A 288,358-nucleotide genomic window follows, 5' to 3' on the forward strand; every position below is an offset into this window, starting at 1 on the left:
CACGGTATCCACCCCTATTGCTTTTGTTATAGGTGGTTTGTGTTCCCCTTTGTTGTATTGGGCTTGCTGTGATGCTTGACCTCTAGAAGCTCCCCTGTTACCGGAGCGACGAAAGGAACCGCCCCTGAACTGACTGCAGAGCTCCCATGGATTTGGCTGTCTCAGTGTCTTTCTTAATTTTTTCTAGGGTCGTGTCTACATCGGGACCAAATAGAAAGTCAGGGTTAACCGGCTGATTCAGTAAAGTTGTTTGGATCTCTGGCTTGAATCCAGAGATACGGAGCCAGGCGTGCCTTCTGAGCATCACACTCGTGTTGATGGCCCTAGCTGCTGTGTCTGCAGCATCTAGCGCACATTTAATGGAAGCATTTGAAATTAGCTTCCCTTCCTGTATCAGCATTTCTGCTCCCTCCTTATAAGCATCAGGCAGGTGTTGTAGTAGCTGCTCTAACGTGTCGTAATGATCCCTATCATATCTGGCTAATAGGGCCTGTGTATTTGAGATTCCCCAAATATTTGCCGCTTGAGCCGCTAGTCGTTTGCCAGAAGCCTCCAAGATTTTGGATTCTTTGTCCGGGGGAGGAGCATCACCACTTGTTTGAGAGTTCGCTCTCTTGCGAGCGTTAGCCACTACCAAGGAGTCCAATGGGAGCTGACCTTTGATATACGTAGGGTCTACAGGCGCAGGCCGGTATTTCCGTTAAATTCTGGGGTTCACAACCCGTGCCCTTGTGGTTTCTTTGAAAATGTCACCAGCGTGTTTAAGGACACCCTTTAGCATAGGCAACGTTTTAACTGATCTTTCTGAAGTCGAGAAAGTATCAAACAAAAAGTCTTCTTCTACCGGGTCAGCGTGCATTTCTACATCATGGTTAATGGCTGCCCTTTCAATTAATGCATTAAACGCAGCTGTATCTTCAGTAGGCGAGGTTTTGACCGTATAGGACTGAGTGTCAGGCGTGGTGTGTGGCTCACCAGGGTCAACAGGGTCAGTCCAGGGTTGAGACTCCTCTTGATCTGTGTCAATAGGATAATTAAATTCTTCCTCATTGTATCCTTCCCCTACATCCTCAGTGGTATGTGTGGGAGAATAGGTATATTCCTGTCCATAGGACTCTATAGGTTCAAAAAGAGTAGGTGAGGTGGCAGAGTCCCTCTTCTTTTTGAGTGGGATTTTGTATGACTCCATAGGATTTTCTGGAATGATCTTTCTTTTATAAATAGGGAGTCTTCCAGAATCGGAGTCGATGAATAGCTTCGACTGATTATCATAGGATGGCGCTTGGAACACAACGTCCTCTTCAATGGGCTGAGTTCTTGAGGCTACCGACAACTTCTTTGTTGTGTCGGTGCTCTTTTGTAGCTGAAACGCCTTAGGGCGCGCGGTCGGGGGCAGTCCGTACTTTATTGGTGGCGTAAGCATTGGAGACGGACTGACCTGCTTCGAGGGTGGCGCCGCCTTCGATTCGACCAACTTCGTTTTATCAGTATGTTGTTTGTGGCCATGCGTCGACTCGAGATCTTGGTGCGCAGTAGGCACTCTCTTTTGCTTCGACTTGATATGCTCTTTCGGGTCGAGTTTGGTTTTTGACTCGAAGGCCTTGACCATCAGCAGCTTGGAGACCGGAAGCTTTGGATCGAGAGTCTTCTGAGCCTTGAGTCCTTTGTCAGTGTCGCCATCTTTGGACTTGGACGTCCACGGCGTCAGTGTGACGTGCTTGACGTTAGATACAGGCTTTGGCGCTCCGATCTTCGGGCCGACACCCCCTTGTGACCCCGAGGGGTCGACGACACTCTTCAATTTGATTGGATCCGAAGTCGTCGATCCGATGACTGTGTTTAACAGTTTCGGTTTCGATTTAGCGTCTGTTGGTTTCGGTTTCGATTTCACCGCTGATTGTGGTTGATCGACCGACGGCTCCTTAGAAATATTCTTAGCCGGGCCTTGAAGCGGGGGCTATAGAATGTGGATGAAGATCTTGGCTAAGGCCTTCCGGCGATGCCTCGACATGAGCCTTGGAAGGTACAGTGTCATTACCAGGCCCCGCGACTGCGGTTGGGCCTTGCTCATCGCTTGAGTCGTCATCGACGGCTCCAATGGCTTGTGCGTCGTCTCCTACCTCGACGACGTCTTCATCATGGACGTAGTTCTTCTTCCTCATACTTCTTCTTCGTCCTCATCATAGTTTGAGTTTTGCTCTGACGCGGGATCCGACTGTCGATCAGGATCCTCTTCTTGTAGGCCTTCGTCATCTTCAGCCACGAAGATGTTCTCTGGGTCGGGCGCTGTCTTCTGCGCCGACTGTCTCGTGGCGCGTCTAAGCCGAGGTGTTTTCTTTGACCTGAATCGAGAACAGGCCATGCAGCTGGCCTCGTCGTGGTCCGGTGATAGGCATTTATTGCACACCGGGTGCACATCGATGTGAGGGTATTTTGAGTTGCAAACGGGGCATCGTTTGAACGGGCTCCGTTCCATCGTCGATCGTTGATGGGGCCTTTGGTGTCGAAAAAGGCAAGCGGCCTTCGACGTCCGGCTCGAAGAACTGGAACAAGTACGTGGCACCGAACGAAAGACAATACCGACGCCCGAAGGCCTTTTGGCCTTGTGAAAAAGTTTTTTATATCGATTCCGAACGTGAGTTAAGAAAGTACATCCGAACCCAATGGCGGAAAAAAACAATCTGAGGATGGAGAGGATGCCCATGCGCACTGTAGTCCAGGGGAGGAGCCACCTATCTCGTGATACTTCGAAGACTCTTCCAGGACAACAATGTGCAATCATCCGGACCCAACACTAGGCGGCGATCTATGCACAGATATGAATTCAGCAGCCCACATGCCTCGAACCCCTTTTTTTAACTTCTTCACCGTCTTATTTTGATGAACTGGATTCTCTCGTAGCAGCAAGGGTGTTATCGTGCATTTCTTCCTTCTGACAGGATGCCTGAGGCTGGTGGAGGCCACCAACCTGCTGTGCCAGCCCAGACTGACCCGTTGTCATTCTGTCTGTGTCAGTCAGCCGCAGACAGACTGACAAGGGGCGGGGTGGGGCTGCTCTTGTGCTCCGTGGAGGAGTGTGAGGCGGCCCTGTCAGGGAGTTGAGGCTTCTGGCAGGGGAACACTGCTGTTTGCTAGAGGTCAAAATGACGGACAAAAGGCGTCTGTAAAAGGGATCATCACGGACAATAGACGTGAGTTCCCAATTACGTACGGTCCGTGAAATTTACAGATGGTTGGTCACCCTAGCCTGCGCGGAGAACAGGGAAGGTGTGCGTGCTTGGCCGGCCAAGCAGTCATGCGCACTTAGGAGTGGGCAAACCACTCCTCCCCTGCCCTGCTCCGAGAGCAGAGCAGCCCCGCCCGCCTGCAAAGCAGCACGGAAATATAAAAGAATAACTCAAAGTTATTATCATTTTATGTTTCCTTTATTTGCACTGCGTAAAAGCAGTGGGGAGACGTTCCTCCGCCATAGTGGAGGAGCCACCACTGTCTCCCTCTGTGCACCTCACCTGCACAGACCGACCTGGAGGTCGGACTACACGTCCAAGGGCTGGCGCAGCGAGGCGTCATCGCTAAGAGAGGCCCCGGCAAGAGATTCAAGAAGCCAGCAACACAGATGCTGGGCCCGCGCCAGTGGGAAGGCCTTCAGGCAAAGTGGGAAGGCCTTGAGGCAAAGTGGGAAGGCCTCGAGGCGCCAGTGGGAAGGCCTGGAGGCACCAGTGGGAAGCCTCGAGGCACCAGGGGGAGGCCTCGAAGCGCCGGGGGAAGGCCTCGAGGCGCCAGTGGGAGGCCTGGAGGCGCCAGTGGGAAGGTGTGGAGGCGCCAGGGGGAGGCCTCGAAGCGCTGGGGGAAGGCCTCGAGGCGCCAGTGGGAGGCCTCGAGGCGCCAGAGGGAGGCCTGGAGGCGCCAGTCGAAGGTCTCGAGGCGCTTGACGCGCGGCACCTCTGGGAAGCAAACCTAACCAGGATGCCTCGCACTGTGCCCAGCATGACGAGCTGAAGGCAGAACCTCTTACCAACATCTGGACTGCCTCCGGACCAGGACACGCCCTCGTGTGTGCGTGAAAAGGCCCGAGCCCGGGTGATGGTCTTACAGCCCGGCTATCCGCGCTCACCTGCCTCACTTTCCATCACTCGGCACTTCACCCGATGGCCGCACCATCACCAGATGACGCTGCCACAGCCCTATGGCACCGGCGCCGCTACTCTCTTAAAAGAAAACCTACCAACAGTCCATCTATTCTGCTCATCCTGCCCGGAGGGCGGCCACGCGTCAACAGATAACTGCCCCCTCTTCCTGCCTCCAAATCTCCCTCCTGCCTCTTTTGGAACATTCGCGCGCGTGGCCCGGACGTCTGTTCGACAGTGAACTGCTTTCCTTCCGCCCACCTGCCCATGCACTTTCTTGGCCCCTTAACTTTGCACTGTGCCGGTCTGACCCCGGGTGTTTGCAGCTCATCCCTCCCTCGTGTCACCAGTCACCGTGAGGTTCACTGTGCAAAGCGTCTTCACAAGCTCCCTCTGCACAGCGCATTGAAACCAGGTGCAGTGCAAACCGCGCTTTATGATACAAGAATAACAGCGTGGGATGCCTTAGTATGGACACCCCAAGTATCTGTGACCTCTTCAGATCTGAGCACGAGACACTCTCAGACTCGCTGGAGCCAGCCTCAGACCCACAGCACCCCCACAAGACCCCCCACAAGGCCCCCTCTCTGGGCCGGCATCGCGCCCATCGTTAGACAGATGAAACGAGGGGTCATTTAGAATCTGAATGAAGACCCCCCCAGTGAGCCTGCAGCCTGCAGCCAGACCGGCGCCGCGGAGGGGGGACTGGCCCCTGTGTGTCTGTTCAGGTGTGAATGGCCCGGAGGTGTGGTAAATAAATAAATAATACCCTATTTTTGACTAGACTTATAGCATAACAGATAGCTCAATAAATAAGAGTCAAGATTCGAGGTAGTAGGAGTTTCTGCAGGTTTATTACAGCATAAGGACAGGATCAGGACAACCTGCATAGGAACAGAATGACAGGGCCCAGCAGGACAACTGGGGCCCAGCAGGGGAAAAGAGGCCCAGCAGCTGCTGGGGCTAGGTCTGGGATGAGCGCGCTAACATTTAATAACAAAACATTGACTTATATACATAGCGCAAACACATAGCATTACATTGCAGTAGGCGTAACAGTAGGTGGAGTAGAAGGCGTGACGCGTAGCAGTCGCGAGAGATAAGAGAAATAAGAGGTGTAACTGGGAGTTTACTTAGACATGTGATGCAAAACGTAACAGAATATGTCATAAATGGGCGGAAACATTGGAGGGGGCTACCTAAGGAGCCGGGACCTCTAACCTAATGGTGCGCGAAAACTAGCAATGACGTATTACTAGGAGAAGCTGGGGGCTACGAACTCTGTGCTAGGAGCAGAGACTGGAGTCTGGAGGGTCGGAGCGACATGTACCTAAACCCTATCTGGTATCTAATGTTTAGGGAACATGTTGATATAAACTAGAAGTCATGAGGGGAAAAGCTAACTTGATTCTAAGACTGGACCATGCATTATTCTACATGTAGTGCGTGAAGAATATTAAATGACCATTAAATACAGTATTTCTCTAACATGGAGACGAGAAGGCTAGACAATGACGGAAACTATTGATGCAGTTCAGTAGCTTAGGAATGCAGAGGAGGAGGACTGAACTGATAACTGGAACTATAACATACTTTTGGCAGACTCAGAGGCAGAGCCGGGGTGCACCGGGCACTGCAAGGCAGGAAGTAAGTGAAGGGTCGAGGATACAGGTGGGGGCTGTATCGCTCCTTAGCGAGGCTTTCAGGAGACAGGAGCTGAATCTGTGGTCCGGGCCCTTTTTGAGGCCTGGAAACGGGGACTTTATAATTGAATAACGTGCACACTGAGAAACGTGGCAACATTACTTACATAGGCCTGATATTCGTAGTATTCACGAGGACTGGAAACTAACATACTAGAGGTGGACACAACTGTAATTGCGTCTTTAATCAGAAATGGGGAATAACATATGCATATTGATCATGCACACATAACATATGATGGATGAGGCGTAGGGACACAGAACATGGCAAAATTTACTTTTCCACATTCCCTCCTTGTCACTACGTTTTCATCAGGAAACATCAATATTCATGATACCGTCTATCATTTCATACAGTACCATTTGCTCGTCTCGAATTGTCTTGGAACGGGATTTAGAACGGGGCTTGGGACTGGGAATACAAGAGGTAGCACACATGCTGCAAATCGCAGGGCCACATTGTATACAGAGGCAGCAGCTAAATATGATCGCTACTGCAATACCTAGAAAAGACAGGACTTTCCATCCCCATGCGGAAATTATATTCCAGAACCAACCGGACCATGTCCAGGTGCCTGGGTCTTGGTGTAACAGATGGGCAATTTTATGGAGTCTGGTTATAGCTGAATAAACAGACGGCGCGTTATTAGGAATGAAAATACAACAACTGGATCCGAGAATTCTACAGGCCCCGCCCCTATCGGCCAGTATGACGTCAAGGACGAGACGATTCTGTAAAACGACAATTCTCATAAAGGATTGCTCTTCAGTTAAGTTACCTAGAGCGGAGGCAGTCTCATCTACTACTGCTTCAAGGGTTCTTGTTAACCTACGGATAAGCTTACTATTTACAACTGTGCCTAAATAAGGAAAAACACCTTTATCTATATCAATGAATTGCTCTGCGGCAGTTTCAGTATAATCGACAATCGGGAGATTTCTCTTGTGTCTAGTGTGTACTAAGAAAGAATTCCTATGATAGTCAGGTGGGGCTAGAAAAACAGGTGGCAGTAGGAAAGCAATGTAACAGGTTCCCTCCCAATCGAGGGGCAGACGGACATATGCAGTTTGACCACAAATAAAATAAGAATGACGTGAAGCTTTGAAAATAGATTTCCCACTGTCACTATACTGGATAACAGTAGTACATTCACTATGACCTATATGTACAGAACCATAACTACGGACACATAATTCGCCTTTGACTGGTAGTACTGAAATAGCGGGTGAGTCTGGAGTAGTATCAGACTGAACATTCAGAACCATGAAATTCGACGAATAATTTCCTAAATTATATACTTCATTTTCTAAATCTAAACCTGTTCTGTGGGGGAGACCTTGCTTGTCTGGGAAACATGTACTGTTAAGAAAAGACATATCTGTTGAGGATGACGTTAACGTGGACCATGCTCCACACGAACCATTGTGTGAGAATGGATAAGGAAAGAGTGGCAGAACTCCCTTCGGTGTCTGGAAAGGGGGGAGTCGACCACACACCCAACAATTTGTGGCATTGCTGGTCTGGTGTGAATAATGTAACATACGGATAAATGTGTTATTACGCATAGCGAGGCGGTATGAATATTCGTGAGGAGGCAGATCACTAAACGTGTGCTCTACTGTAGCATGAGCAGACATATTTACATGAGGAACTGAAAAACACAGATAGAAAGCATAGCTGGTGCAGGAAATCATTATGCTGATGAATAATACGAAACTCAGAAAAACGATACATTTGATTGAGCTTTGACTGACTCTCTCACTATGGGGGTCTATTTTATACATGTCAGAAACAGTCTAACCGTTTCACCTAGGGGAGGACTTATACAATCAAACTGGCTGACTTATTAGACCTGAGCTTTAACTTATACTCCTGTTGCGGAGTTTTCTCTAACAAGGGAGGGGTTGTAATAATGTCTTGTGCGGGACAGTCCTTTAAAACAATGTTCTGGCAATCCTTCGAATCCTGGGAAACGTTCTTGGAAATGTTTTTGAAGACTGGTTTCGATCCTTTGAAAAGTTTTACATGAGAAAGGTGGACCCACCCCTTCCTGCCTTCCAACTTGACGGCAGTTCGGGTGGTCAAGAGGACCTGACGTGGCTCCTTCCAACGTGGTTCCAGCGGACTTGATCTGTCAAAATTTCTGATCATCACAAGGGAGCCTGGAACGATCTCGTGCGGTGCCACCTCGGTATTGTCTGGAAATGCGGCGGCAACCTGTGAACGACATGAGTTGAGGGCAGACATCAAGGAAGCTAGGTAATCTGTCAGCATATTACATGAAACATCGGTAATACTTCGGGGTCTAGGAGTACCCCACATATTAGGGGGGCGGCCGAATACGACCTCATACGGGGACAGACCTGATCTGGAATGTGCGACCATACGCATGTAAAACAGAGCGACTGGCAAAGCTACTAACCAGTCCACACCCTTGTCTTTACATACTTTTGCTATACGGATTTTCAGAGTCTGATTATGCCTTTCGACTAGTCCAGCTGCTTCTGGATGGCGTACACAATGGAACTTCCACTGGTACCCTAACAAAAGGGAAACGTGTTTCATGAGTTCAGATGAGAATGGCTGGCCGTTATCAGAATATACGACTCTAGGGAGTCCATATCTAGGGAAGAATTCACGAACCAACTGCTTGGCAGTGGTCGCGGCTGTGTAATCTGGGACTGGATATGCTTCTGTCCACCTGGACAAAGCGCATACAACTACAAGGACATACTTGAAACCTCGACATCGCTCCATTTGAATATAATCCATCTGGAGGACCTCAAAAGGGTGGTCAGGGGGCTGGAAACCACCTTGTTCCACCGGAACACTTTTACCTGGATTAAACTGACAACATATCATACAGGTACGGACTTTCTGCTTGGCTGCAGCTCGTAAATGCTTGTTGAACCAAATGGTCTGGATACTGTCTAACATAGCTTTTTCTCCTAAATGTGCTGGACTATGTGCGGTATTGATAATGACTTGAACCATAGAATCGGGGAGAAACCATGTGGCTCTACCCTTCGTTACCCATCCCTGATCTGTCTGGACCCCTCCTTGTACAGACCATTTCTTGATTTCATCGGGAGTAGCATGTGACTGGATATCTATGACATCTTGAGTAGGGTCCTTAACTGTCATGCATGTAATCGGATCTGGAGTATGTGTCATATTAACTGGAATGTCTGGAGTCTGTGCTGTAAGCTTGGCTGTGCGGTCTGCTAAATCATTACCTTGGGAAATAATGTCAGTGACTTTCGTATGTGCTTTGCACTTCATGATAGCAATAGATGTCGGTAAATGTATGGCATCTAACAGGGCTTGAATAAGGAGACCATGCTGAATCTTGGTTCCATGAGAAGTCATAAAACCTCTCTCCTGCCAGAGCACTCCGAAGTCGTGTACAACTCCGAATGCGTAACGTGAATCTGTGTAAACATTAACCTTCAGGTTCTTGGCATGTATACAGGCTTGTGTCAGAGCGACTAGCTCTGCTGCTTGAGCGGACAGGGTATCAATACGGTGTGTTTCAATAACTTCAGTGTCAGTAGTCACTGCATACGCGGCGACTAGTTCTCCTGTACTAGTTCTCATACATGAACCATCCACATAAAGTGTCAGGTCAGGATCTGGTAACGGAATGTCTGTCAGGTCTTGTCTTGGCTTTGTCGTAATGTTAACTACTTCCACACAATCATGTGTGTCTGGATTTGAACTAACTGATGGTAACAGTGTAGCAGGATTCAGGACGTTGCAGCGTCTAATTTCTATGTGTGGCTGGAACAGTGTCAATTCATAACCTGTTAAACGTGCAATTGTCAAGTGCTGAGTTTGTGTTCGGTTTAAAAGAACTTCTACTGAATGTGGAACTTGTACTGTCAGGGAATGTCCTAAAACTATAGAATCACTTTGTCTGATAGCTAGTGCTGTGGCTGCAACTGACTTGAGGCACGCAGGCAACGCCTGGGCGACTGGATCTAATGTGCTCGAAAAATAAGCACAGGGCTTGTATTGACCTGCTTGATCTTGTGTGAGAACAGACAATGCTGTACCTTCGCGTTCAGTAACGAAAAGTGTAAAAGGCTTACTGTAGTTCGGTGTAGCTAGAACTGGAGCTTGACATAGGGCTTTCTTTAACTCGTTGAAACTAAGTGTATGGTCAGATGTCCAAGGGAGGACAGTCGATACGGCTGCCTCCTGTGTCGTTAACTGTATCAGTGGCTTGGCTAGGAATGCATACTGGGGAATCCATTGTCTACAATAAGAAGTAAGGCCGATAAAAGCACGTACCTCCTTCTGGGTTCTGGGCTGGGGAAGACTCGCTATTAACTGGATACGGTCGGGTGTCAACTGCCTACCCCTCTTGGACAGCAAGTGTCCTAAGTATACCACTTGCTGGACACAGAATTGAAGCTTCGAAGGTGACACCTTGTGCCCCATCTCGGCTAGAAAATACAGAACTGTAAGGGATGCTCGCTCGCAGTCACGTTCAGAACGGGCCGTGATCAGTAGATCATCGACATACTGGAGTAGGGCAGTGTCAGTTGGCATGTGAATGTTGTCTAGTTGTCTCTTGAGTGCTTGACTGTAAATACTAGGGCTTTCTGTGAAACCTTGAGGAGCGCGTGTAAACATATAGCTCCTTCCATTTAAACAGAATCCGAAAAGAAACTGGCTATCTGGATGAATTGGAACACTAAAAAATGCATTCTTGAGGTCAATAACAGTGAAAAACATGGCTTCGGAATCAATGGCTGTTAACAGGGAAGAAATATCTGGAACAACTGGGTACTGAGGAATAATACATTTATTAAGCTCTCGTAAATCAATCACTAATCGATATACTGGGGGTGCATTTGGATCAGTACGTTTCATGACTGGAATGATCGGAGAATTACACACGTTGGAGTCAGTTTCTACAACTACTCCTTGAGCCATGAGCTCGTCAATAATTTTGGATAAGGCTGCTACAGCCTCAGGTGGCAATCTGTACTGCCTGATTCGTGGTAACACTACACCTGGTTTGAGAGTCACACGATAGGGTGTGATTTGCATGTAACCTACATCAGTTGGACCTTGCGCCCATAAATGCTGCGGAACATTAGACAATCTTGAATCAAAATCTCGTAATACATAGTGACCCTTAAAGTCACGTAGGAACAGACGTATTCCCTCTGGGGAACAGCAAATAACTGCACCTAATTCTTTCAGTGTCTTAATACCTAATAGATTTTCTGGACATGACTTAGTAAGTAACAGATCAGTAGTACGGGACAATGGACCTACTTCTAGAGTAACTGGCTTAGATATTTCATTAACTATGGGTTTTCCTGAAAATCCAAGGGAAACATTTCTTGAGCCTGAGAGCGGAGCCCCTGGAACTTCGGCGTGACTAATTGTGGTCCTACTTGCCCCTGTATCGATCAAAAACTTTCTGTCTTTCCCTAATACTTGACTATGAACATAGGGACCTTCTTGGTCTACAGGTATCTCGATGAGAGGCAAGCCTACCTCCCTCTCTAGGCTGTTTCATGAATATGACTGGTACTCTGGATACTCGGACTGTGCATACTGGTACATCTGCGATGTAACGTGCTGTGTTGCAGCAATAGGCTGCGGTACTGTAACTGTCTGTAGTGCATTCTGTGACTGAGGAGTCTGTGAAACTTGTTCTTGTCTCGGCGGACGTGGTCTTTCTTTAGTCTTACCAGTAGCTATGTTGTGTTTCAGAACTGCACACTCGTTTATAAAATGACCTGGCTGTTTACAATAATTGCAGTTCCCTTTAACGGGAGCTGCAGGATGACTGGCTTGATTCGGACCTCTCTTCTGACTGTCTTGAGGAATAGACTGTGCAACTAGCACTTTCATTTTCGTGTCTTTCATACGTTTTCTTTCGTGTTCTTGCTCTTCTCTAATTCTATTCTGGTGATACTGAAGCATCTGGAGCATCTGGGACGGAGTATTTGCTTGCCAGGTGCTTTCGACTTTCAAAACTCGGTTTTTAATTTGTGGACTTGAATTCTCGACTAATTTGGTAACGAAAAGATGAGGGTATGACTCACTACTTGTCTTGAGACCACTGTTAATACTGAAACATTTCTCAAATCTAGAATAAAAATCACTAATGTCTTCATCTTGTTTCTGTTTACAGGCTGAGATTGCATCCCAGTCTTCTTTCCTAGTTGTCAATAATCTGGGTAAAACTTGAATCAATAATTCTGGTAATTCTTTACATTTATCTCCAAGACCGGTACCTGGTACTCGTGCCTTGTCTTCAGCTTCTAGAGCTGCCCAATCGATCTTTTTCTCTCCCACCTCCCATTCTTTTTCCTTTAACTTTTCATACACCCCTGCGGGTAGCAGGACCTTTAACATTTTAATGATATCTGGGTAAGTGTATTCTCCCATACGGAGCATGTCTTTTAATTCTCTATGGAATCCCGCTGGATCTTTGTCATGACTGGGAATTAATTTCTTCATTTCAAGAAGTTCCATCTTTGATATCGGAGTGTATACAAACACTCGTTGCATTACGCCACCCGCCCCTTGGACTGGGTGGACTTCTCGTAGCGGATTCTGTCTGTCTATGTAGAATGGTTTACTTTCTGGGGGTGAGACATGAACAAAATGCGGGTTCAGGAACGTTCTATACTTGTGGCGCTGTTCTAGAATGACACTAATTAAATCGGTACCTAGACCTCTCCATCTGTACTGGAGTAACTCGTTCAGGATATCGTGCAACGGGCCTGGATCAGAATGTTGACCCTCATACAGGGTAATGAGGTGCTGGATCATATACATACCCACCAGTCGTTGCTCGGCTGGGGGCAATTTCAGAAACATTTGTGCCACTATTTCGTCTGGAAAAGTGGTAGAATCAGTAATCCATCGGACTGCTGATCGGGCTAGTTCTTGTTCATGCATAGTACTTAGTTCACTGTAACCGACTCGTGATTTCAGAATGTGATCGGTAGCTTGAAATACTTGTTCTAGGGAACCTTGTTCTGGTGCTAGATGTTGAAAAATGGACTTGGGTTCTAGACGTAAATGGCGATCTGGAAATCTGGATTTTCCTACATACGCTATTCTGGCGGGATTCTCGTTCTCTTCCTCTTCAGGATCAGAGATACTTTCTTTCTCGCTTACTTGTGCTGCTTTACGCTGTTCGTGTAACCTTATTATTTCTTTACGAATTTTCTTGTACATACTTTCCATGGCACTAATGGTCTTGTGCTTACCCTCGGCTATATTATCACTCCACCTTGTTAAGATTCTCATTTCGGCGGGATCTTTAGACGGATAATCTTGTTCTCTTATTAGACAATTGATCAGGAACTTTAATATCATGAGCTGAATCTCGGCTTTCCTTTGAGACATAATCTCGCCAATACTTTCTGGATCATCCCCTGTACGGATGAAACGATATATTCTGTCTAGATCTTCTTTCATATTTGGTAAGGTGACTAGATACTCGGTCACCCTTCTTACGCGTACGGAATATAAAACCATATTATACTCGCCTGGGACTGTGTCATAGACACATTCGTTAAGGGCTTGCCTGATTTCTGTAACAGACTTATTACTTTTAGGAGTACGCTGTGATGCTTGAACATGTAATTCGAGTGCTGATAAACGCTTGTGTGGCGGCGGGGTTTGAGGAGGACCTCCTCCTGCGGCCCCTATACTAGAATCGTCGACTGACATTCTTCGTGCTTGCAGGGTCGGTAATTGTAACGTGGGCTGAACTTGTATGGCAGGCTGACCCGGGGGTACCGTAACAGGTACTCCGGTGTCTGGAGGAACGGGAAGTGCCTGATTTACAGGGACAGGTGGAGCGCGAACTGGATTTGCATATTCTGGAACTGTGTCGTCCAAATAGGACGAAATAAAAATATCAGCTGCGGTCGGTTTGTGACGTAGCTTGGTCGGAACTAATGGTGGCGGGAAATTACTGGGTGCCTCTGGGGTCGCCTTTGGCAAACCTTCGGCAAGGAGAGGATACATACCCTTAATAAGGGCATGCCTCTGTCTGTCTGACTGTTCGACTTTGACTTGTTCACCTATCTCGATTAATTCTCTTTCTTGGGCTCGTTCTTGGGATTCTCTACTTAACTCTGACTTTCTGACTTCCTTTTCCGTTCTTCTATGCGCTTCCTTACGCCATAACTCGATGGCATCTTTCTGTGACTGTCTGGCTTTCTTTTTCCATAATACTTCTTCTACTCGCATGATACATTCGGCATCCCATGTACCCGATACGGGCCATCTATACTTTTCTTCTAACTGTTTGGTATACTCTACCCATAAATCTAGATACAATATGGCGCTTATGCCATGTTTCTGATACATAAAGTGACCTGGACTGTCCCTAGGCGGAACAGGAACTGCTGCTTCCAGCAGACCCTTTCTAGTTTTTAACTGACGTAGCTTGGAAAAGAGCGGCATTCTAAACTTGAATCGGAACACAATACAATACACGAAAAACAATAACAATTGGGAAAACAATTCAGGCATACCACGACATTGGAAATACATTAAACAACATTATAAATAACAGTTCGAACAGAATACTACCTGAAAATACTGAAAACAGAAACAGAACAGAATTCTCGAGAACGGAACAGACTAGAGTTACTGGATGCACTGCTGTAACAGTACGGAACATACCGGTCCCATAAAGGAACGCATCAAGACCCGTATCCACCTAGGTGAACACTTCGTTTGTGGGCTTGGGTACCACCAACCCACGGACCAGGAGTCAATTTAGACTGACCCTGTCTAGACACTACCCCAGCAATGGTACTCACCGGGCAGCACGGAACGGAAAGCCTCGGACGGGACTGGACTACGACGGACTTCGGACTTCGGACTTCAGTTACGGGTGGGCCTCCGGATACCTCGGACCTTGGACTCTCGGCTTGGGCTCTGGTTGGGACTCGCCGCGTTCCTCCACCGTCTCGTTCGGATGCTGGACCGCCTCCTCCGTCTCCTCCGTGGGCCTGAGGGATACTTGAAGCAGAAATATCTGCACTTGGCCAGTATGGTTCCGTCACGACTGCAGAGGGTCAGGGGGTCGGCGTGGCTTCACCGACGCGTGGGGAAAGGGCAAGTCCCTGTTCGGGCGCCATTATGTGGTAAATAAATAAATAATACCCTATTTTTGACTAGACTTATAGCATAACAGATAGCTCAATAAATAAGAGTCAAGATTCGAGGTAGTAGGAGTTTCTGCAGGTTTATTACAGCATAAGGACAGGATCAGGACAACCTGCATAGGAACAGAATGACAGGGCCCAGCAGGACAACTGGGGCCCAGCAGGGGAAAAGAGGCCCAGCAGCTGCTGGGGCTAGATCTGGGATGAGCGCGCTAACATTTAATAACAAAACATTGACTTATATACATAGCGCAAACACATAGCATTACATTGCAGTAGGCGTAACAGTAGGTGGAGTAGAAGGCGTGACGCGTAGCAGTCGCGAGAGATAAGAGAAATAAGAGGTGTAACTGGGAGTTTACTTAGACATGTGATGCAAAACGTAACAGAATATGTCATGAATGGGCGGAAACATTGGAGGGGGCTACCTAAGGAGCCGGGACCTCTAACCTAATGGTGCGCGAAAACTAGCAATGACGTATTACTAGGAGAAGCTGGGGGCTACGAACTCTGTGCTAGGAGCAGAGACTGGAGTCTGGAGGGTCGGAGCGACATGTACCTAAACCCTATCTGGTATCTAATGTTTAGGGAACATGTTGATATAAACTAGAAGTCATGAGGGGAAAAGCTAACTTGATTCTAAGACTGGACCATGCATTATTCTACATGTAGTGCGTGAAGAATATTAAATGACCATTAAATACAGTATTTCTCTAACATGGAGACGAGAAGGCTAGACAATGACGGAAACTATTGATGCAGTTCAGTAGCTTAGGAATGCAGAGGAGGAGGACTGAACTGATAACTGGAACTATAACATACTTTTGGCAGACTCAGAGGCAGAGCCGGGGTGCACCGGGCACTGCAAGGCAGGAAGTAAGTGAAGGGTCGAGGATACAGGTGGGGGCTGTATCGCTCCTTAGCGAGGCTTTCAGGAGACAGGAGCTGAATCTGTGGTCCGGGCCCTTTTTGAGGCCTGGAAACGGGGACTTTATAATTGAATAACGTGCACACTGAGAAACGTGGCAACATTACTTACATAGGCCTGATATTCGTAGTATTCACGAGGACTGGAAACTAACATACTAGAGGTGGACACAACTGTAATTGCGTCTTTAATCAGAAATGGGGAATAACATATGCATATTGATCATGCACACATAACATATGATGGATGAGGCGTAGGGACACAGAACATGGCAAAATTTACTTTTCCACAGAGGGGTGCGTGAACCCTGGGGGGTGAATGGTGCAGGGGGTGAATGAGCCTGGAGTCCGCGTGGGGGAGGGGAGGCGCTATGCCATTCCTGCTGCTGCTGGAATCAACTCCACACATTGCCGACAACATTGAAGGGTGAAAGAAGACATTAAAACATGCAGCTACCTTCCCCGTCACACCCCACGGCAGGAAAGACATGCCCCCATCCACTGGTACCCCCCCCCCAGGTACCCCTTACTTCGTCTGTCCTTCCCTGGCACACACCCCTCTTCAAGCCCCCTTGCTCCTCTGTCCTTCCCTGGTACCCTCTTCAGGGCTCTCTTACTCCTTCTGCCCTCCCCTGGCACCCCCTTTTCAGGGCTCCCTTGTCCTTCTATGACACCCCCTTTCAGGGCTCCCTTACTCCCTCTTTCCTTCCCTGGCACCCCCCCTATTCAGACCTCCCTTGCTTCTCTGTCCTGCCCTGGCACCCCCTCTTCAAGGACCCCTTTTTAGGTCTCGGCCTGACCCAGCGCATGCGCTAGTTTGGCCGAGACATTTAGTAGCTGCTTTGAAAAGTGCTACTTTCCTGGCGACCAGCTTACTATCACGAGCACAAGCACGCGCGTGATGTGCACAGCTACCATTGTGCACAGCTGCCATTTGGGTTCTTTTATTGCGCGTGTGTGAAGGCCCTCCCTTACCACGCGCACTTAGGCGACCAGCTTACTATCAAGCGCGCGTGTGATGTGCACAGCTGCCATCATGCACAGCTGCCTTTTGGCTTCTTTTATTGCGCGTGTGAAGGCCCTCCCTTACCAGGGCATGCCTCGCTTCAATGCCCGCGTGTTGCCAAACCTCTTTGTTGAACTCCTAAGGACTCACGGGCTGCCTTTACGACACATAAATGATAGCTGCCTAATGAATCAACATTACAGATCTGTAAAAATCCATAGCGCCCAAGTGAGCTTCGTCGAAGTTTTTATGCCGTGTTTTCACAGAATACGTTCTATTGGCATTGGTTACACCCAGTTGATCCTTTCCCTCACCAAAGACCCCAACACCGCCAAAACCAATCTTCACGAAGGCATGAAAGAAGTAGCCGTATGGATGAAAAACAGCCGCCTAAAACTTAACTCAGACAAAACGGAAGTGCTCATCCTTGGATCATCCCCCTCTGCCTGGGACGACTCATGGTGGCCTTCGGACCTGGGCTCAGCACCTACGCCCACAGACCACGCACGTAACCTTGGCTTCATCCTAGACTCCTCACTCTCGATGACCAAACAAGTCAACGCCGTCTCATCCTCCTGCTTCAACGTTCTTCGTATGCTCAAAAAAATCTTCCACTGGATCCCCGCCGAGACTAGAAAGACTGTCACTCACGCACTGGTTACGAGTCGACTAGACTACGGAAACACCCTTTACGCCGGAATTACAGCCAAATTACAGAAAAACCTCCAACGCATCCAAAACGCATCAGCAAGACTCATTTTGGACATCCCTCGCCAAGATCACATTACCAGCCACCTGAAAGACCTCCACTGGCTTCCCGTCAACAAGAGAATAACATTCCGTCTCCTCACCCACGCACACAAGGCCCTCTACAAACTAGGGCCCGAATGCCTCAACACTCGACTATCCTTCTACACACCCACCCGCCAACTAAGATCCTCCAATCAAGGCCTCGCCGCAGTTCAGCGTATCCAAAGATCCACCATGGGAGGCAGATCCTTCTCCTACTTGGCGGCCAAGACCTGGAACTCCCTCCCCACTCACCTCCGCCTTACACAAAAACACATCTCCTTCAGAAAAGAACTTAAAACCTGGCTATTCGATAAATAATGAACCCCCTCCCCAAGCGCCTTGAGACCCTCTGGGTGAGTAGTGCGCTATATAAACTCCTGAACTTGAACTTGAAATTGTTACGTTAATGCTAACCAGAGTACTGCTCAGGCATGAACACTGTCAATTAAACAAACGTGGTGTTCACAGTTTCACTTTTGCCCGACGCACCCATTCTAGTGTTTCCTGCCATCAGCAAGTTTAAAAGCTCGACACAGAGGCAGGTTATAGACTCCCCATTGCAATGCATTTGAACTAAGCAATGGATTTGAAGGTACGGGCATTTCAAAAATACATTGTTAAAGGCCAAATTCAGTCCCTCAAACTTGTGATTGCAGTGAAGTTTTTTTTCACAGACCGCATTCTCGGTCTTTCCCTCCTGCTACATGACAAGCACAATCCGAGGGTTCCTGATTGTTCTTAGTAGCAGTCGCATCACACCCGAGAAATGTTTTCTTGAGTTATTTTAAAGGTTTTTTGGGTTTCTGCGCGGATAAAGAGTTGTTGATGATCGGCTTCTGATCTCTCTACTGCTGACCCTGCTTTCGGGGAGCTGCAGGAGGCCCCCTTGGCACCATCAGCCACCAGCCTGAAGTCAAGGGGTCGGCGGCCGAGTCCATGATTTGTGTCCACGCCTGCCTTCGCCACACTAACTCTACCTGCTGTGAGGTGGGTGCGAACTGGAGGGCCGGATAGAAGGTAGTTCTACTTCAGAAGAAGAAAAAAGTAGGGATACCTTGTTGTAAATGTTACTGTTTGTTACCATTTTCGTAACCTTGCTGCTTGATGCAGTGAGCCACATACAAAGGCAATGTATACAAATAAAAAAAAGTAGGATCCATCTGGGGCCAGCCGGAGCCACCTGTAACTGGTTAGCTGACATTTTACCAGTACACTGGTTTGCGCCAGAATGTTTGCTAAAGCTGACCTGATCTGACCTTGCCCTCTGACCTTCTGGGGGGTGGCACTGAAATCCCTGCATGCCTGCATATTGGCAGAATTATTTGTGCCCGCTCTGCGCGCTCGTAAACCGGCGAGTATTGCTCGTCCATTAAACCCGTTTGCTGCTTCGAACATTCCGCGCCAGTGCAGAACGTTCTATTGAGTGCACGGGGCCGCGTCGGCCAATGGTCGTGCACAGCACTATCGAGGTAGTGCTTGCGACGGCCATTGGCCTCGTTCGGGGGGGGGGGGGGCGAGTGTGTGCCCGTGTGTGTCAGCGCGGCTGCTTGCTCAGCACAGCGGATGCCTGGACTAGGCCACTGCCCTGTTAATGTTTTAGTGAGTGTTGTGATGCTCACTGAGGAGGGCCGCGGCCTGACTGACCTTCAGTAAGCATGCTATCGGATTTAAAAGAATGGAGGTGCGCATTCGTTCTTGAGGATCAGTTCTGCCAGACAGAGGCAGGGCGCAGAGAACTGCTTTGTCATCGTCCATCGCGGTCTGGGACGCACCTTTCGGTTGGATACAGGACAGTGAAACGGATGGCAATAGAGTAGGTGTGCTGCTGGGGGTAAACATCCTTTACAACAAAACTTTTACCCCGCAGTACCTTTACAACACAGGAATTACAACGCAAGTTGTTACAACGACTTGCGATGGAGGGCGCTGTAGGATAGGGAATAGTTTAATTTACTATCCAAAACCTTCCCTACTATCCACGGTGTTGGACAGGCCACGTGTAAGGCTTGCTCCCTCCCCGCACGACCAGGCCCGAGCCCCGCTCCTCAGGCGTTACACGCAACAACAACCCGTTTCCCGTCTCCTATAGGGCCCCTGCCCCTGAACATCTCCACATAGTGGGCCCGATTCCCTACCGGCCCTCTCGCCCGGCCTGGGCGCCATCTTGGACACGGCACCACGAGGCCGCGTGGCCTCCGATCAACCCTAACCCTGGGCCTGGCCAGGCCCCGACATCCCGGCACCACCATCCACCCAGGAGGTGAGCGGACTACTTGGCAGGTCAATGAGAGAAAGAGGTGTCGATGGCTCTCCCCCGCCAGGTGCCGATCGCCCCCAGCTCCCCCAGGCGCTGGCTCCACCCCACTGCTGGGTGTCTGGACTCCCTCATCCCGGACCTCCCGACCTCCCAGTGCGAGGGTCCGGACATCAAAGGGCGCCAGACCTATAACTGGCGCAGCTCCAGAGCAGGAAGGCAGTTGTATCCTGGAGTCGAGAGACGCAGTGAAGAACTCATCCTTGACGGACTGCTGGCGCTGCCGTAGCCCTGCCTTGCGAACTACCGATCTGCCTGCTGGCGCTGCCGCGGCTCTCTGCACCCATCTTCATCGGGACCTGCTGGCTCCGCCGCGGACCGTCACTACCTTCAACCATCCCGGGACCTGCTGGCTCCGCCGCGGCCCGATCATCTAGAACGCCGAGCTCGAGGATTGTGAGCTAATTCATCTACCACCACATCCCCCAGAGTGGTAACGAGACTGTCCCGCTACCCCCCTTACCCAACCAAGAGACTAGAATAGAGGGGACCCCGGAGTCCAGACCTCCTTGTACCACCTCACCGTACTTAAAGAATTGCTTATAAAGTAACGTTGAACCTTATCCTTGTGTGGTGTACGTCAGTGGGGGGGAAGTTATTTGTCTGTACGATTACTGGAGACGGATCTCCCCGGAGACCTCTCCCCTTATCCTCGGCCGACCCTCCCGGTCCGTCTAACATTGGTGGCCAGCGACGGGATCCGAATCAACGCGTAATCGTACAGAGAGTAGCTCACCCCACGACAAAACCACAATGTCAACCAAAGAAAGCGGATCCACCGAAAAATTCCAGATGGAGAAATTGGAAGAATACAGCCATCGTGAGTTGAAACAATTCTGCATTGAACTAGGTATCACTACCACCGGTCTGAATACTAAAGACGATTTCAAGCACGCCATTGAGTCATGGGCAGAAACCGGGGCCGTCAGACCCCCGGACCAAAATCTCGCAACAGCAGAGAAAGACACCACGGCTCCCGAGGAGCGAAGAACGGGTCTCTCGCAAGAGGAGATCCAAGAACGAGAAAGAAACCGACTACATGAGCTAGAGATGGCCCGGCTCAAAATGGATGGCGAACTCAAATTAGCCGAACAAAAACTAAATCTGGAACATCTGCGGCTCCGAGAAGAACGGGAAGAGAAACAGAGACAAAGAGAGCTTGAAGAGAAGAGACTGGCGTACGAACACGAACGCAAACTAGCTGAGATAGACTTACGCAAGCAGAACAAAGAATTAGGAGTGCCCGAGCAACCGCGCCCCCCGGGGGTGACAGAAAGGAAGGTACACATCCCCAAGGATGTCGTTCGAGAATATTTCAGAGAGGACGACATACAGCAATGGTTCAAGGCCTACGAGATCGCTATGACCTCCCACCGGATCGATCGAAGCGACTGGGGAGCCGGTCTATGGGGGAGGTTCGTCAATGAGGGCCGCGATGCCCTGCTACAGCTCCCAGACCATCTGATGACCTCCTATGACCACATGAAAGCTACCCTCCTCACCCGCTATGGGCTCACACCCGAAATGTACCGCCAGAGGTTCCGAAACTGCACTCGGATCCCGGGCACAACTTGGGTGGAATACGTGAACTATTTCAGCCGGGCCTTCGAGGGGTGGATCAAGGGAAGCAACGTAACGACTTACGAGCAACTCTTCAATCTCATGGTATGGGAGCATCTATCGAACAACTGCTTCGTCGAGCTCAGGCAGCACCTCCTCGACAGTAAATTAACTGATCCACGACAGCTTGCCGCCGAGGCTGACCGGTGGGAAATTACCCGAGTGGGCCGAACTGGGCCCCATGAACAGAACCGGAACAACCACGGTCAGCACCGTCCCCGAGGAGGAGGAGGGGGCCAGGGACGAGGGAGAGACAACGCCCCGGCCGCTCCCGCTACCAGCACCCCACCCCCGGCCAACCGGGCAACACCCCGGCGCGGCCGGGATACAGAGCCAATGTCACGTGTCACCGATGCCAGCGAGTCGGCCACTACGCCAACGACCCGAATTGTCCACAGAGCCAGACTCCGAGACCCCGCCAGATGGCTGCCGCCGCCCTGGGGGAAGAACAAATCTACGAAGAACATGAGGAATGTGAGCAAGAACGCCAGGAATGGGAACCAGCCGCCATGGTTCTAGCGTGCCTAGGGGGAAGAGACATGGTCCCGCGGGTCCCCCTACCCGCCAACACCCGGAAGTACAGTCAATGGGTGAACATTAATGGACGCCGGGCCGAAGCCCTACGTGACACCGGGGCCAGTGTAACGGCCGTCCGATGTCACCTGGTGACCCCAGAACAGATTCTGCCGAACGTCCTCTGCCCTGTCCGTTCAGCCGACAATTCGGAGAGTCTATGTCGGATGGCTTGCGTCCCCTTCGAGTGGGGAGGAGTCTCCGGCATGTTGGAAGTGACGGTCCGAGATGATGCCCCCGTAGACTGTCTCCTGGGAAATGATCTTGAGAGTTCCCCGTGGGCCGCCGTAGAGAGGAGAGAGCACCTAGGGATGTTGGGCATCCCGGATTGGGCGTGCGTAACCACCCGGTCCATGGCTGCCCGTGCCATCCCCCGACCCGAAGAACCTGAATGGCCGGCACCTCCTCCCCCGGTCGCTCCAGACACCGACCGTGCCGTCACCCCAGAACAAACTCCCGAGGGGCTCGTTCAGCCTCAGGACCTTCCCGGCCTGGATCAGTGGCGTCAGGAGGGGGGGCCCACCCAAGAACAGTTTCGCCACGAGCAGAAGACCTGTCCCTCCCTCGAGGGACTCCGCCAACAAGCCCTCGCCCAGAGTGCAGGGGATACCTCCGGAACCCATTGGGTCTATTGGGACAATGACCTGTTGTACAGCGAACAGAGAATCGCAGAGTTAGGGGCCAGTCGAGTACTAGTGGTGCCCCTCCGCTTTAGAGACTTCTTGCTAAACCTGGCCCACGATGTCCCCCTGGCTGGCCACCTGGGTCAGGATAAAACCTACAGTCGCCTGGTGACCCACTTTTTCTGGCCCAAGATGAGGAACGACGTACTCCAACACTGCCGATCTTGCCCCACGTGCCAGGCCAGCGGGAAGAGCGGCCGCAAGCTTAAAGCACCTCTGCAACCTTTTCCAGTGGTCACCACTCCGTTCGAGAGGGTGGGGATAGACATTGTGGGACCCCTGGACCCCCGTACAGCACAAGGACATCGGTTCATCCTAGTACTGGTGGACCACGCCACCCGCTACCCCGAGGCTGTTCCCCTGCGAACTGTGACAGCCCCGGTAGTCGGCCGGGCCTTGATGGGGATCTTCTCCCGGGTGGGCTTCCCCCGAGAAGTCGTCAGCGACCGGGGCACAAACTTTATTTCAAAATACATGAAGTCCCTCTGGCAACAGTATGGGGTCACCTACCGATTCACGACCCCCTATCACCCTCAAGGAAACGGACTGGTTGAGCGGTTCAACCGCACGCTCAAAGGGATGATTGGGGGGTTGGAAGAGCCCCTCCGTCGCCAGTGGGATGTGCTACTACCGTGCCTTCTCTTTGCCTACCGAGAAGTCCCCCAAAAGTCCCTCGGCTTCAGCCCGTTCGAACTCTTGTATGGGCACCCGGTGCGGGGGCCGCTCAGCCTAGTCAAAGAGGGCTGGGAAATGCCCCCTCTAAAGAACCCTCCAGATGTTTTCAAGTACCTCCTAACCCTCCGCAACCAGACCAGACGGTTCAGAGAGATGGCAAAAGCAAACCTGGAGGCCAGTCAGGAGGACATGAAAAGGTGGTACGATCAGAATGCATCCTCCATCGAATTTGAACCCGGCCAACAAGTGTGGGTAATGTCTCCCACCGAACCATGCGCCCTGCAAGACAAATGGACGGGGCCCTTCAAAGTAATCGAGCGCAAGAGCCCTGTCACCTATCTCATCGATATGGAATCTTCACGAAACCCTCTCCGGGTCCTCCACGCTAATAGACTTAAACCCCACTTTGTACGCTCAGAGCTCAGCCTCTTGATGGCAACCGACAATGGAACCGAGGAGGACTCCGAACCCCTCCCTGACCTCCTACGGTCTCGGGAGAAGGACGGCTCCGTGGACGGGGTCCGACTCTCGGAGGCCCTCACCCTGGAACAGCGCCAAGGCTGCCGAGACCTCCTGCTGCAGTTCGCCACCCTGTTCTCCCTCACCCCAGGGGTCACCCCCTGGTGCTTACACGACGTGGACACTGGAGACAGTCCCCCTGTCCGCCATCGGGCCTACCGCGTACCAGATCGGGTATGGGCCTGCATCCAAGAGGAGGTGGCCAAGATGCTCACGCTCGGGGTCATCGAGCCCTCAGACAGCCCCTGGGCCAGCCCAGTGGTACTGGTCCCCAAAGCGGCCGCCCCCGGCGCCACGCCGGAGCTTCGGTTCTGCGTCGACTACCGGGGCTTGAATGCGGTCACCAGAACAGACGCACACCCCATCCCCCGAGCAGATGAACTAATCGACCGCATGGGAGCTGCCCGCTACCTCAGCATCTTCGACCTGACAGCGGGCTACTGGCAGATCGGTCTCACACCCCGGGCCCAAGAACGATCTGCATTCTCCACCCCTGATGGCCACTATCACTTCAAGGTCATGCCATTCGGCATGAAGAATGCCCCAGCAACATTTCAGCGGCTAGTGAACCAGGTCCTGGCAGGACTCGAAGAATTCAGCGCCGCCTACCTGGACGATATCGCTGTGTACAGCCGCCACTGGTCCGACCACCTCCACCACCTCCGAGAGGTGCTACAGGCCCTCCAACGAGCTGGCCTCACGATCAAGGCCAGCAAATGCCAAATTGGCCAGGGGTCCGTGACCTATCTCGGGCACCAGGTGGGAAGCGGTCTGGTGGCCCCTTTGCAACTCAAGATCGCTGCCATCCAGTCGTGGCAGCCCCCCATTACCCAGACCGAGGTCCGCGCCTTCTTGGGACTCACAGGCTACTACCAGCGGTTCGTGAGGGACTATGGCAGCATTGTAGGGCCCCTCACGGAACTCACATCCAAAAACCAACCCAAGAAGGTCAACTGGACCCCAGACTGTCAAGCGGCCTTCGAGAAGCTGAAGGCCGCCATGTGCTCCGCCCCGGTGCTCCAGGCCCCCGACTACAGTCGGGAATTTATCGTCCAAACAGATGCCTCCGACCATGGCGTTGGGGCAGTCCTTTCCCAGCTGAACCCCGAAGGACTTGACCAGCCAGTGGCTTTCATCAGCAGACGACTCCTGGCCCGAGAACAACGCTGGAGCACCATCGAGAGGGAGGCCTTCGCCGTGGTGTGGGCCCTCAAAAAGCTCCGGCCTTATCTCTTCGGCACCCACTTCCGGGTCCAGACCGATCATCGACCCCTGCAATGGCTAATGCAGATGCGGGGGGAAAACCCGAAACTACTACGTTGGTCCATCTCCCTGCAGGGGATGGACTTCACTGTGGAACATCGACCCGGGCAAGACCACGCCAACGCAGATGGCCTGTCACGCTTTTTCCGCCTCGACGAGGAGAGTCCCCAAGAGGATGGGTGACTCTCCCCGCCTTCAGCTGGGGGGGACGCATGTTGGACAGGCCACGTGTAAGGCTTGCTCCCTCCCCGCACGACCAGGCCCGAGCCCCGCTCCTCAGGCGTTACACGCAACAACAACCCGTTTCCCGTCTCCTATAGGGCCCCTGCCCCTGAACATCTCCACATCGTGGGCCAGATTCCCTACCGGCCCTCTCGCCCGGCCTGGGCGCCATCTTGGACACGGCACCACGAGGCCGCGTGGCCTCCGATCAACCCTAACCCTGGGCCTGGCCAGGCCCCGACATCCCGGCACCACCATCCACCCAGGAGGTGAGCGGACTACTTGGCAGGTCAATGAGAGAAAGAGGTGTCGATGGCTCTCCCCCGCCAGGTGCCGATCGCCCCCAGCTCCCCCAGGCGCTGGCTCCACCCCCCTGCTGGGTGTCTGGACTCCCTCATCCCGGACCTCGCGACCTCCCAGTGCGAGGGTCCGGACATCAAAGGGCGCCAGACCTATAACTGGCGCAGCTCCAGAGCAGGAAGGCAGTTGTATCCTGGAGTCGAGAGACGCAGTGAAGAACTCATCCTTGACGGACTGCTGGCGCTGCCGTAGCCCTGCCTTGCGAACTACCGATCTGCCTGCTGGCGCTGCCGCGGCTCTCTGCACCCATCTTCATCGGGACCTGCTGGCTCCGCCGCGGACCGTCACTACCTTCAACCATCCCGGGACCTGCTGGCTCCGCCGCGGCCCGATCATCTAGAACGCCGAGCTCGAGGATTGTGAGCTAATTCATCTACCACCACATCCCCCAGAGTGGTAACGAGACTGTCCCGCTACCCCCCTTACCCAACCAAGAGACTAGAATAGAGGGGACCCCGGAGTCCAGACCTCCTTGTACCACCTCACCGTACTTAAAGAATTGCTTATAAAGTAACGTTGAACCTTATCCTTGTGTGGTGTACGTCAGTGGGGGGGAAGTTATTTGTCTGTACGATTACTGGAGACGGATCTCCCCGGAGACCTCTCCCCTTATCCTCGGCCGACCCTCCCGGTCCGTCTAACACACGGGGACTGGAGTTGGAATAGTAAATTAAACTATTCAATCTCCAGCGCCCCCCAACTCAAGTCATTGTAACGACTTGCGTTGTAAAACCTGCGTTGTAAAGGCATGCGTGGACATACATCCGCTGCTGGGACTGCAATCACGAAGGACATATTTATTGATAGTGTATAGGTGCATCGGTAGAAAAAAATACAGCATACACCAACATGATAATTTTTTTGTGGTGAATACAGATACATTTAAGGAAATACCCTACATTGTAAACAATTGTTCATCTAGCAGATATGTATAGTCTTCTTCCTCTGGAAATGTGACAAAGATAATCAGCCACAAGCAAAGAAACACTATCCTTAAATTAGTCCGGGATTTGTCTGTTTTTCAAATTTTCTAAATTATGCTGTAAGAAATTGCTTTTGTTTCTGTTTGTCACCAACTTTTGACTTTCTAAGATGCTAAAATAATTCACTGGGGTAATGTACCTGCTACTGAAATTCTTGTGCGACTTGCGCATCGCAAGTTTGAAAACCAGCCAGATAATGTAGTATCCACCAAACTGTGTAATAAAATGTACAGCAAGCATTTCCAATAAAATATATTTTTCTTCCGAACTGGTTGTTGAAATACGGAGAGTGGTTATAAGTTGCATAATATAGTAGCTCTGAAAAATCAGATTTTCTGAACAAACTTGGTCTGCGGGCCCGTGAATCCCTCTTCCCTCACGTGGGCTCAGTGTCATGGTTATGAGTGAATTAAATCCTTTTGTTGACAGAGTGAACCCATAACCTTGTGATTGAAATGGGAAAAACTACGATGGGTTACATTACTTCCTTCTTAAACAAAGATTGCTAACTAAAAATAGGTGAAATGATGACTGTTTCTGTTGGCATCCATGCTTAGAAAAACAAGCATTGGCATAGCCAATAGGTCTCGCTTTTGGGACCTTATAAGTATTTAGTTATGCAGCACAATATCCCTGGTGCACCAGCATTAACTGTTGCATGGTTAAACACTTATAAGGTCCCAAAGGCGAGACCTATTGGCTATGCCAATGCTTGTTTCTCCTTCTGACTTTCCCTGGCACCCCCCTTCAGGGCTCCCTTACTCCTGCCCTTCTTGGCACCCCCCCCTTCAGGGCTCCCTTACTCCTGCCCTTCTTGGCACACCCTCTACAGGCCTCACTCGCTCCGCTGTACTTCCATGGCACCCCCCTCTTTAGGGCTCGCTTACTCCTTCTGTCCTTCCCCAACACCCCCTATTCAGGGCTCCCTTACTCCTGCCATTCTTGGCCACCCCCTTTAGGGCTCCCTTACTGCTGGCCTTCCCCGGCACTCCCCTTCAGGGCTCCCTTACTCCTGCCTGTCCCTGGCACCCCCCTTCAGGGCTCCCTTACTCTTGCCATTCTTGGCACCCCCCCCTACAGGGCTCCCTTACTGCTGGCCTTCCCTGGCACACCCTCTGCAGGCCTCACTCGCTCCTTCTGTCCTTCCCTGGCACCCCCCCCCCACACCCTTTCAGGAGTACCTTGCTCCTTGGCACCCCTTCAGGGCTCCTTTACTCCTTCTTTTATACCCTGGCACCCCCTCTTATGGGCTCCGTTGCTCCTCCGTCCTTCCCTGGCACCCCCCCCACCTTTAGGGCTCCGTTGCTCCTCTAGCCTCCCCTCGCACCCCCCTTCAAGGCCCCCCCATACTATCCTTCGTCACGTGCACAGCACACGCACCACGCGTCCACACGTCCATACGTCCTGATGTAGCTGTTCATTCTGGCACTTGAGGCGCATTTAAGGGCTGCGGAGTCATACCTGACGTGGCATCGCCTTGCAGGGCTCCTGGGTGCCCCCCCTGGCAGGCTCCGGGGTCCAGGGCATACGGCAGAAGGTGGGGGGCACGGCGCAGCACGGAATTTCTCTCCCCAGGGCTGTGGAGACACAAGACAAGCCACAAAGATGGGCGTGAGGCGGAGGTGAGAGGGGCACAGATACCATCCTTAAAACACAAGACAAGCCGCAGAGATGGGCGTGAGGTGGAGGTGAGAGGGGCACAGATACCATCCTTAAAACACAAGACAAGCCGCAGAGATGGGCGTGAGGTGGAGGTGAGAGGGGCACAGATACCATCCTTAAAACACAAGACAAGCCGCAGAGATGGGCGTGAGGTGGAGGTGAGATGGGCACAGATACCATCCTTGTTAGAAGGTGGTTCTGACACTACGGGCCGCCCGGAGTTTTAGCTTTTTGAGCACCTACTTGTTGAGCTTTTACTGTGGGGGAGCCTCATAATCTGGGACTCACCCACAGTGAACTCATAATGAAGGAGACTCAATGGAGATTTTACTGGTGTCCCCCTGGCTTGACTAGGCCGCTGCACAGCAGCGGGAGTATGGGGCACCGTGCTGGTTACATGCAGACATGGGTGTACATGCGTGTGCACACGTGTAGGGGCTGCGCAGGGGAGATTCCTAGGGTGCGCAGTCCAGGAGCAGCTACAGAGTGAAAGGTGTGGCAGGACTTATGCAGAATTGGGTGGTGACATGGAATAGGCTTTATACACTAGAAAGGAACATGCCAGGGAACGTCAGTGTGTTTTACTGTGTTTTACTTCATTATTTCCCTATGGGGATGTGGGGCTCATGGCTAAAATGACTTCCACAAAGCCTACAGATTCCAGACACGCACTAATGTCCAGTGTAGCAGATGTGGAAATGAGTATTCTGCAAAGTCCAAAGTCATATTTGTACTGCTGTTGGGTCGTCCAGAAATGTCATATTTCTCTGAATCCCTGGCTGGGGTCTGGCCAAGGAAGGTTAGATTAATGCCCTTTCTTCCCAGAACGAAGATCTTCCCTCCAAGGAGAAAAAAGATAGGTGGAGCTTCAAGCCAATCCATCAACTGCTGTCTCTGGGTGCCAGGCACCAGGTTGCCTCATGTGAAGGCACTCAGGGGAGAAGGAGTTGGGTTTCAGAGGCCATGTGGCCAGAGACACTGGACAACGCCATGTTTGAACAACCCAGAGGCTGGACAAGGAGGAGGGAGCAGGGGCAGGGAAGTGATGTGTCGCTGTTTGATAGGACACACAGAGACTTCCTGCCAGCCCCCTACTCAACTTTTAACAAGCATTTGCAATGCAATAGGTCTCGCATCAGGAAAGTTTGAGCTATTGGTATTGTAAATGACTAATATTTTATTAATGTGTTGGTTTTGAAAATAGCTAAATTAATAGCTTTGTCATTAACAATGCCAATAGTTTTAACTTTCGCAAATGTGACACCTATAGCATTTGTAATGCAATATGTGTTGTATTTACGTGACTTAAATGTATTGATATTACAAATAACAATGTCTTCATTTTTTTAATAATTAATACTTAAATGAAAGTTATTGTGATTTATAATGGCAATAGGTTAAACTTTTGTAAATATCTTTTGTGAAGATTATGTTCAGTGTATTTTATTGTGATGAAAATCCAAGAACAGAAGTGAAATATTAACATCTTTTTGTGACATTTGTAATGAAGCTTGAAACATTGAGAGAACATATTTGAACTAGTTGTTGTTGAATGGTTGCACAGATTGATGTTGTGGTGGCGACGAGTGATGCTGTGGCATTGTGATGCTGTGGTAGCGCATAGTGATGTTGTGGTGCCCCGGAGTGATTCTGTGGTGGTGCTGAGTGATTCTGTGGTGGTGCTGAGTGATTCTGTGGTGGTGCTGAGTGATTCTGTGGTGGTGCTGAGTGATGCTGTGGTGATGCGATAGATAGAGTGAGGGCGATAGATAGAGGGAGGGCGATGGATAGAAGGAGGGCAATGGATAGATAGAAGGAGGGCGATGGATAGATAGAGGGAGGGCGATGGATAGATAGAGGGAGGGCGATGGATAGATAGAGGGAAGTGATGGATAGATAGAGGGCGTAGGGTACTGCCCCTAGAGTACCCTATTCCTGCTACAAGCAGCACACAGCATTGATGACACATGAGCTGTCCTGCAAAAAGTGTACATTTGTGGTCCCTGAGGATTAGTTTTTGCCCCTTTGCTCTAAGACAGCAAAAGTGAGAAAGAATGAGAAATAAATAGAGATAGAGAATGTGAGAGAAAAATTAGAAGAGGAGAGAAAGAGACAGAGAGGGAAGGATGACAGAGTGCAGAAAAACATGCAAGAGAGAAAGAAAGAAAAATAAGACAGAGAATATGAAAATAGAAGAAATAAATGAGGATAAATAGATATAGAAAGGAGCAAAAGAAAGGCAGTGAAGTAAAAAGGTACATTAGAAGAAAATTAAAGGAAGAAAAAACGAAACAGTGAAATGAATGAATGAAAGGAGAAGAAAAAAGAATGACAGAGAACGGCATAAAGAGACAAATAAGGAAATCAGAATTGAGAGAGGAAAGAGGGCAAGAGAAAAAAGACAACAAGAAAAGGATGTGGTGTAAGGCAAGAAGAAAATGAGAGGTACATAGGCAAAGAGAGAAGAACTTAAAATAAAATGAGAAAGAAAAAAAGGATATATTTTGTGAGTTATTAATGTCTTGAGTAGATGTTGTTTCTTGCAGTTATTGTAATGATTTAAATAAATCTGTTATATGTATGTGTTAAACAACATCCTATATAGAAGACACGGCCATGATCTAAATATTAAAAGATGATGCAGATATTGAAAATACCACCAGTTACGTTAATCACCGATACAAGAATATTGATACATTAAAAAAGCGTAATAGGTTATTGTTGTTGAATAGCTAGAAATGTAATTAAAATAAGAATGAACCCGGCCTAAAAGCATAAAAAGTCAACATTTTGTAAATGTCAGTGTCTTTTACTCTGCATCATGTTGGAAACTGCAGAAAGTGAGAGGTGTCTGCCTTATAGTGTAGAGTCTGCAGCAATTATGACGGTTTTGTCATAAACAGCTTTGCATTTAAAATATACAAGTCCAGAACAGCAGTGCGCAACAACTTTTAACTCCTTACAGAGTCAATAGATTTCACGCTAACAATTTTTTTGAAAGGTCAAAAGAAAAGCCGAGCGCAAACATTTCCTGAGCCTATCATATATTGGGGTACTTTGCGCATCGGGGTTGAATGATAGGATAAAATGCGTGAGCTAAGTAGTACTATGCACAAAGTGGAACGAAAGTGTCTATTGTGTATGTCCTTTTCCCATTCAACAGACACGTAATGGGTGTGAAAACTGTGGTGTGGTGAACGTAACCCCAATGATCGGATTGCGACACAAGTATAACTCATGTTACATGAAATGACAAGTTTCACATAAATACGTTCACCATTACATTTTCTTACACAGCCCCAAGAATTTAAATCTCAAATACTGATTATCCACGACAGATTAACAAAATACACATGTCAGTTAATACGTTCCTATTAATACACATTTGCGGGGTGGGGGGGGTTGTGTTGGGGCGCGCGGCCGCTGCCCTGTTCGGATTTCACGGTTTGCTGGCCTGGGGGCAGAACGGCTGGTGGGGGTGCTGAGGGCGGCAGGGTGCGTGCCGCAGTGAGTGCATGGGGATAGGGTTCGCGTGTCCGTAGGGTTGGGTTGTCTTTGGGAGGGGGGAGGAAGCGGCGGTGGAGTAGCGCGCTTAGGGGGCGCTCCTTGCTCCGGCAGGCTGCAGGCATTGTGCGGGGGCCTCCGGTTGTTTCGGCATGTCAGGGGTGGGAGGTGTTGCAGGGGTGGCCTTGGGGGGTCCCGGCTTCCTCTTGCGGTTTGCGGGCTGCGCGGTTTTGCAAGGACGCTATTTTGTACCTTGTAACATAGATGATGCAGGCCCTTATTTATTTATTTATTTATTTATTTATTTATTTATTCAAAGTTTTATATAGCGCGAACATGATCTTTACAGATATCAGAGCGCTTCACAGAGACAGGGGTAGGGGCAACAGGACTGAACAGAACTAATGGGAGCAGTATAATAGTCAATAACATAATAGGAAAACAGTAGTGTACAGAAAACATACCAATATACAATCAGGTAACAAGTAATATAAGACGGCGCAAAGTCATTGATCCCGTTACAATAGAGTTCAGGTAAACTTTGGATGTAGGGATGGCTTATACCAAATTCTAAGGATAGAGAGAACACGGGGTGGGGGCATCAGGAGGGTGATTCAGCAAACTAAAGTGTATCATATAGTGGTCGGTAGTAGGAGAGTAGCATAATAGTGTCACAAACAAATAAAAATATAGTGCCAAGAAACTGTCAGGAGATAAAAAATACACAGCGATGCAGAGACTCTGATCCATCACCTATAAAGTTCAGGAGATCTTGGCCAGAAGGATGGTTTTCACCTCTTTCTTGAAGAATGCAGTGGAGGAGATAAGCCTGGTTTCAGGAGGTAGTGCATTCCAGATCCTGGGTGCCATTCCTGAGAAGGAGCGTTTGTATGTTTTTTCCTTCCGGAATCTACGAGGTTTCAGGAGTAGATTTTTTGTACTTCTATTGGATCTCGAACCTCCTGATATAGACAACTTTTGAGCGAGGTAGTTGGGTGCCTTGTGATGCACGGCCGAGTGTGTCATAACGGCAATTTTTAGCTGTATTCTGGCTTCAAAAGGCAACCATTTTAGAGATTTTAAGTCTGGGGATATATGCGAATGTTTTCTTGAGCCAGTAATGAGTCTCGCGGCAGCGTTCAGGGAGGCTCTTAGGGGTGCTGTTGTGGATAGCGGGAGTCCGCTGAGGGCCACAATTCCATAGTCTATGCGAGGGATGACTAACGCTTGTACAGCAGTTTGGAAGTCCTTGGCTGGGAGGAAGGGTTTAAGTTTCCTCAGTGTGTTGATTTGGAAATTAGCTCCTTTTGTTGCTTTGCTAACGTGCTGTTGCATGTTGAGCTTGGCGTCGAGTGTGATGCCTAGGGATTTCGCAGAATCCACGATGGTAGGTTGGACATTGAGTGCTGATAGGTTATTGAGCCAGGTTTGGGTGGTGGTAATTTTCGCCGGAGGTGAGATGAGTAGGAACTCAGTTTTCAGAGCATTTAGTTTGAGGTGATTAACGGCCAACCAAGATTGAGTGCTACTAAGTGTGGAATTCAGAAGTTTGATATCTTCCGGGGATCGTAGCTTTAGGTAAAGTTGTGTGTCATCGGCATACATATGGAATTGAACATTGGATGCTTGGAGCAAGGTGGCGAGCGGTTCCATGACGAGGTTGAACAGTGTGGGGGAGAGGGAGGATCCTTGTGGGACACCTAGATCTGCTGGCACAGGTGTAGATAGCACATTGTCGATCTTGAACTTCTGAGACCGGTTATAAAGGAAGGAAGTAAACCATTTGAGAACAGTTCCCAATAGACCCATTCTAGTGCTTAGCAGTTCCAGTAAGTTCTCGTGTTTGACCGTGTCAAATGCTGAAGAGAGGTCAAGAAGGATGAGGAGGCAGGATTCATTGCGATCTAGAATTTGGAGGGCGTCATCAATTATGTGCGTCATAGCCGTTTCCGTGCTATGTTTCGCTCGGAAGCCTGATTGATGAGGGTTGAGGAGGTTAAATTGGTCAATGTGTTTTGTTAGTTGGAGTTGGACACATTTTTCCAGCAATTTGGCCAGGGTGGGGATATTGGTGATAGGGCGGTAATTGTTCAGGTCAGACGGGTCAGCTGTAGGTTTCTTGAGTATAGGCATGACTTGCCCCACCTTGAGGGAGTCTGGGATTAAACCTTGTTGAAGGGAGCTGTTGATGATTTTGGTCCAAAGTGGGAGGAGCAGGGGGATGAAGTCTTTTACAGCATTAGCAGGTAGGGGGTCTATGAGGTGATTAGAGGGCTTCAGGGTGCCGAGCAGTTTGCATATTGCTTCTTCCGAGTAGGTGTCGAAGGACAACCATGATGCATTATTTTTAGGTTGAGTGTTAGTCATTCTGGTGTGACTGGGGAATCGGCTTACATCCATGATGAGGTCATTTCTTATGTTGTCCGTCTTTAGCTTAAAGAAAGCAGAAAAGGCTTTACAGTGTGGGGTATCACCTGTTGTGCTGTTTGATTGTAAGGGTTGTGTCTTTGTTTGAGTTTTGATTAGTTCGAACAGCTTTTTTGGCCTGTTTTTTGCTTGGTCCAGCTGGCGGCTAAAGAAGTCAGACTTTGCGCGCTTGATTTTCCTAAAGTAGGCATTTCTCTTGTTCTTAAGCGTTTTGAGATGCAGTGATGAGGGGTCAGATCTCCAGGTGCGCTCTGCCATTCGCATAGCACGCCTGTCATCATTAAGTCTGCCGTCATACCAAGGGTTAGAGATCTTGGTGGAGACTCTCTTCAGTTGCAATTGGGCGGCTTCGTTGACTATTGAATTCATAGAGTCAAGGTAGTGATTGGTCAGTGATTGAACATCCGAGGTACCTGAAGGGGGAAGGAGGAGACTGCCGATGTGGGGAGGCAGGGAATTGGGGTTAAGATTCTTCATGTCCCTTTTCCAGGTCTTGGATTTGGTAGGTTGAGCCGCGTTAAGTTTAACTTTTTCGTTGATAAAGAAGGTTATAATGTGGTAGTCTGACCAGTCACAGGGTTGGATCGCCTCCAGTTGGATAAAGTTCTCTTTGGCAATGATGAGATCGAGTATCGAGCCTTTGTCGTGTGTTGGTCTATCGCATATTTGGGTGAGGTCAAGCGCATTAAGGAAAGTTTTGAGGCTATTCACCACTGCGTCTTTCTGATCGTTCCAGTGGAGATTAAAGTCACCCAGGTAGACTTGGTTGGTCTGCCGACTGGCATTGGATGTGATCGTGTCCATGAGTTGTTGGGTGAATATGAGGTTGTCACCAGGCGGGTGATAGATGAGATGTAAGGCACAAACTTGTTTGCCCTCGCTGGTGATATCGAGGCAGAGGAGTTCACAGGAAGAAAGGGATGGGGAGGTGGCTTTAGTAACGGAGAGGTTGCTCCTGAAAATGCATGCAGTTCCCCCGCCCGTCTTGCCAGGCCTGTCCAGTCTAATGATGTGATAGTTGGGGGGGACTAGTATGTCCATTATCGGTGTAGAGGCTTCAGTTAGCCACGTTTCAGTCAGAATGGCTAGGTCCAGATCCATTGTTGAGACGAGATCAGCGATGTCGGAGGAGTGTCTCTGGGCCGATCTGCAATTGAGTAGGATGCATTTGAGTTTGGGAATGAGAAGGGTGGTCGAGCCTTCTAGAGAGAGGGGAACTTTTCTGAGGTTGTTAGGGACGGAACGAATAGTTTTCTTACCTGTCGGTGTAGTTTTGCAGCTTGAAGATCTTTCTGGATTCACTATGCTGTGCATTATTCCGCGGTCTTGTGGTTGGGTCCGGATTCGTAGTCTTTTCTTTGTTTTTTTTTTTTTTTTTTCCTTCTTTGCCCAGGTGGGCGTCGGCGTCACACCCCCTTGGGTGTATTTCCGGTGACGTCGGCATGCTTCCTGCGGAAGCTCCCACTCTTGGGCGCCATCTTCGGGTTCTTTTTTTCCGTGTTTCTTTCGTTTCCGAAGTAATGGCAATGTTCTATTTAGTTTGTATTTACCGCTTTGTACTTTCAAAGTCCATTCTTTAGTTAACCACCTCTTCTCTCTCCAGCCTCATCTTTCTGGCGGAGGTGGGTGGGTTCGCTAGTGAATCCAGAAAGATCTTCAAGCTGCAAAACTACACCGACAGGTAAGAAAACTATTCGTTTTGCAGCGTGAATCTTTCTGGATTCACTATGCTGTGCATAGATTTTGTAGCGGTTTCTCATCTCTGTGGCGGCTGGGTGGAAGATGAGCGTTGGGTGTTGAATATGTGCTGTAGCACCTTCTGTCCCACTTGAGCTTCCTTGTTCATTTGTATGTCCACACAGTAGTGCTTCGTGAACGTGTGCACCGAAGCCCATGTTGCCGCCAGGCATATGTCCTCTATGGGTGTGTTAGCCAGGAAGGCTATTGTAGCGCCCTTCTTCCTGGTGGAGTGGGCACGTGTCCCCTCAGCCAGTTCCTGTCCTGCACGTTTGTGGCAGAGTTGAATTGTCTGTGCGATCCATCGTGCAATGGTCTTTTTGGTTACTGCTTTGCCCATGAAGCTGTTTGCGAATGACACAAAAAACTGTTTCGTTTTCCTGTGCCCCTTTGTCCTTTCAATGTAGTGCATGACTGCCCTTCTGGCGTCCAGGGTGTGCAGAGCTCGCTCTGCGCTGGTTGTAGGTTTTTGGAAAAAACTCGGTATCTGTATAGACTGGTTCATGTGAAATTTGGATACCACCTTCGGCATGAAGTGTGGGTCAGTCCTCATCACAACTTTATTGTTGTGTATTTGTATGTATGGTTCTTGTAGCGTCAGCGCTTGAAGCTCGCTTACTCTGCGTAAGGACGTTATTGCAACCAGGAAGGCTGTTTTCATAGTTAGCATCTTTAGGGAGGCCTTGTGAAGTGGTTCAAAGGGCTCTTTCATGAGTTCCGTTAGGACTGTGTTCAAGTTCCATGCAGGTGGCGGCACCCGCTTGGGTGGTGCGATCCTTTTCGCTCCTTCTAGGAATCTCTTCACCACCTGTGATGTGAAGAAGCTCCTGCACGTTTCTCCCCTTGTGTAGGCTACTATCGCTGCCAAGTGAACTCTTAAAGAGGATGAGCTAAGGTTCTTCTCCAGTAAGTGCGTCAGATACCTTAGCACTGTGGAGTCCCTCTTCATCTTATTGTGGAGTCTTTCCTGTCTGCACCATATTGTGAATCTTTTCCATTTCGCAACGTAGCACTTTCGAGTGCTGGGCCTTCGTGCCTCCCGAAGTACCCTCAGGGTGCTTTCTGGTAGTCTCAAATGTGCGAACTCTATGTCCTCAGGAGCCACGCTACTAGGCTCATGCTCTCTGGCTCTGGATGTAGTACCTCTCCGTTCTGCATGGAGAGTAGGTCCTTCCTCCTGCTGAATCTGTGGGGTGCACACTGTGTCATCTCCATGATCTGCGAGTACCATGTCTGCCTCGCCCACTGCGGTGCGACCAGTATCAGTGTCATGTTGCTCGCTCTGCACTTGCTCAGTACTCTGTGCATCAGTGGTATCGGGGGAAAGGCGTAAGCAAATGTCCTTGACCAATCTATCCATAGGGCATTCCCCAGTGTCCCCTCCTCGGGCTGCCTGGATGCGAAGTTTTGGCATTTTGCATTCTGGCGTGTGGCAAACAGGTCCACCGATGGTGTCCCCCACCTGTCGAACAGGTATCTTGTCTCCTGAGCATTGAGCTCCCACTCGTGGGATGCCGATGTCTGCCTGCTGAGCCAATCGGCTTGTATGTTGTCCTTCCCTGGTAGGTGTATGGCTAGCAGGTCTATCTTGAGAGGGATGGCCCATCTCCATATCTCCTGCGCCAGCGTTGAAAGCGGTGCTGACTGTGTGCCCCCCTGCTTGTTGATGTAGAACATCGCAGTGGTGTTGTCTGTTTGTATCAATACCTTGTGTTTGTACAGTCTTGTTTGAAAGGCCTTCAGTGCGAGGAAGATTGTCTTCAGTTCTAGGTAATTGATGTGCTTTGCCGCATCTGTTGTCGTCCACAGTCCCCTCACCTTGAGCTCCTCCATGTGAGCGCCCCATCCCTTCAGGGATGCGTCTGTGGTGATGGTCACTGTTGGCGTTGGGGGCGTTAGAGGCTTTCCCCTTGTTATGTTCTCCATGGTCCACCATGCCATCTCCTTCTGCACTGCGTGCGTTACAACCACTAGATCCTCCCAACCGCCTGTGGCTTGTGACCATTGCTCCTGCAGCCATTCTTGAATGGGTCTCATGTGGAGTCGTACATTTGGCACCAGGTGGATGCATGATGCCATCATGCCCATGATCTTGCTCGCAGTCCTCACTGTCCGAGCTTGTCCCTTCCGGTAGAGGCGAGTTTCCTTCACCAGCGCCCTCGCCCTCTTCTCGCTGGGGAACACCTTGCCCTGTAAGGTGTTGATCTGTGCTCCCAGGAAGATTTTGACCTGTTCCGGCTCCATTGATGATTTTTTCCAATGGATGGAGAACCCCAGGTTTGTGAGCGTGCTCGTCACTGTATGTGCGTGCTGCTTGCATTTCTGGTATGAGTTTGCTTTCACCAGCCAGTCGTCCAGATAAGGGTATACGTGTATACCTTGCCTTCGTAGGTGTGCCGCGACTGCTGCGAGGCACTTTGTGAAAACTCTCGGTGCTGATTTTAGTCCGAAGGCCAGTGTCGTGAACTGGTAGTGGCTTTCTCCAATGGTGAACCTGAGCATGTGTCTGTGCTTTCTGTTCATTGGGATGTGCAGGTAGGCGTCTTTGAGGTCTATTGTGACCATGAAGTCCCCGGTCTGCAACTGTGGGAGCACCTCTTGCAGGGAGGTCATTTTGAATTTTTGCGTTTTTATGAACTTGTTCAGGAACCGTAAGTCTAGAATGGGCCTCATTGTCTCGTCTACCTTTGGTACCAGGAAGTACGTAGAGTATATTCCTGTGTTTCTTTCTTTGAAGGGTACCCGTTCTATGGCCTGTTTCCGCAGGAGTTCCTTCGCCTCCTCCTGAAGACACTGCAGCTGCTTGCCTGCTAGTGGCTTTCTTTTTGGTTTTCTGCTTGTTGGTCTCCCCTCCAACTCTATGCAGTATCCGAATTGGATAATGTTGAGGATCCATTTGCCTGATGTGATTTCTCTCCACTCCCGGAGGTAAAATCTTAATCTTCCTCCCACTGGTGTCATGTGGTCGTAGGTGTCTAGTTTGTCTTGACCCATCTGTACGTGCTGCCCCCTGGGACCTTTTTTGTGGGCGGGCACACGGAGTTTTTTGAAGTCACTTAGAGGTGGGCTGCTGCCCTCCTCTCCTATTTTGTCCCCGTCCATTTCTCCCTCGAAAGGACTGGCCTCTTTGTTGGTACTGCCAGGACTGCTTCTGCTGACCATGCTGAGCTTGCGGGTCTGACTGGTGCGTTTGCTGGAAAGCCTGGTGTGATGTACCTGGCTGGTTTCCGCCTCTCCCGCCGGGCCTCCGTGACGGGGTGCCCCTCTTGTTCCCTCTGAACTGCAATGCTCCCATGGATCTTGCTGTTTCGTTATCTTTTTTCAGTTGGCTGAGCGTTTCATCAACTGTTGTCCCGAAAAGCGTGCTGCCGTTGAACGGTGTGTTCAGGATGCTGTGTTGCACCTCCGGTTTGAAACCTGAAATCCTGAGCCAGGCGTGCCTCCTTTCCGTGACACCCATCATCATGAGCCTGCTGGCTGTGTCTGCCCCATCCAGGGCCGTCTTAAGGCAAGAATTAGCTGCGTTCTTTCCCTCTTCAACCAGCTTTTCGGCCTTCTGCCTGGCATCCTGGGGCAGGTCCTTCACCAACTGCCCCAGCCCCTCCATGATCTGGTACATGTGCCTGTTTATCAGGGCGTTGGAATTAGCCATGCGCCAGTGGGTCGCGGCATTCCGTTCGATCCTTCTGCCCACCAGATCCATCTTCTTGCTCTCCTTATCCGGTGGCGGGCCCGAGGTAGTGGGTACGTTAGCCCTCCTCCTTGCTGTGGCCGTGATAATTGAGTCTGCGGAGACCGTGCCCTGAATGTAGGCCGGGTCCTTTGCGGCATGTTTGTACTTTTTCTCAGTTCTGGGAGTTACTGCTTTGCATGTTGCGGGCTCCCTGAATGCTTCCTTCCCCTGAGCCAAGACGCTTTCGAGCATTGGAAGGAATTGGCTCCTCGTTTGTGTTGGGAGCAATGTTTCTAGAAGGAAGTCTGCTTTCTGCTTCTCTTCGTCGAGCTTGAGCTTGAAAGCTGCTGCGGCAGATTGTATCACCGAGTTGTAGGCCCCGATGTCGTCCGGCGGCGAGGGCCTCGAGGGGTAAGTGTCGACCACCTCCTCCGGGCTGTCGGTGTCGACATCGATGTAATCTACCTCCTGAAGGTCCGAGGGTGCCGACTCTGTGTCTGTCCTGGCATCCTCTTCCTCCCCATAGTTGTAACTATCGTAGGGATTCTCGTACTCCTCCTGGTCGTCGATCACCTCGACGTCCTGGTCTTGTTCCTCGGTGACTTCGGCGATCTCCTCTTCCTCCTCGACCTCCTCCACCACCGGTGGCTTGGTCTTGTGAGGGATCGTGAAGGCTTTCATCTTTGCGTCGAAATCTTTCTTCCGCTGCATGATGTTCTCCATTTCTGCCTCGAGGCGCCTTCTTTTCTTTTCCATCTCGGCCGCGTGTTCCGCGTCGGATGGGTCGGCCGCTCTCTTCGGCGGATGGCTCGTCGCCGTGCCTCTCGGAGTCGAAGTTTTTGACGTCGAACCGGATTTTGGGTCTCTGGTCGTCGTCAGTTTTGGGTCTTTCTCCCTCGGCGTCGATCGATCCTTTTCGGGGTCGATTTTCGCCGTTTTCTGCTGATCAGCAGCTCTCGGCGCCGGGGACTCCTTCTCGGAGGATCCGCTGGGCCTGGGAGTAGTCGCGGACGCCGCCTTTTTTGGCGTCGGCGCTTTCGGGGTCTTGCCCTCGATCTTTCTAGACTCAGAGTCTCTCGGGTTCTTGGGGGCCGAAGAGTCTCCTACCTTGTCAGAAGTCTTTGTGTAATCGGTCTCTACGACCGTGTAGCTGTCGTCTTCGGCGGCAGCGTAGTCTTCTTCCTCTGAGGACATCCCCAGCTCGTAGAGTGACGGAGTCGGGGCCTTCCCCTGCAGGGCGGCGTGTGCTACCCTCTGCCTCTCTCTCACACGAAGGGTCTTCGGGGTGAAGGCGGAACAGGCGTTGCAGTCTCCGCTTTCGTGGTCCACCGGTAGGCAAAGGTTGCATACCGGGTGCTGGTCCTTCTGCGCATACTTGTGGTGGCAGTTACGGCAGAACTTGAACGGCGTGTGGTCCATCATCGAGCGTCCAGGGCCTCTCTGGTCGCGTGTTCGTCGACGGTCGTCGAAGATCTCGATGGAAACGCCTTATCCTTGCTGGTTTTTCGTCGATGAAGTCCCCTGGAGTCTTCAGATGACTTCTCCTCGTCTTTTCTGTATTTTCTTCTGTCTGGAGCCCAAACGGGAACGATCCAGACCCGACCGCGGAAAAAAAGAATCTGAAGATGGCGCCCAAGAGTGGGAGCTTCCGCAGGAAGCATGCCGACGTCACCGGAAATACACCCAAGGGGGTGTGACGCCGACGCCCACCTGGGCAAAGAAGAAAAAAAAAAAAAAAAAAAACAAAGAAAAGACTACGAATCCGGACCCAACCACAAGACCGCGGAATAATGCACAGCATAGTGAATCCAGAAAGATTCACGCTGCAAAACCTCTGTTGCTTTGGGTTGGGAGCCTCAGGGGATTTGTGAGAATTGTGGGTATGGGGATGTGCGAGATCGATATGTGTTTTACTGGACCTGGGCCATAAGAGCGAAGGAGGGAGCGTAAGTCGCGGTCCGACAGGGAGTTGAGGACACGACAGGGGCGGTGGGAGTTATTGCGAGCGGGGATAGTCGGCCAACGCGGGTATCGTTGAAGGCGAAGGTATGTGGGGAGGGTGCATTGTTTGTCGGGTGGTGGGACGGTGGGAGGTTGACTGGGCTGTGAGAAGAGATGTTCTTTGATTGCGTGGAGATCTTTTTTGACTTGTAGGAGATCCTCTCTAACTTGTTGGAGGGTGGATAAAGTCAAGTCCAGATGTGGATTGGGGATGGGGTTGGTGATGAGAGCCGTTGGCGGGTGGTTGAGTAGAGGGCTGGAAAGCGAGCAGGGTACCGAGGGGGGGGGGATATGCTAGCGTTATTGGAGTGTTCTGCGGTGATATTGAGTGGGATGGCATTCGTTGTGTGGAAGAATTTGTGGGCGAGGGGTGTGGGTGACGTAGGGGGAGGGTGGGAGGCATAGGTAGAGACGTCTGTGGGAGACGGTGCAGGTGAATTGAAGAGTGAGTGAAGGCTGAAGACAGTGGGGGTGGCAGGAAGGTAGTGGGGGCTGAGAATGGGAGGGGAGAGAGGGGGGATGCTAAGGTAAGGGAGGTGGTATGTTCTGTGGGTCTAGTAGGGATGGTGGGGAGGTGGTGAGTGAGAGTGGGGAGGGAGCTGGGGAGGGAGAAGGGTCTACCGTGGGGGGGAGGGGGGGAAGCTCCGGACGGTGGTGTGTTCAGAGGCGTTCGTGGGGGGTGTAAGGTGGGGGGAAGGGAGCGTGGGGGTATCGAGGATGTGGGGGTATTGAGGATGTATGGGGGAGTGCTCTCACAAGGGCACTGAGAGTGGGGGGGAACAAAGGGTGGGATTTGTCGTTATGCGTGTCGTTCTGGTGCTGATCTAGGTAAGAGGTGTTGTGGGTGGGAGTTGTTATGTCAGGGGAGAGAGGAATGGGAGTGGTATGAGTGGGGATCAAAGGGATAGTGTTAGAGGGGCGGCTAGTGTACGAGGGGGAGATATTAGTGACTGTGATTGGGGAGTGTGGGGTGGTAGCAACAGGTGGGCTATTGACTAGGATGCTGGGTGTAGGGGTGAGGTGCGTGTGGATCTGATGCTGAGCTAAGTTAGAAGCGCTGTGGGTGGGGGCTGCGACGTCATGAGTAATAGTGCTGGAGGAGTTATGGGTGGAGGTCCGCAGCTTGGAAAGGTGCTCTTTGAACTTGGGGAACAGGTTGTCTAGTAGTTCCAGGTTCTTGTCTGTGGATTGAATTAGGACAATCCCGTTATTGTAGATAGAGATGGTGGCTCTGCCAGGGAAGAGTTGGGAAGGTGTGATAGAGAGAGTTAGGCCATGAGCGGTTTTCCTGGTGGTGGAGACGGTGAGTAGGGTTATGAACGCTTTTCTCCATTGAGCTCTGCGTGAGGTGTGGAAGATGATATCAATGTTCAGGGCTCCATTGCCCGGTGAGAAGTAGGTGTCGGCAAAGGGTGTTTCAGGGTGCGACCTCAAGAAGTTGTGTTTAAAGCGTTTAGCGGCTTTTTTGGTGAGAGTGGAAGGGTAGTTGATTTTATATGTGTGCTTGCCGATGAGATCCATGTTAGGATGGCTGTAACGGTGGGTGTGGGAGGAAGAACGATGATAATGCACATATGCAGAGAACAACTGTCAACCGTAGGTTACAAAGCACAAGAGTGACACTAGTGAGTGGCCAAAAATAGCCAAAAATATAAGAGGTAGCAATCGGTGCAATCCAGGAACAAACAGTGCGTAGGTGCAGCTTAGAAAATGTACAATATATAAGAGGTAGCAATCAGTTAAAAGGAGAAAAAATGACACATCAGAATGTAGGAGGTAGCATCAGTGTAATCCAGGAATAGAAGGTGAGTGGGTGCAGCTTACAAGACTAAACGAAATAAATGTAAATGTAAGAGGTAGCAATCGGTGCAATCCGGGAACAAACAGTGCGTAGGTGCAGCTTACAAAATGCACAATATATAAGAGGTAGTAATCAGTTAAATGGAGCCAAAATGACACATCAGAATGTAGGAGGTAGCCTCAGTGTAATCCAGGAATAGAAAGTGAATGGGTGCAGCTTACAAGACTAAACGAGATAAATGAGGTAGTAGTAATCAGTGCATCATAGTGATAAAGTGAAATGGGGGCAGCTTACAAGACTGAACCAAATATATGAGGTAGTGATCAGTGAATAATAGGGATAAAAGTGAGAAGGGTGCAGCTTACAACATATACAGTATACAAATAGGGATAAAATACTAATGAGTTACTGGAACCAATATAGGTGCAAACAAATGACTGCAATAAACAAATATGACACTAGTGTGCAACCGGTGGAATATGAGGTAGCAAACAGTGCACTGTCGGTGAGGAAAAAGTGAAAGTGGGTGCAGGTTACATAAATTGTAGAAATACCAGTAGTAATATAATACTGCAATAAATGGCAGGCACTTAATCACCAATACCAGTAGTGATATAATACTGCAATAAATGGCAGGCACTTAATCACACAAACATTTAAATACAGAGCTATGTAAAGTCTGTGGTACCGATAGTCAAGAATAGTCAGAAAGACTAGTCCATGATGGCCGCCAGAGAGAAAGAATAGTCTAAAATGGCCGCCAAGTAGGGGGGTAGAATCATTAGTCCTCTTTTAGTTTTTGCTGTTTTCAAAGCAGGGAAAGCAGTTTCAGATTCTATTCCGGCTGGCTCGGATCTTGCATGCCAAGGGGAGTCTTATCTTTATTTTGGTTATCTTAGTTATCTTAAGTGGAGCTGCTGAGGGGCCTCGTGGACTCAGGCTGTGCAGGAGGGGATTAATTGCTCAGTTTATGGCCCCGGCCATTTTGAACAAAAGAGGTTTTGTTCTTCCACATTCTCGCCAGAAACACCTCAAATAATTGTCCCGGCTTCCGCTTGCAGTTTGCGGGCTGCGCGGGGCCGCGCGCTCTCCGGCGGGGCTGCCCTGCTGCTGCGGTTGTCCTCGTGGTAGGCGCCCACGTGGGACGTGCTCGTGATGCCTTGGCGGGGCTTGCTGGGCTTGCTTGTGTGCTTCCCAGAGAGACAGGAGATTGGGAACGCGCGCGGCCGGCTCCGATCGCTTTTCTGACCGTGCGCTTTTCTGAGCGTGCGCGTGACAGTCTCCTGTCTCCTGGGAAGCAGACCAGGCAACTATAGTATCGCGCCTGCGCGATGGCATATGGCTTCGCCATATGCATCGCAGGCGCGAGACCTAAAAAGTACTTGCACAGGAAGAGAAGCTCTCTCTGGGGTGTGGTCTGCTGAGGCAAACGGTGCTGGAGCCTGGTGCAATGGGCAGTTGGAAGGAGGACACCCCTGACTGCCCCCCAGGCCTTTAACAGTGCCAGAAGAAGAGACCAGGGCGCAGAAGAAGAGGTCCGGGCCCGGGACCCCATCCCCGGGCCCCAGCGAAGAAGAGGAGGCTGGGGGAGTGCCGCTGCACTCTCCCCCCGAGGTCCCGATGGGCTGAGGGAGTCCTCGTGTCTGCCCGCCGGAGCGGAGCGGGCAGACCAGATGGGATCGGCCGGCTCCCGCGGCAGCAGGGAAGAGTGCTGGCCGCGCGGGGAGCCGGCGGGGGCAGCTGGAGGTGGGCTCCCCAGGCTGCCCTCCAACAAAGGAGGACCGTGGGGGTCCCGGGTGGGACCGGGTCCCCCAGAGAAGACCGTCGGAGGTGCGAGGGGCCCGGGTAGGACCGGGCCCCAGAAAGGAGGAGGAGCGGCCGGGGGTGGGCTCCCCGAGCCGTCTGTGCGCACCTGGGGGTCCGGGTGGGACCGGACCCCCCTCCGAGGCCGGGAAAAGCTGAGAAGCGCCAGCTCGGCTCTCCCCGGAGCAGCGGGAGAGCCGCTCATCTAATATGCGGCACAGCCCACAATGCCTTGCAGGCCAGGACCGGCCTGCAAGGGCAACACAGCATTTTCTTGGCACCTGGTGGCCCCAGAAGAACCGGGTCACTACTCTACAGGTGCAAAGGTGCTGGGGGAGCTGCAGAAGAAGCGCAGTCTCCCCCTAACACGAAGAGCAAAGTCCCACCCCAAATGTCTTGGGGATTCTAAGGAATCAACCCCTCCAGAGCTCAACTGGCAGTTAACACCTTCCAGGCTGGAACATTTGTTCTTCAGCTGAGGGTGTTTTGATAATTGCATCAAGGAGTGAAGGGCTGAGTTGGGGGATGTCTAGAAGGGCATCACCTGGAGGTGAAGAGGTGTAATTGCACTGAACTGCGATTATTAATGGTTATTTCTTATAGAGGGACTGATTTTCACCTGGTTAATGTGAAGTGCTTGTGCAAGGTGATGTCATAAGCGAAATGGATTTAAGTGGCTAGACATTCCTGCTAGGGTGTCTGGCTGTAGATATTTAAACCTGTGATTTTATCTGTGATGCCTTTAGGGGCTGTAATTGCAATGCATTCTAATGATATCCAAAGGTGCTGAGTACGGTCATTCTAAAGTGTGCGTAAACATGTATTCTTGCTGCTGCGCTTAGGTGAAGACCCCAGACTATTAGCCCTTAAGATATAGAGGTGTATACTGTATGGTAAGTAGGAGATGCTCAGTCAGGGTCATGTGTCACCAAGGCAGGTGTAGCCTGTTCAATGCTTGTTGAGGTTATGGGGGGTTCACCACTAGGATGGTGCCAGTGCGCAGGGCCCTCGCTCCAGGTTAAGACCAATTCACTGCATTGGGGGCAAGAAGATGTGCCTACATGGGAGTGGTGGTACTAGACCGCACCCCCCCCGAGGGAGGAGTGAAGATGTCATGCAATGTCACAAAGTAATTCCAACAGCTTATGTATGATTGTAAATTGGTGCATAGTATTGAGTGGTGTGTGTGTTTAATAAATGTACTCTTACTTTTATAAAGCAAAGTACAGACTGGACAATCAATTATTGAGTGTTATTTGTGCGCACCTGCAAATGGCGATTACTAGCCCACACCACCTCCCTTGAGTAAGCCTTAGATTGCTCTGCAACGCTGCCCTAGGGTGTTTGGTTCCCAGTAAAGGACAAATGTGTCATGTTATTTGTGCAGGCCTCACAGATGCTGCCTCGTTTTCCAACAATCCTTAAAACACAAGACAAGCCGCAGAGATGGGCGTGAGGTGGAGGTGAGAGGGGCACAGACACCATCCTTAATAATAATAAATACCCACCAACACCAGGAGGCAAGACAGAGCCAGAACTGGAAACAATTCGAGGAATGTATTGACCCCATTGACTCACCGAGGTGGGGGCAGGTTTAGGCGGGAGGCACTTTAAGCCCCTCACTGGCCCCCCCACCTGGAGCAGGGGTGCTGGCCTGCCTCACGACTCTCGTCAGCACGGGAAGTATCACGACTTCCATTGTGATATATCACAACCAGGGCCGGCTTTAGGGCAGTGCGACTGGTGCGGCCGCACCAGGCGCTGGCCTGTGGAGGGGGGCACTGATCGCAGGTGGGGCGCTGTATTCAGTAATGGGGTATGATTGGAGAGATGAGGGGCACTTTTGCCTGGTGGTAGTAAGAGAATCCGAGGAGGCGGTCATACAGTGTAGGGCGCTAAAAAGGATTGTCGCACTGGGCGCCACCAGCGCTAAAGCCGGCCCTGATCACAACAATTCTATCAAGGCCACCGCAGGTTCCATTAATATCAGGATATTGCGTCTTGATATTGTTATGCATGTTACACCCACCTTGAGGATGGCCTATGGGGTGTGCGAGTCATGCTATACGGCAGCGGTCTCCAAACCACGGCCCGCAGGCCACAGCCGGCCCTCTACAAGATTTCATCCAGCCCGCAGCAACTTTAGCGTTAATAGGCTAAAATGAAATTTCTCTTTTGCTATCCAAAGCCTCGGATTCTGATGATCAAAGGGAAATATATATCCACTTCCTTTGGCAGCCAATAGGTGGCAGCAGAGCCTATTGAATCTAATCTATTGTTTAACTTAAATTAAAAAATGAACAATCTGCTTTACTTATCTACAGTTAAGTAATTGATTGTTTTGTCAGAGCATCTGCTAATGTTTGGCATTTTTACTTATATAATTTCCTATTGCAAGCATGTTTCTTTGTAAATGTCACATTTCTCTTTTGTTCTGAATCATATCATGCTGATTCTATTGATCAATCATTCAAGCAGGATTTGTAAAGCGCGGCTTGTCACCCGCGGGGGTATCCAGGCGCTTGCTGTAGGTCTCGGTTGAAAAGCCAGGTCTTGAGCCCCTTCCAGAAGTCGGTTAGTGAGGGTGAAGGGCAGAGGAGGAGCGTGTTCCAAGCTTTGGCGGCGAGACGGGAGAAGGAGCATCCTTCAGCAATGGCGTATGCATGGACTCTGTGCGAGGGTGATGGGGGGGGGGGGAGTAGGGAGGGGGGTTCGGTGGAAGTGCAGACAGTGGTTGATGTAGGTGGGTCCTTGGTCGTGGAGGGATTTGTAGGCGCTTGAACTGGCATCTCTTCTGCATGGGGAGCCCGTGCGGGGTGATGTGGGTTCTCTTGAGAAGGTTGAGCATACCTGGCGGCTGCGTTCTGGATCGTCTGGAGTCTTTGCATGAGTTCGGTGGTGGTGCCTGCAGAGTGCGTTGCCGTAGTCCAGTCTGTTGATGATGAGGGCCCGCGTTACGGTCTTCCTGGTGCAGATGGGGATTCACTTGAAGATTTTGCAGACATGTAGGACATGTGGAAGCAGGCTGAGGAGACCGTCACCTGACGTTTCAAGGAGAGTTCGCTGTTGAGGATGATGCCGAGGTTGCGGGCGTGGTCTTTGGGCATGGGGGTGGGATCCAAGTTCCACCGGCCGCCAAAGGGCGTTCCAGAGGGCGTGTTTGTGCCAAAGATGAGGACTTCTGTCTTGTGCATGTTGAGCTTGAGGCAGTTCGCCACCCAGGCTGAGAGATTCTTTATACAGTTGTGTAAGTTTGTCTTCATTGAGGTGGAGTCTGCTGAGAGCGATAGATTAGGGTGACCAGATTCTCAAAACAAAAAACGGGGACAGGTCATTGACATAGAAGTAGGACTACGGTTTGCAGTAATTATCGGCATAAAAGTAGGACTATTTGACAGCTGTCATAGACATAGAAAAGGGACTACAATGACAGCTCCCTCCACAGACTGAGATGAAGCATTACAGACAACAAATCCGAGGTATTTATTGGCACCCCTCTCCTTTACGCAGCAGCATTAGTACTTTTTATTACATTTACACTTTTAAGGACTATAGCATATATTTGCCAAAAATCAATAAAACATCACAAGCTAGCAAACGCCAGATTTACTAGCTTTATCAATGCTTGTTTCTATAGCAGCGCGTCAGCACTACGTAAAGTACAACTCACTAATGTTGCTTAGTTGCTCATGACAGAAAAGCATGGGAGGTAAACTGCGGAATGCTAAATTGCCAAACGGCAGCCAATGAAAAACAGGGACATTTCTGTGTTTAACAGGGACACTGTTTGAAAACAGAGACATTTGAGTCACTTGGAGAAAAGTGTCGGGACACGGGGACACTTCTCCAAAAACGGGGACCGTCCTGGGAAAACGGGGACGTCTGGTCACCCTAGCGATAGTTCAAGCTGCATGCCGTCGGCGTAGGAGATGATGCTGATGTCGTCGGTCTGCGAGTGGTGCCACGTAGACAGTGAAGGTAGGGCTGAGGAATGAGCTTTGTGGGATCGATGAGTGTGTGGTGGGAGACAGTGTTGACACTGCAGAGAGGTCAAGCAGAATCAGGGCGGCTAATTCTCCTTTGTCGAGTGGGGTGCGGATGTCGTCTGTTGTGGAAATTTGGGTTGTCTCGGTGCTGGTTCATTCTGAATCCTTATTGGTGAGGGTCCAGTGTGTTGTTGATCACCAGGTGCTCGATGAGTTGGAGACAAGTTCACAGCATATCCCGAGCTAGGACACAAATAGTAAATACAATCGTGCACAAAAATTCTGGAATTTTTCGTTTCTTCTTTTATTCACAAATGCGTAGTCTTCCAAGACAGCGGCTAGACTGTGTCTTGCAAGACTACACATTTGTAAATAATAGGAAGAAACGAAAAATTCCAGAATTTTTGTGCATGATTGTATTTACTATTTGTGTCCTAGCTCAGGATATGCTGTGAACTTGTTGTATAAACGGTATTGATTCATCAATACAGGTTTTTGGTTGATGGTGGATGGCCATCTCCTTATCCTTAGAGCTTGCTTGATTGTATACATAGGGACTTCCTTCTCACGACCTAGCACAAACTATCACCCAACCATCCAACTCTTTTCCTCTCGATGAGTTGGAGGTTGATGGCCTTCTCCAGGAATTTGGTGGGGAAGGGAGCACTGAAATGGGACAGCATTTCTGGAGTTCGTTGGGGTCTGATGAGTGTTTCTTTTGCATGGGTCTGACCTCGGCATGTCTACAGGCATCGGGAAAGGTGGCAGAGTTAATGAGATGTAGAGGATGGTGGTGAGGTGGTGGCTGATCACTTCTCTTCCAAGGATGAAGAGTCAGTGGAGCAGGGGTTGCTGAGTGCCCCAGAGTGGATGGATTTCATGAGGGTGGCCGTGGTAGGTGTGCTTTGATGTTTCCACGCAGTGAGTGGTCTGCGGTGATGGTTGCTCGGAGGTTGAGGGGGTCAGAGGGTTCGAGATCAAAGTTTGTATAGATGGTCACTATCTTGTTGTGGAAGTGGTCGCGAGTGGGTCGCAGAGTTCCTGTGATGACGGGATGGAGTTTTCAGTGGCTGACGAGCAGGTGAACTCTCTAATGAGGGTGAAGAGTTCCTCAGCTTGGTTGGCACTGTTGTTGATCCCTTTTTGCTGCTTTGATCTGTCGGAGGTAGTTGTTGATGACGGATTTGAAGATGGCTCTGGCAGTGTGCTTCCTGTGAGTGCACCATCTTCTTCTTAGTTGTTTGCATCATGCGGAGTTCTGGAGTGTACTAGCTGGTTTGTTTGGAGGGCCTGTCTGTTTTGGCTGGTTTGGTGGGGGAGACTCAGTTGGCGGCGCTGGTGATCCAGTCGTCGAAATTCTGTACTGCCTGATCCACGTTGGTGGTGTCTTTGGGCTATGTGGTGGTTAGGACATCCGTCCACTGTTGCTGTGTGAACTTGGACCAGCGACGGAAGGGAGCGCGTGTCTGTTGGGGACGGTGCAGGCAAGTCCAGTAGTGGTGAAGTGTATGAAGAAGTAGTCCGACCAGGTGAAGCACAGACACCCGGACAGAGAGGTACACACATAGGGACAAAGAGGTACAGACACCGGGACAGAGAGGTACAAACACTGCACCTCTCTGTCCCGGTGTCCTCTCTGTCCCGGTGTCTGTACCTCTCTGTACTAGTGCCTGCAGCTCTCTGTCCCAGGCACCAGGACAGAGAGGTACACAGAGCGGTACAGGCAGCAGGACAGAGAGGTACAGACAGCGGGTCAGGAAAGAGGCCCAGACACCCAGACAGAGAAGTACACATACCGGGAAAGAGAAGTACAGACATCGAGACGGAGAGGTATAGACACAGAGAGGTACAGACACTGAAACAGAGGAGGTACAGACACAGAGACAGAGAGGTACAGACACCAGGACAGAGAGGTACACAGAGCAGTACAGACACCGGGACAGAGAGCTACAGCACTGGGACAGAGAGCTACAGGCAGGTAGTGGGGGGGCACGGAAAATAGAGGAGAGACATAAGGAGGGAGCGCGTCATCTTCCTCTTCGATTATCTCGCTGTATCCTGTCAATTTGTGACACCCCAGCAACTGGCTTCCACTGGTTCTGACCCTCACTTTGGGCAGGAGAATCAGCGGAAAACAAATATGCTACTTACCAGTATGCATCTGTTCTTGGCATGTAGGGCTGCTGACATTCATATCTATTGCATAGATTGCCGCCTAGTGTTGGGTCCGGATGATTGCACATTGTTGTCCTGGAAGAGTCTTTGAAGTATCACGAGATAGGTGGCTCCTCCCCTGGACTACAGTACACATGGGCATCGACTCCATCCCCACATTGTTTTTTTCCGCCATTGGGTTCGGATGCGTATTCGATCACTCAAGTTAGGAATCGACAGAAACTTTCCTTTTGGCCCAAAGGCCTTTCCTATCATCGGTATTGTCTTCCGATCGGTGCCCACTTCTGTTCCAGCTCAGTTCCCGAGTCGGACATCCAGAGGAGTCGCGTGGCTCTTCAGTGCTCGAGGCCCGGTCGACGCTACAGGCCTTCTTCGACGAACCATCATGGAACGGAGCCCGTTCAAAAGGTGCCCCGTGTGCAACTCGAAGTATCCTCACATCGACGTCCCCTCGGTGTGCAACAAGTGCCTGTCGCCGGATCACGATGAAGCCAACTGTATGGCTTGTTCTCGTTTGTGCTCCAAAAAGACGATTCGACTTCGGCGCGTAGCGCGCCAGGAGGCCCAGCAGACGGCACCTGACCCGGTGAACATTTTCGATACCGAGGGAGAAGAAGCAGACGAGCCGGAAGATCAAGAGCCGATTTCCAATCCAGCGGCAGAAATCGACTCCAACTACGACGCAGACGTGGAAATGCTCGATGCAGAAGAAATCGTCGATGAGGTAGGAGACGACGATCAGGCCTATGGGGCCACGGAAGATAGCTCAAGCGAGGAGCTATGCCCCGTTCAAACTATATATACGGCTCAGGTCAAGGGATCGCCACATGGCCTTACCCAAGATCTTGCACCTAGTTCCACAGTCTCGCCTCCGGGCCCGGCTACGGACACTTCTAAAGAGCCACCATTGGTGAAATCGAAACCGAAAGAGAAAGCTTCGGTGTCTACAAAACCGAAAGTGCTGGAGGCGCCGTCGAAACCGAAAGTGCGTGTCGCCTTGGTCGGCTCCAAGTCTTCAGACCTGTCGGTGCAGACAAAGCCGAAAAAGGTTGTCGACCTGGTGAAGTCGCTCAAGGGCGTCGAGCCGAAGACTGGGACACCAAAAGCACTTGTCAAGATCGTCGACCCGAAGACTTCGGCGACGAGGGCCGTCGACACAGACAAAGGACTCGGAGCTACAAAAGTTGTCGACCCTGCGCGTCGGCCGGACAAGGCCAAAAGTACTGCAACCCTCGAGTCCGCACCTGGTGGTGGCTCGAAGGCACCTGTCGAGTCGACGCAGCCGTCCGCCTCCTTCACGAAGCAGGTGTCGGAATCATTGAAACGAATTAAAGACAAAGCTTCCGCGGTCGATCCGAAGGATGCTTCCATGCCGAAGCCGGCCACCAAAACGCAGAAGTCGACAGCGCCTATTCAATTTACGCTGGCGCCGAAGGCGTTCGCGCCGAAGAAGGTCAACGAGGCGTCCATGAAGGTGTCCACGGGGCTGAAGCCTACCCCTGCGGTTGTGGGCACAAAGCATCGACAACCCCTGCTGGAGGAGCAGTCGGAACAATTCATCGACGCCGACACCGGTAAACTTTCGATTTACAAACGAAAGATCACACCAGCACAGCCTATGGAGTCCTACACAATTCCTTTAAAGAAAAAGAAGGATTCCACGGATTCACCCATTCTGGTAGAACTAATAGCTCCATGTGGACAGGAAACTGCTCTAATCTCACCCACTTACTCAGAGGTGGAGGCTGGGGAAGGTGACTATGATGAGTACAACTACCCTGCCGACACTGATCCTGAAGATCAACATGACACATGGGCAGATGCTGCGGACCCAGGGGATCCACAAACTGCCCCAGACACTCAAGTTTATAATGTCAAAACATCACCTACTGAGGACTCAGCGGCATTTAATGCGCTTATTGAAAGGGCAGCCAAAAATCATGACGTCCAGCTCCATGCTGACCCTATTGAGGTGGATTTTTTGTTTGACACCTTTTCCACCTCTGAAAAAACCGTAAAGACTCTGCCTATGTTGAAGGGTGTCTTAAAACATGCTGCAGACATTTTTAAAGAGCCCACAAGGGCCAGAGTTATAAACCCCAGAATTGAAAAAAAGTACAAGCCGGCGCCTGGAGACCCTACCTACATCAAGGGCCAGTTGCCGTTGGACTCTTTAGTAGTTTCCAATGCCCGGAAGAGGGCGAACTCACAAACTACTGGTGATGCTCCTCCCCCTGACAAGGAATCTAAAGTGCTAGAAGCATCAGGGAAAAGGGTGGCGGCTCAAGCGGCCAATATCTGGCGCATTTCAAACACTCAGGCACTCTTGGCCAGATATGACAGGGCACATTACGATACACTTGAGACCCTGTTACAACACTTGCCAGATGAATATAAAGAGGCGGCAGAGATGCTCATACAAGAAGGGAAACTCATCTCAAATGCTTCTATTAAGTGTGCACTGGACGCAGCAGACACTGCGGCCAGGGCCATTAACACCAGTGTGATGTTGCGGCGTCAGGCCTGGCTCAGAATCTCCGGGTTCAAGCCAGAGATACAAACCACCATCCTAAATCAGCCTGTAAACCCTGATCACTTATTTGGACCTGAGGTGGACACCACCCTGGAAAAAATCAAAAAGGACACCGAGACTGCAAAGTCCATGGGGGCTCTCCAGTCCCAGCAGTTCAGGGGTGGTTCTTTTAGTCGCTCAAGCAATAGAGGTGTTTCCAGAGGCCAGATGTCCCAGCAAACACAGTACAATAAAAGTGGCGCGCAAACCACGTACAACAAGCAGAGTAGAGGTGGCTATCGCGGAAACAGCACCAAGGGCATAGGTCGTGGAAACAACAACTCCCGCTCCTCCGCCACCAACAAACAGTGATGCCCTGTCACTGCCCCCCGACCATACCACACCAGTCGGGGGGAGACTCCAACAGTTCCTGCCAGTCTGGAAATCCATCACCACAGACAGGTGGGTCAGAAAGCTTATCCAGTACGGTTATTGTCTGAAGTTGACATCCACTCCACCCAACATACCCCCAAAACACCGTCCTATGTCCACAGAGCATTTGCACTTATTGCAGCAAGAGGTACTCGTCATGCTGCAAAAAGGGGCAATCGAGCTGGTACCAGTGGAACAAAGGGGCACAGGAGTGTACTCCCTGTATTTCTTAATCCCAAAGAAAGACGGATCCCTCAGGCCCATACTGGACCTCAGACCCCTGAACCAGTACATTCTATCAGAACACTTTCACATGCTGACACTGCAGCAGGTTCTTCCGTTGCTCAATCAGGGAGATTTCCTCGCAACATTAGACCTAAAGGATGCATATTTTCACATTCCACTACATCCTTCACACAGAAAACACCTCAGATTCACCATCCAGAATCAGCATTACCAATTCAAAGTCCTTCCTTTCAGAGTAACTACAGCGCCCAGGGTGTTCACAAAGTGCCTGGCGACAGTGGCTGCGCACCTCAGGAGACAAAACGTTCACGTCTACCCTTATCTGGACGACTGGCTTGTCCAAGCAAAGTCGGCCCAGCAGTGCGCTGCCAACATGTCCCACACCATTCACCTTCTTCACAATCTGGGATTCTCACTGAATTATCCAAAGTCACACCTTCAGCCCGCCCATGTGCGGCAGTATCTGGGTGCGACAATAAACACTCTGGCGGCCACAGCGCAGCCAAATTCAGTGAGGATCAACAGCATTCAGTTGCTGATACAGAAATTCAGACCGCAACACTCGCTCCCAGCACGAGTGTTCATGCAGTTGATAGGAATGATGGCCTCCTGCATCTTCATAGTCCCGCACGCGAGACTACATATGCGTCCGCTTCAAGAGTGCTTAGCACGTCAGTGGAATCAGGCTCACGGACAGTTAAAAGACCTAGTGTTGGTGACCGGTCGTGCATACAACTCTCTGCATTGGTGGAATCCACACAACCTTTGCAAGGGACGACCGTTCCAGGAGCCTGTGCCACAGATCATCCTAACAACGGACGCATCTCTCCAGAGTTGGGGAGCTCATGTACTCCACTACACAGTGCAAGGACTATGGACAACGCAGCAAAAGAAGATGCACATCAACCACCTAGAGCTGATGGCAATCTTCATGGCAATAAAGGCATTCAAGGTACACCTGTGCAACAAGGTCGTGTTGATCCGGACGGACAACATGACAGCCATGTACTACATTCAGAAGCAGGGAGGTGCACACACTCCACAGTTGTCTCATCTGGCTCAGAGCATGTGGAAGTGGGCCATTCAGAGGAACATCTTCCTCATTGCGGAACACCTCCCGGGCAAGGACAATCAGATGGCGGATCTGCTCAGCAGGTACAGCCACCAACTGCACGAGTGGGAGATACATCCATCTGTACTCCGCCCGTACTTCCAGCAGTGGGGTCATCCAGAGATAGACCTGTTCGCCACAAGGGAAAACGCCAAATGCCGAAGCTTTGCCACCAGGTTCCCTCACCCACAGTCGCAAGGCAATGCGATATGGATGAACTGGTCAGGCAGATTTGCGTATGCTTTTCCCCAGCACCTCTAATACCGCTGGTGGCACGAAAGCTAAAGCAACACTCGATGACACTCATCCTGGTTGCTCCAACGTGGGCACGCCAACCATGGTACACCACGTTTCTAGAACTTTCCGTGGTACCGCATCAAAGGCTGCACCTCACACCCATACTTTTGACGCAGAGCCATGGCGACATTCAGCATCCAGATCCGCAACAGCTCAACCTGGCGATCTGGCTCCTGGGGTCTTAGAGTTTGGCTACCTCAACCTGCCTCCAGAATGCATGGATATCATACGGGAGGCAAGAAAGCCCACCACCAGAGCATGCTATGCGGCAAAATGGAAGCGGTTTGTCATTTACTGTGCTAAACACAACATAGACCCGCTAGACGCGTCTACGCACAACATCATTTGTTATCTGTTACATCTTTACAAATGCAATCTAGCATATGCTTCCATTCGAATACATTTATCCGCCATATCAGCTTATCTCCAAAACAGGCAGCATCTCTCCCTTTTCAGAGTGCCTGCCATTAAAGCCTTTCTGGAGGGACTCAAATGAGTCATTCCTCCCAGGACCCCGCCAGCTCCTGAATGGAATCTTAATGTGGTCCTCACCCGACTAATGGGTCCACCTTTTGAGCCTCTACATTCATGCGAGATTCAGTTCTTAACATGGAAAGTGGCTTTCCTAATAGCCATTACGTCACTGCGACGTGTTAGTGAACTCCAGGCACTCACTGTCCAAGAGCCATTCATACAAATTCACTCCAACCGGGTGGTGCTGCGCCCTAACCCTTAATTTCTTCCAAAGGTGGTTTCACAGTTCCATATCAATCAGACTATTGAACTGCCTGTGGTCTTCCAAAATCCTGAGACAGTGGCAGAAAGAATGCTCCACATTCTTGACGTCAAAAGAGCTTTGATGTATTACATTGATAGGACCAAATATTTTAGGAAGACGAAACAACTCTTTGTTGCCTTTTCCGCACAACACAAGGGCAACCCCATTTCCAAAGCAGGTATAGCCAGGTGGATCGTTAAGTGTATTCAAATTTGCTATCAAAAAGCTAAGCGCACTTTAACGATCCCCCCAAAGGCCCACTCCACCCGCAAGTTGGGGGCCTCCATGGCTTTCCTTGGAAATATCCCTTTAGAAGACATTTGTAGAGCAGCCACATGGTCTACCCCGCACACATTTACAAAACACTACTGTGTAGATGTGCACTCCAAGCAGCTGTAGGGCAGGCTGTTCTTAAGACACTTTTTCAAACTGCTGCAGCTGGCACAGGCGGCCGCCGCTAATGGAGGGACTGCTATATATTCTATGCAATAGATATGAATTCAGCAGCCCACATGCCTCGAACCGAATATGCTACTTACCAGTATGCATCTGTTCTTGGCATGTAGGGCTGCTGACCGTCCTCTCAATCTTGTAGATGAGAGATGAGGGGACCCAGCCAATTAGAGAGAGGCTCATTCCCCCCATTCCACTGGGGGGTGGCATAATAGGGGTGTACTCACCCAAAGAAAGGGACCTATTGGTCCGGACCTGCACACCCCTGTAACGCCCCTAAATTTAGTATTTAGGGGGACCCTGAACCTTGCTTCCCTAGATTCCGGCAACCTACGAAGAAAAAGGATGGAAGAAGTTGCACAGCAGAAGAGATTGTGGAGAAGAAATGACTTGGCCCCAGCCCTACCGGTCCGTCTGTAGTTTCCAGAGACCCTGCTTCAAGAGTCGACTTGTTCTGCAGCCAGTGACCACCAAACCCCCCGTGAGGCTTGACTGCCTTCAACAAAGACCATATCTCCGTCAAACAGCAGCTCAGTTCAAAAGAAACTCCAAAGACAGACTCGGAGCCTGCTGAGGGCGAAGAAACTCAACGCCTGTAACCACCACTGCACCCGTCATCTACAGCCCGAGTCCAAGTGGCCCACCGGTCCCAGCAAGGTCCAAGAGCGCTCCAGAGTCCGAGTCCACCATGGGTTGCCAGGGGCAACCGACGTCACCTGCAGCCTCACACACGAGTGGCCAGGTAAGGTGAAATCTGTACCTGAGGTGCACCTACGTCCCTGAGCCCCCCAACTTACCTGCCCAGCTGTTGGTTCCTCCCGGAAGACTTCCTGGACCAAGCCTGCAGCCAAAATCCAAAACCGGCAATCTCTATAGGATTGCATCGCACTCCGACCCCTCTTAAGCACCCAGCCTCCCCTGCACCGCTGGTGGTGTGGACTTGGTGCTGACCTGAGACCCCCTTTGCCCTGACCTTAATCCTAGGAGCTTGGCTCCTGAGACCGAGTGGCCTGTCCGTGAGCAGCCCCCAACAGACGTGCTACCTAGCCCCATTGGTCAACATTGGCTTCCTGTACTCTGCACCCGGCTGCCCTAGTGCCGCTGGTCGGTTCTAACGCCCAAAAGGAAAATGCTACTTACTAGTATGCATCTGTTCTTGGCATGTAGAGCTGTGGATTCGTATGCTTGTGCATAGATCATCATCTGGTGTTGGGCTCGAATGTTTGCATGTTGTTTTTGTCTTGGAAGAACTATTTGTAGTCATGAGGTAGGTTACTCCTTAGGACGATAGTGCGCATGGGCATCGACTCCATCTTCAGATTGTTTTTTTCGGCCATCAGGTTCAGAAGTGTATTGTGATGCTCCGGGATCGTCTTCGAATCTTTTCGACACGCAATTTTTACCATTCGACGGTATTGTTTTCAATTGTGATTTCCCTTTCGACGTGCATCGTAAAATTCCAAGTACATCAATCGACGTGGGACGTGAGGCCTACCCATGCCGACCACGCAAGCAGTCTACGGAACGGACTAATTTAAAAAAAATGCCACCCAAAAACTATTTTTGCAGGCCGTCTACTTACCTGCAAACCGATAACATTCTTTTTCGCATAGGAAACTAATTTCACGAGTTTTGTTAATAAAAATGTTGTTGAACTGTTGTTTTAGAAAGAAAAGTAACTATGCTTTAACGAATAGTTTTCTTACCTGTCGGTGTAGTTTTGCAGCTTGAAGATCTTTCTGGATTCACTATGCTGTGCATTATTCCGCGGTCTTGTGGTTGGGTCCGGATTCGTAGTCTTTTCTTTGTTTTTTTTTTTTTTTTTCTCTTTGCCCAGGTGGGCGTCGGCGTCACACCCCCTTTGGGTGTATTTCCGGTGACGTCGGCATGCTTCCTGCGGAAGCTCCCACTCTTGGGCGCCATCTTCGGGTTCTTTTTTTCCGTGTTTCTTTCGTTTCCGAAGTAATGGCAATGTTCTTCTTAGTTTGTATTTACCGCTTTGTATTTTCAAAGTCTATTCTTTAGTTAACCACCTCTTCTCTCTCCAGCCTCATCTTTCTGGCGGAGGTGGGTGGGTTCGCTAGTGAATCCAGAAAGATCTTCAAGCTGCAAAACTACACCGACAGGTAAGAAAACTATTCGTTTTGCAGCGTGAATCTTTCTGGATTCACTATGCTGTGCATAGATTTTGTAGCGGTTTCTCATCTCTGTGGCGGCTGGGTGGAAGATGAGCGTTGGGTGTTGAATATGTGCTGTAGCACCTTCTGTCCCACTTGAGCTTCCTTGTTCATTTGTATGTCCACACAGTAGTGCTTCGTGAACGTGTGCACCGAAGCCCATGTTGCCGCCAGGCATATGTCCTCTATGGGTGTGTTAGCCAGGAAGGCTATTGTAGCGCCCTTCTTCCTGGTGGAGTGGGCACGTGTCCCCTCAGCCAGTTCCTGTCCTGCCCGTTTGTGGCAGAGTTGGATTGTTTGTGCGATCCATCGTGCAATGGTCCTTTTGGTTACTGCTTTGCCCATGAAGCTGTTTGCGAAGGACACAAAAAACTGTTTCGTTTTCCTGTGCCCCTTTGTCCTTTCAATGTAGTGCATGACTGCCCTTCTGGCGTCCAGGGTGTGCAGAGCTCTCTCTGCGCTGGTTGTGGGTTTTTGGAAAAAACTCGGTATCTGTATAGACTGGTTCATGTGAAAATTGGATACCACCTTCGGCATGAAGTGTGGGTCAGTCCTCATCACAACTCTATCGTTGTGTATTTGTATGTATGGTTCTTGTAGCGTCAGCGCTTGAAGCTCGCTTACTCTGCGTAAGGACGTTATCGCAACCAGGAAGGCTGTTTTCATAGTTAGCATCTTTAGGGAGGCCTTGTGAAGTGGTTCAAAGGGCTCTTTCATGAGTTCCGTTAGGACTGTGTTCAAGTTCCATGCAGGTGGCGGCACCCGCTTGGGTGGTGCGATCCTTTTCGCTCCTTCTAGGAATCTCTTCACCACCTGTGATGTGAAGAAGCTCCTGCACGTTTCTCCCCTTGTGTAGGCTACTATCGCTGCCAAGTGAACTCTTAACGAGGATGAGCTAAGGTTCTTCTCCAGTAAGTGCGTCAGGTACCTTAGCACTGTGGAGTCCCTCTTCATCTTATTGTGGAGTCTTTCCTGTCTGCACCATATTGTGAATCTTTTCCATTTCGCAACGTAGCACTTTCGAGTGCTGGGCCTTCGTGCCTCCCGAAGTACCCTCAGGGTGCTTTCTGGTAGTCTCAAATGTGCGAACTCTATGTCCTCAGGAGCCACGCTACTAGGCTCATGCTCTCTGGCTCTGGATGCAGTACCTCTCCGTTCTGCATGGACAGTAGATCTTTCCTCCTGCTGAATCTGTGGGGTGCACACTGTGTCATCTCCATGATCTGCGAGTACCAGGTCTGCCTCGCCCACTGCGGTGCGACCAGTATCAGTGTCATGTTGCTCGCTCTGCACTTGCTCAGTACTCTGTGCATCAGTGGTATCGGGGGAAAGGCGTAGGCAAATGTCCTTGACCAATCTATCCATAGGGCATTCCCCAGTGTCCCCTCCTCGGGCTGCCTGGATGCGAAGTTTTGGCATTTTGCATTCTGGCGTGTGGCAAACAGGTCCACCGATGGTGTCCCCCACCTGTCGAACAGGTATCTTGTCTCCTGAGCATTGAGCTCCCACTCGTGGGATGCCGATGTCTGCCTGCTGAGCCAATCGGCTTGTATGTTGTCCTTCCCTGGTAGGTGTATGGCTAGCAGGTCTATCTTGAGAGGGATGGCCCATCTCCATATCTCCTGCGCCAGCGTTGAAAGCGGTGCGGACTGTGTGCCCCCCTGCTTGTTGATGTAGAACATCGCAGTGGTGTTGTCTGTTTGTATCAATACCCTGTGCTTGTACAGTCTTGTTTGAAAGGCCTTCAGTGCAAGGAAGATTGTCTTCAATTCTAAGTAATTGATGTGCTTTGTGGCATCCGTCGGTGTCCACAGTCCCCTCACCTTGAGCTCCTCCATGTGAGCGCCCCATCCCTTCAGGGATGCGTCTGTGGTGATGGTCACTGTTGGCGTTGGGGGCGTTAGAGGCTTTCCCCTTGCTATGTTCTCCATGGTCCACCATGTCATCTCCTTCTGCACTGCGTGCGTTACAACCACTAGATCCTCCCAACTGCCTGTAGCTTGTGACCATTGCTCCTGTAGCCATTCTTGAATGGGTCTCATGTGGAGTCGTACATTCGGTACCAGGTGGATGCATGATGCCATCATCCCCATGATCTTGCTCGCCGTCCTCACTGTCCGAGCTTGTCCCTTCCGGTAGAGGCGAGTTTCCTTCACCAGCGCCCTCGCCCTCTTCTCGCTGGGGAACACCTTGCCCTGTAAGGTGTTGATCTGTGCTCCCAGGAAGATCTTCACTTGTTCCGGCTCCATTGATGATTTCTTCCAATGGATGGAGAACCCCAGGTTTATGAGCGTGCTGGTCACTGTATGTGCGTGCAGCTTGCATTTCTGGTATGAGTTTGCTTTCACCAGCCAGTCGTCCAGGTAAGGGTATACATGTATTCCCTGCCTTCTTAGGTGCGCTGCGACTGCTGCGAGGCACTTTGTGAAAACTCTTGGTGCCGATTTTAGACCGAAGGCCAGTGTCGTGAACTGGTAGTGGCTTTCTCCGACGGTGAACCTGAGCATGTGCTTGTGCTTCCTGTTCATTGGGATGTGCAGGTATGCGTCTTTGAGGTCTATAGTGACCATGAAGTCCCCGGTCTGCAACTGTGGGAGCACCTCTTGCAGGGAGGTCATTTTGAATTTTTGCGTTCTTATGAATTTGTTCACGAACCGTAAATCGAGAATGGGCCTCATTGTCTCGTCTACTTTTGGTACCAGGAAGTATGTTGAGTATACTCCTGTGTTTCTTTCCTTGAAGGGTACCCTTTCTATGGCCTGCTTCTGCAGGAGTTCTTTTGCTTCTTCCTGAAGGCACTGCAGCTGCTTGCTTGCTAGCGGCTTTCTTCTTGGTTTTCTGTTTGTTGGCCTCGCCTCCAACTCTATGCAGTATCCGAATTGGATAATGTTGAGGATCCATTTGTCTGATGTGATTCCTCTCCACTCCTGGAGGTGGAATCTTAATCTTCCTCCCACTGGTGTCCTGTGGTCGTAGGTGTCTAGTTTGTCTTGACCCATCTGTACGTGCTGCCCCCTGGGATCTTTTTTGTGGGTGGGCACACGGATTTTTTTGAAGTCACTTGGAGGTGGGCTGCTGGCCCCCTCTTCTATTTTGTCCCCGTCCATTTCTCCCTCGAAAGGACTGGCCTCTTTGTTGGTACTGCCAGGGCTGTTTCTGATGGCCCTGCTGACCCTGCGAGTCTGCCTGGTGCGTTTGCTGGAAAGCCTGGTGTGATGTACCTGGCTGGTTTCCGCCTCTTCCGCCGGGCCTCCGTGACGGGGTGCCCCTCTTGTTCCCTCTGAACTGCAATGCTCCCATGGATCTTGCTGTTTCGTTATCCTTCTTAAGTTGGCTGAGTTGCTCATCAACTGTTTGTCCGAAAAGCGTACTGCCGTTGAATGGTGTGTTCAGGATGCTGTGTTGCACCTCCGGTTTGAAACCGGATATCCTGAGCCAGGCGTGTCTCCTTTCCGTGACGCCCATCATCATGAGCCTGCTGGCGGTGTCTGCCCCATCCAGGGCCGTCTTAAGGCAAGAATTTGCAGCATTCTTCCCCTCTTCAATTAGCTTTTCGGCTTTCTGCTTGGCATCCTGGGGCAAGTCCTTCACCAACTGCCCCAGTCCCTCCATGATTTGGTACATGTGTCTGTTTACCAGGGCGTTGGAATTAGCCATGCGCCAGTGGGTCGCGGCATTCCGTTCGATCCTTCTGCCCACCAGATCCATCCTTTTGCTCTCTTTATCCGGTGGCGGGCCCGAGGTAGTGGGTACGTTAGCCCTCCTCCTTGCTGTGGCCGTGATAATGGAGTCTGCGGAGACCGTGCCCTGAATGTAGGCCGGGTCCTTTGCGGCATGCTTGTACTTCTTCTCAGTTCTGGGAGTTACTGCCTTGCATGTTGCGGGCTCCCTGAAAGCTTCCTTCCCCTGAGCCAAGACGCTCTCGAGCATCGGGAGGAACTGGCTCCTCGTTTGTGTTGGGAGCAATGTTTCCAGAAGGAAGTCTGCTTTCTGCTTCTCTTCGTCGAGCTTGAGCTTGAAAGCTGCTGCGGCAGATTGTATCACCGCGTTGTAGGCCCCGATGTCGTCCGGCGGCGAGGGCCTCGAGGGGTAGGTGTCGACCACCTCCTCCGGGCTGTCGGTGTCGACATCGATGTAATCTACCTCCTGAAGGTCATAGGGCGCCGACTCTGTGTCTGTCCTGCCCTCATCTTCCTCCCCATAGCTGTAGCTCTCGTGGGGATTCTCGTACTCCTCCTGGTCGTCGAACACCTCGACGTCCTGGTCTTGCTCGGTGACTTCGGCGACCTCTTCTTCTTCCTCCTCGACCGCCTCCAGCACTGGTGGCTTGGTCTTGTGAGGGATCGTGAAGGCCTTCATCCTTGCGTCGAAATCTTTTTTCCGCTGCATGAAGTTCTCCATTTCTGCCTCGAGGCGCCTTCTTTTCTTTTCCATCTCGGCCGCGTGTTCCGCGTCGGATGGTTCCGCCGCTCTCTTCGACGGATGGCTCGTCGCCGTGCCTCTCGGAGTCGAAGTTTTCGACGTCGAACCGGATATCGGGTCTCTGGTCGTCGTCGACAGTTTCGGGTCTTTCTCCCTCGTCGATCGATCCTTTTCGGGGACGATTTTCGACGTCTTCTGCTGATCAGCAGCTCTCGGCGCCGGGGACTCCTTCTCTGAGGATCCGCTGGGCCTGGGAGTAGTCGCGGACGCCGCCTTTTTTGGCGTCGGCGCTTTCGGGGTCTTGCCCTCGATTTTTCGAGACTCAGAGTCTCTCGGGTTCTTGGGGGCCGAAGAGTCTCCTACCTTGTCAGAAGTCTTCGTGTAATCGGTCTCTACGACCGTGTAGCTGTCGTCTTCGGCGGCAGCGTTGTCTTCTTCCTCGGAGGACATCCCCAGCTCGTAGAGCGACGGGGTCGGGGCCTTCCCCTGCAGGGCGGCGTGTGCTACCCTCTGCCTCTCTCTCACACGAAGGGTCTTCGGGGTGAAGGCGGAACAGGCGTTGCAGTCTCCGCTTTCGTGGTCCACCGGTAGGCAAAGGTTGCATACCGGGTGCTGGTCCTTCTGCGCGTACTTGTGGTGGCAGTTACGGCAGAACTTGAACGGCGTGTTGTCCATCCTCGAGCGTCCAGGGCCTCTCTGGTCGCGTGTTCGTCGACGGTCGTCGAAGATCTGGATGGAAAACGCCTTATCTTTGCTTGTCTTTCGTCGGTGAAGTCCCCTGGAGTCTTCAGATGACTTCTCCTCGTCTTTTCTGTATTTTCTTTCTTCTTTCTCCAAAAATGTCTGGAGCCCAAACGGGAACGATCCAGACCCGACCGCGGAAAAAAAGAATCTGAAGATGGCGCCCAAGAGTGGGAGCTTCCGCAGGAAGCATGCCGACGTCACCGGAAATACACCCAAAGGGGGTGTGACGCCGACGCCCACCTGGGCAAAGAGAAAAAAAAAAAAAAAAACAAAGAAAAGACTACGAATCCGGACCCAACCACAAGACCGCGGAATAATGCACAGCATAGTGAATCCAGAAAGATTCACGCTGCAAAACTTAAGAATAGTCTTATTTCCCTGTATGTGACAAAGTCTAGTGTATGATATCTCGGCATATCACCTCAACTACTCAAAGTAACTGAAAAGTAATCCAAGAGTAATAAGAAGTAATCTTTCTGTATTTTGAACTGCTTTAAAAGTACATGTAAACGATTCCAATACAATTTACAATTGCATTACTGTGTACAGCCTCACATTTGAAAGTATTTCTTACTTGCCTGTGCCAAGGCCTGCTTGGTTCAATCAATCAATCAATGCATTTGTAGAGCGCGCTACTCACCCGTGAGGGTCTCAAGGCGTTGAGGGGGGGTGGGGGGAGGGTGCCGCTATTGCTCGAATAACCAGGTCTTGAGGTGTTTCCTGAAGGTGAGATGGTCCTGGGTCTTTCGTAGGTGTGCGGGGAGGGAGTTCCATGTCTAGGCTGCTAGGTAGGAGAACGATCTTCCTCCGGTGGTGGTTCTGCGAATCCGTGGGACGGTGGCGAGGCTGGAGGAGCGGAGCTGGCGGGTGGGGGTGTAGAACGCGAGGCGGTTGTTGAGGTATTCGGGGCCCATGTTGTGGAGCGCTTAGTGTGCGTGGGTGAGCAGCCTGAACGTGATCCTCTTGCTGACGGGGAGCCAGTGCAGGTTTCTCAGGTGGACGGATTTGTGGCCGTGGCGAGGGATGTCGAGGATGAGTCGTGCGGAGACGTTCTGCATGCGTTGAAGGCGTTTCTGAAGTTTGGCTGTGGTTCCTGCGTATAGGGCGTTCCTGTAGTCCAGTCGGCTGGTGACGAGGGCCTGGGTGACCGTCTTTCTGGTTTCGGTGGGGATCCACCGGAAGATCTTCCGGAGCATTATACTTACCTAATTGGTCTAGATTCTGTCTCTACGTGCGTGTATCAGTCCTTGATTGAGTGAATACAATAAATGCTTGACACACCCTCTGGATGAGTCTAACTGCTTACTCACACTACCACAAAGAGAGCTGTCAGTACTTACCTAATGTAAACGCTGCTGTACCTCTAGGGACTCCCTGGACTCTGTGCACTCTATACCTTACCTTGGTACAGTATATACAGAGCCAGCTTCCTACAGACTAACTGTGGAACAGACTACACAGGCGAGCCATTGCCACTGGAAGAGCGAGGCACTTAGCTGGGTCTGACACTGAGGCAGAGAGACACAGGGTGATCTGGCATTGAGACAGGAAGCCTAGAACATGGACACTGGGACAGAGAGACAGAGACTGCCTCTGGGACAGTGAAACAAGGACAGAGAGACATGCAAACACTCGCCTGAACAATGGAGAGACAGCCAGAAGAACAGAGAGGCTGAAACCTTGACACTTCTGCAAAAGTATACAGAAGCACACAGTGGGACAGGAAGTAACGCACACCAGGACAGGAAATGTGCACACACTAGAGCTGGAAATAAAGTGGCATTGGGAGAGGCGCACACCCACTCTGGGACAGTGAATACACCTGCACTGCGGCTGGAACCGATGCGGAGGAACAGGGCTACAGGTGAAGACCATTTCAGAATAACCAGTAAGTTTCTAAAGGAGTCACACTCACAATGACTGGCTGCTGTAGATTCACTTCCCGTGAATCCCTGGAGGCCTGCCTCTTGTGGACCCCTGCTGGACACCCTGGAGACAGAATGACACTAGGACTGAGAGACACTCACACTGGGACAAGAAATGCTACAGGGAGAGAGGGAGACAATGGCATTGGGACAGTGGAGACTGCCACACTGAGCCAAGGGGACATGACATGCACACTCAGGTCATAAAGCACACAGACACATATCAGAGTTATCACACCCACCCTGCGCGCACCCTGCCAAAGTCAGGACACGTGAAACAATGAACGGGGCAGGTTGACACCGGGACAGGAGCACACCGACAATGGGACAGGAACACACTGGGACAGGAGCGCACTGAAACTGGGACAGGAACACACTGGGACAGGAGCGCACTGAAACTGGGACAGGAACACACTGGAGAGTAGTGAGACACTGGGTCAGGAACACACGAACACTGGGACAGGGGCGCACTGACACAAACTGACACTGGGGAATGTAAAACACTGACAGACATGGGCCAGCTTTAAGGTGGTGCGACCAGTGCAGCTGCACTGGGCAGCAATACAAATTTATTTTATTTATTTATTTATTTATTGACATTTATAAAGCGCGGCGAATACCCGTGGGCGTCTCGGCGCTAATTAAGGGCATAGATCAGCAACTGGGGTAATGAAGATATACAAGGCTATTGGTCAAATAACCACGTCTTTAGCTGTTTGCGAAATATGAACAGGGAGGGACTTGCCCGGATATGTGCAGGAAGGGTGTTCCAGAGTTTCGGGGCGGCAACCAGGAAACGCCTGTCGCCCCATGTGACTGTTCTAGTGCGAGGCACAGCCAAAAAGTTCTGATAAGAGGAACGAAGGGATCAGGTTGGAACATGATGAAGAAGATTCTGTTTGAGAAAATGGGGACCTTGATTATTGAGTGACTTATAAGCAATACACAGCGATTTAAATTTAATACGACTGCGTATCGGGAGCCAATGGAGATCCCTAATGATATTTGTGACTGGTGCAAACTTGGGGATCCCAGCCAGCATTCGTGCGGCGGCATTTTGGATTGACTGCATCCTATTTATCACTCGGACTTGAGCCTTTAAGAATAGAGCGTTGCAATAGTCCATGGAGGACAAATGTCATGGTAAATCTTCTGATTAATGTTCCTACTAGCGAGCGATATCACTGTTTTGCCTAGTGACAGTTTTGACTCGCAATAAAGTAGCACAGAGGGTTAATATGCCGGCTGCAAAGAACAGATCTGTATTTTATGTGGATAGTGTTATGTTTCTGAGGGTACCCCAATATAGGCTTCAGTAGTCACCTGACCCTTCACCAACATTTACCGTACCATTGTGCTACATAACGGTTTTGGTATGGACCTTTTATCTAGTTATGCACTGCATAAATGTCGTGTGGTGCCCCCGAAACCTAGCCTCGTTAATTATGCATGAGGATTCTCACAATCACAGCAGGACTACCAGCTTCTGCATAATAACTATGTATAAGGGTCATCCCTTCCGTCATCCTTGGCCGACATGACACAGCAAGGTAGAGTCCCCTGAGGGTACCTTTTGGGTATACATACACGGGGAACATCCATTACGACACGGTGTTTACACCGCACTACCATTACAACGCTGGTATTACAACACAAGTCGTTACCACGACTTGCGCTGGAGGGCGCTCTAGGCTAAGGAATAGTAGATTTACTATTCCAACACCTTCCCAACTGTACGTAGGCTGGTGTTGGCAATGTAAATCTTACTATTCCTGAGTCCAGCACCCTACAGCGCAAGTCGTGGTAACGACTTGCATTGTAAAACCAGCGTTGTAATGATAGTGCGGTGTAAACACCGCGTTGTATTGACAGCACGCAGTGGTGCGACAACCCTCGCAGGGTGTCCATCTCGAGACCAAGACGGGCCCTTCATTCTCTCACACCAGGTTATGGGGTTGGCCTCATCCTAGGGGGATTCTTGGCTCTACACCTACATGCACGCTAGGTACACTTAGGTACATCTAGTTAGCGTTGCATCGTAGGAGTACGCATTATTACTGTCATTTATACGCCTGCATATATTCATTGTTTTAGCACTGTGGTAGAAATCTACCATCCATTTACTCTACTGGAGGTTATAACCATTTATATCTGCTTCTGTCTTATGGTTGCTTCAGCACACCTACTTTACACTAGAATGACGCTGGCTCAATAAATACTTATTGAAAAACGTCCCCACCGTTTATTCTGTGTTTGTCTCCGAGATAAAGTGAGCACGAATGACTAAGCGAAAAGTACTGTAGTGTTTCCACGATCCCTGATGGGATGGGAAAGAGTTGTCACGTTCGATAGTTGCCAAGAACTATTCTCTCCTTGGTAAGAGGAGTTGTACAGTCGCACTGTGAGCTAGCTAGTATACAGGCGAACATATCCGGTGGGGGTGTCTGGAATCAGTCTGGCCACCAATCCCAGTCTATGTTGTCTAAACGCAAAGATCCTATATAGATTTATAGGAACTACACAACAATAGGCGAGTGGATAAGTAAAGCCAGCCTTTACCAGCGCTTTAACCTATTCCATGCTCATGACGGCTCCCGGCCGTCATGAGTCACGGTGGGAGTGTGCTGATGACGGCCGGGAGCCGTCATGACCACGCCCGTGATCGGAATGTTCAGCACTGCGGCGGAATTCGTGCCGCAGCGATGAGGTTGAAACAAATGACATGTATGTGAAAGAGGGGCTATAGAGAGACGAGGGGCACTTTTGCCGGGTGGTATTGAAGGAATCCAAGGGGGAGTTCATGGGGTGTGCCAAAAAATATTGTCGCAAGAGGCACGACCAGTGCTAAAGCCGGCCCTGCTGGCAGACACATAGACTGTCACATGCACACGACACCCGATAACACAACACACTCAGGGCGGTCACACCGGTCTGGCAGACGGATGCAAGACCCAACCCTCACACCTCTACCGAGCCCACACGCAGCTGACCCCAGACTACACCCAAGCACCAACGGGGCCTGGAAATGGTGAATGTTGCATAGTACAAAAAATACAGAAAGAGAAGTGTTCTTACTGTTATTAGGACTTCCCGTCAGTAAGAAACGTGCCAGTGACTTCCACTTCAAGAAGTGACAAAGGAAGGAGAGACACGTGTCGATTGTCAATATGGCGGAAACTTACAAAATTACAAGAGTCAACAATTGACATTAATAAACAAGGTAACACGTGCAGGATGCAACTCACCTGCAGCGGCATTGGGGCTGCTTGTGCGGGGCGAAGAGCTGACCCCCCTTCGATGCCTCATAGGAAGATGGAAGGCAGTGCTCCCTCCCGTGGAGAAGCCCCCCAGGGTACCATCTGACGGCCTGCAGGGGGAAAAGGAGAGACAATATAGTCAAACATAGCTCCTTTGGCCTATTACAGCACGCTTCTAAGCGACCGCAAGTAAAAAGCTGGAAACAGAGTGAAAATAACAGAATTCTAGTTCATTTTATTTAGTATATGTTTCTAGTGCTTAAGGCTGCCGCTTGAGGCCTTCAGAGCGATCATGGGGTTACCAAGTAGCAGAGTGGGTTTGTCGTTCACAGACCAGGGCTTGAACATGGTGAGTTTTGTGGCCAAAAAGTCTGGGTGTTAACAAGTAAACGGAGAGACTGTCATGGGGGCCAATCTTGGGCATTTGTCAGCTTGTAGGGCGCCATATGATTGGTCAGCTTGTATGGCACCACCAGTTAAGTTTACGGTACTAAGGCACTATCAGTTTGGTCAGTGGGATGGCACCATCAATTTGGTTGGCTGGTCCGTCACTATCCGTTTGGCCTGCTGGTAAGGCACCATCCGTTTGGTCTGCTGGTAAGGCACCATCCGCTTGGCCTGCTGGTAAGGCACCATCCGTATGGCCTGCTGGTAAGGCACCATCCGCTTGGCCTGCTGGTAAGGCACCATCCGTTTGGCCTGCTGGTAAGGCACCATCCGTTTGGCCTGCTGGTAAGGCACCATCTGTTTGGCCTGCTGGTAAGGCACCATCCGTTTGGCCTGCTTGTAAGGCACCATCCGTTTGGCCTGCTGGTAAGGCACCATCCGTTTGGCCTGCTTTTAAGGCACCATCCGTTTGGCCTGCTGGTAAGGCACCATCCGTTTGGCCTACTTGTAAGGCACCATCCGTTTGGCCTGCTGGTAAGGCACCATCCGTTTGGCCTACTTGTAAGGCACCATCCGTTTGGCCTACTTGTAAGGCACCATCCGTTTGGCCTGTTGGTAAGGCACCATCCGTTTGGCCTGTTCGTAAGGCACCATCCGTTTGGCCTGCTTGTAAGGCACCATCCGTTTGGCCTACTTGTAAGGCACCATCCGTTTGGCCTGCTGGTAAGGCACCATCCGTTTGGCCTACTTGTAAGGCACCACCCGTTTGGCCTGTTCGTAAGGCACCATCCGTTTGGCCTGTTCGTAAGGCACCATCTGTTTGGCCTACTTGTAAGGCACCATCTGCTTGGCCTGCTGGTAAGGCACCATCCGTTTGGCCTGCTGGAAAGGCACCATCATTTTGGCGTGCTAGTAGGGCACCATTGTTTTGGCCTGCTGGTATTGTCCCCTTTTTTTGGATGGCTGGTATGGTATGTTATAAATTTTTTGTAAAGCGCACGTTAACCGATTGGTTTCATGGCGCTGTTTCTAGGAAGAGCCGAACTCTGGGAATTTATTTGTACGCTTGTCTACACAGCAATGTCTTGAGGGATTTTCTGAAGCTCAGCAGGTCAGTACAGGCATTGGCAGGGCAGAGTCAGGGCACGTCTGGAGCAACCAGGGAAGCCCAAGGAAGGTTAAAATGGCCTTCTCAGGGACCCACCAGTCGACAGACCAGGGATCGCGAAGGTACCCCGAGAGAAAACGCAAAGGGCCGGCTCACGGAACACTCGTGGAGTGTAGGCCGGCAATCTTCGGTGGAAATGCTGCTCGTGGTCTGGGCTACAAGTAACCCAATGCACAGCCTTAAGGATTGTCAAGAAGCATATGTTCTCTCACTGCACATGTCCCCCGTGGGTCCCCTGTGTCACTACCTTGGATGGTTCCTTGGGGTCCCAGCGATTCTACGTTCTCTAGGCACTTTGTCTAGTCAAATTGTGGTTCTTATACCACTTGCTTAATACATGGTTTGCTCCCCCACTGGGGCCCAGTGCATATTGTGCTATTTACTGAAGTTCTATTGCGTTTGAAGTGTGTACTTTGCTCTGTAATCTCGTGAAGGGATTACTAGAGAGTGTTTAGTAATAAATACATATATTTTATATATACCTTGTGTGGTTCCCCTTTCATTTGGTCACTCAAGGGGTTATAATCTGGTAAACCATGCTGCTTTACACTCCTTCAAGACTTAGCCTGAAGGCTGCTCTCCATAGCTACCACTAGGATAGCTTTCAGTAAAGGTTGTCTTTAAACCTATCATCAATAAGGGTTGTTTGGACTGGTGCAAGGTGCCCACTAGAACTAGTGGACAGAGTATGCCAGGCCAACTTCTCACAATTATTCTGCAACTACATAAGTTGTATTCGCACGTTGCATGAAGGCGCTGCTTGAATGATTGAGAGCCAATAAATTGCAGTGCAACCCAGACAAAACGGAGATCATATTGTACGGGTTGAATCCCCCCCCCAGGATGGGCAGGTGCATGGCCTAACAGTGCGCCCCCCCTCCCCCAGTGGCCAGACATCTGGGCATTATGTTCGGTTCTCAACTATCTCTCAGAGCGCAGGTGTCAGCAGTAGTGACGCCTGGCCGCTGGATCTATCGAATGCGGAGGAAGTTTCTCAACTTCCTTCCGCAGGACGCACGAGTCACTGTGGTCGGAGCACGGAGTCGCTCTAGGCCGGACTCTGCCAATGTTCTGTACTTGGGTCTTCCTGAATATCTGCTCCGGCGTCTACAAGTGATTCAGAACACGGCGGCCCGCCGCCTTTGTAAAATTCCTACACTCTCGCTGAAACTAAGTCTCGAACCTAGCTACGTCCAATACCGGAAAGGCATCAAAGCATGGCTATTTAACCAGTAAACTACACATTCGTCCTTAATTTCCATCCATAGGGTATTACTCGGATCCAAGGCGCCGGGAAACCCTCAGGGTAGCTTTTGACGCCATATAAATGTATTAAATAAATGAATAAATAAATAAATAAATAAATGCACATTGGTATCTCTGTCATGGGAGGGACTGCTCTGGTCGCCGGTCCGGTAACGCATAATGTACACGGCTCGGACATTGACACAATAAGCTCTTCACAACAAAGTGTCTCTGTACCTGAATGAGAGGATCAAGGCATAGTGACCAGGGCGGTCCCTGCGTTCCAGGGGGGGCGGTCCACTCTCAGTCCCCGATTTACGATACAGCGCAGAGGCGGCTCCTCTTTTACAGTTAAAGCGGCCAGGACATGGAACCAGTCGCCGGGCCATCTGCGATCCATTAGGGAGGAAACACATTTTAAGAAAGAACTAAGAACATTTGTATTCAAACTTTATGATTGTAAGACTCCGGCTGTTCCCGGCTTCTTTTCAGTCTCTAGTTGCCTAAAGCGCCGGGACACTCTTTTGAGTAGCTGTGCGCAATAGAAAAACCTCTCATTCATTCATTTAGTCAATAAAACAAGCATTTGCAATGCAATCGGTCTCGCCTTTGGGACCTTATATGTATTCAGCTATGCAGCACATTAGTCTGGGTGCTGAAACATCCACGGTTCATTAACATGGAGGGAAAGTAAGCACCAAACTGCATGACAGTCAGGTATGGGAACACATGAGAGAAATATTGCCTTTCAGCGGGAAATGGTGTAGTCCAAAGCTCTGCTTTTAATATAAAATCAGGGCCTTCGGTGGTCATATCACTGAAAATATAAGATTTGAAAAAAATATTATTGTCTACGGGTTCTCGTGGAAGACAATTTCTATGGACTGGAATCCAGAGAATGCTAACGTGATTCTGGTATTTTACTGTCCTCTGCTGGTCGTTTTCTATCAAGAAAGTTAAATAGAGGCAGCTGAACAGAAAAAAAAGAAAGAAAGTCCCTAAGCGGAAGCAGACAAGTCCTAGGGCTGATCTCCAGAGCCCACGAACTACATACACATATAAGTATACACTAAAGTATATACAAGAGGTCTCGAATGCTCGACGTAACAAGGACATGTTACATATATTTTTCAACAAAACATGAATTCTTTTATGTGAGCAGTGCTCTGTCTGGCCAGCCCTAGGCAGGGTATTAGAAACTGTTCACAGACAGTGTTCCCAGAGCAGGGCTCCTCGCCGGAGGGACCCCCTAAACCAGGCATAGAGAGGGTTTGAAGCCTCACCTCCAGACAGGGCCCAGAGCAAAGGAAACTTCACTGGACCGGCCCTTTAGAAGGACCCTCCATGACCAGGCCGCTGCAGCCGGCTTTTAAAAAGGGTTTCATCCTTCACAGGCCAGAGGGTACACCAGGTATAAAGGGGAACCAGAGAGGGCACGTATGACGACTTCTCACTGGATTCAGATCCCATCCCCCAACCAGACTCCAAGCCTAGCCCCGCCCTGACCAGCACTTGACTCAGACCCCAGGCCCCGCCCTGACCCTCACTGGACTCAGACCCTCGTCCCTCATCCAGACCCCGGGCCCCGCCCTGACCCTCACTGGACTCAGACCCTCATCCCTCAGCCAGACCCCAAGCCCCACCCTGACCCTCACTGGACTCGGACCCCTCACCCCTCAGCGAGACCCCAAGCCCCGCCCCGCCCTGACCCTCACTGGACTCAGACCCTCGTCCCTCATCCAGACCCCGGGCCCCGCCCTGACCCTCACTGGACTCAGACCCCTCAGCCAGACCCCAAGCCCCGCCCTGACCCTCACTGGACTCAGACCCCTCAGCCAGACCCCGCCCCGCCCTGACTCTCAGTGGACTCCGACCCTCACCCCTCAGCCAGACCCCAAGCCCCGCCCTGACCCTCACTGGACTCAGACCCTCATCCCTCAGCCAGACCCCAAGCCCAGCCCTGACCCTCACTGGACTCAGACCCTCATCCCACAGCCAGACCCCAAGCTTCACCCTGACCCTCACTGGACTCAGACCCCTCGTCCCTCAGCCAGACCCCAAGCCCCGCCCTGACCCTCACTGGACTCAGACCCTCACCCCTCAGCCAGACCCCAAGCCCCGCCCTGACCCTCACTGGACTCAGACCCTCATCCCTCAGCCAGACCCCAAGCCCCGCCCTGACCCTCACTGGACTCAGACCCTCACCCCTCAGCCAGACCCCAAGCCCCGCCCTGACCCTCACTGGACTCAGACCCTCATCCCTCAGCCAGACCCCAAGCCCCGCCCTGACCCTCACTGGACTCAGACCCTCACCCCTCAGCCAGACCCCAAGCCCCGCCCTGACCCTCACTGGACTCAGACCCCTCATCCCTCAGCCAGACCCCAAGCCCCGCCCTGACCCTCACTGGACTCAGACCCCTCAGCCACACCCCAAGCCCCGCCCTGACCCTCACTGGACTCAGCCCCTCATCCCTCATCCAGACCCCGGGCCCCGCCCTGACCCTCACTGGACTCAGACCCTCACCCTCAGCCAGACCCCAGGCCCCGCCCTGACCCTCACTGGACTCAGACCCTCGTCCCTCATCCAGACCCCGGGCCCCACCCTGACCCTCACTGGACTCAGACCCTCATCCCTCAGCCAGACCCCAGGCCCCGCCCTGACCCTCACTGGACTCAGACCCTCAGCCAGACCCCAAGCCCCGCCCCGCCCTGACCCTCACTTGACTCAGACCCTCATCCATCAGCCAGACCCCACGCCCCGCCCTGACCCTCACTGGACTCAGACCCTCATCCCTCAGTCAGACCCCAAGCCCCGCCCTGACCCTCACTGGACTCAGACCCCTCAGCCAGACCCCAAGCCCCGCCCTGACCCTCACTGGACTCAGACCCTCATCCCTCAGCCAGACCCCAAGCCCTGCCCTGACCCTCACTGGACTCAGACCCTCAGCCAGACCCCAAGCTCCGCCCTGACCCTCACTGGACTCAGACCCTCATCCCTCAGCCAGACCCCAAGCCCCGCCCTGACCCTCACTGGACTCAGACCCTCATCCCTCAGCCGGACCCCAAGCCCCACCCTGACCCTCACTGGACTCAGACCCTCAGCCAGACCCCAGGCCCCACCCTGACCCTCACTGGACTCAGACCCTCATCCCTCATCCAGACCCCAAGCCCCGCCCTGACCCTCACTGGACTCAGACCCTCATCCCTCAGCCAGACCCCAAGCCCCGCCCTGCCCTGACCCTCACTGGACTCAGACCCTCATCCCTCAGCCAGACCCCGACCCCCGCCCTGACCCTCATCCCTCAGCCAGACCCCAGGCCCCGCCCGCCCTGACCCTCACTGGACTCAGACCCCTCATCCCTCATCCAGACCCCAAGCCCCGCCCCGCCCCTCACTGGACTCAGATCCTCACCCCTCAGCCAGACCGCAAGCCCCGCCCTGACCCTCACTGGACTCAGACCCTCATCCCTCAGCCAGACCCCAAGCCCCGCCCTGACCCTCCCTGGACTCAGACCCTCACCCCTCAGCCAGACCCCAAGCCCCGCCCTAACCCCCACTGGACTCAGACCCTCATCCCTCATCCAGACCCCAAGCCCCGCCCTGACCCTCACTGGACTCAGACCCTCATCCCTCAGCCAGACCCCAAGCCCCGCCCTAACCCTCCCTGGACTCAGACCCCTCAGCCAGACCCCAAGCCCCGCCCTAACCCCCACTGGACTCAGACCCTCATCCCTCATCCAGACCCCAAGCCCAGCCCTGACCCTCACTGGACTCAGACCCTCATCCCTCATCCAGACCCCAAGCCCCGCCCCGCCCCTCACTGGACTCAGACCCTCATCCCTCATCCAGACCCCAAGCCCCGCCCCTCACTGGACTCAGACCCTCATCCCTCAGCCAGACCCCAAGCCTCGCCCCGCCCTGACCCTCACTGGACTCAGACCCTCATCCCTCAGCCAGACCCCAAGCCTCGCCCCGCCCTGACCCTCACTGGACTCAGATCCTCACCCCTCAGCCAGACCCCAGGCCCCGCCCTGACCCTCAGTGGACTCAGACCCTCATCCCTCAGCCAGACCCCAAGCCCCGCCCTGACCCTCACTGGACTCAGACCCTCATCCCTCAGCCAGACCCCAAGCCTCGCCCCGCCCTGACCCTCACTGGACTCAGACCCTCATCCCTCAGCCAGACCCCAGGCCCCGCCCTGACCCTCAGTGGACTCAGACCCTCATCCCTCAGCCAGACCCCAAGCCCCGCCCTGACCCTCACTGGACTCAGACCCTCAGCCAGACCCCAGGCCCCGCCCTGACCCTCACTGGACTCGGACCCCTCAGCCAGACCCCGACCCCCGCCCTGACCCTCATCCCTCAGCCAGACCCCAGGCCCCGCCCGCCCTGACCCTCACTGGACTCAGACCCCTCATCCCTCATCCAGACCCCAAGCCCCGCCCCGCCCTGACCCTCACTGGACTCAGACCCTCATCCCTCAGCCAGACCCCAAGCCCCGCCCCGCCCTGACCCTCACTGGACTCAGACCCTCATCCCTCAGCCAGACCCCGACCCCCGCCCTGACCCTCATCCCTCAGCCAGACCCCAGGCCCCGCCCGCCCTGACCCTCACTGGACTCAGACCCCTCATCCCTCATCCAGACCCCAAGCCCCGCCCCGCCCCTCACTGGACTCAGATCCTCACCCCTCAGCCAGACCCCAAGCCCCGCCCTGACCCTCACTGGACTCAGACCCTCATCCCTCAGCCAGACCCCAAGCCCCGCCCTGACCCTAACTGGACTCAGACCCTCACCCCTCAGCCAGACCCCAAGCCCCGCCCTGACCCTCACTGGACTCAGACCCTCATCCCTCATCCAGACCCCAGGCCCCGCCCGCCCTGACCCTCACTGGACTCAGACCCTCAGCCAGACCCCAGGCCCCGCCCTGACCCTCACTGGACTCAGACCCTCATCCCTCAGCCAGACCCCGACCCCCGCCCTGACCCTCATCCCTCAGCCAGACCCCAGGCCCCGCCCTGCCCCGCCCCTCACTGGACTCAGATCCTCACCCCTCAGCCAGACCCCGACCCCCGCCCTGACCCTCACTGGACTCAGACCCTCATCCCTCAGCCAGACCCCAAGCCCCTCCCTGACCCTCACTGGACTCAGATCCTCACCCCTCAGCCAGACCCCGACCCCCGCCCTGACCCTCACTGGACTCAGACCCCTCATCCCTCATCCAGACCCCAAGCCCCGCCCCGCCCTGACCCTCACTGGACTCAGACCCTCATCCCTCATCCAGACCCCAAGCCCCGCCCCGCCCTGACCCTCACTGGACTCAGACCCTCATCCCTCAGCCAGACCCCAAGCCCCGCCCCGCCCTGACCCTCAATGGACTCAGACCCTCATCCCTCATCCAGACCCCAGGCCCCACCCTGACCCTCAGTGGACTCAGATCCTCACCCCTCAGCCAGACCCTAAGCCCCTCCCCGCCCTGACCCCCACTGGACTCAGACCCTCATCCCTCAGCCAGACCCCAGGCCCCGCCCTGACCCTCACTGGACTCAGACCCTCATCCCTCATCCAGACCCCAAGCCCCGCCCTGACCCTCACTGGACTCTGACCCTCATCCCTCATCCAGACCCCAAGCCCCGCCCCGCCCTGACCGTCACTGGACTCAGACCCTCAGTCAGACCCCAAGCCCTGCCCTGACCCTCACTGGACTCAGACCCTCATCCCTCAGCCAGACCCCAAGCCCCGCCCCGCCCCTCACTGGACTCAGATCCTCACCCCTCAGCCAGACCCCAAGCCCCTCCCCGCCCTGACCCCCACTGGACTCAGACCCTCATCCCTCATCCAGACCCCAGGCCCCGCCCTGACCCTCACTGGACTCAGACCCTCATCCCTCAGCCAGACCCCAAGCCCCTCCCTGACCCTCACTGGACTCAGACCCTCATCCCTCATCCAGACCCCAAGCCCCGCCCCTCCCCCGGTGCCAGGGGCCTCTCACCACACAGTCCGGGGGCCCCTGGCTCGCCTGGGAGCCCCCCCGGCGCTCGAGTCCATGTCCGAGTAGCCCTCGTTCCAGCAGGTGTCATCCGGGGGGTCGTCCGAATCTTTACCCCACGGGGTGTGGCGTGTCCTCTCCATGTCAGCGCCGACCATCTGGAAGGAACGGACACGGATACCAGACATGTCAATCGAAGGGGGTCATAGCAGAAACATAGCCTCTGTAACATTAGAGATAGCTCGGCTGTCTGGGGTCTGTAAGATCGTTGTAACCTGAGGGATAGCTCAGCTGTCTGGGGTCTGTAAGATCGTTGTAACCTGAGGGATAGCTCAGCTGTCTGGGGTCTGTAAGATCGTTGTAACCTGAGGGATAGCTCAGCTGTCTGGGGTCTGTAAGATCGTTGTAACCTGAGGGATAGCTCAGATGTCTGAGGTTTGTAAAATGGGTGAACCGGAGGGATAGCTCTGCCATCTGAGGTCTGTAAAATATGTGTAACTTGAGGGATAGCTCAGCTGTGTAAAATCTCTGTAACCCGAGTAATAGTTCTGCTTTCACAGGCGAGTAAAGCCAGTGTAATCTAAGGGATAGCTCTGCTGTCAGAGGTCTGTAAAATCTGTGTAACCTGATGTAAAGCTCTGCTGTGGCCTGTAAAATCTGAGTAAACTGAGGGATAGCTCTGCTGTCTGAGGTCTTACCCGAGGAATACCTGTGCTGTCTGGGGTCTGTAAGATGTATGTAACCTGAGGGATAGCTCGGCTGTGTAAGGTCTGTGTAACCTGAGGGATAGCTCCGCTGTGTAAGGTCTGTGTAATCTGAGGGATAGCTCTGCTGTGTAAGGTCTCTGTAACCTGAGGGATAGCTCCGCTGTGTAAGGTCTGTGCAAGCTGTGGGATAGCTCGGCTGTGTAAGGTCTGTGTAACCTGAGGGATAGCTCTGCTGTGTAAGGTCTGTGTAATCTGAGGGATAGCTCCACTGTGTAAGGTCTGTGTAACCTGAGGGATAGCTCTGCTGTGTAAGGTCTGTGTAATCTGAGGGATAGCTCTGCTGTGTAAGGTCTCTGTAACCTGAGGGATAGCTCCGCTGTGTAAGGTCTGTGTAACCTGTGGGATAGCTCCGCTGTGTAAGGTCTGTGCACGCTGTGGATAGCTCTGCTGTGTAAGGTCTGTGCACGCTGTGGGATAGCTCTGCTGTCTAAGGTCTGTGTAACCTGAGGGATAGCTCCGCTGTGTAAGGTCTGTGTTACCTGAGGGATAGCTCCGCTGTGTAAGGTCTGTGTTACCTGAGGGATAGCTCTGCTGTGTAAGGTCTGTGCACGCTGTGGGATAGCTCTGCTGTCTAAGGTCTGTGTAACCTGAGGGATAGCTCCGCTGTGTAAGGTCTGTGTTACCTGAGGGATAGCTCCGCTGTGTAAGGTCTGTGTAACCTGAGGGATAGCTCCGCTGTGTAAGGTCTGTGCAAGCTGTGGATAGCTCCGCTGTGTAAGGTCTGTGCACGCTGTGGATAGCTCTGCTGTGTAAGGTCTCTGTAACCTGAGGGATAGCTCAGCTGTGTAAGGTCTGTGTAACCTGAGGGATAGCTCTGCTGTGTAAGGTCTGTGTTACCTGAGGGATAGCTCCGCTGTATAAGGTCTGTGCACGCTGTGGATAGCTCTGCTGTGTAAGGTCTCTGTAACCTGAGGGATAGCTCAGCTGTGTAAGGTCTGAGTTACCCGAGGGATAGCTCTGCTGTGTAAGGTCTGTGCAAGCTGTGGATAGCTCTGCTGTGTAAGGTCTGTGCACGCTGTGGATAGCTCCGCTGTGTAAGGTCTGTGTAAGCTGTGGATAGCTCCACTGTGTAAGGTCTGTGTTACCTGAGGGATAGCTCTGCTGTGTAAGGTCTGTGTAACCTGAAGGATAGCTCAGCTGTGTAAGGTCTGTGTAACCTGAGGGATAGCTCTGCTGTGTAAGGTCTGTGTAACCTGAGGGATAGCTCCGTTGTGTAAGGTCTGTGCACGCTGTGGATAGCTCTGCTGTGTAAGGTCTGTGTAACCTGAGGGATAGCTCTGCTGTGTAAGGTCTGTGTAACCTGAAGGATAGCTCAGCTGTGTAAGGTCTGTGTAACCTGAGGGATAGCTCTGCTGTGTAAGGTCTGTGTAACCTGAGGGTTAGCTCAGCTGTGTAAGGTCTGTGTAACCTGAGGGATAGCTCTGCTGTGTAAGGTCTCTGTAACCTGAGGGATAGCTCTGCTGTGTAAGGTCTGTGCACGCTGTGGATAGCTCTGCTGTGTAAGGTCTGTGTAACCTGAGGGATAGCTCTGCTGTGTAAGGTCTGTGTAACCTGAAGGATAGCTCAGCTGTGTAAGGTCTGTGTAACCTGAGGGATAGCTCTGCTGTGTAAGGTCTGTGTAACCTGAGGGTTAGCTCAGCTGTGTAAGGTCTGTGTAACCTGAGGGATAGCTCTGCTGTGTAAGGTCTCTGTAACCTGAGGGATAGCTCTGCTGTGTAAGGTCTGTGCAAGCTGTGGATAGCTCTGCTGTGTAAGGTCTGTGCAAGCTGTGGATAGCTCCGCTGTGTAAGGTCTGTGCAAGCTGTGGATAGCTCTGCTGTGTAAGGTCTGTGTAACCTGAGGGATAGCTCTGCTGTGTAAGACCTTCTCTCCTCACAGCCCAGCCTACCTCCCACCATCCCTCTACCCTACAAACGACGCACCCTCCCTACATACCCTCGCCTCCTACGACACCCGCGTTGGCCAACCATCCCCGTTCGCAATAACTCCCACCGCCCCCGTCGTGTCCTCAACCCACTGTCGGACCGCGACCTATGCTCTCTCCTACGCTCTTATGGCCCAGGTCCGGTAAAACACATATCCAACACAACCATCCCCATTCCCACAATTCTTACAAACCCCCTGAGGCTCCCAACACTCAACAACAGAGGTTCCGTCCCTAACAACCTCAGAAAAATTCCCCTCACACTAGAAAGCACGACCACCCTTCTCTCTCCCAAACTCAAATGCATCCTACTCAATTGCAGATCGGCCCATAGACACTCCTCCGACATCGCTGATCTCGTCTCAGCCATGGATTTGGACCTAGCTATTCTAACGGAAACGTGGCTTACTGAAACCTCTACCCCGATTATGGACATACTAGTCCCCCCCAATTATCACATCATCAGGCTGGACAGGTCTCCTGGCAAGACGGGCGGGGGAATTGCATGCATCTTTAGGAGCAACCTCTCCGTTACCAAAGTCAACTCCCCCTCCCTTTCCTCCTGTGAACTCCTCTGCCTCGACATCACCAGCGAGGGCAAACAAGTTTGTGCTTTACATCTCATCTATCACCCGCCTGGTGACAACCTCATATTCACCCAACAACTCATGGACACGATCACATTAAATGCCGGTCGGCAGACAACCCAAGTCTACCTGGGTGACTTCAATCTCCACTGGAATGATCAGAAAGACACAGTGGTGAATAGCCTCAAAACTTTCATTAATGCGCTTGACCTCACCCAAATATGCGATAGACCAACACACGACAAAGGCTCGATACTCGATCTCATCATTGCCAAAGAGAACTCTACACAACTGGAGGCGATACAACCCTGCGACTGGTCAGATCACCACATTATCACCTTCTTTATCAATGAAAAAGTTAAACCTAACCCGGCTCAACCAATCAAATCCAAAACATGGAAAAGGGACATGAAGAATCTTAACCCCTCTACCCTGCCTCCCCACATCGGCAATCTCCTCCTTCCCCCTTCAGGTGCCTCGGATGTTCAATCACTGACCGACCACTACCTTGACTCTATGAATATAATAGTCAATGAAGTCGCCCCACTGCAACTGAAGAGAGTCTCCACCAAAATTTCTAACCCCTGGTATGACGATAGACTCAATGACGACAGGCGTACTATGCGAATGGCAGAGCGCACCTGGAGATCGGACCCTTCAGCACTGCACCTCAAAAGGCTTAAGAACAAGAGAAATGCCTACTTCAGGAAAATAAAGCGCACAAAGTCGAACTTCTTTAGCCGCCAGTTGGACCAAGCAAAAAACAGGCCAAGAAAGCTGTTCGAACTAATCAAGACCCAAACAAAGACACAACCCTTACAATCAAACAGCACAACAAGCGACACCCCACACTGTGAAGCCTTCTCTGCTTTCTTTAAGCTAAAGTCTGACAACATAAGAAATGACCTCATCATGGATGTAAGCCGATTCCCCAATCACACCAGAATGGCTAACATTCAACCTAAAAACAAGGCATCCTGGCTGTACTTCGACACTTACTCGGAAGAAGCAATACACAAACTGCTCTGCACCTTGAAGCCCTCTAATCACCTCACAGACCCTCTACCTGCTAATGCTGTAAAAGACTTCATCCCCTTGCTCCTCCCTCTCTGGACCAAAATCATCAACAGCTCCCTACAACAAGGCCTCATTCCAGACTCCCTCAAGGTGGGGCAAGTCACGCCTATACTCAAGAAACCTACAGCTGATCCGTCTGACCTAAACAATTACCGGCCCATCACCAATATCCCCACCCTGGCCAAACTGCTGGAGAAATGTGTCCAACTCCAACTAACAAAACACATTGATCAATTCGACCTCCTCAACCCTCATCAATCAGGCTTCCGAGCGAAACACAGCACTGAAACGGCCATGACACACATAATTGATGACGCCCTCCAAATTCTTGATCGCAATGAGTCCTGCCTCCTCATCCTTCTTGACCTCTCTTCAGCATTTGACACGGTCAAACATGAGAACTTGCTGGAGCTTCTAAGCACTAGAATGGGGCTATCGGGAACTGTTCTCAAATGGTTCTCGTCCTTCCTTCACAACCGGTCTCAGAAGTTCAAGATCAACAATGTGCTATCTACACCCGTACCTGCAGATCTAGGTGTTCCACAAGGATCCTCCCTCTCCCCCACACTGTTCAACCTCGTCATGGAACCGCTCGCCACCCTGCTCCAAGCTTCTAATGTCCAATTCCATATGTACGCCGACGACACACAACTTTACCTAAAGCTACAATCCCCGGAAGATATCAAACATCTGAATTCCACGCTTATCAACACTCAATCTTGGCTGGCCGATAATCACCTCAAACTTAATGCTCTGAAAACTGAGTTCCTACTTATCTCACCTCCGACGAAAATCTCCACCACCCAAACATGGATCAATAATCTAACAGCACTCAATGTCCAACCTACCATCGTGGACTCGGCAAAATCCCTAGGCATCACACTCGACGCCAAGCTCAACATGCAGCAGCACGTTAGCAAAGCCACAAAAGGAGCTAATTTCCAAATCAACACACTGAGGAAACTTAAACCCTTCCTCCCAGCCAAGGACTTCCAAACTGCTGTACAAGCGTTAGTCATCCCTCGCATAGACTATGGAATTGTGGCCCTCAGCGGACTCCCGCTATCCACAACAGCACCCTTAAGAGCCTTCCTGAACGCTGCCGCGAGACTCATTACTGGCTCAAGAAAACACTCGCATATATCCCCAGACTTAAAGTCTCTAAAATGGCTGCCTTTTGAAGCCAGAATACAGCTAAAAATTGCAGTTATGACACACGCGGCCGTGCACCACAATACACCCAACTACCTCGCTCAAAAGTTGTCTATATCAGGAGGTTCGAGATCCAATAGAAGTGCAAAAAATCTACTCCTGAAACCTCGTAGATTCCGGAAAGAGAAAACATACAAGCGCTCCTTCTCAGGAATGGCACCCAGGATCTGGAATGCGCTCCCTCCTGAAACCAGGCCTATCTCCTCCACTGCACTCTTCAAGAAAGAGGTGAAAACAATCCTTCTGGCCAAGATCTCCTGAACCTTATAGATGCTGGATCAGAGACTCTGCATTGCTTTGTATCACTGTTCACCTTGTCCTTTGGCACTATACTTCTACTTGGTGGGGGCACTACTACGTTTCTCTCTCACTACCGACCAATATATGATACACTTTGGTTTACTGATTCACTCTCCCGATGCCCCCACTCTGTGTTCTCTCTATATTAGGACATTGATATAAGCCATCACCACTCCCAAGGTGGACCTGAACACCTCTGTAGTGGGATCAATGACTTGTGCCGTCTTATATTACTTGTTTACCTGATTGTATATTGATATGTTTTATGTACATATTATTACCCTATCATGTTACTGACTATTATACTGCTCCCACTATCTCTGTTCATTCCTACTGCCCCTACCCTGTCTTTGTGTGAAGCGCTCTGATATCTGTAAGGATCTTATTCGCGCTATATAAAACTTTGAATAAATAAATAAATAAAATAAATAAATAAGGTCTGTGTAACCTGAGGGATAGCTCCGCTGTGCAAGGTCTGTGTTACCTGAGGGATAGCTCCGCTGTGTAAGGTCTGTGTAACCTGAGGGATAGCTCCGCTGTGTAAGGTCTGTGTTACCTGAGGGATAGCTCCGCTGTGTAAGGTCTGTGTTACCTGAGGGATAGCTCCGCTGTAAGGTCTGTGTAACCTGAGGGATAGCTCCGTTGTGTAAGGTCTGTGCAAGCTGTGATAGCTCAGCTGTGTAAGGTCTGTGCAAGCTGTGGATAGCTCCGCTGTGTAAGGTCTGTGTAACCTGAGGGATAGCTCCGCTGTGCAAGGTCTGTGTTACCTGAGGGATAGCTCTGCTGTTCAAGGTCTGTGCAAGCTGTGGATAGCTCCCCTGTGTAAGGTCTAAGTTACCTGAGGGATAGCTCTGCTGTGTAAGGTCTGTGTAACCTGAGGGATAGCTCCGCTGTGCAAGGTCTGTGTTACCTGAGGGATAGCTCTGCTGTTCAAGGTCTGTGCAAGCTGTGGATAGCTCCCCTGTGTAAGGTCTAAGTTACCTGAGGGATAGCTCTGCTGTGTAAGGTCTGTGTAACCTGAGGGATAGCTCTGCTGTGTAAGGTCTGTGTTACCTGAGGGATAGCTCTGCTGTTCAAGGTCTGTGCAAGCTGTGGATAGCTCCCCTGTGTAAGGTCTAAGTTACCTGAGGGATAGCTCTGCTGTGTAAGGTCTGTGTAACCTGAGGGATAGCTCTGCTGTGTAAGGTCTGTGTTACCTGAGGGATAGCTCCGCTGTGTAAGGTCTGTGTAATCTGAGGGATAGCTCTGCTGTGTAAGGTCTGTGCACGCTGTGGATAGCTCCCCTGTGTAAGGTCTAAGTTACCTGAGGGATAGCTCTGCTGTGTAAGGTCTGTGTAACCTGAGGGATAGCTCTGCTGTGTAAGGTCTGTGTTACCTGAGGGATAGCTCTGCTGTTCAAGGTCTGTGCAAGCTGTGGATAGCTCCCCTGTGTAAGGTCTAAGTTACCTGAGGGATAGCTCTGCTGTGTAAGGTCTGTGTAACCTGAGGGATAGCTCTGCTGTGTAAGGTCTGTGTTACCTGAGGGATAGCTCCGCTGTGTAAGGTCTGTGTAACCTGAGGGATAGCTCTGCTGTGTAAGGTCTGTGTAACCTGAGGGATAGCTCTGCTGTGTAAGGTCAGTGTAACCTGAGGGATAGCTCTGCTGTGTAAGGTCTGTGTTACCTGAGGGATAGCTCCGCTGTGTAAGGTCTGTGTTACCTGAGGGATAGCTCCGCTGTGTAAGGTATGTGCAAGCTGTGGATAGCTCCGCTGTGTAAGGTCTGTGTAACCTGAGGGATAGCTCTGCTGTGTAAGGACTGTGTAACCTGAGGGATAGCTCTGCTGTGTAAGGTCTGTGTTACCTGAGGGATAGCTCCGCTGTGTAAGGTCTGTGTTACCTGAGGGATAGCTCCGCTGTGTAAGGTCTGTGCACGCTGTGGATAGCTCTGCTGTGTAAGGTCTGTGTAACCTGAGGGATAGCTCCGCTGTGTAAGGTCTGTGTAACCTGAGGGATAGCTCCGCTGTGCAAGGTCTGTGTTACCTGAGGGATAGCTCCGCTGTGTAAGGTCTGTGTAACCTGAGGGATAGCTCCGCTGTGTAAGGTCTGTGTTACCTGAGGGATAGCTCCGCTGTGTAAGGTCTGTGTTACCTGAGGGATAGCTCCGCTGTAAGGTCTGTGTAACCTGAGGGATAGCTCTGCTGTGTAAGGTCTGTGTAACCTGAGGGATAGCTCCGCTGTGTAAGGTCTGTGCAAGCTGAGGGATAGCTCCGTTGTGTAAGGTCTGTGCAAGCTGTGATAGCTCAGCTGTGTAAGGTCTGTGCAAGCTGTGGATAGCTCCGCTGTGTAAGGTCTGTGTAACCTGAGGGATAGCTCCGCTGTGCAAGGTCTGTGTTACCTGAGGGATAGCTCTGCTGTTCAAGGTCTGTGCAAGCTGTGGATAGCTCCCCTGTGTAAGGTCTAAGTTACCTGAGGGATAGCTCTGCTGTGTAAGGTCTGTGTAACCTGAGGGATAGCTCTGCTGTGTAAGGTCTGTGTTACCTGAGGGATAGCTCTGCTGTTCAAGGTCTGTGCAAGCTGTGGATAGCTCCCCTGTGTAAGGTCTAAGTTACCTGAGGGATAGCTCTGCTGTGTAAGGTCTGTGTAACCTGAGGGATAGCTCTGCTGTGTAAGGTCTGTGTTACCTGAGGGATAGCTCCGCTGTGTAAGGTCTGTGTAACCTGAGGGATAGCTCTGCTGTGTAAGGTCTGTGTAACCTGAGGGATAGCTCTGCTGTGTAAGGTCAGTGTAACCTGAGGGATAGCTCTGCTGTGTAAGGTCTGTGTTACCTGAGGGATAGCTCCGCTGTGTAAGGTCTGTGTTACCTGAGGGATAGCTCCGCTGTGTAAGGTATGTGCAAGCTGTGGATAGCTCCGCTGTGTAAGGTCTGTGTAACCTGAGGGATAGCTCTGCTGTGTAAGGACTGTGTAACCTGAGGGATAGCTCTGCTGTGTAAGGTCTGTGTAACCTGAGGGATAGCTCCGCTGTGTAAGGTCTGTGCAAGCTGTTTATAGCTCTGCTGTGTAAGGTCTGTGCAAGCTGTTTATAGCTCTGCTGTGTAAGGTCTGTGCAAGCTGTTTATAGCTCTGCTGTGTAAGGTCTGTGCAAGCTGTGGGATAGCTCTGCTGTGTAAGGTCTGAGTTACCCGAGGGATAGCTCTGCTGTGTAAGGTCTGTGTTACCTGAGGGATAGCTCCGCTGTGTAAGGTCTGTGTAACCTGAGGGATAGCTCTGCTGTGTAAGGTCTGTGCAAGCTGTGGATAGCTCTGCTGTGTAAGGTCTGAGTTACCCGAGGGATAGCTCTGCTGTGTAAGGTCTGTGCAAGCTGTGGATAGCTCCGCTGTGTAAGGTCTGTGCAAGCTGAGGGATAGCTCCGCTGTGTAAGGTCTGTGTAACCTGAGGGATAGCTCTGCTGTGTACGGTCTGTGTAACCTGAGGGATAGCTCCGCTGTGTAAGGTCTGTGTAAACTGAGGGATAGCTCTGCTGTGTAAGGTCTGTGTAACCTGAGGGATAGCTCCGCTGTGTAAGGTCTGAGCAAGCTGTGGATAGCTCTGCTGTGTAAGGTCTGTGTAACCTGAGGGATAGCTCTGCTGTGTAAGGTCTGTGTAACCTGAGGGATAGCTCTGCTGTGTAAGGTCTGTGTAACCTGAGGGATAGCTCTGCTGTGTAAGGTCTGTGCATGCTGTGGGATAGCTCTGCTGTGTAAGGTCTGAGTTACCCGAGGGATAGCTCTGCTGTGTAAGGTCTGTGTAACCTGAGGGATAGCTCAGCTGTGTAAGGTCTGTGTAACCTGAGGGATAGCTCTGCTGTGTAAGGTCTGTGTAACCTGAGGGATAGCTCTGCTGTGTAAGGTCTGTGTAACCTGAGGGATAGCTCTGCTGTGTAAGGTCTGTGTTACCTGAGGGATAGCTCCGCTGTGTAAGGTCTGTGCATGCTGTGGGATAGCTCTGCTGTGTAAGGTCTGAGTTACCCGAGGGATAGCTCTGCTGTGTAAGGTCTGTGTTACCTGAGGGATAGCTCTGCTGTGTAAGGTCTGTGTTACCTGAGGGATAGCTCCGCTGTGTAAGGTCTGTGCAAGCTGTGGATAGCTCCGCTGTGTAAGGTCTGTGTTACCTGAGGGATAGCTCTGCTGTGTAAGGTCTCTGTAACCTGATGGATAGCTCAGCTGTGTAAGGTCTGTGTAACCTGAGGGATAGCTCTGCTGTTTAAGGTCTGTGCAAGCTGTGGATAGCTCTGCTGTGTAAGGTCTGTGTAACCCGAGGGATAGCTCCGCTGTGTAAGGTCTGTGCAAGCTGTGGATAGCTCCGCTGTGTAAGGTCTGTGTTACCTGAGGGATAGCTCTGCTGTGTAAGGTCTCTGTAACCTGATGGATAGCTCAGCTGTGTACGGTCTGTGTAACCTGAGGGATAGCTCTGCTGTTTAAGGTCTGTGCAAGCTGTGGATAGCTCTGCTGTGTAAGGTCTGTGTAACCCGAGGGATAGCTCCGCTGTGTAAGGTCTGTGCAAGCTGTGGATAGCTCTGCTGTGTAAGGTCTGTGTAACCTGAGGGATAGCTCTGCTGTGTAAGGACTGTGTAACCTGAGGGATAGCTCTGCTGTGTAAGGTCTGTGTAACCTGAGGGATAGCTCTGCTGTGTAAGGTCTGTGTAACCTGAGGGATAGCTCTGCTGTGTTAGGTCTGTGCAAGCTGTGGATAGCTCTGCTGTGTAAGGTCTGTGTAACCTGAGGGATAGATCAGCTGTGTAAGGTCTGTGTAACCTGAGGGATAGCTCTGCTGTGCAAGGTCTGTGTAACCTGAGGGATAGCTCTGCTGTGTAAGGTCTGTGTAACCTGAGGGATAGATCAGCTGTGTAAGGTCTGTGTAACCTGAGGGATAGCTCTGCTGTGCAAGGTCTGTGTAACCCGAGGGATAGCTCCGCTGTGTAAGGTCTGAGTTACCCGAGGGATAGCTCTGCTGTGTAAGGTCTGTGCAAGCTGTGGATAGCTCCGCTGTGTAAGGTCTGTGCAAGCTGAGGGATAGCTCCGCTGTGTAAGGTCTGTGTAACCTGAGGGATAGCTCTGCTGTGTAAGGTCTGTGTAACCTGAGGGATAGCTCCGCTGTGTAAGGTCTGTGTAAACTGAGGGATAGCTCTGCTGTGTAAGGTCTGTGTAACCTGAGGGATAGCTCCGCTGTGTAAGGTCTGAGCAAGCTGTGGATAGCTCTGCTGTGTAAGGTCTGTGTAACCTGAGGGATAGCTCTGCTGTGTAAGGTCTGTGTAACCTGAGGGATAGCTCTGCTGTGTAAGGTCTGTGTAACCTGAGGGATAGCTCTGCTGTGTAAGGTCTGTGCATGCTGTGGGATAGCTCTGCTGTGTAAGGTCTGAGTTACCCGAGGGATAGCTCTGCTGTGTAAGGTCTGTGTAACCTGAGGGATAGCTCAGCTGTGTAAGGTCTGTGTAACCTGAGGGATAGCTCTGCTGTGTAAGGTCTGTGTAACCTGAGGGATAGCTCTGCTGTGTAAGGTCTGTGTAACCTGAGGGATAGCTCTGCTGTGTAAGGTCTGTGTTACCTGAGGGATAGCTCCGCTGTGTAAGGTCTGTGCATGCTGTGGGATAGCTCTGCTGTGTAAGGTCTGAGTTACCCGAGGGATAGCTCTGCTGTGTAAGGTCTGTGTTACCTGAGGGATAGCTCTGCTGTGTAAGGTCTGTGTTACCTGAGGGATAGCTCCGCTGTGTAAGGTCTGTGCAAGCTGTGGATAGCTCCGCTGTGTAAGGTCTGTGTTACCTGAGGGATAGCTCTGCTGTGTAAGGTCTCTGTAACCTGATGGATAGCTCAGCTGTGTAAGGTCTGTGTAACCTGAGGGATAGCTCTGCTGTTTAAGGTCTGTGCAAGCTGTGGATAGCTCTGCTGTGTAAGGTCTGTGTAACCCGAGGGATAGCTCCGCTGTGTAAGGTCTGTGCAAGCTGTGGATAGCTCCGCTGTGTAAGGTCTGTGTTACCTGAGGGATAGCTCTGCTGTGTAAGGTCTCTGTAACCTGATGGATAGCTCAGCTGTGTAAGGTCTGTGTAACCTGAGGGATAGCTCTGCTGTTTAAGGTCTGTGCAAGCTGTGGATAGCTCTGCTGTGTAAGGTCTGTGTAACCCGAGGGATAGCTCCGCTGTGTAAGGTCTGTGCAAGCTGTGGATAGCTCTGCTGTGTAAGGTCTGTGTAACCTGAGGGATAGCTCTGCTGTGTAAGGACTGTGTAACCTGAGGGATAGCTCTGCTGTGTAAGGTCTGTGTAACCTGAGGGATAGCTCTGCTGTGTAAGGTCTGTGTAACCTGAGGGATAGCTCTGCTGTGTTAGGTCTGTGCAAGCTGTGGATAGCTCTGCTGTGTAAGGTCTGTGTAACCTGAGGGATAGATCAGCTGTGTAAGGTCTGTGTAACCTGAGGGATAGCTCTGCTGTGCAAGGTCTGTGTAACCTGAGGGATAGCTCTGCTGTGTAAGGTCTGTGTAACCTGAGGGATAGCTCCGCTGTGTAAGGTCTGTGCAAGCTGAGGGATAGCTCCGCTGTGTAAGGTCTGTGCAAGCTGTGGATAGCTCCGCTGTGTAAGGTCTGTGCAAGCTGTGGATAGCTCCGCTGTGTAAGGTCTGTGTAACCTGAGGGATAGCTCCGCTGTGTAAGGTCTGTGCAAGCTGTGGGATAGCTCTGCTGTGTAAGGTCTGAGTTACCCGAGGGATAGCTCTGCTGTGTAAGGTCTGTGCAAGCTGTGGATAGCTCTGCTGTGTAAGGTCTGTGTAACCTGAGGGATAGCTCTGCTGTGTAAGGTCTGTGTAACCTGAGGGATAGCTCTGCTGTGTAAGGTCTGTGTAACCTGAGGGATAGCTCTGCTGTGTAAGGTCTGTGTAACCTGAGGGATAGCTCTGCTGTGTTAGGTCTGTGCAAGCTGTGGATAGCTCCGCTGTGTAAGGTCTGTGTAATCTGAGGGATAGCTCTGCTGTGTAAGGTCTGTGTAATCTGAGGGATAGCTCTGCTGTGTAAGGTCTGTGTAACCTGAGGGATAGCTCCGCTGTGTAAGGTCTGTGTAACCTGAGGGATAGCTCCGCTGTGTAAGGTCTGTGTAATCTGAGGGATAGCTCTGCTGTGTAAGGTCTGTGTAATCTGAGGGATAGCTCTGCTGTGTAAGGTCTGTGTAACCTGAGGGATAGCTCTGCTGTGTTAGGTCTGTGCAAGCTGTGGATAGCTCCGCTGTGTAAGGTCTGTGTAATCTGAGGGATAGCTCCGCTGTGTAAGGTCTGTGCAAGCTGTGGATAGCTCCGCTGTGTAAGGTCTGTGCAAGCTGTGGATAGCTCCGCTGTGTAAGGTCTGTGTAACCTGAGGGATAGCTCCGCTGTGTAAGGTCTGTGCAAGCTGTGGGATAGCTCTGCTGTGTAAGGTCTGAGTTACCCGAGGGATAGCTCTGCTGTGTAAGGTCTGTGCAAGCTGTGGATAGCTCTGCTGTGTAAGGTCTGAGTTACCCGAGGGATAGCTCTGCTGTGTAAGGTCTGTGCACGCTGTGGATAGCTCTGCTGTGTAAGGTCTGTGTAACCTGAGGGATAGCTCTGCTGTGTAAGGTCTGTGTAACCTGAGGGATAGCTCTGCTGTGTAAGGTCTGTGTAACCTGAGGGATAGCTCTGCTGTGTAAGGTCTGTGTAACCTGAGGGATAGCTCTGCTGTGTTAGGTCTGTGCAAGCTGTGGATAGCTCCGCTGTGTAAGGTCTGTGTAATCTGAGGGATAGCTCTGCTGTGTAAGGTATGTGTAATCTGAGGGATAGCTCTGCTGTGTAAGGTCTGTGTAACCTGAGGGATAGCTCCGCTGTGTAAGGTCTGTGTAACCTGAGGGATAGCTCCGCTGTGTAAGGTCTGTGTAATCTGAGGGATAGCTCTGCTGTGTAAGGTCTGTGTAATCTGAGGGATAGCTCTGCTGTGTAAGGTCTGTGTAACCTGAGGGATAGCTCCGCTGTGTAAGGTCTGTGTAACCTGAGTGATAGCTCTGCTGTGTAAGGTCTGTGTAACCTGAGGGATAGCTCCGCTGTGTAAGGTCTGTGTAATCTGAGGGATAGCTCCGCTGTGTAAGGTCTGTGCAAGCTGTGGATAGCTCCGCTGTGTAAGGTCTGTGTAACCTGAGGGATAGCTCTGCTGTGTAAGGTCTGTGCAAGCTGTGATAGCTCCGCTGTGTAAGGTCTGTGTAACCTGAGGGATAGCTCTGCTGTGTAAGGTCTGTGCAAGCTGTGGATAGCTCCGCTGTGTAAGGTCTGTGTAACCTGAGGGATAGCTCCGCTGTGTAAGGTCTGTGTAACCTGAGGGATAGCTCTGCTGTGTAAGGTCTGTGCAAGCTGTAGATAGCTCTGCTGTGTAAGGTCTGAGTTACCTGAGGGATAGCTCCGCTGTGTAAGGTCTGTGCAAGCTGTGGATAGCTCCGCTGTGTAAGGTCTGTGTTACCTGAGGGATAGCTCTGCTGTGTAAGGTCTGTGCACGCTGTGGATAGCTCAGCTGTGTAAGGTCTGTGTAACCCGAGGGATAGCTCCGCTGTGTAAGGTCTGTGCAAGCTGTGGATAGCTCCGCTGTGTAAGGTCTGTGTAACCCGAGGGATAGCTCCGCTGTGTAAGGTCTGTGTAACCCGAGGGATAGCTCCGCTGTGTAAGGTCTGTGTAACCCGAGGGATAGCTCCGCTGTGTAAGGTCTGTGCAAGCTGTGGATAGCTCTGCTGTGTAAGGTCTGTGTAACCCGAGGGATAGCTCCGCTGTGTAAGGTCTGTGCAAGCTGTGGATAGCTCCGCTGTGTAAGGTCTGTGCAAGCTGTGGGATAGCTCTGCTGTGTAAGGTCTGTGTAACCTGAGGGATAGCTCCGCTGTGTAAGGTCTGTGCAAGCTGTGGATAGCTCTGCTGTGTAAGGTCTGTGTAACCTGAGGGATAGCTCCGCTGTGTAAGGTCTGTGCAAGCTGTGGATAGCTCCGCTGTGTAAGGTCTGTGTTACCTGAGGGATAGCTCTGCTGTGTAAGGTCTGTGCACGCTGTGGATAGCTCAGCTGTGTAAGGTCTGTGTAACCCGAGGGATAGCTCTGCTGTGTAAGGTCTGTGCACGCTGTGGATAGCTCAGCTGTGTAAGGTCTGTGTAACCCGAGGGATAGCTCCGCTGTGTAAGGTCTGTGCAAGCTGTGGGATAGCTCTGCTGTGTAAGGTCTGTGCAAGCTGTGGATAGCTCCGCTGTGTAAGGTCTGTGTTACCTGAGGGATAGCTCTGCTGTGTTAGGTCTGTGCAAGCTGAGGGATAGCTCTGCTGTGTTAGGTCTGTGCAAGCTGAGGGATAGCTCTGCTGTGTAAGGTCTGTGTAACCTGAGGGATAGCTCTGCTGTGTAAGGTCTGTGTAACCTGAGGGATAGCTCCGCTGTGTAAGGTCTGTGTAACCTGAGGGATAGCTCTGCTGTGTAAGGTCTGTGTAACCTGAGGGATAGCTCTGCTGTGTAAGGTCTGTGTAACCTGAGGGATAGCTCCGCTGTGTAAGGTCTGTGTAATCTGAGGGATAGCTCTGCTGTGTAAGGTCTGTGCACGCTGTGGATAGCTCTGCTGTGTAAGGTCTGTGTAACCTGAGGGATAGCTCTGCTGTGTAAGGTCTGTCCACGCTGTGGGATAGCTCTGCTGTGTAAGGTCTGTGTAACCTGAGGGATAGCTCTGCTGTCTAAGGTCTGTGTAACCTGAGGGATAGCTCTGCTGTGTAAGGTCTGTGTAACCTGAGGGATAGCTCTGCTGTGTAAGGTCTGTGTAACCTGAGGGATAGCTCCGCTGTGTAAGGTCTGTGTAACCTGAGGGATAGCTCAGCTGTGTAAGGTCTGTGTAACCTGAGGGATAGCTCCGCTGTGTAAGGTATGTGCACGCTGTGGGATAGCTCTGCTGTCTGTGAGATCTGCAGACCCTGGCTGGCGGTCTGTCCTGCTGGCTGGGATCAGTGCCAGTGTTTTGCGTTCAGTGACCTTGGGCCGAGCACTGCACGTGGGAACCGTGAGCCCCGTGTGTAAGGAGCACACGGTGCGCTGCAAAGACTCACAGGAATGGGAACAGTTAGACAAAAGCATGAAGTTAAGATGCAAAGACTGACAGACCCGCAATGGAAGACGGACTACAACGCGCCCCTGTGGGCCTCACAGGGCCCCAACCGGAGGGAAAGTACCCTCACCCCGCCATAAAAATAGGTTTACTTCCCCCCGCGTCTAGCTATGAGGAGGAAATAAAGGGTCTTTTTCCAGGGGCTGTGTGTTCCCGGGACTCTCCCTAATAAACGAACTGCATTCTGGGACTTGCAGCCTAAACTCTCTCTGACGGACTAGTTCCACTAAAGTGTCAGAAGTGAGACTAAAAGTTGGTTGTGAAAGTCAAGCCCACAACCAATCAGACAACAAAAATGAAACATAGGGACAACCTCCCTCTATGTCTTCGGGGACACTGTTAGCAGTTCGGGACTTTTGTCTGATAGCGAAATGCATTCTGGGAGTTGTAGTCTTATTTTGCTTTAATGCAACTCATTAGACGAACACACCTGAAATCACTCATCTGTTGATCAAAACTTTGGACCTCAGACCTTACCAACCAGCTCTCCGGCTGCAAACACACGTGCAAGCTGGTGGCCCAGGTCTCTGCAGCAGGCGCAGCGACCCACGCAGCTAGAATGAGTGACCGACACGTGCTACCTTCAAACCACATCAATAAAGTTTTTCCAGATCGACTGTCCAAAGCATAGACCGGCCTCACTCGTCCCTAAAATGACATATTTACCAGATCGCCCCTATAATGTGCCACCAGACCCCGAAAAGAAACCAAGCAATGTTGACATAAAAGTGAAAGTAAAACGCAGGGATGGCAGCTCGGCGGGTGGAAGGTCTCGTAGTGCGTACTCAGGGCACAACCGGTAAATAAAGGATTCTCACCCTCGCCTCCAAGACCCCCGGAGAGCCCCCCCCCCCCCTGGTGCAGACTGGACTTTCAAATTATTTTACTTACACGTCTCAACGAGGTTCAACAATCACAGACACGCTGCGCCCGGCCGGGGCTGGGGTTTGTGTATGTGAGGGGTGCCCGTGCAGTGGGAGGGTGAATGAAAGCACATCACACACGTCTCTGGACCCCCACACCCCCCCCTGCCCCCCACCACCCGTACCTGCAGACGGCGGCATCAGAGGTGGCGGCCGCAGCTGGAGGCGCCTCCTGGCGCGGCTGGCGGTCCCGGAGTGAGCTCTGCCCCCCCAGAAGCGGCATCTTTAGGAGGAGAGTGACCTCCCCCGCCCCTCCCACGTGCAGCGCCTGGACGTGAACTGAGGGGGGGGGGGGGGGGGGCGCTGCCCAGACTGAGAGATAAAGGTGCCATCCTCCCGTGGGGGAATTTACAGCTCCTGAGATAACGATCTCATCCTGGGAGGGGGTCGGCCCCACCCCCAATCACACTTCTGTACACTTACAAACAAGCACTGGAAGTGTAGCCAGGGCCTGGCTGCAGGAGGACAGCCCGTGCCGGGACACCACAACTAAAATATATTTTATTATCATTCTTTCTGTCTGAGGTCTGTGCTTGCCCCAGCCGTGTAAGGTAAATAAGCAGCAACTACGGCTGTGTTGTACATAATCTTGAAAATGCTTCAGTTCTCAAATGACGGGACTGTGAAAGATCTACGAAAAAAGTCTCTTTGAAGTTACCTCAAAGGCAGTGAAGGCGGCGCTGCGGCAGAGGTGAGATTTTATTTTTCACCCCAGGGCAAAAACAGAGAGCCCTATAGGGACCCGTCTCACTTAAAGCCCTAATTATTGCGAACAATAGACAGCAAGAAGGGACTGAGGCTCGGACAGTCCGAGTTGGAATGCAGAGCTGCTCTGCGATTGGTTGGGAGAGGGTTGCACGATTCGTGGCCCGGGGACTGGGGTTACATCTTTTTTATTTAATTATTTGTTTCCTTTCATTGGTGGCCGCTGGTGTTGGCAGAAAGTGTCTGTGTCTGTGCTGAGATGGTCTCTGGTGGTAGAAAGATGCCCGCACACACCAGGGCACAGCTGGGTCAAGGCGCCAGGCCTCAGGGTTCAGGACAGAGCCCCCCAGGGGTTAAGAGGGGTGCCCAGCTGAGGGCGCCAGGCCTCAGGGTTCAGGGCAGAGCCCCCCAGGGGTTCAGAGGGGTGTCCAGCTGAGGGCGCCAGGCCTCAGGGTTCAGGACAGAGCCCCCCAGGGGTTCAGAGGGGTGTCCAGCTGAGGGCGCCAGGCCTCAGGGTTCAGGACAGAGCCCCCTGGGGTTCAGAGGGGTGTCCAGCTGAGGGCGCCAGGCCTCAGGGTTCAGGACAGAGCCCCCTGGGGTTCAGAGGGGTGTCCAGCTGAGGGCGCCAGGCCTCAGGGTTCAGGACAGAGCCCCCCAGGGGTTAAGAGGGGTGTCCAGCTGACGGCGCCAGGCCTCGGGGTTCAGGGCAGAGCCCCCCTGGGGTTAACAGGGGTCAAGAGAGGTGTGCAGCTGGGAAGCAGCGGCCACTACGCAACATAAACAGCTCTAGGCTCACTAGGCGCTGTAAAACAATTCAAAACAGGCCATTCAAGCACCTGTGAGTGGAAAGGTGGAACAAAAGACACGAGGGACCACAAGTACACTTTGCACAGTAAAGAAAAGAGAAGGCATCTCCCGGTTCACACCGTGGGTAAAGCCGAGACACACACCCCTGTAAGTACATCTTTCTGCTCACCCGCCTCAGTCATGCTTCGCGCCGTAGCATCGGCCCTGGGCTTCTTTTAATAAACAAGTGAATTTCGGGGGTTGTCGTTTTCCTTTGTTTACCTGAAAACGTGCATTTGATAACGAGTATTCATGAGGGGGAGCGCTGAACTGGAAACATAAGGATAAAAGCCACATATTTGAATATAGTCATTCTTACCGCACTTCTGCAAATTCTAGGCGCTGCAGGGAACACTTTACCGACCCCAGAAGGATTGAAGGCTGTGTGGGCCTTGGCAGGATTCAAACTTCCGACGCGCAGATCACGGCATGTTCCAGCAGCGGGCGAGCCTCTCCATGGGTCATCCTCACTGGCCGCACACTGGCTGACGTGGATAAAACCCTATTCCAAACTTCTGTACCTCACACCTTACCACAATGACAATACATTCAGGGGTGTAAAAGTGCATCTTTCAGTGAGCGCTCACCGCTGACAAACGCGAGATCTGAAGGTCACAAGGTCAAACCTCAAGACAGACTCCGGCTCTCATCCTTCCGAGGCTGGTAAGTCCACTACCACAGACACCTAATAGTAACACTTGCTATTGAGAAGCAGCTGGGTGCTGGGAGCGGGGCGGCGAATGGGCTGTCAGGGGGGCGGGGCCGCAGGGAGGCAGCGGCGGGAAGAGTGTGGCGAAGGTGACCGGCTCAGCAGCGGCTGGGACCGGGGGCAGGCAGAGGCAGCCAGCGGGCAGGCCAAGTCATCTGGCAGCAGGAGATCAGGGTGAGCAGGCGGCAGCGGCGTGGGGGCGACCTGACCTGTAGGCAGGGTCAGAGGTCGCTGTGCCCTCTGCGAGTCCATTCCAACCTTATGCCTCTTCTCTATGTTAACTTGTTTTCCTGTGCCGTTTCATGCCACGGTTCTACCTTTGCAAAGTATTATAGAGTCCTGCCCATCAACGCTCTTATGCAGACCGCGAAGTGGCCGCGCCTAAGGCAAGCCCGTCTGTGCCCGTCCGCACCTGGACCGCGCCCAGCGCCAGAGCCCCTGGCCCCCGCGACCACCACAACACCCATCTCCACTACGCCACCGGAACCCTCCACGCACTCAACACCGGACCATCAAGCACCTGCTACCTGGCCGCCCCAAAACGCACCCACGGACTCTTCATCTGCCCAAACTGCAGCTACACCAGCATCCAGCCCTCCAACCCATCCGCCAATCAATCCAACTGTGGTAAATAAATAATTAATTACCGGTACTATTTTTCAATACAATCAATAAAACAGGTAGCTCAATAAATAAGAGTCAGGATTCGAGGTATCTTGAGTCGACAGGCTTTAATCAGGCATAAAGGACAGGAACAGGACAGCCTGCACGGGAATAGAATGAAGGCAGCTGCCGGGGGCAGGATCTGGGAGCATAAGGGTAACTTTTTGTAACAGTCCATAATATATATATCAAAACAATTGCATTACATTCAATACAGTAGGCGTAGCAGTAGGCGTGACTCGTAGCAGTCGCGAAAGATAAGGGCAAAATGATGTAACAAGAAGGCGTGTACAGGGCGTATACATAGACATGTGATGTAAACGTAACAGAATATGTCATAAACGGGGCGGAAACATGGAGGGGGCTACCTGAGCAGCTGGGACCTCTAACCTAGTAGTGCGCGCAAACGGGCAATGACGTGTTACTAGGGAGAAGCTGGGGGCTATGACTTCTGCGCTAGAAGAGGAGACTAAAGTCTGGAGTGTCAGAGCGACATGTACCCAAGGCATATCTGGTATCTGGTGTTTGGAGTACATATTGATAGAATCCAAAAGTTATCAGGGCAAAGGCTAACAGACATTAAGACTGGTGCATGCATTATTCTACATGTATTGCGTGTGCGAGGAATATTCTATGAATATTAATACAGTATTTCTCTTACATGGAGACATAAAGGCTAGACCATGACGGAAACTATTGATGCGATTCAGTAGCTTAGGAATGCAGAGAAGGAGGGCTGGACTGATAACTAGAAGCATAACATACTCTTGGCAGACTGGGAGGCAGAGCCAGGCCGGGCCGTGTACTGCGAGGCAGGAAGTAAGTGAAGGGTCAGGGATACAGGTGGGGGCTGTATCGCTCCTCAGAGAGGGTTCAGGAGACAGGAGCTGAAACTGATGTCCGGGCCCTTTTGAGGCCTAGGAACGGGGACAATTCAATGAATTAACGTGCACACTGTAAAACGTGGCAACGTAGCTTTACATAGGCCTGATATTCGTTGTCTTTACGAGGACTGGAAGCTGGCATACTAGAGATGGACACAACTGTAATTGCGTCTTTAATCGATCAGAGGGGAATACATGCATATCGATCATGCACATATAACATAAGATGGGGAACACGTAGGCACATATAACATGGCAAAATTTACTTTTCCACACAACCACCTTCGCTGCATCCTCCTAAACACCCGCTCTGCCAGGAAACAAGCCATCGAACTCTGGGACCTACTCGACACCCACACCCCTGACGTCGCATTCCTGACCGAGACCTGGCTGAACTCCTCCTCAGCACCCGACATCGCCATAGCCATCCTGGATGGCTACAAGATCACCCGCAAGCACCGCACCAACGGAGCAGGAGGAGGAATCGCCATCATCCACAAGAACACCCTCAACATCTCGACTAATGACGCTGACACCCTCTGCACCTCTGAACACCTGTGTAGGAAGGTAGATCCCTGACTATGGTTGCCCCCAACTTTTTGCCTGGTGTTTTGCTGGTTTTCTGACTTAGTTGACCTGGGGCCCTGCTATTCAGGACCCCAGGCCCACTGCTCCCTCTGTTAAAATGGATTCCATGTACCCTAGGTACATATCTGATTGGATACTGAGTCACCTTATCAGTCCCTGTACAGTGTACCTTAGGTACCCAGGGCATAGGTGTACCCAGGGCCTACCAGGGGCTGCAGCATGTATTATGCCACCCCTGGCTGGCCATCCAAAACAGACACAACTGGCTGCTTGACAGCTGGGGCAAAGTGGTGTACTCACCCTTTGCTTTAGATATAGTATTCCTATATCTAACCCTAAAATGGACACATATATTCCTATCAGTCACTCCTATGGCAGGCCTTAACAATCCTGAAGGCAGAGTGCTTGGAATAATGTGAGATGGTGCTCTGGCATGAGCTGAGCCCGTTTGCAGCTTGCGGAACCAAGTCCTAATAGCTGTTCCATGATAACGCGTACAATATACTCTTAAGTGCATTATAATCCTCGCGGTTATATGCCAACTCTGGTATCGCTTTATCAAAACATGTTGAGTAAGGTGTCATACGAATTGGAATACTAACCCCTCGCCAATTCTGGCGACGGGGTTAGCATTCCACCCTTCTAGAGGGACACAACATGTTGGTAACCTGTAACCCCGGTTAAAGTCAGACATAGCCTCAGCTCCACAAGATGGATGCTGCCACCGAGACACAAGTCTGCCCTCCTGTTGCTTTGAGTCCTCCCAGAGCAGGAGGCAAGGACAAAGGGTTTCCTGTCAGGGGCGGTGCCAGCAACGTCCCAGACAGGATTTTGTGTATCCTAGGTAGGCAGGGCTTTAGAGGAAGGTGACTGCAAGTGGCACCCCGGTGCTCACTATGCATAGGCCGGCTTGAACCAGTTCCAGGGGCACACCAGCCCCTGAGCTGGGGAAAAGCCCGCCAAAGGAGAGGGGTGTAACCACCCCCCCTCCTAGTCCCACCCATAGGGCAGGACTTAGTCGCGTGCCAGCCCCCTTTTGCAGGATAAAGGTAGGAGCAGGCCCCCTTCCAAATTAGATCAATCTTTGAATCCTGAACCGACTTTCTACTAGAGGAACTCAAGACTCTTCCTAAGATTTCTCCCTTGTGACTAAGGAGTAGTCACCCTGCAGCAGCAGGCACCAACCAAGCATCGCGGTCTGCTGTAAGTCTCTCCTCCGGAACAAGACTGCCCAGCTCGACGAGAACCGGCTTCCCTGGCACCTCTGACCTCAACCTACATCTTCAGCCCAGCTGAGACCCGTGGGTGCGACGAGACCTCGAGGGACCGGCCATCATCAAGACTGCACGACGCTTGTCCAGCACGACCACCGAGTGACCCTCGACTGAGTGCTTTGGGGTAAGAGAAGCCCCGACCCTGAGCAGCTCCAGCACCGAAGTTCAGCCCCCCTGCATCCACGAGATCTGCGTGGGGCCCTTCTGCTCTTTGCTGCTCACCGCGTTGTCCAGGTCACTTGCCCGTTGGCTAGTGGCCCTTCTACGACACTTCACAACGACAAACACCTCTGGTCTGGTTGCTCCAGACTAGCCCTGGCTCCCCTCCAACAGAGGAGCACCCTGGACCCACCTGGTCCACTCCAGACGCCATTTTAAGTCCACCGCGTGGGCTTACATTTGCCAAGACTTGTTGCCCCAATCCTGGGTCCAGCGACGTCGACAGCAGACACCTTCGTGGGACAGCTCGCACCTCCATCCTGGTCGCCGACAACGCCTCCTGGTCCGGGAGACTGCAGAGCCCAGCAGCGCCCATTCACCTGGTCGAGGTGACTTCGTCCGGTGGCATCCTGGTGCCCACCTAAATCACTGGCTAGTGATTCAGAACTTGGTCCCCTCTGCTTACAGGTCTTCTTCTTCCCTGATCCAGGCTTGGATCACCACGAACTTCTTCACTGGCCGCCTGCCAGCAACTTCTTTCTTCAGGCTCCTGGTTCGTCAACGAGGGTTTCCGACGTAACTTGAACCCTATGCAGCCGCAGCCCCTGGGCTAGGTAAACCGAGTACTCCGGTGCTCCAGCATAGTCCAACACTCTAAGTGTTCGTATCCACTCTTGTTTTCGACCCACCTAGTCGGGTTCGCCCGAGAACAGTAACTTTGTCTTTACTAGCCTCCATAGACTTTTTCCCGCCTTACGCGTGAGAGTTCCCACTCTGCACACGACGTCCACAGGCCTCCTGCTTCTAATCTAAGGGTTTAGCATTGTAGGCCTAGCGTTTCTAAAGCCTATGAGAATAGTACTTACCTGCTAGTAATTTCGCATTCCACTTTTTGTGTATATGGTTTTTCGTGCCCCTCGGGCATTTGTGTAAATTGTGCGACTTTAAGTATTTTCGTAAGAGTTTTGTTGTCTGCTTAGCTCCCTGTCTCATAAAGAGCCAGGGTAGTCTTGTTAGAAATAAATATACATTTATTTTCATAACAACTTGTGTGGTGTCCTTTCACTTGGTGTTCAAGGGGTATATGTGATGGTAAAACAGCTGGCTTAACACGCCCTCTAGAGTCTTAGCCTTAGACTGCTCGTATCCATGCTACTAGGAAAGCTGGTCTATAAGGTTGACTTACAACCAATCATCAATAAGGGTTGTCTGGACTGATACATAGTGATCACTAGAATAGTGAGCACTGCATATCAGGCCAACTTCTCACAACCTGCACTTCCAGATCCACACCGACCCCAACACCACCCTCAGAGGAACACTCGTCTACAGACCCCACGGACCCTGACCACAGTTCTCCATCGCCGACCTCGTCAGCACGCACGTCCTCGCCTCCACGGACTACATCCTCATCGGGGTCCTGAACTTCCACCTCGAGAATAACAATGACCCCAACTCCTCCACCCTGATTGACAACCTCGCCAAACTCGGACTCAGACAACTCGTCACAACGCCCACCCACTCCGCCGGCCATACGCTGGACCCCATCTTCTCAGCAAGCACCCACGTCTGCTTCAACCACACCACCGAACTCCACTGGACTGACCACCGCTGCATCCACTTCACCTTTCGGAAACCCGTCACACCCCACCGCACCCAACAGATGCCACGCTGCTGCTGGAGCAAAGTCACCAATGACCAGCTAACCACCACCCTCGCCCAAAGACCACCCGCAGACCCGACCGACCCGGACGCCGCAACCCACAACCTCAAACAATGGATCGAAGACTACGCCAACGCCCTAGCCCCAATCAAGAAACCCTCCACCAGCCACACCAGGAAGAAAGCAAGCTGGTTCTCCCAAGACCTCCAGGCATGCAAGAAAACTTGCTGTAAGTTAGAGAAGAACTGGACCCGCGATCGAACCCCGCAAAGCTACGCAGCTCACAAGGACGCCACCCGCAACCACCACCACCTCATCAGATCCGCCAAGAGAGCCTCCTTCAAAGACCGCCTAGACAACAACGCACACAACAGCAAAGAGCACTTCAACATCGTGCAAGAACTCTCCAACCCCAACTCCAGCGCCAACGACATCCCACCCTCGCAAGAGCTGTGCGACTTACTGGCCAGCTTCTTCCACCGCAAGATCACGGACATCCACGACAGCTTCAACACCGCGACCGCCCCAGCAACCACTGAGACGACCACCACTCGCACCAACCGCCTGACCTCCTGGACCAACATAGACAACGACACCATCAAGATCATGAACTCCGTACACTCCGGATCCCCGACAGGTCCATGCCCTCACCACATCTTCAACAGGGCCAGCACCGTCATCGCACCCCACCTCTGAAGAACCAGGTCAGAACCCAGCGGCCCCAGGGGCACGCCCAAAGTCTTCGGATTCACCTGTCTTGGTATACAGAGACACGGATTACTTCTGGATGGCGTCAAAGATCAAATTTATTAGCTGCGGCTAGTAACAGTAATCCCAGCAATACAACACGGTGTACAACTCAGGAGACAGCTCAACTTTCGTAGAGCAAGACCACTTTTTATCCACATTTTGCTCATTGTTAATGCACACCCACTGCAACAAATACTGACGAATGAAATACATTTTCCCACGCATTATCACATCATAAAAGCTCGATTTACATTGTACCAACCCACAAGTTAATTATTAGGAATGTCCCAAATTCAATTACTACAAGCCGGACAAACCCATAATTGAAAGCACTATCCATGTAATGAAAAGTGATAAGAAAAGGAAACAGTTCAGATGCTGAATAGGATAAGATATGTACAAGGGCACTAAAGCTAACGATATCCTGAACACTGATTGGCAATCTCAGACAACGATCAGCCAGGGAAATTGGCTTCGCAAAGGGTCAGTTTCAGGTGACGGGGTCAGCGTCCTACAGTTCACTCACAAGTCGGAAAAGGCCTAGTTAATGTGTACATGAACAACGAAGCCCATGCAACTTTGTTCGTTCGGTTACCTCCACGGGCCTACGTGAGGGCAACACAAAATGGCGTCACGAACAACTCAAACAGAATGGAGTCCGGTTCGAGAATCACAGAACCTCAGACCCTCCTTTTGCCATTACGTAGGCAATAACTTAAACTCATTTCAAATTGAATCCAGGTCTATATCTATCTCATCAGGTCATCAAGGTGTTGCTGTAGCATCATCTTATTATCCTTCACTTCTCTCGGGACAGGTCTTCTCACACACATCGTAGCACAAAGACTACAAATGGCGGGACCACACTGGATGCACAAACAACACGAGAAAAGGATAGCTAAAGCCATACCAAGGAACATCAGAATCTTCCATCCCCATCTGGACAACAGTCCCCAAATCCATCCAGTCAATGACCAGTTCCCTTCGTCTACATGTATAGACTCAGCGGACTTATATAACTTCATGATGGCTTGGTACACTGTCGGGGCATTATCTGGTATGAAAACACAGCAACTAGACCCGATCAATTTACATACCCCACCTCTATCTGCTAATATAATATCTAAAACCATACGGTTTTGTAACGTCATAAGACGATCTGCCTGAAGCTCAGCTGTAATATTGCTAAGAGCACCTGCAGTTTCATTTATAGTGGCCTCAACCACTCTCGTAAGGTGTCGAATATTCCTACTATTGGCCATAGGACCCCAAAAGGGCACGAAACCCATGAATAAATCTCCAGCTTCTTGTGCGACAGTATCTTTCGCATCAATGACACCTCTACCCTATCTTGTCTTATGGTAATTGAAAACAGCAGTTATGTAGGGGGAAGCAAAAATGCCACATAACATGTGCCTGAAAATCAGGTGGCAACCATGTATGGGCTCTATCGTGACAAACAAAATATGTGCCTTTAGCTGGCACAAACGGTGGAGAACTCTGGGATGCATAGACATAGGTGTGAACACACACACTCTTACCAAGCTGAGCTCTTGGATTCTGACCATTACCTTGCAGACAAAGATAACCTCGGAGGGGTACAATCCAAATAGGGGGAGACCTTTTTCATCTCTCCTTCTCTGTCAGACTAATGCTATATCCAGTCTTGTTCCAACCAGTATATGCTCGTACTTCATCCTTAGGGATAGCATTATACGCATCGATATCTCTGATCATATCTACTATTCCCTGTATCAAGGCATTGTTACTCGCATTATCTTTGACGGAACGTAAAGGAGATGCTTCATTCGCATAAATAAACATTGCTTGGAGTGCCCACACTGACCCATTAGGCGAAAAAGGCAAAACCAAATATGGCATTCCCTTATCTGTCGTATGCGGCATAAGACCAAATACCCAACAGTTCGTTGTATTTACTACTAGCTGATGCTGATGCAACAACTGTATAAATGAATTGTTAACAAATTCTGATCTTCGTGTCTGCTCATGTTCAGGCAAAGTGTGAAACTCATACGAAGGAACAGTAGAAAAAGAAAGAGTAGGTTGGGACGTAGGTACAGGCGTCTGTTGTGTAATATAGACAATCCAACCCACACAAGCCAATGTAATATTCAAAAGCATCAAGAAACACAATATTAAAAAACATTTGCTACGAACCAATGTACACATTTTCATTTTAGAATGAATTCTCTCAACACTTTTCTCAGATACAAAAGACTCCATCCTCTAACGTGCTGCTCGCGGCTATTACCTTCTTCACTTAAGTGTGTGTCAAGATCGTGCTAACGACCAAGAACCACAGACCTTTCGTCAATTCGCGGCTCACCCCTTAAGGCTGTACCGCGACCCTGCAGCTGAGTCCGGATGGTGACTCGAAAAAGAAAAAAAAAAAGAAAAATAGTCTCTTGTCTGAAAAAGGTGTAACTCACAACAAAAATTCACATTTTATTTGTCCTTTCTCGGTCTTAGGTTGTAACGCTCCCTGCTAGGCACAGTTTGCTCTTGAAAAAGTGTTTCCGGATCCGTTGTATGCAATCTTAGATGTGGTGGCACAGCAGCTTGCAAAATTTCATCGTCCGCACGTTCTGACTGAGTCCATTCCAAATGTGCGTCACTAAAAGGTACGAATCTAGGAATTCTTTCACATTCAGAATCAGCTATACCTCCCCGCACCCACTTGTCATACTGTAAGGGCAATGGAACCTTTTTACAATGGGTACCATGTACCCAATTCTTTTTACCAGCTACTCTAACTGCAGTCCGAGTTAACAATAACACTAAATGCGGTCCAGTCCACCTTGGCTCCAAGTTCTTAGTTTGTTGGAAGTTTTTAGTAAGAACGTAGTCACCAGGTTGAATTGTGTGGCCTTGATCTGCAGTCGCTGTCGGTAAGCTGTCATAGACCTGTTGGTGGAGAACACGTAATTTAGCAGTCAAGTCATGTAAGTAATCCACCAACATAGGGTACTCAATATCACTGTATTTCTTAGGCCTTGGCACACCCCAAACATTGGCCGGACAACAAAAAACAATTTCATATGGGCTAAGTCCCATACGAGAATGTACTGTCGTCCTTGTTGACAAAAGGGCCAATGGCAAGGCATCTGGCCATGTAAGACCAGTGCTCGCTTGTATTTTAGCTAACTTCAATTTCAGAGTGCCATTATAGCATTCAACAAGTCCAGCGGACTGAGGGTGATTCACAGCATGACATTTCTGATTGATACCCAAACCCGCACACACTTTCTTCATGATCTGGCCCACAAATTCACTCCCATTGTCGCTCCATACAATTCTCGGCAAAACATACCTAGGGATATACTCTTTGAGCAAAACTTTGGCTGTAGACAAGGCAGTATTATCCTTTAGGGGGATAGGCCTCTATCCATCCGGAAAAGGCACAAACGACCACAAGGACATACTTTAAGTTATTGCATCTCTCCATGTGAATGTAATCTAGCTGTATCACTTCAAACGGATACGTTGGGGGAGCAAAATGACCAGCTGGAGTTGGAGTTCCCTTTCCAGGATTATACATTAGACAAATCATACAATGCTTCATCAAATTCTCAGCACATTTAGGTATTCCAGCATTCTGCCATACTGGAGCCAACAACTTGCATATCCCTTTCGAACTAATGTGAGCCATTCCATGAGCCATAGTAACCACTGGAAGCACATACGCATCAGGCAACAACCATCGCTGGTGCTCCGACAACTCAACCCAACAACCTGTCGAATCCAACATACCCGTAGTTTCTCTCCACACACTCACTTCTTTTTCCGTAGCTTCAGCCTGAATCAACTTCACGCTTTCTATTGTGTCTTCACACATTCCACCAGCCATAACCCATCTAGCAGGGCCCGCAACATACATTCGACTCGTCACATCCTTCGCCGTTTCTTTCGCAACTTCATCCGCAAACGCATTCCCTCGGCCCACATCATCCACAACCTTTCTATGCGCACTACACTTCACAATTGCAATCTGCTTTGGCAAAGTAAGTGATTCAAGAAGTTCATTCACCAATTGCCCATGCTGAATTTTCGTACCATAGGAAGTAAGAAATCCTCTCTCTCTCCACAAGCGGCCGAAGCTATGCACCACACCAAACGCATACTGACTATCAGTATAAACATTCACTCGCTTTCCTTCTGACAATACACACGCTCTAGTCAATGCTATTAACTCTGCTGCTTGCGCTGAATTCTGCGCTATACGTGCTGTTTCAACAACTGTATGTAAAGTTGTGACAGCATATGCTGCAGTCGACTCTCCATTCGAAAGCTTAAAACACGAACCATCTACCCATACGGTACCATCAGCATTCGAAAGAGGAGTATCCTTTAAATCAACTCTAGCCTTCGTTTCCTCCTCTGTCCGGAGAAGACAATCATGCTGTTCCTGAACATCTGTCTCTACAGAAATCGGTAACAGCGTAGCTGGATTCAACACATTGCACCTTTTAATGTGCACATGGCTAGCCATAAGCATCAACTCATATCCTGACAGACGCGCACTAGTAAGGTGCTGAGTCTTTGTCCTATTCAGTAGAGTATCCACTGCATGTGGGACCATCACAATCAACGTATTATCCAATACCAAACCAGCATACTGTCGAATAGAAACAGCCGCTGCCGCTGTAGCTCTCAGACAACTCGGCAACGCCCTAGCTACTGGATCTAACGTAGCTGAAAAATACGCACATGGGCGCTGCTTGTCTCCAAATTGTTGCGTCAACACTGACAATGCACAACCTTCTCTCTCGTGTACATACAGTGTAAAAGGTTTACTGTAGTCCAGGGTACCCAATACCGGAGCAGAACACAATGCATCACGTAATTCAGAAAAACTTTTCTGACATTCGTCAGACCAAGGGAGAGGATACGGAGTATCTTTAAGAGTCAGTGCCAACAGAGGTTTTGCTAACAAGGAAAAATTCGGGATCCATTGTCTACAATACGAGGTGATACCTAAGAAGGCACGAACTTCTCTCTGTGTGGATGGTACAGTCATTTGGGCAATCGCTTGAATTCGTTCTGGGGTCAATCGTCTTCCCTCCTTCAACAAGAGATGACCTAAATAGGTTACTTCTTGTCGGCAATACTGTAACTTTGAAGGTGCCACTTTATGATGAAGGTCAGACAAATGTCATAACAAAGAAAGAGTAGCTTCTTTACAAATCTCTTCGTCATCAGCAGCAACCAGCAGATCATCAACATACTGTATAAGAGTAGCACCAGAAGGCAACACAAAATTATCAAGCTGAGTTTTCAACGCCTGACTATAGATGGAGGGACTTTCACAATAACCTTGAGGAGCACGTTTGAACCGGAAGCTGCGACCTCCTAAAGAGAAGCCAAAAATATCTCTACTTTCCTCAGCGATCGGAATGCTAAAGAAAGCATTCTTCAAATCGATAACTGAAAACCAAGCAGCTGAAGCAGGGATCAGAGTCAACAAAGCAGTGATATCCGGGACAACAGGAAACTGTGGCACAACAATCTTATTAACTTCTCGAAGATCGATCACAAACCGATACACAGGTGGCTGAGAAGCATCAATACGCTTAAGGACAGGCAGAACAGGACTGTTACACACATTACCTCTTGTTTCTTCAACTACACCCTTCACAACCAAATCATAAATAATCGCTAGACCAGCTCTCTCGCCATCACTAGATATTTTATATTGAGAAATACGAGGTAGCCTAGCATTTGACTTAAGGGTGACAACATAGGGTAGAATCTGCAAGAGACCAACATCATTTGGACCTGTAGCCCAAAGTGTATCAGGAAGAGAACGCAATTTCAGTGGAAGACAATCTTTAGACAAATACATCGGGGAAATCACTTTCTTACCCATCGTAAGATGTACTCCCGAAGGAGAGCAATGTAATGTCGCATGCAATCTTTTCAGCATGTCCAAACCCAACAGATTCTCACCACAACCAGTCGTTAGAATAAGAGGAGCTTCCAATTCACAAGGACCAATAGAAAGGGGCAAAGGATTAGAAACCGGGTTACAAACTGGGGCGCCGGAAAATCCTACTGAAACGTTGGTCAAGCCAGACAAAGGTGCGCCAGGAAGTTTAGAGTGCATAATAGAACTCTTTGTTGCACCAGTATCCAAAAGAAAAGGTTCTGCCACACCTAATGTAATCACTTCAACATAAGGTCCATTCTGGTCTACTGGAACTGACACTACTTCCTCTCTTTGCCCATGGCTGTCCTAACTATCATTATAAGCAGCACTCTCACTCTCGACATAATAATCATCAGTGTAGTACTGGGCAGACAGAACAGTCTGAACATTCTGTCTGTCAAAACAATTCGTAGAATTCTGAGGGGGAAATGAACGCTCATTCCGGGGAAACACGTCCCCTACCCCTAGGAGCTTATTGCAAACCACCACGACCTCTCTGACCAGATACACCATTCGCACGCTGTAACAGAATCGGACAACTACTTTGAAGTGACCTTCTTCTCTGCAATAAGCACACTAATTAGGTCCTGGCGGCAATCACGGAGCGAAAAACTCTGGCTTCTGTAGCAATCTCTGAAACTGTGGGGGTTACTGAAACTGAGGCTGATTCGGACGAGGCGAATAAGCTTGCTGCAAAAGAACTTTCGTCTTTAGGTCTCTAGTCTTCTTCTCTACTTTATCCTTCTCATCTTTATCCCTATTCTCATAATATTGTGCAGTAGCCAATATCTGGGCCGACGAAGAAACAGACCATGAACTCTCAGAGTCCTTTAACTTATTAGAAAGTTCGGGAAGCAAATTAATTTGTCCACGAACAACCGTTGACCACCTTCAGTGCTCATGTCCTGACCACTATGATCGATAAACGTTTCCTCAAACCTCGTGAAGAAATCAGACACACTCTCGTCTTTCTTTTGTTTACATGCTGCTAACTTATCCCAATTCACTCGTAAAGGAGGCATCATAGTTTTCATTAAATTAATAATCCTACCAGGTAATTCTGCAACCAAGGGCTCAGGTTTGGCACCTCCTACCTGCCGACCATCTGCAGCAACAATATTAACCCACGTATCTCCTAATTCTTGCGCATGATTCTCATGACAGATCTTCGCCCTCAAAGGTTGAGGAACTACATTACCCATCAACATATCTATGTCAGCTAAATTCACACACGCGTCAACTGTCTGGGACAACTCTTTGTAATAACCAGCAGGATTCTTACGGGGGTCAGGCAAGGTTTGCTTAAGAGCCAAGACCTCTGCTCTTTTCCAAGGGGCATGTACCCACACTCGCTGAAAATGGGCCTCTACAGCCTGAATACCCTGATTAACATTAGCAGCAACTGCCTCTCTCCATACAGGGGGAACCTCTCTCATAGGATACTGCTTCACTTTCCTCCTAACAGAAGAATCAGGTTCGTACAATGTCTGAGGCGGTAGTCTAGACCTAAAGACAAGTATCGTCTCTACGGCTTCCTCAACATCAGACTCCACTATCGTCCCTTTAGCAAATTCGGACTGAACATCAAGCACTTCCTGCGGAATCGGACCCAACTCATTATCTTCCCATTCCTGACGGAGAAAAGTACACATTACATCAAAAACATACCTTTGCTTAGGCGGCTCCCACTGTAAGAAAACATCCATAACTGCTTGTAAATTATACCTTGAGGCATTTAAAATCCATCTACGAGCCAAAAGATCCAACACTGCCCGTTCTTCGGGACCAGGAAACTGACTACAACTCTGCTTACGTTCCAAAACAGGGGTCATATTCAGTGGCCCAAAGAGTGGAGACAAAAGACCAGCAACAGTCTTGGTCATTCTTTGTCGAACAGAAGGAGAAGAAGTTGCCATAAGGACAGGAGAAAGAGTAGTTTGAGGGGACAGAAGCGTAGGGACAGAAGTAGCAGGAGTCGGAGATACAGGAATGTAAGGTACAAGAGCTTGAGGCAAAGCTGATAGCAAAGCTGGCGACCCTAGAGAGGGTTGCACCGTAGGAGGGAGAACCATCTGTGCAACAGCGGGTGGCTGAACAACAGCAGGGGGCTGACCAACAAAGGGTGGAACAACTGGGGGTAATGGAGGCGCAGTAGCACCTTGCACATAAGGGGGTGGTAATCTCAGTAAATGAGTCATCAAAGGATCTTTTTCAGAGTCTTCAGTCACTTTTGAAAGGGAAGGCGGCAAGGCCGGATAACATTTATCGATGGCCATGCAACGTTGTCTATCTGAGACTTCACTCGTACGATCTTCTTCATCTGCCTTAAACTGCCTAGCAGCTTGTAGTACTGACATATTCTTATCTTTCCTATCTCTCTTTGCTTGCTTAATTTCTCGCTGTTTGGCTTCCTTACGCCAAAGGCGGAAAGAATCAAAACATTGCCGGCCGGGCTTTCTTCTTAAATAGTGCAACTTCCAAGTTATCTAAAATATTTAATTCTAAACTACCATGTTGGGGCCATCGTAAAACACCATCTTTCTTTGTATAGCGAACCCATACTTCATTATAAGTAATAGGACACACTCCGTGTTTTGAATAGAGCTCGTAAGTCGGAGTTCCAACCGGAGGTATCGGACATGAATCCTCCAATCGGGAATCCCTGTTGCAACCACAACTAAACCATTTCCTAAATTTGCTAAGACCAGGCATCTTATAGCTCACTAGTCTAGCTTCAAACTTCAAGGGGTTATCAACTATCGATACACTCGTAAATATACGAGACCCTCGGCTTCGACTATTGCAATAACCGAATCAAAACCAAGAAACAAAACAAAGTCGTGGAGCGACCCACTTATACTTAACCAAAATATCTGTCTCACCACCAGAAGACCGTCTATCGTCTCGCTCTACAAATCATCAATCAAGGATCCAAGACAGGGCGACAGTCAGGGCAGCAGTCCTTCGTAGCCGTCGGAAAGCGGGAGGCCTCGCAGCAAAAACTTTCGGTCCACGTCGACATACAGGGGTCGATGAAGTGGTTGGCCTTCCTCCAGAATTTTCTCACGGGCTCCTCACGATCCTCGGGCTTGGACCGGTACCGCTGAAGTCGCACCACGTTGGGCGCCAACTGAAGAACCGGGTCAGAACCCAGTGGCGCCAGGGGCACGCCCAAAGTCTTCGGATTCACCTGTCTTGGTATACAGAGACACGGAATACTTCTGGATGGCGTCAAAGATCAAATTTATTAGCTGCAGCTAGTAACAGTAATCCCAGCAATACAACACGGTGTACAACTCAGGAGACTGCTCAATTTTCGTAGAGCAAGACATCACTTTTTATCCACATTTTACTCATTATAAATGCACACCCACTGCAACAAATACTGACGAATGAAATACATTTTCCCACGCATTATCACATCATAAAAGCTCGATTTACATTGTACCAACCCACAAGTTAATTATTAGGAATGTCCCAAATTCAATTTCTACAAACCCATAATTGAAAGCACTATCCATGTAATGAAAAGTCATAAGAAAAGGAAACAGTTCAGATGCTGAATAGGATAAGATATGTACAAGGGCACTAAAGTTAATGATATCCTGAACATTGATTGGCAATCTCAGACAACGATCAGCCAGGGAAATTGGCTTCGCAAAGGGTCAGTTTCAGGTGACGGGGTCAGCGTCCTGCAGTTCACTCACAAGTCAGAAAAGGCCTAGTTAATGCGTACATGAACAACGAAGCCCATGCAACTTTGTTCGTTCGGTTACCTCCACGGGCCTACGTGAGGGCAACACAAAATGGCGTCACGAACAACTCAAACAGAATGGAGTTCGGTTCGAGAATCACAGAACCTCACCTCCGGAAGGCCATCAACCGCTCCCTCGAGACAGCGACCTTCCCTGAGGACTGGAAGCATGCCGAGATCAACGCCCTACTGAAGAAACCCACGGTTGACCCCCAAGGACCTCAAAAACTTCCGAACCATCTCCCTGCTCCCGTTCCCGGCGAAGGTCATCAAGAAGGCCGTCAACATACAACTAACCAGGTTCCTCGAGGAAAACAGCATTCTGGACTCGTCCCAGTCCGGATTTCGCCGCAACCACAGCACCGAGACAGCCCTCCTAGCCGCCACCGATGACATCAGAACCCTTCTAGACAACGGTGAAACCGCGGCCCTCATCCTCCTGGACCTGTCGGCCGCCTTCGACACGGTCTGCTACCACACCCTACGCGCTCGCCTCCACGACGCAGGGATTCAAGAGAAGGCCCTGGACTGGAACACCTCCTTCCTCTCCGGTAGAACACAGAGCGTCCGCCTTACTCCCTTCCGCTCCAAAGCCACCGAGATCATCTGCGGCGTACCCCAGGGCTCTTCCCTCAGCCACATGGTCCCGCTCGCCCGCATTGCCCGACTGCACAACCTCAACATCATCTACTACGCTGACGACACCCAGCTGATCCTCTCCCTCACCAAAGACCCTCACACAGCCAAAAACAACCTCCATGAGGGAATGAAAGTCGTCGCCGACTAGATGAGAAAGAGCCGGCTGAAGCTGAACTCAGATAAAACGGAGGTCCTCATGCTCGGGTCCACCCTCTCGGCTTGGGACGACTCCTGGTGGCCCTCCTCGCTAGGAAAGGACCCCACACCCACCGACCACGCACGCAACCTAGGGGTCATCCTCGATTCCACCCTCTCCATGACAAAACAGGTCAACGCCGTCTCCTCCTCCTGCTTCAACACCCTCCGTATGCTTCGCAGGATCTACAAGTGGATCCCCACCGAAACCAGAAGGACGGTCACCCAGGCTCTCGTCTGCAGTAGACTGGATTACGGACAAGCCCTCTACGCCGGAGCCTCGACGAAACTCCTCAAACGGCTCCAACGCATCCAGAACGATTCAGCACGTCTGATCCTCGACATCCTGCACCACAGCCACATCACACCCCACCTGAAAGACCTGTACTGGCTTCCTGTCAACAAGAGGATCACCTTCAAGCTCCTCACCCACGCACACAAAGCACTTCACAACACCGGACCAGCGTACCTTAACTGCCGCCTCAACTTCTACACCCCCACCCGCCAGCTCCACTCCGCCGACCACGCCCTCGCCACCGCCCCCCGCATCCGAAGAGCAACCACCCCAGCGGTAGATCCTTCTCTCACCTCGCCGCCAAGACATGGAAAACCCTCCCCACCAACCTACGGCAGACACAAGACCTGCTGACCTTCAGGAGACTCCTCAAGACCTGGCTCTTCGAGCAGTAGCAGCCCCCCCCCCCCCCCAGCGCCTTGAGACCCTCACGGGTAAGTAGTGTGCTTTACAAATAAAATGATTGATTGATTGATTGATTGTGATCTTTCTGAAGAGGGCAACGACTGAATGGGCATGACAAGCGATTTCTACAAGGAGAGGCCAAAGATGCACTCCAGTATCCACCTATCCATCTTGTCTCCCCGTTCATTATGTATACTTTCTGACGCCCAGGTGTGTGTGGCGTGGGACTACGTGTGTAAAAAGCGAGCCCGGGGAAAAAAACACAAATTTGACTCCTTGACAATTCTACAGGATTTTTTGGACACACGCACGCACGCACGCGACTGCATACCACCGAAGAGATGCATTGCATAGCACTTGAATAGCCCTTTGAAGGTGATACTTCATAGCACTATAAATAAGTGGCCTTGTTTTAACCCAATTCAATGGAGAGCATTGCCTCCAACTCGGAAGGATGAAAGCCGCAGTCAGCCCAAGGCTTGTAGGTTTACACATGCAGCTCAGGAGTTCAATCCCCTGTTGTGGAGGTCTGTCTTATGCAGGTGGGATGTGACAGGGGCAGCGGCCAGCACAAGAAGACAAGAGTATGGGGGAGGGGAGTGTGGCGGGAATGACGCACCCACGGAAGAGGAGTGCTTTCGAGTAAAGAACATTCAGAAAATTCATGTAGGGGTTGAACGCAAAATGAACACCAAACATGAATAGTAAAAATGCACACCAGACACATCACATTAGGGGTAGGTTGGGCTCCCCTATGGAATGTAATAAAACACCGGTGCTGTCCAGTTCTGACTGTGCCAGCGCTGTTAGCAGCACTTACTGCTCCAGGGTGTAAACAGAGGCGTAGATGTGGGCTTCGGAACTGGCCTGCTTCAAAGGAAAACCGGCCTGCTTCAAAAGAGGCCTCCGAAACTGGACTCCTTCAAAGGAGGTCTCCAGAACCGGCCCACTTCAAAGGAGGTCTCCAGAACCGGCCCACTTCAAAGGAGGTCTTTAGAACCAGCCCACTTCAAAGGAGGTCTTTAGAACCAGCCCACTTCAAAGGAGGTCTTTAGAACCAGCCCACTTCAAAGGAGGTCTTTAGAACCAGCCTACTTCAAAGGAGGTCTTTAGAACCAGCCCACTTCAAAGGAGGTCTCCAGAACCAGCCCACTTCAAAGGAGGTCTCCAGAACCAGCCCACTTCAAAGGAGGTCTCCAGAACCAGCCCACTTCAAAGGAGGTCTTTAGAACCGGCCCACTTCAAAGGAGGTCTCCAGAACCGGCCCACTTCAAAGGAGGTCTCCAGAACCAGCCCACTTCAAAGGAGGTCTCCAGAACCAGCCTACTTCAAAGAAGGTCTCCAGAACCAGCCTACTTCAAAGGAGGTCTCCAGAACCAGCCTACTTCAAAGGAGGCCTCCAGAACCAGCCTACTTCAGAGGAGGTCTCCAGAACCGGCCAACTTCAAAGGAGGTCTCCAGAACCGGCCCACTTCAAAGGAGGTCTCCAGAACCAGCCCACTTCAAAGGAGGTCTCCAGAACCGGCCCACTTCAAAGGAGGTCTCCAGAACCGGCCTACTTCAAAGGAGGTCTCCAGAACCGGCCCACTTCAAAGGAGACCTCCAGAACCGGCCCACTTCAAAGGAGGTCTCCAGAACCGGCCCACTTCAAAGGAGGTCTCCAGAACCGGCCCACTTCAAAGGAGGTCTCCAGAACCGGCCCACTTCAAAGGAGGTCTCCAGAACCGGCCCACTTCAAAGGAGGTCTCCAGAACCGGCCTACTTCAAAGGAGGTCTCCAGAACCGGCCTACTTCAAAGGAGGTCTCCAGAACCGGCCCACTTCAAAGGAGACCTCCAGAACCGGCCCACTTCAAAGGAGGTCTCCAGAACCGGCCCACTTCAAAGGAGGTCTCCAGAACCGGCCCACTTCAAAGGAGGTCTCCAGAACCGGCCCACTTCAAAGGAGGTCTCCAGAACCAGCCCACTTCAAAGGAGGTCTCCAGAACCGGCCCACTTCAAAGGAGGTCTCCAGAACCGGCCCACTTCAAAGGAGGTCTCCAGAACCGGCCTACTTCAAAGGAGGCCTCCAGAACACGCCTACTTCAAAGGAGGCCTCCAGAACACGCCTACTTCAAAGGAGGCCTCCAGAACACGCCTACTTCAAAGGAGGCCTCCAGAACACGCCTACTTCAAAGGAGGCCTCCAGAACACGCCTACTTCAAAGGAGGCCTCCAGAACACGCCTACTTCAAAGAGGCCTCCAGAATCGGCCTTCCTCAAAGGAGGCCTCTAGAATCGGCCTACTTCAAAGGTGGTCCCCAGAACCGGCCAACTTCAAAGGTGGCTTCCAGAATCAGCCTACTTCAAAGGTGGTCCCCAGAACCGGCCAACTTCAAAGGTGGCTTCCAGAATCAGCCTACTTCAAAGGAGGGCTATAAACCACATTCATCAAAGGAAGCCTATAAAACCACTCTACAGCAAAGGAGGCCTCCATAACCGGCCAACTTCAGAGGAGGCCTCCAGAACCATCCTGCCTGAAAGGAGGTCTCCAGAACCGGCCAACTTCAAAGGAGGCCTCCAGAACCGGCCAACTTCAAAGGAGGTCTCCAGAACTGACCTACTTCAAAGGAGGTCTCCAGAACTGACCTACTTCAAAGCGGTCTCCAGAACTGACCTACTTCAAAGAGGTCTCCAGAACCGGCCTACTTCAAAGGAGGCCTTCAGAACCGCCCTACTTCAAAGGATGCCTACTTCAAAGGAGGCCTTCAGAACCGCCCTACTTCAAAGGATGCCTACTTCAAAGGAGGCCTTCAGAACCGCCCTACTTCAAAGGATGCCTACTTCAAAGGAGGCCTCCAGAACCGGCGTACTTCAAAGAGGTCTCCAGAACCGACCAACTTCAAAGGAGGTCTCCAGAACCGGCCTACTTCAAAGAAGGTCTCCAGAACCGGCCTACTTCAAAGAGGTCTCCAGAACCGACCTACTTCAAAGAGGTCTCCAGAACCGGCCTACTTCAAAGAGGTCTCCAGAACCAGCCTACTTCAAAGGAGGCCTTCAGAACCGCCCTACTTCAAAGGATGCCTACTTCAAAGGAGGCCTCCAGAACCGGCCTACTTCAAAGGAAGACTCCAGAACCAGCCTACTTTCCTTTTTTTTTTTAAATCTGTTTATTTGTTTTTCAATCCAAAGAGCATTAAAAGAAAAAAGAGATAACATACATACATGGATTGGAGCTTTGGGTCAGTAAAGTCACAAATGCAAATAGGTACAGTGAGTGTATACTGCAATTCGTTATCATAGGCAACAATAATATCTCATCATCAGGGAGAGTACATTGTATGGTGGCGAGGTACACTATCAAGAGAAAAGCATGCACATTACGGATTGAACTATACAAACACATACATGGTGAGGGCATATCATGAGCAATCGCGGATGTAGTGTGGACTGATAGCCAGCCTTAACAGGTTGTATTATCTAGTGGGGCATATACTGAGGTATGGGGCCGATGAACTAGTTTGGAAGAGCATTAGTGTGGCATTCAGTGGCGGGCGACACAATGCAACTCCTAGCTTCAGTGGGATCACGGGCGTCACCCCCCTCTGGGTTATCCCCCTCATCCGTCAGGGCAAGTAGGTAGCTGACCAAGGGGCCCCATATGTCTTTAGGTTGACTTGTGATTGGTAGTAGTTCAGTGAAAGTTACGTGTTGCTCCTGGCTATAGGTCATGTCAGCCAGCCATTCCTTGAATTTAGGGGCTCTGCCACGCCCCCATCGACATGCTATTCGCCGCTTTGCCAAGAGCAGCGCAATATCCAAGAATTTCCTGCAGGATTTAGGGATGTGCGGCGTGTAACCAAGAAGCATAAGTAATGGATCGAGAAGTATGGACTCCTCCGTCATAGCCACGAGGGCGTCGTGTACCTGTTGCCAGTATAGGCGAACAGGAGGGCACTCCCAAGCAAGATGCAAGAACCACGCATGCTCCGCGCTGCAGCGCTCACATCTGTCATTATCAGTCAGTCGGAACTTATGTTTCTTAACCAGGGTGTAGTAAAGTCGCTGTAAGAACTTATAATGTACCAGAACCAGCCCACTTCAAAGGAAGCCTCCAGAACCAGCCTACTTCAAAGAGGTCTCCAGAACCGGCCTACTTCAAAGAGGTCTCCAGAACCGGCCTACTTCAAAGAGGTCTCCAGAACCGGCCCACTTCAAAGGAGGCCTCCAGAACCGGCCTACTTCAAAGAGGTCTCCAGAACCGGCCTACTTCAAAGAGGTCTCCAGAACCGGCCTACTTCAAAGAGGTCTCCAGAACCGGCCTACTTCAAAGAGGTCTCCAGAACCGGCCTACTTCAAAGAGGTCCCCAGAACCAGCCTGCTTCAAAGGAGGTCTCCAGAACCGGCCTACTTCAAAGAGGTCTCCAGAACCAGCCCACTTCAAAGGAGGCCTCCAGAACCGGCCTACTTCAAAGAGGTCTCCAGAACCAGCCTACTTCAAAGGAGGCCTCCAGAACCAGCCCACTTCAAAGGAGGCCTCCAGAACCGGCCTACTTCAAAGAGGTCTCCAGAACCGGCCTACTTCAAAGAGGTCTCCAGAACCAGCCCACTTTAAAGGAGGCCTCCAGAACCGGCCTACTTCAAAGGAGGCCTCCAGAACCAGCCCACTTCAAAGGAGGCCTCCAGAACCAGCCTACTTCAAAAGATGCCTCCGGAACCGGCCTACTTCAAAGAGGTCTCCAGAACCGGCCTACTTCAAAGGAGGCCTCCAGAACCAGCCCACTTCAAAGGAGGCCTCCAGAACCAGCCCACTTCAAAGAGGTCTCCAGAACCGGCCTACTTCAAAGAGGTCTCCAGAACCGGCCTGTTGTAAAGGAGGCCTCCAGAACCAGCCCACTTCAAAGGAGGCCTCCAGAACCAGCCTACTTCAAAAGATGCCTCCGGAACCGGCCTACTTCAAAGAGGTCTCCAGAACCGGCCTACTTCAAAGAGGTCTCCAGAACCGGCCTACTTCAAAGAGGTCTCCAGAACCAGCCCACTTTAAAGGAGGCCTCCAGAACCGGCCTACTTCAAAGGAGGCCTCCAGAACCAGCCCACTTCAAAGGAGGCCTCCAGAACCAGCCCACTTCAAAGGAGGTCTCCAGAACCGGCCTACTTCAAAGAGGTCTCCAGAACCGGCCTGTTGTAAAGGAGGCCTCCAGAACCGGCCTACTTCAAAGGAGGCCTCCAGAACCAGCCTACTTCAAAGGAGGCCTCCGGAACCGGCCTACTTCAAAGGAGGCCTCCAAAACCAGCCTACTTCAAAAGATGCCTCCGGAACCGGCCTGTTGTAAAGGAGGCCTCCAGAACCAACCTGCCTCAAAGGAGCCCCCCAGAAACGGCCTACTTCAAAGGAGGTCTCCAGAACCAGCCTACTTCAAAGGAGGCCTCCAGAACACGCCTTCTTCAAAGGAGGCCTCCAGAACCAGCCTTCCTCAAAGGAGGCCTCTAGAATCGGCCTACTTCAAAGGTGGTCCCCAGAACCGGCCAACTTCAAAGGCGGCTTCCAGAATCAGCCTACTTCGAAGGAGGGCTATAAAACCACCTTCATCAAAGGAAGCCTATAAAACCACTATACAGCAAAGGAGGCCTCCATAACCGGCCAACTTCAGAGGAGGTCTTCAGAACCATCCTACTTCAAAGGATGCCTATAAAATAACCCTACATCAAAGGACGCTTCCAGAACCGCCTACTTGAAAGGAGAACTAACCGGCTTCAAAAGTAGGCCTTCAGAACCGGCCAAACTGTTCAGGTAAGGGTGCCAGAACTCGCCTACTTCGATGGAGGTCTCCAGAACTGGCCTGCTTCAAAGGAGGCCTCCAGAACCAGCCTACTTCAAAGGATGCCTCCGGAACAAGCCTGCCTCAAAGGAGTCATCCAGAATTGGCCTACTTCAAAAGAGGTTTCCAGAACCAACCTACTTAAAAGGAGGCCTCCAGAACCGGCCTACTTCAAAAGCGGTCTCCAAACCAGCCTATTTCAAAGGAGGCCTCCAGAATCAGCCTACTACAAAAGATGCCTCCGGAACCGGCCTGTTGTAAAGGAGGTCTCCAGAACCAGCCTACTTCTAAGGAGGTCTCCAGAACCAGCCTACGACAAAGGAGGTCTCCAGAACCGGCCCACTTCAAAGGAGGCCTCCAGAATCAGCCTTCCTCAAAGGAGGCCTCTAGAATCGGTCTACTTCAAAGGCGGTCCCTAGAATCAGCCCACTTCAAAGCAGGCCTATAAAACCACCTTACATCAAAAGACGCCTCCAGAACCCATCTACTTCAAAGGAGGCCTCCAGAACCGGCTTTCTTCAAAGGAGGCCTCCAGAACTAGTCTACTTCAAAGGATGCCTCCGGAACCAGCCTGCTTTAAAGGAGGTCTCCAGAACCAGCCTACTTCAAAGGAGGTCTCCAGAACCAGCCTACTTCAAAGGAGCTCTCCAGAACCAGCCTACTTCAAAGGAGCTCTCCAGAACCAGCCTACGACAAAGGAGGTCTCCAGAACCGGCCTACTTCAAAGGAGGTCTCCAGAACCAGCCTACTTCAAAGGAGCTCTCCAGAACCGGCCCACTTCAAAGGAGGTCTCCAGAACAAGCCTACTTCAAAGGAGGTCTCCAGAATCAGCCTACTTCAAAGGAGGCCTCTGGAACCAGCCTGCTTTAAAGGAGGTCTCCAGAACCAGCCTACTTCAAAGGAGGCCTCCAGAATCAGCCTGCTTTAAAGGAGGCCTCTAGAACCAGCCTACTTCAAAGGAGGTCTCCAGAAGCAGCCTACTTCAAAGGAGGCCTCCAGAATCAGCCTGCTTTAAAGGAGGTCTCCAGAACCAGCCTACTTCAAAGGAGGCCTCTAGAACCAGCCTACTTCAAAGGAGGTCTCCAGAACCAGCCTACTTCAAAGGAGGTCTCCAGAATCAGCCTACTTCAAAGGAGGCCTCTAGAACCAGCCTACTTCAAAGGAGGCCTCCAGAATCAGCCTGCTTTAAAGGAGGTCTCCAGAACCAGCCTACTTCAAAGGAGGCCTCTAGAACCAGCCTACTTCAAAGGAGGTCTCCAGAACCAGCCTACTTCAAAGGAGGCCTCCAGAATCAGCCTGCTTTAAAGGAGGTCTCCAGAACCAGCCTACTTCAAAGGAGGTCTCCAGAATCAGCCTACTTCAAAGGAGGCCTCTAGAACCAGCCTACTTCAAAGGAGGTCTCCAGAACCAGCCTACTTCAAAGGAGGCCTCCAGAATCAGCCTGCTTTAAAGGAGGTCTCCAGAACCAGCCTGCTTCAAAGGAGGCCTCCAGAATCAGCCTGCTTTAAAGGAGGTCTCCAGAACCAGCCTACTTCAAAGGAGGCCTCCAGAATCAGCCTACTTCAAAGGAGGCCTCTAGAACCAGCCTACTTCAAAGGAGGTCCCCAGAACCAGCCTACTTCAAAGGAGGCCTCCAGAATCAGCCTGCTTTAAAGGAGGTCTCCAGAACCAGCCTACTTCAAAGGAGGTCTCCAGAATCAGCCTACTTCAAAGGAGGCCTCTAGAACCAGCCTACTTCAAAGGAGGCCTCTAGAACCAGCCTACTTCAAAGGAGGTCTCCAGAATCAGCCTACTTCAAAGGAGGTCTCCAGAACCAGCCTACTTCAAAGGAGGCCTCTAGAACCAACCTACTTCAAAGGAGGCCTCCAGAACACGCCTTCTTCAAAGGAGGCCTCCAGAACCAGCCTTCCTCAAAGGAGGCCTCCAGAACCAGCCTTCCTCAAAGGAGGCCTCTAGAATCAGCCCACTTCAAAGGAGGCCTATAAAACAACCTTACATCTAAGGAGGCCTATAAAACCACCTAACATCAAAAGACGCCTCCAGAACCCGCCTACTTCAAAGCGGGCCTCCAGAACCATCCTGCTTCAAAGAATGCCTCCAGAACCATCCTGCTTCAAAGAATGCCTCCGGAACCGGCCTGCTTTAAAGGAGGCCTCCAGAACCGGCCTACTTCAAAAGATGCCTCCAGAACCAGCCTACTTCAAAGGAGGTCTCCAGAACCAGCATACTTCAAAAGATGCCTCTGGAACCGCCTGTTGTAAAGGAGGCCACCAGAACAAACCTACTTCAAAGGAGCTCTCCAGAACCGGCCTACTTCAAAGGAGGTCTCCAGAACCAGCCTGCTTTCAAGGAGGCCTCCCGAACCAGCCTGCCTCAAAGGAGGCCTCCCGAATCGGCCTACTTCAAAGGAGGTCTTCAGATCCGACCTGTTGTAAAGGAGGCCTCCAGAACCAGCCCACTTCAAAGGAGGCCTCCAGAACCAGCCTACTTCAAAAGATGCCTCCGGAACCGGCCTACTTCAAAGAGGTCTCCAGAACCGGCCTACTTCAAAGAGGTCTCCAGAACCGGCCTACTTCAAAGAGGTCTCCAGAACCAGCCCACTTTAAAGGAGGCCTCCAGAACCGGCCTACTTCAAAGGAGGCCTCCAGAACCAGCCCACTTCAAAGGAGGCCTCCAGAACCGGCCTACTTCAAAGAGGTCTCCAGAACCAGCCTACTTCAAAGGAGGCCTCCAGAACCAGCCCACTTCAAAGGAGGCCTCCAGAACCGGCCTACTTCAAAGAGGTCTCCAGAACCGGCCTACTTCAAAGAGGTCTCCAGAACCGGCCTGTTGTAAAGGAGGCCTCCAGAACCAGCCTACTTCAAAGGAGGCCTCCAGAACCAGCCTACTTCAAAGGAGGCCTCCAGAACCAGCCTACTTCAAAGGAGGCCTCCAGAACCGGCCTACTTCAAAGGAGGCCTCCAGAACCAGCCTACTTCAAAGGAGGCCTCCAAAACCAGCCTACTTCAAAAGATGCCTCCGGAACCGGCCTGTTGTAAAGGAGGCCTCCAGAACCAACCTGCCTCAAAGGAGCCCCCCAGAAACGGCCTACTTCAAAGGAGGTCTCCAGAACCAGCCTACTTCAAAGGAGGCCTCCAGAACACGCCTTCTTCAAAGGAGGCCTCCAGAACCAGCCTTCCTCAAAGGAGGCCTCTAGAATCGGCCTACTTCAAAGGTGGTCCCCAGAACCGGCCAACTTCAAAGGCGGCGTCCAGAATCAGCCTACTTCGAAGGAGGGCTATAAAACCACCTTCATCAAAGGAAGCCTATAAAACCACTATACAGCAAAGGAGGCCTCCATAACCGGCCAACTTCAGAGGAGGTCTTCAGAACCATCCTACTTCAAAGGATGCCTATAAAATAACCCTACATCAAAGGACGCTTCCAGAACCGCCTACTTGAAAGGAGAACTAACCGGCTTCAAAAGTAGGCCTTCAGAACCGGCCAAACTGTTCAGGTAAGGGTGCCAGAACTCGCCTACTTCGATGGAGGTCTCCAGAACTGGCCTGCTTCAAAGGAGGCCTCCAGAACCAGCCTACTTCAAAGGATGCCTCCGGAACAAGCCTGCCTCAAAGGAGTCATCCAGAATTGGCCTACTTCAAAAGAGGTTTCCAGAACCAACCTACTTAAAAGGAGGCCTCCAGAACCGGCCTACTTCAAAAGCGGTCTCCAAACCAGCCTATTTCAAAGGAGGCCTCCAGAATCAGCCTACTACAAAAGATGCCTCCGGAACCGGCCTGTTGTAAAGGAGGTCTCCAGAACCAGCCTACTTCTAAGGAGGTCTCCAGAACCAGCCTACGACAAAGGAGGTCTCCAGAACCGGCCCACTTCAAAGGAGGCCTCCAGAATCAGCCTTCCTCAAAGGAGGCCTCTAGAATCGGTCTACTTCAAAGGCGGTCCCTAGAATCAGCCCACTTCAAAGCAGGCCTATAAAACCACCTTACATCAAAAGACGCCTCCAGAACCCATCTACTTCAAAGGAGGCCTCCAGAACCGGCTTTCTTCAAAGGAGGCCTCCAGAACTAGTCTACTTCAAAGGATGCCTCCGGAACCAGCCTGCTTTAAAGGAGGTCTCCAGAACCAGCCTACTTCAAAGGAGGTCTCCAGAACCAGCCTACTTCAAAGGAGCTCTCCAGAACCAGCCTACTTCAAAGGAGCTCTCCAGAACCAGCCTACGACAAAGGAGGTCTCCAGAACCGGCCTACTTCAAAGGAGGTCTCCAGAACCAGCCTACTTCAAAGGAGCTCTCCAGAACCGGCCTACTTCAAAGGAGGCCTCCAGAACAAGCCTACTTCAAAGGAGGTCTCCAGAATCAGCCTACTTCAAAGGAGGCCTCTGGAACCAGCCTGCTTTAAAGGAGGTCTCCAGAACCAGCCTACTTCAAAGGAGGCCTCCAGAATCAGCCTGCTTTAAAGGAGGCCTCTAGAACCAGCCTACTTCAAAGGAGGTCTCCAGAACCAGCCTACTTCAAAGGAGGCCTCCAGAATCAGCCTGCTTTAAAGGAGGTCTCCAGAACCAGCCTACTTCAAAGGAGGCCTCTAGAACCAGCCTACTTCAAAGGAGGTCTCCAGAACCAGCCTACTTCAAAGGAGGTCTCCAGAATCAGCCTACTTCAAAGGAGGCCTCTAGAACCAGCCTACTTCAAAGGAGGCCTCCAGAATCAGCCTGCTTTAAAGGAGGTCTCCAGAACCAGCCTACTTCAAAGGAGGCCTCTAGAACCAGCCTACTTCAAAGGAGGTCTCCAGAACCAGCCTACTTCAAAGGAGGCCTCCAGAATCAGCCTGCTTTAAAGGAGGTCTCCAGAACCAGCCTACTTCAAAGGAGGTCTCCAGAATCAGCCTACTTCAAAGGAGGCCTCTAGAACCAGCCTACTTCAAAGGAGGTCTCCAGAACCAGCCTACTTCAAAGGAGGCCTCCAGAATCAGCCTGCTTTAAAGGAGGTCTCCAGAACCAGCCTACTTCAAAGGAGGCCTCCAGAATCAGCCTGCTTTAAAGGAGGTCTCCAGAACCAGCCTACTTCAAAGGAGGCCTCCAGAATCAGCCTACTTCAAAGGAGGCCTCTAGAACCAGCCTACTTCAAAGGAGGTCCCCAGAACCAGCCTACTTCAAAGGAGGCCTCCAGAATCAGCCTGCTTTAAAGGAGGTCTCCAGAACCAGCCTACTTCAAAGGAGGTCTCCAGAATCAGCCTACTTCAAAGGAGGCCTCTAGAACCAGCCTACTTCAAAGGAGGTCTCCAGAATCAGCCTACTTCAAAGGAGGTCTCCAGAACCAGCCTACTTCAAAGGAGGCCTCTAGAACCAACCTACTTCAAAGGAGGCCTCCAGAACACGCCTTCTTCAAAGGAGGCCTCCAGAACCAGCCTTCCTCAAAGGAGGCCTCCAGAACCAGCCTTCCTCAAAGGAGGCCTCTAGAATCAGCCCACTTCAAAGGAGGCCTCCAGAACCGGCCTTCCTCAAAGGAGGCCTCCAGAACCAGCCTTCCTCAAAGGAGGCCTCTAGAATCAGCCCACTTCAAAGGAGGCCTCCAGAACCGGCCTTCCTCAAAGGAGGCCTCCAGAACCAGCCTTCCTCAAAGGAGGCCTCTAGAATCAGCCCACTTCAAAGGAGGCCTCCAGAACCAGCCTACTTCAAAGGAGGCCTCTAGAACCAGCCTACTTCAAAGGAGGCCTCTAGAACCAGCCTACTTCAAAGGAGGTCTCCAGAATCAGCCTACTTCAAAGGAGGTCTCCAGAACCAGCCTACTTCAAAGGAGGCCTCTAGAACCAACCTACTTCAAAGGAGGTCTCCAGAACACGCCTTCTTCAAAGGAGGCCTCCAGAACCAGCCTTCCTCAAAGGAGGCCTCCAGAACCAGCCTTCCTCAAAGGAGGCCTCTAGAATCAGCCCACTTCAAAGGAGGCCTCTAGAATCAGCCCACTTCAAAGGAGGCCTATAAAACAACCTTACATCTAAGGAGGCCTATAAAACCACCTAACATCAAAAGACGCCTCCAGAACCCGCCTACTTCAAAGCGGGCCTCCAGAACCATCCTGCTTCAAAGAATGCCTCCAGAACCATCCTGCTTCAAAGAATGCCTCCGGAACCGGCCTGCTTTAAAGGAGGCCTCCAGAACCGGCCTACTTCAAAAGATGCCTCCAGAACCAGCCTACTTCAAAGGAGGTCTCCAGAACCAGCATACTTCAAAAGATGCCTCTGGAACCGCCTGTTGTAAAGGAGGCCACCAGAACAAACCTACTTCAAAGGAGCTCTCCAGAACCGGCCTACTTCAAAGGAGGTCTCCAGAACCAGCCTGCCTCAAAGGAGGCCTCCCGAATCGGCCTACTTCAAAGGAGGTCTTCAGATCCGACCTACTTCAAAGGAGGCCTTCAGAACCGCCCTACTTCAAAGGATGCCTATAAAATAACCCTACATCAAAGGACGCTTCCAGAACCAGCCTACTTCTAAGGAGAACTAACCGGCTTCAAAAGTAGGCCTTCAGAACCGGCCAACCTATTCAGGTAAGGGTGCCAGAACTCGCCTACTTCAAAGGAGGCCTCCAGAACCGGCTTGCTTCAAAGAAGAACTAACCTGCTTCAAAAGGAGGCATCCAGAACTGTCGCAAGGCTTCCAGAACCTGCCTATTTCGGAGGAGGCCACCAGAACGGACCTGGTTGTTCAGATGAGGCCTCCAAAACCAGCCTACTTCAAAGGAGGCCACCAGAACTGCCCTCCCTCTTGGGAGGCCTCCAGAAACGGACTACTTGAAAGACTCCTAACAACAAAGCAAACTTCTACAGGTGTATGACCAGTGTAGCCGGCAGGATGCAAAACAACTACCTCAAACACCGACAAAACGTAGGCACTCATCTTCTGGAACAACACTTCCTCCTGGGACAACACCTAGTGGCCAACAGATCTAGGCCCCTCCCCATCACCCTCAGAACAGGTCAGGAAGCTCAGCATCATACTAGACAGCAGGCTCACCATGAAAAAACAGATAAACTCAGTATCCTCAGCTTACTTCCTCACCCTATGGATGCTCCGGAAAGTCTTCAAGTGGATTCCATCCGCACGAGACCCCCGTCACCCAAGCCCTCATCATCAGCCGCCTGGACTACGGCAACACTCTCTACGTAGGAGTCACCATCCAGCTTTAAACAAACTACAAACCATCCAGAACACAGCAGCCAGACTCATCGTCGACCTCCCGAGACGAGCCCATATCACCACCCCACCTCAGATCTCTCCACTGGCTCCCCATACACAAGAGATGTCTGCTCAAAATGCTGACCCATGGTTACCAAGCCCTTCAGAGCGTGGGATCAGCCTACCCCAACCCCAGGCTGAACTTCCACCAACCTATCGGACAGCTGCGTCCGCCACCCTCACCCACACTCCGCGGTACTGCCGCAGGAGGATAGGCGGTCGCTCCTGCCCCTACCTGGACAGCGAGACCTGGAACGGTCCCTCTCTTCATCTCAGGATCTCCCCCACACTGCAAGAATTCACAAACGGCCTGAAGGATTGGCTGTTCCTCTGACGACGCCCTGCAGCAGAATATGTCAACAAGCCGCCACTCTCTGTGCATTAAGTCTCTTGTGATTTATGTGTTTTAATACACACTTCTTTTGACTAAAGTTGGAAAAGAAAAAATGATGTGTGTACAAGTGATTTGAAAAGCTGACAATCTTGCTACTTGAAATACAGAGTTATGAAAAGCACCAACTGTCAATCGAAGATAATACATGTGGTTCATAAATGAGTATTAAGACGGTAAATATATTTATCTTTGTCTATATATTATTTGTAAAAAAAAAAATCTAAAAAAAAGATAAGAATATTAGTAAGAAAATAATAAACTGTTTATATTTTTCCTTGGTTAGCATTTGTGTCTTTATGGCATGCGTAAATAATTTAGCCTAGAGTTGACATCCCATCCGAATGTAAAATACACTGTGCCCGGTGTCGCCGCTTTCCACAGTAGTATTTTCCCTGTCTGGGTTTCTTTATCCTAACTTCAGGGGCCCTTTTCCAAAAATAACCCACCACACCCCATCCAGCACCTAGAAACCCTCACGGGTGATGAGCAGCGCTTAAAAGAGCCTGATTGGTTGATTGAAAGAAGACCCCAAAAACAGCCTGCTCCTCTGAATAAGATCTCTAGGTCTTCTCAAGATGAGGCCTCCAGAACTGGCTTACTTATTCAGAAGAGGCCTCTGGAATTAACCTACTTCTGCAGCTGAGGCATCCAGAACAGGCCTTCAGGCCCGGCCTACTTCAGATGAGGGCTCTAGAACCGGCGTACTTCAGATGAGGGCTCTAGAACCGGCGTACTTCAGATGAGGTCTCTAGAACCGGCTTACTTCAGATGAGGGCTCTAGAATCAGCCTACTTCAGATGAGGGCTCTAGAACCAGCCTACTTCAGAAGAGGTCTATAGAACCTGCCCTACTTTAGATGAGGTCTATAGAACCTGCCCATCTTCAGATGAGGTCTATAGAACCTGCCCTACTTCAGATGAGGTCTAAAGAACCGGCCCTACTTCAGATGAGTTCTCTAGAACCGGCCTACTTTCGATGAGGTCTCTAGAACCGGCCTACTTCCAATGAGGTCTCTAGAACCGGCCCTACTTCAGATGAGGTCTCTCGAACTGTCTTACTTCACATGAGGCCTCTAGAACCGTCCTACTTCCGATGAGGTCTCTAGAACCGGCCCTACTTCAGATGAGGTCTCTAGAACCGGCCTACTTCCAATGAGGTCTCTAGAACTGGCCTACTTCAGATGAGGGCTCTAGAACCAGCCTACTTTAGAGGAGGTCTATAGAACCTGCCCTACTTCAGATGAGGTCTATAGAACCGGCCTACTTCCGATGAGGTCTCTAGAACCGGCCTACTTCAGATGAGGGCTCTAGAACCGGCCTACTTCAGATGAAGTCTCTAGAAACGGCCTACTTCAGATGAAGTCTCTAGAAACGGCCTACTTCAGACGAGGCCTCTGCCCACTTCAGATGAGATCTCTAGAACCAGAATACTTCAGATGAGGGCTCTAGAACCTGCCCTACTTCAGAGGAGGTCTATAGAACCTGCCCTACTTCAGAGGAGGTCTATAGAACCTGCCCTACTTCAGATGAGGTCTATAGAACCTGCCCTACTTCAGATGAGGGCTCTAGAACCGGCCTACTTCAAACGAGGCCTCTGCCTACTTCAGATGAGGTCTATAGAACCAGCCTACTTCAGATGATGTCTATAGAACCGGCCTACTTCAGATGAGGTCTACAGAACCGGCCTACTTCTTCTGATGAGGTCTCCAGAACTGGCTTACTTGTTCAGAAGAGGCCTCCGGAATTAACCTACTTCTGCAGCTGAGGCATCCAGAACAGGCCTTCAGGACCGTCCTACTTCCGCTGAAGTCTCTAGAACCGGCCTACTTCAGATGCGGTTTATCGAACGGGCCTACTTGATGGGGGCTCTCGAACCAGCCAACTTCAGATGAGGGCTCTAGAACCGGCTGACTTGTTCGGAAGAGGCCTCCGGAATGAACCTACTTCTGCAGCGGAGGCATCCAGAACAGGCCTTCAGGACCGGCCTACTTCAGATGAGGGCTCTAGAACCGGCCTACTTCAAAGGAGGCCTCCAGAACTGGCCTTTTTGGTCAGACAAGGCCTCCAGAACCAACCTACATTTTTAGACGTGGCCTCCAGAACTGGTCAACTTCAAATAAGGACTTCATAAGTGAGCCATCACTTAAAGATTCAGCAAACTCATTGCACTTGAAAAACTCTTCTCAAAAATAAAAACCTATTTTTCTAAGATACCTTTTGGCTCTAAATTATTCTATACGAGTTGACCCTGGTTGCAAAGCACTGTGATGTAATTATACCCCAAACAACGGTTATGCCAATTCAGAATAGATAACTGGTTCCAGGTTATTTTTCAAAGAAGGCTCATTGGGGTGGATGACATCTCGAAGAATAATATATCCACGCTGCGCTTCAGGAGAGAGGCCCTTATCTCATCCTCCTGGACCTTGAGATGCACAGAGTATTTTACTCTTTTTACTTAGGCCCCCCCTCCGCAATCTAAAAATAACACCGATGGGTGGCGAGGGAGGGGGCAGGAAGGGAGGCACCTTGAAAAGTACAGGAATAATAAATGAGGCAGACTGTGCGAGGGAGGGAGGGCGGATGGAATGTACCTTGAAAATAGGAGGGGGAGTTAACCAGGCGGCTGCCCTCTTATCAGCAATGGTGCATTCCAGCGGGGTCCGGGCTGGTGGATACCCAACCAGGAGGCTCCAGGCAAGGACAAGACACAGGCCTCATTAGAGCATCAGACCACATAAAACCAATGCATGCCCCAAAACAGCATCATGAGAAGGGTTCAGACTTCAAACACAGAGCTAGAATGCTGACCTCGCCCACAGAGTGTGCCAGCGCGGGCAGCCATGCTGGGGGAGGGGGGAGCATCACAGCCATCCCCAGTGCTGGGAGCCATTCTGCTGAGAGAGACAGCTGCCCAAACACCCCCTCTTCTGTACAGGAGGAGGAATTGGCACATGAAAATGTTTCTTATCTCTGCTCCTACCAGTGTCTGTCATAAACAATCCTTTCCAGCTGGGTATAATACACATTTGAAATGTCTGAGTCTATGAAAATTGCGAGGGTAGTCCATGACTGTGTTTTTAAAGAAGAGGCTACTTTTCGGTCTGATTTATATATAAAATTACTTAATTCATAATTCCCTTTAGTTAAGTAATCTTGAATGTTACTTAAAGAGCTTGATCTGTAAAAGACAAATGCATGTTCGGGCACTTCTTACATTTTATTTTTTTAGTAATCAAATGATAACATTTGAATTAAAGTGGTTCACAAATTATACAGAAACGAATTTAGACAACTTTATCCTCCAAGGGGGCTGCCACTGGGTCACCCTCTGTGAAAAAGCCACAGCCCCACCTTCCAGCATGCCAGCCCATGGCCACGCTCCAGGGACAGCGACAAGCTCACCCTCCATAAGGGCCAGCTACAGGTTCACCTCCCACCAGGGCAACCACAGATGCAACAGGGCCAGCCACAGTTGGAGGAGTGTGGCTCACTGATTAGAGCGGCAGACCCTGATGCAGAGGTCTGGCCCGGGACCAGGGTTCAATGCCCGACGCGGCAGGGTCCTGAGCCCAAAATGTCCACGGACTCGATAATTCTCGCCTGGCTTTCACCCTGGGGATACCCAGTAGGGGTTATCTCACAGGGAAAAGCCAGGACGGGTTCCCAAGGCAAGCGCCTTGATGCCTTCGGGTGATACGTGCGCTATATAAGTCGCAATACATTTACATTCGCAATACATTTACATTTACAGTTGCAACAGTGCCAGCCACAGGTGCAACAGGGCCAGCCACAGGTGCAACAGTGCCAGCCACAGGTGCCACAGGGCCAGCCACAGGTGCAACAGGGCCAGCCACAGGTGCAACAGGGCCAGCCACAGGTGCAACAGGGCCAGCCACAGGTGCAACAGGGCCAGCCACAGGTGCAACAGGGCCAGCCACAGGTGCAACAGGGCCAGCCACAGGTGCAACAGGGCCAGCCACAGGTGGGACAGTGCCAGCCACAGGTGCAACAGGGCCAGCCACAGTTGCAACAGGGCCAGCCACAGGTGCAACAGTGCCAGCCTCAGGTGCAACAGTGCCAGCCACAGGTGCAACAGTGCCAGCCACAGGTGCAACAGTGCCAGCCACAGATGCCACAGGGCCACCCACAGATGCCACAGGGCCAGCCACAGGTGCAACAGGGCCAGCCACAGGTGCAACAGGGCCAGCCACAGGTGCAACAGGGCCAGCCACAGGTGCAACAGGGCCAGCCACAGGTGCAACAGGGCCAGCCACAGGTGGGACAGTGCCAGCCACAGGTGCAACAGGGCCAGCCACAGTTGCAACATTGCCAGCCTCAGGTGCCACAGTGCCCGTCACAGGTGCCACAGGTGCCACAGTGCCCGCCACAGGTGCCACAGTGCCCGTCACAGGTGCCACAGTGCCTGCCACAGGTGCCACAGTGCCCGCCACAGGTGCCACAGGTGCCACAGTGCCCGTCACAGGTGCCACAGTGCCTGCCACAGGTGCCACAGTGCCCGCCACAGGTGCCACAGGTGCCACAGGACTAGCCACAGGTGCCACAGGGCCCGCCACAGGTGCCACAGGGCCAGCCTCAGTTGCAACAGTGCCAGCCACAGATGCCACAGGGCCAGCCTCAGTTGCAACAGTGCCAGCCTCAGGTGCAACAGTGCCAGCCACAGGTGCAACAGTGCCAGCCACAGATGCCATAGGGCCAGCCTCAGTTGCAACAGTGCCAGCCTCAGGTGCAACAGTGCCAGCCACAGGTGCAACAGGGCCAGCCTCAGGTGCAACAGTGCCAGCTACAGGTGCAACAGTGCCAGCCTCAGTTGCAACAGTGCCAGCCACAGGTGCCACAGCGCCAGCCTCAGGTGCAACAGTGCCAGCTACAGGTGCAACAGTGCCAGCCTCAGTTGCAACAGTGCCAGCCTCAGGTGCAACAGGGCCAGCCTCAGGTGCAACAGTGCCAGCCTCAGGTGCAACAGTGCCAGCCTCAGGTGCAACAGTGCCAGACACAGATGCAACAGTGCCAGTCTCAGGTGCAACAGTGCCAGCCACAAGTTCACTCCCCACCAGACCAACCACACGTTCACCATTCACCAGGGCAGTCACGAGTTCAGCTTCCGCCAGGGCTGCTTGACTTCACCCCCTACATCAGCCGGCATGAGTTGAACCTCCCACCACCACCACGGCTGCCGTGAGCGATTGTGTAAGTTTCAGTGTTATGAGTTGCCCTGACCTGCTGAAAGAGGGCATCAGTGTCCGCCTCAAGGCACCAAGGAGTTTGAAGTCTTCTTTCATGGCTTGTTTTTGCCAGTGCTTGTTGGGCCTATACTGTGGGCACTGGGAGCAGATGATGACGGACCGGTGCCTGTGTAACACCGTGTAAAGTGAGGTGATAGAGACATTTCGTATAATATAGAGAATTCATCACTTTAATTGCATGTGGTTAGGTGGAACTCTTAACGTAATGAATTGTACTCGTGACTAATGAACGTACTAATTTGTATCCCTATGTAACGCATTGATTTAAATGTGCATAGTAACAATGCTCATATATACACATGTTTAATGAATTTACCCGCTGTTTCTTATGCTGGCCGGATCCTGTAGGCCTAACGTGTATTTTCCCTATTGCTCTCGAGTCAATTTGCTAGCAGAATCCGTCTGTATGCAGAACTTGTTCTTTCTCACGTTTTCCGTAGCAGGTGGAGAAATGCATCTTTGTTAATTGAAATAATGTCTTTGTTTTAGGAGTTAGGCTTAGGGAGGAGAAGATACATTAAACAGCGATGCTGATAATATGGGATGGTGTTCTTTCTCACCGGAGAGGGCCTGGGAATCAAGGTCATCGAGCTAAGGCCTGGGAGCATCGCTGCCGCATGGAAAGCTACCTACGGGGAGGTCTGTCTTGCATGGATGGGATGATGCTGCACAGCATTATTGGATGTCGTACCAGTTCTTGTGTTGGAGTTAGGGACAAAGTCCGGGGACTTCTGCATTGCCTTGACAGGAGAGAGCATCTTAGAACAAGCTCTGTAGCTTTATGCTACTTGACCCATTCAAAGTGAGTGGACTTCTTAGGAAGCCTTCACGAGCTGACACCTTTTCAGAACTTGCCTTTGGGAAATTCTAAGTAGGGATGTCACGCTAGCGATAGTGTAGGGACAGTCTAATTATTTTTACTTACGAACCTCCGACGAAGGGGACTCTTGATATAGGCGCTGTGATATTCTGCGTCCTGCTTCTCGAATTGGTTATTCTGTGTATACTGACCGTCTTAACTTCACCTGATTTGTATTTGGCTTTGTATTAGTTCCAATCTATTTTTAAACCCTCGTCTTGAGTTGTTTGTATGTCCTGCTGTTCTTGGCTTTGTAATAAACTAACTAAACTTGGATTGTGAGTATGTGAATATTCAGAGTCATGATTCATTGGAACTGTAATGTTTAATTGGCTAATGATAATTTCTCTCCCCTCCACACTTCCAAGCAGACAAAAAGAGACATTGCCCAGGGGTTCCAGAGTAAGTCTAGAACGTGGAACCCGGCTCCTTCAACATTATAATACATTCACAAAGTGGGACATGTTTCCGATCACATTATGTGCCAAATACGCTTAAAAGTGGAAGCACAAGCCATTTGTCTCAGAGCCATGGAGTTTCTGTCATCAGCAATTCTCCGCCCTTTTTCCAAAAGAGCAGTTCACACATAAATGGCAAAATATAGTAGGTTGAAAATGTTTTCCACATAATTACGGCTCTGCCATATTTGTCACATAATAAGTCATCTGCTGCATAATCTGATGATTTTAACGAAAAAGATTTTTTGTAGCTCAACCGGATCAAAAGTTACTAAAAATGTGACTTGTGTTGCTGCTAAGTGAAGGGTCCTTTGCAAAAGTTGACTGGTCACCTCTCTCACTGCTGCATTTGCATATTACAGTGGTACTAACGAGGCAAAATCTTTGCAGAGACTTAGTATGTGTAAAAATAATAAAGTATAAAAAATGTACAGCATTAAACTACCAACAAAAGTACTTGCCGAAAAGATCTGTGCTTTTTCTGATAACAGTTTTGACTCATCATAAGTTAGCACAGAGGGTTCATGTGCTTGCTGCAAAACACAACATGCTGATCCCAGATTTGTATTTTATGTACATAGGCATGAGGGTTACTAGTTTTGCACCCCAATTAAATCTCAATCAAATTAAATATGTGCCCCTGGCCGGGTCCCTTAGAATTCCTCGTATCCCCACCCCCAAAAGCCCCCCCTCCGCCCAAGCCCCACCCCCTAGTTCACATCTTAATATGGCGAGTACCTGCACCTTATTTTTTTCCATTTAAAGCTGTGGGCCAGACCTATTACCATCAACTCTTTCAAACATACATACAGTGCACTATGGCTCCGCCCAGAGGAACTAGCATCTCTCTCTCCCCTCTTCCTGGTGTCTGTCGGTGTATCACCCCCACCTGGGGAGAGCTGGCACTGCCATGCACCATGGAACACTGCACATCTCAAGAGTACACCAAATCGTCACACATTGCATTATTTTCCATGCATGCATTGTATAAAGATAGAAAATTGTTTAGTTTTTGTTTTCTCACTTTTGAAAATAGTTTAGTTCGGGTTAGCACTTCTCCAGCATGAGAGCTCCAAACACGGATAAACGAGCATTGGCTAATCCAATAGATTTGATTTTAATGTGCCAACACAGTCATCTAGAAATGCTGTTTAAATACTTTAGCACATTGAAGCCAGGACGCTTGGCCCTGCTAATGCTTGTTTTCTAATGACTGACTTAGAGCCCCGTGCTCAGCCGTCTCCTGCTCTGCCTGGGCCCCCTCAGAGGTGACAGGTTTCAGATGCAAATATTTAGAGCACCCACGTGTTTATTGGGGGGCTAAAAGCAGAGCTTCCAAGGGCTGGAAGGAATTAGGGCCTTCCCTTATCAAGGCCGGACTTTGTGTCACACTAGGATGTGAAACCGGAAGAGGAGGGGGCGGGCAAAGATGACGCGTCAGAGACGAAAGGGCATATAATATGTCAACAGATTCCATAAGCCCCACCCCACAAACACCCGTATGAAAATGTGGATAACATAGGGTGAAGGAAAAGTGAAGGAGGGAGAGATGGTCAGAAGAGGGAGGGAGGGGACAAGGTGGGGAGGAATGAAGGAAGAGGAGGGAAGGATGTAGACTGAAGGGAGAAAATGAGGGAGAGAGATAGGAAGGAGGGGGATGTAAAGGGGGGCGAAGGTGGGACAAGAGAGGGGAGAGAGCAATAAAGGAAAATAGACGGGGGACAAAGAAAAGGAGAAGAGGACGAGACAGACGAATGGGAAGAGGAGGAAGGGAGAGGGGAAGAGAGAAAGGGGGAGAAAGAAGGAGAAGGCAGGAGAAAAGGTGGGAAGGTACTGGAGGAACAGGAAGGAATAAATGAAAGGCGAGGAAGGGCTGAACGCTGCACAGAGAGGAAAGACTGGAGGAGACAAGAGGGAGAGGAAAGGAAGCAGCAGGGACGGAAGAAGGAAAGACGGAGGGACTTTGTGAGTGGTAAAGAAAAGAAGTGAAGAGAAGGGAAGGACAGGCGAGAGGGGGAACAAGAAAGACGAAAGTGAAAGTAGAAAAGGAAGATGGTAGAGAACAAGGGTGAAAAGAAGAAAGGTGGGAAGGAGGAAGAGGGAATTTGGGGGTGAAGGAGGGACTGACGGCAAAAACCATGAAAAGCAATGAAGAGGGAACGGAAAAGAAAATGTGCAGATGGTGGCGGAATACACTAGGAGACAGGGAGGGCGGAAACATAGAATTATAGCAGGTGAACTCAGTGGCGTAGCTGGGGGAAGGGGGGGCACCCTTATTGGGGGCAGAGGAGGTGAGCAAGTCGTGTCTGTCAACTACCACCATACCCCTGAGAACAAGTCGCCCCGCCCCTAGGGTGACCAGATCTTCAGAACCCAAAACAAGCATTGGAAATGCAATAGGGCTCGCATTAGGAAAGTTTGAGCTATTGGTGTTATAAATGATTTTTTTTTATTTATGTGTTATTTTTTAAAATGGCTAAGTTAATAGCTTTGTCATTTACAATGCCAACAGTTATAACTTTCGCAAATGTGACACCTATAGCATTGGTAATGTAACATGTTTTGTATTTACGTGACTTAGATGTATTGATATTACAATAACAATGGCTTTTAATTTTTTTAAATAATTAATACTTAAATAATTTATTTAATTTGTAATGGCAATAGCTTAAACCTTTGTAAATAACTTTTGTGACGATTATGTTAAGTGTTTTTTATTGTGATGAAAATCCAAGAACAGAAGTGAAATATTAACATCTTTTTGTGAATTGTAATAAAGCGTGAAAGCTTGAAAACTGCTTGAAACATTGAAAGAACATATTTGAACCAGTAATGCTGTGGTTGCGCTGAGTGATGCGGTGGTTGCACTGAGTGATGCTGTGGTTACGCTGAGTGGTGCTGTGGTGGTGCTGAGTGATGCTGTGGTGATGCTGTGGTGGTGCTGAGTGATACTGGGGTGGTGCTGAGTGATACTGGGGTGGTGCTGAGTGATGCTGGGGTGGTGCTGAGTGGTGCTGGGGTGGTGCTGAGTGGTGCTGTGGTGGTGCTGAATGATGCTGTGGTGATGCTGTGGTGGTGCTGAGTGATACTGGGGTGGTGCTGAGTGATGCTGGGGTGGTGCTGAGTGGTGCTGTGGTGGTGTTGAGTGGTGCTGTGGTGGTGTTGAGTGGTGCTGTGGTGGTGCTGAGTGGTGCTGGGGTAGTGCTGAGTGGTGCTGTGGTGGTGCTGAGTGATGCTGTGGTGGTGCTGAGTGATGCTGTGGTGCTGCTGAGTGATGCTGTGGTGCTGCTGAGTGATGCTGTGGTGCTACTGAGTGATGCTGTGGTGCTACTGAGTGATGCTGTGGTGCTACTGAGTGATGCTGTGGTTGCGCTGAGTGATGCTGTGGTTGCGCTGAGTGATGCTGTGGTTGCGCTGCGTGATGCTGTGGTGGTGCTGAGTGATGCTGTGGTTGCGCTGAGTGATGCTGTGGTTGCGCTGCGTGATGCTGTGGTTGCACTGCGTGATGTTGTGGTTGAGCTGAGTGATGCTGTGGTTGCGCTGAGTGATGCTGTGGTTGCGCTGAGTGATGCTGTGGTGGTGCTGAGTGATGCTGGGGTGGCACTGAGTGATGCTGGGGTGGCGCTGAGTGATAATGTGGTGGTGCTGAGTGATAATGTGGTGTTGCTGAGTGATGCTGGGGTAGCGCTAAGTGATGATGTGGTGGTGCTGAGTGGTGCTGAGTGGTGCTGTGGTGGTGCTGAGTGATGCTGGGGTGATGCTGAGTGATGATGTGGCGTTCAGTGATGCTGTAGTGGCGCTTAGTGATGTTGTGGTGCCCCTGAGTGATGCTGTGGTGGTGCTGAGGGGAGCGGGACGAGAGGAGAGAGGTAAGAGGGTAGAGAGTAGATAGGAGAAGAGAGGGGAGAGAGAATAAGAGAGGGGAGAGAGGAGAGTAAGGAGAGGGGAGAGTGAGGAGAGGGTTGAGTGAGGAGAGGGTTGAGTGAGGAGAGGGGAGATGGAGAGGAGAGAGGGGAGTGATGAGGGAGGGGAGTGAAGAGAGAGGGGAGTGGGGACAGAGGGGAAAGAGAGGGAGGGGAGAGAGGGATTGGAGAGTGAGGAGAGGGGAGAGTGAGCAGAGGGGAGAGGGAGGGGAGAGGGGAGTGAGGGGAGAGAGGGGAGAGTGGTGAGAGGGGATATTTATTTATTTATTTATTTAAAACTTATAATGCGCGACAGCTACCCGCAGTGGGTTTCCCGGCGCAAGGGATAGACTAAAGAAGAAAAATGGACATTACAACAGCATTATGGACGGCTAAAAAACGACCGAAAATCTATTGGAAAAGTAAAGTTTTTAATTTTTTTCGGAAACAGAACAAATTAGTCTCGGATTTCAGGCAGTCGGTAACGCATTCCAGGATTTGGGGCCTAGATGGGAAACAGATCTTCCCCCATCTTCACGAGTTTAAATCTTGGAATAACAAAGTCACAGTTAGCCGAAGATCTTAATGTGCGGCTAGGCCTGTAAGGTTGAACAAGGTTCTGAAGATACAGAGGGGCTGAGCCCTGCTTGATTTTAAAAAGGTAGCATAGGGCTTTGAACTTAATGCGGCTCGGGACCTTGAGCCAATGTAGAGCGCGGAGAGCCTGGGTGGCCGAAGATCTCCTCGGGATGTTACATAGAAGTCGAGCCGCTGAATTCTGTACTACCTGCAGTTTGTTTGTGGTCGCAGCATCGGCGCCAAGGTAGAGGACGTTGCCATAGTCCAGGCGAGATGTTACTAACGCCTGGACGACAGTTCTCCTGGTGGCATATGGCAACATCCAAAGAATTTTCTGGAGCCATCTCAGGGTGGAGAAACAGATGGCAGACACCTTGGTAGCCTGTTGCATCATAGAGAGCTTGTCATCTATGAGGAATCCGAGGTTGCGAACCACGGGGACCGGTTGAGGAAGAGGACCCATGGCATCAGGCCAGTGTTGCGGGCCCCAGAGCTCTTTATGTTTCCCCAAGATGACAATCTCGGTCTTGTCACCGTTTAGCTTGAGGAGATGCCTCTGCATCCACTCAGCCACACGTGACAATCCAATTTTCAGATTAGACACATTGTTGCCTTCAGTGCTGGAGAGGGAGAAAACAATTTGTGTGTCATCGGCGTATGAAAAAATAGTCAGCCCAGCATCCTCTACGATGGAAGCTAGAGGTTTGATGTAAATATTAAATAATAACGGGCTGAGAATGGACCCCTGAGGGACGCCATACGCCGAAGGACGGATATCAGATGCGGCTTTCGTGGAGAAGACCTGGAAAGTGCGCTAACTTAAAAAGGAGGCAATCCAGGCCAATGCAGGACCATCTACTCCCAGGAACCGGAGAGAATTCAATAAGATGGAATGAGACACGGTATCGAACGCCGCATAGTGGTGAGAGGAGAGTGGTAAGAGGGGAGAGTGGGGATAGTGAGGATAGTGAGGAGAGGGGAGATTGAGGTGAGAGGGAGGTGAGAGAGGGAGGGGAGAGTGGTGAGAGTAAGGAGAGCGGAGAGATAAGAGGGGCCGCGCATCCCTCATTTCAGTTCTTCTGTTGTGGGCAGTGGAGTAACTTTACTCACTATTGTTTGGTGAGAATATTAGAAGCGTTTCTGCGCAGAAGATTTTACGCCTCAGGAAGTAAAATATCGGATAAACATGTCCTGTTTGTTTGCAGCGTTTCTAAAAAGTGAAAACAAGCGACAGCTACAGTAAACAGCGCAGTCTGGCGAGGAGGCGGCCTCCTGGGGACAGGGTGTCAGCCTCCTCCCCTCGAATTAGAGGCACAGCGTGCTCATGAGTCATGGCGAGTGTAAAGAGCAGGCGATGGCAGAGGGTTGTCAGCGCCTCTGGACAATGGAGGAGGGAGTCTAGAATTCAGCAAATGGAGCCTGATTTTTTTGCACAGCAGTACAAGCTGCTGTGCTACATAGCTTAATGTAAAATAAAAAATAAAAAATGTGGTCAGATCGTGTCATATCGCTTTTTTTTTTACTTTAAGCTATGCAGGTACAAAGAAGTTTAAATTGTTATTTTTCCTACACTTAATGCCCAGTGAAGTTAATAGCGTGCCAAAGTGTAGCTAGCTGGAACGCGGAGCATGGACAGACTGCTGTTACGGCCAGAGGTGCTAACTTTGAAACTGGGGAACCAGATTAGAGTCTCGGCACCAGATCAACATCCTGTAATTCTGGGCAAATCAAATAGCCGCCCCTTGCCTGAAAAATGATGTGTCCTTCTGCAATGTAACTGGTGCTCATCTAAATCACTCCAAGTCCTTCCAGTGGACTCTGCGCTATATAAAACAAGCTATGATTGAGGGAGGCAATTAGCAATGGGGTGGGGAAGGGGCATGCAGTGACAGGATCTAGGTAGTGAGAGACAGGCCAGCAACGAAGGGGAAGAAGCATGCAGCGACAGACGTGAGGTCGTGGTAGGGACAGGCAAGCAACAAAATAGAATGTGGACGCTGGACAGTAAAAAAAAAAAAACATGGATATTACAAGTGCAAGGCCAGTGGAAGGATGCTGGATGCCGAAAACATTACTTGAGCCAGGCGCCACAGCAAGAACAAAGACGTGAAGCAAGCAGGAAGCTGGAGGGAGGAGGCACTGATCAAGAGGAAGAAAGGAAACACGAGTAACGTGGGAAACAACTAGTAGTAAGTAAAGGTAAGTAATGCCAGGGCTCTAACCCCTTTAAGATTTTTTTCTCGTAACAAGAGATTTTGCAATCGCCGTCTAGGTTTAACTCACACTTCTAACGCACAAAGTCGAATCACACATTAAAGCTATACTATTTGTGCAGGCATTGGGAAAAGGTCAAAATCCACCTAGGACAAGGAGTAATATGTAAAACTTGTACAGTCAGAAGGAACTACACATGCATATTAAGCCCAAAAAAATCTATAAACACAGCCCGATAACAAGACTGAGCTATACAAGACTTATGTAAGCACATCCGTAGGCCAAGCAAAATCCACGACAACGGAAAATCTCCATGTGTATGGAGCCAAACAACTACACAAAGCAATGCTAAATCTATAGCCAGCGAAGTCAACACTGTACAAATGTAAAATAGGATGTGCAACCAAAGCCAACACGTGAAACAAGCCCTCGGCATTGCTGTGGTGGGGAGGGGGGGGCGGGGAGAAGCAAGAAGGGAAGAATAGGGGAGAGTAAGGGTGACAAGACGCACGGGGAGCAGCAGCCTTTGATGTGCCGGCCGGCCGTGGGCAGTGAATAATTAGGGGAGGAGAAATGCCAGAGCGCACGCTGGGGGAAGCTTGTGGGAGGGAGGCTGGTGGCTTTGATGCGTGCACACGCTTTTTTCACAGCCACAGCATCAAATCGCCCGTTTGGTTAAGCTCTCGTAAAGCCCCAATATGTCTTGACATTTGCAATGCGCAAGCGCATTGGCAGAGGTCGAGCCCTAAAAATGGGACATTTGGGAAAAATAAAAGAAGGACTACACCTTTTCACCCCCCCCCCCCATGTCGCAGAATGACAGCTGTCATCAACATGGGATCACAGAATATGCATTAAGAAAGTAAATCAAATGTAGTTTCTACTCCCAAAACCATACCAATTAAATTGCGTACTTATGACAGCTGCTAGCTAGCAAAGCTTTAGAACACCCAAAAAAGTGCCTCTCACTGTTTTCAGGCAACCCCTCCAAAAACTGGGACATGAGCCAAAACTCCCGAAATCTGCCCGGACAGGGCGAAAAACCGGGACTGTCCGGGCAAATCCGGGAAGTCACGTCACCCTGCCCACCCCCCTCCGGAAGATGTCGCCACCTCCTCCCTCCGCCTGCTCTTACCTGCACCAGGCTGCAAACTTAGGGGCCGACCCGGGTGGCACGAGGTCTGGATGCCACTGGGGGAACTGTGAATATCAGGAGGTTATTCATCACAGGCTCTGAGTGACGTCAAATGGCTAAGAGTAAAGCTCGCGCTGTCTATGACGTCACTTAGAACCACAAGATGAATAACACCCCCATTATTCAAGTTGCTGTAATTTTATTTTGTATATTGACACCCCCCACCCCCCCAAAAAAAATGAACTAATACTTCCAACATACAAGCAGCAACAGAGGGGCACTGGGGTTGCCAAACAACTAGTATTAAAACAAGCATTTGCAATGCAATCAGTCTCACCTTTGGGACCTTATATGTATTTAGCTATGCAGCACAATAGCCTGGGAGCTGAAACATCTACTGTTCCTTAACATGGAGGGAAAGTAAGCACCAGACTGCGTGACACGCCAGGTATGGGAACACATGGAGAGAAATATTGCCTTTCAGCAGGAAACGGTATAGTCCAAAGCTCTGTTTTTAATATAAAATCATGGCCTTCGGTGGTCATTTCACTGAAAAGACAAGATTTTAAAAAATAGTATTGTTTGTGGGTGCTCAGGGGAGACAATTTCCATGGACTGGAATCAAGAGAATGCTAAAGTGATTCTGGTATTCTACTGACCTCTGCTGGTAGTTTTTGATCAAGAAAGTTAAATAGAGGCAGTTGAACAGAAAAAAGTCCCTAAGCGGAAGCAGACAAGTCCTAGGCTGATCGCCAGAGCCTACAAAGTACATACACATATCATTATATACTTAAGTATATACATGAGGTCCCTAATGCTCGACCTACAAAGGGCAAAAAAGAACACAAGCATTGGCAAAGCCAATAGGTTTTGCCTGCGTAAGAGCTATTGACTTTGCCTATGTCTTTTAGCGATGTTGTGCAGTAAAGTGGAGCGGAGTAGAGGGCAGTGGCATGGTGTAGACGAGTGTGGAGTAGAATGGCTTGGAGTGGCGTAGAGTAGATTGGTGTAGACTGAAGTGGCACAGAGTGAAGTGGCAGAGTAGAGAGGCATTGTGTGTAGTGTGGTAGAGTGGCACAGAGTGGTATTGTGGGGAGTGGAGTGAGGTACAGTGGCACTGAGTGGAGTGGCAGGGTGGCATAAAGTGGAATGGAGTGGCATAGACTGCGTACAGTGCCTAGAATCAAACGGTCCAGGCAAGGTGGGAGGACCCTTTCTTATTTGGGCCCATGCCAGTGGCACAAGCTTCCGGTACAACTAAGACAATGCATGGAACATCTCCTTTTCAGGAAACAGCTTAAGACCTTTCTGTTTACCTCTGATCCTTAGGTGCTAGGTCTCTTCTCACTCAGCCCGTCTATAGCGCAGAGATACCCCTTCGGGGGTCGATTCTGGCGCTCTATAAATAAATAAATAAAATAAAGAAATAAAATAAATACAGTAGAGTGGACTGGCGTAAAGTGCAATGGTGTACAGTGCAGTAGCGTAAAGTGGTGTAGAGCGCAGTGGTGCAGAGTAGAGTGCAGAGGTTTAGAGTACAGAGATGTAGAGTGCAGTGGCATAGAGTAGCAGTGGCGTAGAGTTGAGCAGTGTAGAGTGCAACTGTGGAACCATAATCCTATCTACTTACCCCGGTCTGTGACACTCAATAATGTAAGGGCCTGCAGAATGTGTGTTAAGGCCAAGATGCCTTTAGCAAACTCTGGTTTTCACAGAAGTAAACAGCTTCTAATGCAAGGCCTGCGTAAAAAACCATCGCTTGCGACATGCACTGCCTCGCCAGCCCAGCAACAGCCAGCACTAGCCTACCAGGTATGATAGAACTAAGTGCTTGTCCCTGATTGGATATAGCATGCAGCACCATATATCACTGTCAAAGGCGTTGGGAAATCCCCACTGTCCCAATCACCTGTCCTAGGAGCATCACGCAGTCCACCACAATGTATCACGCCGTGGCTGGTCCCCCTGCGGTTTGTGGATATTGGTTATATACTTAGCATTTTGTAATGTGGCCTGCCTGATCAAGAGCACAGGATGTATTTGTTCACAGTGATGAAGAAATATCCTTGCAACTATATTTTCATTGGATATGTATTACAACACTCTTTGCTGTTCACAGAAAGAAAAGGCCGCACTGGACTGCTGCAATTTGGACACTAGTTTGCCACAACAGCTGTCCCTGTGTGCACATTTAGTACAAGTGCAGAGTGCAGAGGTGTAGAGTAGACTGACGTAGAGTGCAGTGGTGTAGAGTGGTGCAAAGTAGAGTGACGTAGGATGCAGTGGCGTAAAGTAGAATGGTGCTGAGTAGAATGGAGTGGTGTACAGTAGAGCAGCATAGAGTGGGGGTGGTGCGGAGTTGGGCATGCAGTGGCGTAGAGTGAAGTGGCATAGTGTGCAACAGGGTTGAGTGAAATAGCTTAGAATGCAGAGGAGTAGCGTGGAGTGGTGCCCAGTTAAGTAGTTGTTTTTTAAAAGTTTTATATAGCTCAAACTAGACCTGAGAAATCGGGTATCAGAGCGCTTTACATGAGCACCAGCTTAGTCACAAATGGACACATTAATTTTTCTTACGCACGGGGAGATTAAGTGATTTGCCCAGAATCACAGGATGTTGAACGTCGCTGCCGAGACTCAAACCTGGCTCCCCAGCTTCGTGGTCGACCGCTCTGGCCGTAAGGCTACATCCTCTATACAGTTGAATAGTGTAGAGTGGCATAGAGAGCAGTGCCTAAAGTGCAGTGGCATAGAGTGAAGCGGCATAAAGTGGAGTGGTGCACTATTATGAAATGAAAGCTCCGAGTTACCCACAGGTTAAGGATGCACTCATCCAGCAGCCCTTGCGGGTAAAGACATCTCCGCACCCCAGTCTGCAGCTTCTCATGTCTCGATTAAAAGCCTGACGCGTTTCTGAGCCTACGCTCGTCTTCAGAGGCTCGACTTGAGTTAGACGCTTTGACACTCCCACTATTTAACCGCCCTCAGATGAGCGAACTTGTGTGAGTTGGAACGCACTGCCTTGTGGGACTTGTAGTTCGTGTCTCTTCCCTGTATGGGTGCGTGTTCTGCCATTTCATAGCCCTGGATGGGCCCCTGGATGCACTATTATGTACAGTTAAATAGAGTAGAGTTGCATAGAGAATAGTGCCTAGAGTGCAGTGGTGTAGAGTGCAGCGGCGTAAAGTGGAGTGGTGCAGAGTAGAGTGGCATACAGTGCAGTGGCCTACATCAAGGCTTCAGTTCAAGCTCTGTGGGGTCCTTAATCTCTGAAGAGAAGCCACTCATGCGTTCTGTCAATGTTTCACAGCGGCACTCCAGTCGTGCGCACGGTCTCTTGGAGAAAGTAGAAGAAAAACGCAGCAGAAGCAATATTTTACTCGTAAAAGACATTTACGGGACAAGAAATAATGTTGCAGCGTTCTTTATTTGAAAGCTGCGTAGCATCACAATCACACGATATAATACAAGGGTATGGGTATTCTGTGCCATAACGCCAGACCTATACACTGTTGTGTATGAGCCGATTTGCTTATACTGTTGGGGCGGGGTGGAAAGGAACTGAAGCAACATGGATGGGGATATGGGAGACGGAATAAAAACACAAGCACTCACATGGAGTGCTTAAACAGAAGAGAAAAAGTAGCTCCAACAACGAGAGCAGTGATTGGACACAAGTACTTGGTCCATGCTCCAGAGGAGGGAAAAACACAAGAAAAGGACATGACGCATGTATGTCGTGAGAAACTGGGAACAAAGAAAATGAGGGCGATGCTCAAGCTAACCAATGGTAACCTATGGGCGGGCTGTAAGCCCCCTGTAAGTAAACAACATGTCTTGCAGCACATGTGCTGCCTAGCCTAACCCTAAAAACCTGGCTTCATGTCACCCACCTCCCCACCCTTTGTACAACCCTCCCCCACGAAGGCAAACTAAAAACAAGCATTTGCAATTCACCAGGTCTCGCATTTACGCAAGTTTAAGCTATTGGCATTGTAAATAATAATGCCTTTTATTTATGTTTTAAAAACGCAAACAAAAATAAAAGGCATTGCCATTTACCATGCCAATAGCTTAAACTCGCCTAAATGCGAGACCTGTTGCATTGCAAATGCTTTATTTCTGGGGAGCAGGTCTTGTCAAAATATTCAAAACTCTTCAGTGGTCTCAAACTGATGGACACAAGACGCAACATTGTTAGGTTGTGGGGCAGTAAACAGTTTTCTACTTGGTTTCCTCATGTATCAATATAAGCTGCTGCATGTCCATAGACAGGGTGGTGTACTCCAGTCATGGTTGCACTAAAAAGATAAGCAAGATTTGGGGGAACAATGGAGCAAAGTCCATGGACTGCATTAGGGCCCCTTTTACTTATTAGCAACAAAGAAGATACAAAGAAGATACACAAAGTTCCCCGGAAGGACTAGGTGAAGAAGGGGCGTGTGTGTAGTGTAGAAGGGAGATAACCAAGAGGGAAGGGGGAGGGGGAATTCCCTCTTGGGAACTAGAACCCTCACACACCCAGGAAGCAAAAAAAAAAAAAAAAAAACCCTTTTACTTATGTCAGAATTACAACTCAGGCCGTGGCCAAGCAAGATAGTCGCGTAGATTGCTCCTCGTGGAGCTCCTGCCAGCAAATACCTATCCTGTAGACATCCTGTGGCATTCGTTGCCACAGACGCTGACAAACATGACATAAAGCCACACTGAAGGACCTGGAGTGCCGCCATAGCAGTTCAGGCAGCCAAGTAGCAGCAGAGTGCACAGAGCAACAACTAATGGTGCCGCTCGAACATCCAAGACCCACGAGACAGGCCAGGCGTGCAATGCGGTCGGCCCCTGGAAAATGCTCTCGCTCGAAGCGTTCCTGAGAGGGCTGCGTTCCATGTGCGTGTTATGCGAGCCGTACACGTATACATCGCCTTTTCGGGCGCGTGCCCATCTCCTGTCCCCCATCCGAACAAAAATCGATGACAATAGACTCGCCAAGCGAGCAACGCATGCGCTGCATCGCTAGGCGAGACCTAAAGATTTATTGGTATCCTGCCAACCCACCCCCACCAGCCTCACCACCCGCTCCTAGCCATAAGCTGCAGACTCTGCTCTCACACTGAGAGCCGAGAGCTGGCACCACACTGGCAGAGACTGTGAGAAATGCTTGTTTGCACAGCTGCATTTCTCTTAGCGTGGGGCAGTAGAGACCTGCATTGATAGGAGAAGGCAGATATTGGATGCAGGACACTGACTGTGTTCTGGTGTCTCCCTCTGGCCTGTGAAGACCCAGGAAAAGGAGAGTAATGCCACCTTCGTACTACTGCACTTGTGTCTCTGGAGACCTGGAGGCATAGGAAGTGGATTGAAACAGAACACACAAGAGGTTACCCCAACACGAATTAGAATGACAGGGACCAGAGAAACACATTTAACCAAAGAGGAATAGGAATCAATGGGCAATACCGATTCGGTATTTACCGAATCGGTAAATACCGATTCTTACCGATTCGGTAAATTGAAAAATAAATTTACCCCATCTCACTACTTCTATTTTACCGATTCATAAATACCGAATCGGTAAAATTCGGTATTTATGAATCGGTAAAATAGAATTACCTACATCTGGCCCCAAGTCTTTTAATTACTCGATCATGAGTGAGTGATGAAAAGTCTTCTACCAGAGAAAACTGGGAGTACGCTTCTACAACTACCATGAGGTATTGGAAATTATTCATGGAGTCCAAAGAAGGCAACAGCAAGTTTCTCCCATACATGTTTTAGAAGATCCTACATGTGCAACGGATGCTGTGTCATCTTGGGAGACATACAATTACACAAATGACAAGCCTGTAGCTCTTTTTCAACTCGCTCGTCAAGCTGAGTGTAGGAAAGCACCCTTTTTGACATGGTCACCCCCACCTTTTGCCTGGCATTTGATGTGATTTAGAATTGAAGTGCACTGGGTTCCTTCTTACCCGCCCCCAGTGCCACATCTCTTTGCCAAAACTGCACAATTGTTTCCCCAGTTGGCAATAACTTTAATACCGCCTGAAAGTTCCTAGTAAATGGTACTCCTGGTACCAAGGGCCTGATGTACTAAAGAGGGTACCTAATGGCGGCAGCACAAATTATGCCACCCTAAGTGCCCAATCAGATTGCTCATGCAGACTGCTACGGCTGGCTGAGTGTCTTGGTGTGGCCAAAAATGAAAACACGATCTGGCACCAGCCTGCGTACCATACCTGCTGAAACTGCATGCAGTATAAGTCACCCCTACTCCGGGCCATACCGCCATAAGGAAGGGTGAAACATACTACATGTGACTATATAACTGAAAGGATTCAAAAAATGGGGTGGTGATGGACAGAGTATCTGAATTAAGCAGAACACTCCTACCCAGTCAAAAGATCAGGGCTTGATCCATCACTGTTTTTGAGCTCACTGCACCATCCCAGCTCAGAACGTGGCTACATGCAAATTAGTCTGACCCTGGCCCAGTGCATCATGGGAACAGGGCAGACCAAACTACCAGGCCAATTCTTTACTGGAAAGGAAACAAGCTTCCGGGGACCGGTTTCTGGCATTACAGCCGTCTTCGGCCCGGCTTGCTTGAATCCTGATGGTGCAGTGAGCAAGGGACTCACATCTGAGCATACCCTTCCACACTTGTGGTGGCCAAAACGATTCACAAAGGGGGGTGGTGATGGACAGAGTATCTGAATTAAGCAGAACACTCCTACCCAGTCAAAAGATCAGGGCTTGATCCATCACCGTTTTTTAGCTCACTGCACCATCCCAGCTCAGAACGTGGCTACATGCAAATTAGTCTGACCCTGGCCCAGTGCATCATGGGAACAGGGCAGACCAAACTACCAGGCCAATTCTTTACTGGAAAGGAAACAAGCTTCCGGAAAGAGCAGATATGGCCCTGAGCTGGTCAGTTCCATTACTGCCAGTACAAGTGTTCAGGGAAGCCATTTCTAAAGAATGTGCTGGACACTGGTGAAACGAGTTCCTGAGCTACATGATGGCTTCACTGAAAATAGAAATGTTTGGTATCAAACGTCCAGTATGAATAAGCCCACACTGATGCCAGTGTTGGATTTAGTAATACATGCACACAGAGGGCACCTTAGAGGTGCCCCCTGAAAACTTACCAGCTATTGGTTTTCTCCCGCCTGCCACCAGAGACGAGTTTCTGACCCCCAAGGGTATGGACCATTGCTCTCAGGGGGCCATTAAACGAGCCTGCTTGTGGCAGGGGGTATTTTCACCTCCTCCCACAGGATGACCTGCAGATTAGCATTCCAAGGGAGGGGAACTTCAAAGGGCTTACCATCTCTGGTATGCGAATCTGGTTTCTTTCACAGGCGAATACGCCGACCCCCTTTGTCCAGAGCCCTTTGGCACCTGGACAGTTGGGAAAATTAGCTAATCCGATAGGTGTGTCCACCCTCAGGCTAGTGCCACCCCTAAGGTAGGCTGCCTGAATTGGAGGCAACTTTTCAAATCAGGAATTATGGGACAGCTATGACCTCCTCCCCCAGGAAGTGGTCATATAGGGGGCGTAGTGACTCCTACGGTAGGTAGCCCATTGGCTACTACCATACACTCCCTAAATTCGGTATTTAGGGGAGCCCCTGGCTCCAGAAAAACAGATCCTGACAACCAAAAGAAGAAGAAGGGCAGACGACCGGTGAAAACAAGAACTGCAGAAGAGGCAACAACTTGGCATCAGCCCTGCCAGCCTGTTCGCCAATTCACCAATTACGCCATAGTCATCTCGCCCTGCAAGCTGCTGATCCTACAAAGCCTGGGAGGACTGCTAGCACTTTTCCAAAGACTCAGGAACTTCTGTGGAGCAGCGGAGCTGTTCCCCTGCATCTTGCAGTTACCAAAGACTGAGCTGCGAGCCTCCAGGGCCGCGAAAACACGATGTTGGAAAGCCCCCCTGCACCCGAGCCGCCTAGACCGAGCTGAAGTGGGCCAATGGTGTCAACGTGGCCCCCAGAACCTCCAGACTCTAAGCCCACCTTGGGTTTCCTTGCTGTGGACTTCCCAATGGCACCTGCAGCCTCTTATTGCCGGACCCCCTCTATTGCAACAGCTCCCTAAGGACACCTCTGCACCCATTGCCCCTGGCCAGTGGAGAAAAGGACCAAAGGTATCCCTATGGCCCCAAGCATCCTGCGTCCTGAGCCCCCCTGTTGGTTCAGCCAGGCTGGTCTCCCTGTCCAAACCTGCACCCTCTGTTCACAAAGACTGATCCTCATTGACTTACATTGGGCATCCAACGCTGTTTTGCACCACTGCACCCGGCCGCCCTCGTGCCGCTGGAGATGACCTGCTGGTGCTGCCGTGGACCTTGCTTGATGCTCATCTCAAGTCCAGGAGGTTGGTCTCCTAAATTTCTGCCAAGCACTCGTATGTGTATTTGTTTTTCCTTCCATAGGATAACATTGCAGACTCTGAAAAATGCACTGTAAACTGTCTAAATGCAAATGTATTTCTCTTGAAAAATGTACTTACCTTATCATATCTATTCTGGTGCCAAAACATATATATAAACAACCGTGATATCTTTATAAATTGGTGTAAATATCCTTATTGAGTCGTGTGCGTCATTTATTGACTAGTGTGTATCTGCAGATGACTCGCACTCTTCTCTGATAAGCCTAAGGCTGCTCGACCACACTACCCCCTAACATGAGCACCTTGGAATTGCCGGGGCAAACCCCTATCCACTAGCAAGGAAATACCTGGACTCTTTACAAATATATATATCTCGTTTTGACACACCACAAAAAGAGGCAGCTTCCTACAATGAGGAAACGAAACTCGTCCCGAAGGCCTCGCTTGGTGATGACAATGCCTCGATGTCCCTCACGAGTCACTTGAATGACTGGCTGTCTTAGACTTTCAAAATGACAATTCTCAACCCTCGTAGGATGATACCTTCTTGTGTAACGGACAGGTCATCACGCACATTCTTGAATTTCTTATATTCACTGTCATTATCCAGGACTGTCCGTGTCCCACGCATATCCAATCTCGGATCGAAAACTATACCATTCCCCAATGCCGCTTCTCGGCCGAAGAGATCGAATCAAGTCTTATCGCACAGTGAGATCTATGAACTCCTCCTCTCTGATCAGACCGACAAAAATATTAACAAGACTGGTCTGAATCAAATCCAAACCATCCAGACAAACCCACTCAGAGAACCGAGATACAATCACAAATTCATAAACAATGACAACCTCAAGCACGCTAATATATCACGGACGACCTCTCATCACAACAATAATCAGCTGAAGTGCATGCTCCTCAATTGCAGTTCAGCAAATAAACACGCAGCGGATATTTATGACCTCATCCTCTCACATAAGTTTGACATAGTTATCCTCACGGTAACATGGTTAAACAGCTCATGTCATCCCATTATAGACCTACTAGTCCCCCCTAGTCACAGGATCATTAGACTAGATCGATCCAAGAAAATGGGTGGGGGAATAGCATGCATCACCGCAACACCCGGTCAGTATTCCAATCGGAAACAATCGCTCCAACTACATGTGAATATCAGAGCATCAATATCTCTTGCAACAATAAATCCGATTGTAATATACACGCCTTCTATAACCCTCCGGGCGATAACTCACTGTTCATCGAACTGATCATGGAAATCATCACAATGAATGATAATCTTCAAGGGCCCCAGATCTTCCTGTGAGACTTTAACGGATGTATGACGGTACAACGCGTACCGTTACAACGCGTACCTTTACGACGCAGGTTTAAAAACGCAAGTCGTTACAACGACTTGCGTTGGGGGGGCGCTGGACAGTAAATAGTTTAATTTACTATTCCAACTCCGGTCCCCGTGGATAGTAGGGAAGGTGTTGGATAGGAAAATAAACTATCCCCTATCCTAGAGCGCCCTCCAGCGAAAGTCGTTGTAACGACTTTCGTTGTAAATCCTGCGTTGTAACGGTACCGCGTTGTAACGGTTCCGTTGTAAAGGATGTTTCCCGACTTTAACCTATGCTGGAACGCCCTGCACAACCAGTCAGTGAACAGCCTAAAAGTCTTCCTTTCAAACCATGAGTTGTTTCAAATTTGTGACAGGCCCTCTAGCAACAAGGGTGAGACTCTACACCTTATAATCTGAAAGACTGACAACATCTCCCTGGAGTCCATTAGCCCCTGTGACTGGACAGGCCATTATCACATCACATTCCCCATCAATTTAAGGGTGATTCCTGTTAGAAATGGGGTGACCAATTCTACGGGGGGTAGCATGGTGCAGAGTGGGCAGGCCAAACTCCTGAAGACATGTGTGAATCAGCCGAGGAAGTACGCACAGACGACACACCAGGCACCCCACAAAAGAGACACAACACCAGTTCAGATGGAAAAGATGAACTTTTGTATGGTCTCAAATTGGCAATAGAAATCAAAGTAATCACAATACTGCGCCAACTGGCGCCAGGGCAATATATACACGGGGATTATTTACAGGGAGAAGGAAAAAAAGAAGGAAAAGGTAAGTCCATTAGGGTCAATACTGAAATAGAAAACATAAAGCATTCTCGGTTAGCATGGAAACTCATTAGGCATTAGAATCCATCCGGGTCAATGTTGCGATTAGACCGCAAGCCTTCACATCCGGCATACGCCTTAGGTGGGCACCTTTCAGGCCTAGAACGTTAGGCGCAGAACTATGAGCAGGAGCCACATTTCATAAGATCACTTCAATAAACGTGACTCTCTGCTCGGGGCAGACTAGACCATATCACTTCCAAACAACAAGGGCATTAACCAGACCATTTCACCGATGCAGGTTCAGTATAAACGACATTTCCTGGGACCAGTTCCATGATAAACCATTGCTGGTGAACGGGGTTCCTCAAAGCAGCTCAACAGGGGCCTCATAAACATGCACAAGCGATACTGGCCTGATTCAGGGGTATGGCCAGGGCAACAGGCACTTTTCCCTGTACCCCTGGGCATCAACACTAAAGAAGGGCCATCAACAGTTCCCAGGCAGGGATTGATTCAGGGTTTGCCTCAGCTGGTCAAGGCAAGTATCGTCAGGTAGTCAGTGAGTGTGAGCAACACTGATACCCTAACTTCGGGGGTCTATAATCCAGGCCGCTACACACCCCTCGGCTTTACTACAGGAGACGGGTGCATTCCTTTACCCCCAGGACTGCAGCGATGCCGGGCAGGTCACCTGCTGCGTTGCAGTTCCCAATGTTCACAGGCGCCTGGGCAGCGCGTGAGGCAATTCAGGCCCCTCGGGAGGCCCTCTCCCCAACACTGGTCCCGGGGGTGGGCACCGACTCCGTGCCCCGACACACCCTCCAACTCCGTCACACGCCCCACTCATCGGTAGACCTCCGATCTCCTCTGGGCATGCGATGCTGGGGAGGGGGCAGGCACCGACACTGTGCCTCGACGCTCCTTCTCCCGCTCTTCTCTTGCGGGCACCGCGGGACTCTGACCGGCGGGGTGGGCTCCCGCTCTGGTCTCTCGCACTCTCGGGGCTCCCTCATCACTAAGGGAGCCCCGCAACGTCATTGCTGGCTTCCGGCAGTACCTCGGCCCCACAGCCAATCCGTGCGGGGCACCTGGGGGGTGAGGCGCCCCTGCCACGAGACTCCGCCCTCCTTGGCTTCTCAGGCCTGGTGCGGCCTACTGTGGCACGGCGGGAATACCGCGGTGGCAATCTTCAGCTACGCCTCTTCTGGACTCAGAGCGGCAAATCTCTGCGCAGTCACCTCAACGTCCCCCGGGAAGCAGCGGTGATCAGACACGGCGCTCCTTCGTGGACAGTGCAGGGGGCCGCAGCGGTGAGTTGTACAGCAGCGCTTCACACGTGCGTACACACGGGCATGCTAGAAGTGCGGGGTAGCCTCCTGCCTTCTATTTCTCGGCACTCGCTCCTCCGTCACAAATCGCTTCTCCGTGGACAGCACAGGGGGGTGCAGCGTTGATTTCAAGCAGCACTCACAGAGTCGGTAGCGCTTAAAGGGGCTCACAGAGGAGACCTGGGCTGCGGTGGCGAATCCGGCAAGCAACGCTTTGGAATTCCTAGGCACAATCTCCTAGCTTCAGGGCAGGCAGTCCAGGGGCAAGATCGCTGAGGCAGGACAGCGACACTGGGATCAGCACAGCGATTTAGGATTATTGCGCTTAGGGGGACAGACAGTCCCAACAGCACGCCTCAGGGGTCCCCAGGGTAATGCTCCTCACCTCCTGGGGGGTCCAGTCCAGCCTCAATATAGCGCTTAACAGGCGCTAGGCAGCCCCACCAGCTTCAGTGGCCGTCAACCAGCGCCTCTCACCTCCTGGCACTCCACCTACAGCACTCCCGAGGTGCTAGGGGGCCAGGGCACACCAGCAATTGCAGTATGGTGCTCCTTTCTTCTCCTGGGCAGCACAGACACAGCGCTCTTCCTTTCCGGCCGCTGGGTAGCAGAGCAGCAGGCACTACTTGGCCAGGTCAGCAGTCAGTGGGGACTCATCAAGACAGGGTGGTAGGCTTTAACCATCCTCCACTGTAGCGTGACCCTCCTCCTGTACAGCAGCCTGTCCTCCTGCAGTGGGGCTTTCACTAGCCCCGGGGGACAGCAGAGGGGTTTTGGTTGGGTGCAGGGTCCAGCACACAGACCCAAGTGGCGGTATCCCCTGGCAGCAGGTCCCCTCACGTTCCTGTCCCTGCTCTGTCTGAGTACATGGTGGCGCAGCCCCCTTATTTATGCGCCCCTCACCCCACCTACCAGGCAGTGCCAGAAGCTTCTAGAATCCTCTGGGGAACTGGCTCTAACTGGCTCAGGGGAAGAACTAGAGCACTCTGGGTGCCAGGCTTTCCCTCCAAATGCTGAGATGGCTGTGTACCAAACAACTAGACCGCTAACCCACTGCAGTCAGGTGGCACAACACACAGCCATGGCATCCATTTTAAATGCAGCATGCTACCAGGGTACATTTCTACTATGGGGGTCAATAAGTGCACACACCATTGCATTACATTTAAACATGGCGTCTCACACCACACATGCCCTACACATTTCTTCACCATGGGGGAGACGTCCTAAAACAGGGGGGTGAAAAGCGAACTTTTTTGGGAAAAGGGTCAAGTCCAACAATTCCGAAGATAGAGCAACCAAAGAAAATAAAACAATGGACTTTAACCTCAAAGATAATGGGAACTCAGGGTCCCGCCTCGTAGATCTAATACAAATCTGGGAGAGTATTAATCTGCGCCAACTTGTGCATCAGCCAACCCACCAGGGAGTACATACCCTGGACCTTCTGTTCGCAAACTGTAGGGAGACGGAGGTGATTGAGGTATTACCTCAACATTGGACTGACCATTTTGTGATTCATTTTAGGATTACACTGCCTAGCTTAACCAATAATAGAAACCAGTCAACAACTTATCGCAAGGGTAGAGAATGGGCCAAACTATTGAGAAACAGAACACACCCGACTTTCCCAGCACAGAATCTTTTTGTCCCAACCAACTCGGTAGAGGAAAACTACCAAATGCACTGTAATTACAAAAGTAGCACTTTAGATCAGGTCATTCCCATAAAAAGGCTGAAGAACAGAAAGAAACCCTTGGCCCCTTGGTACAGCGAGGAGCTAAGATTAATGCGGAAAAATCGCAAACAAGCAGAGAGGAAATGGAGGAGGTCGTATGTGGAATCACATAAAAGGGAACTGAAACTGATACAGGCCTCGTATAAGGAAGCCAAGTCCAAAGCGGAATACTATGCAAAAATTATTGTGCAAGCACCTAATAGTACAAGAACACTATTTGGTATTATAAAGGACCTAGCCAATCCTGTTTGTATGGGTGATAAGGTAAATGCAACACAGAAACTCTGTGACGATATCTCCGCCCACTTTGAGCATAAAATTAATAATATTGTTGGGGGCCTTACAGCAAATATTTCTCCTCCAGACCACTGTTATTATTTACAATCTGAGACACCCGCCGCGGAGCAACAGACAGAGATAGCGTCTAGCCGTCAGTCGACTGCCTTAGAGTGTTTCCAAACTCTTACTGAGGACACATTTAATAGCCCCGCCTATGGCGTGTCCTCGGGCTCCCCTCTAGATCCTGTCCCACATGGGATATGGAAAGAGTTTCAGCTGGAATTATTCCTGTGACTGCGACTGATTTGCTATCAGTCACTGGAAAATGGAACCGTCCCTGAAGCTTGGAAACAGGCAGTGGTGACTCCACTGCTTAAGAAGCCATCTCTGGACCCTACAAGCCCGTTGAGCTTTAGACCAATATCTCTTCTACCGTACCCAGTAAAAATCCTGGAGAGGGCTGTCAGTAAATCCTTGTCCTTATTTCTAGAAGAAAACCACCTGCTTGATAAGGACCAATTTGGATGTCGACCAGTACATGGAACCAAGACGGCTATGGTGACTGTATTGGACAACCTGAGGATGCGTGCCGACAATGGTAATTCATCTGTACTAGTACTGCTAGACATGTTGGCCACATTCGACACAGTGAATCATAAGACACTGCTTGAGAGATTAGAGAACACAGAAGTAAGATGGCGGGCGCTGAAGTGGCTGCAATCATTTGATGGGCAGACAACAGGCAGTGACTTTCCCGCCGTTTATATCCTCCAAGACTATTGTGTGTCATGGGGTGCCACAGAGTTCCGCAACAAGACACTTTATATGCAACATCTATCTGCGGCCCCTGATTCCTATTATTAAATCTTTTGGAATAGATACAGTCAACCATGCAGATGACACACAATTGGTGTTTTCTATGGAAGGAAATCAAGCAGTGTCATTAGAAACGTTTCAGGAGTGCATGCAACAGACTTCCAACTGGCTTAGGACAAATTCCCTACAATTTAGTGGTGGAAAAACGGAGGTTGTATACTGTTCCATGGCTAAAGTGCTGCACCCTCTGCCATCGGAGTTTAGTTTTTCCCCTACGGATGCACCATTGGTTCCAGTGAAACCAGCACGTAATTTGGGAATTTTAATCAACGACAATCTTCAAATTGAGTCACAAGCTAACAAGATAGTTAGCACTGGTTTCTTTTTGTTAAGAGCACTGTGTCAGATTCTCCCACTTTTACCAAGTGCTACTAGACCCTTAGTAGTGAGGAGTATTATTCTAAGTAGACTGGACTACTGCAACTCGCTATTTTTGGGAGCACCGCAATCAGTGTTACTGAATTTGCAGAGGATTCAGTCTATAGCAGCCAAACTGTCATTAAATAGGCAGCGTAGGTCTCATCAAGGGCAGCATTAAAGGATCTCCATTGGTTGCCCGTCAAGGAGAGAATTTTATTCAAATCTCTCTGTACTGTGTTTAAAGCAGTACATGGCCCAATATCCATGCAGGAGAAATTCACCTGGTATAAGCCCGGGAGAAATCTCCGTTCTTCCAACGCATGTTTGGTAACTACCGCCAGATTCAAGAAATCTAGGACAGGTGGTCGAGCTTTTTGGATAGTCGCCTCACGAATTTGGAATACTCTCCCCCTGCATATTAGACAGACTAAATTGTTACTCCCATTTAGAAAGAGTCTAAAGACATGGCTCTTCCCTAGGGTTGAGTAATCTGAGCTCTTGGAAACAGCGTATAGGATATCTGTTCTGCCTAGTGTCGACAGGGCAAGTTGCAGCGCCAGGATACACGCAGGGTGACAGCTTTGCGCTATACAAATTTAGATACAATACAATACAGTTATATAAACTACAAAGAACTAACTACTCTCAGCAATAATACCTTGACTCCACAGACCAACATGGACAATGTCAATGACCTCAAAGACTTCTATAACACTTCCATAATGGAAGTCATAGACTCGGTCGCTCCCCTTCAGCAAAAAAATATATCCAATAAAACCTCAAAGCCCTGGTTCGACGACAACTTGAACACCGAAAGACGCAATGTAAGATTAGCAGAAAGAGCCTGGAGATCCTCTCCAGCCTTGGAATTTCTAAAATGCTTAAGATCAACAAGGAACACATACAACAGAGGGCTGAGGCAAGTGAAAGCTAATTTCTTTAGAGTACAGCTTGACCAAGCCAGAAATAGGCCCCAAAAAACTATTTAAAATAGTCAAGCAGAATCACGCAACATATCAAATCCGTTAGACTCTGGAACTAGGACCCTCCCAAACTGCGGCCTTCTTCATGGAAAAAAAAAATCAAAGATAGAGAATCAACTACAACCACCGAATGAACTATCGGCTGCCTCACACAATTTTTCACCCACCACCCAGTATACTGACGGGAGTGATCCATCCAGGCACCCCTCCGAAAATAATGCCTCTTGGCACACCTTCTCTTCAATCAACGAAAGTGACGTTTACAATATTCTTTCATCATCAAATTCATCTAATCACTTCACTGACCCTCTACCTACGTCTATATTCAACGATATCAAAGCCTTCATTCTCCCCCCCCCCGGTCTAAGATTGTGAATGCCTCGCTACGTCAAGGCACTATCCCAGATTGCCTAAAAGCAGGATAAGTAACCCCCACTTAAAAAAACAAAAACAACGTAGACTCCTCTGATCCTAATAACTTCCGACTTATCTCCAACATCCCTACTCTTGCAAAGCTCCTACAAAAATGTGTCCAGACCCAACTCTGCAACCACATAGACAACTTTCAACTCCTTGACCAACACCAATCAGGTTTCCGTCAAGGTCACAGCACTGAATCTGCACTTACTCATATCTTGGATGACATATTAACATTTTTGGATCGAAACGAATCATGCCTTCTGATACTGCTTGACTTATCAGCTGCCTATGACACGGTTAAACATGATAGACTACTGAAACTGCTGGAACACAGGATGGGCCTATCAGGGGTCGATTTGCAATGGTTTTCCTCATTCCTCGAAAACAGATTCCAGAGAGTCAAAATGAATCAATCCCTGTCCGAGCCCCACGTGATCACTCTTGGTGTTCCACAAGGATCTGCCCTCTTGCCCGTTCTTTTCAATCTATTCCTGGAACCACTGGCAAACCACTTAAAATTTGCTAACATCCACTATCATATGTACGCTGATGACACTCAGCTGTATCTCAAAATCGCCTCAGCAGAGGACATTCTATCCCTCAATTCCACCTTGCAAAAACCCCATCTCCGGCTCACAGATAACCATTTCAAACTCGATGCTGCCAAAACCGAATTCCATCCCATCTCACCACCGAATAACATCCCCAAGATCGATCTTTGGTTGAAACATCTTACAGTCCTCAACTGCTCTCCTAAAATGATAGACCATGCTAGATCCTTGGGTATTACATTAGACAAACCTCTAAATATGTAGGATCACATTAGCTCAGTCACCAAAGGAGCGAATTAGCAGCTGAGCATTTTGCCGAAACTTAAACCCTACCTTCCACTTGAAGACCTAAAACAAGCGGTCCAAGCTCTTGCATTGCCCAGACTGGATTATGGTAGCGCCACACAATGTGGCTTACCTCGATACAAGTTGGCCCCTCTAAGAGCCTCTTTCAACGCGTCAGCCAGACTTATCACTGGAACAAAAAGAAAAACACACATGTGCCCGGCCCTAAAATCCCTAAACTGGCTCCCGTGCGGAGCAAGAATTCAACAAAAAATTGCATGCATGACTAATAAAGCGCTACACTTCAATACCCCAGATATCTGGCTCAAAAGCTAGTAAAATCCAGGGGCTGCAGACCTTTGCAAAGTACGCACACCGTGCTTCTGAAACACCAATGAACCCATAAAAAGAAAAGGGCACAAGAGCTTCTCGGTTGTCACACCTAAGATATGGAGTTCTCTACCGACCGGACGTTCGTCTACTCTCTTCTACCGCCTCCTTCAACAAAGAAGCTAAATCTTTTCTGCTAAGTTTTTACCCAAATAGATCTATGCTTATTGAAATGTAACCTTACTAAGTACTTTTTATGATGCTTGACCTACTTATTGCTGACTATTTTTGAGAGCAAGTTTTTTACTCTAATTACTTTCATTGCTGTGTTCATCATTCACTCATGTGTCTATTTTACCAGTCCAATTGATACCCTACCTCTCGTCATGTAAGGGCCCCCATACCCACTATGGTCATGTTCGCACTATACAAAATATTATAAATAAACTTAAATACATTTTCAAGAGGTCGAACATGTGTTCTCCAGGATTGATACATGCTGATGTCTTTGAGGACGAACACATCCCTGTCTGCATTGGTAGCAGCACTTAATAGCTCCACACACACAGCTGCCGGAGTCCTGGATCTCACAATGAAATGAATGTAGGACTCCACCATTTTAAAAAGGGTACCCTGACACTGGTTGGGCCCTCGAGAAAAGTAGTCGGCAGGATTTTGATCTTTTCCTGGCTGGCCGGTATACAATTGTGTAGTCATACTCTTGCAATCACAATCACAATTCTCATCTTTCAATGCGAGGAGGCATCTTGGCCTTTGAATTGCGAAAGATGGCGAGCAGTAACAAGCATGAAATGTTTCCCATATAAAAACCAATGAAAGTGGGTTTTTATATGGGAAACTCACAAGCTCACAAAACAGCCAGGCTTTCTTTTTCAGGCTGTGAGTACGCTTGTTCAATTTGTGACAAACTTCGGCTGGCATAAGCTGCATTGACATTTCCACTATGTTGGGCGAGAATTGCACCAAACTCCACTAGGCTGGCATTCACAACAATCTCTTTGTGCAATTTTGGATTAAACTAAGCCATTTAAAAAATATTTTTGTATTAGATTTTGAAACAGGCAACACCAGGTGCTCAACAACGCACCAACAACCATAGCTGCATCAGAGTGGAAATACATTTGTAGTGTGTTTATCTGAGTACAGAAAGTAATCAAATCATGCAAGTAGCTACATAATCGATACACCATGATCATGATCACCAAATCGTACTGCCGGGTGAAAAGTCAGTGTTAATGGAGCCTTCCATCTTCTCCAAGGTCTATACCATAATATTTCACCCATGTCCCTCAAATTTTGCTGAATTTCCTCAGACAGCCCCTAAGTTTAAAAGTGATCTTTTCCACTGCCATGTAAAGATCCATCCCAGTTTTCTATTCTCAAATGGTTGGTATCCCTTCGGCGCCCCAACATCCGGCCATGTCTCTCTTTGCCACTATGAGCCCCCGGTTACAGAATAGGAGCTTGAATCGGGGACAGTCAAACTCCGTCTGTATACACAGTAGGATGTATTTGGGGTCTGGTGGGCTAGTTATCTCTAGTATCTGATTCAGCTCCCTTCAAACAGCGATCCAATATGACTGTATGTTGGAGCAGCCCCATAAGGCGTGTAGGATTGCGCCCGCTCCACCCGCATCGGAGGCCAGTAGGGGATTCTGCTCTACCCATTCAATGTAGACTAACCCTGACGTAATATATCCAATGTAAGAAGTGAAATTGGATCTGCTTGACTCTGGATTTGATCGCTACCTCTTTCGGGGTGCAGGAGGGCTGCCGTCCAGTCCGTGCCCTCCATTTCACCGATCTTCTGCTCCCACCTGAACCTCCGTTTGACCAAGTTATCAGGTGCGTTACTATTGATAGTTTTGTAGGTCCAGGAGACCGCTTTGGCTTCTACTTATGTGTAACAGAAACAACAGTTCTAGCGGATAGTTAGGCTAATCTATAATAATAATCAAATGCACATTCGCAATCACAAAAACGGGTTAAGGTGATGTCAGAAAGAAAGAGGGCCTTGCAGACTTTATGTTCACATTAACTCTTTTTTATCAGATTTGTCAAATTCAAATTGATATATACACAGATCAAGAAAAAGCGATAGTGATTTTGTGTCCCCGAGTGAAATGGAACCATAAAACAAACAGTGAAAAACATGTAACGTGTACAGCTTGGTTTCCACAATGTTCTAAAAAGGCGACCAAAGATTATCTTAGTAATGATTCCAGCTTCTGTAAACAATAGTCAGAGCTGCTAAACTGTCTCGCTTTCAAATACACTCGACGGCGTTTCGACATCACCGTAACCAGTTTTTGTGATTGCGATTGTGCATTTGATTATTATTATAGATTAGCCTAACTTTCCGCAGGAACCATTGCTTCTGTTACACATGACATACCCTGGTTCCTAGTGTGTAGGGTGCCCCTTGTTCTTGTTTCTTACCTTTTGGCTTCGATTTAGCCATGAAGCAACCTCCCCTCTAGTGGGGCATACTCAGGGATTTCTGCCACATCTAATCTCTCAGCCCCCCACGCATGTTTAAGTTGTATGCATTTAAAGTATTATGACATGCTCAGTTGGTATTCTTTCTGCAGGAAGGCAAATTAAATCTCTCCCTCAATGAGATATCCTAACTTGATAATACCAATCGTATCCCAGGGGTGAACCCTTCCAGTTTCCCTATGTCCTTCAGAAGGGACCCTACCCCTAAGGGAGTCTCTCCAGTGACCCTACCGTCCCGGTAAACAACCATTACAACGCAAACTATTACAACACATTGCGCTGGGGGGCGCTCTAGGATAGGGAATACGTTTAATTTACTATCCAACACCTTCCCTAGTGTCCACGGGGACTGGAGTTGGAATAGTAAATTAAACTATTCACTATCCAGCGCCCCAAAGCACTATGCGTTGTAATGGACTGCGTTGTAATAATTGCGTTGTAAAGTCATGCGATGTAAATGCATGCGTTGTAATGTCATACATCCTACCGTCCCACCGCATATATTTTCTCGCTTTTCTCCAGGCGTTCATAGTCGTTTATGTTGCAGGGAGCAGTTTTCTAAGTCCACCTCTGCCATGAAAGTAGTGTAGGTAGGGTCTTTTCTGCAACTGTGCTCGTTCCAGCGTGTAGGTGGGGTGATCTCCAGGTGCACAACTCTAGTCATTAATCGCTATGAGATGTGCTGCCCAATGGTACGCCCGTCTATCTAGTAAATAAATCCACCGTTATATTGAGTACACTGCAGCGTTTTCAGTGACACTCTTGGGTGTCCTCCACTCCATATTAAGTTAAGGACTTTCCTCTCTATTTTAATAAAGACCTCCTCCGTTACAGGATAGTAGGATATACAGGCGCTTTGGCAGGTTATCATCTTATACATGGCTGCTTTCCCCAGCAACGTGAGGGGTAGGACTTCCACCGCTCCACATTCCTGCAAAATTCCACCTGCATCCTCCGCATATTATGATTTAGACTACGCTCTCTCTGTACAAGGTTCTGTATACACCCAGGTATTGGAACCCTGCTCTGTCCACCTGGAGGCATCTTGGGAGGGCTGTGTCATCTTTGGTTCTCCTTACTGGGTAGAGGCATAATTTAGTGGTGGCCGCTAGCAGGGAAACGTGGTTGGGAAGCGCGGGGGCAAACAAAATCAAAATATTACCTGCCGCCTCGCCGCCCTCTTCAGCTCCTGAATTCCGATGCACACAGGCTCCCAGAGTCCTCTGCACCAATCCAGACACTGCTCACATGCTGGTATTACCCAACATGAGAGAAACGCCGGGATTGGCCAGAGCAGGCTGGTTTCACGCTCCCGAAGGGAGCCTGTTTCTGGAGCCCTACTGATATCACCAAGCAACAGCCTGGAGATTTCCAAGTGCACATGTCAGTTTGGCCGTCCTAAAACGGCCGGCCACACCAACATGCGCACTTGCAGTGCCCTCTGCCCACCACTCCTCCTGGTGCTGAAGGCTCCACACTCAAGACTCGGCTGCGGCTCCCACTCCTACAAGTAAAATAAAATGATTATAAAGCAGTTTTATTAATAGATTTATTATCATTTTATTTTATATATTTTGATCTGCTGGTTCCAGCAGTGGGGCGACGCTCCTCTGCCATAACGGAAGAGCTGCCCCTGGCACGATTTGCCCCAATTTATCTTATATCCTGAGTGCGACCCATACCGTCCAAAAACCTCAAACACTGCTTGGAGGGTTGACGTCGGGGTGTGACATAGAGGAGAATATCATCTGAATACAGAGAGACCCTTTGCTCCCCCATCTCATCGTCCAAGTCCGAAATACCTGGGTGGGCCCGGAGCATGCATGCTAGCGGCTCCAACACTAAGGCACATAATAGAGGGGATAGGGGACAGCCCTGCCTCGTGCCCCTCCCTATGGGCAACTCTGCCGATGTCTCTCCGTTCCAACATTGGCGACTGGGTTTATGTAAAGGAGCTCTATCCACGCTAGGAATTTGGGACCAAACCTAAATCTTATTAGAGCTTGTGTCAGAAACGGCCAACGGATGGCATCGAATGCCTTCTTGTGACAGAAATATATGTGGTTAATTTTTCTGTGCCGCTTCTAGCCAGTTATATAGTCTGCATGGATTACGTCTTGTCGATCTCTTGGGCATCAAGCCTGCTTAATGTTTGTGGATTAGGGTGGCTATCACAGTTATCAGATGTGTGGCCAATAACAAAGCAAACACAAGGAGATGATGGACGGAGCGCTGAAACTTTTCAGGCACTGACGTCCCAGTCACAGATCTGGCCAACACCTTCATATCGATGTTAAGGAGCGAGATCGGGCAGTAGGAACTACATTTTGTGGGCGCTTTCCCAAATTTGTGAATCACCACTATTGTGGTGCAGCGGAGATTGAGTGGGAGGAATCCCTCCTCTTTCACCTCAATGTACATGTTGAGCAGGTATGGGCCTAAGGGCTCAGAATTGTTCTTTAAAAAAGTCAACTGGTTTTCCATTGGGGTCGGGGGCCTTACCTGTGTTGAGTCTGCCAATGGCATCTATTACCTCTGGGAGTGTTATTTCCTCCTCTGAGGCCACTCTGTCTTCAGGCGTTTAAGTTGGGACTGTCACTCTGTCTAGGTGTTAGAAAGGCAACCCCGGGGGAGGCAGAAGATGTCTGACTGACCACCCCTAGGTCCACCTCTCCGTCAAGAAGTAGCCGAGCGTTACTGAGAGGCCTCCTGGGCGAGGGCCCTCTCCTAGGATCGTACAGCAGAGTAACCACAACACTACAAATGGACACCAGTAGTGTTGGTGCGTGCAGGATCGGGCGGAAGGGGCCGCCCGGGGCTCTGTGGAGGGCCGATGTCGTCCGGGGCCCGCCACGCGGGAGGGGTAGGACCACGCCACGAGGCCGGGTCCAACACGCGTCCCCCCCAGCAGAAGGCAGGGGAGAGTCACCCATCTTCTTGGGGATTCTCCTCGCCGAGGCGGAAGAATCGGGACAGGCTATCAGCATTGGCGTGGTCGTTGCCGGGGCGATGCTCTACAGTGAAGTCCATCCCTTGGAGGGAGATTGACCATTGCAACAGTTTCGGGTTTTCTCCCCGCATCTGCATCAACCACCGTAGAGGCCGGTGGTCGGTCTGGACCCGGAAGTGGGTGCCGAAGAGGTAGGGCCGGAGCTTCTTTAGGGCCCACACGACGGCGAAGGCTTCCCTCTCGATAGTGCTCCATCGCTGTTCTCTGGCCAGCGGCCGCCGGCTGATGAAGGCAACGGGGAGGTCGGCCCCTTCAGGGTTCACTTGGGAGAGAACCGCCCCAATGCCGTGCTCCGAGGCGTCGGTTTGGACCACAAACTCCCGGCTGTAGTCGGGGGCTTGGAGCACAGGGGCGGTGCACATAGCGGTCTTTAGGGTGTCGAAGGCTACCTGGCACTCGGGGTCCAGTGCACCCTTTGGGGTAGTCTCTTTGAGGTCAGTTCTGTGAGGGGCCCCACAATGCTCCCATAGTTTTTGATGAAGCGCCGATAGTATCCAGTGAGCCCCAGGAAGGCTCGGACGGCGGTCTGGGTGACCGGGGGCTCCCAGGCCTGGACAGCGTCAATCTTTGGCTGGAGGGGAGCCACCTGGCCGCTCCCTACTTGGTGTCCCAGATACGTCACGGACCCTTGTCCTATCTGGCACTTGCTGGCCTTTATGGTCAGTCCGGCCCGACGGAGGGCCGTCAGGACCTCCCGGAGGTGGGTCAGGTGCGCATCCCAGTGGAGGCTGTACACCACAATGTCGTCTAGGTAGGCGGCGCTGAACACTTCTAGCCCGGCCAGCACTCTATTCACGAGTCTCTGGAAGGTGGCCGGGGCGTTTTTCATGCCGAAGGGCATCACATTAAAATGGTAATGGCCATCAGGGGTCGAGAAGGCTGATCGCTCTTGCGCTCCAGGTGTGAGGCCGATCTGCCAATACCCGGCCGTGAGATCGAAGATGCTGAGATACTTCGCAGCCCCCAGGCGATCGATCAGTTCATCCGCCCCGGGGAAGGGATGGGCGTCGGTCCTGGTGACGGCATTCAGCCCCCGGTAGTCAACACAGAACCGGAGCTCCGGGGGCGTGCCGGGTGCGGCGGCTTTAGGGACCAGGACAACAGGGCTGGCCCACGGACTGTCGGAGGGTTCGACTACCCCCAGCGCTAGCATCTTGGCCACCTCGGACTGGATGCAGGCCCGCACTCGGTTGGGCACTCGGAAAGCTCGGTGTCTTACAGGCGGGCTGTCTCCGGTGTCTACATCGTGGACACACCACCGGGTAACTCCAGGGGTGAGGGAAAACAGATCTGAAAACTGCCCCAGCAGCTGCCGGCAGTCATGGTGCTGTTCGGGGGTCAGGGTGGAGGAGAGCATGACCCCGTCGATGGAGCCGTCCTTCTCAGTGGTGCTCATGAGATCTGGCAAAGGTTCGGAGTCGTCTTCAGCTCCGTCATCGGTCGCTAACAGCAGACTTACTTCAGTGCGGGCAAAGTGCGGCTTGAGCCGGTTAGCGTGTAGAACCCGGAGGGGGTTCCTGGGGGACTCCATGTCCACCAAGTAAGTGACAGGGCTCTTGCGCTCCACCACCTTGAAGGGCCCCGTCCATTGGTCCTGGAGGGCGCAAGGTTCAACCGGGGACATGACCCAGACCTGCTGGCCCGGTTCGAATTCGATGGACGAAGCGTTCCGGTCATACCAGAGTTTCATCTCCTCCTGACTAGCCTCCAGGTTGGCTTCGGCCAGTTCCCGGAACTTCCGAGTTTGGTTGCGGAGGGTCAGGAGGTACTGGTAGACATCTGGTGGAGCACCTCGGACAGCCGTCTCCCAGCCTTCTTTGACCAGGCTGAGGGGGCCTCGGACCGGGTGCCCATACAATAGTTCGAAGGGGCTGAACCCCAGGGACTTCTGGGGTACTTCGCGATACGCAAACAGGAGGCAAGGCAGCAAAACATCCCACTTGCGTCGTAGTGGCTCCTCTAGGCCCTTGACCATTCCCTTCAGGGTTCGGTTAAACCATTCCACCAGTCCATTCCCTTGGGGGTGATACGGGGTGGTGAACTTATATGTGACCCCGCACTGTTGCCACAGGGATCGCATATACTTGGAGATAAAGTTTGTGCCCCGATCACTCACGACTTCTCGGGGGAAGCCGACTCTGGAGAAGATCCCCATTAGGGCTCGACCTACTACGGGGGCCGTGATGGTTCGGAGGGGGATGGCTTCCGGATAGCGGGTGGCATGGTCCACCAGAACGAGGATGAAGCGGTGCCCTTGAGAGGTGCGGGGGTCCAGGGGCCCCACGATGTCTATCCCCACTCGCTCGAAGGGGGTGGTGACCACGGGAAAAGGCTGGAGCGGGGCTTTGACTTTCCTCCCGCTCTTCCCGCTGGCTTGACAGGTCGGGCAGGTTCTGCAGTGATTATGCACATCGTTGCGCATTTTCGGCCAGTAGAAATGAGTCACCAGGCGGCTGTAAGTTTTGTCCTGCCCCAGGTGCCCGGCGAGGGGCACATCATGTGCTAAGTTCAAGAGGAAGTCTCTAAATCGGAGGGGAACGACCAGCACCCGGCTGGCCCCTAGTTCAGCAATCTTCTGCTCACTGTAGAGAAGGTCGTTGTCCCAATAGACCCAGTGGTACCCCGCCGGGGCTCCAGCGGCTTGAGTGGTGGCCTGTCGTCGAATTCCCTCGAGGAAGGGACAGGTGCTCTGTTCTTGTCGGAATTGTTCGCGGGTGGGGCCACCTTCTTGGCGCCACTGAGCTAGTTCTGGAAGGTGGCCGAGCTCAGTGATTTCTTCATGGCTGGGCCCCTGGGGGCCGGGTTCAGGGTCGGCGTCCTCGGGGACGGCGGGCGGTGGAGGTGCGGGCCACTCCGGCTCCTCGATCGGGTCTTCCTCCGTTGGGGTGGAGGCCCGGGCGGACATGGAGCGGGTGGTCGCACAGACCCACTCGGGAAGGCCTAGCATCCCCAGATGCTCTCTCCGCTCTACGCCGGCCCAGAGGGAACTTTACAGGTCGTTCCCGAGGAGGCAGTCCACGGGGGAATCGTCTCGGACACTCACTTTCAGCATGCCCGACACCCCGCCCCACTCGAAGGGGATGCGGGCCATCTGGCACAAACTCTCAGAGTTGTCCGCCGACCGTACTGGGCACAAGACGTTGGGAAGAATTTGTTCGGAGGTCACCAAGTAGCAGCGGACCGCCGTCACGCTGGCTCCAGTGTCCCGGAGGGCTTCGGCTCGGCGCTCATTGATGGTGACCCATTGGCGGTATTTCTGGGTGTTACCTGGGATCGGGTCTCGGGGGATCATGTCTCGATCACCCAGGCATGCTAAGATCATGGCGGCGGGCTCCCACTCGGCCTGCTCGGTGTCGTCGCCTTCTTCTTCGCCTCCCTCTGCACTCAGGGCGGCGGCCGCGATCTGGCGGCTCGGGGGACCGGTGGTGCCGGGTCGCTGGTTCATCGGGCAGAGAGGGTCGTTCGCATAATGGCCCTGTCGCTGGCATCTGTGGCACGTAACATTCGGGCGGGTCCCGGGTCTGGCTGGGGGGCCCCCCTCCACCCCAGGGATGGCGACAGGGAGCTAGCGGATGACCCCGTGGGGGTGTCTCGGCCCCTGCTCTGGCCTCCTCCGCCGCCTCGTGGTCGGTGGTTCCCCGGGGATCCCCGGCCGTAGTCTCCCATCGGACTCCGGGGAACTCGGGTGCTCACCCATCTATCCGCCTCGACAGCGAGTTTTCGTGGCTCTGTCAATTTGCTGTCGAGGAGGTGCTGCCGGAGTTCGATGAAGCAGTTATTGGAAAGATGTTCCCATAGGATGAGGTCGACCAACTGCTGGTAGGTGGTGACCTGGCAGCCTCTGATCCACCCTTCGAAGGCTCTGCTGTAAAAGTTCACGTACTCCACCCAAGTGGTACCGGGGATTTTTTTACAGTCTCGGAATCGCTGCCGGTACATTTCGGGGGTGAGTCCGTAGCGAGTGAGGAGGGCGGTCTTCATGTGTTCGTAGGAGGTCATCTCGGCGTCGGGGAGCTCTAGCAGGGCGTCTCTCCCCTCGTTGATAAACTTTCCCCATAAGCCGGCGCCCCAGTCTTTGAGGGGTACTCGATGGGCGGCCATGGCGACCTCGTAGGCTTTGAACCACTGTTGGATGTCGTCGTTCTTATAGTATTCTTTGATGACCTCCTTGGGTATGTGCACCTTCGTGTCCACCGGCGGGGGTGAGGTCTTGCCCCCGGCGGGGCCGGTTTCGTTTGTCTTGGCCTTGATTTCCAGTTCTTTGAGGCCGCGCTCATGCTCGAGCACGAGTTTCTTTTCTTCGAGGTCACGTTGTCTTCGTCTTTCCTCTAGGTCTCCTTCCAGCCGTAGTTGCTCGAGGGCTAATTTCCTTTCTGCCAGCTGTATCTCTCCTTCTTGTCGGAATCTGGCGAGCTCCAACTCGTGGAGCCGGTTCCTCTCTCGTTCTCGGGCGTCTCCGTGGGGGAGGCACGTGTCTAGGGTTGCGGGGCTTTCCCCCGCTGGGTTCGCGTCGGTCTCCGGGCGTCCGTTCGGGCCCGGGTTGTCTTCATTCTGGGGTGGCGCGTTATCGGCGTCCGCCCAGGCTTGCAGGGCTGATTTAAAGTCCTCTTTGGTGCCTAGGTCCTTGCAGAATTGTTTTAATTCCTTGTGGCTGTAATCTTCCATCTTTTCTTTCTGGAATTCCGCAGTCGGTCTGGTTTCCTGAGTAGTCATGGTCGCGGTGTGTTTTTCTCAGTAGTGAGTGAATTACTCTCTGTATGATCTGCGTCGGCTCGGATCCCGTCGCCTGCCACCAATGTTAGAAAGGCAACCCCGGGGGAGGCAGAAGATGTCTGACTGACCACCCCTAGGTCCACCTCTCCGTCAAGAAGTAGCCGAGCGTTACTGAGAGGCCTCCTGGGCCAGGGCCCTCTCCTAGGATCGTACAGCAGAGTAACCACAACACTACAAATGGACACCACACCAGAGGTCGAGTTCGTAAGCTTTATCAGGAAATAAAGGCTGCTGGTTCTCAGCGATATGTACAAGTAGACCGAGGGGTCTTTAAAGTCTCGTAAAAGGGGGTCAGGGTAGCGGGACAGTCTCGGTTGGGGTGTAGGACAGGATACCCTGCGCACAGCTCTTGATCCTCGAGCCGGGGGTTCCGAGAGGTCGAGCCGCGGCAGCGCCAGCAGGCTTTCAAGATGGTTCGGCAAATGTGGGCCGCGGCAGCGCCAGCAGGCTCTCAAGATGGTTCGGCAAAGGTGGGCCGCGGCAGCGCCAGCAGGCTCCCAAGATGGTTCGGCAAAGGTGGGCTGCGGCAGCGCCAGCAGGCTCTCAGGGTCTCTTCAGGTTACAGGCAATGAGTTTGTCTTGGTGTCGGCCGTGACAGCGTCAGCAGGGCTTTCCAGTCCAGGATACAACTGCCGTCCTACTCCGGGGCTGGCCCAGATATAGGACTGGAGTCCTTTGATGTCCGGACCCTCGCGCCTGGGGGCCAGAGGGGCCGGGAAGATGGTGTCCAGACACCCAGCAGGGGGGTGGAGCCAGCACCCAGGGATGCCGGGGGCGATCGATACCAGGCGTCCGGGGACGGGTGGAGGCCCATCGAAACTCCCCTCCCTCCGGGATCTGTCGAGTGGCCACTCGACCACCTGGGTAGATCTTGGTGCCTTGATGTCGGGGCTTCGCTGGGGCCTGGGCCGGGGCCGAGGCCACGTGGTCGTGACGTGGTGGTCCCAAGATGGAGTCGGGCGAGGCCTCGTGCTCAGGACGTGATGGGCCCATGATGGAGTCCGGCCGGTGTGGTGGCCCGTGGTGGTAACCGGACCAGTAGTGTTGGTGCGTGCAGGATCGGGCGGAAGGGGCCGCCCGGGGCTCTGTGGAGGGCCGATGTCGTCCGGGGCCCGCCACGCGGGAGGGGTAGGACCACGCCACGAGGCCGGGTCCAACACTAGGAATTCCCTGATTTGGGTTGTATCAGCTAGTGACCGGTCTTGTAGAAGCCTGCATAATATTGTGCAAACTCCTGGGCAATCTCTTGGGCAGTGGCATAGCGTTCTCCATCATCTCCCTCAATGGTGTGTACCCATCGGGCCTCCACCTCCTTTCTCCCTAGACATGCCAGAAGACGTCCAGCTTTAACACCAGCATCATACAAGTGCTGCTGCTTAGCTAGGATCTGGACTTCCACTTCACTGTGGGCAAGAGCTTGGTATTCGTTTCGGAGCATTGCTATCATAGTTTACATCGACCCAAGGCTGCCTTTCTAGTTCTGAAAGACGCCCTCTTACAGTTTTCATTTCCCTTACCTCCTGTTTTACTTCTTGTGTGCTATTATGTTTTGTAGCCCTGGGAAACCTCTTTCGGGAAGTAGCTGTTCGCGCTTTACAAATGACTGTATTATTATTATTATTATTTTGCGTCCTGCCCCTGGACACTGTGTTATAGGCCTCCCATAGTATAACTGCTGACTGTATACATGCACAAGTCTGGGCAGAATAGAGAAATAGAAATGCAGATGTGCCAGACATAGGCGACATGATGAGTCAAGTAAGGGGAAAAGATGAGTCTGTGTTAGAATATGTGGAATGTATGAGAAAATGATGGACAACTGATGGGAGCCATAGATGCACAAGGGACACGACTGTTTTATCATATTGTAAAAACGGCCTATCAGAAGATCTACAGCAGTCCTTTGACACAGTGGTAGCAATAGACAGTAAACCATGGGCAGAAATAAAAGGGGTAATACTGCACCATGGAAAGAGGAGGGTAGAAAAAGAGAGAAAGGCAAAAAAAACACCTAGACCGCCCCACAGCTAAATTGGCTACTCAGAAATTAGAATAGTGCCGACGGACGATGACGAGGGAAAAATAAATAAACAATTAATTTTCCCTTGGCGGTGTCTATCGAAATCCCCCTCTCCACCCGGCTCCCCCGCGTTTTACCTGCACGGGTCGCGGCTGCAAAAATGAGAACACAGAGGGTGCAAATGCCACAACAGTGACAACAGCAGCAGCAGCAGCAGCAGCAGCAGCAGGGGTATCGGACACCAAATACTGACACTTCCCAACAAACAATGCAAGGTGTGCAGCAGCAACGGGGGTAGAGGTAGAGGAAGAGGAACTAAACACAATATGGCATGCTATTACTGCAGCAAGAAAGGACATTTAATAGTGGGTTGTCGCTCTAGAAAAGTGCGACAGGGACAGGGAGGTAATTTTTCCCCAGATCAACAGTATCAGCAGCAGCCTCAAGAGATGGTGTATATGACACCGCAGCTAACTTCACAGCAACAGGTTCCACAACAGCCAATGCAAATGACACAACCACAGCAAAGTTCTCAGACAGGGATGACCGCATCCACCCTTGGACAAATGGTGATGCCGCAACATGTTCAGCAACCGCAACAAACGTTACAGCCTGTGCCGCAACCAAGGATGGGCGGTGCAGTTTTCTAAGCAGATGCCAATCCATTTTTTACACCATGACGGTCTCAACCTGAGATCCTGATGTGCCCCGTGACAGAGAAAACATTACACTTTAAGCAAGAGCCCATAGCCTCCATCAACATAATGGGAAGGAAATATACATTTTTTATTGATACGGGGCCACTAAGTCATGCATTAAAGATGGGTGATTGCCACTCTCAGAGAAAACGATGGTAGCACAAGGGGTCGCAGATGAAATAATGACAGTACCATACACCCGTGAAATTCCAGTTCAGGTAGGAGATTCAGTTGTATCTGAATCATTATTGTATCTGCCTGAAGATCCCACAAACTTAATGGGAAGTCATTTCTTACACAAGATCAACATGTCAATCACATTCAATCCTGAAGGGACAATGGTTTGTCCCACTCCAGGAATACCCTCCTTATGGAAGGTTTTACAAACAACACCAAACAATACAGAAGTCCCAATGAGAGGAATACCACTGAACACATTCATGTTACAGCAAGGCATACTGAGATTCACCATGACAGAACCAGGTTTGGGAGGTCAATGCATAGAAGTACATTCTAAGCGACGGTTTGGGCCAGAGGTCCCTGATTTAGAACCAGAAGAAGTATTAATATCATCCCTAATGCTGACAAAAGCATTTGGGGTCCTAGAAGCTGAAGATCACACAAGCAATGCATGGGCTAGAGTAATGTTTACTATCCCAGGAGCTAAAATGTCAGATATCACAGATAATGTTCTATTTGGGGAGAAGGAAGATGATGTTTGGATAGGCTTTCCAGAAGCAGCGGGAGCTGAGATACAGGTGGAAACGTGTCCACCCTAAATACCCAGAATGGATCCAGAAGAGAACGATGGAGCGCTTGAACAAGTACCACTGCAGCGATGGTCCCAGGGTTCTAATGATGTAGGACTAATGTTGAATGCTGAACCTTTTAAGATAACATTGAAGCCAAATGTTCAACCCTCCTGAGTTAAACAGTACCCTATTTCACATAAAGCAAACAAAGGAATAGCAGGTACCATGCAAGCCTTAGTGACGCAGGGAGTTTTATACCCCTCGCCCTCACCATGCAACACCCCGATGTTTCCAGTGCACAAATCGCAGGGAAAACATTGGTGGATGGTACAGGATTTACGCCCCTTGAATGCTATTATAATACAGACATTTCCAGTGGTACCAGACCCCTCAGTGATGCTGACCGACATTCCGAGTCCTGCTAAATGGTTTTCAGTGATTGATTGGAATAATGAATTTATGGAGTACCATTGCACCTGGAAAGCCATTATCTGACATACGGTTTCCCAGTGCAAAGACACAGCAGACAAAGAAGCCAAAGAAGCAGGACAAAGGTCCTCCACAATGTGTACGGTAACAGAAGGACAAAGTACACAAACGGGTTCTACACAAAGTGATGTACTGTCTCTCACGCTAGCAGCACGTCACCTACAGGCCATACCAGAGACAGCTCCAAGTGAAGAAAAAGATGTTTGGGAAAATAGAAGATGTATAGTTTCAAGTGACTTTCTCTATAGACATGCCAATACAGGAGAGCAAGTAGTGTCACTGGGATTACTACACCTAGCATTGACACAATCGCATCTACCATCACATGTACCCAAGAAAAAAACTGGTATATATAATGTCAGCGGAATGGTTTGTTCAGGGTCTTCCCAAGTTACTATACATCTTTTTATATCCATGTCTTATATGTTATAAGTATAATACAACAAGACTACCAGTGACACCAGCATAATCCATTCAAAGACCCAAAGGCCTTTTTGAAGAGTTACACAATAGATTATGTGGATATAATTAGAAGATGCCAGAATACGAGATATCCGATAGTTGTTGTATATCCATTCTCTAGATGAGTAGAAAAAGGGCTCTGCCATAGTGCTGTCTCAAAAAGTGCATTTAAATTTCTAGTAAAAGAAGTTATTCTAAGATAGGGAATTCCAAAACGGATTCCCTCGGGCAACGGGCGAACTTTGCTAATGGAATATTTGAGCACATGACTAAGGGGGTCATTACGATGGCGGTCGGACTTTCGTCCAACCGCCATCGTTGCAGAGATGGGGACGGCTGCCATGCATGCGGCTGTCCTGCACTCTGAACTAGGATGTGACCAGCACCATGGCGGTCACATTTTCCAAATTAACATTGCAGCGGGTGCTCCTGTCTGCAGCACCTGCCGCGATGTCAAAAATGCATGTTTTACATTTCACTGCACTACGTGGCAGGCACCCACTTGGTGCAGTGAAATGTAGGGGGGTAACTAATCCCCGCCAGCCTTTCAATGGTGGTTTACACGCCACGGAAAGGCTGGCTGTGGCCAGCATCCTAATCTGGCGGACGGTGCCAGCTAGGCACGCAACCTACTGATGCTGACCGCTCCGCCAGGCAATCGTAACGAGTGCCTGTGGAGGTCCGTGGTGGGCGGTTTTGCGCCCGCCACGGTTGCGGGCAGATTTCCCCGCCATCGTAATGTGGGGGGCGGAAAATTGCTTTCCAATGGCGGAAGACCCGCCACTGCACTGCTGGTGGGCCTTCCGCCATCGTAATGACCCCCTATGTTACTAGGAATACAACATTCCCTAGTATCAGCCTATCACCCACAAAGTAATGGAATTGTTGAGCGCCGTAATGGAGATCTAAAAGACAAAGTATGCAAACTATCAGTTACACTAAATGCAAAGTGGCTTTACTGTTTACCATTGGCATTGTTTGCTCTAAGGAAAATTCCCTCTTCAGACAATCATTTGACACCACATCGAATTGTTACAGGCAAATTGATACCTATGGGTTGTGTACCTCAGAGAAAAAATACGGATGTACAAAAAACAATTGATTTAGTCTGGCAAGAAATGTCAGCATACATGAATGCACTAACACGTGTTGTGCAAGTTTACTCCAAACAGGTTCAGCTGCAAGCGAGCTTCACCGCCCCACCAGTGGTACCACAGGAAAACATCAACCCGGGATGCCAAGTCTTCGTGAAAACCTTTGTGTGACAATGGAAGGACACACACTTCCTGGGGCCCTACAAAGTGAATCAAGTTACACCAACAGCAGTGCAGTCGAGGAACAGAAGCACTGAATCCATGCATCCGAGATATGACTATCACAGTCAGGGCTCGAAAAATCCACTCGCCCACTCACATGGTCAGCTATGTTTAGGGACTACTTGCCCTTTCTGGTGAGTTGGAAATCCTCTAACTTCAGGGAAGACAAACTGACTTTTGAACTCTGCTCTGAAAGCAGAGCAAATGTGACAAGATAACAAGATTTAAAGGCATCTTTATTGCTCACAAAGTGAAAGAGCAATAAAAACGTCATTAAATCTTGTTATTTTGTCACATTGGCTGCTTTCAGAGACAGAGGTCAAAAGTCAGCTTATCTTATTACATTTATTATATATATTCCTTAAGTTAGAGGAGTTTGTGAAGTGAAATGTGTGACAATTGAACTGCCTAAAGCATATTAAATGAAAGGCTGTAAGAGGTCAGGCTTTTTTCTAACACAACACTGAAATAGCTAAGTGAACTGTTCAAACATTTCAAATATACTTCACTAGTTATGAAGACCCATTTTGTAATTCTGTGGTGAAAAAATATTTTGATAGGATCCAAACAAATTAGAACACCTTACTTGGTGATGTGCACATTTTGAATATTTTTGCTGAAACCTAATTCCCAAAAACAGATTATGCGCTATTTACGGTAAAACTACATGTTAGTGAGAAAGTTTTGTTGCCATTTCAATGGAAAATATTCTATCTGTAACTGACAATGGACTATCATGTAAACATTCTAGGGCTACTTCAAAATAATACAACCCTTATAGCATGATAAAGGGAAGCACAATAGTGACACTAAAAGATACAAAATATTTATTAATTCATTAATATTATCTTATTCTTGGATACATCATAAAACATATATTCATAATGAGAATTTCAAACATTTCCTACAGAGACTTTCACATATACACAACATTCTCACCGCTTTCATGCAAAACCATACACACACAAAACCGAATTGATATATATGATCTTTTCAACAGGTATGATACACAATATAATGACCAAACAATAACAATTATTTGATGAATAGTTAGGTCTTATTTTTGGGATGGGTGCAAAGCTGACAATGGACTACCACATCATGCTTTGGTGATATATTTACGCAAAGTGTGTTTTTAAACATGAACAGGGAATTATTACTGCTCCTGGCCAGATGACAACGCCATTAGTGAACCAAGAAACAAGCCAGGGATCATGTGTACCCTACATATTGGCTCGATTCTTGTTAAACATGGAGCAAACATTTAGTCAAGTAAATGAAAAGTTTTTAGTACAGCAGAAATAGTGAACTTGCATATTTGAAGGTGCTCTCTTATGTGATAAAGAAAAAGGCGGCTCCAGAAGTACATTACAGTAAAGTTGAGCTGATTATTAAAGTTACCAGACCTGCAGGTCTAGTGAAAATGTTATGATTTTTCGAGTCCTGATAGTACCAAAGCCTTCCTCCCCAGGAGTAAGGCGAGGGAGAGGTAAGAGACTCCGTAATACTGTGTTTATTCTATGCTGTTTATTGTTTTTGTTTGTGATACTGTCTCTCACTCTAACAAAGGGTGAGAGCAGGCTGGATAGTCATTTTCAGATGTTGCTGATCTCCTCCCTACAAGAAGGGCCAACTGGGGAGATAGAGGTTTTACCATCTCGACAGCGAAACTCTGGAACACGCTACCCCTCCATATCAAAACCGCTCCCACGCTCATTAACTTCAGAAAAAAGCTCAAAACATGGTTGTTCTCACCATAAATTATTTCTGCCACAGTGAGGGTTCTGTTACGTTAGCGCCGAGACACCCTTTGGGTATTTGCGCGCTTTAAAAATTGCATAAATAAATAAATAAATAAATAAGGATCGGCTAAGTAACAATGCAACTGTAACGCCACAAGCACCTAGGGATGGCAGGAATGTAGCTGCCAGATCACCCAGGCAACAAGCATTGGCATAGCCAATAGGTTTCGCTTTTGGGACCTTATAAGTATTTAGTTATGCAGCACAATATCCTTGGTGCAACAACATCAACTGTTGCGTGGCTAAACACTTATAAGGTCCCAAAGGCGAGACCTATTGGCTATGCCAATGCTTGTTTTCCAGGGGGCCGATATTGTAGCACTGCTGCAAAACCGGCCCTGCAGGAACAAAACTGGCCCACACCCATTTGGCCCACCGAGGAAATGCCCGGTGCCCGCTATGGCCAGTCCGGCCAAGGTTGAGGCCCAAGCAAACGTCACACAGGCCGCAGCCAGGTAACTTGCTTGCACCCACTGTAACCGAAAGCAGGCTTGTGTGCTGCTTCAATTCATGCCGCGTATTCCAGCCAAAGAGGACAAGGGACAGGAAAAATACACTTCTGCACTGTCTAGAAACAGGCAGGGGCTCAGCTAATGTTAGTGCAGCAGGTGCAGTGGCGCCAGGGTCCATGGATGTGAGTCCCACTACACCCCAACTGTAGCTGTAATTTAGAGAGAGAACAGTGGGAAGGGTGTATTGTTCTTGCATGCTTTAGAGCCCAAGTCATCCTTGAATCGCCCCAGTAGGAAAGCTCAGTGAGCCTGGGTGGTGGCTTCGATGAGTGACCTCAGCTATAACCTGGTGGATAAAGGTGGTGGTCCCCACCATGTGCGCATTGAACTCATAGCCCCAGCTTCCCACCCACCTGAAGGCCCAGCAGCATCACATTATTACCACATGACTCAAAACTCTGCGGCAATGGAATAACTGTGCAGTAATTATGTGGTTGCCTCTCATTTCTCCAGTTTTGTGGGCCTCAAAACGAGCCTATTGGTATATGGACGGATAAATAATAAATAAGAAAGTCGGGAACCGTATATATCACACTTTTTAAATTGACCATAAACCGTGTTTTTTCTGTAGTAGCTAATCTTTATCAAAATTTAAATCATTACTGGTGGTGCAAGTGTCACTGCGTTTGTCAATTTCAGAAGTCTACATACAACAAATGTAGCATCATGAAACGAGCAGCGGAATCAGATACCGGAGTTGCAGAAATTAGAGATAAAGAGACGAAATATGTGTAGGGAAAATACTATAGATTACTCTGAAGCAGCATGGAGGGCTGGGTGAGAGGTTGCCAAAGGCGTTGCCACATTGTTTTGAAGTGCTTCCTTGAGATAACATTTCAAAGCCAACCATGGTGCTCTTTTAAGGTATTGTTAAAACCAAAAGAGAAACAGAGCTGATTACTGTTAGTTTACGGGAGAAATATAAACTACTGCGGTAGTAAATATTGTTGCTGGAAAGCATTGTTTAATTTGTAAAAGATAATAAACAAGCCTTCTCTGTGGTGTTCACATAAACATTATTAAATCTGACATGGATTCCTTCCCAGTGGTGTAACCTCGAGCAAACCCGCCTGTTGTATCTGGGAAAAAGCAGCTGATCCCTAAACTGGCACCAAGAAGCTCTTTCAAAGAATGCAGATTTGCTAAACTTCTGCGCAAAAAGCAAGTTATATTTATATTATCTGCGAATGCATAGATGGGGGCTGCAGCGGGAGAGAGCGGCAGAGGGAGTTGTGTGCGAAGCACTTAATGAGCCATGACGGCTCATAAATTTAAATTAACGAGAAAAGAAAGGTAATTGGCGACTGCGCACGTTCACGCTCACATACACGCAAGCTTTAGGCCAGGAAAAGCTTGTGGGGTAGCACTTTGAAAATCCCCTTACTAAAAGTCGAGCCGCAGCGCAAGCGCTGCTCTAGGCTCGACCTAAAAATGACACTCTGCTGTACTCTTTACATACACTCTGGATGGGGAATGCTTGGAATAGTAGTTTACACACCACTGTTAGAGAACACTCCAACTTGTTGTTTTTTATTTGCTCACTAATACCACGTGCCGCAGATGCCACCGAGATAATCAGAGTGAAAAAAAGTACAGATCCAACGTGTCTTTTAGCATTAATGTCCTGCCACTTGGGGGCCGGATACAGTATTCCAAGTACAATTTTAGTACAGAACAAACGAACACCACAGCAGTGACATTGCACCAATGGCAGCAAAATAGATGTAAATAGCACGGCACAGCAGGGTGAAGAATAACCTACACATACCTTTCGGGAGTCAACCACAGAAGGAGACGCTGGGTTTACAACTCTGTTGCAATATGTCCCTCCAGAGTACTAAAGGAAGTACCATTCAATGTCACAGATAGACACAATCACAAAGTGAACTCCTTTGTCTAATGAAGAGAGGAGAAGGAAAAGAATAGAGAGAATTGGTATACCTCAATATGGAGTATTCCCTTTTAAGGACACATTCCCTCTCCCACCAAAGGTGGAATGCTTCATAATAGGGAACCTCCTTCCACCATGATGCCCAGTCACAGTGCGGGCTACACCCCCTCACTAAAGGGAGGAGCTCAGGGATGTTTACAGAGGCATAATACATACTTTTCTAATGAGAATAAAGTGATGAGGGGACACAGGGCGTGAGTGAAAAGAATTTATTCTGAAACTGTCTCCAAGGTACGCAACAGTATTTATTCAGGTGTCCTTGAGTCAGGATTAAAATCAAGAAAGCAGACGGGTGTGGTTACTTCCGTTGGGATTTTTCTCAGAGTAGTAGGTTGACATGTTTCTGTCTATGACCCTCCTCAGAGGTATTACAGCATTCCTCAGGACTTATGTAACAAATGCTCCTGCTTCAGGGCTCAATGTGAAATGATAGAAAAATAGATACAACACCAGTGGTCCACAATATGACCAATATGACCAAAGTAGGGATCCACTGCCAGTCTCCCGGAAACGTTGGGATTAAGGCCACGCGTGAGACTCAGTGATTTCCCTCCCCAGTCGTGACTGTTCTGTCAGTACAAGTGGCAGCACTTTACACTCATTAGAAAGGTATTTATTATCCCTCTGAAAACCTCCTGGAGCTCCTCCCTTTACTGAGGGGGGTGTAGTCGGCACTTTGACAAGGCATCACGGTGCGAGGAGGTTCCCTTTTATGAAGCATTCCACCTTTGGTCGGTGAAGGAATTTGTCCATAAAAGGGAATACCCCACATTTAGGCATACCAATTCTCTCTATAAATTCTCTCTGTTCTTTTCCTTCTCCTCTCTCTATTAGACCCAGAAGTTTACTCAGTGGGTATTATATGTATTTGGGGAGAAAACTCCTGCAGGTTTCTAAACCTCCCCTGGCCTTCGTTTTTGTGTGTTTTGACAGATGGCTACAATACAACAAACAATATATGGAGCCCTCTATGGGACCAAGAAGTCATTGGTATGACACATGTTGACCCATTACCAGCACCAATACATATTTAACCACCCCTGAATTACACTATATGTTTTTGAGGGAATGGGGCAGAGCTTGTAGGAGGAAACAAAATCTGTAAGAGAATATTAGACCTTCAAAGCTTACATACAGTAGCTTTGATGGATACGTACTGGGGATGTGGTACACAAGCACATTACCAAGTCAAGTTTCAAGTCAAGTTTAAATTTGTATAGCGCACTACTCACCCAGAGGGTCTCAAGGCACTTGAGGCGGGGGGGAGCTTTACTTATCAAATATCCAAGTTTTTAGTTGTTTTCTGAAGGAGAGGTGGTTCTGTGTGAGGCGGAGGAAGGTGGGGAGGGAATTCCAGGTCTTGGCCGCTAAGTAGGAGAAGGATCTTCCTCCCATGGTGGATCTTTGGATGCGTGGAATTGCGGCGAGGGCTTGATTGGACGATCGTAGTTGGCGGGTGGGGGTGTAAAAGGACAGGCCCGTGTTGAGGCATTCGGGTCCTAGGTCGTAGAGGGCTTTGTATGCGTGGGTGAGGAGACGGAACGTTATGCTCTTGTTGACGGGGAGCCAGTGGAGGTCTTTCAGGTAACCGGAAATGTGAGCTTGGCGGGGGATGTCTAAGATAAGTCTGGCTGAGGCGTTTTGGATGCGTTGGAGTTTTTTCTGTAGTTTGGCTGTGGTTCCGGCGTAAAGGGTGTTTCCGTAGTCTAGTCGGCTTGTGACCAGTGCATGGGTGACCGTCTTTCTTGTTTCGGTGGGGATCCAACGGAAGATTTTGTTGAGCATACGTAGGATGTTGAAGCATGATGATGAGATGGCATTGACTTGTCTGGTCATCGAGAGGGAGGAGTCCAGGATGAAGCCCAGGTTACGTGCGTGGTCCGTTGGTATGGGTGCGGTTCCCAGGGTCGGTGGCCACCATGAGTCGTCCCAGGCGGAGGGGGATGATCCTAAGATGAGGACTTCCGTTTTGTCCGAGTTAAGTTTTAAACGGCTGTTCTTCATCCACTCGGCTACTTCTTTCATCCCTTCGTGTAGGTAATAATAGTCCAAAAGCTAGCTAGGTGTTTGTTCCCTTGTTATGTCTCAAACGCTGGTGGTACCATTGCATGAAAATGTTACAGTGAATAACATTCATGCGCATGCACAAGAGAGAAAGCATGCCCTAACACACAGGTGGAACAGGCACATCGGTCGGCTATTTGCCCTGGACATGAAAGGTGCGCCACAAGAGTTTCTACTATTCCCCTGAAAGTGAGGTTTATGATACGAGTATGTCCACCCTGAGGACTGTTTCCAGTGTTTCAAGCAGTTGCCAATGCCAGATGACTGCAACAGACGAGATATGAACTAATGCTGTTGGTCATCGGCCCAGATAACGGTTTTAATGCTATCAGAGAAGAATTAAGGGCAATGAGAACAATGGTGATGCAGCATAGTGTTGTACTGGACTCATAATGGCCATAGAAGGAGGAGTGTGGGCCAAGATTGGCTACTCCTGCTTTACGTTCATTCCAGGAAATGGTGAAGACAACGGTACCCTATCCAATGCAATGCTAGCTTTGCACACTCTGAGAGAAAGCATGGCAACGGAACAAACTAAACCTACTGATTGGTTTTCTGGCTGGTTTTCATGGTTACCATCCTGGATGTCAGGGTTATTTAAAGCCCACCATAATAGTGCTATTGCTATGCTGCTGTTACTTCCAGATAATACTACAATGCTGCCAGAGAGGGATGGCAAACATGGGCAGAATAGGCATGAATTCCGTTAGTACAAAAAATTAGGATGATGGACAATTTGGGTAGGGTATATGAAGTAGTGCCATGCGATGAAGTTGAGGCTGAAGTGATTAATGGTCGTAGTGGAGATGAGGCACAGCCACGGGATCACCAGCATCAAATAAGTGTTGATCAATCGACAAGAGGGGGGGGATGTGAAAATAGAAATGTCTACGGTGACTTCATCTTGTGGACAGACTCTATTGTGTACAAAAAAGATATGCGTGACAGAAATAGACAAACCAGTAAAATATGTGAAGAAACTGGAATTTTAGTACATGAGCTAATCACGGGGTGGGGGGCCATGACCATTGGTAAAAAGAACACACACAGTTACAAGAAATATCCTAGAGAACTTCGTACTCAGCTGAGGAAATATGGCCTCGAGGGAAGTCAGGGGTTAGCCCATACATGAATAACAAACACTCCCATTACACACAGGATGGTGTGATTCTGATGGTAATAGGGGAAGGAAGTCCAACAGGGAATTAACGGAAGTGCTCTGAGGTAAATTACGCAACAGAGATGGTTGCTGCATTAGTTAAGCCACAAAAGGCTGCATTCCTATAATCAATACAGGATAAAATGACACACAACACCGGAATACCCTCACGGGTGATAGTGCGATTTACAAATACACATAAAATAACAACGCATACTCTCCCTTTCAGAGGACACATGTACCACACAAGCCAACTTCTTAGCGTGCAAGTCCGACATAGCAGACGGGATGAGAGGGCACTGTTTCTAGCTCAATGGTGACAAAACAGAAGTGATACTGTCAGGCAAGAACCTCTCTATGGACCCCCTGCCTGGTGGCCCAACACTATAGCACCCGCACCCATCCCACCAACCCTACCAGGAACGTGCGTATCATACCTGATGTTCATGGGCAGCCAGGTCAACACACCGGCTGCCATGTACTTCCACACCCTGAAGATGGTCAGAATTTGTTTTTAAATAGCTTCTAATGGGCACCCACAGAACATTCACTCGAGCCCTCATCATCAGCAGACTAAGCTACACAATACCCTCTTTGCGTAAGTATCACCACCAATCTCATCGACAGACTTCAAGTGGTTCACAAGGCTGCAGCCAGACTCATAGTCAACCACGGTCCTCAATCTCACGCCTCCACATCCCTCAGACACCTCCATTGGCTCCCCATCCAAACGTGTCCTACCTTCAAACTCCTCATCCTCACCTACAAGGCACTTCACAACTCCAGCCATACCATCCTCAACAACCACATCCACTATCACACCGTTCCAAGCACCTCAGCATGGCTGTACGCCTCTTTGCCCGCATCGCCTACACCGGGCACACCGAAATGGGAGGTTGCACCTTCTCCAACATCGCCCCCAAGACCTGGAATGAGCTCCCTTTCCCCATCAGGAAAGCCACCTCCCTCCCCGATTTCAGCCAGCACAGTCCACTCCTTCGTGCCGAAATACCCAAGAGGGGGATGAGCGCACCTTACGAACCAATAAAACACAAGATAGCCGCGTAGATCACCAACCTTCTCCGTTCAACTCATAGGCAAGGAAAAATTTCCTTAAGGGCTTCAAAAGGGAGTAACACGTACCACAGATGTTATTGACACGTGGACAGGAGGTGAGGTCAACAGTAACGCCCACATCTTTGGTCTTACTAGCTGGGGCTGGCTGTGGGCGGAGAGCCAGTGACTGTCAAATGAAGGTTCAGATCCAAGGATAATTCCCTAGAACCAACACCTCCATTTTATCAGCATTCACATTCAAAAGGTTATTGATCATCAAACGTGCAATGTTCAAGGGGAATGCCATAATCAGGAATTGATTAGCAACAGCATATGTTAAAAAAAAACATAAAGACACAAAAAAGTATTAAAACTACTAAAGGGGTTAAATAAAACTTAGAGAATTCCTCAAAGTGCACAAAAATCCTTAATTAATCAATGCTCAGTGTTTTTACTTTAAAAATGAAAATGTAAATTCTCACACACAACTAAATTCGTTAACGTAAAATTACAAAAGTACACAATGAAATAAAGACCTCTCTAATACCACCTGGTCTAGAGATTTGTGTAAGATCCCTTGGTGCTACACAATGGATGGGTCCTCCCAGTGGGGATTGTCAAGAGAAGTTCTTTCTGTTGTAATAGTCACAGAGTTAATGCCCAAGCAATATTTGTGTATGTTTTTAAATGAAAAGTACTTTACCACACTCACATCTAAATACTGTAAACAAAATGACATAGTTATAAGTTTGAGGTGGAATTAAAAATGGATTCTTCTAGTTTAGGGGCCCAGCAGATTAAACAGGGTGCACACCACGTACCCCGAAGAAAGATTAATAATAAAGGCGAGACTTTTCAAAATCAATACATTGAAATCCACAGACTTTAAAAAGTTGTTCACTGTGTGAATGGAGAGGTTTACTGTCTTAATCACCATATTTCATGATCAATAAAGCAAGTCTGCTGGATGTGACTTGAACATAAACATGGCTGTGTCCTCTGCGCCTGGTCAGATGTATCAAACAAGCATTTGCAATGCAATAGGTCTCGCATTTGGGAGAGTTAAAGCTATTGGCGTTGTAAATGACAATGTCTTTTACATAAGTGTTTTAGTTTTGAGTGCAGTAGATTATCCTGGTGTGTGGTACTAACACGTCTGGGTATAACATTTTGTACATATGGTGCAATAAACAGCTTAAAACTCTTGCAGTACAAAATGCAAGGAATTTCCAAATGCTTCAAAATCTCCAATTAATGAAGACATTTTGCACTACATGGCAAATAAATGTACCTCAAATTTGCACTATTGATTATCGATGACTTTTTGTCCGCTTTTTTGTCCACTCACAGCATTTTCTCAATGTCCATTCTCATGGCAAAATATTTAAATTAGGTATTACTTTGCAACGTCTTACGTAAACTAGACTAATGGCCAAAGATTTGGGAAGAAAAATCAAAACTGCTTTGGTGCAATACATTTAGAACTCTGTTGAGCTTAAATGTATAACACTTCCTCTATATAGAGGAAACGCGTCGCTTTCCCCAAAGTGTAGGGTGACCAGAATTTTAAAGCCAAAAACCGGGACATTTCACGAAAATAGAAGAAGGACTACAATTTTACTTCAAGCATGCAGGCAGAAAGACAGCACTCCTCAGCGGAGAATTACAGATTAGGAGTTTAGAACATACATAAAATGTAATTATTCAAACCCAGTAGCTTGCCTGGTAACTAAATTGCTTTCTTGAAACAACTGATAACTACCCCTGCTTTGTACAACATGAAAAAGCACCTCCTAACGTTGTCAGTCGACCCTCTCTAAAAACCAGGACAGGAGCTAAATTTCCTGAAATTTGAGCGGACAGCTGGTGAAATACCGGGACCGTCCGGGCAAATCCGGGATGCCTGATCACCCTACCGAAGTGAAGGCATCCCCAAACCAAATTCAGATATTCAGCGATGTCGACGTGGCACGGACGCACTTCACGGTAAAGCATCAGAGAGTGCTCACCATGATTTCGCCTCCATTGTCCAGCTTGCCTGAGTCACGGACATGCTGCATAGTAAATCAAGAGGAAATGTGCGCCATGATGTCACCTCCATTCTCAAGCTGCGCAGGAGTTAGAAGGTGGTCAAAGGGAACGTGCACCCGGTGAATGGAAATGGCTGCACAGCGGACGCGCCAAAGGCAAGCCCGCCTGCGCCCGTACGCGGCCTGAACGTGGCCAGCGCCAGGGACCCTGGATTTATGATCGCCCACCGATATACCGCCGCCGCACTCCTCGCACTCAACACCAGGAGAAACAACCGCTGCCACAGATCGATGCTGAATCCACCCATGGACAGTTCTACTGCCGACTACCCTTCACCATTAACAGCTCTCCCACAACCGCAGAACCCACGAAGTACGCCGGCACCACCGAAGCCCCGATGTGCATCCTCGTCAACGTACACTCCCTCCACAGACACGCCAAGGAAATCTTGGGCCTGCTCGACACCCTCTCACCTGACGTAGCCTTCTTCATGGATACATGGACCAACGCAACCTCCGCCCCGACATCTCCACTGCCATCCCCGATGGATACAAGATCCAAAGAAAGGACCTCCCCCACCGCCCAGGAGGAGGACTCACCATCACACACAAAAGCTCCCTCCGACTCTCCACCTCCAGCACAAGTAACCCCCCTCTCCAACACAGAGCACCTCCCCTTCCAAATCCTAACCAGCCGGAGAACCACGCTGGGCAGGACCCACGTCTAAAGACTCCCCGGACCTTGCGCTTCCTCCGCCGCCACCATTGCCATCCCCGCCGCACCACACGCCATCGCCTCCACAGACTACATTCTCATCGGAGACCTGAATTTCCACCTCGATAACCTCAGCAACCCCGACTCCCCCACCCTCGACAACCTCACCAACCTTGGACTGAAGCAGCTCATCACCACCCCCACCCACAGAGCCGGACACACCCTGGACCCCATCGTCACTTCACCTTCACCACCACCACTGCACCAAACGCTGCCCTGCGCCTGCCACAGAGGAACTGGAATAAGATCACAGAGGAGCACCTCGATACCACTCTCCTCCATGAGCCCCCGCCACTACCGACACCAACTCCACAGCCAAAGTACTACACCGCTGAATCGCCGGCTGCGCTGACAAGCTCGCATCCCTCTTCTGCCCCGTCAAACAACGCCACCTGAAGGCCGCCTGGTTCACCACTGACCTCCAAGAAGCCAGGCACTCCTGCAGGTGCCTCGAGAAACTCTGGCAGAACAGGAAAACCACTGAAGACCGAACCAACTACAGAAACGCCATGAATGAATACCACCAGCGCATAAGAGCCAACAAGCGAACCTTTATCAAGAACCAAATCCACACCAATGCAAACAACGCAAAAGGTCTCTTCAACGTCATACAGCAGTTCACCAAACCCCCCAGCGAAGCCACGGAGATCACACCTTCCCAGGACCTCTGCAACAAGCTTAGCTCCTATTTCCACCTGAAAATCAAGGCCCTCTACGACAACTTCAGTGAACAAACTCAGGATACCGCACCCCCTCCCTCCCGCCACCGACAACCAGCCAACCATCACCACCTGGAAACCCACCACCATGACCATGAAGAACTCCCACTCAGGAGCCCCACTGACCCCTGCTCACCGCACATCTACCACAGAGCCGCCGCCATAGCACCCAAATTAGGCCGGACCATCAACACCTCTTGCATTTTCCCTGACGACTGGGAGAGGGCAGAGGTCAAGCCCCTCCTCAAGCAACACTTGGCCGACCCGACGGACCTGAAAAACTACCGGCTCATCTCTCTCCTTCCCTTCGCAGCCAAAGTCACAGAGAGACTCATCAACACCCATCTTACACCGTTCATACAAGAGAACGCCATACTAAACCCCTCCCAGAGCGGATTTCACAGCAACCACAGCACCGAGACTTGCCTCCACTGATGACATCCGCATGCTACTCGACCAGGGCCACACTGCGGCCCTCATCCTACTAGACCTCTCCGCAGCCTTCAACACCATCTCCCATCAGACTCTGACTCCACGACGCCGGTATACGGGGAACCGCCCTCGACTGGATCCGCTCCTTTCTTTCTGGCAGAACCCAAAGGATCAGGCTCCTTCCCTTCCTCTTCGAACCTACGGAAATCAACTGCAGAGTGCCCCAAGGATCCTTGCTCAGCCCCACGCTCTTCAACATCTAAATGGCCCCTCTAGCATCCATCATCAGACAGCATGGGCTCAGCATAGTATCTTACGCCGACAACACCCAGCTCATCCTCTCTCTCACGACGAACACCGGGGATACCAGACTCCGCTTCCAAGAAGGAATTAAAGATGTTGCAGCCTGGATGAGCAACAGCTGCCTAAAACTGAACTGGGAGAAAAAAAGAGGTCCTTGTCCTCGGACCCTCCCCACTGCATGGACAGCTCCTGGTGGCCCCCTGCCCTCGTAAACCCACCCACTCCGACGGACCGTGCCCGGAACCTCGGCATTATCCTAGATTCCTCCCTCTCCTTGACTCGCCAGATCAACTTCGTCACCTTTATCTGTTTTAACTCCCTCTGCAAGACCATTCAAGTGGATCCCCTCAAATACAGAAAGACTGTTACCCACGCACTCTTAACCAGCAGATTGGACGTCGGCAACACACTCTACGCGGAATTAACAAAACCCTGCTACACTAGCTCCAAACCATCCAGAACACCGCAACCAGACTCGTCCTCGGAACCCCACGACACAAGCACATGACCTGGCACCTACGAGAGCTCCACTGGCTCCCCATCGAGAAGAGAGTAACCTTCAAGCTACTCACCCACACCTACAAATCCCTCCACAACATCGGAACCAAATACCTCAACAATAGAGTCTCCTTCCACGTACCCAAAAGAAACCTCCGCTCCGACTATCTCACCCTGGCAGAGACCCCCCCCGCATCCGCAGAACCAGAGCAGGAGGAAGAGCCTTCTCCTACGTAGCGGCAAAGGCCTGGAACGAGATCCCAGTCAACATCAGACGCTCCCCCACTCTGCACACCTTCAGGAAGTGCCTCAAGACCTGGCTCTTCGACTGATCTGGAGTTGCCACCCCCACCCCTCCCCCCCTCTAGCGCCTTGAGACCCTCACGGGTGAGTAGCGCACTTATAAACCCCCTGATTGATTGATTGAAAGCGGACGCGGTGACTAAAAAGCAGGACCCGGCGGGCTAGGAGCAGGGAAACATGGACAACACAAAGGGTGCGGGGAATGTACAATTTGAACGGCAAGAGGAAGGGAAAAGGGGCTACAGGAGACGACCGTGTGAATAAAAAGCTGGATGTGGGGCAGGCTTGTAGCAGGGAGAAATGGACAACGGGAGGGAAATTTACAACTTGAATGGCATGGGGAGAGAGGGGCTAAAGTCAACATGACACGGACATTGAGTGAATGAAAAGCGTGCTGAAGTGAATGAAAAGCGGGCAGGCTTGGAGCGAATAGCAGCCAATTAACATTTGAAGCCGAGGCAAAAGAAACAAGCATTAGAAATGCAATCGGGCTCGGATTTATTTGAGTTTGAGCTAATGGCAATGTCTTTTCGCCATGTGTAATGGAGTGTGTGCATGTGGTGTGTAGTGGAATTATGTGGGTTGGATTGTAATTTTACCAATGGTGGCATGCTGTGCTTTAGATGAATATGTTTAAAAGTAAAGTGTACCATACTGCGATTGCTACAATAGTTAATTGTGGATGCGTTAACAATTGATGCGTGCACTGATGGCTGGTGGTGTGTGACTCACTGTCACTCACTGTCACTCTGCACTCACTGTCACTCTGCACTCACTGTCACTCTGCACTCACTCTGCACTCACTGTCACTCTGCACTCACTGTCACTCTGCACTCACTGTCACGCTGCACTCACTGTCACGCTGCACTCACTGTCACGCTGCACTCACTGTCACGCTGCACTCACTGTCACGCTGCACTCACTGTCACTCACTGACACTCTGCACTCACTGTCACTCTGCACTCACTGTCACTCTGCACTCACTGTCACTCTGCACACACTGTCACTCTGCACACACTGTCACTCTGCACACACTGTCACTCTGCACACACTGTCACGCTGCACTCACTGTCACGCTGCACTCACTGTCACGCTGCACTCACTGTCACTCTGCACTCACTCTGCACTCACTGTCACTCTGCACTCACTGTCACTCTGCACTCACTGTCACTCTGCACTCACTCTACACTCACTGTCACTCATTGTCACTCTGCACTCACTGTCACTCTGCACTCACTGTCACTCTGCACTCACTGTCACGCTGCACTCACTGTCACGCTGCACTCACTGTCACGCTGCACTCACTGTCACTCTGCACTCACGCTGCACTCACTGTCACTCTGCACTCACTGTCACTCTGCACTCACTGTCACTCTACACTCACTGTCACTCTACACTCACTGTCACTCTGCACTATAAACGCATTACAGTGAGTGATACAGCTGTGCAGATGATAAGTACAGTGAAAACTCCGCCTCCACCCGACACCTTGCATGAAAAGCTGGTGCCCTCGCGCTCTGCTCTTATGTATTTTTTGCATTGCCATTTGTGTAGCGCACAATCTACCGTTGACTTGGCATCGCAGCGCCTGGCACGCGTTATACTGTGCTACCCTCTTCAGCGCAGCGCTACGTGGAGCAAAGGGGGACTTTTGAGCGCTTTACGCAGGAGAAGACAGAAAACGAAACAAAAACATCAATTTACAATCTTAAAAACAATTACTAGTCGAAGCCTATAGGGACAGCTTCCTATATCGCAGATGGGCACTTTACATAGAAAACGCTATAAACGCATTACAGTGAGTGATACAGCTGTGCAGATGATAAGTACAGTGAAAACTCCGCCTCCACCCGACACCTTGCATGAAAAGCTGGTGCCCTCGCGTTCTGCTCTTATGTATTTTTTGAATTGCCATTTGTGTAGCGCACAATCTGCCGTTTACTTGGCATCGCACAGTCCTGCCAAGTATCACACATCACGTGTGACACTAACGCATTTCGGTGCGGTGTTCTGCATCATCGCACTGAAATGCTTTGTCAAGCATTTTAAATGCCACTGAAACAGCCAGGCTACCACACTGGTGCTAGCATGCTGCCTCTGCTGTACCAGACTTGCCTCAAGCAGCTCTGGCAGTGTGGCTCATAAATAGTTAAATTCTCGTTCTCCCCAGCTCAGGCCAAGTGAGTCACTGAGAGTGCTGGCGGCAGTGCTACAATGTTACCTTTGCGGCCTCAGCCGCCCGCCAGCCTAGCTCCATTAATTAATTATTTCCCGGCCCGACCGCGGTGCCGCTCGCTAGGCTGTCGACCAAACTCACTGACTCTACCGATTAAACACCCGGGGCGGGGCCATGACATGTGTGCCAGTGGGGCCAGTACCCCGTTACCACAGTTACCCTGTGCTGCTCACCGCCGTGGCCGCTGGACGACCGTGTAGTTAGTCAGGCTTGACTGACAAGACCCGCGTTACCTTTACACTCTTTGCCGGGGCCGCAGTAAGTGACTACTATTGGGGAGGAACGTCGGGGTTCACACCGTGGGACAGGGGAGAAAGGGTTTCAAGAAGTTTGAACTGTCAATCCCTGCAAAACGTCATTAACATTATCCTCCACGTTGCCTTCACGCAACAATCATTGCCGTGAATAGGCAGTCGATGACGTTTTCCTATGGGTTTCAGTGACTCGCCCTCTGCCTTTTGCAAACTTCAGCACGAACAATCTCCCTACGTCCCGTGCCTGGAGCACCTAATTTAGAAATACACACATTGCCACCTCGGAAATTAGCTTTGCTAATTGCCATCATGTCATCGGTTAACCTTCCCACTGAGCGCCTCCGGAACAAACAAAAGTTTCAGCATCAAAAGGATTTTAAATAGCTTGCTGTTTACCCGCTGCACGCTTTTATTATTACTTATTTCAGCACAACAGCTTTTTCACATCCCCCAACCAGTATCTAGTTCCACTTGACCGATATTACATTGGGTATTAAGTTGGCTTTATTCAGATCTGCTTCCGTTACCGTACCCTGTACTCTAGTATCCCTGCAGTAAAGCAGCGTGTCTCTGCTTCAACAGTGAAACGTTAATGCACATTACTAAAATGTAACAGAGTCGGGGTGTGGGTGAGTGTGCCGTGCTAGTGGACTAGCGCTACATGCAATTTGCCGGACTATAGCGCCATGGGCGTCGCTGTGCGCCGAATACAACAACGATCTCTCCAGCACGGGGCGTCCAGCCCAGTTTAACAGTACGACCTGATTGCAAGGGGCACTAGATTATTGTCCTTCAATATCTGGTGCTTTGAAGCAGCTTTAAAATCATCTTTTTCTCATTGTTGAAGTGGGTTAAATTATGGTATTTTTATGGTTCCCTCTTCTTCATTGATTTATTTTGCTGGTGAGAAAGTGTCACTCATGGTCATTGAAATGTCACTCAAAATTACTCAAAAATTATGACAATGTCACACATACATATCGTCCACGTTGCCTTCACGCAACAATCATTGCCGTGAATGGGCAGTCGATGACGTTTTCCTATGGGTTTCAGTGACTCGCCCTCTGCCTTTTGCAAACTTCAGCATGAACAATCTCCCTACGTCCCGTGCCTGGAGCACCTAATTTAGAAATACACACATTGCCACCTCGGAAATTAGCTTTGCTAATTGCCATCATGTCATCGGTTAACCTTCCCACTGAGCGCCTCCGGAACAAACAAAAGTTTCAGCATCAAAAGAATTTTAAATAACTTGCTGTTTACCCGCTGCACGCTTTTATTATTACTTATTTCAGCACAACAGCTTTTTCACATCCCCCAACCAGTATCTACTTCCACTTGACCGATATTACATTGGGTATTAAGTTGGCTTTATTCAGAGCTGCTTCCGTTACCGTACCCTGTACTCTAGTATCCCTGCAGTAAAGCAGCGTGTCTCTGCTTCAACAGTGAAACGTTAATGCACATTACTAAAATGTAACAGAGTCGGGGTGTGGGTGAGTGTGCCGTGCACGGGCCTGGCCGCGCCTAACAAAAAGACATTACACGCTGCAGACGAACGTGCGCCTGATACATGCAATGCAATGCTGAATGGTGAACGCGCTCCCACCATCTGGATTGCATTTGGAGGAGCACCCTGACAGCTCCTAATTAAAATTAATGGACTGCCGTGCGCGTAACCGCACAGAAAATGCCAACAATGGCGGACGAAAATTACATATAGCCTATCGCGTCAAGGCTACTAAAAAAACAGCACAGCGAAGACGAATCACTATGCAGATGCCATAAAAAAAGCTCGCGCACTAAGGAATGATTCTGGCCCGAGCCCTAAAGAAACCTTTTTTTTTCTTTAATAGGAGCTTGGAGCTCTGCCCCACTTCGTGGTGACGAAGGCCGAGCCCTAAAAAGTAGTGCGCAATAGTAATCAATAAGGCTCACTGTGAACTAATGCATGTAACAGGGGCAGTCTCCAGGGCGTCACCAAAAGAGCAAAAGGAGGGACAAATGTAAACTTTTGATCAATGAAAAGAAAGGATTTTTCACAAGCACATGAAGGAGCCAATCACAAGCGATGGTCGTGCTGAATCCCCAGCGGATCCCCAGAGGATGTAGCCTAACTACTAGAGCGGACGACCTCAAATCTGGGGAACTGGGTTCGAGTCATGGCAACGACGCTCAACATCCTATAAGTCTGGGCAACTCACTTAATCTCCCCGTGCGTAACAAAAATGAATATGTCCTCATGTAATGCAACTGGTGCTCATGTAAAGCGCTCCGATACCTGATTTCGAGTCACATTTGTGCTATATAAAACTTTGGGGAAAAAAAGTTGTCATTTTAAAGGCACCAAACTTCTACTGTGGCCAGATCTTAAAAAGGTCACATGTGCTGAACACTTTCCACTGGTGTGTGTCAGTGAGGTCACAATGTAAAGCTAATTCAGATAATATTTAGCAAATAGTTCAAAATGTACCATGCCTTCCTATGGTTGCTTGTCATAGACTTCACAATGTAAAGCCCCCTCCTATTGTGTTTGCCAAAGAGTTTACTATGCAATCCACTTCCTATTGTTTTTGGTCAGCAGTTCAATGAAAACCTGTTGAAAGTTGGACTGAGACCGTCAACATTATCGGCGCCCTCTTGCTCTCCTTAACCTTTTTGTGCGCGTAAAACGGCCGCCATTTTGAACACCATGGCTTCCCTGCTCCCGCCGAGAGCCAGCGCGCCTCTCTCCCACTCCTAGCTTCGCCGGCATCCCCCACATACTGACAACCCCCCTGCCTGCACCTGCCGCGAATCATAAAACCCCTCTTCAGCGCTGCTCTACGCCAGGCCCTCGTCCTGTTCCCAGCGCGACACCTCCCTTCTTCCCATTTATGATCCCCGGCCCTTTGATGCAAACCCCTTTTCCCCGTGTGCCCGTTTGTCTTCCTCGTTCCCAGGCCGACACCCAGCTCTGCCGATACTGTTCCTTGCCCCTCCCCGTGCAATAGAAAGTTTCCCCCCAGCAAGGGATCCCCGGGTTGATCAAAGCCCCCCGCCCTACGAGATCCGATCAAACCCCACACACTCCGTGAATCGGCGGAATATCCAGCTGCGCGATGATCATCACCTGTTGTGAACGGGGCGGGGACTCCCACTGTAACCTTGCGTGGGAACGGGCTGGGAAGGGGGGATTCGGAGGATGTCTTTCCGTACATCAAAGTATCGACGAGAATGTGTTACATGCAATAAAAAGATAAACTTGTGTATAAGAGGCCAGGCCTCAGGGATGCAGTTAGAGCACCTCAGAACGATACCTTCTGTCCGTTTCGTTGTGTTCTCCTCCGGAGAGAATAAAAATCTTGTTTCCTGCCTTCCAGTCTCCAGCGCCTGCCTCTTCAATAGTTTAACTTCTTTGTGGGTTCAAGAGGCGACACCGCCGGGCAAATACTTAAGGATCTTATATTCTGGTTGGTAGTGCCCCCCAATTATTTTCTACAATTGGCGTCCCAAGCGTGGGGCCCATCAGCGACCCATGGATCCAGTGGGAGAGGTCCTGACGACAAAGTGAACGACTGCAACGATCGGGAACGCGTCTGTCCGATAGACCCTCGTCTGACAGCCGATCATCCGAACTTCACTGGTTCCGAACAGACCTCTCTCGAGTGATCTACGGTCCTGACTGGGAACCATCAGGAGTGCCGCGAGGATAACGGAGAAGAGAGGACGATCGGGCGCTGGATTCGGAAGACAGGAAACTGTCCATGCGGTCCGGGTAAGGTCGTGTAACCACGACAAGTCGCGAAATAATTGCTTGATTGCTTGTTTGTTTAAAAATACTAGTATTGCTCTTTTTATTTATTTGGAGATTCACTGTCTGCAAACGGAGAAACAACGGGCTCTCTCTTTGCAAGCAGTGGAGGATAGGTAGGGCAGCAACCGTGCTTATTTTTTCTCCCCCACTCAATAATCACTTGAAACTGAACTGTTGTTCGCAAAACTTTTGTTTCCTGGAGATTCCCTGTCTGCAAACAGGGAAGAGACCACCCTTTTTGCAGATAGTGAAAAGGGTAGGTAACGCAGATCTTTGCGGACCTACTCATTCTCCCCGTTGTTATTTATTGGTCTTTTGTTATTTTGATCCATGAGGTATTCACTGCCTGCAAACAACGTAGAATAGAAATATTCTGTCCAGTCTTTGCACCTAGTGATAAGATAGGCAGTGCTGACTTTTTAGTCCCTCGTTACGAGCCGTCATGTCTGTCTTCTCCCCACTGATTAGTAGCCTGTTTAGCCCGGACCGCCTATTAGAGATGGACCATCCAGCCCCACTGGAAGGCACCCCTAATAAGGACATGTTCATGAAGCATGGATTGACCGCTATAGCCTATAGTAAACTATGGCATAAATATACAAAAAAGGGTCAAGAAAGTCAATGGCCCCTGATAGGATCCTTCGATGATGATAAAATAAAAACGCTAGAAACTGCCCTGGGTAAAAACAAGACAACACCTACTATGCTTGACAGCTTCGGCATGTGGCGAAAAGAAACTGAACAACGTAAAAAGAAAACTGAGAGTAGGTTGGAAAAAGAGCTGCGAAAAGCAGCCCACCTAGCTGCTCAGAAACTAGAAAAAGAGATAAAAGAAAGAGAGAAAGCTAAACAGAAACTAGAAATGGAAACGCCAAGCCAGTGTCCGGTTAGAACCCCCTCCATGCTCTACCCTGATTTACCCTCGAAACGACAAGCCAATGAGGACCTGCTGTTAGGTCCTCCTATCATCTACATGCCCCCTCCATATGCCCCTTCTCAACCCGTGGCGCAGCACGCGCCACCCCCAGGTACAAACGAAGGTACCGCCACAGCGTCGGCCCCAATGGCCTCTGTGCCAGCCGAACCCCTTGTATTAAAACCCACATCAACAACAACGTTAGACGACCATGAGACTCGAGGGGCTGGCCCTGCAAGAACAAACAGACTAGACAAAGATGAGCGAGCGGGGATCGACAAAATAGCAAGGACACTGGTAGAAAGGAAGGATGATGAAGAGTACATCACAGATATGTTCAGCTCGTATACAGGGAGTCACAGACGACATTTTACCGTACGACTGTGTTATCATGTCTTGAATGCATACGAGGACCGATATCGAGACAAAGGTCCCGAGAGCCTAAGGACTCTGTACCGGAAGGTCGATATCGGGGATGAGGGCGAGTGTGATGTGTCGGACCTCCTTACGCGTACGCTTGAGGTTTTCCGCCACCTCACTGAACAAAAGCCGGGAGCTAAATCCGTAGCCTCCGTAGTGACCGAACCACAAACCGAGCAATCTAACACCATGATGCCGATACGTGAGGCTGCCCCTTACTGGGTTCCTCCTCGGGGTACAGGGACTCACGATGATGCAAACAACCAAGATGCGAAGGGAAGGGTAGTGTACAACTGGGTCTACCAGCCATGGGACCGGCAAGAGATACTGACATTCCGGAAATCTCTACCCGACCTACGTAAAAACCCCACTGCCTTCTATACTGAATTGGGTACAGCCCTGGGTTCAACGATCATGACCCTGGCTGACATCGACTTGTTCTTCGGGTTATGTCTACCAGCTGATGTGTGGAAGCAAATCCGGAAAGTCGACCACCTTGAGCTGTTTGGACATACCTGGTCACAACTCGATGACCTGGACAAACAACGGGGACCAGGACAAAAGCCGTTGAAATCCATTCTAGACCTCCCAGATAAAATCGTAGAGAAATTAAAAACCCTAATCCCAGAAAAGAAAGTGGACTGGTCGATAGTAACAGCCTGTCGCCAAAAACCCCAGGAGGATGTATCGGAATACTTCTCCCGGTTTGAAACGGTGTTCTCCGATTACAGCGGCCAGGACATGACCACTGCAACCGGACACCATCTGTTTGTCCAGAATTATGTTAAGGGCCTATCATCGGAAATCTCCCAGAAACTACAGGCCAGCGAGAGTAGTTGGGCAGCCTCCAAACCTACAGCGATTCTCCAAATGGCCCAATATTATGAGCATCAGAAAAATGAAAACGATAGGGCGACAGAGAAAAAGAAGAAGGACTTAAAAGAGAGGGTGATGATTGCCAAACTGCAAGGGGTGACTATAGGACGGGACCAATACCGGGGAAACTACCAGACAAACGTCCCTAAGACTACATTTCCCCAGGACCGCACTGCGACTTCCTACAGTGGACGCACAGACCTTAGAGAAGACCAGTGCGCTTTCTGCAAAGGGACTGGCCATTGGAAATCCCAGTGCCCAGTTCTTCTGGAAATGATCAGAAACAAAGACCCCAGGGATGTAGCAAACGGACCGAGACCTAAGGGACAACAACGAGGGCCCCCAAATGACGCGACTAATGACAGATCAAGCAGACCAAATACGTTCGATCGACCCAGGCAGAACCAATATCAACAATCTGACTATGACGATACTCACACCTTCGCATAGGACAGCCAAGGGCGAGGGAGGGATCCAGTCGAGCTCTATGTTGACCAGCAGGGCCCTTATGTCACTGCTAAGGTCCTGGGTACCAAGTCTCCATTTCTGGTAGACACTGGCGCAACACGTAGTGCGTTATCTAAACGACTGATTCCAAGGGCACCCTTGTCTGGCTCACTCATAACATCGACAGGTTTCGATGGAACGCCCTCCACCAACCCTTTGTCTGCCGCGATTCTCTTTGACGTAGAAAACAACACCACCGACACCACGTTCTTGCTTTCCTCCAATAGCCCTGACGCCATTATGGGACTTGACTTACTGAAACACTTCCGAGCGACGATTAGGTGTTCTCAAGATGGAGTTCGAGTGTTTCTTTACGACAACCCCGTTCTGCTTAGACATTGCTCTCCCCGACACATGTTTTCCATCACCGACGTTGACGCGTCCCTGCTTGACACTCTACCTCCGTATCTGTGGGCCAAAGCGGATTCGGACGTAGGGCGTATGTTAATTGACCCAGTGCACATTACTGTCCGACCAGACGCAACGCTCCCAAAACTCCCACAATATCGGATGTCGCCAGAGGGCGAGAAGGCATTGGTAATGATTATCCAGTCACTGATAGACGCAGGAGTGGTAGAGGAAGTGGTTAGCAACGTTTGCAACAGCCCTATCTTGCCCATTATCAAGAAGCAGGGAGAGGGAGATGAGAAAGCATACCGTTTCATCATCGACCTCCGAGAGATCAATAAAGGGGTGGTACCCCAGTACCCTGTGGTCTCAGACATCACCACCATCCTGACCTTGATTCCATCCACCGCCACCACCTTTTCCGTCATCGACCTCAAGAACGCATTCTTCTCCATCCCCATCCACCCAGACAGCCGATATCTCTTCGGCTTTACCCTAAAAGCCCGCTCATATAGGTTTTGCCGAGCGCCTCAAGGCTACACGGAAAGCCCCAGCATCTACAGCCAGGCCCTCAAAAGACAACTAGACCAAGTCCAGTTACCCGACGGGGTGGTGTTGGTACAATATGTCGATGACATCCTTTTGGCAGCCGACACCACCCCTCTAGCGGTTACCGCCACCATTCAACTCTTGCACTTCCTTGCGGAAAATGGCCACAAGGTCTCCAAGAAGAAGTTGCAATTCTGCCTACCCCAGGTCACTTACCTAGGCCACCTTTTGTCCAAAGATGGAAGAAAACTCACCCCTGATCGAATCCAAACCATTCTAGATACCCCTGTCCCTAAAACCCAGAAGCAGGTTCGCTCCCTATTAGGCCTCACCTCCTTCTGCCGACAATGGTTACCAAACTTCAGCCTCGTTGTAAAACCACTGCTTTCTCTGCTAAACAAAGACGTCCCTTTCCCACTCCCTTGGACTCCCGAGTGTCAAACTTCCTTCACAGAACTGCGAGATGCCCTTTGCTCAGCCCCTGTCCTGGGTACCCCTGATTACAAAAAGCCCTTCTCCCTTTACACTCACGAAAGGGAGGGGTGCGCTTTATCTGTCCTGACCCAGGCCATCGGCCCTAAGCAACGACCGTGCGCTTACTTCTCTGCCACTCTTGACCCTGTCGCCAGAGCCTTGCCTGCCTGCCTTCGAGCTGTAGCTGCTGCTGCAATCTCTATCCGACAGAGTGAGGGGATTGTACTCTCGAATTCCCTCACGGTACTGGTACCCCATGCAGTCGACACCCTCCTGAACCAAACCAAGACACAACATCTGACGAGTGCACGACTGACTGGATACGAACTGACCTTGCTTGCCCCCCATATCACCCTGAAAAGATGCACCACACTGAACCCAGCAACTCTGTTACCCTTGCCAGAGAACGATCCCAATGTGCACCCCGTACATGACTGCGTGACTCTTACGGACGAACAGACCAGGAGTAGGGTCGATCTCAGAGACACAGCTTTCCCTGACCCCGACGGGGAGCTGTGGGTGGACGGTTCTTGCATCAAACTCTCCGATGGTACCACTTCCGCTGCCTATACAGTCACCACGGCTCGAACTGTAGTAGAAACAGCCCGCATCACCCAGCGATCTGCCCAGGCAGCGGAACTGATTGCTTTGACGCGAGCCTGCATCCTGGCAACAGGAACCACAGCGAACATTTACACCGACAGCCAGTATGCCTTCGGGGTGGTTCACCATTTTGGGCTCCTCTGGAGGGAGAGAGGATACTTGACCTCACACGGCACACCCATTTTGCACGGGGATCTAGTCTCCGCCTTAATTGAAGCTGTCCTCCTCCCCAGCAAACTTGCCGTTATCAAATGCCAGGCACACAAGAAAGTGACAGACATTATTGGACAGGGAAATGCACTAGCCGACATCACCGCCCGAACGACGGCTGGAAATAGAACGACAACACATATGTACGTGACCAGGTCACAAGCAGAAAACTGGACTGACGCCAAGGACACAATTAGAGACATACAAACGACTAGCACACAACACGAATTGACTGAATGGACACGGGTGGGATTGAAAGACGATGAAGGCTGCTGGCGGACAAAAGACACGAACAGATGGTTGCTACCTGATTCGTACTTGATTCCCATATTAACCATGGCACACTCCCCTGCCCACATAGGATCAGCCCCCATGATCGAACTTGTCTCCAGGGTTTGGCACAATGACAAGATCCCAGATTCCGCCAAACGCCTGGTCCAACAATGCTTAATATGCCTACAACACAACCCCGGGAAAGGAACTGTAGTACCCCGGGGGGGGATTTGGGGTCCCAAACCACCCATTTGAAGTCCTGCAGATGGACTACATCCAGCTAGACAGATGCCAAGGCCTGAAATATGTGCTCGTCGTGGTGTGCGCATTTAGCAAGTGGGTGGAAGCATATCCAACCCGTGACAACACCGCTATGGCCACTGCAAAGGTTCTGTTAAAGGAGTTTTTCCCCCGTTATGGCCTCTGTCGTGTTTTATGGAGTGATAATGGCCCCCACTTTATAGCCAAAGTTATCCAGCTCATCCTAAATGGGCTGGGTATTAAACAGAAATTCCACGCAGTCTTCCACCCTCAATCTGCCGGGCTTGTCGAACGACACAATGCCACACTAAAGCTTAAACTGGCCAAAATAGTGGCTACGACGGGCCTGAAATGGCCAGACGCCCTCCCATTGGCATTGCTATCGATGCGCTCTACCCCCACCCGACATCACTTAACCCCTTACGAAGTTGTCTTCGGTCGACCCATGAGCGTCTGGTCTGCCCCGAAACCAACTTCCATTCATGACGTTCCGGATGTCCTAATGTCTGATTATCTGTACAAATTGACTGAAACTTTGTCTGTCCTTCATCAGCAGGTGCAGCAGGCCATCCCCGATGCTTCCAGGGGTCCGGGTCACGCCATCCAGCCGGGGGACTTCGTGCTGATCCGAAATTTTCAGCGATCAAAGAGTTTGGAACCCCGGTGGACGGGCCCCTGGCAAGTGCTGATCACCACTCGGACCGCACTTCGAGTGGAGGGGAAGAAACACTGGCTGCACGCTCATCACTGCAAAAAGGTCTCTCCAGCCCTGGCCACGACAGACACCGTCAACACCCAAGAAGAGCTCCTGAACCAGGACCGACCATCGTTGAACTGCTACCCTGACACTGAGACACTTGAACTTTCAAAACATCCTGACCCCACTGTGCCATCTCGAGAAGGGTATTTCCTGCGTCGAAAGGAGGGAGCTTCGGCTAAGTAGGCCACGGACTAGGTTAAAGGATCTCAGAACGGTGACCCAAACTACCAAGGGTTACCTGGAGAGAAGCTAAAACTAAGTCTGTGGTCCTGCCCACTACCGAGCACCTTGAAGACGAAGATGATGGAAGCGCCAGATAAGAAGATGATGGAAGCGCCAAATAAGAAGCCGACGGAGACAGCAGGAAATACCCACTACAGAAATCCGAGAATAGACAGACTCCATAGCTCAAAGACAATTGCACTCTTCATCGTAATCCTCCTCTGTTTTCTCCTCATGACTACGCTCTGGATTATGGAAGAACACGCACCTGCTCACGAAACATTCCTAACCACTGCTCAGCCTACCACCATGAAGGAACATTATCTAATTTCGCTCTCTCCTCAACTAAGAGAGAGGCGAAAGGAGTTTTGGAACAACTCTTTCGTGCAGCTACTTCACCAGCACAATCTTGCCACCAATACCACCAACTGCTGGATCTGTGGGTTGCTACCCCATGCCACTGGACATTCAATACCATTCATCCCTTCACCCTTCTCTGTCCACGGCTCCTGCCTTGCCTGGCTGATCCTCCTGCAAGAGAGCTATACGGGCAATGCCACCTCCAGCAGAACTGCAGCACATTCTTCTCATGGGGCCGGGCGAAACAAGACAAAGACACACTTCTGCCCGCTGACCCCCAGCGACTCGATCCAAATGGACATCCCGGCTAAAGAACGAATCGAAATGCAGGTGTTCAACAATCCAACCAGACCCACCTTCTCCTATCTGCGGAAACGAACGGCTGCCACTCTGACTGTGGCCCTGACGGTCATCAACGTCACAGGCCACATGTGTGTAGAAGGACTTGGGACACAGCTGGTGGGTCGCAGCGCTTGCCGCTTTACCAGAACTCTGGATTCCACGGATCCACCTTCCTTTGTGTCATCCCCAAACATGTATTTCATCTGCGGCACGAGGGCCTACACCTGGCTCCCCAAAGGCTGGGGGGGCACTTGCTACATCTCCTTCGTCCTTCCTCCAACTTATGTGGCCCCAGCGAATCACCACAGGCAAAAACGAGCCAAAGACGTTGAGCAAGCCGACTCAACAGGGGCGCAGTTCCTCGATGCTATGAAAGGACTCGTCCCCCTCTGGGGCCCGATGGCAAACAGCCGTGCCATCCGACATTTGACTCAGGCAGTCGAGACAACCATGAACATCACAGCGGGCATCTTTGCCAACAACACTGCCGAACTCCAAGCGGTCCGTTTGGTGGCTCTCCAGAACCGCCTCGTTCTAGATGTGGTTCTGGCGGACCGTGGAGGAGCATGCCGCATTATTGGGTCCAGCTGTTGTACATACATACCGGACAACTCACCCTCAGTGTACAAAGCCATCGAACATCTTCACAGACTCTCTTCGGAAGTTCACCAAGAGCAAGAAGAATGGTCGCTTGGTGGTTGGTTCTGGGACACCGTCAAAAGCTGGGGCTGGAGACTACTCACCATTATCATGATTCCCGTAGTTGTAATATGTGGCCTATGCTTAGGAATTCAATGTCTGCCACCTGTGTGTTCTCTATGTGCGAGTTGCATTTTTCCCAAAACTGTGGACATTGGAAGCGAACATATGAGAGCATTGTATGATACCGAAGTTAGAAATTTGATGAAAATTGACATTGAGTAAAGCAAGGTGGCTAGATATGTTGAAAAGGGGGGACTGTTGAAAGTTGGACTGAGACCGTCAACATTATCGGCGCCCTCTTGCTCTCCTTAACCTTTTTGTGCGCGTAAAACGGCCGCCATTTTGAACACCATGGCTTCCCTGCTCCCGCCGAGAGCCAGCGCGCCTCTCTCCCACTCCTAGCTTCGCCGGCATCCCCCACATACTGACAACCCCCCTGCCTGCACCTGCCGCGAATCATAAAACCCCTCTTCAGCGCTGCTCTACGCCAGGCCCTCGTCCTGTTCCCAGCGCGACACCTCCCTTCTTCCCATTTATGATCCCCGGCCCTTTGATGCAAACCCCTTTTCCCCGTGTGCCCGTTTGTCTTCCTCGTTCCCAGGCCGACACCCAGCTCTGCCGATACTGTTCCTTGCCCCTCCCCGTGCAATAGAAAGTTTCCCCCCAGCAAGGGATCCCCGGGTTGATCAAAGCCCCCCGCCCTACGAGATCCGATCAAACCCCACACACTCCGTGAATCGGCGGAATATCCAGCTGCGCGATGATCATCACCTGTTGTGAACGGGGCGGGGACTCCCACTGTAACCTTGCGTGGGAACGGGCTGGGAAGGGGGGATTCGGAGGATGTCTTTCCGTACATCAAAGTATCGACGAGAATGTGTTACATGCAATAAAAAGATAAACTTGTGTATAAGAGGCCAGGCCTCAGGGATGCAGTTAGAGCACCTCAGAACGATACCTTCTGTCCGTTTCGTTGTGTTCTCCTCCGGAGAGAATAAAAATCTTGTTTCCTGCCTTCCAGTCTCCAGCGCCTGCCTCTTCAATAGTTTAACTTCTTTGTGGGTTCAAGAGGCGACACCGCCGGGCAAATACTTAAGGATCTTATATTCTGGTTGGTAGTGCCCCCCAATTATTTTCTACAAACCCACTCTTACATTTGCCAGAGCATTCACAATGTGAAACCTAGTCCTGTTATATTGTTCCTGGGGAGGGGGGGGGGCCTTCATGTTGCCTTCACACACCATGTAAATGTAAATGTACAGGAATTTATATAGCGCAAATCACCAAGCGGTTTCTAAGCGCTTGCTTAGGGAACCCGTCCTGGTATTCCCATGTGAGATAACCCCGGCAGGGTATCCGCAAGGTGAAAGCCAGGCATCCCGCCGCGAGGGGCCGTTGTGGAGATTAAGCAAGCTATTGCCCAGAGTCGCAGAGTGTGAACCCGTGAATCGAGCAGGCACCGGAGTGAGACTCAAGACCCCGCCGAGCCGGGAATTGAACCCTGGTCCCGGGCGGACCTCTGCTTCCAGGTCTGCCTCCTCTAACCAGTGAGCCACACTTCTCCATGTAACAGCAATCAACCATGAAGAACTACTGGCTTTGACAACTTCTTTCACATACAATAATCCAGGCGTACTGCCTTTGTCCCACCTTCTCATAATAAACAGATCTGTGCTGCGGAATCTGACATGAATGCTTTCCTACAGTCTTTCAGGCCTACATACAGCCTGTATAGCTGACGTCACCATAACCAACTCAGGCCTACCCTATGGAGGAGCATAATCTGTGCAACACAGGCACTCTTTTTCAGTGGAAGGACACAACTTCTGCCCAATCAAATGCAGAAAGGAAGGAAATCAAAAAGAGGCGACCTATGCACAAACCAACATAATACCCACTGCTTGAAAATGGAAGTCTGAAAGTGCAGCACTGTTATCTTCAGCACTGGGAAGTGCTGGTACTCTCACCTTAAAGTGCTGCGCCATCCTGAGAAGTGCCGGTACTCTCACCTTAAAGTGCTGCGCCATCCAGAGAAGGGCTGGTACTCTCACCTTAAAGTGCTGCGCCATCCTGAGAAGTGCTGGGACTCTCACCTTAAAGTGCTGCGCCATCCTGAGAAGTGCCGGTACTCTCACCTTAAAGTGCTGCGCCATCCAGAGAAGGGCTGGTACTCTCACCTTAAAGTGCTGCGCCATCCTGAGAAGTGCCGGTACTCTCACCTTAAAGTGCTGCGCCATCCTGAGAAGTGCTGGGACTCTCACCTTAAAGTGCTGCGCCATCGAGAAGTGCTGGGACTCTCACCTTAAAGTGCTGCGCCATCCTGAGAAGTGCTGGGACTCTCACCTTAAAGTGCTGCGCCATCCTGAGAAGTGCTGGGACTCTCACCTTAAAGTGCTGCGCCATCCTGAGAAGGGCTGGTACTCTTAGCTTAAAGTGCTGCGTCATCGAGAAGTGCTGGCACTCTGCATGCCCACACGTGTCTGTCCATTTAAAGCACTGATCGAGGTCCCAGGGCTCTGAAGTTTTCCAACAGTCTGATCCCTGAATGCACATCCCCCCTTCCGTGGCGTCACGGGGGTGCACGTCACCGACCCCTGGGGGAGGTCAGGCTGCAGGAAGAGCCAGGAGGAGGAGCTACAGAAGGGGGGGAGGAGCTTCGTGCAGGCGGAGGAGCTGCAGGCGGCGCCCCCTCACGGGGTGCCAGGGTCATGCAGGCAGACCCTGTGGCAGACAGCAGCTGCTCTGCACAGTGCATATCCTGCTGTGCGCCCTGCAGCCCCAGCCCTCCGCTGGAGGAGCTACAGAGGTGGGGGGAGCTTCAAGCAGGCGGCGCCCCCTCGAGGAGACACAGGGTCACGCAGCGCCCCCCTGCACACAGCGCCTCCTGCTGCCAGCAGTGGCCAGGGGGGCTGGCGTTTGCCTTCACTGGTGTCCAGGCGTGTAAACAAGTGTGCATGAGCCCTGAGCCTGCTCACGTTTTAATTTTATTTTATTTATTGCAAATTTTATATAGCGCAGACTTTACCCAAGGGCGTCAGAGCGCTTCACGATAGAACCAAGTACGTGACATAAGGAAAGGTACATACCTACACGTTACAGGTACAAACGAGATACATGAATAAGTAAAATAAAACAATAGCTGGCAGACACACAAAGCTCTAAAACACATTAGAATTAGGGTGGCAAAGACATAGATTACATATTTACAACATTGTAAGAACTTCCTTGAGGGACAAGAAAAGGGGTGTATTAGTTCTGGAAGTGTCTTTGGAAGAGAAAGGATTTGAGGTCAGTTTTGAAGGTCCGGGTAGAGGTGGTGGTACAGAGAGGTGGAGGAAGCGGGTTCCAGATTCTCACCGCGTTGCCTGAAAAGGACTGGGCCATCGATCTTTCCTTCTTGAAAGTGGGAGGTTCAAGCAGTAGATTCTCCGCATTGCGTGATGGTCTAGAGCCTCCAGAAATTTTACGTTTATTCGCCAGGTAGCGAGGAGAGGAGGAGTGCAAGGCTTTGTGGGTGATACAAGCCATCTTGTAGATTGATCTTGCCTCGATGGGGAGCCAGCGGAGGGTGGATAACATGGGTGTGATGTGGTCGCTTCTTTTGGCCCCAAAGACAAAACGAGCTGCTGAATGGAGAACAGACTTAAGGGGGGACAGGTGGGATTTGGGGAGGCCAGAAAGGAGAGAGTTGCAATAATCCAATCTAGAGAGAACCAGAGATTGCCCCAAGGTTTTTAGGTCTTTCTCCTGAAAGAAGCGACAAATCCCCCAGAGAAGGCCCAGTTGGTATCGTGCATTCTTTGCAATGGAATTGATGTGGGAGTGTAGATTGAGCCTTTTGTCTAGTATGACACCCAGGGATTTAGCGCTGTCGACAATGATAGGTTTGTTGTTCAGTAAAGTCAGCTTATCCAGCCAAGATTGAACAGAAGGAGGAGAGAGTGAGGTAGAGAGGAGGAGAAATTCAGTGTGTAGGATTCAGAATGAGTTGACGAGCTAACATCCAGTTTTGAATAGACTTGAGAATAGTTTTGAGGGATGAGTCGTCGGGTGCGGAAGACACCTTAAGGTAGATTTGGGTGTCATCAGCATAGAGGTGGTAAAGGGTCCCAGATTTACTTAGATTTCCCAATGGTTCCAAGTAAAGATTGAACAAAGTGGGTGCGAGGATAGACCCTTGAGGGACGCCTTTACGTATCGCCATTGAAGACTAAAGGCTGCTCGCTATTTTAATCACTTGAGATCTGTCTGAGAGGAATGAAGCAAACCATTTAAGCACTGTGCCTTTCGAGCCCATTCTCTGTTTTAAAGTGTTAAGGAGAGTGTTTTGATTAACAGTGTCAAAGGCTGCAGAAAGGTCGAGAAGCATCAGAAGACAAGACTCCCCGAGTCAAGCACACGCAGGGCATCGTCGATCACTTGCAGCAGGGCTGTTTCAGTGCTGCAGTCTTGCATGAAACCAGACTGGAATTCGTCGAGAAGATTGTTAACCTTAATATGTAGGGAAAGTTGTTTCTCTACACATCTTTCTGTGATTTTTGCAAGAAAAGGGAGGTCGGTGAAGGGGCGGAAGTTGTTGAGCTCGTTTGCATCAGCGGAAGGTTTTTATTTTTTAGAAGTGGCGGTAACCTGTCCTGGTTTAAGGGCACCAGGAAGGGAGCCTTGGCTGAGGAAGAGGTTAACTAGACTCGTCCAAAAGGAAAGAGTGTGGGTGCAGAAGTCAATGGTGATGTCACTCGGGATGGGACCGGAAGAGTGGTTAGAGTGTTTCATTTCAAGAATGCATTTGAGGAGGACATCTTCAGATATGACGTCAACGTTCTGCCAAATGACTAGGGATTTGCGATCCTCTAGTGGCTGAATGACCTAATCCACCAGTGATTTCACTTTTTCATCAAAGAATATAGCAAATTCTGCTGCTTTTTTGGAAGATCGTCAGGCATGTAGGTTGAGGCAAATAGTATTGGGTCTGTTTTTGGCTGAGAGGTGAGTGTAAGGCGACTGGCACCAAGTAGAGCGGGGAGAATTGACCTAGAAGGTAGTTGAAGAGAGAGTGTGGTTCTGCTAGGCCCGGGGGATGGAGAAGGAAGAGATTGCCGGGGGGATACAGGGTTGAGCGGCAATACTAATTTACTTTGTGAGTGGAATGAAGAAATCTGGATTCAGGGCATGCAGCTTGTCCTCAGCCCTGCATACACACGTGCAAGGGCGTATTAAGTATGTATTTGAATTGAAGACCAGACCTATCCAGGATTTATATCATGACTGTTTTCTGTTTCTTCATATTTCTGACTCCTTCCCCACACAGCGCCTCGGGTTGGGGAAAGATCTTGGTGGGGCTGGGCATGCACGATGGCTGCTCAGGACTTACAGTAATAGGGGGGGTTGCACCGCCCACCTGTGATGAGGACCGGAGGGGAAACTAGAACTTGGAAAAATACATTTCCAGTGACCAGAGAGAGACATCTTTTTCTTAAAATAAGAGTCCCAGCAACAGTGAAAAATGCTCATTTCAATTAGAGGACAAACTACATGTCCCAGAAGCCCCTGCTTCGAGCCCATCTGCTGCAATGTGTAGCAATTGTCTCTCAGTTGAGGGTGAGGAAATCCCACATTCAGGTAACGTGACAGCTCACCCTGGCCTGAGGACTCCCCTGAATGCACAGACACCTCATCAGGGGCGTCCAGTGGGTCTCCGCGGTGGGGCTATCACTGCACACCACAGGGTGACCATCTGACACGGGTGCACATTCAGGACGGTGAGTGTAAAAATTCAGGATATAAATTCAGGACAGAACGTCAAAATTGAGGACAAAAGGTACGTTTTACAGACACATCGGTGCCATGGTGAGATGTAAAGCGGCACGCATCGGATGTCGATAATTGGGACCTGCAGTGCCGGACCGGAGTGCAGCCCTCCGAGTGGGCAGCTTAATGCGTCAGATCACATCGGGCATTTCCATTTCTGTTCATCTGGTGATGACTGGCATAGGGGCTGGTACAGTACTGACTGATGGATAAGACCCATAGCGGACAGGTCTTGTGTGAGGGTAAGAGCATTAAGCAGGAAAAGTTAGTTATTGACCAGCCAGCAAGAGCTATTGTTGGCTGGAGACTGCTGAGTGTTATTTTATTTTGAGGGTTTTATATAGCGCGAACAAGACTCTTGCGAGCATCAGAGCGCTTTACAGGTCATAATTAGAAGTCAAGATAAATATACAAAGAACAACATAATAGTAAAAAATAATTACGATGGATAGACATAGAGTTCAAGTGTATGGTATTATTGTAGGTCAGAGCGGTTAGATAGGAGTTGGCATTACTATATAATGCCCTGACTAGCCATATATCATCCCACCCTATTTTACCTGTATATGGGAAATAGTACACTGATTGGGCCGTTACACTTCTGTGAGCTTTAAACTGCAGATTCTCACTGATGCACAGAAGTGTGCTACAGACTAGAAACTGCATACGCTGTTGAGGCATTATTGTAGGGCAGAAGGAGGCAGTGTCTTTCACATACAGAACATTTTACATGTGGCCGCAAAATGCTAACATGCAGCTTTACTAATAAAATTATTTAGCGCAACAAATACTAATGTGTGGAAGTGTGGTTTTGGCAAATATGCATCATTTGAACATCACCAAGTAAAGTGTTTGGATTGTTTTGATCCTATTAAAACTCTGTTTCCATCACACTTCTGAATTACAAACAAGTGGTCCATTTGTGGTTTCCTAACTGCTGATATGTTTTGAAACCTTTGCACAGTTCATTTGTAGATATTTATATCTATTAAAAGTACAATAAAAAAGCAAGTAGGTCTACGCTCTCGTACCCTGGACATGGAATCCCTGGCCGCAAGAGGATTTCACGAGTCCCAAAGCCTCCCGCATACATTGCATAACATCAATCCTCATGTAAATGTGAATGTGTTTGTATTTATATAGCGCCTTCTACCCAGAGGTCTCGTAGCGCTGCACTCATACCGCTGTGGAACCCATCCTGGCTTTCCTGTGAGATGTCCACTCCTGGGCACCCCCAAGGTGCAGCCAGGCATCCCAGCGCTGTTGGGGCCGTTGTGGAGATTAAGCAAGCTATTGCCCAGAGTTGCAGAGTGGAACACATGATTAGAATAGGCACCGAGGCGAGAATGATCAGGTCCAGGGAGATTGAGTCCAAGAGCAATCGAGGCAGGAATTGAACCCTGGTCCCGGGCCAGACCTCTGCATCAGGATCTGCCGCTCTAACCATTGAGCCACGCTTCTCCACTCATCTTACGCAGGCAGTGGGGAGACAAGCCCTACATAGGATCTTAGCAGCCAGACTACATCCCCTCTCCCTTAAAGAGTGATACCCCACCAGGCCAGCGAGGCCAGTGATCACGCAGTGCCGGCTCTGCAAATACAAACGTGAGTCTTTGGCCCATATTTTACTCTGCGTTTAGCCGACAGAATCTACCTCAGGCCCATCCTGCTTCAACTGGGCACACGCACCGCAAAGGAGGCAGTCCATCCACTTTACACGCTGGACACAGTGAAGCACATGGCTACCTTTGGCAAATTTGTCCAACATACCCGCATAAAATTGATGGACACCTCCCCTAAGCAATCAGGCAGGCACTCGTGTGGCGGCTGCACACTACCTTTCATCACCTGATTGTTTTTATCTAAGCATGAAAAAGAAAATCTTAACAATTGCTGTGTATATAGATTCATCTCTTTTTAGATTTGGGATTTTAGACCTCTAGATTTTAATTCCATTGTATGCAGTGTTCTTCTTTTTCTATTGTAATGGTTTTGAGTAACCACACAAATAAAGCTTCATTCATTCATTCACACTTCTGAATTACAAACAAGTGGCCCATGTGTGGTTTCCTAACTGCTGATATGTTTTAAAAACTTTGCACAGTTCATTTGTAGATATTTAGAAGTTGTGTGTTACAAACAAACTGACAGCTTGCGGCCTTTGTTTTCACACCCCCCAGAAAATTTGCAAAAACATGGTGCATTCTACAACACATTTGTCATTCTATATTCAATTGTATTAGTTCTAAAGCACAGTAAATGATGCCCTTAATGTGCAGCAGGATACAACAGTCTGTTAAATATTAGATTACGATCTGAACATTACCAACGCCATCTTGTCCTTCTTAGGCCTTTGCGAGCGCGTAAGCGGCAGCCATTTTAGACACTGTGGCCAGTTCGTAATATTGCCGATCGCCTGCACGTCTCCCCGACCCCGCAATCAACCCTACGCGCTGGCAGCCCCCAAGCGCACATGCTAGAGTCATAAAGCATCCTCAGCGCGACCCTGCCCCGGAGCCACTTCCCGTACCGTGCCCACATACCCTTTCATCCCTTGCGCACGACCAGGCCCTTCGACAATCTCCTCCCCTGCACCTGGCTGCTCGATCCGATCCCAGGCCATAACCAACCCCTGCGGATACAGTTTATTGCCCCATACAGTAGGATTCTGCCTCTCATCAAAGGAGCCGGAATTAATCAATGCCACAACCCCATGAGATCCGACAGATAGCGCGTATTTCAACTCCTGCCGGAAGGCCCAGCTGCGCGATAGCAATCACCTACTGAGACCGGAGGTGGGGGTACAGTACTGTCGATATGTGTGGGAACGGGCCTGGAGCGGGGATTCCAGAGATGGTTTATAATGCATCAAAGAAATGTCAGGAATGTGTTACACTGTAATAAAGAAATAAACCTGTGTATAAAAGGCCAGGCCACAGAGATGCAGTTAGAGCACCTCGAAACGATGCCCTGTTAGTCAGTCCTGACGTGTTTTCCTTCGAAGAATAAATCCGTTTCCTGCTTTCCAATTTCCTGCGCCCACCTCTTTATTTGATAACTACGATTGAACTAGAGGCGACTAACGCCAAGCAGTGCTTGAGGATATCTGGGGAAAATCTGCTTCATTCTAACAAGTCTTTGATGGGGCTCTTCTATGATTCCCCCACTATCACCAAAAGTACCTCTCCCTGTATTTCATTTGTTTCTATATGTATGTATGTTTTTGAGCTTGTAAAGGGCACTGCTACCCGTCCGTAGGTTTCCTGGCGCTGTATAACTCTGGGGAACCCGTCCTGGCTTTCCCTGTGGGATGGTCCCTGCTGGGAGTCCCCAAGGTGGAGCCAGGCATCCCCGGAGTTGATGGGGCCGTTGTGGAGATTAGGCAAGCTAATGCCCAGAGTTGCCGAGTGGAACCCCTGATTAGAGTAAGCACCGAAGCGAGAATTATCGAGTCCGCTGACCCAAGTCCACGACCCTGCCGCGTCGGGAATTGAACCCTGGTCCCGGGCCGACTTCTGCTCCCGGGTCTGCCGCCTCTAACCAGTGAGCCACACTACTCCACAATAGCGCCTCTCATACCAGAATAGGGTGCTAGAGTACTTTACATCACACACATTGCACAGAGACAATGAATCATATGTGTGTGAATCAGCGTATAGCAAATGTTACATAAGGCAACGGGAACTTTAAGGTGTAGGATGCATGTCGCCCATTCTGGTAGACATTTTGTAAGACTGCTTGGTCTGAAGAAGCACAAACTCAGGATCCAGAACATAACACAGGCGTTAGCATGTAGCTCTTTGATGGCAGTTCATAGTTCACTATGCACGATTACATATGTAACTAATGAACTGCATGGTAACAAAAGAATCTCAGTGACCAAAGCCTTAAAAGCAAAGCAGTAACCACTGACATGTGCACATAAAATACTGTTCTTTGATATGCATGGTACATATACTTTGCAGCAGGCATATTGACCCTTTACTACCTTGGATGATTAAAAAAAAGCCACTAAACAAAACTCCCATCCCTCTGCAGTGGGTACATTAGTCACAAGTTATCGTGACACTTTTATTGTTACCTGAAAACTGCTGGATATTCAAGGAACTTTGCAGTGCCAGCCCCCAGTCACAAAACTGCCCCCCCAACCTTCCAGGGAAAAACGCAATGCCAGATACTGCCAGTCTTGCCTTGCTACCACCCTCCAATGGTGCCCCTCATCTTCACACAGACCCTCTCTCATGTTTATTTAATTTCTTTTATAGTTCTACTCATCCGACGTATGTACGGCAGAGTGTCGGAGTGCATTACATCACACACATATTATAGAGAAACAACGACTCATAAATGTGAAAGTCAATGTATAGAACATGTTACTTAAGGCAATGAGGACTACAAGGTGTAAGAGTCAGATGTCATCCATACTGGTAGGCAGTGGCGTAGTGTGGGCGGGGCACAGGGGCGGTTGCCCTGGGCACAATATTCTATGGGGTGCAAACTTTTAAAAGAAAAAACAAATTGCGGGGGAAGGGATTCGAGTCACGTCTGTGCTGTTGTCTGCAAGTGCAGGTTATGTTGTCATGCCCGCCTTTCCTTGCAGAAGGGCTGCACAGAGCCGTGCCCCCATGCATCTGTCATGGCCTTGGGGCAGGTGAAGGACAGCTCGTGCCGCTTCCTGGTGGCATGGGGGCATGGGAGCAGCGCCACCCAGCAGAACAGCAGAACGTCTCTTGTGGCACCGCAGCACCGTACAAGTAGTTAGTTTCTCCTTTTTGGCATGCAGAAGGAGCATTTCAAGTCTGAGTTCCGCTCTTGCTGCGTGACGTCACGTGTTGGTTTGGGATGGCGGGTTGAGTCACACGGAGGTGTGGCATTCATTCATTCTTTCATCCATCATTCAATCTTTCACCAATCATTCTGTCCTTCTATCTACTTTTGAACCATCTTCCTTCTTCCTGCCCCTGCTAAAATCCTGGAAAATTCATCAACACTGAATTGATGAAAACGTTGACTCCCAGGAGATCTTAGACCGCTCGCACAATGGGTTTCGTGCCGGACACAGCACAGAGTCTGCCCTTATTGAAGATATTTGCGCGCAGGTGGATCAGGGACGTTCCGCGGTGTTGCTTATGCTCGACCTGTCGGCAGCATTTGACCCCGTCTCCCCGGTGTGCATGGTTCAGCGCTTGCAGGAAGTGGGAGTCTCGAGCAAAGGCGTTGCAGCTTCTCCACTCCTTCATGTCAGGGAGAACGAACACTGTCAGCTGCGGAGGCTTCAGTGCAAGGGCCGATAGCCTTCCCTGTGGGGTCCCCCAGGTTTCCTCCTTGAGCCCCACTCTCTTTAACCTTTATGTGCCCCCCTGGCCGAGCTGGTGAGATCATTTGCGTTTCCGGTGCTTTCCTTTGCGAACGAAACGTGAATCATTGTTTCCATCTCTAATGGCTTGCAAATGGTTGCAGGAAAATGCAATCAGTGCATGACCAGCATTATCCATTGGATGAAGGGTAACTCACTTAAGATTAATGCTGACAAATCCGAGGTACTGGTATTTGACTCGCATAGTTCCATCTGGGCACCTGCCTGGTGGCCCACCGACTGCGGTCTCCTCCCTGTACCGGTCAGTACAGCAAAAAATCTGGGGGTCATTTTCGACGAGGGTCTGACCTTCGACGCTCAGGTCAGCCGCACTGCCAGCACCTGCTTCTATATCTTAACCCCTTCCGCGCTCATGACGGGCTGAGCTCATCATGAGTTACGACACTCGTACGCTCATGACGAGCTGAACTCGTCATGTAACGCAGCTTTAAAAAAAACACAGCGCACAGCGGGAAAACCGCTAGCGCGCATGCGGTTAAGAACACTCAGAAAGGTGCTGCTGTATATTCCACCTGAACTGCATCGGTCCACCATCATTGCACTGGTCACCTCCCGACTGGACTACTGCAATGCTCTGTACCTCAACATCAATGCGGCGTCCCTGGACAAGCTTCATGTTGTACAGAACGCAGCGGCCAGGCTGATCCTTAACATCCCTAAGCACCAATCAGCTGAGGAGGGGATTCACAGCTTGCACAGGCTCCCCAATAGGAAGCGAATCCCCGTCAGGGTCCCGAGCATGTTCTATAAGGCCCTACACAGCAAAGGCTCATCGCAGTCAAAAACCATGTTCAAAGGGTATATCCCCGGGAGGTCCCTGAGATCCTCCACCCAGAAAAAGCTGGTCTCTCCAGGATTCAGCTGGGCCAGATGGGGCGGTCGCTCCTTTTCTGTAGCAGCCGCCAAACTTTGCAACTTGCTGCCTTCCGCCATCTCTAACCCGGATTCTCTTCCGACTTTCAGAAAATCGCTGAAAACATGGCTTTTGTCATCCTAGTACGCGGCTACGTGCTTCTTTCTTCTCCTCTATCTGCTCAGCGCCTTGACACCTTTGGGTATTAGTGCGCTCTATAAATGATAGCCTATCTTATCTGTGTGCCCATCCATATCCAAACCTATTCAACCATTTCCAGACCTATCCTGGCTAGAGCGAAGAACCTCAAAGCTGGGGAACTGGATTCGAGTCTCGGCTACGACGCTCAACATCCTGTGATTCTGGACAAATCACTTAATCTCCCCGTGCCTAACAAAAATGAATGTGTTCTTCTGTAACGAAACTGGTGCTATGTAAAGCGCTCTGATACTCGATTTCTTGGGTCTAGTTCGCACTATTTAAAACTCCCCCAAACAATAATCTATCCCTCCATCCATCCTTTCACTCATCCATCCTACAATTTACCCTTTCACCCATCAAGCCATCCTTTCACTTACTCATCCATCCATCCACCCAGTCACTCATTCGTCCATCCATTCACCATTTCACTCATCCATCCATCCTTTCTTCCAGCTCTTCACCCTCCCGTTCACTCATCTATGCATTCCTTCACTCATCCATCTCAACATCCTTATTTTCACTCAACCATACACTCATTCGCCCATCCATCCTGTCAGTCATCCATACATACTTTCACTCATCCTTCCATTCTCCCTTTCGCTCTAATTCCCCCTTTCACTTTGCCATCCCTTCACCCATCCATTCATTCACCCACCCATCCACTCATGAATCCATCCATTGACCTTATCACTCATCCATACTCTCACTCATCCATCCTTTTTCTCATCATCCATCCTTTCACTCATCCATCCTTTTGCCAATCTACATTCCCTTTCACTTACTCATTCATCCTTACATCCACTCTTTCACTCATCCGTCCATCCATTCACTCTTTCACTTATCGATTCATCAATCCATCCATCCTTTTACCCATCCATCCACCCTTTTACCCATACATCCACCATTCTACCCATATATCTATTTATTTACTCTTTTCTCTCATCCATCCTTCCAATCACTCATCCATCCTTTCTCTCATTATCCATCCATTCACTCATCCATTCATCTTTTTACTAATCCATGCAGACATTAACCCATTCCTTCACATACTCACTCACCCACCTTTTCACATTAATTATGAGCTAAACATTTGTCTGCAGAGGTGCAGACAGAAGAGAGCCCATCAAGATCGTCACCCAGGCTCTAGTTCCTAAAGCAAGGGGTGGGGTGCGGGTAGGAAGGGTTCACTATGCCCCTGCACATAGGCAATCTGAAAACTTGGAAGTCATGAGTCTTGCATGATGCACAGTGCCGGGACCTGAGGTGACTGTGGCATGGTGTTGTTTCCAGGGCTTTAAGTGGGTTGAAAAAACTTCAGGGTCTCTCCAAAGGGCGTGTCCAATGTAATTTAGGGTGTGGCTTAAAATTAAGGGTGTGGCTTAATTCTGTGCTTAGCATAGTGTGCTGCACCACTGGTATTCTGCTACTTCTGTTATTGCATCCAGATATATAATAAATTACACCTACAGCAAGCCAGGACTATTGGCTTTGTCGATGGTTGTTAGTTGCATAAAATAACAAGCATTTATAATGCAATAGGTCTCGTAATAGCGAGATCTTGAGCCACTGGCATTGTAAATGGCAATACCTTTTATAATACTAAAAGGCATTGTCATTTACAATACAAATAGTTCAAAGTTTAGCAAAAGGAAGACCTATTGTATTGTATGTAAAGCGCGGTGTCCATGAAGCGGGCGCCACACTGAACATTATAGTTCAAAAAAATGAAACTGAGAGTGGTGTGCCTGACCGGGCGCTGCGCAGGGCATGCAAAATAAAAAGAAAAAAAAGTGAGAGAACACGCGGTGTCTCTGAAGCGGATGCCGCGTCCTTCTAAAAACTATTTATAAAACAAAACCTTCGCCATAGTGCAGAGAGTGCTGTAGGGGGCAGCCACTTTTAAAATTGGAGCGGCATAATGCTCTATACGAAAGCGGTGGGTGCGCTGCAAATACAAAAAAGCAGCCGTCAATGTTTGTCCCCATTAGTCAATAAACAGCATAGTGCTCACCCACATATAACCAGACCGTGTAAGAAGCCAAGTAAAAGGTCTAGTTGTTGTGGGAGGTAACAATTGCAGACAAGGCGGTACCAAGGAGGGACTAACAGACTTACTTACGAATCAGAACCAACATTTATGAAGGACAATGACAGAAGCCAATGACAAATATGGGCGGGGCTTGGGCGGGGCTTCCACTGCATACCCCCAATACAGCAAACTTCGCAGAGCGAGCAGCGCATGCGTGCTGCGCTTAGGCTCGCACTAAAAATGAAATGTTTGTCAGAAAGAAGCTATAGAGAGATGTGGTGCCTTGTTGGCGAGTGGCAGTCGAGGAATTCATGGAGAAGGAGATAATGGTGGAGGGACGCCAAAAAAGACTTGCACCGTGCGCGACCAGTGCTGGGACCAGCCCTGGCTGGGAGTCTTAACAACCCCCGAAGTTCGGGTCTAGTTGCGCCCCTGGTCATATGATATGCATTGCAGCCCCCCCGTGAAAAATGTTTGCAGCTCCACTGGCAACGACTGGTTCAAACAGGAAGTAATTTCTGCAACAACAAAAAAGCATTGGGAATGCTATAGGTCTCGCATTTGTGTGACAGAGCGGGGCCTCATTACCTGAGCGAGTGCCAGGCGAGGTGAGGCCACTCCCAAGCAAGTTTTGGGAGAGGTACTTTGATATCCATGACACGTGGAGCCACCACTCAACAACATCTTAGTTGGTAGGTCATCCTTGCATGGTATGTAACTCTCACTATACTTTTTTGAGTAATAGTTGCAGTAGTGTTGTAACCATAGGTCCTGAAGAAAGCCATTCACGGCTGAAACATGTCGACCAGTTAAGATCAGTTAACTCACCATCAGGATAGCAGTATTTGCTGGAATTCTATCCACACTCTGCTTTTTAACCTTTGTCATCATGGTGACCGCCAGAATAAAAGTTACACTCAGGCACCATGTTAGTCAATTTTAGCACACCTTCCTTTCACTAGCACACACTTTCTGAGCACTGCAACAACCCTGCCCACAGCTTCTACTCTTTTGACTTCTTCTCTTCACTGGCGGATCCAGTACTAGTAAACACTCACAATATTGAAAGTGAGTTTACCAGTGGATACCAGTTTGCAATTTCTACATCCCAGATGATGAAGCTCCGCCAATGGGTGGGCTGATGGGTTTTCTTCCTTTTCTTCTTCTCTCACTATCTGTTAGGCCTTCTATATATAAACACACAGTTAAGAGGAAGCTAGACACTTTCCAGTCCATGTAGACCAACAGCACCCTCTTGTGTTTGTATACTTTGGATGGCACCTTCCTTTTCTGAGCAACAGCATGTGAACAAACCCCTGCTGGTGCTCCATACTTCCACGTTTTCAGTATGGAGAATTTCATTTATAATTTATATTTAGCTTCTCACTTCCCCTGAAAGAAACCTTGTGGTGAGCCCATGCTTCTAGCGAGAGAGTGATTGCATTGGTAAATTCAAGGCAGTTTTCTGTACTACCTCAAAGGTCATTGTAACTTGGGATTGGGTTTTTAACAATGCCCTACATTTTACACATTTCCTCGGACTGAGTTAAAATGTAGACAGCCTTACATATATCTGCGAGTATTTCTGACATAATCCATTTCTCCCCACATAAAGAAAGGAATTTCAGGGTAAACAACCTTTACAACGCAAATTTTACCACGCAGTGCCTTTACAACGCAACTTTTACAACGCAAACCATTACAACGCATTGCGCTGGGGGGCGCTCTAGGATAGGGAATGTGTTTAATGTACTATCCAACACCTTCCCTACTATCCACGGGGACTGGAGTTGGAATAGTAAATTAAACAATTCACTATCCAGCGCCTAAAAGCACTATTCGTTGTAATGGTATGCGTTGTAAAAGCATTAGATGTAAAAGCATGCGTTGTAATGTTATACATCCGAATTTCAGAGGATGTGTAATAAGCTCTGACTCAGGAGTCCGAAGATATGTCTGGCTCTAGCTAGTCATCGCGAGCATGCCGAAGCCAAGGCCAACTCCTGTTGACCAACATAACCCACAATCCATAATCTAAATACGTCATGTTTAGTGTCTGAAGTAGCCTCCCGGAGCAATCACCTACTTTATGCACGTTAATTATGCAGCCTTTGTGAGAAGTTGGCATGGCATATGATGTCCACTATTCTAGTGGGCACCTTGCACCAGTCCAAACGACCCTTATTGATGGTAGGTTAAAGACAACCTATGTAGAAAGCTATCCTAGTGGTAGCTGTGGAGAGCAGCCTTCAGGCTAAGTCTTGAAGGAATGTAGAGCAGCTTGTTTTACCAGTCTATAATCTCTTGAATGATCAAATGAAAGAGCACCACACCAGGTATATATATGAAATATATATATATATTTATTCTAAACACAACCCCTCTAGTCTCTTATTGAGGCTAGAGGCAAAAGTGCAATACAAGGACTTAATTAGCACACAGTAAATTGCACAGTATACAGTTTGCCCTGGGGCCTCACAAACCATATACTAAGAAAGTGGTATAAGTACCGCTGTACGCATAGAGACAAGGCCTAGGGCCTGTAGAACCGCTGGGGCAACCAGGAACCACTCAAGGTAGGGACACAGGAGACCAACAGGGGACGCGTGCAGTGTCTAAACACAGCCACAAATCACCATTGACTTCTATGGAGGAAATTCAAGTTACAAAGTTAAAGTTTAAGGACACTTAGGAGTGGAATGCGAGGGAACCCCTTCAGTACTGGACACTTCGAGAGTCAAGACCCATGGGAGCACCAAAGTACTCGTGTTACCTCACCCAGGGAAGTCGGGTGCATAGGTGTCTTTGGGTGTATGGTTTTGTCACCTATTCCAATGGAGAGCTGCAAAGAAGTGCTGCAGGCGACCAGGAGGTGTCGGGATGGATCTAAGGGTGGATCGGAGATCAGAAGAACCTGAAAGCAGAGGGGACAGAGTCTGGGTCACTAGCCAGCGCCCAGGATGGCGACAAGGAGATGCCAACCGATGTCGGGTGCTTTCAAGTGGTGCAGGTGAAGCTTGACTCTTCAGCCACGAGGACCAGGAGGCGTCGACGATGACCAGGAGCTGGATCCGAGCTATCCCTTGAAGGATGTCAAGTGCTGCAGCGTCGGTATCCGGATTGGACCCATCAAGCCTTGGCAACAGCAACCCACGCAAGATGACAAGATTGGCTTTGGTGCAGACCAGCAAGGTCTGAGGGACTCACCCTTTAGAGGGGGGTTAGGGCATGTCTGGAGCAACTAGAGAAGCCCAAGAAACAAAGGATTGTCCTTTGAGGGGACCCACTAGTCAACAGACTAGGGGTCGCGAAGGAGACTTAAGCTGAAATCAGGGAGCGGGCCCATGGAACACTCGTGGAGTGCAAGCCTCTAAGCTTCAGTGCAAAAGGAGCTCGGGCGAGGGCAACAAATAGCCCAATGCACAACTTCGGGAAACTTCTGGAAGTAGGTGCACTTTCAAAATCTCAGGATGTCCAGGAGTTCCGGTCCCATGTCTCTTGTGATAGCTACAGGTCTCAGTTCTGCTGGGGACTCGTATCAGCCTCGGAGATGTCTGGAAGTTCATGTCCTGTAATGTAGATTCTTCAGGTTCCATCGGGAGCCTTGAAAATGCAGACCAGCAAGATGATTCTTTGGTGCCTGTTTGAACAGGGAGGTCACTCCTTGACCTCAAGGGAGATTTCTTCCATCTTCCAGTCGGAATGGAATGTCGAAGGTCCAAGATTTATATATCAGAGTTTCGTCGAGGGTAATCTAAAGTCCTAGGGACTGGGTTCCTATACTTATACTAAGTTTAGGGGTTGGACTAACTCTAGGGTCCCACCTATGGGAGGACCTGGGGAGAGGGTGATAACACACTTTCCCCTTTGTCCAGTTTCGCGCCAGAGCTGGGGCTGAGTGCCCCAGCAACCGGTTTGAACTAGGAAATGCCTGAGACACCTTGTGTGCCCCAGGCAGTGTCTGGAAAGCATTCACTGAATGCACCCACCCTGCCCCAATACACTAAAGCCTGTCTGGGGAGGTCCTGGCACCTCCCTGGACAGGAAACCTATTGTCAAGGCCTCCTCTTCCTAGAGTTTCGTCCAGCAGCAGGAGGTCAGACTCGTGTCTGTGGCAGCAGCATCCATTTTGTGATGCTGAGGCTCTTTTAAACATTTACCGGGTATACCAGTGTGTACATGTCCTCTCCCTCTTGAAGGGTGGAATTCTACCCTCCCCGCCAGGACTCGTGAAGGTGCTCTGCTTCACGAAGCATGCGGGAAGGCTGCGCTCGTGAAGGCTGGGGCGAGGACACTGTTCTTTGCCTGTACAGAACGTCACTCTGATGAAAATTGCGACAACACAGTCTCTCCCCAGGCCTACTTAAGGAATTAATAAACGGATGTTAAAGATGTACTCAGCATGCCACCTACTCAAGGATTATTGATGACTCACCTTCAGGACTTCAATTACCAGTGTCCCTGGCGATTTGATCTACAATGCCACGCCCACTGTGGGCGTTCAATTTCAAAATAAAAACCATTGAAATTTAGAAGGTGAGCTGTGCATGTTTCAGTACCTGTGTCCATGAGGAAGGGGCGTTCTTTGGCCCCGAAACGCGTCGGAATTTGTAATTATATTAACTGGGAATGAGAATGTGAAGCTGCTCGGGAGCTGCACATAGCCGGAGGGCAGGGAGTGCCGCTGTGAGCCCTCCTATAGCGCACGGGCGCATTGTTTGATCATATATATATATATATTCACTGAAAAAACCATAGGTTTCAGGAGTTATATAGTTAGGAATTAGCTTTTACAAAACCTTTTAAATTCACTCAATAAACTATAAGTTTTAGGGGTGTTATAGTTAGCTGGACATTTTACTCATACAAAACCATTGAAATTGCTCCTATATAGTTAGTTGTACCAACTATATTTCGCGCACCCGCAATCCACTGCTGATGATGTCACATATTAGATCATTCATGACATGGTCAGTGACATCACTGATGACATCTCAAATGACATCACTGATGACATCACTGATGACATCATCCAGTGAATGTGGTTTGCTTCATTATTTAAATATGCATTATATATATATAGCAATTTGCATTGAAGAATAAGTGGATATATGTAAATAAATATTTGGATGGAGGATTTAGTAGCAGTGTAATTGACTCTTTACTTGACCAATTTATAATGTCTCACTAAATATAGTGGATAGTGACTAAACTGTGTGAATATCTGTATCACTTTGTCAGTTGTTGTGTAAACTGATTCTACAGTTGGTTACCAGCTATATGAAAGTCTATATTAGTTATTGATTAGTTAACTGAGTATTTGTATGGGAGTGTGAAAGTGTGTGTGGTTCGGTGGGGGGTGTGTGACTGTCCAAAGATGTGTGAATAGTTGATTCAGTAGATATATGAAGTTAAAACTACATGCTCTAACAGTTGTTTGGGTGAGTGACTATCTTTATGGGTGTGGTGATGAGCAAATATATTTCTCAATGGTACAGGTCAAACAAACTAGAAAAATAAAAGGCAGTGTATGTGTCAGTTGTTGTATATAAATAAGTATACATAAGACACAATGATTGTGTGAGTGACTGTATGGATAACTGTATACTTGTAATAATGATTTTATAATTCACTAAGTATGACTTACTATCTAAATGAATAGAAGAAGTGGTGTTTGTATAAGTGTTTGCTAAGTAAATATGTAAGTATGATCCATTGTTTGCATAAGTGAGTAGGATGACTTCATATGTGAATAGGATGTGTGCTGTTGTTTAATGTCGATATAGATGTATAAGTATTTTTGATAGTGTTCTATTGTTCATTGGCAGCATGTATGAGTGAATCCATAGGTAAGTGATTAGATGTGTGTATACATCTATGAATCACTGAGTGGATTTTTAGATACTTGTATTGCTGTGACAATGGATTTAAATATGATACTCTGTATTTTACAAAGAGTGATGAAAAATTGTAATAGTGTATGAAAAGGTGTATGTGATTGTCACGTGGATGATGTCATCAGTGATGTCATCAGTGATGTCATTTGAGATGTCATCAGTGATGTCACTGACCATGTCATGAATGATCTAATATGTGACATCATCAGCAGTGGATTGCGGGTGCGCGAAATATAGTTAGTACAACTAACTATATAGGAGCGATTTCAATGGTTTTGTATGAGTAAAATGTCCAGCTAACTATAACATCACTAAAACTTATAGTTTTTTGAGTGAATTTCAAAGGTTTTTTAAAAGCTAATTCCTAACTATATAACTCCTGAAACCTATGGTTTTTTCAGTGAATTTCAAAGGTTTTTTAAATGCTAATTCCTAACTATATAAGGCCTGAAACCTATGGTTTTTTCTGTGAATTTGCAAGGTTTTTTAAATGCTAATTCCTAACTATATAAGGCCTGAAACCTATGTTTTTTTCAGTGAATTTCAAAGGTTTTTTAAATGCTAATTCCTAACTATATAAGGCCTGAAACTTATGGTATTTTCAGTGAATTTGCAAGGTTTTTTAAATGCTAATTCCTAACTATATAAGGCCTGAAACCTATGGTTTTTTCATTGAATTCGCAAGGTTTTTTAAATGCTAATTCTATTAGCGGATAACGTTTTTATATATTAAAACGTTTTTTAAATCTCAAATGCCTGCTTTGCTAACAGAGTTTTTAAGCACAGGCTCTTTTGTCTTTGGAAGCCATCTTGGGAGACTGCATATCAGAATTTTTTTAATGAAATATAAGAGGATTTGAGAAGTCACTCAAAATGTGCCCTAATTTTTCTTTCTTCAGCACTAATCATAATTTCTATGGCAAAATGAACCCCTCATTTTGTTCCTTTGCAAATTAAATGTTTTAAGTGTTAACACTTTATTCCAATCAAGATGACTTCAGGTGTGCCATACTTTTGTCATAAGTAAGACTGTTAGCGCTCCAGTTATTCTTTAGAACACTCTGGGACATTCTGTCATTGGGCTATAGTTCGCTACATCTGGCTGATATTTGGGCTACATTTGTTTTTTTTGTCTCTGGTGGCCATCTTTGGGCTACATTGGGCTACATTGGGCTAGATTTGGGCTCTAACATATATATAGCCCAATGTAGCCCAATATATATTTTTTCAAAGTTAATTTTCATAAAAACCACTGGAGCACATATCTTGAGACATAGCAAAGGCACATCGGGCTACCAGTCCCTACAATTTTGCCAAGTTTGGTGGAAAACCATTCAGCTGTTCGGGCTAAAAGTGAGTCCAACCGCCTTATGGAAATTAACATGGGGAAAACACGTTTTGGGACCCCCCTTTTATCTCGGCTCCCGCTTGACGAATCCCCCCCAAACTTTTAGGGAAGGACCGGTGCACCGCGAGGCAAAGTTAAGGAAAATTTCAGGGAGATTCCTCAACACGTGCCAAAGTTATTCCCAATAGAATGTTGCGATTTCTCTATGGAAAACAATCCTAACTATATATCCCTACTGGCTATCGCCAGTAGGTAATATATATATATATGTGGGCGTTCGAATAGACTCACGGACACAGGAGCTCGTGGCAACGATGGCTTTATTAATTTATAGGAACGTTTCTTCTGAATCGTCCGTCTATAGTAAGGCAGGGGCGACTCCGTCTCTTCAGTGAGTCGATCTAGGCGTTTCAGAGCTCCGACTCTTCGGTGTTCTCGGGGGATTCTGGGACTTGTAGGCCTCCTGTCTTCCGGATATCTCGTTGTGCCGTCCGGCGTACCAGGGAGGAAAGAGATCAGGGTTAGGATGGGACTGTGGCTCGTGCACAGGAAAGGGAGTGTGACACACACGTGCAGTTAAACAACCCAGGTTCTAGTGAGCGTGAAGTGAGCTTAGGGGTTTGCACATGGAAATGTACCGGGTTTCAGGGAGGTTTAACCCATCTACGACCCGCCCAGCCCGCAAAGCGTGACCGTACCTGCTCAAGCCACACTTCCCGGGAAGTGTGGCAGGGCGCAGCGCCTCTCCGTTGGCCTCCTGGCTTGTCGCAGACGTCTCGTCCCGGTCTCTGCTCTTCCCCGCTCTTCTCCTCGTCTCCCCGTCTGGCCACCTCTGTCTCCTGCCGGTCTCTGTTCGCCTCCTCCCTCCGATGTTCTCCACGTGACTCCGCTCCTCCGCTCGCCTCCTCCCTCCGAGGTTCTCCACTCGTCTCCGCTCCTCCGCTCACCTCCTCCCTCCGATGTTCTCCACGCGACTCCGCTCCTCCGCTCTCTTCGCTTCTCTCCTCCTCCCGATCCGCTCCTTCCTCACGCCAATCACCTCCGGGTGTAAAACACACCTGCCGGTTCTCTGGGCTGGGCTTTAGAGTGGACGGAAGGGTGTGGTTCGGGTCCAGCTCCACCCAATTAAAGAAACAGGGTTCCGCCGTTGCTACAGGTCCCTGTAGAAGGGTGGCGTCCGGTGTCTTCCAGGACTCGGTGTAGTGTGTGAAGAGAGGGGACATAGGTATGCCTGGCGGGTCCGGGTCCCCCTCGTTACACCCCCCCCCCCCTTGGATTCTCCCGATCGGGGAGAGGATACCGGGACAGATAGTCAGGGTTAGCATTGTCTCTCCCCTTTTTGTGCCGGACCTGGAAGGAAAAGGGCTGCAAAGAGAGGAACCATCTCATGACCCTCGGATTGTTAGACATGTTGCGGCTCATCCACTGAAGGAGGGCATGGTCCGTATACAGAGTAAAGGCATGGCCCTCCAAATAGTAGCGTAGCTTATCTATGGCCCACTTGATTGCCAGGCATTCCTTTTCGATGGTAGGGTACCTCACCTCCCGTGGGAACAGTTTGCGACTGATATAGAGGATTGGGTGTTCTACCCCTGTCTTTGTTTCTTGGGACAGTACCGCCCCAATCCCGAAGTCCGAAGGGTCCGTGTGGAGGATGAATGGTTTGGAAAAGTCCGGAGAGGATAAGACCGGACTGGTTGTGATAACTCTCTTCAAGGTTTGGAAAGCATTCCACATAGCAGGGGTCGGCTTCAGACTTTCTGATTTTCAGGGTTGTTTCTTTAGGGTGTCGGTTAGGGGGGCGGCTATGTCCGAAAAGGAAGGGATGAATCTACGATATAGCCGACTAGCCCTAGAAAGGCTCTCATTTCTTTTGGGGATTTGGGGAACGGGGTGTCGGCTATGGCTCTGACCTTTTCTATTTGAGGGTCTATGATTCCGTGACCCAGAACGTACCCCAAGTATTTGACTTTCTGGTATCCCATACGGGATTTCTTTGCATTGATGTGCAGTCTGGCGGTTTGTAGTTGGTGTATCACTTTCTCTAGATGCTTCAGGTGCTCGTCCCATGTAGGACTGAATATGATTATGTCGTCTAGATAAGCTGAGCTATATCCCTGGTGTCCTCTCAGGGCTTCATTCATCAGCCTCTGGAAGCTGGCAGGGGCTCCGTGTAAGCCGAAGGGGAGTACGGTGAATTCGTAGAGTCCGTCGGGGGTGGCGAAGGCTGTTTTCTTCCGGTCTTCCTCCCTTAACGGGACTTGCCAATATCCTTTCGTTAGGTCAAGAGTGCTGATATATTGGGCATCCCCCAACTTCTCAATGAGCTCGTCTATCCTGGGTATCGGATATGCGTCAAACGACGAGATCGCGTTCAGGACTCTGAAGTCCATGCAGAATCTGCTGCTTCCGTCTGGTTTGGGCACCATGACGATCGGCGAGGACCATTCACTGCGAGATAGTCGGATAACACCGAGTTTGAGCATCTCCTCCACCTCTCTGCTTATCGCTTCCCTCTTTGCGGCAGGTATTCGATACGGGCGTTGCTTCACAATGGCCCCGGCTGTGGTCTCAATCCGATGTTCTGCCAATGTTGTCTTCCCTGGACGGTTGGAAAACACTTCCGAAATGGGGCGCAGAACCCTCTGTAGCCCTTCTTTTTCCATTTGGTATAAGTCCTCATTGATGATGAGTTCACTCAGTGTTGTTTTCTCTGGCGGATCAATAGCTGAGGTGAGGTTGGACGCAAGAGGGGGGTTTCCTAACCACTTCTTGAGAAGGTTGATGTGGAATATCTGCGTTTTTCTTCCACTCAGTTGTAGACGGAATGTGGTTTTTCCTATGGTTTCCAGGACCCTATAAGGTCCTTGCCACTCGTTGTGGAACTTTTTAGAGGTGGAGGGCAGCCATACCAGTGCCCAGTCATTGACGGCTAGATGTCGCCATTTCTTTCCCTTGTCATAGTGGGTCTTCTGTTTTTGTTGGTTGCTTTCCAATCGGGAGTACGCCAATTCGCGTATTTTTCCTAACTTGTTCTTCAGGTTCTGGGTATATTCCAGTAGGGTCCTTGTTTCTCCTGTTGTCTCGGCCTCCCAGAACTCCTTGGTCATTTCTAAGAGACTCCGAGGCTGGCGTCCGTAGAGCATCTCGAAGGAAGAGCAGCCCAGACTGCTCTGTTTCTGCCCCCTGATAACATACAAAGCTAAAGGCATAATCATGTCCCAATCGCTTCCGTTCATGGTGAGCATTTTTTTCAGAATGTTCTTTAGGGTACCGTTATAGCGTTCCACCAGTCCGTCCGTCTGGGGATGATAAACGGACGTCCGGATCTGGTGGAGGTTAAGCAGCTGGCATACCTCCTTCATGACCCTTGACATGAAGGGGGTGCCTTGGTCGGTAAGGACCACCTTGGGGAACCCCACTCTTGAAAACAGCTCCAGGAATTTCTCGGCGATGTTCTTGGAGGTAGGGGCCTTTATAGGGAACGCCTCTGGAAAACGTGTGGCATAGTCCAGGATCACTAGGGCGTATTGATTGCCCCGACGTGTCTTCGGCAGAGGACCTATGAGATCCATGGCTACTCTCTCGAATGGTGTCCCTATTATAGGCATGGGTTGCAGGGGAACAGCCGGGGGTCTGTGCGTGTTCTTACGTTGACAAATGTCACACGTTTGACAATGTGTTTTGACATCCTGATATACTCCTGGCCAATAGAAATTTTGTAACACATTTTGGGTTGTTTTTTCGCTACCCGTATGTCCAGCCAACAAATGAGTGTGTGCATAGAATAGTATCTGTTCCCTGAAACAGCTAGGGACCAATAACTGCAACGGGTCGTCCTTGTTCCCTTGTCGGTGTAGGAGATCATCTTGTATCACAAACCGGGGGAATTTGGGGTTGGGATTGTTCAAGTCGGCATGGGCCTGTTCCCAGGCATTGAATAGATTGGAGTCGTTAGCCTGCGCGAAACGATAACTCCGGTCTCCTTCCCAGGGATCGGGGGATGTTAAGGCGGGTAAAGACTGGGTAGGGGCGCTAGCTTCCTTATGTAACGACCCATCGAATAGATCCAAGAAATGGGGGTTGTCGGTCCCTAGAATAAGTTCCTCGGGGAGGGTGTCAAGTACTCCTACTTTGACCACCAGGGTCCTCCCTCCCTCCAGCTCCAGGGGTATGTAAGCAACTGGGTAACCCTTAACATCCCCGTGAACGCATTTGATATGGACAAGGGCGTCTGGCATTACCTGCGGGGGCGACACATAACACCCCTTTACCACTGACTGTTTACACCCTGAATCCAACAGAGCCCGTACCATTGCCCCGTTTATACGAACACTCACGTGATAAGCCCCTCCAAGTTCAGCGGTATAAAGGACGGCCTTCGGTATATAGCCGGCATCCATGGGTTCCTCCTGATTCCGTCTATGGGGGCACAATCGAGCAATGTGGCCCCACATACCACATTCAAAGCATTGAGGGCCCTTGAACAGGGGGACCTCAGGATTTGTCAGTCTTGGTCCGGGAAGCCCGGGCGGAGGTGCCCTGGGTCTTCGCTCTGGCCGGAGTGGCGGCCGGTGTGTCTTTTCCGGCTCGGCGGGGTGTAGTCTGGGTTGGGCCCGGACAAACGTGGATGCCATCTCCATGGCTTGTTTTGTCGACAGGTCGGAATGCTGTCGCAACCACCTCTGGGTCCCGTAGGGGAGGGCTTCGAGGAACTGCTTGAGGTAGATCCGGTCCAGATCTCTTCTTTGGTGCTAGTAGCAGGGGTTAGCCATTTGTCTGCGGCGGCCTTCAGTCGAAAAAACAAGGTTTTGGGGTTTTCTCCGGGGACCCCTCTCTCCTTACGGAATCGGACCCGATAGGCCTCCGCATCAAGGCCCAGATTATCTAGGATGATCTCTTTGATCTGTCTTTAAGGGGTCTGTCCATTGCCATTGGCGACCTGATAGGCCGCTTGTGCTTCCCCCGTCAAGAGGGGCGCGAGGAAGAACGGCCATTTTTCCAGTGGCCAGCCCCATGCCAAAGCCACCCTCTCAAAGTTGACGAGGAATGCATCCGGGTCCTCGCCGGCTATATACTTCTGGAGTGAGTTGCCCGAAGGGGTGTGCTGGGGCCTAGGGTCTCTCACCGGGTTACTGGCTGGATCGCTCACGTGATGCAACCCCTCGATCTGTGCCACCACCGTATTCCTAAACGTTTCTCTGTCCTGTTGGGCTGATGCGAGCTGTTGCTCCACGGCCCATCCGAGCTGCTCCTGTCCTTTAATTAGTGTCTGTAGTAACTCTTTCATCTTTGTGTCCCGGACGGTTATGTCTCTGCCCGCATTCTCCACCCCTTGTGGGTGTTCGAATAGACTCACGGACACAGGAGCTCGTGGCAACGATGGCTTTATTAATTTATAGGAACGTTTCTTCTGAATCGTCCATCTATAGTAAGGCAGGGGTGACTCCGTCTCTTCGGTGAGTCGATCTAGGCGTTTCAGAGCTCCGACTCTTCGGTGTTCTCGGGGGATTCTGGGACTTGTAGGCCTCCTGTCTTCCGGATATCTCGTTGCGCCGTCCAGCATACTGGGGAAGAAAGAGATCAGGGTTAGGATGGGACTGTGGCTCGTGCACAGGAAAGGGAGTGTGACACACACGTGCAGTTAAACAACCCAGGTTCTAGTGAGCGTGAAGTGAGGGTAGGGGTTTGCACATGGAAATGTACCGGGTTTCAGGGAGGTTTAACCCATCTACGACCCGCCCAGCCCGCAAAGCGTGACCGTACCTGCTCAAGCCACACTTCCCGGGAAGTGTGGCAGGGCGCAGCGCCTCTCTGTTGGCCTCCTGGCTTGTCGCAGACGTCTCGTCCCAGTCTCCGCTCTTCCCCGCTCTTCTCCTCGTCTCCCCGTCTGGTCTCTGTTCGCCTCCTCCCTCCGATGTTCTCCACGCGACTCCGCTCCTCCGCTCGCCTCCTCCCTCCGAGGTTCTCCACTCGTCTCCGCTCCTCCGCTCGCCTCCTCCTTCCAATGTTCTCTACGCTCCTCCGCTCCTCCGCTCGCCTCCTCCCTCCGAGGTTCTCCACTCGTCTCCACTCCTCCGCTCGCCTCCTCCCTCCGATGTTCTCCACGCGACTCCGCTCCTCCGCTTTCTTCGCTTCTCTCGTCCTCCCGATCCGCTCCTTCCTCACGCCAATCACCTCCGGGTGTAAAACACACCTGCCGGTTCTCTGGGCTGGGCTTTAGAGTGGACGGAAGGGTGTGGTTCGGGTCCAGCTCCGCCCAATTAAAGAAACAGTGTTCCGCCGTTGCTACAGGTCCCTGTAGAAGCGTGCGTCCGGTGTCTTCCAGGACTCGGTGTGCTTTGTGAAGAGAGGGGACATAGGTAAGCCTGTGGGTAAGCCTGGCGGGTCCAGGTCCCCCTCGTTACAATATATATATTACCTACTGGCGGTCGCCAGTAGGTAGTTATAGTTAGGATCGTTTTCCATAGGAGATCCGCAACATTCTATTGGGAATAACTTTGGTGTTGATGGACGGAATTAGCTGAATTTCTCCAAGAAAATGGCCAGCTCTGCTCCGCTCCTCCCCTGAAAGTTTGGGGGGGATTCGTCAAGCGGGAGACGAGATAAAAGGGGGGTCCCAAAACGTGTTTTCCCCATGTTAATTTCCATAGGGCGGTTGGACTCACTTTTAGCCCGAACGGCTGAATGGATTTCCACCAAACTTGGCAAAATTGTAGGGACTTGTAGCCCGATGTGCCTTTGCTATGTCTCAAGATATGTGCTCCAGTGGATTTTAAGTAATTCAGGTTAAAAAAAATATATATATCTATAAGCGCGCCCCGGTACGCGCACCGGGGCCCGTACCAGCGCGCTACGCGAGTACGCGAGCGGAAAGCTGATTGGCTCTCGGGTGTCTGTCAACATTCCAAACAGTCCGGAGCGGCCGCCATCTTGTGTCTCGGTAGGATCGAGACACAAGAGGTGGCAAAAACAAAGGGGGAAATGACCAAAAGGGGGCAGGGTAGACCCCCCCTGACCCCCTAGGTTTGATGTGGGGGCCATTTTATTTTTTCGATTTTCGCGGGGGGAGCGCCCGGTACGTGCACCGGGGATCGTACCGGGGAGCGTACCATGGAGAAAAGAGAATGACAGAGTTTTATTGTTTTTTTGAACATTTTTTACTTTTTTTGGCTTTTATGAACAATTTTATATTTTTTTGTAGTTTTTATGGGGACAAACAAAAAACGGAATTGTAAACGGCTCAACTGGAGCAAAAAAAATCAGGAAAAAATTAAGGTTTCTTTCTGCAGTTGTGGTTGTCTCCAGCACGGTTGATGAGTTTGATGCTTTGCTCCCCATAGGAAATTGTACTCCCGCAAAGCATACAAACTATTTTAAAATCTGCAAACTGGCGTTGGATGTTTGGGACCATCTCCCTTGTCTCTGGACCCGCTGGAGTGGGTTTATTTGTTTTGGAGGTGCTAGGAGAAGATTGGGGAGGGTTTCTGGTCAGTTCTCTGACCTCTGCCGCAGCATAGTTGTTAGGGTGCCCGCGTTGCATGTGGCGAAGCATTATATGGTTCCCAAATGAATATTTTTTGGCAGGGTCCCCCCTGGAAAGTACAGTGCCACAGATGAGACATGTCACCTTTGGCGCATTGACTTTCTTTTGGTCCTTTGGGATTTTAAAAAACTCCCACACAAAGTGCTCCTTAGGTTTATAGGTGGTATTATCTTCAGGCAGGAAGTGCCTCTCCTCCTCCTCCTCCTCCTCCTCCTCTTCTTCTTCACCACCAATGTGGTGTTGTGGTGGTCCTTGTGGTGGTGGTGGTGGTGGTGGTGGTGGTGGTGCAGATGCTCCTGCTGCTGCTGCTACTGTAGCCATTTCTCAATGAATAGAAACAGGTCTTCCTCACTCAAAGAACAAAGTGAGAATGAGGAAAAAAGGTGGGGGCTTTCATCATTTGGAAAACAAAACTGTTCTGAACCAATGAAAAGTGTTATTTTCAGGTCACATGACCCGGGCTTTCATCATTTGGAAACCAAAACTGTTCTGAACCAATGAAAAGTGTTCTTTTCAGGTCACATGACCCGACGCGCTTACGCTACGCTCCCGGGGGCGCGCCCCGGGGCGCGTAGCGTAAGCGCGTCGGGGCGCGCCCAGGGGCGCTTACGTTGCGCAATCGTATGCGCTCGGGCGCTTCCGGGTGAGCTTACGCCGTGCGTCATAAGACGCATCACGCGGCTACGCGGTACGTCACGATGATGTTTTCGTTCGTGGAAATAGCGCTAACGGGACGCTCACCGGTATGCGCACCGGGGCGCGCCGCAACTGCGTTTACCGGCGCGCTCACCGGTACGCGCACCGGGAGCGCACCAGGGGAAATTTTTTTTTGAAAAATATACATAAAAAAAATAGTATTACATAAATATACAATAAAAAATTAATTATAAAAAATATTATATTTCATAGCTATAGAGATTTGCTATTAAAAATCCTTGAAATTCACTGAAAAAACATAGGTTTGAGGCCCTATATATAGTTAGGAATTAGCATTTACAAAACCTATGAAATTCACTGAAAAAACCATAAGTTTCACACCAGTTATAGTTAGCTGGAAATTTTACTGACATAAAACCATTGAAATTCCCACGTTATAGTTAGTTGGACTCACTATAACTCGCGTGCCCGCAATGCACTGCTGATGATGTCACATATTACATCATTCATGACATGGTTAGTGACATCACTGATGACATCACTGATGACATCTCAAATGACATCACTGATGACATCACCGATGACATCTCAAATGACATCACTGATGACATCATCCATGTGATAATACAATACACCTCCTCACACTCTAATCTAACCCATGATACACCTAGGGCCAGATGTAGGTAGGCTTTTACCGGTCGGTAACGGCCGATTTCGGCCGTTACCGACCGGTAAATGGATTTTGAGATGTAGGGGGCATATTCTTACAGAATCGGTAAATTTACCGATTGGTAAATTTACCGATTCTGTAAATTATCGAATCGGTATTTTTACCGATTCGGTAAATTTGAGATGTAGGTGGGACTCTTCTGAGTCCCACAAGCCTTACCGAATCTGTATTTTACCATCAAATCCAATTTGATGGTAAAATACCGATTACGGTGTGCATGCACATGTGTGCATGCACACCTCTGCCATGTGACAGGCAGACCTGCCCTTGGGGCATGTATGCCTGCCACATGTCACCCGAGCCTGTTTTGGGGGGGCCAGAGGGTGTCAAAGTAACACCCCCTGCACCCTTGTGAAATTCGGTATTTACCGATTGGGTAAATACCGAATCAGTAATGCCCATTCATTCCTATGGGCTTCAAAGCCCATAGGAATGAATGGGCCTTACCGGTCGGTATTTACCGAATCGGTAAATACCGAATTTTACCGATTTGGAAAAAAACATCTGGATTGTCCTACATCTCCCCCCTTCATATTTACCGACTCTTAAATACCGAATCGGTAAAATTCGGTATTTAAGAGTCTGTAAATATTATTTACCTACATCTAGCCCCTAGTGTTAAATACAAACTACCATTCCTGAAACCATTGACACAGTAAAACCACTTACCACATACGCACTCACTGATTTCTAGGTCTACACACACATCCACTCATTCACCCATACAATCTTTCATACATACAGTCACTCATCAATACAAGACCAACATATGCACTCATACACCTATACAGAGACTCACACACTGCCACTCATCCATGGAGTTACTCATACACATAGTCAGTCATGTAAAGAATCAATCACACTCCCATTTCCACAACTATACAGTTAAACACACAAAACCTTCCTTATTTAAACATAGACTAACACATACTTACTGTCTTTTACAATCACTGATACAAGTACATATTGAATACAGTCACTTATGCAATCACAGGTTGTTATATATAGTCATTTATATATGACAACTCTCACATGCAGCAGCTTACACAACAACAAACATAATGATGTACACATTCAGACAGTTTAGTCACTAACCCATGCATTCACTAAGACACATTTAATCACTCACTCACACAGTCAGTCATGCACCTACTAAATCCTTCATCCAGACACTCATACATACACTCACTCTTCAATCTGTAAAACATATTTTAACTTAACAGAAACACACAGACACTGGATGATGTCATCAGTGATGTCATCAGTGATGTCATCAGTGATGTCAATTGAGATGTCATCAGTGATGTCATCAGTGATGTCATTTGAGATGTCATCAGTGTTGTCATCAGTGGTGTCACTAACCATGTCATGAATGATGTAATATGTGACATCAGACATCATCAGCAGTGCATTGCGGGCGAGCGAGTTATAGTGAGTCCAACTAACTACAACGTGGGAATTTCAATGGTTTTATGTCAGTAAAATTTCCAGCTAACTATAACTGGTGTGAAACCTATGTTTTTTTCAGTGAATGTATATATATATATATATATATATATATATATATATATATATATATAGATATATATATATATATATATATATATATATATATATATATATATATAGATATATAGATATTGGTATACTATATCTAAGTAAGGGGTGCTTACACCACCTTACCCAGGCTGCAAGTGCAGACCTGTGGTGCCATTTTGGAAGGCTTCCCAGGGTTGGCATAATACATGCTTCAGCCCCAGGTGGGCTCCTAGGGTACCTATGCCCGTGGTACCTAAGGTACCATATACTAGGGTCTCACAAGGGTCACCCAGTAACCAATCTGGTATGTACCTAATGTACATGCAATCAATTTAGAGAGAGAACAGCTAGGCTGACTAAAGTCAATAAACCAGTGAAACACAGCAAAAAGTGGGGGTAACCATAGGAAGCAGATCCTACTCTCCTACAGCCTTTTCTTTGTGTTGCCGGCCCGTAATCGATATATCGGTATTCTCATGCCTTTCCATACACTTTTTAAAGTGCCTCACCTCACTGGTATCCAGGCGCTTAAAGCAATTTTATTGCTACTAAGGTAATCTGTTTCATGACAGGAATTACAGAAGAGATAATATGTTCCTCACAAACGGAAAGCATCATAAAAAATAGGGATGAAGACGGAGGTCTAATACTTCCAAGCTTCAGCTCTTTTTCTCCTACAAAGGCTGGAATGGGAGCAGAGCGTGTGACCACCTTTCTTACATGGGCGAAAGTGGTGTATTTGCTTATGACACTGGGTGCTACATGCGTATACGTGGTATGTCAGATTCTCAAGGTTTGGTGTAGGCTTGGGAGCCTGCGTGACTGATAAGCAGCAGCTGTCTCTTTGCGCATAAAGTGTAACGGAACGACAAACGCATCCCACCCATATGTAACTAAAATATTTGCATTCATTTGTATTTTCTTTTCAATTTGAGAATGTGCTGCTAAGTGTGTGTTGCCCACACGGCGCCACAGTCTTTCATACAAAAAGGTGTTGTTTTTATTTTTCGACTTCCTGAGAGTTTACACCACTGTGCAGTGGTGCAAATGTGATGCACCGTACACTGCTGTCAGGCAAATGTGTGTTAACAATAAGTTCTTGCCAAGTTTCCTAGACTGAGGACTGTTTCGCAATCATGACTACAGAACTAAACAAGCATTGGCCATGCGCGAACGGCCGCGAGATGCAATATGTGGTGGGGCAGGGGGAGAAGCGGGTGTTGTGTGCGTGCATGGCCAATGCTTCAAAAGAAAAGGATGATAGTGGTGCCCACACGCAATGTCGAGTGGTGCGCGCACGCAATGTCGCCTCCGCTCGTGCATGCGTGCGTAACCGCACGCCTCATGCCAGCAAAAAGCATGTGTTTGGACTTTTCAAAGCCCACTACTAAAGGTCTTGCATGCGCATGCGCTGGCTCAGGTGAGACTTAAAAAAGTAGCAACTATGTCTTCCATGTATATAATATTGAAAATGCTTCAGTTCTAAAATGATGAAAATGAACTCTAACCCATTCTTTTTAACTTCTTTCGCTGGCTTTACATGAACTGGATTCTGTAAATTTCTTTCATCTGGGGCGGTACAACATTTTCTTTGTATTGCGACTTATATAGCGCACGTATCACCCGAAGGTATCAAGGCGCTTGCTTAGGGAACCCGTCCTGGTATTCCCCTGTGAGATACCCCGGCAGGGTATCCACAAGGTGAAAGCCAGGCATCCCGCCGCGAGGGGCTGTTGTGGAGATTAAGCAAGCTATTGCCCAGAGTCGCAGAGTGTGACCACGTGAGTCGAGGAGGCACCAGAGCGAGAATTGTCGAGTCCGTGGAATTTTGAGCCCGAGACCCGCCGAGGCGGGGAATCGAACCCTGGTCCACGGCTGATCTCAGCTTCCGGGTCTGCCGCCTCTAACCACTGAGCCACGCTTCTCCACAAGTACTGTTTAAACAGAGTGCCCTGCCTAGACCGAGGTCGGAGGAGGCCGCCACATGCTGTAACAGCCCAGACTGGCCATTTGTCATTCTGGATGTGACAATCATCAGCCGCATACAGAATGACAATGGGCGGGGTGGGCTGCTCTTGTGCTCCAAGGAGGAGTACCAGGCTGCCCCATCAGGGAGCTGAGGCTTCTCACATTGGGGACAGCTCTGCTCCCTGCACAGCCCAGAATTACAGACAAAAGGAGTCCGTGAAAGGGATTGTCACAGACAACGGACGTGAGATCCAAATCACAGACGGTCCATGAAATTTACGGACGGTTGGTCACCCGAGCACAGCATCATAAGAATAACATAAAAACAAAAAGAAACAAGCATAGGCAGTTCAACAGGTGAAAGTTCTTCACTGATTGCCAAGGTTGTGTGGGGATAGGTTATTAGATGAATGGCTGGATGGATTCACAAGTGCATGAATGAAGGAGATACTACCTGAGAGCTGTGGTATTTCATTAGTGAGTGAGTGCACGGATGGATGGAAGTTCACATAAGCAGTGTTGTTATACACAAACCCTGCTCAATGCTCAGATATGTAACGCGGCATGCAACAGTACACTCACTGTCACTAGACCCGCTAATGCATGCAGTGTGCTGCCGCTCTTTACTGTCCCCTTTTATGCACTGCCCTTTACTAGGTCAAGTGATGCGTGCACTGAGTGTGGCCGCTGTTACCAGCCTCCCTAATGCATGCAATATGTGGGACCTCTGAAAGCCCTTACGAGGAACATTCATGCAGATAAAATGTGGGGACCACTAACCCTCCTATCCAGGTCCATTCATGCATTCACTGCGTAGGGCCTCTGCCACCCCTTTCTCTAGTGCCACTGATGCATACGCTGAGTGCGGTCGCTGTTACTGAACCCACTGATGCATGAAGTGAGTGTGGCCACTGCTACTGAGCCCACAGATGCATGAAGTGAGTGTAGTCACTGTTACAAATGCATGAAGTGAGTGTGGCCGCTGTTACTGAGCCCACTGAGGCATGAAGTGAGTGTGGCCACTGCTACTGAGCCCACAGATGCATGAAGTGAGTGTAGTCACTGTTACAAATGCATGAAGTGAGTGTGGCCGCTGTTACTGAGCCCACTGATGCATGAAGTGAGTGTGGCCACTGCTACTGAGCCCACAGATGCATGAAGTGAGTGTAGTCACTGTTACAAATGCATGAAGTGAGTGTGGCCACTGCTACTGAGCCCACAGATGCATGAAGTGAGTGTAGTCACTGTTACAAATGCATGAAGTGAGTGTGGCCGCTGTTACTGAGCCCACTGATGCATGAAGTGAGTGTGGCCACTGCTACTGAGCCCACAGATGCATGAAGTGAGTGTAGTCACTGTTACAAATGCATGAAGTGAGTGTGGCCACTGCTACTGAGCCCACAGATGCATGAAGTGAGTGTAGTCACTGTTACAAATGCATGAAGTGAGTGTGGCCGCTGTTACTGAGCCCACTGATGCATGAAGTGAGTGTGGCCACTGCTACTGAGCCCACAGATGCATGAAGTGAGTGTAGTCACTGTTACAAATGCATGAAGTGAGTGTGGCCACTGCTACTGAGCCCACAGATGCATGAAGTGAGTGTAGTCACTGTTACAAATGCATGAAGTGAGTGTGGCCGCTGTTACTGAGCCCACTGATGCATGAAGTGAGTGTGGCCGCTGTTACTGAGCCCACTGATGCATGAAGTGCGTGTGGCTGCTGTTACTGTGCCCACTGATGCATAAAGTGAGTGTGGCCGCGTTTACTGAGCCCACTGATGCATAAAGTGAGTGTGACTGCTGTTACTGAGACCACTGATGCATGAAGTGAGTGTGGCTGCTGTTACTGAGACCACTGATGCATGAAGTGAGTGGGCTGCTGTTACTGTGCCCACTGATGTATGAAGTGAGTGTAGCCGCTGTTACTGAGCCCAATGATGCATGACGTGAGTGTGGCCGCCGTTACTGAGCCCACTGATGCATGAAGTGAGTGTGGCCGCTGTTACTGAGCCCACTGATGCATGAAGTGAGTGTTGCCACCGTTACTGAGCCCGCTGATGCATGAAGTGAGTGTGGTCACTGTTACAGATGCATGAAGTGAGTGTGGCCGCTGTTACTAAGCCCACTGATGCATGAAGTGAGTGTGGCCACCATTACTGAGCCCATTGATGCATGAAGTGAATGTGGCCGCTGTTACTGAGCCCACTGATGCATGCACAGAGTGTGGCTGCTGTTACTCAGCCCACTGATGCATGAAGTGAGTGTGGCCGCTGTTATTGAGCCCACTGATGCATGAAGTGAGTTTGGCCGCTGTTACTGAGCCCACTGATGCATGAAGTGAGTGTGGCCGCTGTTACTGATCCCGCTGATGCATGAAGTGAGTGTGGCCGCTGTTACTGAGCCCACTGATGTATGCACTGAGTGTGGCCGCTGTTACTGAGCCCACTGATGCATGAAGTGAGTGTGGTCACTATTACTGAGCCCACTGATGCATGAAGTGAGTGTGGCTACCGCTACTGAGCCCACAGATGCATGAAGTGAGTGTAGTCACTGTTTCAAATGCATGAAGTGAGTGTGGCCGCTGTTACTGAGCCCACTGATGCATCAAGTTAGTGTGGCTGCTGTTACTGTGCCCACTGATGCATAAAGTGAGTGTTGCCGCCTTTACTGAGACCACTGATGCATGAAGTGAGTGTGGCTGCTGTTACTGTGCCCACTGATGCATAAAGTGAGTGTGGCAGCCTTTACTGAGCCCACTGATGCATAAAGTTAGTGTGACTGCTGTTACTGTGCCCACTGATGCATAAAGTGAGTGTGGCAGCCTTTACTGAGCCCACTGATGCATAAAGTTAGTGTGACTGCTGTTACTGAGCCCACTGATGCATAAAGTGAGTGTGGCTGCTGTTACTGAGGCCACTGATGCATGAAGTGAGTGTGGCTGCTGTTACTGTGCCCACTGATGTATGAAGTGAGTGTAGCCGCTGTTACTGAGCCCAATGATGCATGACGTGAGTGTGGCCGCTGTTACTGAGCCCACTGATGCATGAAGTGAGTGTGGCCGCTGTTACTGAGCCCACTGATGCATGAAGTGAGTGTGGCCGCTGTTACTGAGCCCACTGAAGCATGAAGTGAGTGTGGTCACTGTTACTGAGCCCACTGATGCATGAAGTGAGTGTGGCCACAGCTACTGAGCCCACAGATGCATGAAGTAAGTGTAGTCACTGTTACAAATGCATGAAGTGAGTGTGGCGGCTGTTACTGAGCCCACTGATGCATGAAGTGAGTGTGGCCACCGTTACTGAGCCCGCTGATGCATGAAGTGAGTGTGGTCACTGTTACAGATGCATTAAGTGAGTGTGGCCGCTGTTACAAAGCCCACTGATTCATGAAGTGAGTGTGGCCACTATTACTGAGCCCACTGATGCATGAAGTGAATATGGCCACTGTTACTGAGCCCACTGATGCATGCACAGAGTGTGGCTGCTGTTACTGAGCCCACTGATGCATGAAGTGAGTGTGGCCGCTGTTACTGAGCCCACTGATGCATGAAGTGAGTTTGGCCGCTGTTACTGAGCCCACTGATGCTTGAAGTGAGTGTGACCGCTGTTACTGAGCCCACTGATGCATGAAGTGAGTGTGGCCGCTGTTACTGATTCATGTGGGGATTCATGCTTGCAGCATGTAACTGACGCGATTTGGTGAAGCGCGATTGCAGGACACTGTGGGGCTCTATTCTATGTTTGTTTACCTGTTGATGTAACCTTTTAAAAATACTTGCTCTCCAGTGTTTGTGCTCCTATATGCTCGTTTATTCTTATATTTTTACAAATTTGCGCATTTGCACTCTCACTCCCTATTCTTTGCACACTTACCGTTTTTGGGACTTAAACCCACAAGCTCCTCCCCGGGCCACCACCAGCCATTAGCGGGCTGTTTGTGTGGAGGGAGTCGAGTCTGGTAGGGACCCACTTCCGGTGTGCCGTGCTCCTCTGCCATTTTGGGTGAGGAGACGGTCTAGTCGTTCATTCCCTCACACCAGCCCAGTGAAAAGGGTCCGATAGCGCGGAATCGCAACGGGCACGCCAAAGGCAAGCCCGTCTGCGCCCGTCCGCGCCAGTCCACCTCCAGACGCCAGACATGCTGCCTCCCCCGCTGTGGCTAGGCATTCTTACACCCGCAATGACCTTCTTTTAATCAGAAGCTCGGTGAGTAACTGGGAAGAGCCATGTCTCTGTGAGAAAGAAAACGTCGGGGGCGGAGTCCTCTAATAAGTCATGGACATCAGCAGCCTTCTGGCCGACACCTCCCCCGCCCTAACAAACATATCAGCATTTTAAACCTGAACTGTCGTTCCTTAAACCTCATGCTGATGTCCATGACTTATTAGAGGACTCCGCCCCCGACGTTTTCTTTCTCACAGAGACATGGCTCTCGGATGCCATGACGGCGGAGCCAATTCTTGCCCTTCCCTCAGGGTATTGCATCCTTACTGTGAACAGGGTATTTAGAGGAGGGGGAATTGCAATGATTTTCAAATCTTGTTACCCCTGTACTTTTGTTAAACAAGCTATCACAGGTTGTGAATGCGCTCTTTTCAAGATTTCCCTGAGCCCTAATTACACAATGTCTGGTCTTCCGGTATATCGACCCCCTGGCCCTTCTAGGGACTTTAGGACCGCCCTCGTAGAGACAATCAGTGCACTTGCAGTTAATACGGCAAATTTTACCGTTACTGGATATCTGAACCTGCATTTGGATAATTGTGAAGACATAGACATGGTTAACTTCATAGCAGATTTAGCAGCCTGCCAGCTTGTCCAACTGGTGTCAGGCCCGGTGCACTTTGCTGGCCACCTCCTGGACCCAGTCTTCACGACCATTCCCTCACTACTAGTGCACTCGCCCATCCCCATTGGGTGGTCAGATCACTATCTTGTCTCCATGTCACTCCAGGGTGTATTTCCTCCACAAAGTGAGGTTCGGGCGACCACACTCAAACGCCCATGGTATAAATTGAACTGGGAACAATTTGATGCTTGGCTCACGGCTACCTGCCCTAGTCTCCCGGCAGATACCAATGAGGCCTGTCGAGTGTTCTCTGAGTGGATTCGTAAGCCATTAGATAGATTAATCCCAGTCGCAAAGCCAAATCCAGTCCTCGGTATAAAGACGAGCTAGCAGTGACCCGTAAAATCTGTAAAAGGTTGGAGCGCGTCTGGAGGCGGGATTTTGATCCCGCCGCAAAAGTCATTTACCGGATGGCGATCAAGAAATATCACAGGGCCATCCAATAGGCCCGTGCAACTTATTTCACCAAACAAATCTGTGAAAGCAACAACCCAGCTAAAAAAGTGTTTTCACTACTGTCTAGCCTGCAAACCCAGCAGACCTCGGGTTTAACTATCAAATCTAATGAGCATTGTGAGGACCTGGCCAACTTCTTTATCAGTAAGGTGGATACCATTTACAGGTCCTTTCCCATACCTCCCAGCAACACACACACGGTTCAAGGCTCTCCTATTGTCAACACGCTTGATACCTTCCCACCTATTCCTGCCGAACAACTGCGAATATTATGCAATAAAGTCAAGTCTGGCTCCCCTTTGGACCCGCTCAGACCTGATCAACTCAGGAAGCTGTCCCCTACCATTCTTCCAGTCATGGGTCAAGTGATAAACGGGTCGCTTGCCACAGGCACTGTGCTCAATGCCTGCAAACAGGCCATGGTGGTACCCTTGTTAAAAAAAACCTCTCTCGATCCGGCCAAGGCAGAGAATTATCGCCCTATTTCACTGCTTCCCTGGGCGGCAAAAATCACTGAGGCCGATGTCAACTCCCTCCTGTCGGATTTTCTGATGAGGAATAATCTGCTTGACTCCTCCCAGAATGGCTTTCGACCGGGTCACAGCACAGAATCTGCCCTCCTGGCTGTGACAGAACATCTCTGGTCCGCTCTGGGCAAAAGTCGGCGCTGATCTTATTAGATCTAAGCGTCGCGTTTGACACGGTGTCCCATGCCATTCAACTGCACCGTCTGGAGGTGGCTGGCATCACTGGACCCGCTTTGCAGTGGCTTGCCTCCTTCCTCCGGGAAAGGTTATTTGTGGTGGCAGTTCCCCCATTCACCTCAGGAACGCACCCGATCAAGCAAGGGGTGCCACAGGGTTCTTCCCTCAGTCCTCTGCTTTTTAATCTCTATGTGCAACCTTTAGCCATGGTAGCCAAGAGCAGAGGACTGACTTTGGTCTCCTACGCTGACGATACCCAGTTGGTGGTAGCACTCTCCAATAACGCCGAGCAGGACAGCCGTAAGTTTCAGGCCGACCTGCAGGCAGTCGCCGAGTGGATGACCGCCAACTGCCTCCAACTTAATGCCAGCAAGTCGGAGGTATTACTGGTGGGGAAGGACCATGGCCAGTGGAGTGACCAGTGGTGGCCGGGAAGCCTTGGCCGTGCCCGCCCCTCCTAAGGAAGCTGTAAAAAATCTGGGAGTGTGGCTTGACTCATCTCTCAACTTTTGGGTCCAAACTAAAAAAGTGGCAGGCACCTGCTTTGGACTCTTACGGGGGCTTCGTCCTCTTCTGGGGTCTTTTGACGCCCCAACTCGACAGATCATCATTCAAGCCTCTGTTCTGTCTAGACTCGACTATGCCTCATCGTTATACTTAGGGTCCAATAAGGCAGAAAGTTTGAGGCTTCAAAGGGTTCAGAATGTGGCAGCAAGAACCCTTCTGGGTCTGCGTTGGTCTTGCTCAGTGTCTGGTGCCATCTGGCGCCTGCATTGGCTGCCAGTGGCTAGGCGCATTGAATTTAAGGCTCTATGTATCGCCTTTAAAGCCCTGAAATTGTCGTCTCCTGACATCCTGGCCCAGCTTATTCTGCCCTATGTTCCCTCACGCCATCTCCGTTCCCAGGGCCAACATCTGGTAGTTGTCCCCCGTACACAGAGAGCCCGTGCCGGTGGCCGTTCATTCCGCTGCAGAGCCGCCCTCCTTTGGAATTCACTTCCATCTCAGAACCGGGGCCTTAACAGCTACCTGGAGTTTAGGAAGGCCATTAAAACCTACCTGTTTCCTACACCATAGTCCCTCTCTCTCGCCTTTCCGTTCTGTTAGTTGTGTTGCTGCTAACGCCGGGACGCCCCTTCGCTGGGGCAGCTGTTTTGTGCTTTACAAGTATTGCTAACATAACATAACATAACATACTGAGCCCACTGATGCATGCACTGAGTGTGGCCGCTGTTACTGAGTCCACTGATGCATGAAGTGATTGTGGCCGCTGTTACTGAGCCCACTGATGCATCAAGTGAGTGTGGCCGCTGTTACCGAACCCACTGATGCATGAAGTGAGTGTGGTCGCTGTTACTGACCCCACTGATGCATGAAGTAAGTGTGGCCACTGTTAGTGAGCCCACTGATGCATGAAGTGAGTGTGGCTGCTGTTACTGTGCCCACTGATGCATGAAGTGAGTGTGGCCACTGTTACTGTGCCCACTGATGCATGAAGTGAGTGTGGCTGCTGTTACTGAGACCACTGATGCATGAAGTGAGTGTGGCCTCCTTTACTGAGCCCACTGATGCATGAAGTGAGTGTGGCCACTGTTACTGAGCCCACTGATACATGAAGTGAGTGTGGTCACTGTTACTGAGCCCACTGATGCATGAAGTGAGTGTGGCCACTATTACCGGCCTCCTTAATGCATGCAATATGTGGGACCTCTGAAAACCCTTACTAGGAACATTCATGCAGAAAATATGTGGGGACCACTAACACTCCTATCCAGGCCCATTCATGCATTCACTGTGTAGGGCCTCTGATACCCCTTTCTCTAGTGCCACTGATGCATGCACTGAGTGTGGCCGCTGTTACTGAACCCACTGATGCATGAAGTGAGTGTGGCCACTGTTACTGAGCCCACTGATGCATGAAGTTAGTGTGGCCACTGTTACTGAGCCCACTGATGCATGAAGTGAGTGTGACTGCTGTTACTGAGCCCACAGATGCATGAAGTGAGTTTGGCCGCTGTTACTGAGCCCACTGATGCATGAAGTGAGTGTAACTGCTGTTACTGAGGCCACTGATGCATGCACTGAGTGTGACCGGTGTTACTGAGCCCACTGATGCATGAAGTGAGTTTGGCCGCTGTTACTGAACCCAATGATACGTGCACTGAGTGTGGCCGCTGTTACTGAGCCCACCGATGCGTGAACTGAGTGTGGCTGCTGTTACTGAACCCACTGATGCATGCAATGAGTGTGGCTGCTGTTACTGAGCCCACAGATGCATGAAGTGAGTGTGGCAGCTGTTACTGAGCCCACTGATGCGTGCACTGAGTGTGGCCGCTGTTACTGAGCCCACCGATGGGTGCACTGAGTGTGGCTGCTGTTACTGAGCCCACAGATGCATGTAGTGAGTGTGGCAGCTGTTACTGTGCCCACTGATGCATGCAGTGTGTGGGTTCTCTGACACCCTCTACTAGGCTCATGAATGCACACAATGTGTGGGCCACTGAGGTTCATTACTCAGCCCATAAATACATTCACAGCATAGGGTTTCGATTAACCCCCTTTAGGAAACGTGTCCTCTCTGCTGAGTCACCACAGATGTTGTGCCTTTTGCTTGACACTATATTTTTGATGACTTTGAAACTCTGTGCACTTTACCCCTGCTAACCAGTGATACTGTGCCTGTGCTCCCCTTTCAACATGGTGAAATGGTCATACTCCTAACTGGCATACTTAACTTACCTATAAATCTCTGGAATATGGGGCCTGTACGTTAAGTGTCGCCAGTGGACAGCAGCCCTCATTGTGCCGCCCACTCCAGTGACCGTACAAACACGACTGCAGGCCGACCATTTATACACTAGCTGTTGCAGTTTCAAACTGCAGATTCGACCTGTCAAAATAACCCATTTTGACAGGCCAAAACCTTCCTTTTAAATATCTATGTCAACTCTATGTGTTCCTCATTGCACATAAGGCAAGGTGCATGGTATTTAAAAGTTGGACATGTAGGAATTTAGTTTTAAATATGTCCTTAAAGTGAAAAGCCCTAAACGCTATTTTCACTGTAGCAAGGCTAATTTCAGTTAGGAAAAAGCTTGGAAAATATGTAAACATTTTTTTTAATAGTTATTACAAATCAAATTCAATGGTAAAGTCAGATTTTTTAATAAATATTACGGGAAAGGTACTTTATCCTTTTTTTCCGCTTATTCCTATCTTTTCTTTTTCCTTTCGTATCTCAGATCTACCTCTCTACGAGTATAACCAGCAAAGGGGGACCCGCGCAAAATGTACTGTTTTAAACCCTGCCTTTACCTGCTGCGTAAAACCCATATAACAATGTCTGTATTATGTATATAAAACTCATAAAAATAAAATAAAGAAACAAATAAATAAAATATATGATTTTTTTATGCCTAAAAACTCTCTGGAGGCCAATTTGCATTTTCTCTCCCACATCTACCCGCTAGTAACTAGCATTTGAATATGTGTTAATGAGTGTGAAATGCCTCCCAGAAAGAAAGCACAGACTGACCTCAATGGGCAGAGATGATGTCTCTGAATCTATCAAAATATGCAAACTAAATTTAAGTGTTAGATGGAGGAAGGTGCTAGGCCGGGAACTTTTACCCCATTGGTTAGGGCACGCCAGGAGCCATTCCCACCCACTAGCTAGTGCCAGGCGCAAATGTGGCATCTCCAGACACCCACTCCAGAACACTCCTGTACCTGTGGAAGATCAGAAGAGGACTGAGTCTGCTGTCTGATTCCTGAGAAGAGTGTAAAAGACTAGACCAGCTCTCCCTTTTGTGCCCAGGACAAAGACGTGAACTCCAAGGGTCTTAGGGCCCCTGTTAAAGCTACAGGGACATAGGAGAATGGTTCACTCTACAGATATAAAAATGGAAACCAGTCGGGGAGGTTGGGCGGTGTATTCACGGCCACGGTTGAGGAGGGCTGGGAGGGGTGCCCAGAACCATGCCTGAACTGGGTGTATAGTTCTGTAATGCTCTCGTGAAATGTTGCCGTACCAGGGTGCATGGGCCAGATGGTTTGTTAATGTACTGTAAAACTGTCCCGTTGGGCTACATTATTAAAAATAAAGATGTTTAAAACAATACCCGCGAGGGTCTTGTTTGTGCTATACAAAACCGCCAACATAAATAAATAAAGAAAATATGTTAAAGAAAAAAAAACACAGGTACACAAGAACCTACAAAAGGTCTTTTCCTGCAACAGCCCAGCTGACCAGTGGCAACTGGATTATGCAGTTTGCCCTTTGTCTGTCATCCTGTGAGTCTCCAAGTGCCTCCCCGGAGGCCTGGGGAGGGGGGCGGGACGGGAGCTGTGGTGCTTTAAAAGTGTACTCCTGTGGTGGATTGGAACTTAAAGGACTACAGTCAGAATGTGCTGTTTCTCACCGGGATGAGCCTGGTTAGTGTATCCGACCCGTGCTCCATCATGGTTGGTCAGCCGCAAATGGTGCCTCCGTGCTGCTCTCCCGCGACCACTGACGATCATTGTCACATTATTGTCTTGCTGCTATTCCTACTTAAAACCTTAACGATTTATATTGCCGGTTCTCCTTATCGGATTTTTATCATTTTGGTGTAATTTTGTTTATTAACTTTTACTGAACACAGCATTACCCTCACGAGGCACCAGCGGAACACAGCATTACCCTCACAAGGCACCAGCAGAACACAGCATTACCATCACGAGGCACCAGCGGAACACAGCATTACCCCTCACGAGGCAACAGCGGAACACAGCATTACCCCTCATGAGGCACCAGCTGAACACAGCATTACCCTCACGAGGCACCAGCGGAAGACAGCAATACCCTCACGAGGCACCAGCTGAACACAGCATTACCCCTCACGAGGCACCAGCGGAACTCAGCATTACCCTCACGAGGCACCAGCAGAACACAGCATTACCCTCATGAGGCCCCACGGAACACAGCATTACCCTCACGAGGCACCAGCGGAAGACAGCAATACCCTCACGAGGCACCAGCTGAACACAGCATTACCCTCACGAGGCACAAGCGGAACACAGCATTTACCCCTCACGAGGCACCAGTGGAACACAGCATTACCCCTCACGAGGCACCAGTGGAACTCAGCATTACCCTCACGAGGCACCAGCAGAACTCAGCATTACCCTCACGAGGCACCAGCGGAACACAGCATTACCCTCATGTGGCCCCACGGAGCACAGCAATACCCTCACGAGGCACCAGCTGAACACAGCATTACCCTCAAGAGGCACCAGTGGAACACAGCATTACCTCTCAGGAGGCACCAGTAGAACACAGCATTACCCTCATGAGGCACCAGCGGAACTCAGCATTACCCTCACGAGGCACCAGCGGAACACAGCATTACCCTCATGAGGCCCACGGAACACAGCATTACCCTCACGAGGCACCAGCGGAAGACAGCAATACCCTCACGAGGCACCAGCTAAACACAGCATTACCCTCACGAGGCACCAGCGGAACACAGCATTACCCCTCACGAGGCACCAGCTGAACACAGCATTACCCTCACGAGGCACCAGCGGAACACAGCATTACCCCTCGCGAGGCACCAGTGGAACACAGCATTACCCCTCACGAGGCACCAGCTGAACACAGCATAACCCTCACGAGGCACCAGCTGAACACAGCATTACCCTCACGAGGCACCAGCTGAACACAGCATAACCCTCACTAGGCACCAGCGGAAGACAGCATTACCCTCACGAGGCACCAGCGGAACTCAGCATTACCCATACGGAGCACCAGTGGAACACAGAATTACCCTTACGAGGCACCAGCGGAACACAGCATAACCCTCACGAGGCACCAGCGGAACACAGCATAACCCTCACCAGGCAGCAGCGGAACACAGTATTACTCTCATAAGGCACCAGCTGAACACAGCATTAACCTCATGAGGCACCAGCTGAACACAGCAATACCCTCACGAGGCACCAGCTGAACACAGCAATACCCTCACGAGGCACCAGCTGAACACAGCAATACCCTCACGAGGCACTAGCGGAACACAGCAATACCCTCACGAGGCACCAGCTGAACACAGCATTACCCTCACGAGGCACCAGCTGAACACAGCATTACCCTCACGAGGCACCAGCTGAACACATCATTACCCCTCACGAGGCACCAGCGGAACACAGCATTACCCTCACGAGGCACCAGCTGAACACAGCAATACCCTCACGACGCACCAGCGGAACACAGCACTACCCTCATGAGGCACCAGCTGAACACAGCATAACCCTCACGAGGCAGCAGCGGAACACAGCATTACCCTCACGAGGCACCAGCGGAACACAGCATAACCCTCACGAGGCACCAGCGGGACACAGCAGAACCCTCATGAGGCACCAGCGGAACACAGCATAACCCTCACGAGCCAGCAGCAGAACACAGTATTACCCACACGAGGCACGAGCTGAACACAGCATTACCCTCATGAGGCACCAGCAGAACAAAGCATTACCCTCACAAGGCACCAGCAGAACACAGCAATACCCTCACGAAGGCACCAGCAGAACACAGCATTACCCTCAAGAGGAACCAGCGGAACACAGCATAACCCTCACGAGGCAGCAGCGGAACACAGCATTACCCTCACGAGGCACCAGCGGAACACAGCATAACAGTCACGAGGCACTAGCGGAACACAGCATAACCCTCACGAGGCACCAGCGGAACACAGCATAACCCTCACGAGGCACCAGCGGAACACAGTATTACCCACAGGAGGCACGAGCTGAACACAGCATTACCCTCATGAGGCACCAGCAGAACACAGCATTACCCTCACAAGGCACCAGCAGAACACAGCAATGCCCTCATGAGGCACCAGCTGAACACAGCATTACCCCTCACGAAGGCACCAGCGGAACACAGCATTACCCTCACAAGGCACCAGCGGAACACAGCACTACCCTCACGAGGCACCAGCTGAACACAGCATTACCCTCATGAGGCACCAGCTGAACACAGTATAACCATCATGAGGCAGCAGCGGAACAAAGCATAACCCTCACGAGACACCAGCGGAACACAACATTACCATCACGAGGCAGCAGCGGAACACAGCACTACCCTCACGAGGCACCAGCTGAACACAGCATTACCCTCATGAGGCACCAGCTGAACACAGCATAACCATCATGAGGCAGCAGCCGAACACAGCATAACCCTCACGAGACACCAGCGGAACACAACATTACACTCACGAGACACCAGCGGAACACAGCAATACCCTCACGAGACACCAGCGGAACTCAGCATTACCCCTCACGAGGCACCAGCGGAACACAACATTACCCTCACGAGACACCAGCGGAACACAGCATTACCCTCATGAGGCACCAGCGGAACACAGCATAACCCCTCACGAGGCACCAGCGGAACACAACATTACCCTCACGAGACACCAGCGGAACACAGCATTACCCTCACGAGACACCAGCGGAACACAGCATTACCCTCACAAGGCACCAGCTGAACACAGCATTACCCTCACGAGGCACCAGCTGAGCACAGCATTACCCTCACGAGGCACCAGGTTATCAAAGCATTACCCTCACGAGGGAGGAGGCTCAGTCTGCAGGGCCAGATTTCCAGAGGGACGAGAAAAAACAGAAAAAAACATACAGCTGCGATGAGACGCAAATACGACTGTCGGTGCCATGAAGACGCTCACCTAGTGCGGTGCTCCTGGCAGGCTGTTGTACCCCGCACTGTGTGCCCCTGGGCAGGCCGCTCTTCCTCTGATGCTTCAGTCTAGAGCCCTAGTGCGGTGCTCCTGGCAGGCTGTTGTACCACGCACTGTGTGCCCCTGGGCAGGCCGCTCTTCCTCTGATGCTTCAGTCTAGAGCCCTAGTGCGGTGCTCCTGGCAGGCTGTTGTACCCCGCACTGTGTGCCCCTGGGCAGGCCGCTCTTCCTCTGATGCTTCAGTCTAGAGCCCTAGTGCGGTGCTCCTGGCAGGCTGCTGTACCCCGCACTGTGTGCCCCTGGGCAGACCGCTCTTCCTCTGATGCCTCAGTCTAGAGCCCTAGTGCGGTGCTCCTGGCAGGCTGCTGTACCCCGCACTGTGTGCCCCTGGGCAGGCCGCTCTTCCTCTGATGCTTCAGTCTGGAGCCCTAGTGCCGTGCTCCTGGCAGGCTGTTGTACCCCGCACTGTGTGCCCCTGGGCAGGCCGCTCTTCCTCTGATGCTTCAGTCTAGAGCCCTAGTGCCGTGCTCCTGGCAGGCTGTTGTACCCCGCACTGTGTGCCCCTGGGCAGGCCGCTCTTCCTCTGATGCTTCAGTCTGGAGCCCTAGTGCCGTGCTCCTGGCAGGCTGCTGTACCCCGCACTGTGTGCCCCTGGGCAGGCCGCTCTTCCTCTGATGCTTCAGTCTGGAGCCCTAGTGCGGTGCTCCTGGCAGGCTGTTGTACACCGCACTGTGTGCCCCTGGGCAGGCCGCTCTTCCTCTGATGCTTCAGTCTAGAGCTCCGGCGCGGTGCTCCTGGCAGGCTGTTGTACCCCGCACTGTGTGCCCCTGGGCAGGCCGCTCTTCTTCTGATGCTTCAGTCTAGAGCCCTAGTGCGGTGCTCCTGGCAGGCTGTTGTACCCCGCACTGTGTGCCCCTGGGCAGGCCGCTCTTCTTCTGATGCTTCAGTCTAGAGCCCTAGTGCGGTGCTCCTGGCAGGCTGTTGTACCCCGCACTGTGTGCCCCTGGGCAGGCCGCTCTTCTTCTGATGCTTCAGTCTAGAGCCCTAGTGCGGTGCTCCTGGCAGGCTGTTGTACCCCGCACTGTGTGCCCCTGGGCAGGCCGCTCTTCCTCTGATGCTTCAGTCTAGAGCCCTAGTGCGGTGCTCCTGGCAGGCTGTTGTACCGCGCACTGTGTGACCCTGGGCAGGCCGCTCTTCCTCTGATGCTTCAGTCTAGAGCCCTAGTGCGGTGCTCCTGGCAGGCTGTTGTACCCCGCACTGTGTGCCCCTGGGCAGGCCGCTCTTCCTCTGATGCTTCAGTCTAGAGCCCTAGTGCGGTGCTCCTGGCAGGCTGTTGTACCCCGCACTGTGTGCCCCTGGGCAGGCCGCTCTTCCTCTGATGCTTCAGTCTAGAGCCCTAGTGCGGTGCTCCTGGCAGGCTGTTGTACCCAGCACTGTGTGCTCCTGGGCAGGCCGCTCTTCCTCTGATGCTTCAGTCTAGAGCCCTAGTGCAGAGCTCCTGGCAGGCTGTTGTACCCAGCACTGTGTGCCCCTGGGCAGGCCGCTCTTCCTCTCATGCTTCAGTCTAGAGCCCTAGTGCGGTGCTCCTGGCAGGCTGTTGTACCCAGCACTGTGTGCTCCTGGGCAGGCCGCTCTTCCTCTGATGCTTCAGTCTAGAGCCCTAGTGCAGAGCTCCTGGCAGGCTGTTGTACCCAGCACTGTGTGCTCCTGGGCAGGCCGCTCTTCCTCTGATGCTTCAGTCTAGAGCCCTAGTGCGGTGCTCCTGGCAGGCTGTTGTACACCGCACTGTGTGCCCCTGAGCAGACCGCTCTTCCTCTGATGCTTCAGTCTAGAGCCCTAGTGCGGTGCTCCTGGCAGGCTGTTGTACACCCCACTGTGTGCCCCTGGGCAGGCCGCTCTTCCTCTGATGCTTCAGTCTAGAGCCCTAGTGCGGTGCTCCTGGCAGGCTGTTGTACACCCCACTGTGTGCCCCTGGGCAGGCCGCTCTTCCTCTGATGCTTCAGTATAGAGCCCTAGTGCGGTGCTCCTGGCAGGCTGCTGTACCCCGCACTGTGTGCCCCTGGGCAGGCCGCTCTTCCTCTGATGCTTCAGTCTAGAGCCCTTGTGCGGTGCTCCTCGCAGGCTGTTGTACCCCGCACTGTGTGCCCCTGGGCAGAGGGCTCTTCCTCTGATGCTTCAGTCTAGAGCCCTAGTGCGGTGCTCCTCGCAGGCTGTTGTACCCCGCACTGTGTGCCCCTGGGCAGGCCGCTCTTCCTCTGATGCCTCAGTCTAGAGCCCTAGTGCGGTGCTCCTGGCAGGCTGATGTACCCGCACTGTGTGCCCCTGGGCAGGCAGCTCTTCCTCTGATGCTTCAGTCTAGAGCCCTAGTGCGGTGCTCCTGGCAGGCTGTTGTACCCCGCACTGTGTGCCCCTCGGCAGGCCACTCTTCCTCTGATGCCTCAGTCTAGAGCCCTAGTGCGGTGCTCCTGGCAGGCTGTTGTACCCCGCACTGTGTGCCCCTGGGCAGGCCGCTCTTCCTCTGATGCTTCAGTCTAGAGCCCTAGTGCGGTGCTCCTGGCAGGCTGTTGTACTCCGCACTGTGTGCCCCTGGGCAGGCCGCTCTTCCTCTGATGCTTCAGTCTAGAGCCCTGGTGCGGTGCTCCTGGCAGGCTGCTGTACCCGCACTGTGTGCCCCTGGGCAGGCGGCTCTTCCTCTGATGCTTCAGTCTAGAGCCCTAGTGCCGTGCTCCTGGCAGGCTGTTGTACCCCGCACTGTGTGCCCCTGGGCAGGCGGCTCTTCCTCTGATGCTTCAGTCTAGAGCCCTAGTGCGGTGCTCCTGGAGGCTGTTGTACCCCGCACTGTGTGCCCCTTGGCAGGCCGCTCTTCCTCTGATGCTTCAGTCTAGAGCCCTGGTGCGGTGCTCCTGGCAGGCTGCTGTACCCGCACTGTGTGCCCCTGGGCAGGCGGCTCTTCCTCTGATGCTTCAGTCTAGAGCCCTAGTGCCGTGCTCCTGGCAGGCTGTTGTACCCCGCACTGTGTGCCCCTGGGCAGGCGGCTCTTCCTCTGATGCTTCAGTCTAGAGCCCTAGTGCCGTGCTCCTGGAGGCTGTTGTACCCCGCACTGTGTGCCCCTGGGCAGGCCGCTCTTCCCCTGATGCTTCAGTCTAGAGCCCTAGTGCCGTGCTCCTGGCAGGCTGTTGTACCCCGCACTGTGTGCCCCTGGGCTGGCCGCTCTTCCTCTGATGCTTCAGTCTAGAGCCCTAGTGCGGTGCTCCTGGCAGGCTGTTGTACACCCCACTGTGTGCCCCTGGGCAGGCTGCTCTTCCTCTGATGCTTCAGTCTAGAGCCCTAGTGCGGTGCTCCTGGCAGGCTGCTGTACCCCGCACTGTGTGCCCCTGGGCAGGCCGCTCTTCCTCTGATGCTTCAGTCTAGAGCCCTAGTGCGGTGCTCCTGGCAGGCTGTTGGACCCCGCACTGTGTGCCCCTGGGCAGGCCGCTCTTCCTCTGATGCCTCAGTCTAGAGCCCTAGTGCGGTGCTCCTGGCAGGCTGTTGTACCCCGCACTGTGTGCCCCTGGGCAGGCCGCTCTTCCTCTGATGCTTCAGTCTAGAGCCCTAGTGCGGTGCTCCTGGCAGGCTGCTGTACCCGCACTGTGTGCCCCTGGGAAGGCGGCTCTTCCTCTGATGCTTCAGTCTAGAGCCCTAGTGCCGTGCTCCTGGAGGCTGTTGTACCCGCACTTTGTGCCCCTGGGCAGGCCGCTCTTCCTCTGATGCCTCAGTCTAGAGTCCTAGTGCGGTGCTCCTGGCAGGCTGCTGTACCCCGCACTGTGTGCCCCTGGGCAGAGGGCTCTTCCTCTGATGCTTCAGTCTAGAGCCCTAGTGCGGTGCTCCTGGCAGGCTGTTGTACCCGCACTGTGTGCCCCTGGGCAGGCCGCTCTTCCTCTGATGCTTCAGTCTAGAGCCCTAGGGCGGTGCTCCTGGCAGGCTGTTGTACCCCGCACTGTGTGCCCCTGGGCAGGCCGCTCTTCCTCTGATGCTTCAGTCTAGAGCCCTGGTGCGGTGCTCCTGGCAGGCTGCTGTACCCGCACTGTGTGCCCCTGGGCAGGCCGCTCTTCCTCTGATGCTTCAGTCTAGAGCCCTGGTGCGGTGCTCCTGGCAGGCTGCTGTACACCCCACTGTGTGCCCCTGGGCAGGCGGCTCTTCCTCTGATGCTTCAGTCTAGAGCCCTGGTGCGGTGCTCCTGGAGGCTGTTGTACCCCGCACTGTGTGCCCCTGGGCAGGCCGCTCTTCCTCTGATGCTTCAGTCTAGAGCCCTAGTGTGGTGCTCCTGGCAGGCTGTTGTACCCAGCACTGTGTGCTCCTGGGCAGGCCGCTCTTCCCCTGATGCTTCAGTCTAGAGCCCTAGTGCCGTGCTCCTGGCAGGGTGTTGTGCACCGCACTGTGTGCCCCTGGGCAGGCCGCTCTTCCTCTGATGCTTCAGTCTAGAGCCCTAGTGCGGTGCTCCTGGCAGGCTGTTGTACCCCGCACTGTGTGCCCCTGGGCAGGCCGCTCTTCTTCTGATGCTTCAGTCTAGAGCCCTAGTGCCGTGCTCCTGGCAGGCTGTTGTACCCGCACTGTGTGCACCTGGGCAGGCCGCTCTTCCTCTGATGCTTCAGTCTAGAGCCCTAGCGCGGTGCTCCTGGCAGGCTGTTGTACCCAGCACTGTGTGCTCCTGGGCAGGCCGCTCTTCCTCTGATGCTTCAGTCTAGAGCCCTAGTGCGGTGCTCCTGGCAGGCTGTTGTACCCCGCACTGTGTGCCCCTGGGCAGGCCGCTCTTCCTCTGATGCTTCAGTCTAGAGCCCTAGTGCGGTGCTCCTGGCAGGCTGTTGTACCCAGCACTGTGTGCTCCTGGGCAGGCCGCTCTTCCCCTGATGCTTCAGTCTAGAGCCCTAGTGCCGTGCTCCTGGCAGGCTGTTGTACCCCGCACTGTGTGCCCCTGGGCTGGCCGCTCTTCCCCTGATGCTTCAGTCTAGAGCCCTAGTGCCGTGCTCCTGGCAGGCTGTTGTACACCGCACTGTGTGCCCCTGGGCAGGCCGCTCTTCCCCTGATGCTTCAGTCTAGAGCCCTAGTGCCGTGCTCCTGGCAGGCTGTTGTACACCGCACTGTGTGTCCCTGGGCAGGCCGCTCTTCCCCTGATGCTTCAGTCTAGAGCCCTAGTGCCGTGCTCCTGGCAGGCTGTTGTACCCCGCACTGTGTGCCCCTGGGCAGGCCGCTCTTCCCCTGATGCTTCAGTCTAGAGCCCTAGTGCCGTGCTCCTGGCAGGCTGTTGTACCCCGCACTGTGTGCCCCTGGGCAGAGGGCTCTTCCTCTGATGCTTCAGTCTAGAGCCCTAGTGCCGTGCTCCTGGCAGGCTGTTGTACCCCGCACTGTGTGCCCCTGGGCAGACCGCTCTTCCTCCTGCTTCTGATGCCTCCAGACAGGTTGGCCATGAAGTGCACGGAGATGACCTTCACAGCAGCACCTGGGGCCGGGCCAGCCCCCCCCCCCTCCCTTCTCATCCCCCCAGGTCCAGGGTCACAGCGCTGCTCGGAGGAAACTTAACTCTTACATGTCCAGACGCGCGGTTGTTCACTCATTTCATCCATTAAATGTACCTTAACAGCCATGCCTTGTGTGACCCGTGCGTGGACATGGTGTTCTGCATCCTGCCTGCCTCCAGGGCTACCCATCCTGCCTGCCCCGAGCCTGTCCACCCTGCCTGCCTCCAGGGCTACCCATCCTGCCTGCCTCCAGGGCTACCCATCCTGCCTGCCTCCGGGCCTTTCCATCCTACCTGCCTCCAGGCCTGTCCAGCTCTCCCTCCTGGCCTGTCCATCCTGCCTCCCCCCAGGCCTGTCCATCCTGCCTCCCTCCAGGCCTGTCCATCCTGCCTGCCTCCGGGCCTTTCCATCCTGCCTGCCTCCTGGCCTGTCCATCCTGCCTGCCTCCAGGCCTGTCCATTCTGCCTGCCTCCTGGCCTGTCCATCCTGCCTGCCTCCAGGGCTGTCCATCCTGCCTGCCTCCTGGCCTGTCCATCCTGCCTGCCTCCTGGCCTGTCCATCCTGCCTGCCTCCAGGGCTACCCATCCTGCCTGCCTCCGGGCCTGTCCATCCTGCCTGCCTCCAGGCCTGTCCATTCTGCCTGCCTCCTGGCCTGTCCATCCTGCCTCCCTCCAGGCCTGTCCATCCTGCCTGCCTCCTGGCCTGTCCATCCTGCCTGCCTCCTGGCCTGTCCATCCTGCCTGCCTCCAGGGCTACCCATCCTGCCTGCCTCCTGGCCTGTCCATCCTGCCTGCCTCCAGGCCTGTCCATTCTGCCTGCCTCCTGGCCTGTCCATCCTGCCTCCCTCCAGGCCTGTCCATCCTGCCTGCCTCCTGGCCTGTCCATCCTGCCTGCCTCCTGACCTGTCCATCCTGCCTGCCTCCAGGGCTACCCATCCTGCCTGCCTCCGGGCCTTTCCATCCTACCTGCCTCCAGGCCTTTCCACCCTGCCTGCCTCCTGGCCTGTCCAGCTCTCCCTCCTGGCCTGTCCATCCTGCCTCCCCCCAGGCCTGTCCATCCTGCCTCCCTCCAGGCCTGTCCATCCTGCCTGCCTCCGGGCCTTTCCATCCTGCCTGCCTCCTGGCCTGTCCATCCTGCCTGCCTCCAGGCCTGTCCATTCTGCCTGCCTCCTGGCCTGTCCATCCTGCCTGCCTCCAGGGCTGTCCATCCTGCCTGCCTCCAGGCCTGTCCATCCTGCCTGCCCTCCAGGCCTGTCCATCCTGCCTGCCCCCAGGCCTGTCCATCCTGCCTGCCTCCGGGCCTGTCCATCCTGCCTGCCTCCAGGCCTGTCCATCCTGCCTGCCTCCAGACCTGTCCATCCGGCTGCCTCCAGGCCTGTCCATCCTGCCTGCCTCCAGGCCTGTCCATCCTGCCTGCCTCCGGACCTGTCCATCCTGCCTGCCTCCAGGGCTGTCCATCCTGCCTGCCTCCAGGCCTGTCCATCCTGCCTGCCCCCAGGCCTGTCCATCCTGCCTGCCTCCGGGCCTGTCCATCCTACCTGCCTCCAGGGCTGTCCATCCTGCCTGCCTCCAGGCCTGTCCATCCTGTCTGCCTCCAAACCTGTCCATCCGGCTGCCTCCAGGCCTGTCCATCCTGCCTGCCTCCGGGCCTGTCCATCCTGCCTGCCTCCAAGCCTGTCCATCCTGCCTGCCTCCAGGCCTGTCCACTCTGCCTGCTTCCGGGCCTGTTCAGCCTTCCCTCCAGCCTGTCCATCCTGCCTGCCTCCGGGCCTTTTCATCCTGCCTGGCCTCCAGGCCTGCGAATCCTGCCTGCCTCCTGGCCTGCCAATCCTGCCTACCTCCTGGCCTGTCCATCCGGCCTGCCTCCAGGCCTGTCCATCCTGCCAGCCCCCAGGCCTGTCCATCCTGCCTGCCTCCTGGTCTGTCCATCCTGCCTCCCCCCAGCCCTGTCCAGCCTTCCAGCCCCCAGGCCAGTCCATCCTTCCTCCCTCGGGCCTGTCCATCCTGCCTCCCCCCAGGCCTGTCCAGCCTGTCTGCCCCCAGGCCTGTCCAGCCTGCCTGCGTCCAGGCCTGTCCATCCTGCCTGCTTTCTGGCCTGTCCACCCTGCCTGCCTCCAGGCCTGTCCAGCTCTCCCTCCTGGCCTGTCCAGCCTTCCCTCCAGGCCTGTCCAGCCTGCCTGCCTCCAGGCCTGTCCATCCTGCCTGCCTCCATGTCTGTCCATCCTGCCTGCCTCCTGGCCTGACAGCCCTCCCTCCTGGCCTGTCCAGCCTTCCCTCCAGGTCTGTCCAGCCTTCCCTCCAACCTGTCCAGCTGCTTCCAGCCTGGCATAGGTCTCCCAGGCCTGCCCACTGGCCAGCCTATTGCATTTTTAGGTCTCGGGTTTGAAGGCTGCGCTTGCGCAGTCTCGCTCCGAGTCTTTATGTCTACAGTATGGGGGCTTGAACCCGCCCCTCTTCTCCATTGGCTGGCTTCCTAAACGGAGGTCAGCCATTGGAGGAGAGGGGCATCACTCCAATGAAGACGGGATTCGGGGGGGTGTTTTTTACTTTCTTTCTGTTTTCTTTCTCTCCTCTTCCCATTGGCTGGAATTTTACCTTCCAGCCAATGGGAAGAGGAGAGAAAAAAAACCACGCCCCAAAATCCAAAAATGACTCTGGTTTCTCCGAGGCATTTCTGCCTCGCCTCGGAGAAACATGGTGTTCTTCGTCTGCCCTCCTGACGGCTTGTTTTGTAAATGTAATTTAAACTGACGTTCTGAATCTGGCACAACTAAGCCGCACAGTGAAACCCGATAATAGAAACACTCGTAGACACGTACTTTGGATCATGTGGCAGCAACACGAAGCCGGTACAAATATAAGAAGCTTTTGCCGAGCCGCAGTGCACCAAGGTTATTGTGTGTGGCCTTCGTCAATAGCAAAATGACTATATCCAAGAAGGCAGACAATATTTCTTAAAGGTTCAGTGCAACGTGTCCGGACTAAAAGCGCAGCTGGCAGAGTGCTCGGGCTCGGAGAGGATTTCCAGGAGAGCACAGGCATGTCCTGTCCTGAACGTCCTGGGGACATAGCAAGGCCAGTGCATACATCCCGCTACCGAGTGTGCCGCTAGGGTCCAGCCGGCTACGCGGAAGGTAAATACAGCCCGAGCGCGCACATGTGCCTGGCTAGAAGAGGCTCGTGGGCGTACGCTGCCGGGGCCCGAGGCTTCACATACGGACTGCACTGTGAAAACAGCGATGTGGTGTGTCCTTTCAGCCGCTTGCCGTTTGGCTTTTACATGTTGCTTATTACGTATGTAAAAGTTGCTTTGTGCTTTACCTTTGTATGTAGATTGTGATAAATATATAATAAACTTTCGGGCAGTTTCGCTGCAAAGATTAGACAAAATGATTAGGATGTACATTACAAAAACTCGCGTCATGGAATAATATTTCCTTGCACGACCGGCAAAAGTAGGTAGCAGGCTCGCGATTGGTCTGTAGGGCAATCTGGCAGTGGCCGGCGGGCTGATCTAACAGGTGAGTGCGTGGGCCATTTCTGGACTGTCTGTGGGCCTGGTTTAAGTGCTTTTAGGCCGCTATTACTGTCAGTTTCCTCGACGTTAGCACATACATTGTCTTTATCACCAAGCAAAGTTGTAGGCTATGGAACGGAAGCGTGCAAGCAGCTTCTCTGAGCTTTACCTTGGCAATGCATAGACAGCGCTGGTTAAAGGAAGCAGGGTACAGGGTAACAAAGAAGGGCTGGTGTGGTTTACCTTCTTTCTCCATGTATGCTTGTGATTGTGTGTTCGATTTTCATGTAAGGAAGGTTGAAAGTAAAATGTTAAGTGGGCATAACCCCTGGAAGCTGCGGGAGCACTGTATGTTCTATTGAATGTCCTTGATTTTTTTAAATTATGCTATCAGTGATTGTTTTTTGTCAAACGCGGTGTGCAAAAGTGTTGTTGTGAGTCAATGGACATGCAGATGGAGCGGGGCTGTAGTCTCTAAGAGGCATGGTCATAGTTTTGAACAAAAACTCTGGAGAAGGAGCTAGGGAGGTGGGGGGGGAGAGAATTCCTGGGTCCGAGCGCTCTCATTGACCAGTGGGCTTCAGGTGCGTGAAAGAGCCCGGGGCATGCCTTAGCAGGAGACACGAGGGAGTAGCAGTATCCATAACTGACACAGCGACCCCGACCCCTGCAGAGCCTCAGGCTTCACTGGCCTCCCGGCTGAAATTAGCAGCTGGTTGGCAGGCGACCTCACAGGAGCGTGTACAACTGTTAAACCAGCTTTTGCTATTTGCCACATTTATACTACTGAGAGTGGACAAGGATTAGGCGCACAGTTTCGCATAATTAACCTAATTAGGAGCCTCTGTCTTTCTGAAGCAGCTGCTTGCACCCTGCGTTGGTGTATGTGCACAATAATGATAAACAATATAGACAATGGTTCGTTTTCCAACTTAACATATTTGTATATCTTTTTATAGTAGTGCTCATGTTTTAGGTACAAAAAGGGTGCCCGGAGGCTGCACTAGGGCACGTTTGCAGTGCCTGATACATAGAGTATTAGGCACCATAGCCAGCGTATTTTTAAGTTATATGTAAGATTATACCTCAAAAAAGGACTCAATACCGATATTTGTTGGAAGCATGAATTTTGTATCTTGTTAAATAAACACATATTTGGTTTAACTTACAAGCGACCAGAGAGGCTTTTAACAACGAGATGATCTTCGCTTGACCAGTTACCATCATATCGCTCTGTAAGCCCACCAAGTCTCCTGTGATGCTTACCACTCTACTACTCACTCTCTACTTCTCTCTACTACTCACTCTCTACTACTCTCTACTTATCACTCTACTACTCACTCTCTACTACTCTCTACTACTCACTCTCTACTACTCTCTACTCTCTACTTCTCACTCTACTTCTCACTCTACTACACTCTACTACTCACTCTCTACTACTCACTCTCTACTACTCTCTACTTATCACTCTACTACTCACTCTCTACTACTCACTCTCTACTACTCACTCTCTACTACTCACTCTACTATTCTCTACTACTCACTCTCTACTACTCTCTACTACTCACTCTCTACTACTCACTCTACTACTCTCTACTACACACTCTCTACTACTCTCTACTACTCACTCTACTACTTTCTACTGCTCACTCTACTACTTACTCTCTACTACTCACTCTCTACTACTCCCTACTATTCACTCTCTACTACTCACTCTACTACTCACTCTACTACTCGACTACTCACTCTCTACTACTCACTCTACTCTCTACTACTCACTCTCTACTACTCTCTGTTACTCTACTACTCTCTACTACTCACTCTCTACTACTCACGCTCAACTACTCACTCTCTACTACTCACCCTCTACTACTCTCTACTACTCACTCTCTCCTCGGATGTATGACGTTACAACGCATACTTTTACCACGCATACCATTACAACGTGGTTTTTACCACGCATACCATTACAACGCATAGCGCTTTGGGGTGCTGGATAGTGAATAGTTTAATTTACTATTCCAACTCCAGTCCCCGTGGACACTAGGGAAGGTTATTGGATAGTAAATTAACCTATTCCCTATACTAGAGCGCCCCCCAGCGCAATGCGTTGTAATGGTATGCGTGGTAAAAAATGCGTGGTAAAGGTTGTATACCCTCTCCTCTATACTACTCACACTACTACTCACTCTCTACAACTCACTCTACTCTATACTACTCACTCTCTACAACTCACTGTCTATACTACTCACTCTACTACTCTCTACTACTCACTCTCTACAACTCACTCTCTACTACTCTCTAATATTCACTCTCTACTACTCACTCTCTACTCTATACGACTCACTCTACTACTTTCTACTACTCACTCTCTACTACCAACTCTCTACTACTCTCTACTATTCACTTTCTACTACTCACTCTACTACTCTCTACTACTCTCTACTACTCACTCTCTACTACTCACTCTACTCTATACGACTCACTCTACTACTTTCTACTACTCACTCTCTACTACCAACTCTCTATTACTCTCTACTATTCACTTTCTACTACTCACTCTCCTACTCTCTACTACTCACTCTCTACTACTCACTCTACTCTCGACTACTCACTCTCTACTACTCTACTGAAGTACCGAAAAAACGAAATAACCTATGGAGCTATACTTACCAATAGCCCGCCATTACCAATTACATATAATCAGTCAGTTGGCAGTGAAGAAAGTTCAATCATTTATTATACAAAGCACTTCGAAGTGGAGCCTCTCTCAACCTCACCCCTCGAGGCTCGCAGAGAAGACTACTGGCACATAATCAGGAGACAACATATATATTGTTACAGTCTCAAGTCATTACCCTAGAAAGGAAAAATACAAGTTGGTACAGGTCGTTCATAGGAAAGACCATAAATGGCACACAGAGCAGATTCACTGTTCATTATAGCAAGGTCAAAGAAGTTGACTCCCTTCTGCCTAACGCTCGGGAGGACTCGCATGTCACCTCCGGGCATGTGCTTATCAGGCTCGCACCCACTTGCAACCTTGAAGGTTCTAACGCAGAGAAGAAGCAACCCATCTTCAGCTGCCTCTCCATAACTCAAAGCCGGGGATTCTGCTTACTAGACAGACAGTCACGTGTTCCTGGCCTGAAGTCGAGCTAAGGCCACAAAATAGAGTCGGCTCTTCTACTGAGTAACTTGGAATACACACGAATAATGTGAACTTTCCCATGCAAAGCTAACTAATCAATATACTCATCATATGGACAAACTAACTATATAGCTACATCATGCTAACAAATATATATATATATATATATATATATATATATATATATATACACACGTACAGGCCTATAATAAGGGGAAATTCAACATTTATCCTTCACTACTACTCACTCATACTATGCACTCTACTACTCACTCTCTACAACCCACTCTCCACTACTCTCTAATATTCACTCTCTACAACTCACTCTCTACTCTATACTACTCACTCTCTACAACTCACTCTCTACTCTACACTACTCACTCTACTACTCTCTACTACTCACTCTCTACAACTCACTCTCTACTACTCTCTAATATTCACTCTCTACTACTCACTCTACTACTTTCTACTACTCACTCTCTACTACTAACTCTCTACTACTCTCTACTTTTAACTTTCTACTACTCACTCTACAACTCTCTACTACTCACTCTACTCTCTACTACTCACTCTCTACTATTCACTCTACTACTCACCCTCTACCACTCTACTACTCACTCACTCTCTACTATTCTCTAATACTCTCTACTCACTCGCTACTACTCTCTACTCACTCTCCTACGCTCTACTCACTCTCTATTATTCTCTACTACTCTCTACTATCCACTACTCACTCTCTACTACTCTCTACTCAATTTGTACTACTCTACTACTCACTCTCCTCTCTACTGCTCACTCTCTATTCCTCACTCTCTACTACTCACTCTCTACTCTCTTCCTGTCCCCAGGCTAGGCCGCCCCCACGCTCTGCTGCCTCCTGCCTCGCTGTTGCCGCTTCTGCCCCGCTGATTGCCGCTTCGATCGGACGACCCAGCCGCCGCTGAGCCGCCCTCCGCCTGATTTTCCCGCCGCTGCCTCCCTGCGGCCCCGCCCTCCACCGCCCCGCTCCCGCCACCCAGCTGCTCCTCCCTCCCGGCTCCTTACTTATGACGCCCACGCGGAGGCGCAGCAGACGCGCCCAGCGGGTGCACCGATTGTGCGCCGAAGGCGCGCCAAAGGCAAGCCCGTCTGCGCCCGTCCGTGTCTGGACCGCGCCTAGCGCCAGGACCCCTGGCCCCCGCCGATGCAAGACCACCCGACGGACCTACGACGTCGCAGCCCTCAACGCACTCAATGCTGGCCGGAACCCCGCCTGCCACCGAGCCACCCCGAAACGCACCCACGGACCCTTCACCTGCAAAGCCTGCCGATTCACCTGCCTCCGAACCTGCACCGCACCTGCCAAGCCGAGCACCAGCAACAACCACCTCAAGTGCATCCTGCTCAACACCCGCTCCATCCACCGACACGCCGTGGAACTCTGGAACCTCCTCGACACAACTTCACCAGACGTCGCCTTCCTCACGGAAACCTGGATGAACGCCTCCTCAGCCCCCGACATCGCCATCGCCATCCCGGACGGACACAAGATCACCTGGAAAGACCGCGTCAACCAGACTGGAGGAGGCATCGCCATCGTACACAAGAACACCATCCGCATCACGACCAACTCCGATGACACCCTCACCGCCGCCGAACACCTCCACTTCCAGATACACACGACCCCAAGACGACCCTCAGAGGCACCCTCATCTACAGACCCCCGGGACCACGCACACAATTCAGCGAAGACATCGCAGACTTTATCAGCCCGCACGCCCTCCCCTCCGCTGACTACATCCTCCTAGGGGACTTCAACTTCCACCTGGAGAACAACAACGACACCAACACCACCACCCTGCTGGACAACCTCGCCAACCTCGGGCTCAAGCAACTGGTGAACACCCCCACCCACTACGCCGGCCACACGCTTGACCCCGTCTTCTCCTCCAGCAAGCACATCTCCTTCAGCCACTCTACCGGACTTCATTGGACGGACTACAGCTGCGTCCACTTCAGCTTCAGAAGAACCACGACCCACCACCACCCGCAACAGGTTCCTCGCAGGAGCTGGAACAAGATCACTGCCGACCAGCTCTCCACCTCCCTCAGCCAGAACCCTCCCGCCAGCACAACGGACCCCAATGTAGCAGCCAGCAACCTCACACAGTGGATCACCAACTGCGCTGACAACCTCGCACCACTGAAGACCCCTCCCAGCAGACCCGGCAGCAAGAAAGCCTCCTGGTTCACCGACGAACTCAAGAACTCCAAGAAGAACTGACGTACCCTCGAGAAAGCCTGGAGCAACAACCAGACCACAGACAACATGACTGCCCTCAAGCACGCCACCTGCAAACACCACCAGCTGATCCGCACCACCAAGAAGACAGCATTCAAGGAACGACTGGACAACAACGCCCACAACAGCAAGGAACTCTTCAGCATCGTCAAAGAGCTCTCCAATCCCAGCGCTGGAAACAACGACATCACTCCCTCGCAAGACCTCTGCGACTCACTCGCCTCGTTCTTTCACAGCAAGATCGCCGACATACACAACAGCTTCGGCACACAGACCACGCACCCAACCACCGAGCCAACGCCCCCCACCACCACCTTCCGCGCCTGGACCCCGGTCAGCACCGAAGACACCACCCGCGTGATGAACACCATCCACTCCGGATCACCAACCGACCCCTGCCCCCACCACGTCTTCAACAAAGCCGACTCCATCATCGCACCCCAACTCCGGGACATCATCAACACCTCCTTCAACACCGCCACCTTCCCGGAGAGCTGGAAGCACGCCGAGCTCAGCGCCCTCCTGAAGAAACCAACAGCGGACCCCACCCACCTCAAGAACTACCGTCCCATCTCGCTCCTCCCTTTCCCTGCCAAGGTCATCGAGAAGACCGTCAAAAGACAGCTTGCCGCCTTCCTCGAGACAAACGGATCCCTCGACCCCTCGCAGTCCGGCTTCCGAGCCAACCACAGCACCGAGACCGCCCTCATCGCAGCCACAGATGACATCAGATCCCTGCTCGACAACGGGGAAACAGTGGCCCTCATCCTCCTGGACCTCTCCGCAGCGTTCGACACGGTCTGCCACCGCACCCTAGTGCAGCGCCTCAACAACATCGGAATCCAAGAGAAGGCACTGGAGAGGATCATCTTGTTCCTCACCGGAAGAACCCAGAGGGTCCGCCTCCCCCCGTTCAGATCCGAGGCTACTGAAGTCATCTGCGGCGTACCACAAGGATCATCACTCAGCCCCACCCTCTTCAATGTCTACATGAGCCCCATCGCAGCCAGCGCACGCCAACACAACCTCAACATTATCTCCTACGCCGACGACACCCAGCTGATCCTCTCCCTCACCAACGACCCTGCCACCGCCAGAACCAGCCTACACGAAGGGATGAAAGACGTCGCCGAGTGGATGAAGAAAAGCCACCTGAAACAGAACTCAGACAAGACGGAAGTCCTCATCCTGGGATCATCGCCCTCCGCCTGGGACGACTCCTGGTGGCCCCCTGCCCTGGGCACCGCTCCCAAGCCAACGGACCACGCATGCAACCTGGGCTTCATCCTGGACTCCTCCCTCTCGATGACCAGACAAGTCAACGCCGTCTCGTCGTCGTACTTCAACACCCTGCGTATGCTCCGAAAGATCTTCCGGTGGATCCCCACCGAAACCAGGAAGACGGTCACCCAGGCACTCGTCACCAGCCGACTGGAATACGGAAACACCCTCCACGCCGGAACCACAGCCAAACTACAGTAAAAAACGCCAACGCATTTAGAACGCCTCGGCACGACCCATCCTGGACATCCCCCGACACAGCCACATCTCCGGACACCAGCGAGACCTGCACTGGCTCCCCGTCAGCAAGAGGATCACGTTCCAACTCTTCACCCACGCACACAAGGCTCTCCACGACCTGGGCCCCAGGTACCTCAACAACCGCCTGACCTTCTACACTCCCACCAGCCAGCTACGATCCACCAGCCTCACCCTCGCCGCCGTTCCACGCATCCGCAGAGCTACCACCGGAGGAAGGTCCTTCTCCTACCTGGCAGCCAAGACATGGAACTCCCTCCCCATCCACCTCCGGCTGACCCAGGACCATCTATTCTTCAGGAAGCAACTCAAGACCTGGCTCTTCGAGCAGTAGCAGACTCCCCCCCCTCACCCCCCCCAGCGCCTTGAGACCCCTCCGGGTGAGTAGCGTGCTATACAAATGCTATGATTGATTGATTGATTGATTCCTCTCTACCACTACTCTACCTCTCTATCTCTCACTACCTCTACGCGCACACATATGCACATATATGTATGTGTGTATATATATATATATATCTATATCTATATCTATATATATATATATATATATATATATATATATATATATATATACCTATGCATTTATATATATGTATGTGCCACCTTTTATTTATGTTTCGGTTTTTTAAACATAAATAAAACGCATTGTTAATTGCAATGTCAATAGCTCAAACTCGCGTAAATACGCGATCTATTGCATTGCAAATGCAATAGGTCTCACATTTGCGAGAGATTAAGCTATTGGCATTGTAAATGACAATGCCATTTATTTATCTGTTTTCATAACCAACACATAAATAAAAATTGTGTCATTTACAATGCCAATAGCTCTAACTTTTGCAAAGACGAGACCGTTGCATTGTAAATGCTTGTTTTTTATTTAGAAGCTGGGCCCCGACGTGTGTCACATGTACAGGGATTAAACTACGAACAATGCAGAGAAAACGGTACATCAAGAGGTTAATGAGCCAAGAAGACACGAGGCAGGTCAGGGGTCACATGTGCAAAGCAGCGCCTTGCTTTCGCTGTAATAGGTTAAGCACATGGATAAAACACTATCAGCCAGATTCATCAAGCGAAATGCGCTCGCAAAAGGGCCAGATTCTGAGAATCTGGCCCTTTGCGAGTGCAATTTTTGCATTTGGGATTCATCATCCCAAATGCAAAAATCGCTAATAAAGAATTCGCAAATTTGCGAGGATTAGCATTTAAGGAATCTCTATTAGAGATTCCTTAAATGCTATTCATGAAACATTTAAAAATTGCGAATTCGCAATTTAGGACCGCTATTTACCACGAAGTCAAACCTCGTGGTAAATAGCGAAAACTTAGAAAAATGCATTTAAATGCATTTTTTTAAGTTGCATGTTACACACACACATGTCCTTTGGACATGTGTGTGCACAACATCAGTGTAAATTCACATTTCAGGGGTGCTACAGGGTGTCCTTTGGATACCCCTGCACCCTTGAAATCGCATCCTTATTTGCGATTAGCTAATTGCTAATCGCAAATAAGGAATAACTCCCCATTCATTCCTATGGGCCTTAGGCCCATAGGAATGCATGGGGAGTTATTCCTTATTTGCGATTAGCAATTTGCTAATCGCAAATCAGGAACATGTAGGAATCGCAATATTTTTTGCAATTCCTACATGAATCCCGTTTTGCAAGTCCTTAATAGCGATTCCTTATGAATCGCTATTAAAGACTCGCAAAACGGGTCTTTGATGAATCTGGCAGTAAATATATATATATATTTTTTTAATGGTTTGAAAACCTACCGCTTTCTGAAGCTGCTCCTCGGTTAAGATGCATCTAACATAACATAACATAACATAATATTTCATCACATAATATTGCATCACATAACATACCATAATATTGCATCACATAACATACCATAATATTGCATCAAATAACATAACATAACATAATATTTCATCACATAATATTGCATCACATAGCATAATATTGCATCACATAACATACCATAATATTGCATCACATAACATAACATAACATAATATTTCATCACATAATATTGCATCACATAACATACCATAATATTGCATCACATAACATACCATAATATTGCATCACATAACATAACATAACACAATATTTCATCACATAATATTGCATCACATAGCATAATATTGCATCACATAACATACCATAATATTGCATCACATAACATAACATAACATAATATTTCATCACATAATATTGCATCACATAACATAACATAATATTTCATCACATAATATTGCATCACATAGCATAATATTGCATCACATAACATAACATAATATTGCATCACATAACATAACATAATATTTCATCACATAATATTGCATCACATAGCATAACATTGCATCACATAACATACCATAATATTGCATCACATAACATAACATAACATAATATTTCATCACATAATATTGCATCACATAGCATAACATTGCATCACATAACATACCATAATATTGCATCACATAACATAACATAACATAATATTTCATCACATAATATTGCATCACATAGCATAATATTGCATCACATAACATACCATAATATTGCATCACATAACATAACATAACATAATATTTCATCACATAATATGGCATCACATAGCATAATATTGCATCACATAACATAGCATAATATTGCATCACATAACATACCATAATATTGCATCACATAACATAACATAACATAATATTTCATCACATAATATTGCATCACATAGCATAATATTGCATCACATAACATACCATAATATTGCATCACATAACATAACATAACATAATATTTCATCACATAATATTGCATCACATAACATACCATAATATTGCATCACATAACATAACATAACATAATATTTCATCACATAATATTGCATAACATAACATAACATAATATTTCATCACATAATATTGCATCACATAACATACCATAATATTGCATCACATAACATAACATAACATAATATTTCATCACATAATATTGCATCACATAACATAACATAATATTGCATCACATAACATACCATAATATTGCATCACATAACATAACATCACATAATATTTCATCACATAATATTGCATCACATAACATACCATAATATTGCATCACATAACATAACATAACATAACATTTCATCACATAATATTGCATCACATAACATAACATAATATTGCATCACATAACATCACATAATATTGCATCACATAATATAACATCACATAGCATAATGCGACACGTGTGTTCGTAGAGCGCACTTCCCCCAGGGTGTTTTGGCGCTGAATAAACAGATGTTTATCTGCTGATCTACTGGAGTGAATAAAGAACGCAGGAACCACGCGATTCATTGGTCAATAACGTGAAATTCTAGGGAACCTTTAAATAAGTTGAAAGATCTGGGCAGTCTGATGGACACTGGCAGGGATTCTATATCCTGAGGGGGGGGGGGGGGAGTAGGGCTGCCTTAAGTAGGAATGCACCACAGATGACATTTACCATCTTTCCTCTGGTGGGAGACGTGCCTCGGTTCCAGGCCTCTGTTGTTTCTTAATCCATGCTTTGCAAGTTTCGTGTTTTTCTCTCCTCTGCAGGTGCCTTATCTAGGAGTGCTGGTTAATAAGAACATAGTCTTTGCTTATTGTAGAGACTGTGAGATGTAACTTGCCTGATTAAATGTTGGCCCTTACCTTGGAGCAGTCGGGGTGAGAAAAAGCCTCCTGTAGCAGCCAAGACTGATGGTTACGACTCCAAGGCCGCCCAGCTGTGCATTCTTTCTCCCCCCCTGGGAACCCGGGGAGCTTATCTGCCCCCAGACACCTTCAGCTCATGTTTCTACCGTCCAGAGGCAGAGCTGCCAACTCACACAGTGCCACCGTGTGTCACACGGTCGCAGCTCCTTTCACACGGTCACCCAGCGAGGAGCCGATGTCACACGGTGGGATGGAACCCCCTGCAGAGAGCAGCAAATTAAACTCAGCCAATGTCCATTGCGAGGTGCGACACCTCCCCAGGACATGGGTGGCAGCCTCCAGGGCTTTGATTTTGTTTTTGGGCAGGAGGGGGAGGTGTCCTGAGAGGGGGCTGGAGATTTAGAAGTGTCAGGGCTGCAGCATTAAGCCCCACCCCTTCATGGCCACACCCCTCCTCAGAAGTTGGCAGGTCTCCAGAGGGAGGTGGTGGGACCGAGCGCCCAGAATTTTCTACTGTGTATTGTATTGTAATGTAATTGCATTTATATAGCGCTTGCTACCCCTGACAAGGCTTCAAAGCGCTTTTTCAGCGAGTAGCACGCTACTCCGGGACCCATAGAGGATTAGTGTTGAATTAGTATAGTGAAACATGCGAGAACATTTGAAGTGGAGTCGCGCCGCTCGCACGCTCATGACGAGCTCAGCTCGTCATGCAACGCAGCTTTTTCAAAAACGCAGCGCGCAGCGGGAAAACCGCTAGCGCGCATCCGGTTAACTTGGTTTCTCTGACGCTGAAATTCCCTTTGACACATTTTAACCTTCATTTAAATTAGAAAGTTCCTTTATGAAACCAATCTACCTTACATTCTATGCTTCGTATCTTGTTATATTTAGCTTTCTCTTCTTTAGAATATACACATTTACGCTGCATGAGTATATGGATATGTGCTGCTTTTGGGCACACTGACTTTACTAATTGCATTAAATTGTTGGCTGTTTGTAACCTGACTAACATCCTCTCTGTTGTTATTGTGAAATGAAATTATTTTCACTATCATTGAAATGTGGAGGGGTGTGGCGCAGCGGCCAGGGCAGCTGACTTCGGAACACAGGGCTCATGGTTCAATGCCCGGCTCCGGTGGCAGCTCAGCTCAGCACCATGTGACTCTGGGCAATAGCTCACTTAATTTCCACGACGACCCCCAGCGCCTTGAGACCCGTAAGGGTGAGTAGTTCGCACTTTATAAATATGGATTTACATATTTTTACTTACAAATGTATTGCCGATGTTAGCTCCTTTCATACACTTTCAGTCGACAACCAAAGTTCCATACGACCAGTGGAGGGTCCTGTATAATGATCGTAAGAGGATTTTGAGGTACAGGAAAATCCGTCCTATCAAGCGCGTGGCAGTGGTTAATTTGTAACATAAAACGTGCCAAGACTCTCCTCAGGAGGCAGCGCTAACAGGAGCAATGTGTTGGTGCAAACAGCCTCCTGACTAGAGCTCCGGCACTTATTATTCTGAAGACGACTTGCCCTAAGGGCTAAAGGAGCTGCCGATTTCGGAGCTGGAGAACCGGGTTCGAGTGTGTGCCCGGCTCAACATCCTGTGATTCTTGGGAAAATCACGTGCCTTCCAAATGAGTGTGTCCTTAATTGGTGCTATAAGCGCCGGTGCTGAGGATTAGGTGCCGGTGCTGAGCACTGGAAAGCACCGGCTCAAATTAAGCACTGGTGCATGGTGAGAAAGCGACTCAACGGGGCACAGGCGCTCATGGGCAAGAGTTGTGGTGGGGGACAAAAGCACACGGGTAAAGAAGGGTGACACTGAGTGGGGAGGAGATGAAGCACATGAGGGAGACATCTTGTTTGTTCACAAGATGAGTGATTGCTTCAACAAAACAAGCACTGGCAAAGGCAATGGGTCTCATTTATGCAAGGCCTATTGGCTTTGTCAATGTCTTTTAGTCATATCATACCGAAGCATGGCTGTCCTGCAGCATGGCTGAAAATTAGGAAACAAAAGCGCTATGACTTGGACAGTACTGACCACATCATAGTGTCTTTTTTTTCCTGGCAGGATGGGAGGTGGTAAGCAACAATGCGAGATGGGGAAGTGGCAAGTTACAACGGGGGAGGAGTGGAGGGGGCAGGGCAAGCGACAACAAGGAAAGTGAGCTGGGGAAATGGGCAAGCAAAGATGGAACAAGCAACAAAGTGGGAGGAGAGTGGGAGGGGCAAGCAACAAGGCAGGTAGGGCCGGAAGCGACGGGGCAAGCAACAAAGTGGGAGGAGAGTGGGAGGGGCAAGCAACAAGGCCGGTAGGGCCGGAAGCGACGGGGCAAGCAACAAAGTGGGAGGGAATGGGAGGGAACGGGGGCAAGCATGAAAGCAAGAAGGGGTGGGAAGGACAGGGCAAGCAACAGAGCTGGTTGGAGCACGAGGGAGGGTGCAAGCAACGAAGCAGGAGGGGCAGAAGGGATGGGGCAAACAACAAAGCAGGGTGGGCTAGAGGAACAGGGGCAAGTAACAAACTGAGAGGTGTCTGTTAAGGGGTGGGGACAAGCAACAATCCCAGAGGGGGAAGAGAGGGGGGGTGCAGGCCCGGACTGGCAGTTGCGGGCACCGGGCAATCCCCCGGTGCGCCTCAAGGGTGGGGGCCGGTTTTGGGCCCTGGGGGTCGTTTTTGTTACAGGGCCGTTTTTGCAGCATAGCTGCAAAATCGCCCCTGTAACAAAATCGGCCGAAAACCGGCCCCGGCAAAGAGCTCGGTCGCACCCCCAGGGGGTCGGTCGAGCACTTTGCCAGGGCCGGTTTTGGTTCTCAGTCCGGCCCTGGGGGGGTGTGACGGGGCCAGTAAGTAAGCAAGAAGGAGCAGGAGGGACAGGGCAGCTGGAGGGTTAGCAGGAGTAACGGGACAAGCAACGACAGGGGAGGTGCAGGTAACAGAAAAAGGTACCTCCAAAAGTGTGATCAGTGGAAGGACACACATTGGGAAAGGAAGCCACATTTTAGCCCTGCCCCAAGGGAGGGGCGAATACTTGAAGAGGAAGTGAAGCCGACACACAATGATCAAAGAGAAGCAAGAGCACGAGAGGGAGAGTGATGAGGAAAGCAACCAATGGTAAGCAATGGGTGGACTCCAAGGTCCCTGTAACTATACAAAATGTCTTGCAAGTGACAGAGCATGCGCTGTCATAGGCCAGACCTAAAAAGTAGCCCCCATAAGGCAAGCAGTGGAATGATACAGGAAATTGGGCTTTGCTCCAGGAGAGGGCCTAACATAAGAAGAAAAAGCGAAGCCCACATGCACTGTCAAATGAGAAGCAAACAAACAAGAGTAACGACTAAGCCAGCCGAGGGTAAGCAAGGGGTAGGCTCTAAGCCCCCTGTAAGCTTGCAAGTCACATGCGCTGTGTCAGGCCGAGACCAGAAACACTTCCTCTGAAAAAGAAAAGGCTTCCTTTGCTTCGAATCATTCGAGAGTCCCCAGCGAAGATTAGTTGGCAAGCGACACTTGGGGATGGTGAAGTGTAGCGCCTTATAAGTTAAATCCACCTCAACTGGGAGCCATTTTAAGGAGGAGAGCCGGTGCGGTCCTGAGCGCCTGTGATGGAGCTCTGAAACAGGGACCCCTGTTGTGAGAAGTTGGCCTGGCATATGCTGTCCACTAGTTCTAGTGGGCACCTTGCACCAGTCCAAACAACCATTATTGATGAAAGGTTTAAAGACAACCTTTATTGAAAGCTATACTAGTGGTAGCTATGGAGAGCAGCCTTCAGGCTAAGTCTTGAAGGAGTGTAAAGCAGCTTGGTTTACCAGATTATAACCTCTTGAATGTCTAAATAAAAGGAGAACCACACAAGGTATATATATAAAATATATGTATTTATTACTAAACACTCTCTACCAATCCCTTTATGAGATTACAGATCAAGGTACACAATTTAAACACAATAAAACTTCAGTAAATAGCACAATATACACTGGGCCCCAGGAGGGGACCAAACCATATATTAAGAAAGTGGTATAAGAACCACAACTTGACTAGGTACAGTGCCTAGAGCACGTAGAATCACTGGGACCCCAAGGAACGTGCAGGGTGCAGGGTGAGAACACAGTGCGAGCTCCGTTAGCTTCTACGAGGAAAGTTGCGGTTGGAATTTTAATGCTAAAGGACACTTAGGAGAGGCTTTGAGCAAACCCCTTTAGTCTTAGGGGGTTCTAGGGTCAACACCCATGTGAGCACTGGAGTACTCTAGTTACCTCACCCAGTGAAGCTGGGTGCATAAGTGTCAAATGGTGTCAGGAATCGTTGTTGATTTCAATGGCGATCTGCTGCAAAGTGCTGCTGCCGTGAAGAAGGAAAGTGTCCATTGTGATCCGAGCCTGGATCAAAGATGGGAAAAACCTGAAAGCAGAGGGGACAGAGTCTGGGTCACTTCCCGCGATAGATGAATGACCACCGATGTCGGGTGTTTCAGGTGCGAAGAGGTGAAGCTTGACTCTGCAGCCACGAGGACCAGGAGGCATCGCTGATAACCAGGAGCTGGATTCAAGCTGTCCCACAAAGGATGTCGAATGCTGTGGCATCGGTGCTCAGATTGAACACAACAAGCCTTGGCAACAGCAACCCACGCAGAAAGAGAAAAGATGCTTCGGTGTGGACCAGCAAAGTCTAGTGTGCTCCTCAATCAATGGAGAGTCAGGGCACATCTGGAGCAATCAGGGAAGCCCAAGGAAAGTTAAAGTTGCCTTCTCAGGGACCCACAGGTCGACGGACCAGGGATCGAAAAGGTACCTTAAGAGAAAAGAAAAAGGGGCGGCTCACGGAACACTCGTGGAGTATAGGCCGGCAATCTTTGGTGGAAATGCTGCTCGGGGTCTGGGCTACAAATAAACCAATGCATAGCTCAAGGATCATCAAGAAGCATATGCACTTGCAAATGTGCACGGTGTCCAGGGGTTCCGGTTCCACGGAACCCAAGAGGTCTACGGGTCTCATCTTTGCTGGAGACTCGGGTTGGCCTCTGGGAAGTCTGGAAACCTACCTTCTGTGTTGCAAATTCTTCGGAGTACGGCGGGAGCTTCGGAGATGCAAAACGGTCAGATGCATCCTTAGTGCCTGCCACGCAGGGGAGTAACTCCTTTACTCCAAGGGAGATCCTACAGTCATCTAGCGCCTTGTAGATCGTCGATGTTCCAGGATTCAGTATCAGAGTTTTGTCCAGGTAAATCTAAAGTCCTGTAGTCAGGGGTTCCTACTTTATACCCAAGGAAGGGGTGGGATAAACTCTGGGGGACCCACCTATGGAAGGGTTTGGAAAGAAGGGTGGCTACACCCATTTCCTTTGTCCAGTTTTGTGCCAGAGCAGGGGCTGGTAGCCCCTGCAACCGGATTAAACTGGGCTATGCACAGGGACACCAAACGTGCCCACAGTGCTGACTTCAAAGCACTCTTGGAGTGCACCCACCCAGCCCCAATACACTAAAGCCTGTCAGGGAGGTGGTGACAAATCCATGTGACATCAAACCTATTGTCCAGCCTCCCCTGCCGGAGTTTCGTCCAGCAGCAGGAGGCCAGACTTGTGTCTGTGGCTGCAGCATCCATTTTGTGATGCCGGGAATCTGTTTAGCTGGTACCGGGTGTACCGGTGTGGCCATATTTCTTTCTCTAGAAGGGTGGAATCATACCTCTGCTGCCAGTACTGGCGGGGAGGTATGATTCCAAGGTGTTTGACACTAAGCACAACATGTTTCCTTGCAGATATTCCAAAGTTAGCATTTACAGCGAGGTCATAATGCACATAAGAGTATATGGTCTGGCTGCATCACAGAACAACCCCGGAGAATAGATTCTGAAGGCTGCAGAGGGGCCCTGCTCATGCATGGGCACCCTCTCACAGAAAACCCAGCACCCTGCCTTCAGGATCGATAAGGCGTGAAATAGGGGTGGCTGATAGGTTAATATGTGCAGTGATATAAGGTAGATATAGGGAACCTATATCTAAGTAAGGGGTGATACACCACCTTACACAGGCTGCAGCAGCAGACCTGTTGTGTCATTTTGGAAGGCTGCCCTGGGTGGCATAATACATGTGGCATCCCCTGGTAGGCGTCTCGGGTACCTATTCCCTGGGCCCATGGTGTACCATATACTAGGGACTCACAAGGGTATCCCAGTATCCAATCTGGAGTGTACCGAAAGTACATGGAATCATTGTAGAGAGGAAGAAGCTAGGCTGGGGTCCTGGTTAGCAGCGCCCCAGACAGACTAAAGTAAAAAAAACAGTGAAACATCAGCAAAAATTGGGGGTAACTATAAGAAGCAGATCCTACTCTCCTACACAAGACACATCACAAGTGTACCTATTAAGAGCTTAATTAGGTTCTATGGAATAGGTGTTTGGTCTTTAGGCCTTGCCTAGCCCGAGCAGGCAACGTTCTTGCCTGTTTCTGTCTCATTAGCCCATAACACCACAATCAAAGTTTCCTAATTTTGAATGGCAAATTTACTGGCGAAGTTTTAAGACTGTGTCTTCCACATGCATTTCCTTGTCTGTGTCTGCCTTCAGCTGGTTTCACTCCGGTGGTGGAACTCCCTGAAAAGCTGACTGAAGTAGGGCAGGAGGAAAACGTTTTCAGGTGGGCATGCAGTGATGTCACTTCCTGTGGAGTTGAATGCTCTGCAATGAGGTCCACCTGCCTCGGTCCTTCTTTTAACCCCTTCCATGCTGATGACGAGCTGAGCTCGTCATGTAACGCGGTAATTTTTAAAATGCCGCATACAGCGGGAAAAGCCACCGCACGCATGCGGTTAAAGATGGTTTTGGTGTGAAACCAATGACATTATTTCCGGTATAGATGGGTGGTGGTAAATTCTATGATGCGTACAGATGGATGCTAGGAACTGCAGTAACGCCACTTCCTGTAGAGACGAACACTCCCTCCTTGCAGATGGAAATATGTCCCTAGGTTGCACAGTGCCTGCTGTTTTGAGTGACAACACACCTGTGTTAAAGTGCCTGATGTTTCCTGGCCCAATGTCACTTGGACTGCGAGAGTCCCTCTGACTCAGTACCGGTGCCTCCTTGTTGTCCCATGTCCTACCAGAAATGTCTTAGCAGTTTAACGTCTTAACGTCCTTCCCATCTTTGGGTTCTCTTCCACCCAACTCTCCTGTCCCTTGACAGTCTTCACCCTTGGGGCTCCAAGTCTCAGGATCCTTGGGCGGATGGATGGATGGGTGGATGGATGGGTGGGTGGATGGATGGATGGGTGGATGGATGGATGGGTGGATGGATGGGTGGGTGGATGGATGGGTGGGCGGATGGATGTAGACAGATAGAGACAGACAGATAATAAGATAAGTCTTCACTTTTCCCAGGGTAGACTAACTACTGTCTGTGGAAGGCCGTTCTTCTGCTTGCACAGAGCCAGGAGTATGTCAGCTGAGCCAGGAGTAAGTCATCTGAGCCAGGAGTAAGTCAGCTGAGCCAGGAGTAAGTCAGCTGAGCCAGGAGTAAGTCAGCTGAGCCAGGAGTAAGTCAGCTGAGCCAGGAGTAAGTCCACTGACCAAGGCACGTCTCTGCTGTTCGTGATAGGTGGACGCACGTCCTACTGCGCAAGGGTGTGCCCTGTCTCACTGCCAGAGTGTTATCAGAACTCAGCCTGAGAGGTCTGCAGGGTCAGACGGCCCTACTGTTCCCTTTCACTAATGGATACATTTACCTACAGGATCAGACAAGGCTTGTGTTTCCCTTTCACTAATCGTCACGTTTACCAAGAGTAGACTTTGTTGATCCCTTCCCACTTATGTACACATTTACCTACAGGCTCACGCAGAGCTCGCTATTCCCTTTCACTAATCGATACATTTACCTACAAGCTCACCCAAACCTTGCTGTTCCCATTCAATAATTTATACATTTACCTACAGATCCAGGCTGACCTCGCTGTTCCCTTTCACTAACACACACATATATATATATATATATTACCTACTGGCGGTCGCCAGTAGGTATATATAGTTAGGATTTTTTCTCTATGGGTTTTTTGAAAATTCTATGTCTAATAACTTTGGCGTTTGTGGACGGAATTGGCTGAAATTTTCAGGAAAATGGCACATTTTGTTTCTGAGCAGCCACTGAAAGTTTGGGGGGGGTTCGTCAAGGGGGGGGCCGAGAAAAAAGGGGGGTCCCAAACCGCGTTTTTCCCATGTTAATTTCCATAGGGCGGTTGGCCTCACTTTTAGCCCGAACGGCTGAATGGATTTGCACGAAACTTGGCAAAATTGTAGGGACTGGTAGCCCGATGTGCCTTTTGTAGGCCTCAATATATGTGGTCCAGTGGATTTTGAGAAATTAACGTTTAAAAAAAGATATATATCTGTAACAGCGGACTGGGCAGCGCTCCGCTACGCGTACTTTTCGCGCAACGGAGCTTTGTGAAGCGAAGCTGATTGGTTCTCTGGCGTCTGTCAACATTCCAAACAGTCCGTAGCGGCCGCCATCTTGTCCCTCGGTAGGATCGAGAGACAAGAGGAGGCCAAAGCGAAGGGGCAAATGACCATAAGGGGGAATAGTAGATCCTCGCTGACCCCCTAGGTTTGATGTGGAGGTTTTAAAAGGGCCCCGCGGGGCAAAAAAAAAAATAATAATAATAATCGAACGGCTGAATGGATTTGCACGAAACTTGGTAAAATATTAGGGATTGGTAGCCCGATGTGCCTTTGCTAGGTCTCAATATATGTGCTCCAGTGGATTTTGAGAAATTAACGTTCAAAAAAAGATATATATCTGTAACAGCGCTCCGCTTCGCGTACTTTTCGCGTTACGGAGCTTTGCGAAGCTGATTGGTTCTCCGGCGTCTGTCAACATTCCAAACAGTCCGTAGCGGCCGCCATCTTGTCTCTCGGTAGGATTGAGAGACAAGAGGAGGTCAAAGCGAAGGGGGAAATGACCATAAGGGGGCATAGTAGATCCTTCCTGACCTCTTAGGTTTGATGTACCATTTTGCCAAGTTTGGTGTAATTCCGTTCAGCCATTCAGGCTGTAGACGTATGTAAATGTCCTATGGAAAATTGCATGGGGAAAACACATTTGAAAGTGTTGAAATTTAGAACCAATTAAAATGTTACTTTGGTTTTGTATTTGTGTGTGATGAAAGTTAATTGGTTATGTATATATGTCAAATGAGAGGAAACCACAGCCATTTTGTGATACTACTGTCTGAGGTACATTTGTGAGGAATTTTTGGTGGTGAATTTCTGGTGTTTGATTTACACACTACTAACACTTTTCCTACTTTTAAAAAGGTGAGTTGTTAATTTGTAAGGGGAACTATGTTGTACACTTGAAGATAATTTGAAAAATGTTTTCTGTTATTTATTTGCAGTCCTTCTGTTATACTAAATACTTGATAAAGTTAGTTTTATATTATGTATTACTAAAAACGATAAATGAAAGTGATTATTTTTTTCTGCAATTTACAGCAAGCAATTTCAAAATAAAATGGCTCACAATGAAGAGACCGTGGCAATTTCTTTTGAATTGTCCAGTACATTGATTGAAATTGAGAGCACCAGTAATGAAATATTGTCACAAGGAGGACATGACTTGTATGATTCCATTAGATTGATTGAAATGGACAGCACCAAGAATGAAATATTGTCACAAGGAGATGACTTGAATGATTCCACTACGTTGATTGAAATTGAGAGCAGCAATAATGAAATATTGTCACAAGGAGGAGATGACTTGTATGATTCCATTAGATTGATTGAAATGGACAGCACCAATAATGAAATATTGTCACAAGGAGGAGATGACTTGAATGATTCCACTACATTGATTGAAATTGAGAGCACCAATAATGAAATATTGTCACGAGGAGATGACTTGAATGATTCCACTACATTGATTGAAATTGACAGCACCAATAATGAAATATTGTCAGAAGGAGGAGATGACTTGAATGATTTTTTTGATCAATCTCTTGATGGCGAATTTATCGAGTGTTTGGAGACCATAGAGTTACAAGAATCATTATTGGAGACTTTTCATGAGGACATTGCTGATGAGGACATGTTACTAGTTCTTTCAAATTTAGAAAATTCTGAAGAATAAATTTATATTTAGAAATCAAAAATTGTTTGAGACATTATTCATTTTTATTTTTAATTTGTGAGGTTGTAGCGAAGTGATTGTAGTATAAAATGAGACTTATAGTATAGAGTGCAACATTTTTATGTTACATGGTAAGTTTACTCATATTTACTTCCCTTCTGCCACTATATTATCTCCAATGTGTATTTGACATCTCTTCTTCATCTCCGGCCTCCTTTCTCTCACTGTGTGTCTCCGATGCATCTTATCGCTGCTATTTTGTGTAATTACAGAATAGAGTAAAATAAAATAGTTCGGAACGTGAAAAGGGGGCAAAGTAGAGTACTCCTCACCCCCTAGGCCTTTTTAGGCGGTCCCAAAAGGATCAGTTTCTGCTTTCCTGAGAGATTATGGTATGAGTTCCATATACCACAATAACTTGCATTACAACATGCAAGATATCTATCTCCTATTACCAACTTTTGGAGATATTCGCGCTAAGCGCGAATATCTCCAAAAAGTAACACCTGCCCTGAGCAGTTCTTAGCCATGTTATCCAATGGGAGGTGGATAACATGGCTAAGAGCATTAGCTCGGTAATGTATGAATATCGCTGAGTTTTTAGCGATATTCATGCATTGCGGCCGTTTATTATCGCATTTGTGATAAACCTTGATAATAGCAAGGTTTATCTTCGATAATTTCTGATGATGCTTAGCGGTAAAAAATTCGTTGGTAAGCATCGTTAGCGATAAATATCGCTTAACTTTGGTAATATGCCCCAACGTCTGTTAACGTTCGATTCGAAGGAAATGAGGAAGTGTTGAAAAACATTGTCTGCGCCATCTTGCCTTTTTTGAAATGCCACACTTTTGTCGTGCACGGCAGCCATTTTAGATGTCTTGACCAGACCCACTCTCTGCACGCTGTTGATTCGTAGCATGGCTCCTCACCCTCGTAAGCATCTTCCCCAGGCACTGGTCACCCCCGCTCTCTGTCTTATGCATGGGCAATAAACCTCCCCCCATCTGCGCTGCTCTTCCCTGAGAATCACACTGTGCCCGCCCGACACCTCCCTTTCGCCCTATTCACTACCGCAGCCTCTGACACTCCTCTTCCTCTGTGTCCGATTGTCCAGGCTATCAGCTAGCCCTGCAGATGTAGTTTATGGCCCCAGCTGTAAAGAATCACCCCTCTTCAAAGGAGTTATAGTAGATCAAGGCCCACACCCGATGAGATCCGTCACACCACACGTGTTCCTACTATCTGAAAACCATCCTGTATTGTGATTGGGGAGGGGACCGAGCCTGAAGCGGAAGATTCCAGGAATCACTCTTTGTACATCAAAGTTTTTACAATTATGTGTCACATTAAAAATATATAGCACTCCAACAAAGTAGTAGGAATATAAAACTTTAATACCATATAAATATATACAACAAAACAAAAACAGTAAAAACATTTAAACAACGAAGAGACCGTGGCAATTTCTTTTGAATTATCCAATAGATTTATTGAAATTGACAGCACCAATAATGAAATATTCTTGTCAGTAGCGGTCTGTTGTGCGAATAGTTCCAAGGCAGCAGAACGCGCTGAAATCTAGATGGCACGAAAGTGATGTCTAGCAAGTTGCCGCCCAGCAAATAACGGCGTGGGGCGCCGCGGGGGTGAGTGAGTCCAGTAGGCACCACAGCTATTCTTACCGGCATTGCAGAATTACTGCTGGGGACAATGCCTGTGCTGTAGCAGGGTCACAGCAGAAACAAAAAGGATTCTGTTGAAGATGTTGTTGGTTTTCAATTTGAAAACAGTTCTGGTGTCAACTGCTATGTTATTGTAGTGGTTAATGTTTTGTTTTCTCTAGAAAATGTAAAAGAGGGGGAGGCAGTCCAAAGTTCCGTTAAAAGGGCAAAGGAAAGGATCGGTGGTTTGAACTATCAGTCAAAAAGGGGAGGGGGTGCAACAATTTTTCCTACCGGGTCACACTGTGCTTTCACCGGAAGTGAGGTCTGCAGGATTCTAGTAATTCAAAGTGAGGCTGGCGCCGACGTCCCGCGGATACAGTTTCGTCACTCCACGGGTGATCATGGCAGTCATTCCCCATCGGGGGTCGGAGACTCCCGCGGCTCCTCTAGAATCTTCAAGGTCGTGGAGGACTACGGTGGTGGAGTCAACCAGTGACCGGGCCATTTCTTTATGCTGGGCCCGCTCTTGCCAGGTCGACCGCCATTTTGAGAGTTCGGTAGCTACTGGCGATCGCGGGGTCAAATGAGCGGACGGGCTCCACCCTGCCGGGCGAGACGTTGCAGCATGGCCACAGTGGAAGAACCCTTTTCCGGGTGCCTGGAGCGCTGAGGGTGCAGCTGGGAAGCCTCCACCTGGGGAGGCGGGAGAGGCCTGTTCGCACCGTCTCTCCCTCCCAGTGCACCCCACGGCGTCTCGCTTGAGATTTGTTATGGCCGGACCAGGCGATGAGGACGAGGGGGGGGGGGGTCGGAGGCATGTGCAAGACATCCCCCCCCAGGGTTGTTGCAGCAATTATACAAGAAAGAAGAAGTGTCCCGTCCGTCTTCGGGCCGGGCTTCCGGTAGATGTCGGCCGGACGCCCCTGGCTCTGGCCCCATGAACGGGTTTCTTGGTTTATTGGCTGCAGCCGGATCCCGTCGGCCTCGGCCCCCCGACCGTTGGTGGCCGGACCGGAAGAGCATGTGGCGGGACTACCTGCAACTCTCAAGGGCCACCGCGGCCGGACTGGGAGAGAGAGGGGAGGGTCGAGGAGACATTCCCCCCCCCTGCAACTGTTCAGCGTTGTAAAGGCAATCCCCTGGCCGGGTCCCGCTGGTCTCGGCCTCTCCTCCGGCTACACCCTACGTTAGGATCTCCTGGCCGAGGCGTGGCAGCAGGACCTGCCTTATATGGGCTGCTCCCGGCTGGGCGTAGCCGGAACCCTGCCCCACCTTGGAAGTTTCCAGAGTGGGGGCGGATGTTCTACTGACTTGCATTTTCCCTAGTCTATCGATTTTTTTGGCGTGGCAGGCGGTGGGACAGCGAGGGGTGATTTGGTTTCTCTTACTGTTTTTCTGGTCTCTCACCACTGGCATATTTCTAACGTTTTCTTGTTTCTAGGACATTAATAGGTTTTATCATTACGTTATGTTATCGTTTCTTTGTTCGTTGTTTAATAAAAGTTCATGTTCATCAGTGGCCTACTGATTTTCGATTTCCTATTCTTTTCTTTCCAGGTTGTTTCATGCTAAAGTTTCTGTTAACAGGATACAGTGATCACTTCGTTATTATTGCATATGTCCTTTTCACTAGGGGTGCTCTCTGGTCGGGCCAGATGACGTATGTCTAGTAAATGGTCCGGGTGAAACAGGTGCATCAATCAGTGGGGAGTAGATAGGCATGACAGATTACAACGGGGGAGAAAGGTCCGCATTACGTACCCTTTCACTACTTGCAAAGATTTTCCTACGTTTATTTGCAAACAGGGAATACCTCCAAAAAGAACTAATTCCCAAACAGTCAATGTTCGGACAATCAATCAATCAATGAGGAATGAAATAGGTACGACGTGTTAAAGGCTTGCGTTACCTACCCTTCACTATCTGCAAAGGGAGAGAGAATATTCCTATTCTTCCTCGTTTGCAGGCAGAGAAGATCCTTAAGAGAACCAACTTCGAACAATTCAATGCTCGATTCAAACAATCAACAAGGGGTACTGTGAACACAAATGAACGCCGCTTATGTACATACGCATTGCTATTTTCAACAGGTTGTTCCTAATGTTTCTATTTTAGCGAGGTCAAAAAGAGATCCCATTAGTGGCCTACTGATTTTGCTCGATTCCTTTTGTTTTTTTACACGGTTTTTCGCTATCTGCAAAGACTAAACAGAGTATTTTGACTCTGTGCTTGTTTGTAAATAGAGAATGAACCAAAGAGAACAATCAATCAAATGGAGAGAGAAGCAGGCACGACGGATTACAAAGGGGGCAAAGGGCTGCGTTAACTACCCTTCACTATCTGCAAAGAGAGAGTACTCCTAATAGAAATGAGGGGTGGGGGGCAGCATTCAAAGCAGATCAGTGTGCATAAACACGAAAATGTTTTCACTTACCACGTACTTGACATTCGACAGCTTATGATATTTGCTATTAAAAAACCATTGAAATTCACTGAAAAAACCATAGGTTATAGACCATATATAGTTAGGAATTAGCATTTACAAAACCTTGAAAATTCACTGAAAAAACCATAGGTTATAGACCATATATAGTTAGGAATTAGCATTTAAAAAACCTTATTTTACTCACACAAAACCATTGAAATTCCATATATAGTTAGTTGCACTAACTATATATCGCGCACCCGCAATCCACTGCTGATGATGTCACATATTACATCATTCATGACATGGTCAGTGACATCACTGATGACATCACTGATGACATCTCAAATGACATCACTGATGACATCTCACTTGACATCAATGATCACATCACTGATGATATCATTCATGTGATAATACAATGCATCTCCTCACACTGTAATATAACCTCCGTTACACCCAGTGTTAAATAGAGAGTATCATTTTTGAAACCATTGACACACCAATACTAGTTACTACATACGCACTCACTGATTCCTATGTCTACACACACATTCACTCATACAATCATTCATACATACAATCACTCATCTTTACAACACTATCATATGCACTCATACACCTATACAGACACTCACACTCTGCCACTCATCCATGGAGTTACTCACACACCTAGTCAGTCCTGAAAAGAATCAATCACACTTCCATTTTCTCATCTATACAGTTAAACACAGAACACCTTACATTTTTGAAACATATACTAACACATAGTTACTCTCTTATAGAATCACTGATACAAGTACACATTGATCTGCACAGAGTCACACACCTCCCAGCCAGCCATACACACACTCAGTCTCCCATACAAATACTTGTGCAACCAATCAATAACCCATATAGCTACTTATATAGCTACTGATCAACACATGCAGCAGCTTGCACAACAACAGACATACTGATGCACACTTTCAGACAGTTTAGTCACTAACCCGTGCATTCAGTAAGACGCATTTAATCACTCACTCATACAGTCAATCACGCACCTACTAAAACCTTCATTCAGACACTTATACATCCACTCATTCTTCAATATGTAAAACATACTTAAACTTTACAGAAACACACAGTCACTGGATGATGTCATCAGTGATGTCATCAGTGATGTCACTGACCATGTCATGAATGATGTAATATGTGACATCATCAGCAGTGGATTGCGGGTGCGCGATATATAGTTAGTGCAACTAACTATATATGGAATTTCAATGGTTTTGTGTGAGTAAAATAAGGTTTTTTAAATGCTAATTCCTAACTATATATGGTCTATAACCTATGTTTTTTTCAGTGAATTTTCAAGGTTTTGTAAATGCTAATTCCTAACTATATATGGTCTATAACCTATGGTTTTTTCAGTGAATATATATATATATATATATATATATATATATATATATATATATATATATATATATATATATATATATATATATATATATATATAATCAAAATATGAGAGGAGCACTCAATAATGTGATTAACAGACAAATGTTATTCAATTAATATGGATCTTCCGGACGAACACAATTCCGAACACGGACGAAGGAACTGTCGGTGCCGTGAACCTTATCAAAGGTATCCCGGTAGTACTTCATACTACTCTTGGTAACTTATACAGATGCTACCCGGCAGTGCGCCCATATCAACATAAAGGAACCCCCAGTGTACAGGACCTACCGCGGCCCTTCGGGGTTAAGAACTCTTATTCGTCCTGTTCACAAGCACTACCCATTCCCACACACGGAGGAACGGACCGGAATTCTCCTTGGGATATCACCTTTCATGAAGGTACTGGACAGTCGGTATTTGATAACAATTCGTCGAAATATCAAAATTCCACACCGCATCCAAAGACCCAGTGAAGAGACCAACAGCAGGGCAATCATGGAAGACAGCTTTAATTCTCAAACACAGGCGAGTAACAGTCCCAAAAAGCCCCCAAATGGCGAATGCATTTCGGCACGTTGTCTGCCTTCTTCAGCGCCAGGGGTAAGAATGATTCAGGGAGGGTCATGCTTCTAAGGTGATATTCCTTTAAGGAGCGGGGCTCAAAGTAACCTAGCAGGTGGGGGCAGGTATTTCACCTTAGAAGCATGACCCTCCCTGAATCATTCTTACCCCTGGCGCTGAAGAAGGCAGACAACGTGCCGAAATGCATTCGCCCTTTGGGGGCTTTTTGGGACTGTTACTCGCCTGT

General features: G+C 50.0%; 1 protein-coding gene across 1 annotated transcript; it reads right to left on the bottom strand.

Annotated features, from left to right (window-relative positions):
• Positions 1-2,158: 2,158 nt before the first annotated feature.
• LOC144798190 (uncharacterized) lies at positions 2,159-206,678 on the bottom strand. The gene is made up of 6 exons (XM_078668938.1): positions 206,535-206,678; positions 78,842-78,996; positions 70,041-70,162; positions 28,391-28,506; positions 27,069-27,142; positions 2,159-2,342 (listed from the first exon to the last, which is right to left on the bottom strand). The coding sequence occupies exons 1-6, from the start codon at positions 206,676-206,678 to the stop codon at positions 2,159-2,161; spliced, it is 795 nt and encodes a 264-aa protein (XP_078525064.1).
• Positions 206,679-288,358: the final 81,680 nt, after the last annotated feature.

This window comes from Lissotriton helveticus, chromosome 12 (genome assembly GCF_964261635.1).
Source record: "Lissotriton helveticus chromosome 12, aLisHel1.1, whole genome shotgun sequence".
NCBI classification, from domain to species: domain Eukaryota; kingdom Metazoa; phylum Chordata; class Amphibia; order Caudata; family Salamandridae; genus Lissotriton; species Lissotriton helveticus.

Excerpts from the sequence above, each read along its gene's own strand:
- LOC144798190 (XM_078668938.1), bottom strand. The coding sequence starts at position 206,678 with ATGGCGCAGCACTTTAAGGTGAGAGTACCAGCCCTTCTCTGGATGGCG. Across the intron at positions 78,997-206,534 it reads GGATGGCGCAGCACTTTAAG|ATGGTCGGCGCTGACATGGA; the intron begins GTGAGAGTACCA and ends CGTTCCTTCCAG. Across the intron at positions 27,143-28,390 it reads GCAAGGCGATGCCACGTCAG|TTTGGTGGATACTACATTAT; the intron begins GTATGACTCCGC and ends TTTATTACACAG.